The sequence below is a fragment of the Phocoena phocoena genome, chromosome 14, assembly GCF_963924675.1.
Source record: "Phocoena phocoena chromosome 14, mPhoPho1.1, whole genome shotgun sequence".
In the NCBI taxonomy this organism is placed as follows: Eukaryota; Metazoa; Chordata; class Mammalia; order Artiodactyla; family Phocoenidae; genus Phocoena; species Phocoena phocoena.
In genome coordinates this window covers 38,836,156-39,097,862 of record NC_089232.1, presented here as the reverse complement: position 1 = coordinate 39,097,862, position 261,707 = coordinate 38,836,156, and the positions used below count along the sequence as shown (strand labels likewise).

Here is a 261,707-nt window from a genome sequence, read left to right as displayed (position 1 = left end):
TAAAATGTCTAGAATATTTTCTCCAGTTACAGTGTAAACAATGGACCAAAGAGAGGCATGATTTACATGGTGACCATTAAGAGACTTGTTGGAGTAAGTGAGAATTATGGAGGGAAATAGATTTGAGTAAGGAGATACAAGTTTTCAGGACTTGATTGGGTTTTAGGGATGAGGGAAGAGAAAGAAAAGTACAGAATGATGAACTGTTTCTGATAGATGATACATCTGAGTAATTATAGCATCTTTGTGCATATATGTGGAGAAAAATGCCCAAGGCAACCCTTGCTATCCAAACTCGGGAACTTGAGATTCAGGTAATCTTTTGGATAATTTCTTGGCTATCTAAACTCCTGCTATTGGCTAGTATAGCCAGGAACAAATAGATTTGGATAACAAGATTTCTTTGGATTCCCTACCTAAATTAAAGCCAGGAACTGAAACCCAGGATTTAGATAGTAGCGTATTTGAAGTATATTTGTTTTTCGGTTTTGTTTTTAAAGAAAGTTTTGTTTTGCCCTGTTCCTTGCCATATAGGTTCAATATTTTAGATAAAAAGAATTCTATATCATGAGATATGAAGTTTACATTTTAATAAGTTGGTATTTAGGAGAGAGCTCCCAAGACATATGGTATTAAATGTATTCGTATGACAAAATTAAAGTTTTAAATATGAGTAGCTCTATTTTTTAGTATTTTATTTATTTTTTATTTTTTAAATTTATTTATTTTTTTAGTTATTTTATTTTTGGCTGCATTGGGTCTTCGTTACTGTGCCTGGGCTTTCTCTAGTTGCAGCGAGTGGGGCCTATTCTCTGTTGTGGTGCTTGGGCTTCTCATTGCAGTGGCTTCTCTTGTTGCACAGCATGGGCTCTAGGCGCGCGGGCTCAGTAGTTGTGGCTTGCGGGCTCTAAAGCGCAGTCTCAGTAGTTGTGGCTCACGGGCTTAGTTGCTCCATGGCATGTGGGAACTTCCCAGACCAGGGCTCGAACCCATGTCCCCTGCATTGGCAGGGGGATTCTTAACCACTGCGCCACCAGGGAAGCCCTATTTTTTAGTATTTTAGTTTTACATAGTAGGCTTGTTAAGAACTAAGGAAATATATTTGCTGTCAAGTGATCAATTTGACAAAAATCTATTATCTTTACACAAACCAATACAATTTTTAAAATATTCAGCACCATTCTAAGATTTCAATGAAGAAAACAAAACAAATTTGATTTTAGGAACAAAGCACTTTTAGCAGAGTTTTAAAATAAAAATTTCTTCCGTATTCACTTCTGGTATAACAAGGACTTTTATCATTATTTGACTTATATGACTGCCGTATTTTTTCTCAAGTTGACATAAAACGTGTGAAAATATACAAAAAAAGGCAGTGACGATCCTCTAGCATTCCAGCATAGTCCTTCAGAGTCAGAGGTGACAATATATATCAAACGTTAAGGACTTTTTGAGATTTGTAAGGGGATTTGAAAATGTTGAAAATATGAGTGAAAACTGTGATAGTATTTATATGGGGTTGGATAATAGGAAAAAAAATTTAATTTTAATGTTTTCTCTCTTGATAAGAATTCCTATAGTGATAGATCACAAGTTCCCTTCCATAAAGCAAAAGCATACGTTTTTCTATAGACCACCAAACACATTTGGACATCTAGGTTGTAAATGTAGATTTCAGATAAGATTATACTTACATACAATGTGGTCTGTCTCCTACTTCTCAACATCTCCTAAACACTCACTTCTCACAACACCCACCCCTCTCAGCTGATGCCCCATCTCATTCCATTTTTTATTTAAAAAAAAAAGGGGAGACTATCTCATCTCCTTCCACCATATCTATCAATTTACCTATACTTCCAGCCTCCTTCTCCTTGCCTCCTGTATCAAAATTGACCAATCACTCTGCTTCTGCCCTGGATCCCTTTGGCTCTCACTGGCCTAGAACTTCATTCCCCTCTCCTACATCAGCTCTATCAGGACATACCACCCCAAAATATGTCACTTTGGCATATTGATTATTTTGAGCCAAGGGCACTTAAGAAACAGCAGATGCAGGAAGGGCTCTCTGGCCTCCTTTTTTCTACCTAAAAAACACACCATAAAATTTCGCATGAGAAAGGTGTCCTCCCTGTACCAGGGAGGACATAGACTGGAAATCAATGCTGAAATAGATCTCTACAAACAAACTACTAAAATAACTCATCTGTTTTGCCCTGCCCCAATATATCTCGAAGCCACTTTCCTTTAATTTACTGCACCAGCCCAAACCCCTTTATCTTGTTATTTCTTCACAAGTTTATGGTGTCTTAGTCTAAAAGGTATAAAAGCTTTCTAATCTAGTCAATTCTTCGGGCCTTCAGTCTCTTGTAAAGGCCCCATATACATGTAAAAATTTAATAAAACTTGGATGCCTTTCTCCTGCTCATCTGTCTTAATGTTAGCTTAATTCTGAAGCCCACCTGGAGACCCTAAGAGGGTAGAGAAGAATCTTTCCCCCCTCCACTCCCATCAGCTTCAAAACATGCCTCATCTCATACTTTATATCATCCCTGTTGACCCAATATTTACCCTTCAGCCACCATCCCATTTCTTCATTCTCCCTCACAGCAGAACCTGAAAGAATTTTTCCTCAGTAGTGGTCTTCAAATTGTTTTGCTTACAGCACCCTAGAAGAATTTTGTAAAGCTATGTACCCCCTTGGCACGTTATTAGTTTAACATTTAAATTTTTTCACATTGTTTAGATAGTTGCAAAGGCTGTAATTTCCAGAATATTGTAAATATTGGTGTTTTAACACTGCCACATCAGTCTTTAAAATATATCAGTAAATCTAAATATGATATTCATCATTCACTAAAAAACCAAAAACAATTTAAAAAACTCGTCTTTAGCACACAAATTTTACATCATTCCTTTTTTTAAAATTTAACTCCTAGTTCTAATTCACTTTCTTCACAGAATTTTATCCTAATGTAACATATCTTATGCTTCAAAGTCTTCTATTGATTACCTGTCATACTTTTCTGGAAAAAAGTATATGAAATTAAAATGTTTACATTTTTCCTGTGACCAGAAGTCTCTAAAAGTTAAAGTGTCTTGTGGATTTGTTGTAATTATTAAAACATAACAGATCAAAATCACATTGAAGTAAAATTTTATTGGAAATGCTATCTTAAGTGAAATGAGTAGATTTTTTTGATTGGCTTATAGTTCTCTCTCTCTCTTTTATTAAATTTTTTTTTAGTTGCATGGCTTGCAGGATTTTAGTTCCCCAACCAGGGATCAAACCCAGGCCCTTGGCAGTGAAAGCGAAAGCGTGGAGTCCTAAACACTGGACTGCCAGAGAATTCCCTGATTGGCTTATATTTTTGTGGATAGCTTACTGCTCAGAATGATGGGGCTCAGCATCAATTAAATTCCAATTTTTCATTTTTATGTGATAAGAGACTTGTTCACATTACTAAGTAGACAGAAATAAAAGAAAATCTGTTGCAGTAATAGCAGTCATTTCTTTGGACTCCTAAATTAATGCCCCAAAGGACTCTGTGTACTATTATCACATTATCATCTGTCATCTTCTTCAATTTTGTTGAAAGAATATGAAAACACCCAACATTCAAAATAATTTATTGGAGTTACTGCTCTCTCAACTCAATGTCAATGTTGTGAATTGTCCCTCTGTTTGTCATCCCTGGACATTTTGCAGCCTGGGGCAACATGCCATTGTTATACAAGGAGGAGATGTATGCCTTTCTTTTGGAAAAAGGGAAAAGAGTGACTATGGAAGCTGAAGTGGGAAAGGGGAACCTGTGCCCACAACACAGGCCTGCTCTTAAGAAGAGTGTTTTTAGGAAAATGCAATTTTAGAAAAGAGTTTATAGGAAATTGAGGACCTGAAAATTAGTCCCTTGGAAAGTCTTTGTGTGCCCTAGTTTAAAAACCACTGGTATACACATGCTTTTTCTACTGACTCCTATTGTCTCTTAAAATCCACCCTAATTGCACCTCTGACCCTGCAATGCCATTGAAAATACTTTTACAAAGGCCATCAACAATATCCACATTGCTAAGTCCAAATAAACATCAAGAGTAAGAAGTAGTTATAAGCTTCAGGAAAAGATAAAAAGAAATTCTAATGCAGAAATCTGACCCAAAGTTGCTATTAAAGAATTTACTCTCACAGTGGTCTTACACAGTGCACCTATTTTATAACTAACTTTATAAATAAAGACCAGGACATGGGATACATTAGTTTAGGGACAGGTCTCCTGATCCAGCTGGCTCCAGGCAGGAGCGCCATAGTTGTGCAAAGCTGCATTTATGCAGCCATGGCTCTGGTCCATTTTCTGAAATAAGCTGGCCCATTAGAGCTTTGATGAAGTATCTCACCAGGCATTGGCAGCTTCTGAAATGGTAGGAAAACTGCGTGTTTGGAAGAAACATTTGTTTCAGCCACCGCTCTCTCACCCTCTTCTTAGCAGGTACTATCTGACATTTCAAACTATTATTTAGAAAGGGAAATTTAAAATATTAAGGTAATGTTTGGCAGGACTCACTAACAAAAAATTCACTGGTCCCTAAACAAACTTCTCTCTTTAGGCCACATATAACCAGGTATTGAACACAAGATGTTTTGCGGGGAGGCGAGAGTGGAGCCAACATTACAGCTTCTTACTGGGGAAAACAGTCCTCAGGCATCCAGAACCGCCTCTCCAGAATTCAGTTTAAAAACCTTGGGCATTACCTCTAGAGCTTTCAAAAAGCCTCACAAAATGCAGAAACGTGACTGGTGCAGCATTCTTCTTGGAGTCGACGGTATCCTTCGATAAGGTTTAATTCTCCATCGCGTCAACCAAACGGGGAAAGTCACAGCAACTTTTTCTCCGTGAATAATAGATTCTTTCCCCCCACCCCCGCCCAGCCTTTTCTGTGTAGGAGTTTCTCTCTCTCTCTCTTTCTCTCTCTGTCGCAGCCTATGGAACGTTAAAAGTATTTGGCTTACTATTAGACTCTTGACACGCTTGAAAGTCATTTATCATCTACTTCCTCCTCAATATAAAGCATCAATTTGAAAGACTCGCTGTAGACACTGTTTAGAGAGGGGCGGTGATGAATACCCGCTGATGTAATGCAGTGGGGTTTTTGTTTGTTTAAGAGCCACAGGAAGAAGCCTGGTTTTGTAGTGGAATTCCTTTTTCAAATCAGGGATGGTGTTTCGGGACATTTTCCGACAGCAGGGGACCACGCGAGGCTCTCAGCGCCAGCAATCCGTAGCAGCAAACGCCTTCAGTTCTTTGTGAGAAATCTCCCAGGAAGGCAGGTTTAGGAGCATGCGCACACAGATTCTGTGTCGGAAGCAGGGGAGCATGCGCAACAGATGTACGGAGTCCGGCGAGACTCTTCCGAGCATGCGTCGTCGGGTCTGGCGCCTGTCGCAGTGGTCAGAGACTCCTCGCGGATTCCCGTCCCCACCGCTACCGTGGCCGGATTCCAGGCTCGTGGCAGAAAGGCTGGTGGTATATTCGTTTTTATGACTGAAGTTTTAACATCTTTTTTTCCTTCTTAAATCATTTTTTCCCAAGTACAAATATATACTTAGTACGCCTTGTAAAATATCTAACAATTTATGTTCAACAACCCACTAGAAAAATAGGCAAAGGACTGGAGAACAAAGACTTCACAGAAAAATAATTACAAATACGCTTTAAACATACAGAAAGATGCTTAGCATCAGTTGTGATAAGAGAAGGCAAATTACACTGAGATACTACTTTTCACTCATTGGATTGGCAAACATTGAAACGTTTGGCGATATACTGTACTCTGTAGGGGTATATGGGGAAACGAGCGCTGCCTCACAGTGCAGATGGGAGAGCAGAATGTCGCAACCCTTCGTGGTTATCAAACCACAGATGGCGTTTACACTTTGATCCAACAATCCCACTTTGGAGAATTGTTCCTATAGATACACTTGCTTCCATATGAAATGACATATGAAGTTGTTTATTGTAATTAGCAAAAGGTTGGAAACTACTCAAATATCCATCAGAGGACTGGTTTTGAAAACAGTAGTACAGGGACTTCCCTGGTGGCTCAGTGGTTAAGAATCCGCCTGCCAATGCAGGGGACAGGGGTTTGAACCTTGGTCCGGGAAGATCCCACAAGCCGTGGAGCAACTGAGCCCATGCGCCACAACTACTGAGGCTGTGAGCCTAGAGCCCGTGCTCCGCAACAAGAGAAGCCACCGCAATTAGAAGCCTTTGCACCTCAACAAATAGTAACCCCCGCTCGCCACAGCTAGAGAAAGCCCGCGGGCAGCAGCAAAGACCCAATACAGCCATAAACAAATAAATAGATAGTACATATACACAGTGGAGCATTATGCAGCTGTGAGAAAGGATGAGGAAGTTCCCTATGTACTGATAAGGAAAGATCTTTAGGATATCTTGCTAAGTAAAAAGCCCAGGTACATATCTGGGCTTTTTACTTCGCAAGTAAGTAAGATATGCCTTTTGTGTAGGAAAGGAGAATAAGATTCTATGACCCTTTCTTGTTTCCACATAAATTCTGGAAAGATACATAAGAAACGAATAATCATGATTTCCTGTGGGGTGGAGGGGAAGACAGAGACAGGGTGAGGAACTTCTCAGTGTATGCATTATAATGTATTGCATTTTGAACCATGTGAATGTTATCCATTAGAAACAAAAATGAAATGATAGTAACTTTTTTTAATGCAGAAATATCTAACATAAAAAATGAAAAATCCTCCCCTTCTAAAGGTAACTGCTCTTTTTTTTTTTTTTTTTTTTTTTTTTGCGGTAAACGGGCCTCTCACTGTTGTGGCCTCTCCCATTGTGGAGCACAGGCTCCGGACGCGCAGGCTCAGCCGCTCCGCAGCATGTGGGATCCTCCCAGACCAGGGCACAAACCCGTGTCCCCTGCATAAGCAGGCGGACTTTCAACCACTGCGCCACCAGGGAAGCCCTAAAGGTAACTACTTTTAATAGATAGGTGTATGTTCTTCCAACATCTTACTTGCTTTAATCTTAAAAGTATTTTTAAAAATTTAATTATGATGTATGCTATTTACATCCTTCAGAAATATGCAGGAAAGAGTTTTTAAAACCAAAAGCTCTTGGTCTGTTATATGTTTAAATTTATGCACCATTTATGTTTGTTAGTCATTTGGATATCCTGTTGTGTGAAGTGCTCATTCAAGTCTTTTGCCCATTTTCTATTAGGTTGTCTTTTTCTTATTTGGAGTAGTTCTTTATACATTCTGAATATATTTCCTTTGTACATGAACATTTTTTGGCTTGTCTTTTCACTTTAATATATTTTGATGAACAGAAGGTTTTAATTTTAACATGGTTCAATTATCAATTATTTTAGATAGGTGGTACGTTTTCTTTGGTCTTTAAACAATCTGCTGTTAAACATATTTACTGAGTTCTTAATTTCTGGGGTTTTTTGTTTGTTTTAGTTCTATAATTTCATTTATTTCTTTTAGTTTTCAGTGCTCTGCACCAAAGTTGTCTTTTTTCTTTGAACATATTAAGAATTGCTATTTTAAAATCTATCTGATAATTCCACTTGCTGGTTCCCCTTTGGGTCTTTTTTTTTTCCCCTTGATTTTCAAATATATCAACTTGTCACCGTGTATGCCAGGCTATTTTTTTTGAAATGTGGTCATTGTCTATGAAAAATTATAGAGATAATTCGAAGACTAAAATAGTGCCCTTTCCCTCAAGAGAGAATTCATGTTTGCTTCTGACAGATGGCTAGGAACACTATCAATCTCAGAACAATTTCATCTGTTCCAAAATTGAGATAATTCAGAATTGGGCTTTAGTGCTTATGAGGGCCTGTTCAACCTACTCCTCTAGTGTGACCCTTTGCGTCCCAACCCAAAGCCTGAGGGTTTGCCCTAAATCATGTTCCCCAACCCCATGAGTCTGTACAAAGCTCTGTCCAGCTTCTCAGCTGCATCTTCTGAAATTGGAAGATTGGCAGAGCCCCAAAGACTGAACTCAGCTACCTAGATTTCCATCTTTCTGTTTTCTTCTGAATCTTGGCGTGTAATTCTTCAGGGCCTTATTTGCTCTCATATGCTTTAAAACAGATATTTTAAAATATTTTATCTGGCTTTTCCAGTTGTCCTCTAGGAAAATTGATCTAAATTGCCTATTCTGCAGAACTTTTTTTATAACTTAAAAAAAAGTTTCAAGACTTCTTTAAAGAGAAAAAAAGTCTTTAGTTTTATGTTCTTTTTTTTTGCATTTTTAGAGTAAGATTATATCTTGGAGCTTTATCGATATGGTGAGTTTAAAAATAATTTAAAATATTTTACAGCTGATTTTCAGATAGACCTTTTAAAAGCTATGATTGTTCTTTAAATCAGAAGCTCTCAGGACTGAAGGGCTGTGTGTTGAGGTCATGGGTGGTAGAGTCAGAGTTGGAAGTGGAGGGTAATTGGATGACCTTAGACAGAGCCTATTTTGACAGCTGGATGTCTCTTTTGTACTGAAACTTCTCGGTCTTCATCTCTCAGTAGTGTTTCATGCAGGTGACCACTCCGTTCTTCATTTTCTCTGAGACCTTATTCTTCTCCTTCTCTCTCTCATTCATGATCTCTATTTTGCTGACCTATTTTCCTTTTCCCAACCTCTGGTTCCCTAGAGCTTAATCTGGGGGTCTCTCCTCTATCTAAACTCTCTTCCCAATTGATCTCGTGCAGACATATGACATTAAATATTTTCTGTGCAGAAAAATCTCAAATTTACATTTCCAGCTCAGATATCTTACCAGATCTTCTATCCCATTACCTCCTTTTATTTTTCCATTAAAAAAATTGAGGTATAACTTACATACAGTGAAGTGCACAAATCTTAAGCATACAGCTCAATGAATTTTACATGTATATACATCCATGTAGCCACCACCCAGATATATACATGAGACATTTCTGTCATGCCTGAAGGTTCCATTGTGGCCTTTCCATTCAATACCCCCTTCTCAGAGGTCTCTAGTATGACTACAATTTTGCCTGTTCTTGTACTTCATATAAATGGAATCATACAGTGTCTTATCTTTTTGTGTCTGGCTTTCACTCAACAAAATGTTTTTAAAATGTATTTGTGTTGCTCTGTATATCAGTAGTGCATTTTTTATTGCTGCATAGTATTCCATTGTATGAATATTCCACAATTTGTTTCTTCATTTTCCAGTTGTTAGATGTTGCTTTTCTCCCCTAGTTTTTTTTTTACTATCACGAATAGAGCTGCTATGTTATGAACAGTTTTGTACATCCTTAAAAATATAATGCACGTATTTCTCTTCATCCCACCACACGCTTGGAAGATCTGATTGGCTGGCTTTTAGTAATACAACATTCTAAAAGAGAAACAATGACCTTGACTTTTTCTTTCAAGTTTTTAAATTCAGTAGCAGTTTTTAACAAATCAATACCTAAAATGAAGGTATTGGTTTTTAAAATCAAATCTGTGAAGATAAGTGAAATCATCAGTAATGACCTTTGAAGAAAATTATGATTTTCTAATCCTAAGTAAATTTTCAAGAGAATTTGCCAATTTTATTGACTCCCTATCCCAATGATTTTCTTTCTTCAGAGAACCTACAAATCATTAGCAACTTCTGGGACAGGTGAAGAAACACGTGCATGCAAACATTTGGTTTCTTTATGCTGGTTGTAATTGCGCCAGGGGGACGAACAGCAACATGTGCAGTAGCCAAGACACTCTCAAGCCACAGACCCAGTGCCTTCTGTTGACTACTTTAGCCCTTCTTCAGTGAACTTATTCTTCTCCTTTACTTCCTGGCTACTCAGGGTGTGGTCCTCAGATGAAGAGCATCAGCTTCACTTGAGAGCTGCATTAGTTACCTGCCATTGTGTAACAGTTTATCCCAATATTTATCAGCTTAAAACAACACACATGTGTTACACTGTTTCTGTAGGTCAGCATTCTGGGCACAGCTCAACTATGTCCTCTGCTTCACAGTCTCCCATAAGGCTGCAATCAGGGTGGCATCCCAAGGTCTGCAATGTTGTCTGAAGGCTTGACTGCCACCAACCCTGAAAACAGCCAGTTTGGGGACTGACCGAAGGAGTGCTGAATTCTTTACCTGCTTAGGGCACCCACATGTCTCAGGCTAGTTCTGTATCACCACAGTGATTTTTCTTTTCTTTTTTTTTTTTTTTTAACTTCAATGGTTTGATTGGATCACCTAATCCAATTCATCTGAACAGTTTCCAGCCTCCTTGCTTTTTCTCCTTCCTGACTACAATCCGCTTTCCCATAGCAACCATAATGATAATAAAAAATAAAATTAAAAAGCTGCGCACATCACATCCCTACTAAAACTATCCAATGACTTCCCATTATTTAGAATAAAATAAATTTCTGTAGAATTCACAAAGTCCCGTATGATCTAGCTCCTGCCAGACTTTGACTCCAACTCAAGACTACTCATCCCCTTGATTATTACACACTAGATGTACTGGCCTTCTTTTGGACTCTTGATTTTCTCCTCAGGGTCTTTGCACTTGCTCTTCTCTCTGCTCCCAGATCTTCTCATAGTGGCTCCTTTTCCTCATTTAGGTTCTGGTCATGGAAAGTAGTCTCCATTCTTAATCGCTATCATTTAAGTTTCCTAATAGCATTACCCAAGATCTGAAATTCATGTTTGTTTACTCATGTTGTAGGATGTTAGAAAGGGGCTCTGACTTAGAATTTTATCAGAGACTCCAAAGGCCAAGCATGGTATAGGAGGTAGCAAGTACTCCTAGAGCCCCCCACACAGTAAGGGATGGAGAAGTTGGTTCTTCCTACAACAGCAATCACCCACCCATAGCCCATAAAAGAGTTTGGGGGATCTCAAGGGAGGATTTCCCAGGAGGGATCATTGTCAGTATGCTCTGCATGTGTGCCCTTCCCATGGTTGTGGGGAGGCAGGGGCTAACCCCTCTTTGAAAGAGACTTCTTGGAGGGCTTCTGAAGTACATACCCTGCTCAGGGTTGGATGCAGTTCTGTGGACCCTGAAGCTCTACTACATTTGGGACTTCTTTAAAAAGAAGAACATAAAGTTACAAATAAAATGAGATATTAAAGTAAATATTTACTTAAGAAGAGAAAATAAACAATTTATATAATTTAAAAATATACCACAAACAGATATCACAGATGTCACACATCCAGAAAAATAAGATAATATTTTCTTTTTTAAAATATTTATTTATTTTTATTTGGTTACACCGGAACTTAGTTGCAGAAGGCGGGCTCCTTATTTGTGGCATGTGAACACTTGGTTGCGGCATGCATGTGGGATTCTAGTTCCCTGACCAGGGATTGAACCCGGGCCCCCTGCATTGGGAGTGCGGAGTCTTAACCACTGCACCACCAGGGAAGTCCCAAGATAATATTTTCTTAAAATGAACTGCCTGACACATCTCAATAATACTTTTTCTTCTGTGTTTTGGCTGCATGCTCCTCAATCACCTCTTCATATGACATTGACTGTGTACATTCCTGCCCAAGAGAGAACTTTTCTGACAATGAGCTTTCCAATGAGTCCTCTGCTTACAATGATACAAGTCAAATAACTAGACAACTCACCACACACTAGCTTCTAGCTCTTTATATTTGAAACTTGTTTCTCCTCCGTTGTTAAAATATTTCCTGTAGGACACTTTCATATTGTTATCCAGCCCTGGCCTGGCACCTTTGTTTCATGTTGCAGGGCCAGTGAGCCCTGTGAATGGTAGGGAGGAGTATTCCCTACCAGGAAGCTATTCCTATACCAGGACAGCTAGCAATAATTTCACTATACATGGAAGTAACTGGAAATCATATAAATGTATCCCATTGAACCCAAACTGAATATATCCCCAATTCAACTTCCCCAGATTTCAGAATGGCTGAGAGCATTCTAACTCCACCCAGTATCACCCAGAGTGTTAGAGAGGAAGTCTGGAGTGGAAAGAAACAGCAGTGATTCACTGGTCAAGGCTTTGTCAGACCCCTCCTAGAGAAGGGGAGATGCTCTAAATTAGTTTGAAGATCTGATCATTTCACTGGGCTAGGATTTTAAAAGTCAAAACAAAGAGAGCATTCATTTATTTATCCACTTATTATCTAAGAGGTGGGGGCAGGGAAAACGTTATTCAGCAAAGGGAGCTTATCTAGGAGAGATGGGAAAGAAAAAATACCTTCTATCTGCACCTATAGAATCCAGCTCATTCCACAGATGTGCCTTCTGTGTCTCTTAGAATGAGACTGCACCATGAACTGCGGGTGCCTTGTCTGCCCTGTTCACCACCGTATCCCCAGCCCATGGAATAGTGCCTGCCACATAGCAGGTCCTCAATAAATATTTTTCAAATGGATGCCAGACTCGGAGTATACAAATATAAATAAGCTTCAACTCCTTTCCTCAAATAACTCAGTCTAGTGGGTACTGCAGACAGGAAAAGAAATGATTTCAGTGCATCACGGTAAGCACTGCAGAGCACTGAGGGTGGCTGGGCAGCAGGGAAGGCTTCTTGGACAACATGAGATGAACCATGAGGAAAGATTAGGAGTTCAGGCTGGGGTGACAAGGTACAGACAGGTGTGCAGCAAGAGCACAGCACCACAGTTTTAGAGAATGCTAAGAATCTCAATGGGAAATGAGGCTGGAGAAAAGAGGCGGAGACTTGAACCGAAAGCTTATTAGGTAGGTGATGGGGAGCTGCCGAAGGGTTTAGGCCAAGAGTGGCGTTACCAGAACTGTATTTGACCACAATAACTTTGATGAGTTGGGAAGTGGTGAATTGAAGAGGAACAAATTCAGAAGCAAGGAGACCAGTTAGGCAGCTCTTGTTAATGACATGCTGACTGACCCCGGTCACAGGTGGTACAGATGGAAAGGTGGAATGGTTTGGAAAGTAAGTAGGATGTCAATCAGCTGGATTTGGTCATTATTGGATACACATGGAGAAGGAGCAAGGCGTCTGTGCTGACTTCCAAACTTCTGGCTTCGGACCGAGAAGCTGGTGAAGCTTTGAGCTCAGGGGCAGGACATGTTTGTTAGGTAAGACAAAGTTCAGTTTTGGACTAGTTGGATGCATTTTAAAATTTACTGTCCTTTCTCTTTGTTACCATCCCTTTTTTGTTTTTATACAGTTTATTCTCTAGTGAAACAAATCAAGGCATTTAATCCTTCTTTGTTGCTAGCTCCAACATCGGTTTCTCCACCCCCTGACTTTCTTCATCTATTCTTGTAATCCTTTTGCTGTTTTCTTGAGGTCTTTCTCTTTCAATATAGGCCATGAGTTTATTTTTCTTTGTGTAATCCTAAAAATAATAGTTCATGCCAAAGCCATGACAAAATGGGTCTGAATCTGAAGACACAGATGACATCTGTGATTTTGCACACACATGTGTTTTTGCGGAGTTAATGTCTTAGGTACTGTTGCCTTTCTAGGGTGAAGGACAGCTATGACCCTTTGAAGCAGTAGGTTTGTCACCAACTTCCTGGTGTAGGTAGTTGCTCTGCCATTTATGACGGTGGTTAATTATCAGCCAGAGAGAAAGATTCCCCTCCCCCACCTTTTTTGGCCTTCTGCTGAATCGATCAAGTTTTATTTGATTATTTTCTTCTATCGTTTTGAAAATTATACTCTATATGCTTCTACCAATTAGCCTTAAATTTTCAACTCATGTGCTTGAGCATATTTTTCTAAAACCATATAGAGGTAAGCATTTAGTTGAAAGCAATGGAGCCAGACTGCTAGGATTTGAATCCTAGCTCCACACAGAGTGGTGTGTGAGTTGGGAAAGTCACAAAATCTCTTGATGCTTTAGTTTCTTCATCTGGAAAGTGGAGATGATAATAATGCCTAACTCACAGGGTTGTTGTGAGGATTAAATGAGCCAAATACATATAGAACACCTGGCAACAAGTGATAGGTTGACTTTCCAAGTTGTTACTTTAAACTATAACCTTTGAGAAAATAGATGATATAGATGAAAACGTTGGCATAAATGCAAAAGTATGCAGTAAATAAAATAAAATAGTTTATTCTTTAAATCTGAGAACTTTTCTTGCTTATTATCCTAATATTCCATTTGGATTATATTTACTAACTTGGGACATCCAGTTGGATTGCTGGCATCCTTTCCAGTGTGCTCAGGGGAAACCTCGGGGGAGAGAGGTCATTCTCACTGTTAACACTATAACTTGGCCTATAGTGTTTTATTATTTTTTTAATTTAATTTTTATTTTATATTGGAGCATAGTTGATTTACAACGTTGTTATGGTGTTTTAAATGAACAAGAACCAGCCTTTGATGTTTATATTGAACCCCAGATGGTCCCATTTTTCTTTTTAATAGCTGAGTTAGGGATGCACTGTACAAGACCAGTTCATTTTTTTTTTTTTTTTTTAGCTGTGTTGGGTCTTCACTGATGCATGCAGGCTTTCTCTAGGTCCCCTTTTTCTGCCTTTGACATTTGTGTGGTACCTAGAGCTGTGATAGTCATCTCATAACTACGAGGGAGCCTGTTCATAAACAGAGGTGGCAAAGAGAAAAGTTAGGAAGAATCTTGACCCTTGATGATGTCACTGACCCTGAAATTAATCAACCCTGGAGCCTTGTTACCTTCAGGCTTCTTGTCATGTGAGATGATAAATCTCTTGTTATTTAAGCTATTCTTAGTCACATTTTCTTTTCTTTCTTTTTTTTTTTCTTTGGCCATACCACATGGCTTGTGGGATCTTAGTTCCCAGACCAGGGGTCGAACCTGTGCCCCATGCAGTGAAAGCGTGGAGTCCTAGCCACTGCACTGCCAGGGAATTCCCTAGTCACATTTTCTATTACTCACAGTTGAAAGCATCCTGAAAATGTAAAATATTACATGTCCCATATTCTGTTTCATAAACTATTATGGGTTTATTATCAGTATTTTAAAATGATTAATATATCAATACAAATTTTAAAATTTGTCAGTTTTAATTTGTAATATAGCAAATATTAATAGTTACAACCTACATAAACAAAACTTTTGGGGTCTTTAATAATTTTTAATAGTGTAATGTTTCTAAGACCAAAAAGTTTGAGAACTACTGTATATATTATTTCATTATACAAATATACTACATTTATTTTAGCTGTTTTCATACTGTGAACATCTAGTTTGTTTCCAAATATTTGCTATTATAGCAAATACCATAGGGACAGTTTTTAAAAGTATTTTTAAAAGCTTTGTTATGGAAAATTTCAAACATATACAAAAGCAGAGAGAATAATATAATGAACCCAATGTTTCCATCACCCAGATTCAACAACTATCAACATATGGATAATCATATATCATCCAGACCCTCCATTTTCCCCCTCCAGATTTTTTAAAAACTTCTATTTATTTATTTAATTTTGACTGCGTTGGGTCTTTGTTGCTGCACACAGGCTTTCTCTAGTTGCGGTGAGTGGGGGCTACTCTTCGTTGTGGTGTGCAGGCTTCTCACTGAGGCGGCTTGTCTTGTTGTGGAGCATGGGCTCTAGGTGTGCTGGCTTCAGTAGTTGTGGTGCGAGGGCTCAGTAGTTGTGACTCGTGGCTCGTGGGCTCTAGAGTGCAGGCTCAGTAGTTGTGGCGCACGGGCTTAGTTGCTCCGTGGCATGTGGGATCTTCCTGGACCACGGCTTGAACCCGTGTCCCCTGCATTGGTAGGTGGATTCTTAACCACTGCGCCACCAGGGAAGTCCCAGGTTATTATTATTTTTTTTTTTTTGGCGGTACGCGGGCCTCTCACTGCTGTGGCCCCTCCCGTTGCGGACCACAGGCTCCGGAAGCGCAGGCTCCGGACGCGCAGGCTCAGCGGCCATGGCTCATGGGCCCAGCCGCTCTGCAGCATGTGGGGTCCTCCCGGACCAGGGCACGAACCCGTGTCCCCCGCATCGGCAGGCGGACTCTCAACCACTGCGCCACCAGGGAATCCCCCAGATTATTTTTAAAACAATCCCAGGCATCATGTAATTTAATCTGTAAATATTTCTGTATATTCCTCTAAAAGATAAGAATGTTTTAAAAAACATAACCACAATACCTTATCACACCTAAAAGCATTTTAACACTTCCTTGATATTATTAACTACCCAATCAGTGTTCACACTTCACTGAATGTCTTCTTTTTTAGTACAATTTGTTTGAATCAGGGTTTGAATGAGGTTTACGTGTTGTAGTTGTTTCATAGGTTATCTTAAATCTCTTTTAACCTATGGTTTTCCTCTCTATCATTTAAAAAATCTCCTTTATTTCTTGTTGTTGACAAAACCAGGTTATCTTCCTATACGATTTCCCTGTAGTCTGCGTTTAGATGATTTTCCCTGTGATGTTGTTTGACATGTTCCTCTGGCCCTTATGTTTCCTGTAAACTGGTAATTAGATCTAGAGGCTTGTTCAGATAGAGATTCAAATTTCTTCAAGGAAGTGTGGTAAGACTACATTATAGGTGTTGATGTGTAATCCCATTAGGAGTCTAATTGGTGTCTGATTGTCTCTTTTTTTGTGATGTTAATAGAAATGCCTATATCCATTGGTATATGATGGACTGAAAAATGATAATATCTGAGTTCTAATATAGTCCTCCTCTGTTTCTTATCTGAAACTCTTATCCAAAAAAAGAAATTTCTCATTATTTGGTTATCCTGAAATAGAGATCATATAAGAAAAACAGAAAAATGCTTGATTTTACCCCCCTTTATTTACTGGTTTAAATAATAAGTTGGCTCCCTAGCATCCTCCCAAGGTGAATAATGATACTTTGTTTCATATTGTTTAAAAGGACTGACAATACCAAAGGGTTGTTGTGGGGATGGAGCAACTAGAGCTTATACACTGCTAGGGGGGATATAAATTGTTATAACTACTTTGGAAATCTGTCTTATGGTATCTTCTGAGGCCTATATATGACCCATCTAAACCATTCTATATAGGCAACCGAAATGAGTGCTATATCCACTAAAAGATATGTATAAAAATGTTTATAGCAGCACTATTCATAACAGCCTCAGACTGGAAACAACTAACCTGTTTATCAACAGTAGAATGGGTAGACAAATGGAGGTATAATCAGAAAGTGGAATAATACATATCAAAGAAGAAAAGAACAAGAGATTGCCATACACAGAAACATGGATGAACCTCACAGATGTAATGTCGAGTGAAAGAAGCCATACACAGAAAAGTATATACTGTATGATTTCATGTATATGGAACTCAAGAATAGACAAAACTAATTTATAGTGATAAAGGTCAGAATAGTGGTTATCTTTTGGGGATACTGTCTAGAAGGGAGTGTGAGGGTTTTGGGGAAGATGTTGGGGAAATGTTCTTGTAGCTACTAGAACTTACTATATGTATCAATGTTATGCTTCAACAAAAAGATTTTTTAAGACAAAATAAGAATATATATCTGTATTGCTTATATGCCTAAAGACATTCTGGAAGAAAACACCAGAAACTAATAACAGTGGTTTCGTGGGGATGGGATGGATGCTGGTGTGGAAACTGGACAGAATGGGTCAGGGCTGTGTGGGAGACGTTTTTCCCATGTAACCTGTCTCGTTTTTTAAATTGATATAGTTGACATAACATTATATTAGGTTCAGGTGTACAACATAATGATTCAATATTTGTATATATTGAGAAATGATCATCGCAATAATTCTAGTTAACATCCATCACCACATATAGTTACAATTTTTTTTCTTATGATGGGAAATAACCTTTCTATATTTAAAATGTTTTGAGTTGTATGAATATATTATTATCTAAAAGTTGGTTATCTTGGGACTTCCCTGGTGGTCCAGTGGCTAAGACTCCACGCTCCCAATGCAGGGGGCCCGGGTTCGATCCCTGGTCAGGGAACTAGATCCTACACTCACGCCTCAACTAAAAGATCCTGCGTGCCGCAACTAAAGATCCGCATACTGCAAGGAAGATCCCGCACACAGCAACGAAGATCCCATGTGCCGCAACTAGGACCCAGTGCAGCCAAATAAATAAATAAATAATTTAAAAAGTAATAATTATAAAAAAAAATTTTTTTTAAGTTGGTTATCTAGTAGAATCCTGTTTCCAGATGGATCCATCTCATTTTTGTCATGCAGGCATCTATTTCCCAGCCTTTTGCTCTTTTTCCAACAATCATGAAATCTGACATATGGAACAATTATTGGGAAAACTGACATTTTTGCTTTGAATGTTTTCTAAAAGTCCTAAACATTGAAGGCTCAAATATTCTACAAAAGCAGCATATTCAAATGTCAAATTGTTATAGATATGTTACTTATAGGAAATATTATATGTCTCACCCACTCTCGCTTTTGATACCCTGCAAGTACTGATTGAATTTGTCCCATTTGTCCTTGATAATAAATAAAATTAGCTGGAGTAGAACAATACTGACTACGAAATCTTTTCATTCTTTGTGATAAATGATTCCTCCCAAGACAGGACTTGTCTTGGTCAAAGTGCCAATACCCAATTGTAGACATCTTTAGAGTATGTGTGCCCTAGAGAGCAAACAGGTCTCAGTCTTCTAAACAACCCTCTCCGCTACTGACAGTGATACAATGAACTTGAAGGGGCCCATAGCAAAAGGGACACTAAGGACAGAGCCAGATAGAGTGAGAAAAAAGCACAAGATAATTTCACAGTTGGTTCCACCAAGTAGAAATAACCAGTGTGAAAGTGATAAATTATAAAGATGGGGAAATTAGCCTAATCCATTTGCCAAAAACAAACAAAAAACCCCAAACTCCCAGCAACTTCTCTTGTCACATAGTTAATTAAAACTTGAACAAAAATTAGTCTTAGTGTATTTCCCCCTCGAACAAACATCATGATCCCTTTACAAATCTTCAATGGCATACTTTCCTTTGTTTTTCTTGAGAAACACCGTGACTCCCTTTCTTTTCAAATATTTATTAGACCTCTTTTCAAATGTATTTGATCAGAATCCTCTTTTCAAATAGTTTCTTTGAATTTTGATTACTTTTAATAAGGTCCACCTTCCCCACCCGTGCTGAACATCAGACATTTTATCTTCCCTGAGTGTCAAGAGACCCCTATGCCCTTGCTCCCAAGACAAATCTTGAAAGGGGTTTGAGGTCTACTCAGATGTGGAATAAAGCCTGTAATTTTGATATGTTAGGAAATGGGGTTTGGGATATTTTTACCTCTTATAATTCCATCGGTTGTCTTAGATCAACTGGGTGGTTGGGATCTGTTCCACTTGGTGTTGGCTGATGCTATGGTCTGAATGTTTGTGTCCCACCAGAATTCATGTTGAAATTCTAACCCCCAGGGTTATTAGGAAGTGAGGCCTTTGGGTGATTAGGTGCTAAGGCTAGAAGTAGAATGATCAGGTGTAGAGAATGCATTAGGATGTGCAGGATGGGGGTGCCGCTAACCCCCTGCCATAGAGTGGGCTGTTTTCTTAAAACTATGCCTATAGCCTGGCTATGCTGTTTACCCAACTTCTATGTAAATAAAGGAAAAATATAAATGTAGACAAAGAGGAAGAAGACAATTTTAAATGTTTGAGTAAATCAACAATAGAAGGATAGAAGATGTGGGATTAAGAATAAGTGTCTTGGGGGCTTCCCTGGTGGCACAGTCGTTAAGAATCCACCTACCAGTGCAGGAGACACGGGTTTGATCCCTGGCCCGGGAAGATCCCACATGCTGTGGAGCAGCTAAGCCTGTGCGCCACAACTACTGATCCTGCGCTCTAGAGCCCGCGAGCCACAATTACTGAAGCCCACGTGCCTAGAGCCCGTGCTCTGCAACAAGAGAAGCCACCGCAATGAGAAGCCCACACACCGCAATGAAGAGTAGGCCCCGCTCACCACAACTAGAAAAAGCCCACATGCAGCAACGAAGACCCAATGCAGCCAAAAGTAAATAAATAAATTTTTAAAAAAGGAATGTGTCGGGATTCCCTGGTGGTGCAGTAGTTAAGAATCCACCTCCCAATGCAGGGGACACGGGTTTGATCCCTGGTCCAGGAAAATCCCACATGCTGAGGAGCAACTAAGCCCATGTGCCACAACCACTGAGCCTGTGCTCCAGAGCCTGCGAGCCACAACTACTGAAGCCTGAGCACCTAGAGCCCATGCTCAGCAACAAGATAAGCCACCGCAATGAGAAGCCCACGCACTGCAATGAAGAGTAGCCCCCACTCGCTGCAACTAGAGAAAGCCTGCACACAGCAACGAAGACCCAATGCATCCAAAAATAAAATTAAAAAGAATTTTTAATTTTCTCTTCTTCAGAGAAAATTTGGAATTAAAAAAATATATGTTCAAATTCCAGTAGCGGGTCATGCTACAATGTATCTGACCTGTTGCCCTCAAAACAGTCAAGGTTGTCAGAAACAAGGAAGGTCTGAGAAACTTTAATAGCAGAGAGGAGTCTAAGGAGACATGACAACTAATTATAACGTAGCATCCTGGACCAGAAAAAGACATTAGACAAAAACTAAGGAAATCTGAAACAACTATGGACTATAGTTATTAATAATGTGTTGATGTTGGTTCATTAATTATAACAAATGTACCGCACTAATGTAATATGTTAATAATAGGGGAAACTGGGTATGAGGTACATGAGAACTCTCTGTACTATCTTCTCAAGTTTTCTGTAAATTTTAAAATGTTCTAAAAAATAAAGTCGACTAAAACAAAGTTGTTTTCTTTTTCCTTTTTTACCCAGCAGTAACCAAAATCTTACACAGAGAGGAAGTATTAGGTAATCAGTGATGTACTATGATCATTTTTACCTTGAGATTGAAAAGGCAACAGAAAAGTTGAAAGTGTTTGATTAATGAAGTTTAAGCAAGTTTCTAAAAAACTAAATTGCTCAAATGGCAGATTTGTGAATCTGGGGTTTCTTTTAATTCAAATAGTGTAATAAAGGCTCGTGATCAAGAAAGACTTTGACATCTACAAGAGAGACTAACTTCTAGACTTAATAAAATTGCTCTGGGCAGCCACTGCAGGCTCCAGCCTTGCTGCGGGGGGTTATGCTACGTCTGGCCCGCGGGGCCCTAGCTCGCATTGGGAGCCGAATCCTAGAGGGGGACAACATGCCAACTGCCAAGAAACTGGCTAACATTGGCTACAAGACCTTCTCCTCCTCCATGATGCTTCTCACTGTGTATGGGGACTACCTCTGCAGTGCCTGAGCCTACCACTATTTCCAGCCGCCCAGCTCCCAGTGCCAAGCTGCAGAAGAACAGAAGACCTCGGGAGTCTTGTAGAAATGGGGGGCTTTTTTCCTTGAGCAGAGACACCTGAGGCATGCTGTGGAAGGACCTCACCTGTAGTCATTTCTGAGTCAAGAGGACCAGGGCTTTAATGGTTTTCGAATCCTGCTGGGAAAATGTGCCCATGTTTTCTCTGGTACAGCCAGTTTGGAGAGGCTATCGAATCATAACAGGAATAGGAGGGTGAGGCACACTTACAGACATTAAATATTTTGCCAAAAAAAAAAATTGCTTCGAATCAGAAAGAGTGCATTTATGGGAAATAGTGCTTATTTATGAAATATGTTTCTTAAAATTCAAGTCACATCATCGATGCATGTTTTTTTTCTAATTTTTTTCTTCCCCAAAGCAAAAAAAAAAAAAAGCAAGAATAAGTGTTGGGTTCTTCAGATGATGGTGATTTATTATCCCCTTTTGTTATCCCCCTTTGTATAAGTTAATGAGACAAATTATAATGAAATCAAAGTGTTTTTTAACAGTTTCTAAACCTAAAGCAGAATATTACTTTTGCCTGAACAAAGGTTGAGAGGAGACTAAATCTAAGAAACTAGAACTAAGGTTAAAAAAAAAAAGTGGGGGGAGGAATAAATAGAAGTTAAAAATAATGAATCAATATGTGAGATATTTGGAGCCAAAAAGCAATGACACAAAATGGATGAGATTTAAAATAAAAGAGCCAAAAGCCAATAAGCTTTTGAAAATAAATGAAAAGATTAATATTTAATAAAAGTAAAAATTTAATAGTAGAGTTGTGCTCACATATTTATGTACAAATATGCCCATCAATGCTATGTATAAAAGCAGTAGGTTGTCCAACAATAAGAAAATAATTGCAATGCTTATATAAAAAGGAAAAATGTATAAGTATTAAAAGTCATCTTTTTGAAGATTATTGAAAGACATTGCAAAATGTTCATAATAAAAATGATATCAAGTTTAACAAAGTGTATATACACTGGTTCCAATTTTTTAAATTATAAAATAGATATGTGTTTTCTCAAAATGCTAAACACAGAGTTACCATATGACTCAGCAATTTCACACCTAGGTATTTACCCAAGAGAAATGAAAACATATGTCTATGCAAAAACTTATACATGAATGTTCATAGCAGCATTATTCATAATAGCCAGAGTGGAAACAATGCAAATATCCATCAACTGATGAATGGATAAACAAAATTTGATATATTCATAGAATATAATGTTATTCAGCAATAAAAAGGAAGGAAATACTGTTACATGCCACAACATGGATGAATCTTAAAACCATTATGCTATATATATGGAATCTAAAAAAAAAAAAAAAGTGGTCATGAAGAACCTAGGGGCAAGACGGGAATAAAGACGCAGACCTACTAGAGAAAGGACTTGAGGATACAGGGAGACGGAAGGGTAAGCTGGGAGAAAGTAAGAGAGTGGCATGGACATATATACACTACCAAATATAAAATAGATAGCTAGTGGGAAGCAGCCGCATAGCACAGGGAGATCAGCTCGGTGCTTTGTGACCACCTAGAGGGGTGGGATAGGGAGGGTGGGAGGGAGGGAGACGCAAGAGGGAAGAGATATGGGGACATATGTATATGTATAACTGATTCACTTTGTTATAAAGCAGAAACTAACACACCGTTGTAAAGCAATTATACTCCAATAAAGATGTTAAAAAAAACCAAGAAAACGAAAAAACATTATGCTAAGTTGAGAGTAGCTAAACACAAAAAAACACACATTGTATGATTCCATTTATACGAAATGTCAAGAAAAGGCACATCTATAGAGGCAGAAATTAGATTAGTGGTTCCCAGGGACTAGGGAGTGGGGAGTAGGGAGTGACTGCTAATGGTAGAGGGTTTCTTGTAGAGGTGATAAAAATGCTTTAAATTTAGATTGTGATGATGGCTGTGCAACCACTGTATATATGTCTATACACACACACACACACACACACACACATATGTATGTACATATATCAGTATATACAGTATAAAATATCAGTATATTTCAACAGTTTTTCTCTCTAGGTGGTGGAATCATGAGAGATTTTGTTTTCTTTTTTCTTCATTTTCCAAATTTTCTACAATGAAAAATGCCATTTAAAACAAATAAATGAGGGAATTGGTAACCAGTGCTACTCTGAATGTGAACTGGTGCTGGTCCCTAATTGTCACTGGTCTGAAACTAAATGCAGAAATTGAGAGTAAATACCTAGAAACTTTAACTATTTTACATTGCTGTGATATCCAAGTGTATCATTGCTTTAGTTTTGTTTTACTAAAATATTGGTCCTCAGTGGACTGAGATTAAAAATAAAAATCTGGGGGCTTCCCTGGTGGCACAGTGGTTGAGAGTCTGCCTGCCGATGCAGGAGACGTGGGTTCGTGCCCCGGTCCGGGAGGATCCCACATGCCGCGGAGCGGCTGGGCCCGTGAGCCATGGCTGCTGAGCCTGCGCGTCCGGAGCCTGTGGTCCGCAACAGGAGAGGCCACAATAGTGAGAGGCCCGCGTACCGCAAAAAACAAACAAACAAACCTGCTCCTTCACCACAGCGAGTTAGTGAAGCTCTGCCCTAGATAATTCCTTAATATCCTTTTCAGAAATGTCAAGATCAAAGGGTTGATAAAAACTAAGACATTAAAATAAGATATAAAAAATCATAACAGTACAAATGAATTAGAGAAAATTATGTTTAGAAGGAAATAAAAGCAAAATGCTTACAGATTGAACAAAATGAATAGAAAAGTAGAAAACAAAACAAAACCACTGCCATCAACCTCTAAGCCTCGAGCTCCCAAACTAAAACACCAAAGGAAGTCTCCCATGTGCCCCTTGGTTATGGCTCTCACTGCTTGTTACAGGTGCTGGGTTTTTGCAGGGTTGGGAAATGGGAAAGGGGCTTGAGAACAATTTAAGTGCAAAAGCAGCTTATACAAACCCTGGGGTAGGAAAGAATGTCGTATTGCCTCTTCCCTGGGTTGGATTCCTGAGGTCAGGAAGGCTCCCAGGAACCGATGAATCAGGTCAGCTTTAACACTCTTCTCAGACATCTCAGGAGTGTAGAATCAAAACCGATCTGGTTTTCAAAGTCGGTGGAATTTGATCCTCACTGACCGTGTAGCATGGGGCAAGGCAGAAGATGCTCAAATACGAGGCAAGAACATTTTCCTCTGCCTGCAGCCGAGCTATACGCTTCACAAACCAGAAGGGTAGAGTAGGACCCACAGGGATGATGGCTCAGTGGTGGCTGAATCCTCAACTCTGTATTCTTCCATCCTCACGAAGCCTGCAAGACAGAGGAACTTGTAAAATGTGGCCTAGGATGGGTGTATGCACGGGTGTTGTGGCTATCGTGGTTGAAGCCGGGAATGTATTTACGCAATTTTAGTGGTTATAATGTAATATTAACAGTACACTGCTTCTGACATACTCTCCCTCAAAGACATTTCAATTCCAGATGGATAGATATTAGCTATAAAGTGTTGCTAAATCTTTTGCAGTGAATTTGTAGGCTCTTCTGCTTAACTGGCATTTTGGAATTGGTGCCTGTCTCCTTAATGAGAGAAGTGTTGTCTTGGTGTCATCACCTCTGCCAAGGGCAGCGTTTCCTGTTGTCTAGCTCAGTGTTACTTGTTCCGTGAGAAACAACGGGGTGATGAATGGATTGCCTAAAAACCTTATCAAGCTGCAGTGACTTTCTGAAGTTTTCAACAGTTTCTGTGTGAAAAGGTTAACCGTGAAGCATAAATAATGAAGGTTTCTCAACAGAACGTTTCTCTTGTGTGGACATTATATGTACTGACATACTAGCCATTTACCTTGATGTTTAATATCATTTTTTTCTTCCTTCCTCTAGTAAGAAGTGACAGGTTTTGGCCATTAAGGTAGAAGGAAAAAACTGTGTCAATCCAAGTGCCCTGTTAAATATCATAGCTCGATGTTGATGAGTTTCAGTAACTTCCACTTAGCTTTCCAAAATCTAAAATAAGACCTCCAAGCAGCCCCACTAGCTGGGGCAGGGAAAAAGGCTGCACTAATCTGATGAAAGAGAAAAGGTACTCATTTTATTCCACTTGTCCTTGGAGGCTAGAGGGAACATATCTGATGTTTAGCAAAGTCAGGACATGGCTGATGGGCTCAGTGGCTCTTGTGTGAGGAATCAAGGAATCTCAGGTTAGGAATCGAGGGCTCAGAAAGGGAGGCAGTGTGATGCTGGTTACATTGTATTTTGGTCATGAATCTTGGATTGCAAGAGACATAAACACCACTCAAACCAGCTTAAGCCAAAATGTTATATTAGCATTGGCTCATATAACTGAAAGCCCCACTTCCAGTCCACACTGAAAATCAAGGCTTCAAGCATGATTAGACCAAGCAGAGTCATGTACAATTTGTCTCTCTCCATACACCTCTCTCAGCCCTATTCTGTTCTGTGCCGATAGTTTCTGCAAATGTCTTGACATTGAGACTAACCGAGCTGGTTAGGTCACATGTTGACCCTTGAACTGTAGACTGTTCTGATCAGCCAGGCCTGGGTCCTGTGCTCATTCCTGATTTCCAAGTTCAGGCAGCTGTGACTTGTGGGTGCTCTGAATGTTCTCATCTTGATCCTGCAATTCAGGGATCATACTTTGTCAGAGGAGCTCACCAGATCACATGGATCAAGGCCTTAGGGAGGTGGCTGGGGATTTACATGCACCCTGGACCCATCTGGAGCACAAATTGCTGTGGAATCTGTTGCCAGGAGTCCATATCCTCTGGCCACCACCCCAAAGGAGACTGAAGGCAGGAGGGGGAGGCATGTCTGTGGCTGGAGCTGAACGGGACAAGGGTTTGGGATGCAGGCAGGTGACATGGTGTGTCACTGAGCGAAATCAAGAAGGAAGGAAGGCCAGTGGGTGGTGATGACATCGTGGAAGACGGGTCCAAGAACCAAGTCTTGGAGGATTTAGAGGTGGGGACACGTAAAGGGCTGAGGTTGAGGTAGGGGGAGGACAATTACAGTGGGGAAACAAACTGAGCAAATGGATGGAGGTTGAAACAGATCTCTATGTGCTGGGTGTCTTGTTTCTCCCGTTCCTGCCTTGTACCAGGCCACTTTACAGATGAGTTACCCTTCGTTTTTTGCACAAATAACTTTTTTTAATTGTGATAAAATATATGCAACACAAAATTTACCATTTTAACCATTTTTCAGTGTACAGTTCAGTGGCATTAAGTACATTCACATTGCTGTGTAACCATCACCACCATCCATCTCCAGAACTCTTTCACCATTCCAAACTGAAACTCTATATCCATTAAACAATAACTCACCATTTCCCCCTTGCCCCAGCACCTCGTAACCACTACTCTATTTTCTGTATCTATGAATTTGACTATTCTAGGAATGTGATATAAGTGGACTCATGCAATATGTGTCCTTTTGTATCTAGCTTACTTCACTTAGCATAATGCCTTCACCTGTTCATCCACATGTAGTGTACCAAAATTTCATTCCTTTTTAAGGCTGTACAGCGTTCCATTGTATGTGTATGCCACATTTTGTTTATCCACTTACCTGTCAATGCATACTTTGGTTGTTTCTACCTTTTGGGTATTGTGAATAATCCTGCTATGAACATGGGTGTACTGTTAGGGTCCCTGCTTTTACTTCATTTGTGTATATACTCAGAAGTGGAATTGCTGGATCATATGGAATTCTGTGTTTAATTTTTTGAAGAACTGACATACTGTTTTCCACGGTGACTGCAGCATTTTACATTTGCAACAGCAATGCACAAGAGTTCCAATTTCTCCACATCCTTACCAACACTTGGTTTTGTTTTTTAATAATAGCCTTTTAATGGGGTGTGAGGTGATATCTCATTGTGATTTTGATTAGCTCCTTAATGATTAGTGATGTTGCATCTTTTCATGTACTTGTTGACCATTAGTATATCTTCTTTGGAGAAACACCTAATCAAGTCCTTTGCCCATATATGAATTGGATTTTGTTGTTGTTGAGTTATAGGAGTTCTGTATATATTCTGGATACTAATCTGTTATCAAATATATGATTTGCAAATATTTTCTCACCATTGGGTATGATATTAGCTGTGGGTTTTCTATATATGGCCTTTACTATGTTGGGGTCATTTCCTTCTATTCCTACTTTGTTGAGTGTTTTATCATGAAAGGATGGTAAATTTTGGTGAATGCCTTTCCTTCATCGAGATGATCATTTCCTCCCCTTCATTCCATTAATGAAGTGTATTAATGTGGTGTATTATGTTGATTTTTGTATGTTGAACTATCTTTGCATTCTAAGAATAAGTCCCACTTGGTCATGGTGTATAATCCTTTTAATATTCTGCTGCTAAATTCAGTTTGCTATTACTTTGTTGGGGATTTTTGCTTCAATATTCATGAGAGATATTGGTCTTTAGGCTTTTTTTTTTTTTCTTTTTTGTGGTATCTTTGCCTGGCTTTGGTATCAAGGTAATGCTGGCCTTAGAGAATGAGTTAGGAAGTATTCCTTTTTCTTCAAGTTTTTTGGATTAGTTTGAGAAACATTGATGTTTGTTCTTCTTTAAATGTTTGATAGTTTTCCTCAGTGAAACCATCTGGTCCAGGACTTTTCTTTGTTGGGAGGTTGTTTGTTTGTTGATTCAGCCTGCTTATTATAGTTCTATTCAGATGTTCTATTTCTTCATGATTCAGCCTTGGTAGGTTTTTTGTTTCTAGGAATTTTTCCATTTCATCTAGGTTATTCAGTTTGTTAGCATACAATTGTTCATAATACTCTCTTAGAATATTTTTTATTTCTGTAGAATTGGTAGTAATGTTCCACTACCAATAACCTTTGAGCACATGCCTTCTGTGTGTAAGGCACACTGTGTTAGGTTCTGTAGACCTATCTCTGAGTAAGATTCCATGGCATCACAAAGTTTACAGTCCAATGCATTTAAAATGTGATTTAGAGACCAAAGTTTGGTAACCTTCCAGTTTTCAGAATTTGTATTAACTATACTCTAATTATATTAACTATACATATTCAGAATTATGTTAACTAACAATTTAGGATATCTGTTCGCAAGCCGCATTCAGTGAAAGAAAGCCCTAACGATGCAGTCTTACCAGCCCTTACTTTTTGCTACTACTGTATTCTTGCCAAAGGTCCCTGGTCTCAGAATATGTGTTATGTGCAGCGAACAATCTTGGAGACAGAGCCAACCAGCAAGAGTGCACTCTAGTCCCGCATTACTCTTTGCACCACACACACTCAAATTTAGGCACGGGGATGAAAAATTATACCTTTTTATTCAGGTATAATATCCACACCATAGTGCACATGAAGTGCACTAATCTTAAGCACACAGTCCAATGGGTTTTTATGTATATTTGGACCTGTGTAACCACCAGTAGGTAGATATAAAATATTACCATTGTGCGTTACTAGAATACATGAGACATGAGAAGATTGGGGCTCTTAAAATCTCGGTCTGGCAGCAGCGTAGTGTAAGGAGGGTGAGACAGGCTCTGAGTCTTCATCTGGGAGCTTTAGCTGGAGGAAGCCTCCAAAAATTCTGCAAAAATTCACATTCATATGTTCACATATTCTGCAAAATCAGCTTTGGCCTGAGCCCTCCAACAAACTCTACACACACACACACACACACACACACACACACACACACACACACATTCATTCAACATTTATGGAATTTGCAGGTTCAGACTTGGTGGAGAATTCAAAGATAAAGAAATCAATGTCCCTGCCCCTCTAGAGAAGAGCCAGTGTCACGGCAGCCCAAAAACCCCCAGGGCTCACCTTCAGACTTTTTCAGACATGGTTGGCAGCAGCTGCCATACTCCTTATATCCTCCTGTTCTCAGAAAATCCTAGCACTACTCTCCCCGTCCTTGTCATGGGCATCACTTACTCACCTGAAGTTAGGTCAGGCGGGGGGTCATCTTTACTCTGATCTTCTTATTCTACTCCTGCTTCTTCAGCTCTGGCCTCCAGAGCTGCCACCTTTTTTGTACGTCCAGGAATTACGTCCGATGATGTGGGATCTGAAGGACGTGGGTTAGTTAGCCTGGAGAGAACACCATTATGAAGTAAGTCGATTACTGACCACGGGCTGTGGAGAGGAATTATATAAGAAGGAAGTGGACTGATTGTTCATGGTCTGTGAAAGAAACAGTAACATAGGCTCAGGTTAAGAAAGGAGAGATGGTATTTCGAGTGTAGGAAGAAAATCCTTATCCAAAGCCACTCCAGACCTCGCAGAGGGGAGGACAGATAGACTGCCGCCCAGGGGGGAGTTTCGTGGTTCTTCTGACTTCAGGTGATGGGTGGGGTTGGCCTGGTGCTCTGATCCCTCTAACTCAACGGTTCCATGATTCTATGATGTCACTGCAGAAGGAAGAATGGGGAGCTGGGCTCGGCTCCAGCTGCTCCAATTCCTCTGTCGTCTGAATTCTGATAGTTTTGGGGTGAGGGGAGGTGGGCCGAGTCCCACGTGCCCCAGCTCAGTCTCCCCTCTAGCCACCTCAGCCCCTACCACGTTTGCGGAGAGAAATTAACCCGTGTGAGTCCACACCACCAAAGCAAGCAGAGCATATCTGATGAAGCGGATCCAAAGAACAACAATGAAAGCACCCTTTTATTCTTCTGTTTCCAGAAAATTTAAAGAACAAGAGAACTACATTCAAACTGAGCTGGAAAAGCATATCTGGATGATCTGTGACTGTGAGAGTGGATGAGTCTTCTAGCTAACCCTATGAGCTTTGAAACCACAGCATTCACTTTCTTCGTCATCCTTCTAATTTGCCTCAGTTGCATCTTCTTTTTATTGGTGGTTTTTTTTAATATAAATGGTATAAATCCATGCTGATAAATTGGGATCAGATTTAAAGTCACTCTAGTAAATGTATCTAGAAATAATATAAAACAATTTAAAATGCAGCAAATAATAAGGCTGTAGCTGTCTGTTTTTCCTATTTCAGGGTTTTAGAAATGCTAATTTCCTGTTTAAAAGTGAAGTTCCTTTCCAAGCCTTAACATCAAGACCATTCTTTCTTTTCCAAATTTTTTCATTTTTGATTTCAGTTCCCAAAGCAGGACAGATGAAGAGACAGAAAAAGGTCCTTGTATAGATGCTAATGGAGGTGAAGATTGTACAGCTGCTAATACAGAGATGAACAATTCAGGAGACAAAGAAGAGTAGGTCTGCATCTTAGACTGTGGTAGAACGCCATTTTTGTGTGTGATAATGGTGGCTAAGATGTATGAATTTTAAAAACCTTCGGGCTTCCCTGATGGCTCAGTGGTTGAGAATCTGCCCGCTAATGCAGGGGACACGGGTTCGAGCCCTGGTCTGGGAAGATCCCACATGCCGCGGAGCAACTAGGCCCATGAGCCACAACTACTGAGCCTGCGCATCTGGAGCCTGTGCTCCGCAGCGGGAGAGGCCACAACAGGGAGAGGCCCATGCACCGCGATGAAGAGTGGCCCCCACTTGCCACAACTAGAGAAAGCCCTCGCACAGAAACGAAGACCCAACACAGCCAAAAATAAAAATAAATAAATTTAAAAAAACCAAAAAAAAACAAGAACCTTGCTGATTGATTTTCTACGACTCTTGTACCCACGAGGCCTGGCATTCTTGTCCAGAGACAGAGTAAAGCAGTGGTGGACACACCCTTAGGAAATGGAGAGGATGTGAAAGATGAAGAGGAGGACAAAATAAAAGAGAAGCAAAGGGCTGAGAATGCTGGAGAAAATGGTCAAGAGGTGATGGGCTTTTCTACTCTTAAGGGGCATTTAGAGTTTGATTGAAGAAGAGGTAAATTCCTTGGCTAGGTATAATGAAGGATGGTCTTGTCTGTAACTTAGGTTTGTATCTGGAAGGAGTGCAATGTTCACAGTCATCTAAAACATTCTTCTTAGCTTATTGCTTCATTTTGTTAAGTCAGTTACACACGCCATGCCTGGACACTTGTTCCATCGTCATTCTTACATTTGTGGTTTTCTTAATAACTCCCCTTCATTTTGCTTTACTCAGAATCCTAAGATGTTAGAGCTGGAAGAGGCCTTGGAGATCATTTGGGGATCCAACGCTCTCATGTTACAAATGAGAAAATAAGATGCATTGTTCAAAGTCACTTCTCCGCCATGGCTGAGCTCAGGACCAGACCCCAAACACCTGTTCTACTTCCAGGCTCCTTCTACAACAGCCTGTAAACATTGCCAGGGCATTCTTGAGCTCCATGTTTGGGGCTCCCTAATAAGAACAACTCACGTGCCCTCCCAACATAAGACTCATGGCCAGTTGGAGACCGAATGATGGTCCAGGTGGCTCTTGGGTTTGACTGCTTTGTAGAGAGAATAACACATGTCACCAACGGCTATTTGAATATAGCAATGTGTGCTTTTATAACCATAGAAATATGAAAATTAGATCATGATGGATTACTACTGCTTTCCTATATCATTTAGAAATCCTTTTTCTGTTTCTCACTAACAAGGTACATATAACCTATATTTTTAAAAGCAGGGCTCTTGCATTCATAAATTGATCATTTATACTATTCCATTCTCTTACAGAATGACTATTTGCAAAAACCACCCATACCTGTCACTGGAAGTCCTTCAGTTGTTGATAACCATAAAAGACCTTTAAAAGGAGTGACATTTTCTAGGGAGGTAATTGTTGTGGACCTTGGAAAGGACAATCCTATAGCTCGAAGCTATACTCGATTACATAAAGAGAGAAAATGAAGCTCAAAAAAGGCTGAGAGTGAAAGAGATGCAGCCTTAGACTAACAATGAAATGGCTGGGGGTACAAAATCATGTGGAAAGAGCAAAATAATGGGGAATTAAGTAAATACAGATAGTATTTCACCTTTTTGCAAAAGAGGTGGAGTATGTGCAAAATTCTATAAGTAGAATACCCAGAGCTTGAATACAGATTTTTTTTAAAAACTCAAATCTGAGCTCAAGAAATTGATTGTATTGTGTCCTTAAAACTTTGTCTACTCAAACACTGTTCTAACATGTGAATAAAGTTATTTGTGTTTGTGCAGATGTCTTTTAGGTAAATAATATTCAAGGGGGACTTTGGAAACAGCACAGGTTCTTGATGCTTTGATCACAGACATTTATGACCAAATAACATTACTGCTATCATCATGGAAACTTTCATGTAGCTTCTCCTACTATATAATTCCCTTTGAATTCAGTCCTGAAACCTTTCTTGTCCTGACAACTGCTTTTTAAGATCGATACCAAAACAACTACCATCAACCGACAGAATATCCTGTTACTTAGGCAAATCCTGAGATTATACTATTCTTGATTTCAGTAGTTTAAAATTTCCTTTTCATATGTGGAATATGACAGTACAGACCAGTACAACATCATCCAAACCATTGCAGTAAACATCTGTAAGATACGTAAGGGGCTATGAGAGAGGTAAAAAGCAGAAAACATAGCATTTGATTCAGGGGCCTAGCGCATTGTCATGTATACGGCATACGCTTAATAAATATTTATTGAGTGATTGGGAGAATAAGTGATAAAATAATTTAGAATGTGTGATTAATGCTAAATGGGGAGTATTGACACCCTTTGATGGGGAGAAGTCCCTGTGGTCTGGGACCATTCCACTGTGGGGAGGAGAAGGGACTTAATGGAATGGAAAGATTGTCCAGTACAAGCAGAGGGAAGAGTGTATTTCCAATGGCGACAGGCACAAGCCAAGGCAAAGAGGTGAGAAAGCGTATTGAGTTTGGTGGGCACCAGTTAGCTGGAGCCAGGCTGGCATTGAGGAGAGTTGAAAGGTAACAGCAAAGTGTAGTGAGGGGTCAGAGTAAGGTAACCCTGAGGATCCCAGACTAGAGGTATAGGGTGGAGAATGGAGTAAAGCAGTGTGCACTGGGGGAGGGAGGGGGTCTACAGAAGTATTCATTCAGAGCCTGTGAGTTGTCTACAGGCACTTAAAAATATTGATCTTTCACCTGATAGTAACATTAAATTTTTAAAAAATTTTTAATTGTAAACTACACAGAAATTTTTTTTGAATTTTATTTATTTTTTATACAGCAGGTTCTTATTAGTTATCTATTTTATACATATTAGTGTATACATGTCAATCCCAACCTCCCAATTCATCCCATCCCCACCCCCACCCCACACCCCGCTTTCCCCACTTTGTGTCCATACGTTTGTTCTCTACATCTGTGTCTCCATTTCTGCCCTGCAAACTGGTTCATCTGTACCATTTTTCTAGGTTCCACATATATGCGTTAATATACGATATTTGTTTTTCTCTTTCTGACTTCACTCTGTATGACAGTTTCTAGATCCATCCCTGTCTCTACAAATGACCCAATTTTGTTCCGTTTTATGGCTGAGTAATATTCCATTGTATATATGTGCCACATCTTCTATATCCATTCATCTGTCGATGGGCATTTAGGTTGCTTCCATGACCTGGCTATTGTCAATAGTGCTGCAATGAACATTGGGGTGCATGTATCTTTTTGAGTTATGGTTTTCTCTGGGTATATGCCCAGTAGTGGGATTGCTGGGTCATATGGTAATTCTATTTTTAGTTTTTTAAGGAACCTGCATACTGTTCTCCATAGTGGCTGTATCAATTTACATTCCCACCAACAGTGCAAGAGGGTTCCCTTTCCTCCACACCCTCTCCAGCATGTGTTGTTTGTGGATTTTCTGATGATGCCCATTCTAACTGGTGTGAGGTGATACCTCATTGGAGTTTTTTTATAAATTTATTTATTTATTTAATTTTGGGTGTGTTGGGTCTTCGTTTCTGTGCGAGGGCTTTCTCTAGTTGCGGCTAGTGGGGGCCACTCTTCATCGTGGTGCGCGGGCCTCTCTTGTTGCAGAGCACAGGCTCCAGATGCACAGGCTCAGTAATTGTGGCTCACGGGCCTAGTCGCTCCACGGCATGTGGGATCCTCCCAGACCAGGGCTCGAACCCGCGTCCCCTGCATTGGCAGGCCGACTCTCAACCACTGCGCCACCAGGGAAGCCCCTCATTGGAGTTTTGATTTGCATTTCTCTAATAATTAGTGATGTTGAGCAGCTTTTCATGTGCTTTTTGGCCATCTGTATGTCTTCTTTGGAGAAATGTCTATTTAGGTCTTCTGCCCATTTTTTAATTGGGTTGTTTGTTTTTTCAATATTGAGCTGCATGAGCTGTTTATATATTTTGGAGATTAATCCTTTGTCCATAATACACAGAAAATTTACCATCTTAACCATCTTAAATGCACAGTTAAGTAATATTAAGTACACTCCCATTGTATAGCTATCACATCCATCCACAGAGCTCTTCATTTTGCAAAACTCTAACTCTGTACCCATTAAACATGAACTCCTCATTCCCCACCACCCCAGCCCCTGGTAACCACCAATGTACTTTCTATCTCTACGAATTTGACTAAGCACCTCATACAAGTGGAATCACAGTATTTGTCCTTTTGTGACCAGCTTCTTTCACCCAGCATAATGTCCTCAAGTTTTATCCATGTGTCAGTTTCCTTCCTTTTATTGCCTGAATAATATTCCATGTGTATGCATATCCCACATTTTGTTTATTCATTTGTTTATTCATTTATCTTTTGATGGACACTTGTATTGCTTCACCTTTTGTCTATTGTGAATAATGTTGCTCTGAATATTTAAAATTCTAAGAAATTTCAGACATAGCTAGATGACCATTTATAGCTGAGTATTCCCATATGATGTCATGGTTTCATTGCCTGTATATAAGTCCATATTTATAAAACCAAGTTACTTTGTCATTAACAAGAAAAGAGTAGAGAAGGAATGAATCCATAAATGATGCATCTATGTCAAAGTGAAGGCCAATTTCCTGACTGACTGTACTAGCTGAGGTTTTGTAAAACTTCCAGTAGAAGAAAATAGTGGGAAAATTGGCTATCAGTGCCCATGATAGTACAGGCACATGGAATTCCAGAAGAGCCAATCCATGGTGCCACAACTACGGGGTGAATCAAATTAACTAAATGTTAATTTGAATTTTATTAGTTTTATACTTTTGTTTGTATTTTATTTGTAAATTTGTTTTGAGTTTAGAATTGAATGAGAGCTCTAAGAATGAGTTGATGTCCAGTTTTATGTTTCTACATGGTTTAAAGTAACACTGTATAAGAAACAATTTAAGGCAGTTAAGGTAGGGGGTGTCCCCGAGAACTCTTCTACAGGATTAGGTTATTGATGAGTAGCAACTTGGAGGTGAATGCATGTTACTCTAGTGACAATTCAGGGTTGAAGGATGAGGGTCTGGAATAGGGAGGTGGCAGAACACCAGGAGTAAAGAATGTCAATTTCTGGCTAGATATGGGAAAAACGAGAGGACACAAAAGTGACTCCTGAGTTTGGATATCTGACTGTCAGAGATAGGAATGTCCAGAGAGGTGACTAGTTGAAGGAATAGCTCTGCCAAATTTGAGGTGTCCACCAGAAATTCAACTGAAGATACCCAGGGGGCAGCAAAGCGGTAGGACTCCCCGTTTCCATCTGCTAAGCTATGGCTCCAGTTAAAAGCTGAGCTTTCCTTCTCAATGCCCATTGGTGTTTCTCTTGTAAAAGTGGGATCAAACTCATCACCTTTCCTCTTTAATTAGCTGTGGACTCAGGGACCTTCTTCAAATGATTACCCAAGCAAGACGTATCACCCAAAAGCCAAAAGGGAAAAAGCTTGGTAAATTAGGGTATTTTTACAAAAACTTCTGTTTAGGAAAAAATAAAGTCAAAAGACAAACAGCAAACTGGGAAAGCCTATTTAAAAAAAAAAGTTTTATATTTAAATCATTTCAAATTTACAGAAAAGTTGCAAGAGTAGTACAAAGAACTGTATGCTTTCACTCAGATTCCCCAGTTAACAGTTTAACACATTTGTTTTATCATTCTCTCTCTCCATAAAATTCATGCTTAAAGCATTTGAGAGTAAGATGCAAATATACTATATCAGTCAGCCTTAGCACTTCAGCATATATTTCCTACAAACTGGGACATGCACATAACCAAGGCCATCCATCAATTAACGTTGATACACTATTGCCATCTAATTGACAGGCCTCATTCAAAATTTGCTGGTTGTCCCAGTTATATTCTTTATAGGTCAAGGATCCAGTTCAGGATAATGCTTTCTGTTTAGCTGTCATGTCTCTTTAGTCTCTTCAATTTGGACCAGTTCCTCAGACTTTCCTTGACTTTTCTGACCTTGACATTTTTTTTTTTTTTTTTTTGCGGTACGCGGGCCTCTCACTGTTGTGGCCTCTCCCGTTGCGGAGCACAGGCTCCGGACGCGCAGGCTCAGCGGCCATGGCTCACGGGCCCAGCCGCTCCGCAGCTTGTGGGATCTTCCCAGACTGGGGCACGAACCCGCGTCCCCTGCATCGGCAGGCGGACTCTCAACCACTGCGCCACCAGAGAAGCCCCTGACTTTGACACTTTTGAAGATTACAGATCAGTTACTTTGTAGCATTTACCTCATTGTTGGGTTTGCCCGATGTTTCTTTCTTTCTTTTTTATAAAGACTTTATTTTTTAAAATAAATTTGTTTTTGGCTGCATTGGGTCTTCATTGCTGCGTGCGTGGGCTTTCTCTAGTTGCGGTGAGCGGGGGTTACTCTTCGTGTGGTGCGCAGGCTTCTCATTGCGGTGGCTTCTCTCGCTGCACAGCGCGGGCTCTAGAGTGCAGGGTCAGTAGTCGTGGCGCAGGGGCTTAGTTGCTCCACGGCATTTGGGATCTTCCCGGACCAGAGATCGAACCCGTGTCCCCTGCATTGGCAGGCGGATTTTTTTTTTTTTTTTTTAATGTATGTATGTATGTATGTATTTATTTTTGGCTGTGTAGGGTCTTCGTTGCTGCGCACAGGCTTTTTCTAGTTGCGGCGAGTGGGGGCTGCTCTTCGTTGCAGTGCGCGGGCTTCTCATTGCAGTGGCTTCTCTTGTTGCAGAGCTCGGGCTCTAGGCGTGGGCATCAGTAGTTGTGGCACGTGGGCTCAGTAGTTGTGGCTCGCGGGCTCTAGAACGCAGGCTCAGCACAGGCTTAGTTGTTCTGCGGCATGTGGGATCTTTCCAGACCAGGGCTTGAACCCATGTCCTCTGCATTGGCAGGCGGATTCCTAACCACTGTGCCACCAGGGAAGTCTGCCTGATGTTTCTTTATGATTAGGTTCAGGTCATATATCTTTGGCAGGAATATTCCATAGGTGATCCTGTGATCTCAGTGCATCATATCAGGAGGCATGTGCTGTCATATGTATTGATGTAATTTCACTTTTACCACTAGGTTGAGATGGTGTTCGTCAGATTTCTCCCCGTCAAGTTAATAAGTAGTTTTTACTTATTAATGAACAATATTAGTTGGAAGTCTACTGAAAGGAAGGCTCTCCCTTCTCTCCTAATTCATTCATTCATTCTTTCAATATATCAGTATGAACTTTTAGATTCCTGTTTTATTCAGTGGGTTGTAATCCTTTACAATCATTATTTATTTGGATGCTCATATGTTCCCAGATATGGCCAGTGGGGACCCCTTCAAGTTGGCTCTTGGTCCTTTAGACATACTTAAGCACCTTGCTATACAAGATGTTCCAAGCTCATCTTGTACTTTGCCCCAGACCCTGAATCCGCTATTTCTTTAAGGGAGACTGGTATTCCGAAAACAAGATCTGCACACTAGGTATGCTCATTACCCCTGAGTTATCATTGTTTCTAGACTCTCTCAGTGAACAGAGGTAGGAAATATATGTATGTACAAACACATAATACACATATATGCAGACATATAATATGTATTAATTATCTATTGCTATGTAACAAATTACCCTCAGTGACTTAAGTAATTAATAATTCTGTATTGTCTCTCATGGTTTATGAGGCCAGGAACTCAAAGTGGGTACAGTGGGGAATGACTTTCTCTGCGCCATGATGTTTGGGTCCCTGGGGCTGCAGTCCTCCAAAGGTTGTTCATTCACATATGTGGCAGCTGCTGCTGGCTGTCAGCTCAGGAGCTGTCACTGGAACACCTATGTATGGCCTGTCCATGGGACCCTGGCTTCCTCACAAGTTGGTGACTGTGTTCCAAAGTCAAGCAGAGAGAGAGAGAGAGAGAGAGAGAGAAGGTGAATGCCGTATCCTTTTCATGACCTAGTATTGGAGGTCACCTAGGCATTAAGTTCAGCCCACATTCAAGGGCAAGGAGATTATACTCTACCTTTGAATGGAAGAGAATAAAAGAAAAACCCACCAAAATGTGGACCTACTTTATTTATTTATTTAATTTATTTTTGACTGTGTTGGGTCTTTGTTGCTGTGCAAGGGCTTTCTCTAGTTGCAGCGAGCGGGGGCTACTCTTTGTTGAGGTGAGCGGGCTTCTCACTGCGGTGACTTCTCTTGTTTCAGAGCACGGGCTCTAGGTGCGCAGTCTTCAGTAGTTGTGGCTCGCGGGCTCTAGAGTGCGGGCTCAGTCGTTGTGGTGCATGGGCTTAGTTGCTACCCAGCATGTGAGCTCTTGCTGGGCCAGGGCTTGAACCTGTGCCCCCTCCATTGGCAGGCGGATTCTTAACCACTGAGCCACCAGGGAAGCCCTGGATCTACTTTAAAAACACCAAAATATCAATATCTATAGCTATCTATCCTTACGAAAGATCATGAGCTTATACCAATACTTCCAATTCCAATCCAGCAAGGTCTACTCTAGCTACACCTGCTCCATAATTTCCTTCTCCAGTAGTGAGAAACCTGGTTCCCATTATGCTCCATTCATTTATGCATTTTATCAATCCCACTGTATGTCACTATTCCACCAAACACAGGGCCACATATCCTTGGCTCCAGCACCATTGATTTTGGTGATTATTATGCTGGAAAAGCCTATTTTTTAATAAAATTAAAAAATTTTTTATTTTATATTGGGGTATAGTTGATTTACAATGTTGTGTTAGTTTCAGGTATAGAACAAAGTGATTCAGCTATACATATACATATATCCATTCTTTTTCAGATTTTTTCCCATGTAGGTTTTACAGAATATCGAGTAGAGTTTCCTGTGCCATACAGTAGGCCCCTGTTGATTATCTATTTTATATATAGTAGTGTGTATATGTTAATCCCAAACTCCTAATTTATCCCTTCCCTCCACCTTTCCCCTTTGGTAACCATAAGTTCGTTTTCAAAGTCTTGAGTCTGTTTCTGTTTTGTAAGTAAATTCATTTGTGTCATCTTTTTATTTTTTTTAATATTTATTTATTTGGCGGTGCCAGGTCTTAGTTGCGGCACGCGGGATCTTTGTTGCCATGTGCGGGATCTTTAGTTGTGGCATGCAGGATCTTTTGTTGCGGCATGCAGGATATTTTGTTGTGGCATGCAGGATATTTTAGTTGCAGCATGTGGGATCTAGTTCCCCAATCAGGGATCGAACCCGGGCCCCCTGCGTTGGGAGTGCGGAGTCTTAACCACTGGACCACCAGGGAAGTCCCTGTATCATCTTTTATGATTCCATATATGTGATGTCATATGATATTTATGTTTGTGTGACTTCACTTAGCATGATAATCTCTAGGTTCATCCATGTTGCTGCAAATGGCATTATTTCACTCTTTTTTAAGCCTGAGTAATACTGCATTGTATATATGTACCACATCTTCTTTATCCATTCATCTGTTGATGGACATTTAGGTGGCTTCCATGTCTTGGCTATTGTGAATAGTGCTGCAATGAACATAGGGGTGCATGTATTTTCTCGAATTATGTTTTTTTCCAGATATGTGTTCAGGAGTGGGATTGCTGGATCATATGGTAGTTCTATTTTTAGTTTTTTAAGGAACCTCCATACAGTCCTGCATAGTGGTTGTACCAATTTTCATTCCCACCAACAGTGTAGGAGGGTTCCCTTTTCTCCACACCCTCTCCAGCATTTATTGTTTGTAGACTTTTTATGATGGCCATTCTGACCAATGTGAGGTGATACCTTACTGTAGTTTTGATTTGCATTTCTCTAATAATTAGTGATGTTGAGCATCTTTTCATGTGCTTTTTGGCCATCTGTATGTCTTTGGAGAAATGTCTATTTGGATCTTCTGCCCATTTTTTTTTTCTGCCCATTTTTTGATTGGATTTTTTTTTTTGATATTGAGCTGTATGGGCTGTTGGTATATTGTGGAGATTAATTCCTGTTTGTTGCTTCGTTTGCTAATATTTTCTCCCATTCTGTGGGTTGTCTTTTTGTTTTGCTTATGGTTTCCTTTGCTATTCAAAAGCTTTTAAGTTTAATTAGGTCCCATTTGTTTAGTTTTGTTTTTATTTTCATTACTCTAGGAGGTGGATCTGAACAGATATTGTTGTGATTTATGGGAAAGAGTGTCTTGCCTTTGTTTTCTGCTAATAGTTTTATAGTATCCGATCTTACGTGTAGGTTTTTAATCCATTTTGAGTTTATTTTTGTGTATGTTGTTAGTGTTCTACTTTCATTCTTTTACATCTAGCTGTCCAATTTTCCCAGCACCACTTATTGAAGAGACTGCATTTTCTCCATTGTATATTCTTGTCTCCTTTGCTATAGATTAATTGACCATAGATGCATGGGTTTATTTCTGGGCTTTCTATCCTGTTGCATTGATCTATATTTTTGTTTTTGTGCCAGTACCATACTGTTTTTTTTACTGTAGCTTTGTAGTATAGTCTGAAGTCAGGAAGCTTGATTCCTCCAGCTCTGTTTTTCTTTCTCAGAATTGCTTTGGCCATTTGGGGTCTTTTGTGTTTCCATACACATTTTTAAATTTTTTGTTCTAGTTCTCTGGGAAAGCCTATTTTTAAGAACACTTATTACAAAAGGATGATGTCCATATTTATAAAGAAAATATTAAGAGCACTCAGGGGCATAAGAATTATTTTACCCAAAGGAATAAGAAAAGTATAAATTACTTAATTTTAAAATGGGCAAAGAGGGGAGTTCCCTGGCATTCCAGTGGTTAGGACTCGGTGCTTTCACTGCCAGGGCCCAGTTTCAATCCCTGGTCAGGGAATTAAGATCCTGCAAGCTGCATTGCATGGCCAAAAATAAATAAAATTAAATAGGCAAAGATAATATGTATAGGCAGAAAAATAAATGGCCAGAAATTTTAAATGCTCATCCTGATTTCATAATTAAATTCAAATCAAAACAATAAGGTGTGAATTTTTTAATCTATCAAGCTGTCAAATATTAGAAAGATGGATAACACTGATAAAGGGATGGAGAAAAGCATAAATAGGTGTATAAGTTGGTAAGTCTCTCTGGAAGATAACTGGGCAGTTTCTGTCAATATTAAGCACCTTTTGAGCTAGCAATCCCACTGCCTGGAATTTACTCTATGATACACTTGAAAAACTTTACTAATGTATAAACTTGTTGGCTTTCTCTAGCAAGTTCTCAGAGACAGGCAGCCAGAATGAACAAGAAGATGAGCAGGGTTTTGGCAACCTTATCCTGGAAAGGGCATGCCATGACTTCAGCTGTACTCTATTCATTGGAAACAAATCGCTAGGTCCAGCCCACACTCAAGGGAAGGAGATACACAAGGACATGAAGGCCAAGAAGCAGAGGTTGTTGATGGTCATCCTAGAGGCTGTCTACCAGAGTCTCTGGTCGGTACTGCCTTGGTTGACTGGGCAGTCCTCTCTGGGAGAACTTGACTTCAATAGAGGTCAAGGGCACTGCCAATTGAAGATGCCCTCTGATTTCAGAGCTATTAAAATGTGTGATGTGATTATAATGCTATGATATAATGTACTGGTAGAGGGAAGTGTGACTCTCTGAGAGGTGAAGGAGACATCAAAGAAAGTTTTGCAGAGGAAAATATTAGAGCAGAGTCTTGGTGAAGGAGGCGAGAGAGGAAAGGCAGAGGGTCTTGAAAGTGCAGAGGTACAGATGTGTTGGAGAGCCCCAGAATGTGGCTGCTATACAGGATGCAGGCAGGGAGTCACTGAAGAATGTAAAGCAGAGCTATTATATAATGCTTTTGTTAGAAAGATTGCTATGGAGGCCGTGGAACATAGATTGGAGAGGAAAGGAACTAGTGGGGGCAGGGAGACCATTAGCAAAGACATTGTAAAGAGCCATGCAGTAAAAAGTGAAGACCCAGAGCAAAATAGGGTGGGATGGAATAAAGAAAAAAATGGTTCAAGAAAAACACTGAAGGTAGACTTGATAGGCTGTCAACTGTGAGGGATAAGCAAGGTTGCCTTATTGTACAACTTGTTGTGAAGTGTAGACAGCACCATGGACGGTGCCCCCTTGAGCTATGTGGGGTGGAGCTCTGGAGACAAGGGCAGGGTGGAGCACAGATGAATAGACCATCCAGCCCTTGGATGATAGGTGATGTTGCCCACAGGCCTACAGAGAGAAGCCATGAGGGGAAAAAGAGGAGAAGCAGGCTCAGGGACGTGGCAGTGAGCCAGGACTTGTAAGTTATTCTCCAAATGTCCATTCTACTCGTCTTCCTTTATTAACAACTCCATCCTCTATATTTTATCTGGGAGTGTGTGACTAAGTTATGGCCACTGAGGTGAGCATAGCAGTGATGTCTCAATTTCTGAGTCATGCCCTTGAAAGAAGAGAAGCACACCTGCCTTTTATCTTTCCCTCTTCCTGCAAGTAAGAATAGGGAAGTGGTTGTGAGCCATCTTTGACAAAGCAGATGAGGGTAGCATCTCAGAAATGGCAGAGCAACAACATACAATCTGAAAGCCCCACACACCCAGCTTCCACTGGTCCTAAACCACTAGTGAGAAAGAAATAAACTTCCAACTGGTTTAAGCCACTTTGGGGGATGGGGGATGGGGGATGGGGGTGGGGAGAGTCTTGCTACAGAAGCCTGGTTTGTATCCTATTAGAGAAGCTATGTAAAAGTGGGGTGTAAAGTGACAGAGGAAAATGTACCTCTCAGATCTCCTGGGCAGGATATATAATTGAGGGTCAGCCCTGCTGCTGTTCTCTGAGTCACTGCTGCATTTGTGCCAAGGCTACCCTCAGGGTGCTCCTAACTAATGTCTGAAATGGCAAGGATACCATTACTGCAAGATGCAGGACTCCCTTGACAGGAATATTGCCTCTAGGAGTCGCCTGGCTTGGCTGGTAAATCTAGAAGTGTCAATTGAGGAGTGTTTGGAGTTTGGTGGTAGCTTGTGTTTGGGAGTAAAGGAGACCAGCCAGGGAGGGTGAGGATAAGACAAAAACATTTTTAACTGCTTCCTTCATGCCTGGAACTGTTCTAAGAGCTTTAGTTGTATTAATCCCTTTACCTATGAGGTTGGGTGGCAAACACTGCTGGTTTTCCCCCCAATATCTCTTCTTCCCTTCTTTGGGAACAGAACTTCCAAATGTTGGCTGGGCACATGGCTGACTAGAATAAGGATAATACTTCCCAGCCTTCTTTGCTAGGTGTTGCCATGTGACGTGTTCTGGCCAATAGGATCTAAGCAGAAGTGCTGGGATATGTCTTACAAGTTGAGGATGTACTCTTGGTTTTTCTTCTTCCTTCTGGTTAGAATGTGGTTGTGTTGACTGGAACTGGACCCTAATATGGAAGCCATGTGGTGAGGATTGCTAATGTAAGCTCAGGTCCCTGATGATTGTATATCTTCCATATTCACCATGGACTGCCTATTTTTACATGAAAGGAAAAGGCTATCTTGTATTATTCTGTTACTGCTACTTTGTTACTAGCAGTTGAATCTAATGGTAATACAGATAGGTAGTAATACTATCCCCATTTTACAAAGTACAAAGAGGTGATGAAGTACAAAGAGGTTAGGGAATTTGCCCAAGGTCACTCAGCTGGTAAGTGGCAGAGTCAAGACCTGGATCCAAGCACAGGGCTGCAGAGCCTGCCAGCGTGGTCTGATACTGCTATGGGAGATACAACTCAGAACACATTTCCTTCACATTGGTGTAAAAAGACTCTTCACTCTGGCTTTCACACCTTCCTCAAAATGTCCTCATTTTAGCCTTAGCGCCCATTCCATTTGTGTCCAGCCTACTTCCCCCTAGTTACTTTCCTGACTTTCACATCTTTGCTAATGCTTTTCTTCTTTGGTCTGGACCGACCTCTCCCATTTCTACCTTCAAAGCCCAGTTCTCTCCTTTCATATCTCTTCAACCAACGTCTTCTTTTACTCCTATGAAATGATTCATTCAACCAATATTTTTTCCCCCTATGTATTAGGAATGACACTACTTATATACCATCCTGGGAAGAATCAAGAAAATAGTCACTCAAGTCATTTTGTGTTCTGCAGTTCATATGAGGAGCCCTAGGTGAAAAAGGCTAATAATAGACATGCAAACTGAAGTTAGAGAGTATAAAAGACTTGCTCAATCTACAGCATATGGAAAAGCTAAAGACGGGAAATTCCTGTGCTAAATAGTCCCTAGTGTTATCATATAAACTCATCTATGGGAACCATGATAAAATAAATCCTTTTAATTTCTCCCCTTCTTACCCCTGCCCCCATTCATGCAACCACTATTTATTGAGATCTGCTGTGTGCTAGGCACTGGGGATTCTACAATGCGCAAAAACAGATCAACAGTTAGTTGTAAGCTATCATACTTACCTTTGTGTTTGCTGCAACAGTGGCTTTCAAACACTAAAAAAAAAACCCAAACCAAAACAACAACAAAATCACTCAATATAATCATAACATACCCCACACATGTGATGATTTAAGAAGCAATGTTTACCTTTACCACATGTAATCACTCTAGTATTTAAACTCTATTCTCTTTCATTGAGATAACACTGATGGTGGATGCCTGTTGAACTGTTTTTACAGCCTACTAATAGGTTGGAAAGACAGGTTTGAGAAATATTCTTTCCCTTTTCCATTCAGTTATCCAAACAAACATTTCCTGGTGCCTACTGTGTGCTGGGCACAGCTCAGAGCCCGAGAGCAACACAGGCTCGCAGCGCACTGTGAGCTCTGGCGGGGTGGGGGGCAGGCGTGCATACTGGTGAATCAATATTAATGCAATTAAACTAAACTGAGAGATAGGCATCAGAATTTTAGAAATAGAGTGGTGATTTCAATAAAAGCAGAATCTTAGCCTCTTATAGACCTGTTGTAGTGTGAAACTTGAATCAAAGTCCTGATTCTAGTGCATTGCTAACGAAAGTCAATCCTGGATACAATCTTTTCTTCTGTCACTAGACAGAGAAAGTGTGGTGCAGGTGTGTTTAGAAAAGGTGACAATGATTTGGTCTTACCCTGGTATAGATGGGTTATGGGAAAAAAGACATTCTTACAGCATTTTGCATTTCTTCCCCCAAAGCCTGTCAGTGTCATCACCCTCACTTTGCTGCAGGTGAGATGCCACCTGAAGTTGCCCAACTTGCCACCTCATTCATCTCTTCTCCCTCTCCCCGAATCAAACTGATCAAAACCAAGCTTGCTATAGAAACATCCATCCTTATCCTTTCTCCTTGGGTCTTCCTATCCCAGGATGAGCCCCACCTGCTTTTGGACTCATCTCTTCCCATTGCTTCTGGGGCTTTGCTTTACCACCTGGCCCTCTTTTCACCAGCTAGTCCCCATCAGCATGTGAAAAATTTAAAAGGAAAAGGCAAAATCTCCTTTCACTCCATATCCGTATCCAGCTACTGTCCATTTCTCTTACCCATCCTGTCAAACTTTTTTTTTTTTTTTTGCGGTACGCGGGCCTCTCACTGTTGTGGCCTCTCCCGTCGCGGAGCACAGGCTCCGGACGTGCAGGCTCAGCGGCCCTGCTCACGGGCCCAGCCGCTCCGTGGCATGTGGGATCTTCCCGGACTGGGGCAAGAACCCGTGTCCCCTGCATCGGCAGGCGGACTCTCAACCACTGCGCCACCAGGGAAGCCCCTGTCAAACATTTTGAAAGCATGGTCTCAACTTTCTCACTTCCTCTGTCCACTGTGACCCGGCTTCTGCCCCAGTCGTTCATTGAAACTGCTCCCTGCAAAGGGCCCAATGGCCTTCCTGTCAAATCCAAAGAACAATTTATTTATTATCCTACTTGCCCTCTTCCACATCTAACACTGCTGACCTCTCCCTCCATCCCGACCCTTGGCTTCCATGATCAAATGTCTTCTCTGTTTTCTTCCTCCTTCTTTCGGTTTCCCCTTTCAGGCTCCATTTTTCTGCCCATCCCCTGCATGCTGATCTCCAGGGTTATCACCTAAGCCCTCTGCCAGCCTCTTTTCATTCTAGTCTCTCAAAATGATGGTGACTAAGCAAGGTGCAAGTCCCAGGCTCTGAAAAACACTTCCTCCACTTCACTCCCATATCACGGGTTCCACTTTTAATGCCTCTCAGATCTGTCACCTCCTCTCCACTCTGACAAATATCCCCCTTTCCAGTTTTTATCCCACTCCTGTCCATTGTTCAAATTGTCCTAAGAATGATTTTTCTAAAACACAAGTCCGATCACGTCATTTCTCCATTTAGATCACCTCAGTGGTTTCCTGTTGCCTACAGAACAAAGTCCATGATCCTCAGCAGGGCAAATGAGGCCTTTCATGAGGGGGCAATTTGCCCCCTTGCAGCCTCATCTTCTGTAGCCCCCCTTACATGACTGTTAGAGCCCCCTTGGTGCAGCATGCTTCTCCATGCTTCTGTGCCTGGCACTTGCTGCTCCCCTTTGCTCTCTTGAAGACAAGAGTCCTCACTCTATAAGCCTCCTCTGAGAAGAGAACTACACAAGCACCACACCCCCCTAGGGAGAATTAGGGCACCCTGGATTTACCATGAAGGTGAATTTACACTCGTCTCCTCCACTGCTGCCTGAGCCCCATGTCTTATTTTCGTGATCACTCCAGCATACAGCAGACTTGGACACACAGTAGATGCTCGATAAATGTTGTGGTGTAATTTTTACCCACCCTAGTACTGGATGGTTACAAAAGGCTACAACCCATGCTTTGACCCTGAAGATGTTTTGACTCAATTTCCCCCCCCCCAATTTTTCTTTTGAAGATAATCTCAAACTTACAGAAGAGTTGCAAGAATAGTTCAAGGAACCCTCAGATACACTTCACCTGGATTCACCAGGTGTCAACTTTTGCCACCTTGCTTTATCTGCTTTTCTCTGAGTTAATTGCAGACATCATGACAATTTACCTATAAATATTTCAGCATGTAATCTCGAAAGAACAAGAATGCTCTCGTTTGTAACCAAAGTTTAAGTGCTCAGAAGATTTAACATTGACACAAATTATCCAGTATGCAGTCTGAAATGCAATTAAAATTTCCCCAATTATGTCATTTTAAACTGTTTGTTTTGGATCCAGGAGCTCATTTAGGATCAAGCATTGCATCTATTGCCACCTCTCTTTAGTCTTCTTTTGACATTCATGAAATCTTTATTTTTGTAGCGTTTAGGCCAGATCCATTTTGCAGAATTTCCCTCAATTTGGACTTTTCTGATTGTTTCCTCATGATTAGATTCAGAATAAGCATTTTTGGCAGGAATGCTACTTAGGTGATGGTGTACACATGTCAGTTTGCTCCATTGTTGGTGATGCTGAGTTTGACCATTTGGTTAAGGTGGTTAGTTGCCAGAATTCTCCCTTGTAAAGATTACTTTTCCCTTTTGAATGTAGTTAGTAAGTAAACTGAGCAGGGGTATGTTTGATACACCTCCATATTTCATGATTATCCTCTTCCCCAGCAACATTTTACTCATGGATTTAGAGGTTGTTTTTCAAAAATTTTTTTTTTGTGGTAAAATACACATAAAAAATGTACCATTGTAACCATTATTTGTACAGTTCAGTGGTGTTAAGTTCATTCATAATGCTGTGCTACCATCACCACCCTCCATCTTCAGAATTTGTTTCATCTTGTAAAACTAAAATTCTATACCCACTAAACAATAACTCCCCACTTCCCTCTCCCCGCAGCCCCTGGCAACACTGTTCTGTCCCTCTGATTTTGACTACTCTCAATACTTCATATACCGTGTTTTCTTGTAAGTCTTACCCCAGGTTCCAATGATACATATCTCACTATGTGCTGTTCCATTGGTAATATTCTTTATGAACTGGATAAAATTCACAAGAAAACAGTACCCACTAGTATTGCCCATCCAATTCTTTTCTATCTGATACCTTATGTTAGTTGTCCATGCGTTTGGTGAAGTAAAGTGTAAAAGGTGAAATCAAAATGTCATTTTGTTTGGGGGTCAAAACACTTGGTAAACAGTCTGCTTACAAAACTGTTGTAGCTTTTTGGAAAATGACGTTGGAATGTAGTAGCTCCGGTAAGCAAATGGAGAAAAGTATTCTCTACCAGTTTATTTCATTGAGGAGAACAGACCACAGGCAGAGGACAGTCCATCACAGTGGAACAGAACAGTGAGGTACTTCCAGACTTCCAAAATTCCATACCTGTTCTGCCTGCTAAATAAATATCCACAGACCTGTCAGCAACATTTCCCAAATAGTTGGCGCAAAGTTTTTGCTGAAAGGTGAAAATTCGTTAAAGGAATCATTAATATCCACTTAACTTTTGTAAAATTGAATCGAGCTGCAGTAATATACGTTTGCAATCACATTCTTTTGTCATCTAGAAAGGACTTTTACATGAATAAAATGTAAACATTCCCGAAGTAACTGGGAACTTGGTAGCTCTTGCTACTTGGACAGGTGGTGGAAAGGCGTGAGACTTGGCGTCCAGGAGAGAGCCAGAGTGCACCAACTCCGTAGGAACTTTAAACAGAAAACGAATACGGTGTAAACACTGCGCGCTCCGCCGAGACCACCTCCGCCTCGCGTCGTGGGCGCGCTCCGACCTCAGCAAGGCGGTCGCACAGCAAACAGGGTGACCAAGTGCTCGCGAGGGTCGTGTCCTCTAGAGGACCGAACACCGTCAGCACTGCCGGTGGCAGCCCGACGGCCGTTTCCTGTCTGCAGCCCCGGTGCAACTCTCAGGCGCCCCTTACTCAACGCCCCGCTTGCCAGCACTGAAGGTCATCGCTGCAGTAATAATAACGAACCGTTGAGAGACGTCCGGCCTTCCCCAGCCCGTGCACTTGCGAGACCCGCGGCGGGGCCCAAGGCCTCCGCAAACCCCACCCGGCCTCCCAGGTCGCCCCCTCCCCAGCGCCGTGGCTCGGGCCCTTAGCCTACCTACCGCCGCCCCCGACGCGGGTGTCCTGGGCCCCGACCCCTCCCCTCCTGGCCCGCAACCGCCTCGGGCCCAACCCCCTCCCGGGGGCGGGCTTCCTGAGCCCAGACGCCCCCCGCCCCCTCCACCCTCCGGGCCCCGCCCCGCGCCCCCGCCCCTCGGAACCAGCCCCGCTCCAGCTCTCCCGGAGCTCCGCAGCGGGGCGAGCGGGGCGGGCGGGGCCGGGTGGCGCAGGGGGCGGGGATTTCTGGCACTTTCTGGGCGCTGTGAACGCTCTGATCTTGGGCTCGAAGGCCGGAAACGTCGGCGACGGAGCCGTAGCGCTGCCGCGGCCCTTCCTTGTTCTCCGCTGAGGCCGCGCCGCGGCGCAGACATGGCCAAGTGGGGCCAGGGGGACCCGCGCTGGATCGTGGAGGAGCGGGAGGACGGGACCAACGTGAACAACTGGCACTGGTGCGGCCGGGCAGGGGCAGGGGCCGGGGCCGCGGCGTCCGGGCCTCCTCCCTCCGGAGCCGGCGGGACGGGGTGGGGGTGGGGACCCTCTGCGAGCGCCCGGCGCCCTGTGACCCGGGTGCAGGGGCGGCCGGGTGTCTCGGGGCGCCTCCCGGGCCATGGTGGGCCCTGGGCCGGGGGAGTGGGGAGGGTTGGGGGCTGCACAGGTGCAGATGCTCGTCTTTAGCCTCAGGGCTTGCGGAGCCCTTGGAGCCTGAAGACCCGGGGTCTTATCTGCAACGGCTGTGGGACTTCACTTTCCTCTTTTTGAAAGTTGGGTTGGGTCCCAGGAATAGAAGTCATTCTTGACTTACCGCTTCAGCTTCGGCAGTCTCTGACCTTAGAAGCTCTCCCCGCGCCGCCCCTCCCCCCCAGCCCCTTGAAGTTTGGGGGAGTTAAAATGAAGGTAGAAAGTGTGTGTGTGTGTGTGTGTGTGTGACGTATGTAATGGAAAGAACAGGAATTTGGATCTCAACTCCACATTTAACTTGATGAGTCTCTGATGAGCCCTGCCTTCTAGGAGTTCTTAGTAGTTACCCATCCTTTTTCTATCTCATATGGAGTTTGGGCTGATTTTTGCCCCTCACTCTTCAGTCAGAGCTTCAGGAAGTGATGTTCTCTGCTCTGCTCCTCTGAGGGCTGTGCTACCTCAAGGCCATCAAGGTGATGCTGAGGCAGGTCCAGGGCAGAGCAAAGCCTTAGCCTGTGAGGGCATCCTTCCCTGGGGGAGTCCTGGCTTGGGATTGGGAAGAGCTGACCTCTCCTTTCCCAGCCTTGTCACCGTGGACACTTAATGGACTTCTCTCTGCTCATTTCCACCCCTTAAAATGGGAACATTATTTGGGAAGATTGTATGAGATAATATCTGTGTGAAAACACTTGATAATTTGTCTTATTACGATAAAAGTTATTTCAGTTATAATTACCTTTTCATGTGGCCCAGGCTTTACCCCTCCATTTCCACCAGGTGAGATTTCGAGACCTCCTTCCCCCCAAATAAATCAGTGTTTTTAAGACAAAGTACCACCCAACAGCTGCTTGAGAGGAATTGGGCTGATCTGGACTGGGCCAGGGCATTACCCTGATTCCCCAAGGTGGGCGTGTGGACACCAGTGGGAGCTTCTATTCACGGCTCTGCCCTTCTTCTGGCCCTCGGCAGGACAGAGCGGGATGCCACCAGCTGGTCCAAGGGGAAGCTCCGCGAGCTCCTGGTGGGCATTGCTGTGGAGAATGAGGCTGGCCGTTGCGAGATCAGTGAGCTGAAGCAGGTGGAAGGCGAGGCTTCCTGCAGCAGCCGCAAAGGAAAGCTGATTTTCTTCTATGAGTGGAACATCAAACTGGGCTGGAAAGGTAACAGGGTCCTCCAGGTACAGGTGGGGCTGGGGGCTGTGTTGGGGCAGAGTTGGTTGATTCATTAGTCATTCATTCAACAGATAAATTTAGAACTCCTGCTGTGGGCCCCTGAATTGGTGTTTGGAGTTCTGGACACCCTTAACTGCACGTGGAGATCCTTGTCCAACCAGCGGTGGGCTTCCCTTTCTCCCAGCACTCAGAGCTCTTTAGGGCTTAGCCATCAGCTGGACTCAATCTGCCAGGCATTTGTGAGCACTAGCGTTTCCTGGAGCTGCTGCCTGGAGTACTCTTCCCCTCGATAGGTGCCTGCTGGCTCCTTAAGCTCTTTCAGGTTTGCATCCTGAGTAAAGCCATCTGTCTCCATTCTCTAACAGTTTCAGATCCCTTCCTTGTACTGTTTCCCTTCCCTGCTTTATTTCTCCCCAAAGCACTGATATTTGGCACACTACATTATTATTGTTCTGGATTCCCCTTTTCTCCCCGTTCATCAGGGCAGAGATTTTTTAAAATATCAGCTTTATTGAGATATAATTCACATACCATACAGGTCGCCCATTTAAAATGTACAATTCCCTGGTTTTCAGTATACTCACAGAGTTGTGCAGCCATCACTACAGTCAATTATAGAACATTTTCATCTCTCCCCCAAAACCATGTACCTGTTAGCAGTCACTCCCCCAGTCCTTGCAACCTCTTGTCTAATTTCTGTCTCCATGGATTTGCCTGTTCTGGACATTTCATATGAATGGTATCACACAGTATGTGGTCTTTTGTGAGTAGCTTCTTTTACTTGACATAATGTTTTCAAGGTTCATCTGTCTTGTAGCATGTTTCATTCTTTTTCATTGTTGACTAACGTTCTGTTGTATAGATGTAGCACATTTTATCTGTTCATCAGTTGATAGACATTTTGGTTGTTTTCATTCTTTGGGTCTTTGGGTCAGAGATTGATTGGTTTTGTTTCCAGATCACTGTCTGAAACGTGTTTGTTGAATGAATAAATTTCTCCCGTGGTGCCTGGGTCCTTGCTGGGTGGACAGTCTATACTCAATAAATATTTGGTGAAATAACCATGGATATGAAGACAAAGGGAAAAGGAAAAGGAGGAGAGAGGGCAAGATCTGGTTCTGGAGGATGGTGCTGTGTTTGGGCCTCAGCTTGTGTCAGCTTCTTTCTTGAGAGTTTGGGTTAGAGAGCTGCCTGGTGAGCTGTCCTTGCGCCTCTGTCCTAGTGGCTGTCTTGCTAACTGGAGCCAGGCCAGAGCCCAGGGAATGTTCAGCGAGCATCAAAAGCAGTCCCACTTGTGTGTTGAAACCTTCTGGCTTGGGGTTGTGCTCTCAGTTGCTCCCTCAGTGGCTGCTCTTGGCTGGATCATAGCAGGATCTGGCTCCTTACACATCCAGCTCCCCAAGACAGGGGCTCTGAGGTCCCCAAGGAAACTCATGGTCTTGTGTCTCTTCCATCTCCCTTAGCTCAAAGCAGCAACCTGCTCCTTTGTAGGTTAAGACCCAGCAACTCCCAGGCAGCAGCCAGAGGGCAGACGGAACAGGGCTTCCCTGACCCCGTGTGCTTTCTCCTCTAGTAGTTAATCCTAGAGGTGGCTAGTGGGACCCACTGGGGAGGAGACAGTACTCTGGTCTTCCTTTTTTTTTTTTTAATTAAATTTTAATTATATTAAAGTTATAGCTTTCTCAGATTTATTGAGATATAATTGATTTATAACATTGTATGAGTAAAAGGTATACAACATGATGATTTGATATATGTGTATATTGCAAAATGATTTCCACAATAAGGTTAGTTAAAATACTCATCACCTCATATAGTTACAGTTTTTTGTGTGTATGTTGAGAACTTTTAGGATCTGCTGTCTGAGCAGCTTTCAGCTGTGTGATACTGTATTGCCTACCCTGCTGCACATTACATCCTCAGAGCTTACTCAGCATAGGAGTGGAAGCTATGTGTGCCCTTGGTGTCTTTTGACCACCTTCACCACCCTTCCCTCTGCCACCTTGCAACCACCAGTCTACTTTCTGTTTCTGTGAGTTTGGTTTTTTTTTTTTTGATTACACATATAAATGAGATCATACACTATTTGGTTTTCTCTGACTTATCTCACTTAGCATAATGCCCTTAAGGATCATCCATGTTGTCACAAATGGCAAGATTTCCCTTCTTTTTTATGGCTGACTAATATTCCGTTGTGTAAATATGCCACGTTCTCTTTATTCATTCCTCCATCGATGGATGCTTAGGTTGTTTCCATGTCTTGGCTACCATAAATAATGCTATATTGAATAAATAATGCTATATTGAATATCGGGGTGCAGATATGTCTTTGAGATAGTGATTCCATTTCCTTTGGCTGTATATCCAGAAGTGGAATTGCTACATCATGTCGTAATTCTATTTTTAATTTTTTGAGGAACCTCTATACGGTTTTCCATAGTGGCTGCACCAATTTACATTCCCACCAATAGTGCATGAGGGTTCCCTTTTCTCCACATCCTCACCAGCACTTGTTATCTCTTTTTGATAGTAGCCATTCTAACAGGGGTACAGTGTTATCTGTTTATGGTTTTGATTTACATTTCCCTGATGATTAGTGATGTTGGACACCTTTTCAGGTACCTGTTGGGCATTTGAATATTTTCTTTGCATAAATGTCTATTCAGTTCCTTTGTCCATCTGTTTTTTTTTGTTTTTTTTTTTTTTTTTTTTGCAGTACGCGGGCCTCTCACTGTTGTGGCCTCTGCTGCCGCGGAGCAACAGGCTCCGGACGCGCAGGCTCAGCGGCCATGGCCCACGGGCGCAGCCGCTCCACGGCATGTGGGATCTTCCCAGACTGGGGCACGAGCCCGTGTCCCCTGCATCGGCAGGCGGACTCTCAACCACTGTGCCACCAGGGAAGCCCTACCCATCTTTTTAATGGTATTTTTTGTTTTGGTTTGGTTTTTTGCTTTTGAGTTGTATGATTCCTTACATATTGTGGATATTAACTCATCAGATATGGTTTACAAATATTTTCTTCTATTCTGTAGGTTGCCTTTTCATTTTGTTGACTGTTTCTTTTGCTTGTGCAGAAGCTTTTTAGTTTGAGTAGTCCCAGACCAACATCAAGGAGCTTTTTCCCTAGGAGTTTTATGGATTCAGGTCTTACATTTAAGTTTTTAATCCATTTCAAGTTAATTTTTGTGTATAGTGTATATTTTGTGTATAGTGTAAGATCCATTTTCATTCTTTTGCATGTGAATATCCAGTTTTCCCAGCACCATTTATTGAAGGTAGTATCTTTATTTATTTATCTTTCGCGGTACGCGGGCTTCTCACTGTTGTGGCCTCTCCCGTTGCGGAGCACAGGCTCCGGACGTGCAGGCTCAGCGGCCATGGCTCACGGGCCCAGCCGCTCCACGGCATGTGGGATCCTCCCGGACCGGGGCATGAACCCGTGTCCCCTGCATCGGCAGGCGGACTCTCAACCACTGCGCCACCAGCGAAGGTAGTATCTTTTACCCATGGAGTATTTTTGTTTCTCTTGTCATATATTAGTTGACCATATATGCATGGGTTTATTTCTGGGCTCTTGATTCTGTTCCATTGGTACGTCTTTTTTTTATGCCAGTACCATACTGTTTTGATCACTCTTGCTTTGTAGTAAAGTTTGAAATCAGGAACTGTGATGCCTCCAGCTTTGTTCTTCTTTCTTGGTATTGCTTTGGCTATCAGAGTGTTTTGTGGTTCCATGTGAATTTTAGGATTTTTTTTCTACTTCTGTAAAAAACATGCCACTGGAATCTTGGTAGGGATTGCATTGAATGTACAGATGCCTTTGTGTAGTATGGACATTTAAAAAAATTTATTTATTTATTTTATGCAGTGGGTTCTTACTAGTTATCTATTTTATACATATTAGTGTATATATGTCAATCCCAATCTGCCAAGTACTATGGACATTTTAACAATATTAATTCTTCCAAGACATGAACATGGGATATCTTTCATCAGTGTCTTATAGTTTCCCATCTACAGATCTTTTACCTCCTAGGTCAAATTTATTCCTAAGTATATACTGTTTTTTTCTGCTATTGTAAATGGGATGTTTTCTTTATTTCTTTTTCAGAGAGTTCATTGTTAGTGTATTGAAAAGCAACTGATTTTTGTATGTTGATTTTCTATCCTGAAACTTTACTGAATTTATTTATTAGTTCTAATGGTCTCTTGGATTTTTTTGTATATATGATCATGTGCTATGCAAATAGAGGTAATTTTACCTTTTCCTTTCCAATTTGGATGCCTTTTATTTCTTTTTCTTGCTTCATTGCTCTGGCTAGGACTTCCAATACTGTGTTGAATGGGAGTGGTGAGAGTGGGTACCCTTATCTTATTCCTGTTATTAGGGGAAAAGCTTCCAACATTTCACTGTTGAGTACAATGTCAGCTGTGGGGTTGTCATATATATCGCCTTTGTTATGTTGAGATATGTTTCTATTATACCCACTTTGTTGGGAGTTTTTATTATCAGTGGATGTTGAATTTTCTCAAATGCTTTTTCTGCATGAATTGAGATGATCATATTATCTTTATTTTTCATTATGTTAATGTGATGCATCACATTTGACTTGGGTATTAAACCATCCTTGCATCCCTAAGATTAATTCCACTTGATCTTAGTATTTGATCCTTTTAATGTGCTGCTGAATTCAATTTGCCAGTATTTTGTTGAGAATTTTTGCATCTATATTCATCAGGTATATTTGTCTGTAATTTTTTCTTTTTCTTTTCTTTTTTTTATTTTGGCCGCACTGTGTGGCATGTGGATCTTAGTTCCCCGACCAGGGATCAAGCCTGGGCCTCCTGCGGTGGAAACGCAGAGTCTTAAGCACTGGATGGCTGAGTAGCCCTGTAATTTTTTCTTGTAGTGTCCTTAACTGGCTTTGGTATCCTGGTAATGCTGGCCTCTTAAAATGAGTCTGGGAATGTTCCCTCTCTTCGGTTTTTGGGAAGAGTTTGAAAAGGATTGATGTTAATTCTTTAAATGTTTGGTAGAATTCCCCAGTGAAATCATCTGATTCTGGGCTTTTCTTTTTTGGGAGTTTTTTTTGATTACTGATTCAGTTTCCTTAATCATAATTGGTCTGTTCAGACTTTCTAGTCCTTAATGATTCAGGCTTGGTAGGTGATATGTTTCTAGGAATTTATCCATTTCTTTTAGGTTGTCCAGTTTTATAGCATAAAATTGTTAACAGTAGTTGCTTATTATCCTTTGTATTTGTGTGGTATTAGTTGTAATGTCTCCTCTTTCATTTTTAATTTTATTTTGGTCCTCTTTTTTTCCCTAGGTTAGTCTAGCTAAAGTTTTGTCAATAATTGTTTATCTTTTCAAAGAACCAGTTCTTTGTTTTATTAAACTTTTCTATTGTTTTCCTGTTCTCTGTTTCATTTATTTAATTTAATTAAATTTATTTATTTGGCTGCATTGGGTCTTTGTTGCTGCGCACAGGCTTTCTGTAGTTGCAGTGAGCGGGGGCTGCTCTTCGTTGTGGTCCACAGGCTTCTCATTGCGGTGGCTTCTCTTGTTGTGGGGCATGGGCTCTAGGTGCGTGGGTTTCAGGAGTTGTGGCACACGGGCTCAGTAGTTGTGGATTGCAGGCTCTACAGCACAGGCTCCGTAGTTGTGGCAAATGGGCTTAGTTGCTCCACAGCATGTGGGATCTTCCCAGACCAGAGCTTGAACCCGTGTCCCCTGCATTGGCAGGCAGATTTTTAACCACTGCACCACCAGGGAAGTCCCATGTTTCATTTATTTTTGCTCTAATCTTTATCCCTTTTTTTTAATTGAGATATAATAGGCATACAACATTATATTCATTTTGCGATATAATGATTGTATATTTGTACACATCAAGAAATGGTGACCACAATAAGTCTAGTTAACATTCATCACCATTTATAAAAAAAAATTTTTATAACATTTATAAAAAAAAGAAAAAAGATTTTCTTTTTTCTTGGGATGAGAATTTTTAAGGTTTACTTTCTTTCAAATATACAATATAGTATTATTATAGTTACCATACTGTGTATTACATCCCCATGACTTACTTTTTATAACTGGAAATTTGTACTTTTGACCACTTTCACCCGTTTTACCCATTCCACCACCCGCTGTCTCTGGCAACCACTAATCTGTTCTCTGTATCTGTGACTTTGGATTTTTTTTTAATTGCTTCTTCTTTTTTTAAAATTAATTTTTGGCTGCATTGGGTCTTTCGTTAATGCACGTGGGCTTTCTCTAGTTGTGGCGAGTGGGGGCTACTCTTTGTTGTGGTGCGTGGACTCTCATTGCAGTGGTTTCTCTTTGTTGTGGAGCACTGGCTCTAGGTGTGCAGGCTTCAGTAGTAGTGGTGCACGGGCTCAGTACTTGTGGCTCGCGGGCTCCAGAGTACAGGCTCAGTAGTTGTGGTGCACGTGCTTAGTTGTTCCGCAGCATGTGGGATCTTCCAGGACCAGGGCTCAAACCCGTGTCCCCTGCATTTACAGGTGGATTCTTAACCACTGTGCCACCAGGGAAGTCCGACTTTGGTTTTTCGTTTTATTTTTTTCTTTTAGATTGCACATATAAGTGAGATCAAATAGTATTTGTCTTTCTGACTTATTTTATTTAGCATAATGCCCTCAAGTTCCATCCAGGTTGCTACAATTGGCAGGAGTGTTTTTCTTTTTTATAGCTAAATAATATTCCATTGTGTGTATGTACTACATTTTCTTTATCTGTTCATCCACTGACGGACACTTAGGTTGCTTGCATGTCTTACCTATTGTAAATAATGCTGCAGTGAACATGTGGATGCATATATCTTTTCAAATTAGTGTTTTTGTTTCCTTTGGATATATACCCAGAACTGGAATTGCTGGATCATATGGTAGTTCTATTTTTAATTTTTGGAGAAACCTTCATACTGTTTTCCATAGTGGTTGCACCAGTTTACATTCCTACCAGCAGTGCACAAGGATTTCTTTTTCTCCACATCCTTGCCAACACTCATTATTTCTTCCCTTTTTAACCTATTACTGACGGGGGGATTTTTGCAGAAACTAACGCCTCTGGCTGGCAATTTGTTATGTAAGTGAATATTGAAACACCTGTGTTTGAGTAAATATCAACAACTTTTTTTTCACTTAATGTATTTATTTGAAACTTAGTACATGTCTTACTAGAGCATTCTATTATTTCTTTAGAGTGTGATAGGCAGTAAAGCAGGCACCTCTGTGCAGGGGAAAGAACATGTATTACAAATATACTTTTCACTGCGCTTTCTCCTGGAAGAGCAGATTCTACACTTTGTGGTGTCATTTTTTTATTAGTTCTGTGGGTATTATTTCATATAGAATATGTTCTTTTATTTTACCTGATAGTCAACAAGGTGGATCTTTGTGGAGGGGCTCTTTTAGAAATGCCACAAGAAGCACCAGGTATGGGACTACCACTACATTCACCAGACTGGTCAGTTACCCATTCTCTAGCTACTGCTAACAAAAATTGCTTGTTAAGTCGTTTTATTATGTGCATTAAGGCTACAGTAAATTTGAAATGCATTGAATAAACTGTATTTACTCAAACAGTAACCCACTTTCTTATACCATTTTCGAGTTTTCTGGAGGATATTGAAGTTTGCCAGATATTGATCGATCGATCAACTCCTTTCATACATTTTTGTTGTGTTTTGTTTTGTTTTTGATATGATTCTATATTTTAAAAATATTTATTTGGTTGCACCAGGTTTTAGTTGCAGCAGGTGGGCTCCTTAGTTGCAGCTTGCCAGCTCCTTAGTTGCGGCACGTGGGCTCAGTTGCGGCAGACGGGTTCCTTAGTTGTGGCTCCAGGGCTCCTTAGTTGTGGCATGCGAACTCTTAGTTGCAGCATGCATGTGGGATCTAGTTCCCTGACCAGGGATCGAACCCGGGCCCCCTGCATTGGGAGCACGGAGTCTTATCCACTGTACCACTGGGGAAGTCCCTCATATATTTATTATACTCTAATATACAAGTGGGCTTAGTTTTCTGATGGCCAGTCCTCCTGTCTTCCTTTCCTGTAGATGTTATGGAGGCATCATGAATAGTTGTCACCATGCGGACTAGCCTCTTGTCTTTCCATATAAGAAGAATCACTTCTCCCTTCCATGAGAATGTCATTTCTCCCCCTGTAGATTTTAGATTTCTCCTTTAATTGGTTTGGTAGACCACAATTCTCTCTTATAGTCCCACAAACTCTGGTTTTATTTTTCAACAGTGTTTCAGATGTGGACACACTGTTGTAATAATTGTCTTGGTACATATGGTGCTGTGAACCAAGATAAGGTTGTAGGACTGATAATATTGTTGTAGTTTCTTTCCTTCACTAAATCTCAAGGTAGCATATATATCCAGTTTCACTTTCGCTAACCATCCTGACCAAAATTCCTTATTTTGTAAGTTTTCTGGGATTATAGGTTTTGAGTCTTGAGTTGTCCTCTCCACTTTTATCATTGCCTTATCAAGTGATAGCTCTTGTTTGTATATAGATCGATTGAAATTTTGGTAGAAAATAATCCAAAAGAGGTTTAACTTTTGAAATTCTGTCTGTAGGAAGTGTAGTTTCTGAGTTATTAAAGTGAAGAGCTGTCATTATTTGTTTGAACCTTATTCTCGTCAGAATCTTTGGAAAGACAGGTGTTTCAAGTAAGGGATCAGTCCAGTATTCTTTCCAGTGTGACTTTCTTATTTGTCCCATCAAAATTATTAATCCAAGAAACTTCTTCGTGTCACTATTGGTTACATCAGTCCATTTTAAAGCCTTACCATACTCTTTATATGATTTTTCATTCTGTTGGTGATACAAGTTTGTTTGAGAAGCGACCAACTCGAAAAAGTTATTTCCAAAAAAAAAAATTAATTCTGTTATGTTTTCGGGTTATTACATTCAGTGGTTACACCTGACACACCTGTAAAGTCTTCTAGTTTTCATGAAATGTCTTCAATCCACTCTTCTGTAGAAGCAAAGGAGCGTTCTCCAGCACCGTGAGTTTCGTTTTCACTTTCCATATCAGAATCAATCACTAAGGTTTTTTGTCTTTTTGTTAGTCTAATATTCACATCGTCTGAATCAATTATATTCTGAAGAATTATCATCTTCTGAGACACGAGTATATATGTTGCTCGGACAGTCAGAGAAAGTATCTGCATAAAATTGACCAAAAAATTCTTCACTCAGAATTTCACGATGTGTCATTTTTGAAAATTTTACGGTAATAAACTTGCATTTATAATATACACAAGGTTGGAACAAAAACCTAACAGAGAAAAATGTGAATGATAACGACAATCATAAGTTGATTAATGAACCCTTGATCAATTTTAAGTTCTAACAACTTTTCAAGGCGATGTTAATTGTATCACTCTCTAAAAATGTATTGATACGTCTCTGGTCAATAATGTTCAGGTAACAAAAGGCATATTAATACATCTCTGGTCAATAAGTTGTTAATAAAAGACACTGTAATAGGTGTGAGGTGATATCGCATTGTGCTTTTGATGTATAATTCTGCGATGTTGAGCACCATTTCATGTACCTGTTGGCCATTTGTATGTCTTCTTTGGAAAAATGTCTCTTCAGATTTTCTGCCTATTTTCTAACCAGATTGTTTTTTGTTATTGAGTTTTATAAGTTCCTTATATATTTTGGATATTAACCCCTTATCATATACATAATTTACAAATATTTTTTCTCATTCAGTAGGTTGCCTTTTCATTTTGTTGGGTTTTCTTTGCAGAAGCTTTTTAGTTTGACTAGTCCCGCTTGTTTATATTTGCTTTTGGTGTTAAATCTAAAAATCATTGCCAAGACCATTGTCAAGGAGCTTGTCACCTTTGTATTCTTCTAGGGCTTTTGTGGTTTCAGGTCTTAGGTTCAAGTCTTTAGTTCACCTTGAGTTAATTTTTTGTGTATGGTGTAAGATAGTGGTCCAGTATCATTGTTTTACTTGTGGCTGCCAGTTTTCTCAACATCATTTATTGAGGAGACTGTCCTTTCCTCACTATATATTCTTGACTCCTTTGTCAAAGCTTAATTGACCACATATGCATGGGTTTATTTTTGGGCTCTCTATTCTCTTCCATTGATCTGTGTACCTGTTTTTTATGCCAATACCATACTCTTTTGATTACTATATCTTTATAATATAGTTTGAAATCAGGAAGTATGATGCCTTCAGCTTTGTTCTTTTTCAAGATTGTTTAGGCTGTTTGGGGTCTTTTGTGGTTGCATACAAATTTTAGGATTGTTCTATTTCTGTGAAAAATGCCATTGGAATTTTAACAGGCATTGCATTGAATCTGTAGATTGCTGGTTATCTCTTCTGCTAACTTTGGGCTTTGTTTTTTTTTCTAGTTCCTTGATGTGTAATGTCAAGTTCTTTATATGAGCTATTTCTTTTTTTTTGTCGTTGTATGAGTTTATAGTTACAAACTTCCCTCTTAGAACTGGTTTTGCTGCATCTCATAAGTGTTTGTGTTTATGTTTTTATTTGTGCCAAGATATTTTAAATTTTTCCCTTTGATTTCTTTGAGCTATTAGTTCAGGAGTTTTTTTTTTTTTTTTTCTTTTTACGGTATGCGGGCCTCTCACTGTTGTGGCCTCTCCCATTGCGGAGCATAGGCTCCGGACGCGCAGGCTCAGCGGCCATGGCTCACAGGCCCAGCCGCTCCGCGGCATGTGGGATCTTCCTGGACCAGGACACGAACCCGTGTCCCCTGCATCGGCAGGCGGACTCTCAACCACTGTGCCACCAGGGAAGCCCAGGAGTATTTTAATTTCCATGTATTTGTGAACTTTCCAGCTTTCCTTCCGTTACTGATTTCTAGTTTAATACCATTTGTGGTTGGAAAAGATGCTTACTATAATTTCCATCTTTTTGAATTTGTTGAGACCTGTTTTGTGGCCTAACTTATGATTTATCCTAGAAAATGTTCTGTGGGTGCTTGAGAAAAATGCATTCTGTTACTCTTTGATGGAATGTTCAGTATATGTTTGTTAGGTCTATGTCATGTATAGTGTTGTTCAGATCTGATATTTCCCTGTTGGTTTTCTCTCTGGATGATATATCCATTGTTGAGAGTAGGGCATTAAAGTCCCCAGCTATTATTGTATTGCTGTTTATTTCTCCTTATAAGTTTTCTAAGTAATTGCTTTATATATTTAGGTGCTGCAGTATTAGGCGCATGAATATTTACAATTATTATATCTTGATGAATTGACACCTTTAGCATTATATAATGACTTTCTTTGTTTTGACCATTTTTAGCTTAAAGTCTTATTTGTTTAATATAAGTATAGCTACTCCTACTTTCTTTTGGTTAATATTTCCTTGAAGTATCTTTTCCATCCCTCTACTCTCAGTTTATGTGTATCCTTAAAGCTAAAATGAGTCTCTTGTAGGCAGCATGTTGTTGGATCTTGTTTTTTTTTCATCCAGTCAGGCATTCTGTGCCTTTTGATTGGAGAATTTAATCCATTTATATTTAAAGTAACTATTGATAGGTAAGGACTTACTATTGCCATTTATTAATTCTTTCCTAACTGTTTTGTAGATCCTATCTTCTTTGCTTCCTCTCTTGCCAGCTCTTTAGTCATTTGCTGCCTTTTTGTGCTGGTATGCTTTGACTCCTTTATCATAACCTTTTGTGGTTTTTCCTTTGTGGTTAACCTGAGGTGTATATAAAATATATTCATAACACCCTATTTAAACTGATAACTTAAATTTGATAGCATACAGAAATTTATACTTCTTCTCCCCTCACATTTTAGGTTATTAGGTTACAATTTACATATTTTTACATTGTGTATCCAATAACAAATTCTCATAGTTATGGTTATTTTAAATTCATTTGTTTTTTACCTTTTAATGTAGAGTTGTAAGAGAATTACACACCACCATTGCAATATTAGATCATCTGACTTTGTATATTTACCATTACCAGTGAGTTTTACACATTCATATGTTTTTATGATGCTAACTAGCATCCTTTTATTTCAGCTTGAAGAATGTCCTTTAGCATTTCTTATAAGGCAGGTTTAATGACATTGAGCCCCCTCAGGTTTTGTTTGTTTAGGCAAGTCTCTATCTCTCTTTTACTTCTGAAGGACAGCTTTGCTGGGTATAGTATTCTTGGATGACATATTGTTTCTTTCAGTATTTTGAGTATATCGTCCCACTGCTGGCCTGTCAAGTTTCTGTGGAGAAATCTACCTGTAGCCTTATGAAGCTCCCTTGTATGTGAAGAGTTGCTTTTCTCTTGCTGCTTTCAAAATTCTTTTTGTTTTTGATTTTTGACAGTTTAACTGTAATGTGTCTTGGTGCAGCCTTTTTTGAGTTCAGCCTATTTGGGGGTCCTTTGGGCCTTATGAATCTGGATGTCCATTTCTCTCCTCAGGTTTGGGAAGTTTTCAACCATTATTGTTTTAAATAGACTTTCTGTCCCTTTCTCTTCTCCTTCTGGGACTTTCATAATGCATGTGTTATTTCATTTGATGGTATCATATGAGATCCATATTGTTTCTTCACTCTTTTTCATTACTTTTTCTTTTTTGTTTCTCTGACTGGACAATTTCAAATAACCCATCTTCTAGTTTACTAACTGTTTACTTCTACTAGGTCAGGTTAGATGTTGAAGCTCTCTATTGAATTCTTCAGTATAGTCATTGTATTCTTTAGCTCCAGGAATTTTGCTGGCTTTGTTTTTTTTAATGATTTCTGTTTCTTTTTTGAACTTATTTTGTTCATGCATTATTTTCCTAATTTCATTTAGTTGTGTGTTCTTATAGTTCACTACATTCTTTGAGAGGTTTATTCTAAATTCCTGGTCATATAGTTCATACATCTCCATTTCTTTGGGTCAGTTGTTAGAGCTTTATTTGATTCTTTTGGTGGTGTCATATTTACCTGATTTTTCTTGAGCCTTGATTCCTTGCACTGGTATCTGTGTGTATAATAAGTAAGTGGTCTCTTCTTCCATGTTTTACAGGTTTGCTTTGGCAGGGAAAAACCTTCACCATTCAACTTGGGTTATTGGATGTGTCAACTAGTAGTGTCCATGGGCAGGCAGGGCTTGCTGTCAGGCTCTCCAGTTGAGTGTGCTCTGAGGTCAGGATAGGGGACTACCAGTAGCTGGGCTTTGTGGTTGGGTGAGTCGACTGGGCTCCATGTTTAAGTAGGGCTGCTGAGTGGGCTCCCTGACTAGGCAGGGTTGCTGGCTGTGCTCCATGGTTACATGGGGCCATTAGCTGGGCTCTGCAGTTACCCTTGGTTCCAGTCTGTGGAACACTGGCTGTGTTCCCTGGCAGGGTGGCGCCACTGGTTGGACTCTATGATTGGGCAGGGTTATGGACTGGACTCTGCCATCGCTGCAGGTTGAGTGGGGTCTCAGGCTATGCTCCCTGACCAGGTGGTGCTGCTGGCTGGACTCTGTGTTCAGGCAGGGCTGCAGGCAGGGTTTCATGGTAGGACCTTGCCTCAGGCTGTGTTCTGTGACCAGGTGGGGGACACAGATTGTGCCTTGAAGTTGGGCAGGTCTGCAGGCCTGGCTTCAGCATCCATAGGGTGCTGAGTATGCTCAGCTGTTGAACAAGGTTGCAGGCTGTGCCGTCTGGTCAGGAGGGGCTTCCAGCTGTATCCCGCAGTTGGGGAGGCTAGAGACTGTTCTCTGTGGGGTGGGGTCTCTGCTGGGCTCTTCGTCTGGACAAGGCCATAAGCTGTGTTAAGCAATTGGGCAGGGCTGTAGGCTGGGTTCCGAGGCTGCTTAGGGTCACTGTTCAGGCCCCTGGGTTACGCAGGGCCAGAGGCGAGGCTCAACCGCTGGGCAGGGCTGCTGGCTTGGCTCCCTGCCCAAGTGGGGCTGTTTGGATGGGCTCCAAGGCTGCCCTCTGGTTGGGCTTCCTGGATGGGAAGCTACACTCAGCAGTTGAGTGGAGCTATGAATTTGTAGGGCGGTAGAATGGGCTCCACAGCTGGCTGTGGCCTATTGTCTGGGGACCCAGATCCGGCAGAATTTGCCAGCTGAGCTCTGCTCATGCACTGCTGCAAACAGGAGCATGGCCCATCCAGATCTGAGCACTGGTTGCTGACAAGCCCTGCCCCCCCTTCTCCATCCCTATCTGATTCCCAGTGGTCTCCATGAGTCGAGACCCCAGTGGCCCTCCCAGGAAGCATCCAGCAGTGCCGGGGACCTGCATGTCCACCTTCTGCCCTCTTTTCCTGCTGGAAAAACTGCAGTGGGGCCCTCTCAGTGTGGTTCTGTGTTGGCCTGGCGGAGGGGCAGTTTGGTCAGAGTGTTAAACCACTCCTCATACCCTTCTAATGCAGTCCTTTTCTGCCTCTGGTCCAGGAGAGTGTTCAGCCTCACCTCTGGGTTTTGGGATTTTCACAGTGGTGTCTTGGCCATGGATAGCAGCTAGTTGGTCTTTCTGTGAGGGGGACTGAAGTCGGGAATAACCTGTCACCATCTTGATGTCGTCATTGAAGTCAACACTCTGGTCTTGAAAGAAACCAGCTGCATAGGGTCCACACAAACTTCCCCAGGCCACACCTGCCTCCCCTCACTCTTTCTGTGATCAGAACTCATTGTCCCTTTTTGCCTTCCTGTCCCTGTTGTGACTCCTCTTCAAGACAGCCCTTTATCCTGCTTTGACTTGGGAAAGAATATTGGGAGATGAAAGAAGAAACATTGGTTAACAGAGCCATTTACTCCAGTCCCGTGCTTCCCCGTGGCCCCTGGTCGTGTGTGCACTTTACTTGCCAGGTTCTTACCCCCGCCTTCCTACGGTGCTTACCTGTGATGTGGGCCAGGGGACCAGGGTCGGTTTGGGCGCGTGTGTGGTGGGGAAGGCTTGGCCTGCCTCGTCCCCACGGTGGCAGTGCCCTGTGAGGAGGGTGGGCTGTTCAGTTAGGCAGGGCAGGTGTACGTAAACTGGCTGTTACTTTGTAATTGAGGAACGTATTTTGCTCATTTTAGGTATAATTAAAGAATCTGGTGCGAAGCACAAGGGGTTGATTGAAATACCCAACCTGTCTGAAGAAAATGAAGTAGATGACACTGAGGTGAGGTATCTGATGGAGTTTCTTTCTTTTTTTTTTTTAAATCAAGTTTCTGTTAGACATGTTGGGCATTTGAAAAACTGTTAATCGGACTGTGTGGTGCTTGTGCGGTAGTTTTGGTGAGCAGTGAGGGCTCGTTTGCTGAGGAGGATAGCTGTACCTGGGCGCAGCGTGGGGTGGGAGAGTGGTGCAGGAGGAAGAGCACACTGGGAAGGCCCTAGACCCCTGTGGACCAGGAGTCGGGCCCAGGCAGGTGACTGCACCGTCCGTGGCCTCCTCATCTGTGACACTGGGTTAATTCACGTTTCAGATACACGTGACAGTGTATACACTGGAAAGTGCTCAGGTATTTTGCACAGCTTGGTGAATGGGATTTTGCTGCTTCTCCTCTGCATCGTTGCTCTTTCCCTTCAATAGTGAAAATTCTCAGCTTTTTGCTGTGATCTCCCTTGGTTATACTATGCTTTTTAGTAAATTAGTGTGTGTTGCTTTTGACTGGCTCTTCTGGTTGTCTTGGGAGATAGAGCCTGTGTAACTCCCATGCTTGGTTTACAGTTAGTGCCCTCTTTCAGCCAAAAGCTTGGTTTTGGGGCGAGACCATTTGTACAGCAGCTGTTATTTGCCAAATGAAGACAGTTTGATACAGGGTCTTTTTTGATTTGTGAATGTATTCAGTGTGAAGGCCTTCAAGATATAAAAACTAAGTTACGCTGAGCCACTATGAGTTGCCTTTCTTAAAGGTTATGAAAGGCTGTAGAAGTGGGGCTGTCTCGGACATACCTTCAGATGTGTGGTTGTTGCCCTCGGGCTGTGATTTCACTTTGCTGTATTCAGATCCATCAGCTGAGAAGTGTTTCAGCAGCATATTAAACTGGTCTTTTAGATTCAGCCTGTGGTACAATAGTATTACGGAATAAACTCTTCAGATTAGAACTGGGGCCTGGGAGCAGGCCCGACTCAACCGAATCACAGGGACGCTAGATATTTCAAACCAACACCTCTTCGTTCTGAGACTACTACAGAGGCATCCCCAGAGCAGCATTTTGACGCTTCCCTCTCCCTGTCTCCCCCTCTCTCCTCCTGTCCATTCCTTCCATCTTCCCTCTTTTCTTTCCTCTCCCTCCTCCTCTCCCTTTCCCAACTCTCCTCCCTGACAAAAAAATGTAGCCCAAGACCAGGATATTGGGAACTTGGTTTTCCTAATTACACTGGCTTTGGGGTTCTAGATGAGCGCTGTTCAACAGAAATATAATGCAAGCCACATAAGGAACTTAAAATTTTCTAGTAGCCATGTTAAAAAATTTAAAAGAAACATGAAATTGGTTTTAATATTTTTTATTTTACCCAAAATGTAAAAATATCATTTTAACATGTAATTAGTATCAAAGTTATTAATGAGGTTATTTTACATTCTTTTTTGGTACTAAGTCTTCAAAGTCTGGTGTATATTATTTACACTTACAGCACATCTCAAATCATACCAGCCGCATTGCAAGTGCTCAGTAGCCACATGAGGCTAAGCGGCTCCATACTAGACAGCGCATTTCTAGACCCTGTGGAAGCCATGGACTACATCATCGATATTATATATATATACATAAAACGTACGCAAATTGGGGGGTTTACATTCTACGAAGTCCGTTTAAGATTTGGCCACCAACCAGGTCAATGGACCCTTGATTAAAAATCCCTTACATCTTCTCAAACTATATGAAGAAAACCTGTCACGTCTCTTACATCCACTTCTTTCTCTTTCCTCACCATCACAGTTCCCTCATCCATATGTCCCAGTATTATAAGATTATGTCAAACCAGACTTTTCTTAGGTTTGTATTTTTCTGATTTGTAGGTGAACGTGAGTAAAAAGAAAGGAGATGGGAATATACTGAAGGATCTTATGAAAACTGCAGGCACCGCCAAGGTCAGGGAAGCCCTTGGAGATTACCTGAAGGCACTTAAGACGGGTAAAGAAGGCATCCCTTGTGAACTAGAGGGTCCCTTTTCCATTTACCCAAATAATGCTCTGCACTGTGGTCTGGATTCCCAGGTTAGGCTGATTTCCAAAGCTCTAAAAACAATTCTGTATGCTGCAGGATAAATTGTAGTCTGGAGGTTGAGAGCTAGTCATGAGTTAGACCATAATTAGTGATTATCAGTATTTTACACAGCGTGAACCATTTTGCCTACAGAATTGTTGATAGTTTTCTGGAATGATAATTCTTTTATCAGTTGTTTTTATAATTATTTGTTTAATGTCTGCCTTCTCTGCTAGACTGTAAGCTCCATGAAGGCATGGAAGGAGCCCGTCTTGTTCACTGCTATATCTCCAGCATCTAGCACAATGCCTGGCATGTAGTAGGTGCTCAATTTTTGTTGAATGAGTGAATGAAAGTGACTGCAGGTATTACAGGTGTAGTTGAGACTTATTTAATCCCTTCACTGTGTGGAATTGAGGTTATTGTCTTCTTCCCTAAATTAGAGAAGTTACCTGCCAGGTAAAATAGCCAGCAGGGCATGTATGTCTGCACCTCATCCTTGGACTCTGCTGAGTATCTAGGCATTGACATAGATGGGTTTGGGGTTTACACTTTTCCTACGAGATCACACACGCTGCTGGCCCACAGGCTTGAATACTGTGAGGCCAAGCTTTGTGAGGTGATGGTGAAGCAATAAGCCAAGTGTCTGGCTTTGACAGTAAGTGAAGGCCATAAAGCTATTAGTAGTTAGGTGTATAAAATGGAGCTCTTTGGAAAACAACCTTTGGAAATTATGCTGTTTTATCAAGAACTAGATAAAAGTGAGGCATTTGATAAAAAGAAAAGGATAAAAGGCATTTGTTGCCATGGAACTCAGGTTAATGATTAGTTTTATATGTAAAAAATACAGAATGGTCTTGAAATTCTCAAAACGCTATAGGAATTCTTTTTACAAATAAATATCAGTTCCTTTATATTCTTATATCTTATTTTCAGTTTTCTGCCTTAGTATTTGGGCTGAAAAGTAAAAAGTTCTTTATTAAAACCATTTCTCATACGTTTTCTTTGTAGAATTTACAATGGGAATGATTTTACCAACCAAAGCTATGGCAACCCAAGAATTGACTGTTAAAAGGAAACTGAGTGAGACTACCTTGCAGGTATGATCTCTGGTGGCAGACATGTAGGGAGGGGGAGAAGGAAGTGCTTAATGAGAGGGCTTCAAAGCTCTAAACAGCCTTGTGATGATGGAGAACTATGAAGGATATTGAGATGGGCCAGTTAATCCACCCTTGCATCCCTTGCCATTTTGGGGGAAATGATGAAATGAGACTTTCATCCTTGATGGAAGGGATCCTTTTTGTGGGATAAATATTGAATTTAGTTCAAGACTGCTGTAAAGGCAGTGTTGTTTCGGTAGGCAACAAATAACAGCAGGTGACTTTGAGGTCACATACCATGATGGAAGAAACTTCTCTCTAGACATTTGGAGGATTGGGAGGTTTTAGATCCTGTTCGCGGAATCTGGTGATGGGGAATTGACACCCTTTGGCCTTAAGTGCTGGTATCTTTCACCTGCTTATCTTTATGATCCCTGGGTCATATTTACATATCCAAGTAGGATTTGGGCTGTGAAGCCATAGCCTGGGAGTGGAAGCCGTAGTCTGGGAGTGGAACAGAGCTAAGGAGCACTGAACTGTTTCTAAAATAAAGACTAGGTAGGATTGGTGGTGCTAACAAGGCTTTTAGTGGAAGGGATAGTGTGGGGGACCATTCTGGTGTTTTACTAAGACTGGAAGACTGAATTTTTTGAATCTCTTGTCATGCTAATAATTATGCTTTGGAACCTTTTCTTTTGAGATTCAGGCCTCCTCTCCAGTGGCGCTGGGCGTAAGGATTCCTACTGTGGCACTGCACATGACGGAACTGTTTGACACAGCTATTGAGCAGCTGTACAGAATCTTCACTGTGAAAGATGTAAGTCACGTCTCAAGCCAGGATCTGAAATGCTGACATTGGGAGAAAATACACCTACACCACTAAGAACTGAAGCTGGTTCGTGGTTTCCTGCATAGCCGTGTTTTTCTGATTGAAGAGATCTAGAAATCTTTAGGATAGCTTGAGGCGGGGAAGTTATCCTAAAGATTTGAGGGGGGTAAATGATGGGCATTTGGGGGGAATTTATCAACATTGAGGGGTTTGGAGCAATTTACTGAGCTTTCTTCCTCTGAAAGACAGGGAGAGAAGGAGGAAGCCATAATTAAAAGCTATGTATTCACAATTAAACAAACACAAACCACAGTAGCTTATATTAGTACTTGACATTTAGGTTAAAAACATGATAGCGTATGCCGGAATAACATGTCTATTGTATGTTTTGCTTGGTTAGTTGGTGCAAAAATTTTCTAAATCTCCTGCTGTATTAGAAGCTGAAAAGGGAAGGAAATTCCAAATGTTTGATGGGAACATCACTGGTGAATATGTAGAATTGGTAAGTAATCTTATTATAGGTTAAAGGAAAGTTAAGCTGGGACTGACTTCTGTTGATATTGCTTTATTCGTGCCTTTTTAAAATGTGCTTTGGTTTTTATCTGAGTTCACAGAAACTTGACCACTTTATAAAGTTGGTTACAGGGAAAATAAAAAATGTTATATATACTAAAAGCTGACGCTTCAGTTTCACAGTAATTGTGCAATGTTTATGATTTTAGAAGACACAAGTATAATTCCTCCCAACTCTTGGTCTAGAAGTTTCAGGTTTCTGCCACTAGGGTGTGTGTTGCCAAATGTCAGTTGCCTTGCCGTTGACATCATCTCTGCATTGGTTGTCACGCTTCTGTCCTTGATGTTACTTTCGTCACATTTTGGCACTAGGGACAATGAATTCTCAGTGGTGCTGGCATATAAACTGGAAGATGGGAGTGTACGTTGTTCACTGATTACTTCTTGTACATAGGGGCTTTTTCAGTGGAATTTCCCCTTTGTTTTCAGTTAACAAATAAAAAGATCGTCATGAAATGGAGATGTAGGAACTGGCCAGAAGGTATGTTATTAGCACCTTTTAAGTCCAAAAACACTCGTTTTTTTTCCCCTCTACTATGAAAATCAAATAGTGGTACTGTATGGATAAGTTTTTCTTTTCATAATGCAGTAATAAGCTTTCCTTTTTTTCTTCCAGAACACTATGCAATAGTTGCACTGAATTTTGTGCCTTCTCTAGGGCAGACGGAATTACAATTGGACTGTAAAGGTGTTCCTGTCTGTGAAGAAGAGAACATGAAATTCTGTTGGCAGAAGCAGCATTTTGAAGAAATACAAGGTTTACTGCAGCTGATCACCCTAAATGGTTGAGTTAGAAGATTTTATAAGGGTATTACATTATGTAAGCAGAAAAAGTGTAACGTTTACCTCTTCCCTCTGTCATTCCTTTAAAAAAAGAAAACAAATACTCTTAATTTATATTGAATGAAATCCATGAACTTACATTTGAAAGCATTGTTTGAATCTTTACTATGACTAGAAAGCAAGCAATGTGAAATTAGGTATTTTACCTCCCATAGATGCTCCTCTGGGAATAGATTGAGTCCCTGAATACAGATAGTTGAAGTGTCCCAAGCTAAAGCTTGTCCTAGCAAGCTTGCTGTTTTAGCTGTAATTTTAGTTCAGGAAGACAAAAAATAAATGGCATGTTAATACCATTCCTTTATTTTACTTAAGGGTTTTTAAGGTGTGTAGCTCTTAGGTAGTGAAACAGTGGCATGTTGCATTCAGAAGCATGCTGAAGTGAGGGCGAGTTGGCTGTATTGTTATGCTTCTCCCTGCAGCAGTTACGCACTTCAGGGTGGTGAGGATTGAAAAGTCTAAGGAAAAAGGTACTTTTTGGACTGCCACTATGCTTCTAATGAAATAGAATATAATGGATGTAAGTATGTTCCCCCAGTTTTCTCATTACTTTCATCTGAGAAGACTTGAAGCAAGGTATGTAAACAAATAAAAAGTCATCACAATCAGTTTAATTAAGTGCACAGAATAGCAATCAGTCATGTCAATAAAAATAAAACAATTATTTTTACATCAAGTGTGCTTTATTTCCTCCACAGGTATTCTGTTAAATAAAGCACCATTTATATACTGCCAGGCCACAGCTAAAGAGGATTCTTTACAGAATCAAATTTCTTGTGGTTGTTCCGTATACAAGTAAACTTAATTTTGATAATAAGAACCACAGCGATCAGAGGCAATCTGCCTCTCTTATAAGGTACAAAACTGGCACAGAGGACACCATATTATACACAGTAAAAATGCTGTTAAGTTTAAATTACATTGTACAGGGCCGGGGAACCCTGTTCCTCCCAGACAGCCATATTAAATGAAAGCCACTACAGTGAACTCTTAATTACATAAAACATATTCATTATCTGATTGCCCTTTAGAAAGTATACTGAAGATGCAAATTGTTTCATCTGAAGTTCTGCCTGACCAAGAATTAAGCCTATAAATCTATCTTGCCATTCAAGCAGAGAGCACTGGACGAACTGAAGCACAAAAACAGAAATAAGCAAAAACTTATACATTGGGGGTGAGGGGTGACCTTAAAAGTAGACATGCTACATCTAATGTCAAGAAGCAGCTTGGTTTCCTTTGCCAGATATCCTCGTGACCACATGGATTGTAGATTCAATGGTCCTACACAGGGTATCTAAAATGTCGTGCTGCTGCATGTGACTAAAGAGTCCTCTGGAATGGCCACAACTGAGTGATAAAGCAGCCTCAGGGTCCTGGGAGGGCAAAGCTTGACCGTCACAGCTTCTCAAGTCAGCTAAGTCAGACAGAACTGCAGAGAGAGAAGTCGAAGGGAACTCGGACTCTTCCTCAGCAAGGTTAGAATCCTTGGAACAGTGGAGGTCTTTGAATTCTTTACAGTCTTCAAATCTAACGTTGGTGGACTGTTCTTCTGCATGCTGTGACCTGATATTTGACGTGTCTTCTGAAAACGAAGATGGAACTTCCATTCGGTATTCTTTAACAGAACTATTTTCAGGGGAAGGAAGATCTTGCTCAGTTCCTGGGTCGATAATTGAGGAGTCTCTTGTCTCATTGTCTGAAGTGCTAGTTGGGGTCAGGACCTCCCTGGTGTCTGTTTTCACGTCACCGATGCAGCTGTCTACAGTGTGCTCCTCGTCACTGCTAACGCGCCTTCTTTTAACAGGAGTTGCCCCTTCATCATCTGTGAAAAGGAACATCAAAACAAATTCTCTGAAAGGAGTCATTTAAGAGCATGCTGGGGGTGGTTGTGGGAATTCTGGTTTTTAGCATTTATATTCAGGAGGCTTACACAGCTATTGTAAAGTCAGTATTCTTCCCTTCTCCCACCCTAAAGTCAATATTTTATTAGTCCATAAAGCTAACCTTTAGTTTTTCTTTCTTTGGCTTCTTGCTCTTGGAGTGAGTTTCTCTGCTGCAGACAAGTCCTGCATTTGCTTAAAAGCTCTTGCAGAGTAGGAATTAGAGCTGGGTTTAATTGTTTGGGAGTGTGTACCGACAGGAGCAAAGCAAGTGCCCGCAAGTCCTACAGAAATCCAGATAGGAACACTTCAAATTCCAAAGCCAGCATTACAACCGTTAACAGTTTAAATGCACATACATGTTTACTTTTCCAGGAATCCATCCTGGTTCCTCTGGTATTGTTAGAAGAATGTTAAAACTAGAAAGCCAGTGTTATGATACTACTATTTATATTTCATTGGTTCTAGGTCACTAATACCATTATTTCATGCACCACACCACTAATTAAGTCTGACTGAAGACCCAAATAGTGTTTTCTGAAAATGGAAAAGGCCGGGGGGGGGGGGGGGGGATTACACAGGAATTTAAAAAGCAAACCCTGAATGATCCATGAGCAATTTAAATTTAGGCCTCATTAATCTAGGAGTCAGTTTTACTTGGTTTCTGGTGGATGTCATAAGGTCTTCCTCACTTAGCTCTGTAATCCGTTCTGGCATCTAAGCATTTCGTTACTTGGGAGGCTGCTGCTGGACGTGTGCAAGCACGTTTCCAGGGTGTTTCATTATTCCGTGACATGGCTTTCGTGGGAGTCTATAGAAGGCAACCGATTCCCTAGTTTTAACTGGCTTTATATGCAGATTACTAATCTGACTTTCAGTTACTTATGAGTCGCAGGCACTAACAAACATCACAGTTAACATTTCAAAAAATGTGAGAAAGTAGTGGTCATTGCCCTTAGCATTTAATGATATTAGCTCATGTCTTCTAAGGTAACAGAAAGTGTGTGCTACATACAGAAAAGGCAGAGTGAGCACATTTTTATTTGGTTAGTTTTTTCATCATATGTGACTTCCAGAGTTTGAATAATAAAGTTATGTATATAGTAAAATCATACAAAGGCCAAATTTACAGTTGATTTAAGGAAAGTTCTGAAGCACATGACTTCCCTTGCATAGTTCTTACCCCATTTAAAGCAGCACTTGCTTTGGAAATTTCAACTCTGTTGGTGAAATCAGACTGCAGGTTCTGATACTGATTTATCAAGTTTGTAATAAGGGTGCTGATCAAATTGGCACAGTTTGCTTCAGAAAACACCTGACCTTGAACCTGAAAAAGATGATTAAGAAAAATCTCCAAAAGACCAACACAATGAAAGCACAATCACTAACTAACTGGAAGTAACACGCTGAGTTTCCAACTTGTGACATACCTTTAGAAGAAAGTGTGTCATGAATGTGTAGACAATGTTGTTGTTCAGGAAAGTTCTTTCATCCATTAGGATACATTTTATATATTCTGCAAAAACGGGATCTTCACACAAAAGCTTGATGCAGTTTTTTGACATAGCCGACTGAAGTGGGGAAAAGAAGCACTGATTGGTTGAGCACTGAAATAACTGCAAATCTTAAATACACTGCTCGTGATATACGTCCGAAGTCATTTAACATCCTACTGGAAAAGCCACTTTTTTTTTTTTTTTGGCTGCAGCTTGCGGGATCTTTAGTTCCCCGACCCGGGCCCTCAGCAAGTACAGAGTCCTAACAATGGATCACCAGGGAATTCCCAGAAAAGCCACTTTTACTTCATTCTACTAAATTTTCAGTCACGGCAACTGTCCTCCCAATAAATTAAAATATTACTAACTTGGACTTAAATGGGTGACACAGAAGAGACCTGTAAAAAGTCTGAATGGCAAAACAACAAATATGTTTTTATAAGAAATGCAGCTTTATTATCTAGCATTAAGAGTTAATAAGGACTGGACAAATAAGACTAACAAATAGGATGATGTTTTTGAGGAAAATTAATAGATAACCAAATGACCCATAGAGAAAAGACAAATTTTAAGAATTAGATTTACTCCCTAAAATGAGTTAAAACTTTCACTATATAATCTCATTAACAATAGTAATTTGGTAAATACCCTTCCGCCCCATAAATATCACAAAGGTAAACAGCACACCTCTTTTCCTAATAATCTCAAACAGAATTAGTGGGTCCCAAAATATGGAAATTGTACTAAAATTTGGTTTTCCTGTTTTCAAATGGTCATGGCTCTTAAACACAAGTAGTATGTCTTTGAGTAAATATATTCCCTAGATTATTTATGTGTGTTTTAATAATAGATCATTTATATGGAAGAAAAATGGACTGTTTAAAAAAAATAGGACAAAGTTTAGATAATATGTACATCTACATACTTATATATTTTATTAGAGTAAGCACTGTGGTAAGTAAACTGCTCAAGGTCACCCAAGAAATTAGGAGTCAAGTAGGACCAGCACCCAGGTCTTCAGATCCTTGGTGTCAGGAAAACCTGCCTTATTCTACTGGTCGTAGTCTCTGCCTGCTGCCTATATTTCTTGCACAGCACAGACGCTTCTATAGGGCTGGTAGGGGCACTGAAGCCTCAGATGGTGTGACTTTAAGGGAAGTTCTGGGGGTGATGAATTCTGTGGGAAAAAGTCAAGAGAGTAGTACAGTGCAGAAGCAGATAAAGCAACAGGGAAGCAAGAGGCAGTGGCACAGTACAGAAACCAAAAAAAGCAGCTCCCTAAATCAAGAAGAATGAAGAGAGAGCAGCAAGTGGCCAAGGGGTGGGGGCGGGGGGGAGCAAGAGATTTGTTGCAAATTACTGAATAAACCACTCAGCTCAAAAGTCAACCAGCAAGTTGTTTTCTGAATGTTTACTAAGTACTAAACCATTTTAAGTATACTAGCCTATCAAAGATTCCTAGTATAGAAAACAAAATGAAATTTCTATAGGAATAGAGATGACGCAGAGGAGTTCATGGTTTGGGACAAGGAGGCAGAGAAGCAACTACAGTATCATGTGACTCACATCCATTAGGAGAATATCCAGAGCACAACTGCCTGGGCAGGAGACTGGACCAGACTCAAAAGTATTCCAGATGCTAAATGTGTGTAAAGGTTTATGCCAAAGGAATTAATCAACTCATCTTCTGGGAATGGGGAGATGCACTCAGGCAAGAGATCAACAGTTTTTTTCAGGGCCTGAAGAGAGTGGGGATTCCTTATGCCTGATCCAAGGAATGAGCCAAACCTTAGGATCAATCTGATTTCTTCCCCTCTCCCCACCATTCTCCCTCCACAATTTAACAAGCATTATTTAGGTGCCCACTTTAAGGGGTTGGCTCTTGGACTTAAGGTAGGAAGGTTACGGTTACAGTGTTTTCTGTTCTCAGTGAGATTGCTGATAAGAAAATAAGTGCATCAGACTTAAAAAACTGCTCTGAGGTAACAGGTAAGCGAGAGGTAAAGGACAGAATGCTGAAATGGTTTCTGCTAGAGCTTTTGGAATGGTGGAGGGGAGAAGAAATAGATGGGGGAGGTGAAGGAGCGCAAGAAGTGGCTTATATGCCTTCTTGCCCTAATATCTCTCCCTGTTTCAGACTTTCACCACAACTGTTTATATTGGCCTTTAAACGAGAAACTTTACTATAAACAGCTTGTCTGAAATACCCTTTGTGATACAAATATTACAGATATAAAAAACTTCAAAGGGCAACTCGATGCCAAATGCTTAACAGTTATTTCCATTAATAGTATTTTACCTACCAAGATTCGAAAACATCCCCAATTTCCGGCCAGTTTTCAACCCAGTGTTCCTAAAATCACCGACCATGTGGTCGGATGAGATGAAAGACCAGGTCATCTAAAACTCATTTTCTTTACCTGAGTCTGGCATAGCTCAGTCCAAAGTTTGGGGAACAGTGCAAGATGAAGTGGCAAGCCTTCATAGGCAACTAGGACACCTAATATTTGAAAAGAAATCAGAATAGGTTATAATTATAAATTACACTACTGAGATATTAAACTCTGTAGGTATAATAATATAGCTATTTCCAGTCATAACTGCATATTTTCTACGTTTTAGAAATACATAAAATACTTAAAGGGGAAGAATTCATCTCAATGTTTTAACCAGTGAAATATTTTAGAGTGCAGTACACTTTGACTTTATTTATATATATCCCATACCTCATTCCCAGAAGGACCTGCAAACAACTTAAACCAATTCTGCTTTTTGAGAATTAGAACTTTATCTGGGACAATGTAATAAAAGTTACTGCAAGTGGCTCCAAAGTTTTCTTGGATTAAGGTACCACTCTGCATATTTAGATCATATTACATGGAATACCTAGACTACAGTGGAGGGGCAGGGTGCACGTTCAAACAGAGGATGTGAAGAATTAGAAAACATATCATTCTTTCCTCTTTTATCTCATTTCTCCAAAGATAAAGCGAATTACCTTTATAGTAGATTTAGGTAAATTCTGCTCTAACAGCTTCTAGCCTTGTCCCCAGGATCTTTTGGGTGGATCATACTTAGCTGTTATATGTCAGCATCCTATTTGGAACGTCTAAGGTTTCAACCTTTCCTCTTCTTGACTATTACAGATATCAAGTATGTCCTTAAGAAATTTGTTCCCCTACCCTCTGCCCTTCTAGCTCTCTCAAAGCACAGAAGTTGTAATGCCACAGTCAGTTGTAAGTAAATTTTCCATCCTCCAACACTCCCACCCCCCAGGGAAAGTATAATCATGGAGGAGAAATAAAATACAAGTTATCCTCTTCCAGTTAAGAAAAAAATTAGGAGTAACACCTGAAGTTGGCAAACCTTTTTGGTAAATGGCCAAATAGTCATTACAGGTTTCCCCCGATTAGGAGTAATCAGCTTTCATAAGCTGAAACAGCATAAAGTGAAAAAGCAATTACCTTTTTCCATTAAAGCAAAAATCCTCTTTGGATTTCATTTGGTTAGCAAAAAGAGGTAGTAATGTAGGTATGTCATAAAAGTGCAGTGGCATAAAGCAAACTTTTCAAACTTGGCAGGTACCTGTATTTTAGACTTTGCTGGCTGTTTAAGTCTGTTGCAATTACTCCACAGACAACACCAAATGAATGGGTGTGGCTGTCTTTCAATAAAACATTCTTTAAGAAGACTGAAAGTTGAATCTCATGTAATTTTCATGTATATCACAAAATAGAATGTAGTTTTTAAAAAAAAACATTTAAAATTATAAAAACTCTTCTTAACTTGCAGGTAGCTCATTGGTTGTACAGAAACAGGCAGCATGCAGGCTATCGTTTGCCTCTATATTAGACCATGGGTTTGGGAAAATCTTAGGGAAATCAGATCAGTCACCAATTTTGTCATCGAAGGATACCTAGACTCTCTTTTGCGGGAAAGCCTATTTTTCTTTATTTTCCTGTCAAGATTAATTCCTTTGTAAAGACCCAAGGAAAGTAATACCCTAATCTGGTTTGGATTGGAGGCATTTACCCATCATAAGATCACAATACACATAAGCAAACAAGCGCATGTCATCAACACTGCTGGCTACAGGGAAGAAAGTTCCTATGTTCCCATGTCTCTGCATAATTACCCATAAAAGTAGAGCAGGGGTTGGCCATATGGCCCACGGCCCACTGCAAAAATAGTCTGCCAACCCCTGAACTAGGGGCTGCTCTGACATAAACCCTCCCATGTGAAAGCAGGCTTCATACTACAATTTAAGATCCTCTAGACTTTATCCACCACCACCCCCGACATTATCCTCAAAGTAAAACAGTCTTTATTCCTATTTTCCACAACTACTAAAAAGCTAGCACTACCACAACAAACAAACAAAACACGGAGGCCTTCTATGATCTCAGACTGTTTTCAGGTAATACTCTGATTCAAATATATTTTACAAGTGAAGAACAAAATAAACATACTAACATCTATTGTGCTAGGTACGTCAGATAATCACATTTAATTTTCTCATCAAATTTGGAAGGCATTATGTTTTCCTCATTTAGCCCGCGTTTCTGGATGAGGAAATTAGGCTCAGAGAGATCACATAATCTGCTGTTTCATCCCAGAAGCTAGTGAGTGATACAGTTGTATCTACCCCAGATTTATCTGATTCTAAAGCCCATAATCTTTTCAATAATCAGTGTTTCCCCAAACTTTAGTCATTTCATGTATCATTTTCATGACTGTTTTCATATCTGTCCATCACCTGTACTGTTTACTTGATACTGTTCTTTAGATTGACTCAGAGAGGCTAATACTACATTAGCCTTGTCTTCGGCAATATAACATCCAGGAAAATCATGCATTTGGTGTACAAGTTATTTATTTTTGTAATAAGTAAGATCTATTCACATTTATTAACATGAAAATTATTTTCCCTGGGCCATCCTGTACACTACACTCCGGAAAACACTGTGCCACCCATGGTGAGCTAAAGACACCTCTTTCACAGTCCTACCTATTCCCTATCTGACCTGCACCTCCTTTAGAAGGAAGGCCATCCCTTCAGAGTAGAAGTTTCAGTTTCTTTCCAGCATTTTCACAAAGCACTGAGGATAAGGAGTATGTTGGCTCTGTTGACTTAAGGTAGAGGCCAATGCCATTCTATTCTACACACTCCTCCAATACCTTCTGGGGTGTCACTTACTGGGTGCAAAGCACAGGGAGATGCAATCACCAGCATTCGCAGGCACAATTCCACGCCTTACCTCAGTAAACAGGATGGGCAGGCCTAAAACATCCTGGCTCCTATATCACTTATCCTTCTTCATCCTGTGACTTCAGGCATCCTTAACAATAGGGTCCTTACCCCACCCTGTTCCCACCCATAGAGGAACTAATAAGCAATAATGAAAAGCTGTTCCAAACATATTGCTTCCTCAACAGAAGCACCTTATACTGCAGAAGCGGCTGAGTGTATTTTTAAAAGAAAAATCTTTTAAAAACTGTTTTTGTAGGTAAAATGGTAATTCAGATGATTGCTGTGAGGATGAAATATTTTATATGTATATTTACTAGTTAGGGTTTCTCCTATCTGAATTGTGTTATGATTCTTTGTCCAGCTTTCTATAGGAGTATTTATCCCATCCAAGCATTATCCATGGGAAGTGAGAGCTTCGGCCTTAGAATATCACATCTGATTCTTCTAATTCCCCTATTTCTGACTTCATACCCACTGAGCAACCTATTATTGTTTATTCAGCTTCCCATGTAGGTTACTGGAAAAAAATCTGCTGGCCCTACCACGTAACATTCAGATCCCTGTGCCAATTCTTCTTTGTAAATTAACAAACTGGTAACCAACCCCTAAATTATATGTATGTCTATTAAATGTAATTACCATATATAACCTAGGATAAATGGATTTGCCCTTGGTGGATGGGTAAAAGCTGGTTTCCTATGTGTACTGAATGATTGGCACTTGTTTGAAGTATATTCATCCTAAGAAGCCTTTTGGGAAACAGCTAACCAGCTGTTTCTCCAATCAGTACCACCTTGATATCACAAAAAGCTGAAACATGAACAAGAGCTGTGCTTTTTATAATATGAATTTTTAATCTGTTTACTTCTATCAACTATGTTAATTTTTTAATTATAGAGATTTTGAAGATTATGGATTTTCTAGGTACATCATGTTACTTGCAAAAAATCTTTCACTTACTAATGCATTAAGAAAACTTTCAAAAACTAATGTCAAAAAATAAAAAAAACCCAAAAAACAAAAGAAAAACTAATATCAAATAGTAAAGGTGATATTCTTGTTTTGTCCCTAAAAATGAAAATTAAATGATGAAATCTAGGGATTTGTTATTTATTTTAATTTTACTTGCACATCTTGTTAATCTGCATGTGAACTATGGTACCTAAAAAATTTGGTACGATTAGGGTTTGCAGTACCAATTTTCTATGTTTTGAAAAAAATTTTTTTCCTCAAATATAAAACCAATGCATGAACATTACAAATAATTTAAATCTTCTAGATATTTAACCTAGAAAATAAAAGCATTCCATAATTTTATCCTTATACAGTTAAGATTATAATCCTCCATTTTTTTTTTACATGTACTGATTTCTTCCCCCTTGTTTATAAGAATGTGGTTATATTCTATATGTTTTCCAATTTGCTTTTTTCATGTGAAACAAGGTCAATTCCTATCTTTTTATTTTAAAGACTATATAATACAAATGAACTATGTTTTACTTAATTAGGCTTCTATTGATAGACATTTCAGTTGTTTCCAGTTTTACCCAATACAAACCAATTGAAAATAAACATCCTATGTATGTTATTGTACACTTTTATGAGTAGATTTAGGGTGGTTTCCTAGATCTGGTACTGCTGGGGCAAAGGGCACAAACCATCTAAACTGCCTCTCCAAATTGACCCCATTATAAGATCTCCTCTTTCCCCAAACTGTGTAAGTATGCATATCATCTAAACTTCATCTCATAGTTGGGGGGGAAAAAAAAGAGAAATAATTGTTGTTTGCTTTCTTTATTAGTAAGGATTGGCAACTTCTCATATGGTTACCAAACATTTATTGTGTGTGTGTGCGCGCGTGTGTGCACATGTGTACTGCCTTCTTCATGTCCTTTGCTTTTTTTATGTTCTTTACCATCTTGCTGAATCCTAAAAACTCTCTGTACATTGGCCATTGGCACTACTAGCCATTTATCTGTTAAGAATGCAAATATTTTCCCCATTAGCTGTTTGTATTTTAATTCAATTTATGGCATTTTCAACATGTAGTACTTCCAATTTTTATGCAGTCAAAAATTTCAATTTATTTTATTGTTTCTGGGTTTCGTGTCCTGCTTAACACAGTCCTTCAAATCTCAAGGTGGTATCCATATGATCCTATGTTTTTTCTTTAATATTTCTAGGATTTTATTTTTCACAATTAAATATTTAATCCTCCTAGGATGTATTTTGGTCTAAGAAGCAAAGAAGATATTACTCTTGCCTTTCCTTTCCCAGACAGCTAGCCAATTGTCTCAATATTACCCATTTTCCACTACTCTGATATGTCTGTCACCTTTGTTATCTATCAAATCCTTGTGTATCCTTATGTTTGTTCTGGGGCTGTTTTTCCACTGTTCTACTTATGTGCTTCCATATCTGCATCATGTGGTTTTAATCATTAGATTTACAGTCATTCCCTGGGTATTCATGGAGGATTGGTTCCAGGAGCCCCGGATGCTGAATATCCTTATATAAAATGGTAATACAATGACTGTAGTGTAAATTTCAATCCACAGTTGGTCCTCCGAGAATATGGAGGATATTTACATAAGAAAGGGAGAAAATAAACCAATACTTGCTGTTTTTATGCAAAAAAATGAATAAAATTGATGGTGGGCATGTCTGTGAGTGAAACAGTGATGTATACACCTTTTTGATATTGCTTTGAATTGTGAACTATGTATTAAATACCAAAAAATTTTTTTAAAAATTACTCTTATCTTTAGTAAGTATTCTGGAAATCAATAGTGCCAGTAATCTGGCACTATTCTTCTTTTGCAAAATTTTTCTGGCTAAAAATTGGCTCTTTTTAAATATCAAAATACTGCGGTCTCAAGACACACTAGTATTTCACATGGCAGTCAGCAGCTTTGTTCACATTCCCGGAATTCTCTTCCCACTTTTTCTCTGTCTCCCCTAACCCTATGCCTGACTGTCCTCACTTCAAGAGCACTTCAACGCTCCCTTTGTTTACTATTTAGGACCTGCAACTCTATCCCCTGTAATTCTAATCTACAATTATTGTGTAATTCCTTTTTATCCCCCTAACAAATCTTAAAATCTACTCAGTTACCCATGTAAGAATTACCATAAAGACTTTTCATCAAATCTGGAATGACTTGCGATCTAATACAGGTCTTGAGACACTTCTACCTACAGTCATGATATTCTGGCCCTTGGACCACCTAGCCTTAAGACTCAAATGATTAAGGACATAACCAGTTTAAGCTTACCCTTCCCTCTCTTGTTGCCAAATATAATTTCTTGAAGAAACTATATACAAATTAAAACTCCCTATCAACTCTCTGCTTCCCATCACAGTCGTTAATGTGGGCTTTGCTTTCTCAAGCTCTTTCCTAGTGGCCTCTCCTTGTAAACAGTCATTTCAGCTAGAAGAGAGAGTTACTTTCAAACACTGGGACATAATTCTTCCATTTGTAAGAAGCATAAGCACTGCTTTTAGGTCTCTGTTTTACTTCATATCTAAAACAATGTCCAATTTTCTACATTAACTAAGATATAACCATGAAAAAATTTTTTTCCTGCTCAATTTTTTAAGGTTTTGGTTTATATCTAGAGCTGTCCTATGCAATACAGTAGCCACCAGCCACATCTGGCTATTTAAAATTAATCTGGTTAAAATAAAAAATTCACCTCCTTAATCACATTTCAAGCTCTCAACACTCACATATGGCCAGTGGCTATCACACTGTGGATGGTGATGTAGCTGGAGAATATTTCCATCCTGGTAGAAAGTTCTAAAGAATAGTGCTTATGTAGAGAACCAAACAACACGAGCCAGCACAACTGTGCTTCCTGAGTATAAGTGATGAGAGCATAAAATATTATGGAAGTTGATTCAGCTAATATGGATGGCTAACTGTGTTTCCTTTCTTTCCCTCCTCCTTCTCCTCCCCATGTTTAATTTCCCCAAAACTAGGTATTTGTGTTGATGAGGAAGACAGTCCCACACAGGGTAGAACATTCATTATTTGGTCAGAGCTGTTCAAGTAGATAAAATAGCTCCTCACGTAACTTTTGGTATAAATCATATGAACACGATTACTAAGAGCTTTTCTTAAGGTCAGCATGTTTATAAGTCTTCCTTCTTATCTGGGAGCAAGGCTGTGTTACTAGATCTCCTGGATATTTCCCCACACTTGATCATCGCCACTGCTAGGTTTTAGCTTTTTACCAAGTGCCACAACCCAATTATATAATCATGAAATGGCCGATCTGAATATATCCTCACCCGCCCACCCCCCAATCTTCAGCCACATATATATAAAACTAGCTAATGAAAACCGGTGGAAGGAACACCCTTTCAAATCTGAAGACACTCTAAACACTTACCAATAAGATGGTTTTCCTGAAGAGGAATTATCCCTGACAGTTGTTACCACTTCATTCTTCTTGGATAACAAAACCTAAGGTATGTTCACATCTTTCGCCCTATCCATAGTGGACCAAAACCTTTTCCACAGGAAGGAAGGGGTTGTGATTGAGAAGGAGCACAAGGGGGAACTTCTAGGATACGGTAATATTGTTATTTCTTGACCTGGGTGGTGGTTCCACGAGTATTTCACTTCCCACGCTCTGAAACAAACCTACAGTACACTGGAGAGGTTCCTGGGCCATCCCTAAAGACAACAGATTCACAGGGCACACAGAACCTGAGAACTCTGGAGGTCCTGAGATAAGGGACACCTGGAGGGCTACTTATCTTCTAAAGACTTATCAGCTGGAAAAAGTCACCCACAGGGAGCAGTCCTCTAAGAGCTCTCAGGCACATCCTCAGAGAGACAATATTACATAAAAATAATTCAAGGTTTCCCCCCCTTCATAATTCACTGATTATTTTTTCTATTTCTCATATCTTCCTTTTCAAGTTTCCCTTCTCACTCACCCCTCTATTTTATGAGACTTACCTCCTAATTTACTCATATATGCACCTCTGCTTCACCCTGGCAAGTCCACTCGGCTTGCTCCCGGTGTTGCCAGCTGGCACTACTGATCTCATCTTACCCTCAGATCAGGGCTGGGGAAGTCCATCTCTAAGCCTGCCTCCCTAAGCAGAGCAGTTTTTGGTTTTTGTTTTTAAATTCTGCTGGGTAGATGGAGGAGAACTTGGGCTTCTATGTACAAAAGTGATCAGCCCTACTCCACACTCCTTTATAAGCCAGCTGAAACTCTGGGAAGAACTATTCAATGGAAACCAGTAAGTTGGTGTTTTCTTAATAAACATAAAAATGTTCCCGAGAATAATTAATATTTTTAAACATTCACTTTAAAAAAGAAAAAAAAGGATTGGCTCATTTTTTTCCTCCCCTTCCTGAATGGCTACGGGCTTAAAATAATTCAGTGGAATTTACTGCTCATCTTTTATACTTACTCAGCTTAACTAATGTTTCAGTAAATTTTTCACAGTTGATTGCAACTCGGCATAATAGATGGATGAATTGATGATAAGAAAAGAAGTAGTCTAGCAGCATACGATCATAAACGTCATCTTTGCCCTGAAGGTTAAAGATGATAAAATGGTTGCACTTAAATTGTATAATAAATTAAAGAGCATATTTTGTGCAAACGTAATAAGTTTAACTAAAAAGCTGATTAAATATTTAAATTCTATAAGAACCTAGTTTTAAATTCCAAGTTTCTGTTAATGTTATTAAGATCTTAATTGCCACAAGTTTATTTTCAGTGTGCAAATGCCTTCAATTAAAATTACCCCTTATTTCTATATACTTTAATAAAGTAAAATTACTGTAGGATTTTAAAATGTGACACTTGAGCTCTATAGACATATCATCAAGAAGAGTGAATTAAATTTGATTTTTGAAATAGAGTCCAAATAATTTCTGTAATGGTTACTACAGTGTTAATTATTTTAAATATTTTATCTTATAAGAACTTCTTAAATGTAGTTAAGATCTAAAGACAGTGGGCAAGGGAGAATGTGAATAAAGTGGGGTGAGGAAAGATAAAGTGGAAAAATTGTTTAGGAAAGTGTTGGAACTGAGATAAATTATCCTGTGTCAATGTACCTTCTCTCTATAATTTAGAATTAGCATTATTTTAGAGTTAAGTATTAGAGAACAAGAACTAGGCTATAAATGATGATAAATCTATCAGTCAGTGATAATTAGGCTTAGGTCAAAGGATTATAATTAGAGGGCAGTAAAAGAAGTCATTGATTATATGGCAAAATATAAACAATAGTAAGTACCTAACTTGACCTTTCAGATTTAGATATATGACCCATTTATAATTTAGCCTAGTGACAAATACTAATGAGTCTGTTAGGATATTTATTGAGGGGGGAAAAAAACTTACTACTTGTGCTTATTGTTGATTTTGCAAATATTCAACCAACATTTCAGAGCAGGAAAAAGTCCAAATGAGTCTAATCTTCTTAGGATCCACAAAATGATCATTTAAATCTAATATACTCATAACTGCCAGAGGGGAATTTCAAATTACTGTGTACTAGAAAAACATGGTTTTCCTGGCATCCCAACATACCTTACTGGTTTCCACCATTGTGGGCAAGAGGCACATATTGAGTTCAGGGCGCGGAGGCCGAATATTGCTTTTCCCTCCTATTAGCTTGGTATTTTCTCGACAAGGGAAATAAGGTCCAAGAGACACTAAGACATTAAAAGTGTACAATAAGAATAAATTGAAAAAATAAATCTCCATGTTTCAGTGTGCAGAAAGATTAAATGCCAACCATGTTCACTACCGTGCTAGATGAATACATACTTGGTATATTACTGTGATGGTAAGTACAATGGTTGTGTTGTAGAAATGGAACCAGAGTATGAAGAAAGTCATGGGGACTCAAAAGCACAAGTTCCTTGAGGACATCTGAAAATAAAAACACAATTTGGATATTAAAAAACTGGAGTATGTTACCTGCTACTTTCAAACTCACAAATCCTACTGGGGTGACTGATTGCAGTGTGGCAGCTAAAAAGTTTTAGAGTCTAAAACTGTTTTAGCACTTAACTCTGGGAGAAATTCTGTCTGATGCTTAATCAAATCCGGATCAGCAGAGTTACTAAACAACAATCGGGCATCATTTAGAAACCAAAGTTTAAAACTATTAAGAGAAGCATCATGGAGAAGTACACTGAGGGAAATATTTAATGCATACTGATTATGTATCTTCATAAAATCAATCAAAGCAGCTTATAAATCTAAGGTTCAAAATTCTTTGGATCTGAGAATCCTTAATCTACTTTTAATGTTTCATGATGCTAGCTGGACTGATTCTCATCCTGTAATTACATAGGAGTAAAGCTCATGATGACAGGCTACTGGCGGAGTTTCTGGCAATTAGAGGTTACTGCTATGCACCCCTCCTCTTTTTTTTTTTTTTTGGCCACGCTGCACAGCCTGTGGGATCTTAGTCCCCTGACCAGGGATCGAACCCATGCCCCCTGCAGTGGAAGTGCAGAGTCTTAACCACTGGACTGCCACGGAAGTCCTGCACCCTTCCCCTCTTAATGGAGAAGTGTAGGCCTGTAATTCTACAGAACATCAGGCCAACACCTGCCAAAACTGACTGCTTCTACATGACAGTTATACATGTCATTTTGAGAAATTGTAAATAAGTAGCTATAGTCTCTAAAGATTATTTAAATGGCTTCTAAGGCAGTAAAAAATTCAATATGAATTTAAAACAAGGGGGTCCTTTAACAGACACAAATTATCATTATAAATATGCAATTAGTAAAAATATAAAATACTCAGGAGTCTAAGAAGAGCTACTAGGAAGTATCTTCAGGCAAAAGAACTCACAGGGAAATAATCACCCCCACTCTTTACAATGTCAGTTCTAATCTGTAAACATCTGCATGATTCTACCTTGTTTAAATAGGATCAGAAGATTTCAGAGCTGTAAGAGATCTAGAGATAGATAACCTTAGGTCAGCAAGCCCATATATAAAGTGACCTGCCTATAATGACATAGTTAATTATTGATATGTTAAGAAACAGAACTCGATTTTCTTAGGATCTGCTGGCCAGTGTAAGTCACACATAAGAAGTACAAATGTCTTCCAAACCCTACAGAACTAACATTACATCTTACATATACACACACAATCCCACAAAAATGTTCTTCCACTAGGTTTTTACACAGCTATATTTTCCAAGTAACTTACCTATACAGGCATTTCTAAGTTCTGGAGGGCTATAGGAATTAAGAAGAGTTAACAGTTTATGGGCAAATTCAATGCGCTCCTGCCACTGGATTAATGCTTGTTTCACATCTGCAAACACAAAAGCGTATGTAAATATGCCATTTGAGATCAAACTTCCTCACAATTATTTTCTGTTGTAAACTACAGAATGCTTACACTAAGAAATCCAAATTAATTACATAAACATCTTTGGTGAAAGTTAAGTGATTATTTTCATGAGATGGCTACTATTGTTAAACCTGCTGTATTTCTTAAAAGCACATATTTTAAGTGATGATATGCCCCATTTTCTAGGAATTTATATGCATTTCAAAGTTCACACTACTTTATAGGGACACAAGAGGTGTCTGTTTTATAGTTATCTATTTCTCTTGAAAATAAATGATTTAACCTAAGCCATGTAAGTTTCCAGCCAGAGGAACTTCACAAATACTCATGTTGTTACTGTGTTTAGAAATATTTTCCAACCTCCTAAATTTTGACACTTATAGCATGCTTGCCTATTTTTCAGGCAGAGATAGAGAAAATAGACAAGATCATTCCAGTTTTATATCAGGAGGTCATGATAAACATTTTCCTAATGGTTAGCTAACATTAGCCCCGTTTTCCGTACATAAATTAGAGAAGAAGACAAATTCTCTGAAGCATGTGGATTCTCTTTAATTGTTAAACTAACAAAAATAAGAAGTAGGATTAATCAAACCTTTTCTCTGAAGATATGGGCGAGTAGACTTCAAAACTGAAAGGAATATTGACAGAAGTTCTACCAAGTCTCCAGTCACGTGGCAAGCTGTGGCTTCATGATACATCATATGCAGTGTGTTGAAAGACTACAAGTGATTTAAAAAAATGAAAAATTTCATTTCACTTTTACTTTATTGAGCCACAAAATGGTACTGCTCATCCTCTATGACAGATGTTTTCAGACTAAGACTATGTGTGTGCATATCTGCACAAAGCAAATGTATCTGCTTTCTATCTACAAGTCAAATGCTCCCATTCAGCTCTTTTAAAATACAAAATAGTCCTCACTTTCACAGTGTGATATTTTGTGTTTACATTTTACTTTGAAGGAATAATTTATTTAATCTGATTTTTTTTGGGGGGGGGGTTATTGTTTGCTCTAAGTACATATCTCTAAGACTGCAAGCTTTAGAGATTACAATGCAGCAGCAACAACAGGAAGACTGGGGAGAAGAGGTGACTGCTTTAACTAACTTTCCAGGGTTTCTATGAAAGACAGTGGTGAAATAGCTGTCAGTCATACTCAAAATAGTAGGTCTGAAAGAGGTAAAAGAACTCCAAAAGGTAGGAATTCCTTTAATCATACTGGCTTGTTAAATCTTTTGATTCCTTTAACAGTACTAGCTTAATGAAATCCTTAGTTTTTTCCTATTTCATTTTACACCAATGCACCTTCTTTCTAATCCTCTCAAATCAGTCCCCCATAGCCTATGTACTATTCGCAATTCACAGCTGAAAATTCATAACCTAGAATCTGTGGCAGTACATAATCTGAACAATGTACTTGTGTGGCATTTAACCTGTGAGCTGTGAGGACAGGAACCATGTCTGTCTTGTTCACTGCTGTATCCCCAGTGCCTAGCACAATGCCTGGCACAGAGTAGACATTCAAACATCTGTTGAATGAAAGAATGAAATTCTCACTACTCCTCTTCACATACTTTCGTTTTAGCCAAACAGAAATATTTGGTATTTGTTGAATACAACCAATACCTTCTTGCCTTTGTGCTGATTAAGTCATTTATCTAAATGTTTTCCCGCTTATCTCTGCAAGTCCAAATTCTTCAAAGTGCAGTTTCACATGTTGTATTCCTATTCTATAATACCATTAACTGAAAAAACTATCCTACCTCTTAATTTTCATGGTGCCTTTGGCATGTACTTTCATCTTACCTCCATTATCAGAATAAAGGGTACTATGCACCTCTGTGGACTTAAAATCATCTCACAGTGGATGTTCAATAATCATGGGAAAAATTAACAGCTGATTGTAACCACCTGTAACAATCTCACTAGCTTCCTCTGATGAGGAATTGGGTCAAATAAGCACACTCTTGAGAAATTATGTGTGTCCTCAATTAAATCCTACAGATTTCATCCATTTCTAGTCTTACAAATGAATTTATAAAACTAGTCTATTTCAAGTGTTCTAAATACAAACTGAGGGGAAAAGTACGTAATTACTATGGAAAAAGAAAACAGCACCCAAAAACTGTGACCTAATTCTTGGAATGTAAATTAGCATTTACTGATCTGCATATTTAAAATCCAGACACCTGTAAAACAGTTTACAATAAACTTTAAATATCCACAAAACAAGAAGTCTGGGTGAGAACATTAAATTGAAATAAATCTACAGTAAAACGCAATAAAGTATTTACCTCAGTCATCAAGATCAACCCTCGATTAAATACAACAAGAAGTCTGTCTTCATCAGATTCTAATAGTATTCTGAAGGCACTAGAATACACAGAGACCAGTTTGAGAACTCTGAATGTGAACAGAACACTTAGGTGATAAAAAAAATAGAAGTAAATTGTCATTTAGGTTCTCTACTTTCTTACCTATAAAAAAGAAGACAGCTACATCTAGTCCTTAGTAATATAATAAAAGATAATATTAAATAAGAAACCCTCAGTGCAACTTAGAGAAAAGTTATGTCTACCAGTATTACACTGGTCAACTCTTAATTATCCACAATGGTGGAAGAGAGGTGCTGACAGGAATATTTTTAAAGTTTCAGTAGAAACAATGTTTCTTTTTATAATGGGTTTATCTTCTACAGTATGTTAAGTTCCAGATAACAATAAAATACACTTGGTATTATTGAAGCACTCATCAGCTAGTTACTGGGAAGAACAGGAGGGGGGAAAAAAACCCAAAACATATGTTGGCCTTGAAAATAATCTATATAATAATCATCCAAAAGTAGCTGCATTACTCTTGTTAATCGACTTTATTTCATTATTAGGTACTGGAAACTGCTATTATATAGTACAACTGGAAATCCTTCTACTTTAATGAGATGTTTTCTTTCATTTTTAAAAAAAATAATCAAGGGCTTCCCTGGTGGCGCAGTGGTTCAGAGTCCGCCTGCCGATGCAGGGGACACGGGTTCGTGCCCCAGTCCGGGACGATCCCATGTGCCATGGAGCGGCTGGGCCCATGAGCCATGGCCGTTGAGCCTGCGCTCCGCAACGGGAGAGGCCACAACAGTGAGAGGCCCGCGTACCGCAAAAAAAAAAAAAAGAAAGTATTGCCAAAAAATGTGGGCCTAATAAAAGACATCAGCCCCAAGTCTTAGATTTAATATACAGAAATTAACCTAATTTCTACAGTTAAAGGAAATTAAGTGTAATTTGTAGCAGTTCCTTTATAGTCATTCAATAACTTCTGTAGCTCTGAACAATTAACTGTAAAGATCATATTTTGGTATTTTGGCAAATTCCTATAGTTAAAAAAGATAGATAAATCTGGGCTAACTAAAATGAGAAACATATTAACAATGAAACTTATCCAAAGATGGAGTAAGCTATTTCTGGAGACTTCTAGGACTGAACTGTCCAAGCATAAGTTAGAATGAATTGCCACAGAGAGGAGGATTTAAGCTTTAGGTGGAAGATGGTACATTAAGGTTCCTTCCAACCCTAAAATTCTATGATTCTGATAAAACACATATAGATAATCCAAAACCAAATCAAAATAAAAACTATTAAAAGTAGGTAATTAACTCTCAAAATATAAATTCCTCCAAGGTGTCTAAAGGTTTAAATGCTTTCCCAATAACCTTAAAGAAGTGGTAAAATTTCAGTTATAAACAATTTAAATTATTCCTCTTTAATGTCAAGATGATGGTCCCCATCCCTTCACTTGTAAAAACAAAACAAACAAAAAACATCAGAAAATATCTTTTTACCTTATTAAAGTAGTCCAGCAGGAGCGGCCGTCTAAGCAACGTAAGTAACAACTTATGGTTGTTTTCTTAAACTGTTTAATATCTTCCAATTCTTCTTCTCTCATATCTGGCCTCTGAGCTATGAACAGCTGCATCAGGTTAAATAGTTCTTCTACTGCCTGAAAAGGGCAAATAAGCATTATGATGATCTATCTGCTTCTCATTTCTAAGTGTTATGCTCATTAGCCAGTTCTTAAAATTACACAAATTAAGTTAGATTGCAGTACCATCCAAGAACAATTATAAAATTAGCAGTGGATTCTATTTTTAAAATGCAATATATTATTCACTAAAAGAAAATAATCTTAAAATAGAATTTCCAGATTAAAAACTACAAGTAAATTCAACTTATTCAACTTTAGTCTTAAAACTGTTTAAATTACTAGCTTTATAATGTCAAATATATGTTCCAGAGATGGTATGCCCATCCTTTGCCCCCCTTTTCTATAGTAAATGAGAAATTATTACTCTGTCACAAAGATTTTACACCCCTCAATTACACCTGAATTAATACTGTTTCGAGAAAACCCTTTGTGCCAACATTTGGAATGATCTTTCTAGACTGATAGATGATCCAGCTCAAGATGGATGAAATGTGGGAACTAATATTTTAGTAAAATCACTAGCTGTGGTTTTATAAACTCATTTACTCATGGGCATGTTAGGAAAGGGCTGTTCTTCTAATACATACTTATCAAAGACCTGAAACCCCCAACCTTCATATTTTTCATGGCAAAAATTGATTTAAGCCCCATTTTCACAAAAAATCTCTGATAAGTTCTAAAATAAAGATGTTACATTTCATTGATGCCTAACAACATTAGGGGATAAATATTCTAACTCACCCAGCACTCATCAAAGGTATATTTAACTTACAGACATCATGTTTAGTAACTAAATCGGAGATTATTTATGTGAATGCGATAGAGAAAAATCCACTGAATCTTAAAAAATTCTGTCCTAACTCCTCCTAAGTTCGGCAGACTCTCATTCTCCTTCTGTATTCTTATAACCTTGGCTTTGAACCTCTTTTGGTACTTAATATACTCACTTTCTTTCCTTTATTATAGGCATTCTAACTTTCTTAACAGGAAATAAGGTTATTCTTTCTGGGTGAGAAATAACAATTCACTACATTATGTCTAAAGGACAGTTAATGTCCTTTCTTCCTTCAACAGGAAAAAGAAGTGTAGCACACAATTCAAGGATACCAATACTTAAAATACCCTTTATTGTAGTCATTTGACTGAGCTCTTAAGTAAGTGTTGAATGTCTTGAAAAAGTTCCTTCTCCTATACTCCCCTTAAATTAAGCAAAAAATTTTTCTTATTAGCAGTTTTTAGCCTCTGGGTTGACAACAGCTTGAAAAAGCGTTCTGCACTCTGCTTCCAACCCCCTTCCCAGATGTATACCCTCTTGATGTAAGCTTGAGTTTACAACAAAGAGTAAGAGGCAACAATGAAAAGAAATATCCAGGAATGACAGCCTAACATGGAGAGGGGAAATTTTTAAATAAAACCTATAGTCTGCAGAGAAAAAGGGATCAGATTTAGATGGTATATATTTGTACTCTGATAGGCCCACCTTTAAGCCATTTCATTCACTTCAACATAGTGTGAACAAACAAAAAAACCCTAGGGAATACTACAGCTAAGATAAAATATTGTCTAGCTTACAGCTTAGCATAGCATGTATATGTTGATAATATCTAAATAGTAAATACTCACTTCCTTAAAACTGTACCACAAAGCTGAACTTTTTCATTAGGTATATATGAAAGACTCATTAACAAAACCACAAATTAACGTAAGTAAGTTCCATTAGAGATAAAATTTCAATATCAACCTAAGAAAAATTATCCACACACTTATCAATTTTATAACAACATTTTATACATGTATTCAAGAAAACAAATAAACCTTAAGTCTTTAAGAAAGAACAGTTAAAGTCAGACTGTACTCCCATATTTTGTCACTACATCCCACAATGGGAAAAACAAGTATTTCAATTTGAGGATACAGATACAAGAGTTATCATTTTACTTACTCCAGGGTATTGGCTGGCATGTGGCGTAAGATTCTTAAAGGCCCACTGAATGTTCTGGTGAGAAGCCAGTTGTCGTGTAAATGCAGGAGACTGTTCACAGCAGAGCCTCAGAATGCCGTAGTAGGCAGGCAGCATCCCACGGTTAAAAAGCACCACATCCTGATCATCATGGTCAGCAAGGATGTAATTGAAGGCAATGTTCTTGGTTACCACTGGGTTCTGAACAATAAGGCGGATATTCTCTGGACAGTCAGCACACACATTGTACCAAAATGAAAGCAAAGCCTGTTTATTGTGATTTGTAGCTATTGCTGGCTCAGAAAGTTTAGGCTGGAAAAGGTTCCACAAATCCATGAAATATGTGGAAAACATCAGCTTCTCAGTTTTGGAAATTAAACAGTAAGTCATAAAGCTAAAATAGGGCACTAGCTTTGTAGTGCCATGAACAGCAGCATCAACATAAAGTTTGGCTCTTGAGAGCAAACCAAGGAGCACGTTGTAGACCTGATGTAGGACTACTGTTGTGTCTGGACTGAGTGGAAGGTCACGGGTTGGGATGTGCAAAGACCTTGTTGACCGGAACATCTGGCGGAATGAATTGCTTGGTATAAGGGACACCAGAAGATAAGCTGCAGCTATAAAATGTAAAACAAAACTGTCAGATGCTTACAAGATATAAAATAGACTGAAGAGCAGTCATTAAACACAAAGTCACTCTTCCCTTTAAAAATTAAAATGAATAAAAATTAAGGGACATGAACATCTCTTTTAATATCTTTCTGCTCTACCACTGGTACCAGAGAAATCCCAAGGAATGACAAAAACAGACGTCTTCCATTTTGTCACTGCTATTTTTTAAGTGGTGACAACAATCGCATAAACAAAGTTTTAAACCTCTTTTGTTTAGCTTTCCCAAGACGTAGAATTTTCCCATTTGTTTTATCATTTTATTTCTTCTCAGGGAATAATATGGTTTAACAGGAAGAACACAGCATTTGGAGCCAGAAGACCTACATAATGCTGTCTGACATATCAAATCATTAATTTAGGGTCTTAATTTTCCTCTTCTTTATCAATTATTACAAAATAATTCAGTATTATTTTGTAGATAATGGTAAACTTACATTATAAAGATAGAATAAGATCTATCTAAAAGCCTTTTGTATTATAAAGATTATATATATATATATATGCCAATTATAGAACATTAACTTTGGAAAATCTCTGAAAGTCTTCTAGGCTAACCTTGCATGCAGAGAAAGAATCCCTTCCTTCAACATACCTGGAAAATGTTATTAAGCCTATGGTATAATTCTGAGAGGATAATGACTCATTAGTTGAACCCATCTGTAAAAGGAGTTACTATTAGCAAGGCACTAAGCTAGGTACGTTGCAAATATTATCTCATTTAATCCCTCACAATCAACCTGGAGGTAGGTGATGATACACTGGAAAATCTGAATCTTAGAGAAGCAAAGACCAAGGTCACACAGATAAAAAGGGGGAGCCCAGACTTGACTTCGAGAAACGATGATGATGATGATGACGATGATAATGGTAACAAACAACAAGAACTGCTAACATTTATCAAATGCTTAAATTTAACACATTCTTTATGTAGTTGGTATTAGTTTTATTATCTCCACTTTTACTCAGACTTAAAACAGTATGACTACCCCATTTTCCACAGGAAGTGGCAGAGCTGGAATTCAAACCTTGATTGTCAGACTCATGAGTTAATCGTCCTAACAACATTCATTACAGAGCCTACTCAAGGCATCTAATGCCTTAGTATAACCCTTTTCAATACACCTACTAATTCTGTCTCCCACTATTCTACCTATAATTTGATAACTTCCATCATACTACCAAAGCAAATACAGTTAGGGTTTCTAAAATTAATTGTAATCTCTTTTATGGATGTCAAATTAAACTTTATTTTTGCACAATACTCCATTTCTACATATTTCATCACCTATATATTGCTCTGATTAGCCTGTTTTCAGTCAGGCTCAGTTTGGTATGTGTTTCAAATATAAAAACTTGGCATGTAGGTGTCATCTTGATCAAATTTGTATAAAACTGCAATTGAGAAAATAATTTTATTAAAAAAATTATTCAGTTTAAGTTAGATACTTTTACCCCAACATTTTATTTTGAAAAAAATTTCGAACATTGTGAAAGGTTGAAAACATTCTACTAAATAATGACCCATGGACCTACCACATAAATTCTACAATTAACATTTTGTTTTGCTTTATCACATACCTAACCATCTACTTATTTCTATAAAAACTATTTGCTTTTAAATAAAAAGTAAGTTCTGCTAGGGGAAAAAAACCCACGACTTTTTAATTATTTTTATCTTTGAGAACAAACAGGGAAGTCAATGTAGAAGAACAGACCATCTTTCTAAAAACTGCCTTGCTATAACTTAAAAATTCCTGGGTCTAGAGAACTTAGAACAAATTGTCCATTTCTATATGGCAACTCAACTATTTTAAGACACCTATCGTGTCACCATTTTCTTTTTGCTAAATATTCTAAACAGTCATTCCTTAAAATTATTTTGTAGGATTTACAAGTATTTCTCTGTAGCTTTTCTTCTATCCATGTTACCCTAATTCTTACTGAGTTATACTGATTCTATTCAAATATTTGGGCCCCTATTTCAAGTTACATTATTTCAAAAGCATGTTTTCGTATTTCTATAGTCTTCACTATTATAATTTTTAAATGATGCATAACAATTTATTTCCTATCTGAACATCTAGTTTAAAATTTTTCACACTTACAAATAATGCTGTTGGACATTCATATACTGGATGACTTACTTATACCAGAATCCCTGCAATGGTATTACTGAGTTGAAAAAGGGAAAAAAAAATTAAGGATCTTGGTACATACTGCTAAACTGCATTTCATAAGGGTAATATTAACTTACAATGTTGCTGCAGTGTATGAGAATGCTATTTCTTTAGCACTACTATGAATGTTAGGTGTACCAGCTAGCTAAAAAGCTTTTCGTTTTGGTTTGTTTGTTTGGTTCAGCAAAAGTTTTTAATTGTTTTATGGTCAGGAGTCAGGACATAAATACCAACCAGCATATGTGTCAGCTCTTACAAATATCCCATTACTGTGGGGTTAACTAAACTGGCAGGAAAAAAAGCCTATGAGCAGAGCACCATTGCCAATCCATGTGTACCCACCACTGAAACATGTTTTCCCCTAATAAACCTTTTATTTTAGAAGAGGTAGAACAGACAGTTCCTATACACCCTTCTCCCATTTCCCCTGTTAACATTATTACCATGGTACATTTGTTGTGACTAAGGAACCAACACTGGCACATTACTATTAATTAAATTCCACACTTCAGATTTCAATAGTTTTGTCCTAATGTTCTTTTTCTGCTTCTAGGATCTCATTTAGGATACATGAGATTTAGATGTCATGTCTCCTTAAGCTCCTCTTGACTGTGACACTTTCTCAGACTTTCCTTGGAAGACCATGACAATTTTGAGGAGTAGCGGTCAGGTATTTTTGTAGAATGTCCCTCAAATTAAGTTTATCTGATGTGTATCATGGTTAGACTCAGGTTACGGGATTTTGGGAGGAAGACCACATGATGAAGTACCCTGTGCATCACACCATATCAAGGGCACATACTATCAACATGACTTATCAGTGACATTTTTAACCTTAATTATCTGCCTGACTTAATGTTTGTCAAGTATCTTAACGTTATTTTCTCTATCCCTCATACTCTACTCTTTGAAAGCAAGTCACTAAGCTCACACTCAAGGGTGTTTCCCTTTTGGGGGGGAAGATGTACATAAATTTTTTGGAATTCTTCTGTATGGGAGATTTGTCTCTTCTCCATTTCTTTGTTTATTCAGTCATTCATTTATATCAGTATGGACTCATGGGTATTTATTTTATACTTTGGATTACAATTCAGTGCTATGTTAATTATTTTTTCTCTCAAATTGTTCCAGCTTTGGGCATTGGGAGCTCTTTCAGGTTGGTTCTATGTGCCTTTGACATACCCCCATCATTTTGTTTTGGGAGTACTTCCTTACTTTCTGGTTCCACAAGATGCTACAGGCTCATCTTGTATATTCCCTGCCCTAGTCCTACAATCAGCCATTTCTCCAAGGAGCTGTGTTTCATTTTATCGGAAATGATGTTTAAAAACATGGATCTGGGTATTTGATGTGCTTGCTGCTACTGGAGTGTTACTGATTGTATGCCCTCTCAGCAGAAAACTAGGAAATATGATGTTAATGATTAAATTGAATGATTAAAGAATTAAAAAAATTAACTACTTTGATTTTTATTTCTTTTAATACTATCAAAAGAAAACATACTCTGTGTTTATTTACAATCAGTTACCTATTCTGTGAAGTATCTATTTTTGGTATTTGTCCATCTGTCTTCCAAGATCTTTGTTTATTCCCTTCTGGCCTGGGTACAATAAAGATATTTATCATTTAACTCCCATAACTTCAGAGAATATTTTCTCTCAGCTTATTTTGTGTTTTAATTGTCACTTTACTCTTAGCCTTCTCAAGTTACTTTTAAGACAGGATTTTCTGACCCATTACTCTCTTCACTAATGCTGATAATGCTTTGTGATTCTATCAAGAAAGGAAACAAAAATGATAGTGGTGGTGATATCACCCAAGAAAAGACACAGTTTCCTATCCTTAAAAAAACAAAAACACTATAGATATTTGTAAAACATCGCCATAGGTTTTCAAATACTAATATAACCTTGGCGTTTAAAACAATATCTCTAAGAGCCTTTCTGTATTATACAATGGGCATATTATGATCACCTTAAAACAAACAAAAAACAAAACGAAACGTGGAACAACAACAAAATGGTTTCTTAAATTCTGAATATTTGACTTACAAGTCCTGACTCTAGGATAATTGTGAGCCAAAAGAAACCGCTCGACCCAGTTTTCCATATTCTGTAGGACCCAGCTGTGTGCCAGTTTATTTCGGGGTGTCTGCACTGCCAACCAATCCAGACACTGAGAAGGATTGTATTCAATTACCTACAAGTAAAATGACAAGAACAGAATATAAGGCTAACTGAATGAGCAGTTACTTTTTTAAACTTACTTTTGGTATGTGCATCAGACACTTTAAAGCTAAATAGTTTTTTGAAAACTAGAGCCTGAAAGAAGTTTCACACCCATGTTTTTTCCCATTTTTAAAGCAACTTATTTTTATTAACAGGAATATGTTCAAGGAGAATTTGTCATTAGTTTACAAAATAAAATTATAATAACCAAGGACTCTAACACAGGACCAATAAGAGAACTCAATGACCTTTAAGGTCTTAAGTTTACAAAGTTATTTAAAAGTGCTTTTAATTCTCTAAAGTTTCCATCTTTACTTTTCTTATTGTTTGCCCAATCTGCTACTATAAGTGAGAATGAAAACTAGCTCACTATACTGCTGGGAAGATCTTTTTCATTGGAAAAGGAAATCCTAGGAATCTAGAGTAGAGGTTGGAAAATTATGGCTCTCAGAAGCCAAAATTACGGCTTCTGTGGTTTGCCTGTTTTTAAGTTTATATTGGAATACAACCATGCCCACTCATTTACATTTTGTCTATGGCTGGTTTTATGGTAAAACAGCAGCTGAATGGTTCTAACAGAGACCATATGGCCCGCAAAGCCTAAAATATTTACTATCTGGACTATGAAGAGAAAAAGTTTGCCAGGCCCCTGGTCTAGAGAGTGGGCATTTCCAACACTCACTAAGATTCTGTAACCTCAGCAGTAACTCTGGAAGAAAGGAAGTGGCTGGTGCGTCCTCTGTATTTTCTATCAACTGCTGAAAGCACCTGGCTTGTATTTCTAGGGCTTCTACCACTTTACGGAATCTTTTTTGAGGATACGGGAATGAGGACCTCGGATGGGCTGAAGACTGCTTATGACTCTACGAGAAAATCTTTAAACATCTGAGACACTAGGGAAGAACTCCTTTTTCCCCTAGATCTTCTGACTAAAGCATCTCTTCTCCCCTTGACCTGTGACTTACTAAAACCATTTTGAGTTACCCAAGCAAGAAGAAACTAGTACTTAAAATGTGAGTGACTGTGTTAGAAAAATAAAGCCCTCAGAAAAATAAACACTAAAACATCTGCTGCAAGACTTACCTCCCATATCCTTTGTAGAATGTAAGATGCAAAGGGAGGCATTCCTGGAGGTCCACCAGCAAACTCCATTAGCATAGTCAACAATTTAAAGAAAGGATTGGCTGCCTATAAGACATGTACATGACTGTGTATTTAGATCTGTTTGAACCCATCATTTCCAGCTGAAAACAAAGAAGTATAACTCTTCTACAGATCACATTTACATCTGCTGTATTAGGTTAGAGAGCTCAGTACTCATACATACGAACCTGAACTCTCATAAAGCAGAAGGGTGAGCGCAGGATACAGTGTCAATTGTGTGGGAGCCACATTTAACAGAAAACATCTATTTTTCTGGATGCCAATTTGGGAAAAAATGTATCAAAACTCTTGTTAATGAGACAACCATGTTTATAGAAAAATTTAGATTAAAAGTTTCCTGCAGCAACCTTTGCTCTCTGAGGTATAATTTATAGTAATATTTGACATGTATTATCAAAGTAGCTATAATATTTTCATTTTATGAAAATACATACTTATCCACCTAGGCAGAATTCTGGTTATTCTACTTTCTTCTAAGGTACAATATGATATATGCTTCAAACCAAACAATTTTAAAGCTCAGTATCTAGGTGGAACTCTGATATATTCAACTTATATGTAAATTTATATTTAATTAGGAAAATGACATTTGTGACAAGATGTGAAGAGGTAATTCACTTTATTCAAGTTACATAGTTAAAAATAGGTTGTTGTATTATGAGGGAAGCCTTGATAAATTTTTTCCCAAAAACAATTAAAAAGGTTCATTTGAAAGCATTGTCAGTGCTGATAGCTGCTTGAAAAACATGAATGAACAGATGTCTACATACCTCAGGAGTCAATTTTGCTATTGATGTGAAAAGCATAGATACAATCTAAAACAAAACAAAACAAAACAAAAGGGATAATTTCAGAATATTCTTCCACAAATTACCAAAAATCTTTAAGACTGTTTCTCAGCACTTACATGTTCTGCAAGTCGATTATTGTATCGACAAAGGCTGAAAATCAGATTACAAGTTTGTCTTATATTGATGCCATCACGAATATGTTGAAACAAGAAGGGAAATCCCTGTTAAAAGCAAAAGTTGTTCATTTAAGAACTATTTTGTTGTTATTTTTGTGATTATCAAGTGGTCTAATATTGAGACGGTATTACCTTTCCTCCTGTTAATGCCGCCATGTCAGTCTGTGATAATGTCAAATGCCTGAAAGAAAACATTAGTGGAAATAAGTTTTTCTTTCCTCTATACTACTTTATAGCCATTTGCATCATGACACATAACAAAATTGTTGATTCAATTACAAGTGTACCAAGCTACCATCATAAAATGATTTTTGAACTTTCTGCTAGCTAGACTTGCTCACTAGACATCTTTTAGACAATTTTTCAAAATTCCAAGATTGGTACATGGAAGTCCAAATCTACTTTGTTTCCATTTAATTAACTCAAAATGTTGGTGTACTGTAACACGAGGATGGGTCTAATTTAGAGAGCTTTTTTTTGACATGAGAACCTTCAAAACAAAACGAACTTCTAAGAAATAGAGAATCTCACTTTCAAGTTTAAAATTACTGCATATTTCTTTAACTTATTATAGAAAATTTCAAACACATACAAAAAAAGAATACTGTAAGCATCCCATCACTCAGTTGCAAATTACCACCTTACGGTCGGTCTTGATTCATCTGTACCTCCTACTTGTTCAAATATGAACTATTTTGAAGCAATTCCAGATATGTTATCACTTAGTCCATAAATTTCAATACATATCCCAAACATAAATTTCAAAAACATAAACAACACTACCATTATTCACACCTAAAATAAATTAACAATTTCTTATTATCATACAAGATCCAGTCAATGTACAATTTCCTCAAGTTTCTAAAAAAATTTTTTTATAATTTGTTTGAATCAGGATCCAAATGAAGTCCTCTGTTGACACTGGTTGAAATGTCTTTTAAATCTCTTTTAGACAACTGGTTTCCCCGATTTTGTTTTTATCTTGCAATTAATCTGTTGAAGAAAGCAGGTGGTTTAACCTGTAGAATTTCCCACATTTCCATTTTGCTGATTATATCCTTGGTGTGTTGTTTTAACATATTCCTCTGTCCCCGTATTTCCTATAAACTGGTAGTTATTAGATCTAGAGACTTGATCAGATCTAGGTTTGACTTTTTAATCAAGAATACCTTAATAAACGGTAGTGTGAACTTTCATTAGGAGGCACACAATGAAAAGCTGTCCCTCTTTTTGTAATGTTTTCAGCCCATGATGATCATTTCCTAGATCCATTATTGCATTTGGGATGCAAAATATTGATATCCTAATTCCAGCATTACTTGCTCATTTATTAGCTCAAATACCTCTATGACGATGAACATCTCTCTCATTTACCATTTGGTTGCCATGAAGTATAATTCTTGCAGGTAAGATAAATACTTGATATTGTTCCTTTATTAATAAGTTTCCAAAATTGTTACTTGGTTTCTTAATATACTCCAAAAGTTGTCAATAATTTTTAAAATTTTGTCTTTAGGTATCATTATGAATTCATGGATGTAAACATCCATGATGTGTTTTAGTCCACTTGCAGTTGTTATTACTATTATTGATGTTCAAGTTGTCCAATCTGTAACCAGTAGAAACCTCCTTAAGTTGACTCTTGAGACCTTTTAACATGACCTCAGTAGTCTTTGATAGCCTCCTTGCTTTCCAAAATGACAAAATGTTCGAGGCTTCCCATTCATTTCTTGCCCAAGACCTGGAATTGGCCATTTTCTCAAGGAACCTTGATTTTTTTCAGTGGGAAATATTATCTAGATGCCAGGGTCACTCACTGATTTTTGGGTTGGAGAGGATTTGTAGGCCTTTTCAGAAAATGGAGATACATAATACATTTTTTGTTTGCTTAAGACAAAATATACCATGAACTCTACTGATATTCCCAAATTCAAATTTAGTTTTGAAGAAGTTATGTAAACATCCTACAATTTTATATTTGTATTTCTCTTTTCTTTTTCTGAAAATCTTGGTTTCTAATGACATTAACAATTATCTATTTGTTTTATTCTATAATACAGTTTCAGAATAATAATTCTAATTATACTACTACTCACAATATAATTAGTAAAACACTTGAGGATAATTTTACAATTCTTTTTGTCCTTCAGGTACATCCCACTAAAAATTACAGTTAAATCAATGTGTTCTAAAGTCACTTTAATTCCTCTCCAGTGGCTATGTCACCAACTCAATATACAGTTAGGCTCATTTATTTCAGTCTGCTTTTGATTTTTAGGGATTGCATTTTATTAATTTACTTATAATTATAGAAAACATTTACATGATTCCAAAGATAAATCTAAAAAACAAAACAGTGTACTATATTCAAAGAAGTCAAACCTTCATTCCTGTCCCCTCCAGCCTGTTTTCCCCTCCCCCAACCACTGGAAACTTAACATTTATTTTTAAAAATTTAGTCTTCAATTAGAAAAATAGTCAGTTCTTGTTACTTGTAGTACTTACGTTCTATAAAGAGCTGCGAACACTGAATTAGTGAACACTGAATCACTGCTCATAGGGAAAACATACACTTAGGTTCCTGTGAACCTCTGGTCATAACACTTTCATCAATAGATCAATATGTTACCTTGCATAATGTGTGTTTCTGTTTAAAGACACCTGATTTAATGTTGACTCATTAGCACTGAATACAGAGCAAACAGCACTGTAACTCAAACCTGAATGAAGCTTATCTAATGTGTACTTTCTCCTTAAGGCATATTATGGCCTTCTTGAGCTTAGGAACACACTAGACAGCACTTGGCACTATGCTTGGGACCATTTTTAAACAGCCAAATCACCAACAAAAAGCATAAATGTGAGAAATGTGGCATATATTGCAAACAAAAATTTGTTTACAATTTGAGCACCGAAACAAGAAGGCAGAGTGTCACCATGTTTGACCTCAGCTGGAGAAGTGTGTGCCAGGTCAACTCCAATTTTTTGCCACTCTGTACATTCTGAAATCCACAAATCACTGTAAACGCTTCACAAGTACTGATTTGGGGATTACAAATAAATTTAAGTAGGAGAATTCACAAAGCGGAGATCCATGAATAATGTGGCTTGATTGCACACGTGCGCGCACACACACACACTCTTCTCTCTCTCTCTCTCTCACTCACTTTGTGTCTCACAGCCTCCCCTTCTTAAAAAGTAGCATACTATAGGGAATTCCCTGGTGGTCCAGTGGTTAGGACTCAGTGATCCCGTAAGCCATGCTGCGTGGCCAAAAGAAAAACCAAAGTAGCATACTATATATACTTTTGTCCACCTTGTTTTTTTTTCACCTCAGTGATATGTATCTTAAAGAACTCTCCACGGTGGTACACATACAGTCCATACTGCCTGGTTTTTTTCTGCTATAGAGTCCTCTATCAAGTGGATGCTCTGTTTCTTCAACTTGTACCATCTTTGTGGACATTTTCAGTCTTTTGCTGTTTATAAACACTGCTTCAATAAACAGCACTGCACATACATCTTTTGGTGTTTTGGGAACAGAATCCCAGAAGTGGGGTTGCTAGGTCAAAGGATGAATGCACATATAATTTTGCTAGATATTTTACTGTAAATTTCTTCAATGTATATTTCTAACATGACTCAGGCAAAGTAAGAGTTTGGTACAAAGGATCGAAATACTTATGCTACAAGAGTTGATGGAAAGTGTTGTTATTATTTAAAAGGAATTAAGTAACAAAAACTACTGAGTTAATAATGGTAAAACAATTATGTAAAAAGAATAAAATCAAACATGCTTTAAGCATTTTGAATGTTGAAACATTTCACCTTTCGGAGCGAGACTGTTCAACCAAAAGAGCAACTAAAGCTATCATTTTTTCAAGAGCAGCTGGCCTGTATTTTTCTTCTGCCAGAGAGAGTATATCTTCTTCCTCCTCCTCTTCTTCCCCTTCTTCCTCTGACAACACTTCAACTTGAGGCTAGAACATAACACAATTCATTTTTAATATATTATTTTCTAACATTATGTTGAGAGAAAAGAGCTTGATTGTCTCACACAACAATGCAGGGTAGACAGTGGCAGGACCATGTATCATGAAAAATAACCACTCAAAGGCCTAACCTTATTTAAAAGTCTAAACCACATTCAGGACAATTCTAGATTTAATAGGCAGAACTGTAAAGAACAATAATTCCCAATACTGTATTTACCTTACCTAAAGATATAAATTCTTTAATAATAATTTTTTTTCTTATAGGCAAGCTCTTTGGAAGATAAATTAGGAACAAAATTTATATGAGTATGATAAAATGGTATTTCATATTTAATAAAAATACCAGTTACACAAATTAAGGAATCCATATTTGCAGTTTTCAGATAATCCAAACAGTAGGTATTTCAAAGAGATACTCATTTGGGGTTTGAAATGCAACGTTGAAAAGATTTTATGATCTAACAAAGCAAAAGAAAAGCGGTCTAAATAAGTAGCCATCTAGGTTGAAATTAGATAATAACAGTACGTATTTGGAGAACCATTACAGCACAGTGGCTAACAGTTTCATTCGGGAGTCTAACCAAGGATCAAAGCCTAACTCACTGTGATCTAAAACAAGTTAACTTCTTTATGCCTCAAGTTCCCCATCTGTAAAATGGAGATAACAACAGTACTTACCTCTTAGGGTTACAACAAGGATTAAATAAGATAGAGCAAATAGAGCATCCAATCCAATGTGGTCATTACAGACAACACAAAATTGATGTAATAGTTTTAATATTATGAACTGAATTTTTGGAAGACTGACAGACTTAATATAGCAAAGGGCTTTAAAAATATGGCCAGCAAAAATGTTCACCAAAACACAAAATGCTACTGTAAGACCCTAAAGCAGGTGATGGCCATTTTGCCTAAATTTATTTGCTTTGATCCAGGGCCATACCAATGAAATTTACCCCTTGACTGTTTCTTCTCTTGCTATATCCATTAAAAATATCAACCAAACTTAGACCCTTAAAATCATTTAATATCAGGGCTGGAAGGGACTTCAAAGGAATCCAGTATCTTTCTATGATGCAAACTTGAAAACATGGCTCTAAATCCCTGATATGAGACAGAACCGTACTTACATTTTCAGGCCCTTTGGTTCCCATGTAAAAATGTACCATTGTAGATATGGCTTGCAGTGAAAGCAAAAACTGGCTCTAAAAATAAAAATATTGATTTAAAAATATAATATAAAAACAATTAAGTTTTAAATACTGAAAATAAGTACATAATATCAGAAATAAACAAGATATAGCCTCACCTCTTCTTCACCCATTTTGGCAAATTCGTAAAGGAAGGCAAAATATTCTGTAAGATGTTTACTGTGAGGCTTTACACCATGTTCCATGATTAATAACAGAGTTCTCACAAATCGAGTGACACATGAACGACCACCTATATCTTCTACTGAAGCATCCATGTCATCAGACCTGAAAACACAATTTTATACATCTTAGAAAAAGTATGAAGTCTGGGGATAGATATTTTGGGAGGAGAAATATTTTAAAAACCTGAATTTATCTCTTTCATCTTTGCAATAATGAATACGAATTACAATAATACAAAAAGTTGGATTCCAGTTATCATGTCTCGCTGAAATCAAAACAAAAAGACTAAGTCAAAGTTACTTGTAGAGGATTTTGAAAATGCAATTAAATAAAAATAAAACAAAAGTATTCCTTCTTGATTTATATTATTACAGATTATTTTTAAATAGGAGAACCTAAATATTTCAGTGTGGATATTTAAAAATACTTCGTAGGCAGATCATCAAAAAACTTAAAAATAAAATGTTCAGGGACTTCCCTGGTGGCCTGGTGGCTAAGACTCCGTGTTCCCAGTGCAGGGGGCCCGGGTTCGATCCCTGGTCAGGGAACTAGATCTCACATGCATGCTGCAATTAAGAGTTTGCATGCTGCAATGAAACTAAGACCCGGCACAGCCAAATAAATATGTTAAATAAATATGTTAAATAAATAAATAAAAAAGTTCAGTTCAAAAGGTATACTTCTTACCCATCTTCCATTCCTGGCTGTAGATAGAGATGAGCATGCACAGGTCTAAGTCTCTGAATCACATGGATACACAAACGCTGAAACATCTATAGATGAAAAGATAGGACAACCTAAGAGTCAACTCACATCAGGTAACAAAGACACTGCAAAATGAACACGATTAAAAATTCTGCTACCCTGGGCTTCCCGGGTGGCGCAGTGGTTGAGAGTCCGCCTGCCAATGCAGGGGACACGGGTTCGTGCCCCAGTCCGGGAAGATCCCACATGCCGTGGAGCGGCTGGGCCCCTGAGCCTAAGCGTCCGGAGCCTGTGCTCCGCAACGGGAGAGGCCCGCATACTGGAAAAAAAAAAAAAAAAAACCTCCTACCCATTTATATTTTGCCCACAGATTATCTTTTGACATTCTAAAGCTTTCCTGGAGTCTCAACTACAGACTGAAGATAAAAGGTAGAGTTAGCTTGAAAAACAATTTTATAAGGGAAAAAGCAAAAACAAACTATAGGTTTCAGTAATAGAGATTACCAAATACAAAGCTTCATGAAACCTCCTTTACTAGTGGAGATACAGAGGAAAGAAAACTTGGCATCCATCTCTTTCAGAAGAGTGGAGTGGGGCAGGACAGCTGCTTATTAGAATTTCAATGACTAAGAGAAGGAAATGCAATTTAAGTTTATCCAAAAAATATGGATTAAGATATACAAATGGCCAATAAGCACACGAAAAGATGTTTACTATTATTAAGCAAATGCAAACCAGAACTACAATGAGATACTACTTCACACCCATTAGAAAGGCTAAAATTAAGAAGACAATAAACAAATGTTGAAGAAGATGTAGCAAAACTGGAACCGTCACAGATTGCTGGTGGGAATGTAAACTGGTGCAGACATCATGAAAAAAAGTTTGGTAGTCCCTAAGAATGTTACAACCCAGCAGTTCACTCCTCTGTATATATCCAAAAGAACTGAAAACACATGTCCACACAAATATCTGTACACATATGTTCATAGCAGTGTTATTCAAAACAGCAAAGAAGTGGAAACATCACTAATGTTCATCAACTGCTGAAAAGATAAACAAAATTTGGTATATAGAATATTACTTGGCAATAAGAAGAAATAAAGTACAGATACAAGTCACAACATGGGTAAACCTTGAAAACATGGTTAAATCAAAAAAGCCAGTCACAAAAGACCACATACTGTGTGATTCTATTCAAATGAAATGGTGAGAATAGGCAAACCCACAGAGGCAGAAAGTATATTAATGGTGGCCAGGGGCTGAAGAGAATGGACAGGATAAAATGGAAGTGATTGCTCATAAGTATGGGATTTCTTTTGGGGGTGTTATAAAATTAGGTAGATGATGGTCACATATTTGGGAATATACTAAAAAACACTTAATTTTACACTTTGAAAAGTTTTGCTAAATTTTATGATATAAGAATTGTATCTCAATTATAACTGAAAGTAGCATATTTCAGATTAAATTTTTAGTTTTGTGTCATAAATGCATATGTATTTTTCTTCCTTGTTAATTTTTCCAATGATTTATGAAAAATAAATTGATTCATGTGACAGCTGAGAATCTGTCACAGAAATAAGTTATACACTTATTCATTTAACTTTCAAGGCCATTACAGTACCCTACCATGGTTAGAATACCTAAGGATCTGAAAAAGAATCAGTACAACTCATACATCAAAGTAGGATCTGAGAAAATAGGCAGTTATAGCTATCTTCCTGTAACCAGGAAATGTGAATGATTTTAATCACTTGACTGGAAATGATAGCTGATTTGCCAAAAGAAGCTGGTGAAAATAAGAGCAAAATGACTTTTGTGATAAGAGGTCGATCTTTTCAAATTACTTCCAATGCTGGGTTAAAATATATTCACAGGCAAATTCAGAACAATTAACTTGAAAGACACTTCTTTTCCAAATAAATTTTTTCTTACCTGTCTCACAATTTGATTAGGGCACTTAATTAGTATCTGCATTGGCCACCAATCATCATCAGCCATGCGGTCCAAAAACCACTGTAAGTAAATAGTGTGATTTTAACATTCAATCAATACTTGTCAATTGGGATAAAAATCACACAAAGATTTTAATTCTAGTTGACATTTGAATTCTTTTAAATTCTTACCAAAAAAGATTCTTCAATTGGTAGAAAGTGTAAAATCTAAAATGCCTAAAGTCATAATCAAGGTCATCTCAATACAGAATTCCATGGATGTCATTTACATTATAGTGTAGAACCTACATGATGACAACCTGCAGTTCTTAATAAAGTCAAATACTATTTTCCTCTTAGACTTCATAAAGGTCACATTGCAGAATTTTTTGTTCCTATTAATAATATATGATCTGAATATGATAAACTTTCTGTTTAAAACCAATTTATGTTCTGTCGATAACAAAAAACACTCTTCTTTACGCTAAGACAATTTCCCATTAATTTCAAGATACCTCTTAATCACATATTTAACTCCTCTATTGAACTGTACTGCCTATTTATGCACACACATAATTACTGACAACTGTAGAGAATTTTAACTCCTTGACAGAGTTCCAGAGGCAAATCCTTAGTGAAAAAACTGAAGTCACAACTTTATTAAAAAAAACAACAAAAACAAAAAAAATTTCACTTAATCAAGCTTCTGCATCTACTGAACAGTTTTTTTTGTTTGTTTGTTTTTGTTTTTACTGAATAGTTTTTTAAAAATCATGAGGGGGGAAGGGAATAGAGGAATATGTTAAATAACACCCAAAGGATGCACTAGATCAAAGCCAGCATGTGGAAAATCCTGCAGAACAAATGAGAATGTGGTACAGAGGGGAAAAAAAAAAAAAGAAGGTAACTACAGTTGCTCCTTGGTATGGAGCCCCAGCATACACGAAAATCTACAAATACTCAAGTCCCATAGTTGACCTTCTGTATCTTAGGTTCCTCTGCATCCTCGGATTTAACCAACCACAGATTGTACGGTAGTGTACGTACTTACTGAAAAAATCTGTGTATGAGTGGACCCACACAGTTCAAACCCGTGTTGTCCACGGGTCAACTGTATTATAGATGAAAAGAGATTTACAAGACAAAAGCAAAATGTGGACCTTGTTTCAATACTAATTCAAACAAACCGACTGAAAAAAATTTTAAAAAATAATCGTTCTAAAAACCTTCTACATATGAAAATATCTTCAACTAATTTCATCTATTGTACACTATGCTGCTGTCTCCCACTTCTGGGAATTTATAAGACCTGCATTCCTAGAAAGGCACACACCACTCCGGGAGATCATCACAAATGATAAATGATAGTAAGATGGCAATATGGCTAAGTGTTTATTACCTGTGTGCATACTATCCTTAGGGATGTATGTCTCTCTTATAATGTAATATGGGAAAAGATAAAATAGGACGTAAACTGATCTACTGGGATATATGCATTTTTTCTAAGAGGGGGAAGGGAGATATGCATTTTTCAGTATTTTCTAGTAGCATGCAAAAGTAGTTAAGAAATAACTGGTACAGTTCTGAATTTTCTATACTTTTTCCTTCCAATACATGGTGGGGGGGAACCTAAGGATTTTTAAGTAACTTAAAAATCAATTATTTAATCAATGTAATGAATTTGATACATTAATTATAAATTTCTCTTGGCAATCAAGTAATTTTAGGAACAACTTACACTGGCTTCCTATGATTTATAATAGATAAAACAATTTTGTTATATCATCTAAGTTAAGAATAAAAGAAAACAAGAAAGTGAATGTTAAGCTATGCATTGTTTGTTGAATCATTCACCTCACCTCACAAGCTGCTTGGCTATTATTAAATTGTTTGGTCAACAGTTCAATCCACTGAAGCATTGTGGGCTAAAAAAGAAAAAGAAGTTACTGAAGGTATTAGGTGATATCTGAGGCTTCCCTGGTGGTGCAGTGGTTAAGAATCCACCTGTCAATGCAGGGGACACGGGTTCAGGCCCTGGTCCGGGAAGAGCCCACGAGCCACAACTACTGAAGCCCGTGCTCCACAACAAGAGAAGCCACCACGATGAGAAGGGTGCGCACCGCAATGAAGGGTAGCCCCTGCTCATTGCGACTACAGAAAGCCCACGTAGTAACGAAGACCCAACGCAGCCAAAAAAAAAGATATGAAAAATGACATGAATGGCACAAAAGTTTACGAAATAGAACACATACCTTTTCTTTTGAATGAATAAATGTCTCTAGGACAAAGGAAGTGCTTAACTGCAAGAAAAGATAAAATTAAGCAAAAAAGATTTAATTATTTTAAAGTCACCAATTTTGAAGAAATTACCTAAGTCTATACATATATTACCTTTGCTGTCATTAAGGACACAGCTTTAGGATCTGGTAATGTACTGGGAATACAACTACACAACTGCCACATAAACCTAGAATTTGAAAACAATAGGTTAAAATTCTTACGAAATAAGATTTTTTAAAACTGTTAACAAAAAAATCTTACTAAATCTGCCAAGCTTACCCAAAATATGTATGTTCAAAAATGTTTTTGTCTTGAAGAAACTGCATGTTATCATGCCAAATCCACTGAAGAAAAAAATGTTAACATTAGACATCAGAAAGCATTTGCTTCATAACATTTTACCAATATTTTTATTAGACAAAATAAGACTTGCTCTAGAAGAAACAAAAAGTATACATGCACTTAAATTCATGTTGACTTTTTTCCAGGTAAATGGAATATGGAAGTAGTTACTAAACCTAATCCAATTTATCATTACTTATCTGGTTACCTCAAGCAATCAGGTTGTTTCTTTTTTTTTTTTTTTTCAATTTATTTATTAAAATTTTGAAAGTAAGAACTCTGAAATCCCATCTGTCTGAAGAGCAAATATATCATGAATAAAATTATGTTAACATTGATAACATACATGAAAACTATGGTAGGCTGATATTCTGGTAACAACAGGTTATGAAAGACAGGTTTATGTTTAAAAGCTGGCAAAATAGGGCTTCCCTGGTGGCGCAGTGGTTGACAGTCCGCCTGCCGATGCAGGAGACACGGGTTCGTGCCCCGGTCCAGGATGATCCCACATGCCGCGGAGCGGCTGGGCCTGTGAGCCATGGCGGCTGAGCCTATGTGTCCAGAGCCTGTGCTCTACAACGGGAGAGGCCACAACAGTGAGAGGCCCGCGTACCACAAAAAAAAAAAAAAAAAAAAAAATTGGCAAAATAAGGGACTTCCCTGGTGGCACAGTGGTTAAGAATCTGCCTACCAATGCAGGGGACACAGGTTCATGCCCTGGTCTCGGAAGATCCCACATGCCAGAGAGCAACTAAGCCCATGCGCCATAACTACTGAGCCTGTGCTCTAGAGCCTGTGAGCCACAACTACTGAAGCGCACGTGCCTAGAGCCCGTATTCCACGAAGAGGAGCCACCACAATGAGAAGCCTGCACACCGCAATGAAGAGTAGCCCGCGCTCGCTGCAACTAGAGAAAGCCTGCGTGCAGCAACGAAGACCCAACGCGGCCAAAGATAAATAAAATTAAAAAAAAAAGAAAACAATGCGAAAAAGAAATTCATGTTTACTTATAGATCCTGTATTTATTGAAAAAAAAAACCCAAAACCATGTGTAAGTGGACCCTCGCAGTTCAAGCCTGTGTTGTTCAAATGCCAACTGTACATCATTAAGGTTTTATGTAAAATTTCATTTTATTTCACATGTGGGTGGCTATCTTTAAATACCGTTGGGTCCTCATCTACAACATGGTGTACATCTGAATACCCTGGGGACACAAAGTCTTGCACATAATGATTAAAATCTATTTTATTTTGCTATTATGATAGCAGTTGAAATAAATCTTTGTATAAATAGGTGAGTTTAATAGCTTGGCATCTAGTGACGCATCTAATTCTGCTGGTAAACCTAATTTAGAGGGTTTGGAAGAAGATAATATTCTTGGCTCTTTATCAGTAAATGACAGGTAGGCAAGATACCATTAGAAGTGTTTGGGGGGCTTCCCTGGTGGCGCAGTGGTTGAGAGTCTGCCTGCCAATGCAGGGGACACGGGTTCGTGCCCCGGTCTGGGAGGATCCCACAGGCCGCAGAGCGGCTGGGCCCTTGAGCCATGGCCACTGAGCCTGCGCGTCCGGAGCCTGTGCTCCGCAACGGGAGAGGCCATGGCAGTGAGAGGCCCACGTACCGCAAAAAAAAAAAAAAAGAAGTGTTTGGGGAACAAAATCCACTCAGTTTTAAGACTTGACCACAATAGTGCAAATATCAATCAGTCAGAGAGTAAAAGTTTAATTGTCTACATGGAAGAGTACACTTGTATCAGGTATACCTTTCTGGAGATTTATTTTTTTTACTTTTGGCCGAGTCAGTTTACAACAATGACACAACATACATTGAGTGTGCACACTTTTTATAAACCCCTAACATTATCACGTAACTACATTATGAAACGAAGAGAGCTCATTACTACAAATGAGACACATATTAAAATATATATAATACATATTTTAAATGCATTTAAAATACACTGTACACTTGTGTATAATATGAAGCGTAAGAAAAGGAACATTCACAGTCCTACCACCCAATCCAAGAATATCACCAACCATACAAGTTAATTGTGAGCTTGAGCTTATTCCATCAACCATTTTTACCTTTCTTATTTTTCTTCAGTGTTACTATAATTGTTTTCCACTCCCTTTAACCTCTTTCAGTTTACATTCACCTGTTGTATGTCAGTATTACCGAGACTATTTGTGAACAGGGTTACGGTCTACCTCGGATTACAGATACTAATGATGTTGTTTATATAGCCTGCTTTTATATTCTAGAACTAATACTTGCATAAATACTTAACATGCTTTTAAATTGCTGCTAAAGTTAAATTAACTCATACCTCTAGTAATTCAGATGAAACATCAAATTTGTATTCTTTGCCATTTTCTTCCTCTGGTTCCATGCGTTTGTAAAACAGCATATAAGCACTGTGTGTCTTTAAGAGGGAAAAAAAAGTATATTTTCATTTTGACATAGTATACCTATAAAAGTAGATAACATGGAAGTCAGAAAACAATGTACAATTATACATGAAAGAAATGGTTACCTTTTCGAAGGAGAAATCCATAAATTTATCTGTAACAGAATCATAGGTCTTGGTCTGTTTAAAAAAATGAAAGTTTTCCTTCTTTAAGAAATGGGTACACTCAGCTATATTTATATATAAAATACTTCATAAATAGCTATTTTATACTTTATAGCAACTTTGTAAATAGTTCTCAAATAGCATTATATGCAGAAAAATCTTTAATAGCAGTTTTTGGATAGGAGTAGTACTTTAAAAAAAAGATTCAAAACATTTTTAAGGTACTTTGCCATCAATAATATAAAGCTAAATAAAATGGACTTGCAATCTGAAAAACTACTTTTTAAATAAATCTTTATTGGAATATAATTGCTTCACAATACCTTGTTAGTTTCTGTTGCACAACAAAGTGAATCAGCCATATGCATACGGACATCCCCATATCCCCGCCCTCATATCCCCTCCCTCTTGAGCCTCCCTCTCATCCTCCCTATCCCACCCCTCTAGGTTATCGCAAAGCACCAAGCTGATCTCCCTGTGCTATGCTGCTGCTTCCCACCAGCCAACTATTTCACATTCGGTAGTGTATATATGTTGACGCTACTCTCACTTCGCCCCAGCTTCGCCCTCCCACCCCATGTCATCAAGTCCATTCTCTATGCCTACCCCTTTATTCCTGCCCTGCAACTAGGTTCATCAGTATCATTTTCTTTTTTTGATTCCATATATGTGCGTTAGCCTACGGTATTTGTTTTTCTCTGACTTACTTCATTCTGTATGTCAGAGTCTAGGTCCATCCACCTCACTACAAATAACTGATTTTCGTTTTTTTTTATAGCTGAGTAATATTCCATTGTATATATGTGCCACATCTTCTTTATCCATTCATCTGTCAATGGACATTTAGGTTGCTTCCATGTCCTGGCTATTGTAAATAGTGCTGCAATGAACACTGTGATGCATGTCTCTCTCTCTTTTTTTTTTTTTGCAGTATGCGGTCCTCTCACTGTTGTGGCCTCTCCCGTTGTGGAGCACAGGCTCCGGACGCGCAGGCTCAGCGGCCATGGTTCACAGGCCCAGCCGCTCCACGGCATGTGGGATCCTCCTGGACCAGGGCACGAACCCGTGTCCCCTGCATCGGCAGGCGGACTCTCAACCACTGTGCCACCAGGGAAGCCCTGGTGCATGTTTCTTTTTGAATTATGGTTTTCTCAGGGTATATGCCCAGTAGTGGGATTGCTGGGTCATATGGCAGTTCTATTTTTAGTTTTTTAAGGAACCTCCATACTGTTTTCTATAGTGGCTGTATCAATTTACATTCCCACCAGCAGTGTAGGAGGATTCCCTTTTCACCACACCCTTTCCAGCATTTACTGTTTCTAGCTTTTTTGATAATGGCCATTCTGACCGGCGTGAGGTGATACCTCATTGTAGTTTTGAGTTGCATTTCTCTAATAATTAGTGATGCTGAGCATCTTTTCATGTGCCTCTTGCCTGTCTCTAAGTCTTCCTTGGTGAAATGTCTATTTAGGTCTTCCGCCCATTTTCTAACTGGATTGTTTGGTTTTTTTTTGATATTGAACTCCATGAGCTGTTTTTATATTTTGGAGATTAATCCTTTGTCTGTTGTTTCATTTGAAAATATTTTCTCCCATTCTGAGGGCTGTCTTATTGTCTTCCTTATGGTTTCCTTTGCTGTGCAAAAGCTTTTAAGTTTAATTAAGTCCCATTTGTTTATTTTTGTTTTTATTTCTGTTACTCTAGGAGGTGGGTCAAGAAAGATCTTGCTGTGGTTTATGTCAAAGAGTGTTTTTCCTACGTTTTCCTCTAAAAGTTTTATAGTGTCTGGTCTTACATTTAAGTCTTTAATGCATTTGGAGTTTATTTTTGTGTATGGTGTTAGGTAGTGTTCTAATTTCATTCTTTTACATGTAGCTGTCCAGTTTTCCCAGCACCACTCATTGAAGAGGCTGTCTTTTCTCCATTGTATGTTCCTGCCTCCTTTGTTGTAAATTAGGTGCCCATATGTGCCTGGGTTTACCTCTGGGCATTCTATCCTGTACCATTTATCTATATTTCTGTTTTTGTGCCAGTACCATACTGTCTTGATTACTGTACCTTTTGGTATAGTTTGAAGTTGGGGAGCCTGATTCCTCCAGCTCCATTTTTCTTTCTCAAGATTGCTTTGGCTATTCGGGGTCTTTTGTGTTTCCATATGAATTGTAAGATTTTTTGTTCTAATTCTGTGAAGAATGCCATTGGTAGTTTGATAGGGATTGCATTGAATCTGTAGATTGCTTTGGGTCGTATAGTCATTTTCACAATATTGATTCTTCCAATCCAAGAACATGGTATATCTCTCCATCTGTTTGTGTCATCTTTGATTTCTTTCATCAGTGTCTTACAGTTTTCTGAGTACAGGTCTTTTACCTCCATAGGTAGGTTTATTCCTAGGGATTTTTATTCTTTTTGTTGCAATGGTGAATGGGATTTTTTCCTTAATTTCTCTTCAAATATATAAAACTTAATAAAGTGGGCATGCAATCTGAAAAACTACCTTTTAAAAGAAGAGTTTTGCACTGTTTACTTGTTTATCTTTTCTTTTTTTTTTTTGAGGAAATATTCTAGGAATAACATCTAGAGATGCAATAGGTTTAGTTATGGCTTCAATGGTAACTCATTATTTCCTTCCTTCTTCTACTCATTTTCCAAGTGTTAGGAATTTGTCTAATTTTCCTTTTCTATTCAGAATAGTACATAAGAGCATCAAAGAGCAGTTAGGAAAGCCTTTTCATTAAAATCCAGAATGTGACCAGTTATTTCACAATAAACATGGCTATTAAAGGGAAATATAACTTTATCTGAGCTTCTTTATGAAATAGAAATTACTTTTTAATACTTGTGAGAATCAACAGGCTATTTTTAAAGTTTTCAGAAAATTGGTACTAGGGTAAACTGCATATAAAGAAGTGAAATTATTATAACACTACTCCAACCTAATTGTCTTTTCTTATATCTTAACTGATAATTACAAAACAGATAATCTTTTTCTATCCTGTCACTAGTAATAACTAGGTTGTTGCCTCTGTTATTGAAAGCACTAAAGGAACAATCTTTAAAGTTTAGCTTAAGCCAACTTCCTTGTCAAAGATTTCTCATAGTAAGTACTTACTCAATAAAGTATTCAATAGAGTAATTTCTTTCTGTTCTAATCCCAAAGCATTTAAGTAAACAACTTATTTAATCATGATGTCTTGTGGAAATGTAATTCAATTCCTATACTATTATTTTTCAATTGTAAGTCTTAACCCTTCTTAATCAGACCCTCTTAATCAGTTGAAGAAATAGTAATTTAAAATATATTTTCAAAAAAAAATATCTTCCAGTGTCTGGTATATGCTCCAAACATACTAAGCTATACTAAACAAACAAAAAAAACATTTTAGATTTAATTATAGGAATTAAGAGAAAGTTACATGACTCTGCTATTGGATTTTATGATACTGCAAAGCACTTAGAAAGTCATGAACCATTTATAACTTTTGAATAAAACTTACCGTCATCTCTCCACCAAAACATTCAGAAGCAAGTTGAGCAGAATCAAAAGGTTTTACCTCAGCATCATTAAAAAGATACCTAAAGCAGAGCATATAGTATTGATCAAGTATATATGTAATATATCTGTATTGTGCCTCTTTTTAAAATATTTAGATTACATTCTAATATATTACAAATATTGATCAAACTTATTAATATGTGGTAAATTCTAACTAAGCTCTTGTTTCGGCAATTCTAATCCACTAGAAATTGGGAATATAATTTCACAACACACTCATAACCACCTTAAAATCTGATAGATCTATTCATAACCTGGGAGTAACAAAAGAGTTCATAAAAGCAAGGAATAAAAAGTTTGCATAACTTTCTAACATGTAAAGCTATCGGACAGAAAACATTAAGAGCTTGGAAAACTTACAATGATAAAGATGCCATTTCAAAATTTATATTCAAATGGACAAAAAAAAGTAAAGATACCACGGATATGATGGTTTAAAGAGTGAGAAATATTTCAACGAAACTGTTCTATTAAGTGCAGATCAATTTACCAATGTACACTTTGTTCACAGCAATATCCCCAATATTTAGAACAATGTCTAGCACATCAATAGTCTCTATACATGAGACTTTATTCAACAACATCCGAGGACCAAAAACCAGCTATTAAGGACTGATTGAATGACTTCCAGCCATTAACTTGATGAAAGATGATAAAAAGAATGTGTGTCAGAAGGGAAAGGTAAGGTGAAGAAAATTGAGTATGCAGGTTATTTTCTAACTGGAATACATAAGGACTTTGTGGCCACCCTATAAAAGGCATTAAGTAAACAGTTCTGGAATAAGTGAACACAGGTAGGTAAGATTTGGAAGGTGCAATATTATCTGTGAATCTAAAGTTGTGTGCAAAACTTTGAGTGTGTTCATTTTTCTTAGGCGAGAATTTATCAAATTCTCAAGTCTGGAGATGTATGAAGTTTAAGGATGGATTCATATTGTCTTTTGAAAGCTTTCATTTAAACATTTTATGTGCCCCCTTTCCGAACTATAAAGTTTTTAGAAAACTAAAATCCGAAAACTATCTCAAGAGAAAACTATCATAAGCTTATATTTTAAAAACAGAAGAAAAAACATTTTTTTAAATCCCAAGAATAAAATATTTAAAACTCACCATTTATTGTTTTTATAAGCATGTGGATTGACTATATCTCTAATGAAGCTGTAATAGTGTCCACCATCTGCTGTTCCTGTGTGAACAGTCACTCCTATCAAGTCATACTCATAGCTCTCTGTGTCTTTTGAATGATCACTGACTTCCTTAAAACCTGGAATGATTTACATAAAATAATGGCAATAATTTTGAAAACTGCACACAGTGACATCTTAGAATCACTTTATATACTAAACTTTATGCACAGAAATAGGCACAGATACTTTATATATTCAAATAGGTACAAAACAATCCTATATGCTAGTCATTCACCATTCATAGCCTACAATTTTAAGGAGCATTTATACAAATCACTGGAAAAACAACTATGTGTCAGTGCATAACTAGGGACAATCTCCATGTAATATGTAAATGTAAAATATATTCTTTTTGCTTAATCTGGCTCTTCCTTTTGAAATAGATAAATCTGAATGAAGCATTTTGTATTACCTTTATTAGGAGCAGGCAAACGCAAGATCTGAAAAGTATTAACATATTTATGCCTGTTAGTCTCATGCTAAGGAACATGGAGCATTGTACTGGCAGCATGCTTCCAACTGTTTTCCCAGTTAATAGAAAACACTGTGTATTAGGAGCTTTATGTAGACAGAAACAAAATAAACAAAACATATACTTCCCACCCACAGAGATTTCAATTTGAAAAGTTATTACAAGAGATATTAAGAAAAAACTCCAGAACATGTATGATCTGTATTTCCATCATCACAAAAGGAAAGGTATAATCAGAAGCAAATAAGTGAGAGCAGATTTGGTTAACCTGAGTGCACAGTCTAACCTGAAAATTGAAGCAACAATTAGGTGAAGAGGAGGAACTGGCTGAGAGTGTCAGAGCAGTGACTGAGGAGTTTGGATGTACTAGAATCTGACGCTGAATGCATCACTTGTGGCTTAATAAATTCCTTTATCTTGGCATAAATTTTTGCTATTTCCACACATGGAGACATTATGAAAAATACAGTGAAGCAGTTACTACGCAGTCTTGCTATAATTTTACAAATGGTTTGAAAATGTTCTAAAAAGTAGGATGTATATATACAATGCCAACTTCTTAACTTTGTCTCTATTTTCAAACTTACCTCTTCTGCCTCATTTCCTGTAACTTCTAAACATACTGCAATTCTAACTTTAAAGTTCCCTCCCTTAACCCTGTATCACCTCACAGCCACAGTCACCATCCTCTCTCTTCAAAGAAAGATATGTTCTTCTCTTGAAAGAGTAGCCCACACTCATTGTTTATACCTCTCAGCTCCCATTTAGTGAGAGTAAAACATTTACTGGATGCTCATTAAGTGCCCGGCAATGCAGTATAAAGATTAAAATATGGTTCTCTTTCTTGTATCTTATAATATGGTGGCTCTTCAAATCTTAAAAATTTACATCAGCATAACTTTCTATACAAACAAAACACTGCCAGGACTCTTATGTAAAATGGAACTTCTCTTGGCTAAAGAAGAATGGAAAAGGTATGAGCTGGCCCTATTCTGCTTTCTTCTCTCCTCTCACCTATTTCCATTCCTCATCATGGTCCTTGGGACATACACACAGATGTTCGAAAATCACTGGTCTTATGGACGTAATAATAGCAATTTGGAGGTAACTACTTACCAACCAAGTGCCATTTTAAATTCGTTGCAATCCACCTTCCTACTGCAACACCCAAATTAAATTGGTCTGATGACCAGAGATCTTCAACATGTTAGATAATTTTCCCTCATGGTCTCACTGGAACTGTTCCTTTTCTTTATTTAGTTTTCAATACTTCTGACCACACTCCCTCCTTCTTGAGATCCTGAAATACTGATCCCACTATTCACCTAACTGATCAAGCCAGAAACCTTTCTTGACTTCTCCTCCTTCCTCTAGTAGTAGACTGACTAAACTGTAAGCTTCATAGGGTCAGAGACCTTGTTCTCTGTTGTCACTATATTCCTATTACTATAATAGAAAATTAAATAGTGGATAGATGTTCAATAACTTTGTTCAATTCATTTATTCATTCAATCACCAAGTTCTACTAACTCTATCGCCATGTGCTTCTCTCCAACCCTACTGGTTGGTATGCTTTCTCATCTGTGCTACTATTACTGTGGTTTACCATAACAGCCTCCCCACACTCCTTTTATCATCCTCTAATCCATTTCTATTGCTATAGTCAGAATAACCTTTTCCAAGATCCCACCTGGTTACCTCAGTTCCCTGCTTAAAATTTTCCAATGGTTTCACATTGAAATAAAGATCAAAATTATTAACATGGCTTACAAAAAAACTGACCTGGCTGCCACCCTTTTGCCTATCTCATCAACCCCCTAATCAGCCCCCTGCCCCCCACTAGAGTTTCTCCACTCCTCTCACTCTAGCTCTTACTCAAGCTCTGCTTAAATGTCACCATCTCCTGAAAGCCCTCCCTGATTCCCCTCAATCTGTGATACATTCACTATTTGACAACACTTCATGTTTATAATTCCTTGTTTAATATATGCCATGCCCAATAGACTTAAGTTCTTCAAGGGCAGGAACCATGTTTATCTCATTCACTTGGAAAGGTGCCTAGAACACACTCCTAGTAGATACAAAACGTTTATGGGCCAACTGACTGAATATGCCATATTGTCTTTAAAAATATTCTCCTTTATAAGATTCAGTTTGATTTTGTTAAATGTGTAGTTGATTACAACTTTATAAATATGACTATCTTGTCATGAAGACTTACAATAAACATAGGCAAGAGAAAGATTTTCCATTACCTTCTTTCCTGTCACTCTTTCGCATAAGAAAATCTTCTGTATAGGGTGTCATATCCAAACGTAATGGGAAGGAAAAATGTGTGTTCACTTTCTCTTTCATCATTGTGACCATGTTAAATGTATACCTCATAGTATTGAAACTCAGAATCCGAGGCAATTTCTTAAAACATGCTCTGAAAGACAAGAACAGAATTTGTTAAAAATTATCTTTCAGAAGTACTCTAGCTATTATCAATTACATTTACACTACACTTATTTCAATATTCAATTCAGAGTAAATAGTAAATAGTACTCTAAATCATGCTCTTATTAAATCTATCAATCAATCAACCTATCTATCTATCTATCCCCCTCTTACATGACTTTTTCCATTCTGAGAGGACTTTCCTGTGTCTAGAGAGGAAAACAAATGAAAAACCTACAGGGGACTATGGTATATGCCATGATGAAGCTATGAAAGGTGCTACGGAAGCATAAAAAGGAGTCACATCATATTTCAAAGGCAAGGAGGTTTTTGGTTCAGAGTTTTCTTTTCCACCTTAAATAAGCATTTATTTTTGTACAGCAGAATTGCAAAGCCTGACTGTACCATTTACTAGATATATGACCCTAAAAAAGTTACTTAACCTCTCAGAGCTTAATTCCTGATTTGTAAATGGAAGTTAAGGTGCCTACTCCCTACTACTTTTAGAATGCTGCCTGGCAAACAGCGTTCAACGAGTGTTGCCTCATATTACAGCCACAACAATAACATTACCTAATTGATTACCTAAATCATATGGTATGACTTACTGCTAGTTCAGGTTTAAAAAAACTTTTTTTCAGTTTAAACAAAATATACTTTAAAACTTGGATTTATGAAAAATATGAATTTCAGGGAATAATTCTTCAGTGTATATAGGATTTATAACAAAATTTGTTTAAAGCAAGAGCTTAGTTTCTCTTTTAAATAGGAAATTTAGGGAGTTGAGGAAGGTAAGGGAAAGATGTCACAAGCAGATGGAATAAGAAGTCTAAAAATTCATCATTATTGTTTATTTGGGAGACTGGTAAATGATGAGGTTACAAAGTATAAAGAAGTCAAGATATGAAGGGCCTTGTGTGTAATGTTAGAGTATGAACTTTACCCTGACAGCTAAGAATCACTAAAGGACTTGTGGAGGGCAGTGAAACCATGCATTAAGATATAAACAGATCTGAAGAGATGACCTGAATCTAACCAGACTACTTCTCTGCCTTTGTAGTTCCTAGCAACAAACTACATATGATGCTCTTTCAATGTAATTTCAATGTCCATCGGTAGGACTGAAACATCTTTACCCAACCAACTACTCTGTCCTAAACCAAGCATCTTATGGCTGGCTCTTAAGAAAAAAAATCTCTCACTTTACAGATTCAGAGGTCTTCAGTTCATGAGTAGACTCTTTATCATGCCCCACTGAGTGCACGGCAGAGAGCTAAGCAATCATATAGACCTTGGTAAGTATCTGATTAATAAAAAGGAAAAAAAAAATCTGAAAAGATTTAAGAGTGCCTGAAAGTTTACTTGCATAACTGAATGAAAAATTGCTGCATGAGTTCCAAGCAGCTGACCATAACCTTAATCACATAATTTTCATATAAGTTTAACATTAATTTATCCTAAGTTTGTGTTTTACTTCTATTTGATGATTTATCAAAATGACGAAAATTACGTTTCAAAAAGCATACCTTTTTTCAGCTCGTACTTTCTTCCCGCAATGAGAACAAGTATACATGTTGTCACCTTCTAAAGTATCTTTAATAGTAACTTCATCAAGAGATTCCTGTGTATAAAACCACACTTAAGAGTTTCACATTATTGTTTACAGCATGCAAAAATACAAAAAGCATTAATTACAATTTGGGCAGAATGCAAAGAGGAAAACATTTTTTTAAAAAAGCGAACACTTAAATTTAGTAAAAATATTGACAAGGTGCTCTGAATCTTACTACATTTAAAAAAAACTCAAGTATTTAAATTTTGATTGGGAAAAATCAGCTTTGTGATCTACCTTTAATTTTTATTTGAGTAGCATCAGAAGAAGAAAATAGGTGAAAATGTTAAAGTTAATTTTCTCCTAAGGTAACAAACATAAGCCTGCTATACACAAATAGTTAAAAGCAGAAAAAAAAATTAAAAATATATACAACATTACTCACATAAATGTTCTTCATATCAGCCACCTGGCACCTCACGGTGTAAAACTCTTCAGCTGTCTGACTAACATGTTCACAATCCTAGTCAATCAATAGCCAAAAATTGGTAAATTATAATAAGCTAAAGTATACATTAAGATTTCCAAAAAGCAAAGAACAGGGAGAATACTTACCAAGGATACAACATTGTTTGTAATTACACCTCCAAACAAACTTTTGACAGTATTTTTCTTTAAAAAAAATATAAACAAAAGTCAGTAATTTAAAATTAAGCAAATCTGTAAAAATTTCCAAGAAACTTGAGTGTTCTGGTACTAACCAGTTCTGGAGACATTTCTTCAATTTTAGTAATCAGATCAGTAAAAAACTCAGTCATATCTTTCTGCTCCCCAGTGTTCAGAGGCTGCTTATCCATGGTGTATGTTTTACAAAAGGGTCTAGGATTATATGCTTTGCATTCACTCTCCTATGAAAGAAAAGGCAGGTGGTGAGGAGGATGATTATAAAACAATCAAATAAATCTAGATCTCAAATAAAAATAAAAATTATCACAAGGTTATTGAATGAACAACAAAGAAACAGGTAGTAAATCTACAAAGAAATTATGAAAATGCTCTCTTCTATTTCATTTCTGTTTGATTCTCATTGCCTTTTCAGTTTAATAGTCTCGGTGCCAGAAGATGCTTAAATGACCGTAAGTTAAGAAATTTTTATTTTTTAAGCCTAGGAATTTCTAGGAAGAAATTTGGGATTCAAAGGATGGAGGTTTGTATTGTGAAGCATAAAATACAAAGCCTCTGCAGGGTGCATAAGTTCTCCTATCAACTGAATCTTGGTTTAGTAGTAGTTTAAATAGCAGTAAAAGTGCTTTGCCAGTTCAAATAGCATGTTCCAACTCAGTTAAAAGGAGATTATAAGTGGAATCAAGGGATAACTAACAAACCTTTTTATTTTGTTAAAAATCTCATTTATGGGCTTCCCTGGTGGCGCAGTGGTTGAGAGTCCGCCTGCTGATGCAGGAGACACGGGTTCGTGCCCTGGTCCGGGAAGATCCCACATGCCACGGAGCGGCTGGGCCCGTGAGCCATGGCCGCTGAGCCTGCGCATCCGGAGCCTGTGCTCCGCAACGGGAGAGGCCATAACAGTGAGAGGCCCATGTACCGCAAAAAAAAAAAAAATCTCATTTATTAAGTCTCACAAGCTGAAATACATGGTTTGAAAAAAATATGGTAAGATCTTTGTCCTCCAAATTCTAATAGGTGAGATAAGTAACTTTCAATACAAGTGCTGGTACAACAGAATTATGGTGACATGGAGATACTCTGTGGAATTTTTGGTCTCTTAGAGGACAGACTTTCTCAAAAAAACCAAGTTGATTCCTGAAGGATGAGAAATGGAAGAAAATGGAGAAGAGTACTATTGGAAGAGTGCCACAGGCAGTAGAAGCAGCATAAATAACTGCACAAGCGATGAAGCAAAAGGGTGATGGGCTTCAAAAGGCTTACAGTTACTACAGGGTGAGGCTGGATGTGGGAAGGGATAAGAAAGGAGGTTGAAGGGAAGGGGCAGAATCACAGGGGATGTGTGCCATCCTGACTGAACCTGAATACTATTCTTTTCATAATAAAGAGTTTTAACTAGGGGAGTAATAATATTAAGATTTGCTATTTTTTAAAGATTAATTACTTTTATAGTTTTGGGGGTGGAAATTAAGAAGGACAAAGAAAAATCAGTTGGAAAACCCTAAGACTAAGGGGGGAGGTGTGACCTTCTGATGAAAAATGGATCAGATATAAGAAATTCTTCAAAGGATAAATTAACAAAATGTAGATGACTGAAATATGACAGTTAAAATTCACTATGACAAAGAGCATCAGCAACTGACGAAGTCAATTGGAAAAATAAGAGTATATGATCAGGACAGGCCAATACAAATGAACTCCAATTAACGTTTTCACCTTTGGTCAATGGGTATATCTAATTAGTTTTCCATACCCAATTCTCAAACATACCATTAAATATGTAAACATTTTTTGAAGCTCCAGGAGAGTGGTCTTGTGCTTCATATCTTCGGAATACTGTAAATTAAGAAAAACCTTTCCATTAAGACATATTGATAATGGTAAATTAGACATTCTAGAAAAGAAAGTATTACAATGTGCTTAACACTGTTTTCATTCTTTTAGCCATATGTAGGAAAAGCACAGTATTTTTTCATTAACAATTTTAGCATTTTAAAAATTGGAGTACTTTCTTCATTATACAAATATGGCTATCACTATTATGTAAGGAAACTGAATAAAGAGATCTTAAAACTGCTTTCCAGATCAGCACTTTTTGGTTCAATGCTGAACAGAAGCATTTACAAGTTGGCGATTTTGCAAGAACAGAAAACACCTTTTCCACAAATAAATCCACACATTAAAGAGTATATTATATTAACAAATGACATCTCACCCTCATCTAGTCATATCTTTATTTTTTTCTAGAGCAGCAGATCCTTAACACTGCAGGGTACTACTGGCCAAGATCTTTTAAAGTCCTCTAAATATTCAAGGACATTAATTGAGATTCAAATTTTGAAGAAGTGGATGAATCTTGAAGACATTATGCTAAGTGAAATAAGTCAGTCACAAAGGGGCTAATATTGTATCATTCCACTTATATGAGGTACCTAGAGTAGTCAAATTCATAGACACAGGAAGTAGAATAATGGCTGCAAGGGGTATGGGTGAAGGGAGAATGGGGAGTAAAGTATCTAATGGGTACAGTTTCACCTGGAGGAGGTGAAAAAATTCTGGAGATTGATGGTGGTGATGGTTGCAATCTGAGTATACTTAATACCGCAGAACTGTACACTTATACATGGTTAATAGGATAAATTTTACATTGTGTATATTCTACCACAAGTAAAATACATGTAGTTTCTTTAATCTCTCTGTGAAAAATCAGAAAAGAAAATAATTCTATTCTGTAAGAATTCCTTATGTAGAGACAAGTCTAAATTTAGTTTTTAACCAAAAATACCATTTCTGAGACTCATTCACAGTTAGCACATCTGATTGTTTTTTCTGTTGCTACACATTAATTCCTGACAGTGCTAATGGCTAAAAGATGATCATTAAATATAAGGAAGAGAAACTACAAATTGTGGTCAAGTCACCACCTAAAAAAGAAAATCACTGAATACATGCTTCTTTGATAAGTGGTTCTATAAAATTATACAGATGGGGGTAACCAAATTTAGTCACAAAAATTTCCACATGCTAAATGAAGTCAATTATTCAACTATTTCTAATAGTCAGTTAGATGATCAACTTAAAAATATCAATTTAACTAAAGCCAAAAAACAAACCCACTTGAATATACTGAGTATGCTTTAGAGACCCTGAAGCATAACTTAAACGTAGTAAGGATTCACTGAAGATAAATAAAGAATTGCAATACTTTGTAAGGGGGGGAAAATGCAAGGACATCCAGATGACATGATGGAAGAAAATAAAAACCCAAGTGCAAGCATAAAGAAAGTCTGCCAGGGCTTCCCTGGTGGCGCAGTGGTTAAGAATCCGCCTGCCAATGCAGGGGACACGGGTTCGAGCCGTGGTCTGGGAAGATCCCATATGCCGCCGAGCAACTAAGTCTGTGTGCCACAACTACTGAGCCTGTGCTCTAGAGCCCGCGAGCCACAACTACTGAAGCCCGTGCGCCTACAGCCTGTGCCCTGCAACAAGAGAAGCCACTGCAATGAGAAGCCCACGCACCGCAACGAAGAGTAGCCCCAGCTCACTGCAACTAGAGAAAGCCTGCATGCAGCAATGAAGACCCAATGCAGCCAAAAATAAATAAATAAAATTAATTTATTTAAAAAAAAAAAGGCTGCCAAAAAATTGTAAAAGCAGTGCAGAAGGCAAACTAAAAAATAGCCCATGGTAAACAAAAAATGAAAACTACAATGCACAAGTTAACAAAAATAACATAAGCAAAGCCTACTCAAATATACTAGGGCACAAATTTACTTTAGGATACATAAGTTCAGTGATTCTGGTACTAATTTCCTACTTTATTTTAGGCTTTGCTTATTTTCTATATAATTAAAATTTGCATTTATTTTTACTGAAAATATCGTGTTCATTTGATACACTGAGTGTGTATATTCTACAACTGTGTTTTCCTTTGATAAATAAAGAAATTATACTACAGTGTTTGGAGTAATCAATCGAAATTTATTTTTAACTGCATTGGGTCTTTGCTGCTGTGCGTGGGCTTTCTCTAGTTGCAGCGAGTGGGAGCTACTCTTTGTTTTGGTCTGCGGGCTTCTAATTGCAGTGACTTCTGTGGCGGAGCATGGGCTCTAGGCGTGTGAGCTTCAGTAGTTGTGGCAAATGGGCCCTAGAGCGCAGGCTCAGTATTTGTGGCGCAAGGGCTTAGTCACTCTGCGGCATGTAGGATCTTCCCGGACCAGGGCTCGAACCCGTGTCCCTTGCAATGGCAGGTGGATTCTTAACCACTGCACCACCAGGGAAGCCCAAAGTTTGTCAATTTTAACTCAAATTATTTTCTCAAACAATATTTTACTAAATTGAATCAAGATTTATCAATAAATTTTTAAAATTTTGTTTTATAGTTTTAATTTTTTTTTTTTTGGCTGTGTTGGGTCTTCACTGCTGCATGCATGCTTTCTCTAGTTGCAGCGAGTGGGGACTACTCTTCATTGCAGTGTGCAGGCTTCTCAGTGCAGTGGCTTCTCTTGTTGCGGAGCATGGGCTCTAGGCACGCAGGCTTTAGTAGCTGCAGCGCGTGGGCTCAGTAGTTGCGGCATGCAGGCCCTAGAGCACTTGGGCTTCAGTAGTTGTGGCGTGCGGGCTCAGTAGTTGTGGCTCACGGGCTCCAGAGCACACACTCAGAAGTTGCGGTGCACAGGCTTAGTTGCTCCGTGGCATGTGGGATCTTCCTGGACCAGGGATCGAACCCGTGTCCCCTGCATTGGCAGTCGGATTCTTAACCACTGCACCACCAGGGAAGTCCCTATAGTTTTAAGTTTTAAAGTAAGGAAAACTGTACCTTAGCAGTGAAGACAGCCTGTCTTGCCTCGGGTATCATGTAAAGTTGCTGAATAGTAGAAGCCAAGTAACAAGTAGCTCCAAGGTTAGTCAGGCCAACAAATCTACACTCAGCACGGACATCTTCATGAGGCCAGTAGTCCCATTTATAAGGTGCATGAGCTGCTGAAAAAAGAGGGAGGAAAGGATGCCCCCCCAAACAAACTATTAAACATAATATATTCTGCTTTCATTAACAGCCACTACATCTATTACTTACTTAGTTCATATACATAAAACATGGTAATTTTAAAAATTGGTAAGAACACATAGTAAAACTAATTTATTCCTAAATATTCAAAGGACTGCCAAAACTTGTCTTTACTTGGCACTAAATTATTTAACCCCAAAATGCCAAAGTATTTCACATATCTCTAAAAAGTCCATCACAACTGTTTTTTTCCCAAAAACTAATGTTTACTTTTTAACTTCAGTATGTCCTAGCAACAACAGTTTATAACGTCAAAATGTATGAATGGGGAATTCTTTCTTTAAATCATGCCCTCCAAAATCTCATTTCTACAAACGAAATTTAGAAAGGTTAAAGGAAAAGAAGAATGCTCACACTGCATGTGTTGTGCCATAACCCAGTTATGTATTAATCTGTAGTTTTCGACAGATCCCTTTACCATCTCCACTAACAAATCATAAGCAGCAGCTCTCGAAGAATGTGATTTGCACTTTGGCTGTTGTCTATCTTTTAGACTAGGCAACAAAAACAGGAGATTGAAGATATCTCTTAAAAATTCCTGGAAAAAAAAAGAAAGACCAAGTATATTATCTAAACTTGGAAATTAACTATATTCCAAATAAAATTAATAAGTTACATAGAATTAAATGGACTATATGAAAATCTACAATTTATTAAAAGACTGTTTAAAAACTTAAAGGAGCATCATATACCATCATCTGAAAGTATTCCCAATGTTCATTTCTCTTAGGGAAAATGGAATGGGAGGAGGAGCTTCACCTTTACTCTTCTCTCCCTCTTGATACCTTATAGCTCATTCTTAGAGTCACACCTACAATGCTATTATTTTCCACTCCATTCAGTGACTAAACGTGTTAGTTCAGGACTCATTACTCCCTATCTTGAATGCCTCTGCATTTACTTAAGTTTCTCCTTACTTCACTCTAATAATTAAAATAGCAGTAGCAGCCAAAGCAGCAATGTACCCATAATGAGCACTGAGAAGTGCCAGATACTATTCAAAGGCCTCAAAACAAAACAAACAAAAAAGGTTAAGCATCTTGCCTGGAGTCAGATTTGGCAGGTGTTATACTAAGGATTTAAAACACCAAGCTCTTAACTTCAATACCAGTGAAGTTCAAACTGAGATGCAAAGCTTTACCATTCTAGATATACTTTTCCCTAAATTTAATCTGCCTGAGAAAGGGCCACATTTCCCACTTGTTCTTTAATTGGTCCTTTGCTACTATTCCAAAGAAAGTTATCTCCCTCACCCATCTCAATCACAAGTAGTACAAAGGTACATTGTTCTGGGGTATAGAACCTCCTGGGGTACTGTATAGAAAAGAGGTAATATTGTTAAGACCGAGACTCTGCTATCCTTAGAAAGGCTACATTGTAAAGTTGGCTCCTGGCTGTCACCTGAACACCTGAATGGTCAACCGTTCCCTCCTCTGTTATAAAACTTTCCGTAAGTGATAAAAGTGGCTCACTGTACCAATTTGTATTTCGTTTATGCAGAATACCTGCTTTCTATCTGGGAGTCTGGAATTTCATTGACTGTGGTCAGTTATGCAGGTACTATGTGCCTACATGACCCACCCCCTGATAAAATCCCTGGACTCCTAGGCTGAAGAGAGCATCCCTGGTAGACAACACCTCACACATGTTGTCACACTCATTGCTGGGGGAATTAAGCACGTCCTCTGCAACCCCACTGAGAGGGGACTCTCAGAAGGGCGTACCTCATTTCACCACACTTGGCCCCATGCTTTTTCTTTTGCTGATTTCATTTTCTATTATTTTGCTGTAATAAAACTTTGTCATGGATACAATTACACGCTGAGTCTTTGAGTCCTTCCAGTGAATCAGTGAATCTGGGAGTGGTCTAGGGAACCTCTGACACAGGTACCAAATGAAGGACAATTCAGAATATTTTCCCATTAATGACCTCACCTCCTCCATCTCACTACTGTCAAAGAAAGTACAGTGCATAGTTCCTGACTTGGCAAAGAAAGGTACGTTTGGCTAAGAAATACTGAAGGTGAATAGAGACTTATTTTATATAGTTGACAGACTGACAGTAAGATTACGTCTTGTCTATTCTATAATTCAGAGGTGAGATGACTGTCTTGGAGACACAGAGTAACATATTTACATGAACTGGAAAATAAAGTCACTCACTCAAACAGAAATAGAATTAGCAAATAACTAGTTTAACAATGAACTATCTTTGCTCATCAGTTTAGATCTAGAAAACTGAATGAGCTAAATAACCATAGCTCCAAAGTTTTGACAAAATATATTTAAAGCCTGTGATAAAAATATTTTAATGAAACATTAGGATTGGTAAAAGCTTGCTGAAATGAACAATATTTTTATTTTCCTCACTCTGAGTTCACCAGGAAAGCAGGTGTCCTTAAGTGAAAGAGTAACATATATATTAACATATCCATTTGATAAATAATGGTACAGCCATTTTAGTATACTTCACAGAAAGAAGAACCTCAAACTGATACCTGAGAGAATATTAAAAATAATTTCTGATGATAGTGTGATCTTTGACATGTAATTCAGAAGAAATTCAAAGAGTTAAATAACGCTGTTAAAACAGAACATTCCTACTGTAAACAGTATGTAAACACGGTTTCTCACTGTGGTTTCTCACTGTAAAACAATGTTTCTCACAACTTCTATCTATAGAAATATAAAGTAGGAAGAGAATGAATACATGGTCATTCTAGCTTAATAAGGAATATCCATCTACAACTATATGAATTAATTTTAAAAGCCACATACCCTTCTTGTTAATGCGTAATTTCAATAAAATTTCATTTTTAATGTTTCATACTTACTTGGCAAAATTCAAAGTCTATTTACATTGCTTTGGTTGCCCATGTCCAAATACATGTAATGTAATGATAATTAAATATGGAAGAAATTTAAGACAACATCATGTAGTCACAGGAAATAACTATTTTTATCAATTTCAACAATACTCTGGAAGCTAGGATAAACTGTACAATGCAGGAATTGTAGCCAATATTTTATAATGACTATAAATGGAGTATAACTTTCATGTATTTATTTTTTTCTGTAAGTGCTATATTTTAAAGATCTTTCTGGACTCATTGTTCTCAACCAAAGCAAATAAATTTTAATGATTTTTTTTCTTTTCTCTTCTTTTCTAAATGGAGTATAACTTTTAAAAATTGTGAATCACTATGATGTTCACCTGTAACTTATATATTCTACATCAACTTCAATTTAAAAAAATACTTAAACTTGAAAAAAATCTAGAAATTTCTTAAAATTAAAAAATCTGTTGACAGGACACCTAGGTTTTCCAAAATTCTTTAAAGAATATGTGAGCAATAAATGTTTGAAGACCACTTTAAAAAAGTTTGAAAAAGTATGCTGTCTCTCAATCTATTACTAGATTTATTCTGTTAAAAGCATATTTCTGACATTATTTGATCAAAAACTTGAAAGGCCCCCCTTTTAAATTATAAAAATAATGCTTTTATTTTACTGTACATATAAAAATAACCTCCTGGGGCTTCCTTGGTGGCGCAGTGGTTGAGAGTCCACCTGCCGATGCAGGGGACACGGGTTCGTGCCCTGGTCCGGGAAGATCCCACATGCCGCGGAGTGACTAGGCCCGTGAGCCATGGCCGCTGAGCCTGTCTGTCCGGAGCCTGTACTCCACAACGGGAGAGGCCACAACAGTGAGAGGCCCGTACCGCAAAAACAAAACAAAACAAAACAAACAAACAAACAAAACCTCCTGTGACCACAACAGATGGCCACCTAGTTTCCCCAAATTACCTCCTCTATATTTCCTCAAGCTCAAGCCAAACTGAACTTATCATTCAATAACCTGCACATACTCAGTGGTTTCCTAGGACTGATTTTTCATTCATACTCCTTTTGTGACTTAAATGTTTCCCTTACTTTTCTACTTAAGGACTTTATCCTTGTTACAAAAGCTTTATTTTCCTCAAAGACTTTCCTAATCCCATCAATACTATCTGATCTTCCATACCTCTGATCGTATCCCTTTAATGGATCTTATTTTTTACCATGAATTACAAATATCATGATATTATTTGTGAAGGTACATACGAATTTTGCATAAGGCAGACTTCTCAATAATTACCTGCTGAACAAATGAACCATTAGATTGTCAGTTCTTAAGAATCAGGACTGAGTCTTAATCATCCATTTGTTCAACATATATTTGCTAGGTACTATACAAGGTAGTAGAAATAAGAGTGGGGTTTATACTCTTAAAGGGGAATTAGAAGAAGGGAAGAGGGAGTAGAAGGGAGGAAGAAGAGGAAAGAGGAAGCAGAGGCAAGGAAGGAGAGGAAGCAGCAGCAGCAGTAGCGGTGGTGGTGAGGGAGATTGTATGTGGCCTGGCAAGCCTAAAATTATTTACTATAAGTCTCTTTACGGAAAACAGTTACTCCTCGATAAATTCTAGATGAAATTTTTAAACATTAATAAAGTAAAATATTACAGTAGCACAGGTATTTTTAGTATCTTGGCGATAAGGACGACTTCTTAATAATACACCAACACCAACTACCTTAAGCACCTGCACTTGGATACCGAATTGACATTTCAAATTTAACGTGTCCAAAATAGAACTACTGATTTTGATACCCCATCCCCCCCAATCTTATCTATCCTAAATTTCCCCTTTCTTAGTAAATGGCATTATCATTCACTTAGTTTCTCAGGCTTAAAATTGAGAAGTCATTCTTGATTAGTTTCTCTCTCTCCCACCTCACAATCTTCTCAAAATTTAAGTCTTGTGAATTCTATCTTCAATAAATATCCTAAGTCCAACCACTTTTCATCATTATCCCTCTGCAAAACTTCTTAATTGGACCCCTAACCCTCACACTTGCCTTCATAGTTCTCTACCTGTAGTCTAGATCTCCCCCTAGAACAGGAGTAAAGCTTTGAAAATGTTAATTCAGACCACATACCTCTCCTGCAAAAAAGCTTCTAAAGGTTTCTGATCTCACCAAAAACACAATGGGAAACTAAAGTTTTGACTACACAAACATTAAAACCTTCTCAATAAACAACTATTAGTAAACAATAAACAATAAAAACAACTATTATTTAACACTGTTCTGGAGGTTCTAGACAAAATTAGGTGAAAGAACAGAGAGAGTTAAGACTTAAAAATGAAGGAGTAAAAAAATTACTCGAAGACAATAAACTAAAAACAAATGAAAAATCAAAGACAATACTGAAGATAAACACAAAGACAACTGAGAAAAAAATTCTACAAACAGTAAGTGAACTTAAGGTGGCCTGCAACAAATTCACACACAAAAATCCTTACTCCACATAAACAACTCATCAGAAAACAAAATAAAAGAGTGCATTTATGATACCTAACAAAGAAAATCCCTAGGAACAACCTTATTTAAAAATTCCTAAAATTCAAATTCTAAATGAAAACATTAAATTGAAAAACACAACAATGGTCTTCTATAAATAAGAAGACAAATCCTGTTCTTGTATAGGCAATTTAATATAATTTCAATTTTTCTATATCAATCCATAAATTTAACACAACCCCAATTTAAAAAGTATCCGAATTTTAATTTTTGAAAGAATGAGACACACTGATTCTAAAGTTTGTATGGAAAAATAAACAACCGGGACAATTCTGAAAAGGAGTAATAATGAAGATGGACCATCTCTACAAGATATTAACTAAAAACTGTGAATCTACTTAGTTAGGATATGGTATTGGTGAATGAATAGATCTGTAGTGAAAAAGAAAGTCCAGAAATAAATCCAAGTACATATGCCAATTTCCTCCATACAAAAATTCTACAAATTATCAAGAAAAGGACCATGTATATACATGAAAGGAAAATGAGGACAGGATTTGAGCAGGTCAGAGAAAAGATAATACAAATAAATGGCTTTCAAACACATGAAAAGAAGCTCAACCTTACTCATACTTACAAAAAAATGAAAAATAAAACTAAGAGAATGGTTTCCACTTATCAGACAAGCAGAAATTAAATTTGATAATACACTGGGTTGGTAGGAATGTGGGAAAATTGGCACTTGGCTCACAGACATTGTAGGTGGAACCATACATCAGTTCAGCCTCCACAGAGAGCATCATGGTTATTCTGACCAAAATCACAAAGGTACATACCTCGTAAACCAGCTTCTACTTCTAGAATTTTTTCCTACAGATTTCCTAAATGATGGATGTATAAACATTTTCCCTGCAACATCACTTATAGTAGTGTAAGGTAATGCTCAACATTAGGAAGCTAGTTAGATATATCACATCTTTCCAGAAAAAGAATATTATGCAGTTGTTACAAAGAATGAATTAACTCTATATATACTGATATGGAGAATCTATAAGGTAGGTGAAAAAAGCATATTACAGAACAGTGTATTTAAGGTTTTAACACCTGCAGACAGTATTGCTTAGTGGTTAGAAGCTTGGTCAAGTAAAGAGTCTTGAGTGTCCTCAGTGAAGCAAGTTGTTTAACCTGTCTATGCCTTAGTTTCATCATCTGTCAAAATGGCGTCTAATGACAGTATCTACCTCACAAGGGCTCAAAAATTTTGCCTAAGATATCAATTGTATAAATCAATAAACAAAAGAGAGAAGGAAAAAAAACAGGTGGTCTTAAAAAAAATACGAATAATGAAGACAAAACTTTTGGAAATATTTCCTGCACATATGTGACAGGAAAAGAGTTGATATTTTCAAAATAAAGAACTTTCCAAAATAAGTAAGAAAAATGACAAAAGAATACATGCAGATTATGAACAGAAAATTGCAAGTTAATACAAGTGGACGATACATAAATGAAAAGACACTCATCTTCAACAATAACCAAGGAAATAAAACTAAAATAGCGAGAGTGGCAAAGACTTGTCATGTAAGGAATGTGGGGATGTCTGAGAAAGTGGCATTCTTACACAGTGTGGCTGGGAGTATAAACTGATAGAGCCTTTTGTAAATTGATGTATTCTGATTAAAATGAATCAAATTTACTCTTAAGAATTTATATGAGTATACAATGGAACAGGTATACAAAGATGTTCCCTGCAGTTTTTTTTTTACAGCTACCAACAACATAAATGTCAATAAAGATTAAATTATTTCTCTCTTTATGTATTCAACTTTTTAATGTATTTTCTCTTTTTTGATGGATTCATTTTAAATGAATAACACAAACCACAGAATAGTATTTTCATAATATAAATTATATACCTATGTATTTAATATAGGCATAGAAAGTCCTGGAAGGCCATTACCAAAATATCATATGAAATTAAAATATATAGGAATATTTTTGTCAGCAGTACCTTAAAATTTTTTTCTTTAAAATGACTTTTGCTTTACAATGATATGTTATCAGAAATATCAATTAATACATTTATATTTTGGAATAAAAGTTACATATCGGTTTATATAACGTAAGACTTCAACCAGCAAGACTATAAATAAATCAAGTTATTCCCAGTGAGTGTAATAGAAAAATTTTAAAAGATCCAGGAGAAAACCCACAGAACAGGGCTTTGTGAAATAAGGGTAGTAGCACAGATTTAAGACAGATAAGACTGTCACCTTAACTTTATCTTAAGAATCCCTGAGCCTACGCTCATGGGGACAATCTTCCATTCTTTTCATTATTCCTGTGTTTCCTAACACAATCAGTAACCTCAAGAAAACAATCCTCCAAACCGTAACTAACTTCCCTTAATGAAGGCAATGACAAAAGTGCCAATGACAGTAAATAATGTAATCTAAAGAGGAAATTAGACATTTGTTGGTATAGAGTTATTAGGTGTTATAAAATAGTCAATCATAGATTTTATATCAAATGGGTCTTTAAGAAATGAAACCAGTAAGTACTCTAAAATGACTACTTATTAATTCCATTGTGTTAAGTTACTAATTCAAAATATTCAATTCTATAAAAATCTACAATTAAGCAGAGACTGCCTCTCTATATACAGTCATAGTAATTAAAACTTGTTCTGCATTCTAAAAACAAGACTAAGATTCATATTTCTAGGATTCATCTTATTCAAAGTTCACTGTTCCTGCCAGTAATAAAGTTCTGGTAAACTTCATTTTTGCATGTTTAAGGAAATTTAACATATCCACATACAAGGGAACAATATAAAAAAGTTCAATCTTATTTCATATAAATACTTGGATGTCTTACTACCAACCTGTCCTTCCCTTGAAAATTTAAAGGGTGGTTTGTGTTTAATAACACTTGTTGCAAGCCTTAGGAGTCCTGTAAGCCCATCATCTTCTATATTACCATCCTGATGATCAAGGATCTCCCTGCTACAAAAAAGAATACAAGCAAAACAAGACAGTTCATAAAATTACATTCTTTATCTTTTCTCAGCAATATAACTGTCAATTTCACATCAAATTTTACCTTCGAATACAGTCAGCTAAATGTCGTGCCAAAGCATCCAGGTCGAGGAGTGTTGTCTTAATACAAAGAGAAAATACAAAATTCAAACACAGATTTTTATGTTCACTATTTCAGATACTATTAAAACAAAAAATCCTTTCCTTTTAAGTAACAAGAATTTGGTTCTCCAAATTCATTAACATGCCAATTAAATTATAAATAATATATAACTATTCTTTACTTATACATGATGTCAATAAAATTATACTTATAAACACATCACTGATAGTCCTTCAAAAAAGAATCAATGAAATATTGGTAATAAATTATGAGTCACGGTAATTTAACGAGAAGACACTAGGTTTGACTTATTTTTTCTTTAACAATTTTACTGAGATGTAATTAACAAACCATACAACTCACCAAGTTTTGTTTCTAATACTACTTTTAGAAATAAACTTAAATGCACAGTTCATTTCAGAGAGCTTTAATTCTCATTATAACTGAGCAACAAAATTAAAACAGATTTTATAAAACAGAACTTAATTTAAGAGGATTCCAGGGAATTTCCTGGCGGTCCAGGGGTGGTTAGGATTCCATGCTTTCACCGCCAAGGGTGCAGGCTCAATCCCTGGTGGGGGAACTAACATCCTACAAGCCACATGGTGAGGCCAAAAAAAAAAAAAAGGATTCTCAAAGAAATTCAGATCACTAAGTAGGAAAATTACTTTGACTAGCAAGCAAGAATATTAGATTCATACTTTAAATAGGCAACCAGAGGTTTAAAAAAAAATCAATGTCTATCTGGAATCAACATTTTATGGATAAAGTCAAATACATTAAGACATGTTCGAGGGGGGGAGGGAGGACTGGAATTGGTAGTCAAAAGATATAAGATACATAAGTACTAAGGAGGTAATGCACAACATGATAAACGTAATTAACACTGCTGTATGTTTACATATACATATATATAAAAGTTACTGAGGACTTCCCTGGTGGAACAGTGGTTAAGAATCCACCTGTCAATGCAGGGGACATGGGTTCCCGCCCTGGTCCGGGAAGATCTCACATGCTATGGAGCAACTAAGCCTGTGTGCCACAACTATTGAGCCTGTGCTGTAGAGCCCGCAAACCACAACTACTGAAGCCCGGGAGCCTAGAGCCTGTGCTCCGCAACAAGAGAAGCCACCACAATGAGAAGCCTGCGCACCACAACAAAGAGTAGCCCCAGCTCGCCACAACCAGAGAAAGCTCATGTGCAGCAACGAAGACCCAACGCAGCCAAAACATAAATTAATAAATAAATTAATTAATTAAAAAAAAAGTTGTTGAGAGAGTAAAGTACCCATCACGAGGAAAAAATATTTTTTTTCCGTTTCTTTAATTTTATATCAATATGAGATGATGTTCACTATACTTATTGTGGTAATCATTTTATGATATGTGTAAGTCAAGTCATTATGCTATATACCTTAAACTTACACAGTGCTGTATGCCAATTATAACTCAATAAAACTGGAAGAAAATATGCTCAATATTAATTTTTATAATTATTTCTTAAATGAAAAGTAAAATAAGAATTCAGATGTAAACTGTTCCTTAAAAGTAGGATGTTCAAACACGATAGGATTCTTAAAATATAAAGTGTATATACTGGACTTTGATGGAAATACATGAAAAAAAATGACAGAAAAGGTTTCCTAAATATTTAAATGTATCTTTTTCAAGCATTTCTCATTTTTCTGAGATCAATTAGATGTATTTTAGCTTACTAAATTTATAAAAAGAAAAAATAAAAGTTTTTATGTGGCAAGTTTGTCTCTGAAATAAACTTGTTTTAAGTATTTCTTTGGATAGAAGTATCATTTTAGTCTCATATAAGAAAATTAGTAGATCAGCAAACTGACAGTGTTTCTTTAGCTTAAAGTAATTTCTATTTGAATTGCAACTTTATTTTACATTCTCAGAATCCACTTGCTACTACAGAAAGCTGTATATTTAAAGTCTAAATTTCACATTCCAAATAAGATTTTATATCCACAAATCTTACAAGACACAGGAAACTACTTGTAAGTACCAAATGAAGACATTTCAACTAAGATCAGAGTAAAAAGAAGAAAGAAATTAGAGCAGAACAAAAAGGTACGAACAGAGTAGAAAAATTATGACATTTTCAACTCATTACAGATTGATAAAAATGTCCTTAATGATAACGACCTATAAATTCATGAACATACAAGTGCATAATACATCTCTATTAACAAGTTAATGTGTAACTTTCTGAACATACCTGACTAGCATCCTTTATATGTATGTTGTCAACTAATTTGCACAACAACCAAAAATATTCTTTACATCCAGGTTTTAACATTGGTTCTTCTTCATAATCATCTATCTATTAAAAAAAAATTTTAACTTGTGAAAATAGTTTAAAAGGGGAAAATAACTTAAAATTATAATACATTTTAAAAACTACAAGCTTTATTAAAAAAAAATTAAATCCCTACAAACTAAACAGTTTTCAAAATTTAACCCCCCAAAATGGAGAGAATACTCCTAGTGTCTGTAAAATTAGAACAACTATGTATGTAAGTGAATAATAAGAGAACTTTCAAAAAAACAGTACTCTGAAATTCCTTATAACCTACTTGGAAAAGATATGAATAATGTATAATACTAAATAATGTAGTGCCAACTAAAAATTCAATGAAAATGTGGAAACAAAAGAAACCTACAGAAAATGAGTATATATAAATCTACCCACATACAATGGTCTATTATAGCTTTGAAAGCTGAAAAATAAAGAACACATTACATTTCTTACATAGTCAATGACAGACGGTAAATATGGAGAAGAAAAACGTAAATCCTACAATGCATCATATTTCTGGGATTAGTAAAATTTACTTATTAATGGACCCTGTATTTGTTATGGGGTAGAAGGCTTTTATAAGGCTAGTGTTAGTGTATACATGGGAACAAGGAAGAAAACTGAAAATTCTGAGTATCATAAAGATAAAAATAAAACAACTGTGACTGAATAAGAAGAAAGCTACATTTATGATGTTTCTATCATTCAACTTATTAACACAAGGCTCAGAACCTAGTAAGGACAAATGTTATTTCCAAAACAATATCCATGAGAGATCCCACACAGCTGAACCCAAGAACACAGGATCTATCCCTAGGTGTAACATGGACACAATATGTCACAATGCTGCCACTTTAGGAACTATTACATATAACTACCATCCTCCTGGTGAAAACTACAGATAGTAAACAGGTACTCAAAATTACTTGCAAGGACAATACAACGATAAACTTGGGGCAAATGAAATGGCAGAAATAGAAATTGCTCCTGAACACAGTAAAATCTTTACCCTGATAGGTTTGAGTGCTTGAGCATCTGGAAGAAATTTCAGCAATGTTGAGGCAGCCAGTAGCAGAAAAGAGCGATTGATTGAGTCTCCTCCATCCAGCCCTGACAGAGATAACTTATAAAGACCATTGCAAGATTCATGACGGACTGCAGTCTAAATGAAAAAGTTCCAAAGATAGTCTGAGTTAGTATTAAGAAGTTAATCTTAAGGTTAATATGTTGGCAGAAATAACATGTTAGATGGCTTCTTTAGTAACATGTTTTAAAACACAATGTCCTGATCACATACTCATGCATCTAAATAATACATGATCAAATGAAGTACCCCAAAGTATACGGTAATATGTAAAAACATTTCAGAAATTCCCAATATGGTCATAAAAGCAAACCAAGTAAATACAAGAACAGACAAATACAAAAAGGATTGAGAAAAGGATAATAATTTATTTACACGATTAATTAACAGGAAAAATATTGGGTTGGCCAAAAAGTTCGTCTGAGTTTTTCTGTAAGATGCTATGGAAAAACCTGAACAAACTTTTTGGCTAACCCAGTATTTTCAGAACTAGAAGCAACTTGGAAAGTACTTAACCCAAAACATTTTACAGATTTTAGAATCTTGTCCAAGTGTCACAACAGTTACCTGGGACAGAGCCAGAACAAGAATACATATGCATTCAATACAAAGCTAATAATATTAGAAAATGTTCTCTAAAAAAGACATGAATATCGTGGCTAAGTGTATTAGTGTGTTTATACTATTTCATTCAGGAATATGGTGAGTAACATCAAGATACGATTGGTGAAAATTATGTTGACTTCAGTGTCAACACTGAAATCAAAAGGAAATATATTGTCTCTCTTGCATCTAAGGATACACTCAAATAGAAAAAGTAAAAGAAACTTCTCTAAAATGTAAATTACAAAAATAATGATAATAATAATAAATAAATAATTGCTGAAATCCTTCTCAACCCTGAGGAAAAAAAACAATTAAAAAAACCCAAAACAAAAGAATCACTGTTAACAAATATTGCAGAAAAAGACAAATATGAATGCCACAAAATATTTAATGTTCACACTTAAGTGTACATAGCTCAAAACACTCTAGATCTTAAAGGATTATTAAGTACCTTCCAGGCAACAGGATATATTTATGGAATCATGTTCATTTGTTTCCATTAGCTCTTTTTATCATCGACGCTAATAAGAAAAAATATGAAGAGTAGTACTAATCTTCAACCTTTAGCTTACCTCAGGAATAAGGAGAGTCAATTTTTTTAGCCAGTCTTGTAAATGATCACTGTCAGCAAGGCTAGATTTCACTAAAGAACAGCAATGAGCCCAACTCACCAAGAGCCACATTGAATAATGTGAAACTACAGAAAAATTGGAAAAAAAAATTACTATAAAGGCTTGTGCATGATGAAAACAAAATGTTCATTATTAAAGATATTATATATAGATATAACCAGTCATCCAAATCTTTATTAAAAATTAACTTTGTGGAACCCTTACCTTCATGTCTAGACCTGTGATCAGACTGAGCTTTCAAAACTCTGCAAAGTAAAAACACACCACCAGCAGTAATTAAATTCAGCAACGAACTAAAAATAACTCAATTTCTTACTACATATCCTTTAACTTTCCCTGCCCCCCAAAAGATTAGATTTTATGAAAGCTGCTAATTTATTTTCCTATGGTCTTCATTTTTAATTTAAAGAATCACTGGCAAAATCTTATTATAGCAAACATTAAATGAGTGTTTCAATTTAATAAACAAAATGTGAGTGAATCCCATATTGACTTAAGTGAACTCTCAAAAAGTGCTTAAAGATTTGGTTTCTAAAGTGACATGGCTTACAAAGAGAAAGGTTATAATGGTTTAGAGTCTAAACTTCAGACTCCTAAAAAAAAAAACACCCTTATGCAGTAGTCCTTGGCCTCCTGGAGTTTACAGCCTATCAGGGGAGATAAGATGAATATAAAACAAAAAAGTTAGGACATAAATATATTCTAGGAGCTAGCTGAGTAAAACAGTCAGTACGTACTATTAGAAATGTGAGTTTAATCTTAATCTGTGGCATATGAAATATTCTTTCTGGCTCTAAATGTTACAGTGTCTGAAACGACATTATATTCTACTCTAATAGAAAGATACGACTCACAAAAGAAAAAAAAAACATACAATGACATAAAATGCCCTTCCTTTTGTATTGTTAATGTCAATTTTCATCAGGAATGGTTAAAAGCAAATTATTGAAAAGTAGAGAAAAATAACTAATTTAATTATATATTACTTCACCTCTATTTTTTCCCCTTGATACTTGTAGTAATTTCAATGGAAAATGTATTACCTCAATTTAAAGAAAACTAAACATTAAAAACTTTCATTTTAATAAAACCAGCATATAGGGATTTAGTATTCACCTTACAAATAAACTGTTTTTAAAAAAAAAGCACTGATCTCTAGATACCTACTTTGTTATAATTAACAAAACACCTATGAAAATCTGAAAGAGCAAGACTCATCCATATTATTGATTTAAAGTAAAAGGTACTAAAAAGTTAACACTTATAAATCTAATATTTGGCCATATTTCATGTTTAACTTTTATCATATTGGTTTCATATATTTAACTTTACCAAGAGCAACCTCCCAATCTACCTTTTAAATATGTAGCATTAGAAGATTTTGATAACAGGCAAAAAGTTCATTTTAGCTATCTTAATTGATACAAACCTCCCAGGACCATATAAACTGAAGGTGGAGGCTTATGAAAAGACAATGGTGCAGGAACAGGAGTCAAAAAAACACAAAGATTGGAGGTGGGGGGTCGGGGGCCCTCACATTACAAAGACTGTAATGAGATCTTTAAGAATGGAACTGGTAGAATAGAAATAAGAACTGTCGCAGTGAACCAGCTTGAACAGCAGCAGCTGGTATCAAACTCGCATATTTTTCATTGTGTGAGGTTAAGAGTCAAGTGAACATTTCTTAATTCTAAAGAAATAAAAGCAGACCAGAGCAGTCACTGAACTGCCTTGTTAATCAATATATTGTGGCGTGTGGGATAGTGAGGTATATAGAATGTGTGTTAGAACGGGGGTCCCAACCCCCGGTCCACGGACCCATACCAGTCCACATCCTGTTAGGAACTGGGCCGCACAGCAGGAGGTGAACAGAGAGCGAACAAAGCTTCATGTGGGGCTCCCCACTGCTCACATTACCGCCTGAACCACCACCCCCCACACACCGGTCTGTAGAAAAATTGTCTTCCATGAAAACGGTCCCTGGTGCCAAAAAGGTTGGGGACTGCTGTGTTAGAGGACAAGGAGGAAGAGTTAAGAATTATTTAACTGGAGAGTCACTGTTACTTGGCGTATAAAATGTATTTTATCATACAAACCAAGGTCATGTTATAGCACTTTCTTTGTTTCCCCACATTATCCATTCATAAGTTTTATAAATAATGAGGTAAGGTGCCTGGCACTGATAATATAATGGTGAGCAAAATCAGATATAGTTCGTATAGAACTATACGTCCAGTGGGGTAGAGCACATGTTGATCGAGTTATGAATGTGAATCAACTGAGACAGACACTAAAGAAAGATACATTAAACAAGAAATAATCTTAAAATAATCATGCTACTTATATGCAACCATTGCTTATGAAGGTGACTTTTAAAAGCATCTAAAAACAGATAACTGTTAGCCATAAATAACGTTAAGCACTTTGAAATGTGTTTATATTAGCTTTGTAAATCAGTTAACAATGGCAAACTTCAGCCCAAAATAAACACCTACAGAATACAGGACTTGGAAATTAATTCTACACACTTTAACATAATTTATGTGATTATTTGAGGCATACACAGTCAGGTCCTCATGTATGAGCAACTATCATTTATACATTATTAAAATTTTGACCATTTAAAAAAAAAGTCTCCAATGTAGCCCAAATAAATGAAATCATATTACACGTTTAAACTATATTCTTATACACATATTTCCAGCTTTATCTATTGAGGGCCTAGAAGCAAGGAAACTCTAGGAGCAATGATACTATATTTTGCAGGTTCCCCACCAAAAGGAACTAGGGTTTCTTAAAGAAATGCTGATTCAACAACTAAGGCAGGGGAAACTGGAAGCCCGGAAGATCTTAAAATGACGAGGGGGCGGGGGGCGGGGGGGAGTACTCTTCCCCTCCACCCAAATAATGGGGACATAGCCAAAGGACACATGAACAAACTTGAAGATGTCAACTAAGGTATAATTTGAGCAAAGTGAATAGTAACAGTAATGAATTACATTGAATGAAAAACATCTAAATTGATACTAACTAAATAAAATGAAGAGAAAGCTCTTCGTCACGACAGAATGTCAACTAATAAACATAAAATGAATGGTAAGAGTTAGAAAATCACTAGTTTCCAAACATTATACTAATATTTAATTCAGGCAAGAATCATCACTGAATGCTAAAAGTAAATGAATAAGTTTTATGAGAAGCAGGAAATTTAAACAGTTGCAAATTATCTTCCCATAGGTTACTTTTAATTAGAAAAATCAGAAACTTCATTGTAGAGAAACCTGGAGGAAACCAGATTAACTGATCAAAATTAATATCGCTAATAATAGGACAAACTGATATCACTGGGATGTACTGGGAAAGATACGTTACTAATGGAGTATTCCTGCTAAAATGTATAGTCTGAATCTGATTGTGAGGAACAATCAGGAAAACCTAAAATAAAAGGCTTTATAGAAGAATTGGCTTGTGATACTCAGAAATGTCTGTATCATGAAAGAAAGGCTAAGAAAGTATCCCCAATTAAAGGAAATGGAAGAAATATGACTATCAAATGCAGTACGTGATCCTAGACGAGGAAAAAAATTGCTATAAAAATATTAATGGGACAATTTGAGTATGGACTATATGTTAGATAATATTATATCAATGTTAAGTTTTCTAAATTTGAGTATCTTACTATAGTTGTTAGGAAGTTGTCCTTGGACTTAGGAGATACACATCAAACTATTTATCAGTAAGTGATCATAATGTCTGAACTCTTACAAGATTCAGGATATGTAAATAAACGTGTGCTTGGGGACACCCACAGAAAATGCGTGCTCATGATCATTCGATAAAAACTGGCAAAATGTTGATAACAATATGCAAATCCACATGAATGATATGAGAGTTCACTAAAACACCCTAACAATTTTTCTGTTAGGTTTCAAATTTTTTTCAAATTAAAAATTTAAAACACTGTATTCTTACTCTAAATACATACAATCATAAATTATGTAAAAACTTCATACCTAGGAGCCAGATTATCATACGTATAAGCAACAGACATAAGTCGCTGAATCAAACTGGTTCCTTGGACAAGAACAAGAAATACCTTTAAAATAAAAACATTAAAAAAAATCTATAAATACACTATAACACAGAACTGCGTTTTAAACCAGACTCCAAATTACTTTGATTTTATTTATAAAAGGATAGGAATATTCTAAAAATGGTTATTGGAAAATATTGTAAAAATATTAAATATTAGAAAACCAGACTTTTATAGAGAAACCTCAGAATAGCAACTTTAAAAAGAAAATATTAAAAATTTAGAAATACACAGGCAAATCCTTTCTATTTGAGCCACAGATTATCTGCATGTCACCCAATAGAGTAAAAATATTATGTATTACACAAGTCAGTGGTTTTTTTGGGTGGTAGGTGAAGTAACCTTTTTCAGTTTTGAAATAAGAAAAAAAATGCCAAGCAGTGGCAGATTCCTCAACCACTCTGAAATAAACATAGAAAAGCAATATAATATACCACAGATACCAAACATGGATTCCAGATTAAAAACCTTGAGGTTCAACATTTAGTTTGCTAACTTTCAAGCTGTATGACTCTAATAAATACTGAATTTCTAGGTTCTAGTTCTTCATCTATATAGTGGATAAAAATATTTGCTAACTTAATAAAGAACTACTGAATCCCTTCTGCAGGTCAGAACCCATTCTGGGCACTAATTTTATAAAAGCACTGTTCCCATCCTGGGGAAGTTAGCCCAGTGCAGCAGAAAACATCAAAAGCACTGTAACACAATTATATGCAATGTGCCAAATGAGCAACAGAAGGAAGCAGCAACTAAACCTGTGCCTGGCAAAATAAGAAGAGTTTTAAGAAAAGCTATATTTAGGCTGGAATTGGAAGTTCAATTTGGATCCTGAACCTTCTAAAAGGCTATTAAAGGAGAACAAACGAAATAATGAATGATAGTAAATTATTAAAAGAATTAGTGTTCTTCCTTACTAGTGCATGACTTTGTCTCCAGAATTAGGGTAACAAAAATTTCCCCCCAAATAGCTTAGATATACCTTCTAAGCTCTAATTAAATATTATGATAAACAAAGGAAAAATATATATACTGTATGCTCTTTTTCTAAACTATAAAAATGTAACATTGGCATACGCATAAGAAAAAATATGCACATAAAAAGATTAACACATAGAGCTATTAATGGTAGTGACCTATATGACTTTGGGAAAGGTTCACTTGTATTTTCTTTTTTTTTTTTTTTTTTTTGGCCACGCCACAGCTTGCGAGACCTTAGCTCCCTGACCAGGGATCGAACCTGGGCCCTCGGCAATGAAAGCGCAGAGTCCTGACCACTGGACTGCCAAAGAATTCCCTCACTTGTACATTCTAAATTGTTTTCAGTAATTATGTACTTGCATAAATTTGTTAAAAAAAAAACTAGCCAATTATTTTAAAATGCCATATATGAGTATGTGTATTTTATTTCTCTATCAGTAACAACTCATTACTGTGGTGTTTCTGGAGCGGGTATGAGGTAAGCTGCTGTCCTCAAATGGTTACAAAATGAAGAAGCGATTAAGTAAAAACTCATCTTCATCTCTCCCCAGTTCCCAGTTCACTAACAGAGACACTGGAAGGGCAAATATATGATCACATGAATAACAGAATCCACAGCCAAAAAGAATTTTAATTTTATTGCTGGATGCATTGGTTATTGTGCCATTTTTGTTTGGCTCTAAACCTACCATACTATGTATTGATACTTGCTCTGTGACACTAGGGCTGGTACATTATAAACTAAATTTCTCCTCTGCCAGCTGGCTTTCTATTGGGTCTGTCAACGTGGGATACTAGAGAGATTACTTCCTTGCATTTTCTTTCTTTTTTTTTTTTGTTTGTTTTGGCCGCACCATGCGGCTCGTGGGATCTTAGTCCCTGACCAGGGATTGAACCCAGGCCCTTGGCAGTGAAAGCGTGGAGCCCTAACCACTTGACAGCCAGGGAATTTCCCCTGCTTTTTCTGTTAACATTGTTCCATAAGTATTTTAACCAGAAGAGGCAAATGATTTCAGAAGCAGTAACAGAACCACTTCCTCGGAGGCCTAAACTCCAGTTCAACAGGATCCCTCCTATAAGCTTCTCATTCCTGATAACCACAACCTTTTACATAACCACAACCTTTTACATATATTCCTCAAACCCTAGGGGTGGTGAATGGCTACTTGCCCACATTACCTCAACATTCCATTTTTCATTTTTAGCCCTCCAACACAGATGTGTAAAACCAGTTCTCAATTTTAAATTTACTCTGTTGAAATACCTAGTGTGGTTTGTTTTCCTGAATGGACCCTGATACACTCAGTATAAAAATTACTGAGACCAACTAATGAATTCAATCCTACAGTTAGATAACATTAAAATGGCACAAAATTAATGCACTCCTGCATTTTGGATGATGAACTGAAAAGTATTACTGCTTCGTAATTTCTACTGCTTTAAAATGAAGGCATTGCTTCTGCTGTTAGGTCATACTGTGGTAATCTAGGATAGCATCTCATAGACATTATTCATTTTGTAAAAACAAAAATATACAAGCTCTCTTAGAAGACAAATAAAATTTATTACTACATGGTGACTTTTGTACTTTACCTCTGTTAATCTTGGTATATGAAGACCCTTGGCATGATCACCAGCAGCCTTTCTCGATTTCCCAGGCCATGTTCTTTTCCTATGGCTTTCTGCTATACCAGCCCAGGCAAAGACATCATGATAAGCTAAATCCAAATCGGATGGATCTACTGCAAACTGGCATATTAACTTCAGCAAGCAAGCAAGACAGTCTAGCTGCCACTGTGAATAAGAAGAAAATATCATTTTTGCATTTCTATCATGAAAGAATCATACAAATATATGTAATAGAGATATACAGGATTTAAAAAATATTGCTCGCAATGTACTACAATTTTTAAAATTATTAAAATAATAATAAAGATATTTACCTACAAAATCAGCATTGAGAGCAAAAATACTGGAAGCTGTCTCTCCACCTAAGTGGCATATACTCTGCTATTTGGGAGTGAAAGCAATTCTCAATAATTCTAGAAAATTATTCAACTGAAAAATCTGCACTGTATATATGTATATTTAAAATAAAACAAGCATTTCATCAGTAAAATACTGTTTAGTATGAAAAGTAAAATTTCTGATTTAAAGCTCTACTTTAAAATTTTTTAAATAAAGCAATTCCTTCAAATAAATTAATAAGAATATCACCTATGTATGAGAGCTTCAGAGCTTTCCCTTCAATGGTCCTTGTTCTCCTCTTTTCCTAATACCACTACTAAGTGTTATAACTATACCAATATGCCAAGAAACATAGCAATACTATATAATTGATTTTCAAGAAAAGTACCAGGAAATTTCAGTGAGAAAAAAAGTCTTTTCAACAAACAGTGCTAGAAAAATTGGAGAGCCATATGGAAAAAATAAAATAAAACCTCAACCTCACTCTACATATACAAAAGTTAACTCAAAATATAACACAGACCTAAATGTAAAAGATAACTATAAAACTTACAGAAGAACACACAGGAGAAAATCTCTGTGACCTTGGAAAAATGATTTCTTAGCTAGGATATAAATTTTGTTAAAATTTAAAACTTCTCTGCTTAAAAGATACTGTAAATATAAAGAAAAAGCAAGCTACACATTGAATGCAAATATTCCTAATACATATACCTGACCAAAAAACTTGTCCAACTGATTAAGGAAAAAAAGTCTTATAGTTCTTTACAAAGAAAAAAAAAAAACAGGGGGCTTCCCTGGTGGCAGAGTGGTTAAGAATCCACCTGCCATTGCAGGGGACACGGGTTCCATCCCTGGTCCGGGAAGATCCCACATGCCACAGAGCAACTAAGCCCGTGTGCCACAACTACTGAGCCTGCGTGCACAACTACTGAAGCCCACGCGCCTAGAGCCTGGGCTCCACAACAAGAGAAGCCACCACAATGAGAAGCCCGTGCGAACAGTAGACCCTGCTTGCCGCAACTAGAGAAAGCCCACACACAGCAACGAAGACCCAACACAGCCAAAAATAAAATAAATGAAAAGAAAAAAATGCAAAGAAACGAAAGCAAACAAATCAAAACAAAAACCCCCAGGATATAAAGACACTTCACAAAAGAAGATAAAAAACATGGTCAATATGAAACTTATGGAATATAATGAAAGCAATGCTAATGGGGAAATTTATAAATGTAAATGTTTACATTAAAAAAAAAGAAAAATTCTTATCAACAATCTAACTTTACAGCTTAATGAACTAGAAAAAGAAGACAAACTAAACCTGAAGCTATTAGTAGAAAGAAGGAAATAAGGGTAAACATCAGAGCAGAGGTAAACAAAACAGGGAATAGAAAAACCTAGAGAAAAATCAGTGAAAATCAAAGTTGGTTATTCAAAAAGAACGAAATTGACAAACTTTTAGCTAGAAGGACTAACAAAAAATAAAAGTCAAATTACTAAAATCAAAGTAGGAACATTTCAACTAATTCTAGAGATAAAAAGGATTGTAAGAGAGTACTATGAACAACTGTTGTATGCCCCAAAACTGGATATCTTACATGAAATGAACAAATTCCTAGAAACACAAAACTTACCAGGACTCAATCACAAAGAAATAGAAAATCTGAACAGACTTATAATTAGTGAGGAGATTGAATCAGTTATCAAAAATCTCCCATAAAAGAAAAGTTCTGGACCTGACAGCTTCACTAGTAAATTCTAACAAACGTTTAAAGAAGAACTAACACCAACGATCCTCAAACTCTTCCAAAACCCTGAAGAGGGAACTTCCCAACTCATTCGATGAAGTGAGCATTAACCCTGATACCAAAGCCAGACAAAAGACACTGTCCTCATCAAAATATTAGCAAACAGAATTCAGCAACATATTAAAAGGATTATACACCATGACCAAGTGGGATTTATTGTTAGAATGCAAGGATGGTTCCACATAGCAATGATCAATGTAAATACTCCAGATTAACAAAATGAAGGAAAAGACTACATCATCTCAATTAATGCAGAAAAAGCATCTGACAAAATTCAACACACTTTCATGATAAAAATACTCAACAAAATAGGAACAGAAGGAAACTACCACAGCATAATAAAAGCCATATATGAAAAATCCATAGTGAAAATCATACTCAATGGTGAAAGACTGAAAGCTTTTCCTCTAAGATCAGGAACAAGGCAAGGACACCTGCTTTCACCACTTCTATTCAACAAAGTAATGGAGGCTTTGGCCTGAGCAATACACCAGAAAAATAAAAGGCATCAAAATTGGAAAGAAAGAAGTAAATTTATCTGTTTTTGATGTAGAAAACCGTAAAGACTCCATATAAAGGCTCTTAAAACTAGTAAATAATTTCAGCAAAGTAGAAGGATATAAAGTCAACATACAGAATTCAGTTGCATTCCTATACGTGAACAATGAACAATATGAAAGGGAAATTAAAAAAACAATTCCATTTACAATAGCATCAAAAAGAATAAAATACTTAGGAATGAACTTAACCAAGGAGCTTAAAGACTTCTACAATGAAAGCTACAAAAAACTGCTCCAAGAAATTAAAGACAAATAAATGGAAACACATCCCGTGTTCACGGACTGGAAGACTTATTAAAATATCAATACTACCCAAAGTGACCTACAGATTCAATGCAATCCCTAACAAAATCCTAATGATGTTTTTTGCAGAAACAGAAAAATCCATTCTAAAATTCACAAGGAATCTCAAGGGGCTCCAAATAGACAAACAATCTTACAAGAAAAGAACAAAACTGGAAGACTCACATTTTCTGATTTCAAAACTTACTACAAAGCTACAGTAATCAATACAGTGTAGTACTGGCATAAAGATAGACAAAAAAATAAAAGGAATGGAATAGAGAGCCTGAAAATAAACCCTCACGAAAATGTTCAAACGATTTTTGAAAAGAGTACCAAGACCATTCACTGTGGGGAAAAGGAGTCTTTTCAAGAAAATATGCTGGGAAACCTGGATCTCCACATGCAAAAGAATGAAGTTGAACCCTTACCTAACACCATATACAACAATTAACTCAAAATGAATCAAGGATCTAAATATAAGACCTAAAACAATAAGTCTCTTGGAAGAAAACACAGAACAAAAGTGCCATGACACTGTATTTGGCAATGATTTCTTGGATAGTACACCAAAGACTTAGGTAACAAAAGAAAAAATGGACAAATTGGACTTCATGAAAATCTTGAAATTTTGTTCATCATGTAAGAGTATCCACAGTACCCTATAATATATTGAGAGATACATTATAAATATGGGATCTCAGTTGACTTGAAAGCTATCTGTGTTGCCAGGCTACAATGTGTCCCATGTAGCAGTCAATTTTTCTTAATACTTCATAAAAGTGTCCACAATTTTAAAGGAAACAAAGAGAAAAAATCTTTAGCATATGATTACCTGTAAACTTTATTCAAAGCTAAACTTAGAGCAGTTTATAAACAAAAGTCCTATAAACGACACACAACTAACTACTCATTAAAGATTTTAAATTCTCCCACTTTGCCAAAGAACTAAAAGGCACCTTATAATTCTGAGATCACTGAGACAACAAAGACACAACAATAAAACACAACAGACATTTCAGTTCTAAGAGACAGAAAACAATTACTGTAGTAGAGGTATCTATTCTAAAAAGGAAAATATCTGTAGCAAAATATATAAAATAAAAATGGCAAAAAGTATTGAAAGCAATGATAAGATTAACAAAATCTTGGGCTTCCCTGGTGGCGCAGTGGTTGAGAGTCCGCCGGGCGATGCAGGGGACGCGGGTTCGTGCCCCGGTCCGGGAGGATCCCACGTGCCGCGGAGCGGCTGGGCCCGTGAGCCATGGCCGCTGAGCCTGCGCGTCCGGAGCCTGTGCTCCGCAACGAGAGGCCACAACAGTGAGAGGCCCACGTACAGCAAAAAAAAAAAAAAAAAAAAAAAACAAAATCTTGGTAGATAGTAATATGCTTAAATGTATTTTCTTTCATTAATATCTTGGATGTACCAGCATTTGACAGTAAATCAAGAATATCTGACTCCTAGGTTCTAAAATAATTCTAAAAAGTACTAAGAAATTAAAATTTAAATGCAATGTTTGATAATGCTATTCTGCTTTGCTGGAGGTCAGGAAATGAGCATCCTTTCCATTTAATACAAAACTGGATTACACAGTTTGGTCCAGCATTATGAATTTTTAAATATTCCATAATTTTATTTTCCTAACATTATAGGACAGTGCTTTGTCAAGTTAACAGTGATAAAGTACCATTTTCTAAAACTTCCATTTTGTTAAGGATCAAAACTTTTGTAAAATACTATTAAAAAAAACACTGCGGCAATGTCCACTTGCTATAAAAATTTCTAAAGGCTTATTTACTGTCAAGTCCTGTACCTTTTTCATTGCCGACTAGTCACAAATGGTCTGGAAATACATTTTTCAGTAGTGTTGCTTAAAGGAAGAAATGGTCAAAACAAAATGAAACAAAGAAGAAGGATGTTTTCAAAAAAATGAAGACATAAAACCAAGTTTTTCTTATAAAGCATCCAAATTTTAAGACTATATAAATATTAATATATAGTTTACCAAACTAATGGAAAAATGTTCATGAATTACCTATAGTTCAGAGTCATTAATATTATCACTTAAATTTTTTTAACTGAGTTGACATGGAGAACTCTTATTGCATAATTAGTTTATCAGATTCCTTATTTTTTTCTTAAATTTATTTCTACTGTACTCCACACTTTCCTTTACTACAATAAAGTTTGCAGCAAACGTTACACTTGCCAATGGTTCATGGAAGTGACTCACTGGGGCAACTACTGTAACTTGTTGAAAATGTGAATTTTCACTTACCACAGTCCAGGATTCCTGCTCTTTTGGCTCTAGAATTCCAGAATTAAAAATTTCTAATAACTGTTGAAGCCCTCCAGCAGCAACAAACTGTAAGCAATTGTGAGAGTAATGGTAAGAGGAAAGAGCTACATAATGTAGTAAAGATCTGCTTTTTGATTCAGTAACTGGGTGTCTGTGTATGTCTAAGTAAAATATTATATATCTTTCATATAAGAAATTATTCTTTGATTAAATAACCAATATAACGTCTATACAATAAAGTAACAGCAAACAACTAATTTTCAAGATTTTTTTTTAAAGATTCTTATAAAAATCTATATACATATCTTTGTATTCCATTAACCATTTAATCCCAGGCACTGGGATGTCCTAACACAGTATTCCAATGAAGGAGAAAAAATAATAAGTGCTAAAAATAGGAGCACCAAAGCATTAAATAATCTCAGTTTATTTATTACTGTGATTAGAGTAATACATAATTTTTAAACTATGCTTTATTTAAATGGTAAGTTAGTTTAAAACAATAATTATGGTAACTTCTTCTGGAAAATTAGAGATGAATTATTTTTACCAATACACTGCAAAACATATATGATCAAACCTTGCAACTCCAGGAATTTTTACTATTTTCCACTTGATCCTCACTTGAATCATCTGAATCTGGATAAAGATCACTATAACTTCCCTGTGGGAATGGCAAAAATAAATAAATAAATAAGGAAGGGTGGCAGGAGAATTAAAAGATAACGTACTCTGGAATTTTGCTCCAAAGAGAAAACAAATGTTTAATGATAATAATGGAAAAGCAATTACCGTTGACTCTCTTCTTATTCTTCTGTTAGGTTTTCCCAGTGCTTCAATAATTTCCAGGGCATATAATAGCTTGTGAGCACTCTTAATTTTGAGCAGTTCTTTCCAATTAAGTCCATCATTACACTTAAATTAAAAATAGAAACACAGGTTTCTCCAACCAACTTACCAAGAGACCCCCCCCAAAAAAAAACTAAAGAAAATGACACTATATAAAAACTCAAATATTACATATATATTGAAATATGTTCAAACAAGCGAAGACCAATTATATAATTGGTACTAATCATATGCTTAAAACACCAATTATTCATTAAATTTTGTTAAAATTAATACACAACAGCAGCATAGGAAGAAACTGTATGTTAACCTCCACAACAGTTGAGGTAATTTGCCATCTTCCCAATGAAAAACACATTGCAGCATAACTGAATGTGTGAACCTTTAAGGATACAGAAGCAGTACAGTGTGTATTTAATATTTACGTGACACCTACTCATTTAAAAAGTCATATACAAATACATAAACTTTAAAATATTGTTCTTTTCTACTCGCAATTTATAAAGTGTTATTCACATTTCATGTGCATCCTTTGACAACGATATTATTATTAGAGCTACAATGAGTCATCCACCATTTTCTAGACCCATCTTCTTCACTTCCAAGTCATTTGAAATACAAGACCCTGAGAAATCACATAACAACGTCCCAAATCATAGATAACATTAGCATAACATTAAGACATTGTTTTTCCATTAGCCCTACAGGTGTTCTGTTGGTATCCCCACTAAGTAACTCATTATATAGCTTTTAAAAATAATCTTTAATTTTAACAGACATCTTTACAGAGCTATATAACACTTAATACATGTGAGGTCATGCCGCTGGGAATATTAATATATATTAAATTTCTTTGACTCCTTTTTTCTCTATTTCTACCAGTTGACTTGTATAAGCAGCCAAAACAAGCCCTGAAGCAATGTCATTAAATCACAAGGTATTTTCTCTAAACGTTACTTTTTGTTGTCAAAAACAAAGCAATATTCAGAACACTAAGTAATATGAAAAAACACTAATATAAAGGCAAATTCACTGTTTTCTAAAGATAATTTTAGAGAAAATCCTTGCCTTGTATTTAGCCCATATTATTCAATCTCATTAATAATTAAATATATGAACATTAAAATGAACTGGCACTTTTTACCTATTAAATGGGAAAATTTTACTGAGGTTACCAGTCAACAAGCACTCTCATACACTACCAGTAGGAATGTAAACTGGTACCATCCTCCAGGGAAGTAAAAATATTTTGTGGACTTACCTGTTCATCTGAGATATTCTGGAATGCCATCAACATGTTAGGACATGTAGGAAGAAGCATCAGTAGCTCCCATACACGCCTAGAGAGGTTTTCTGCATGAAGATGAAGTTCTTCACATCTTAAGCTCTATACAAATGAGAGGAACTGCTTATCAAGACAGATCAGTTTTTTGAAACATCTAAACTTAAGTTTGATCTGCATAAAATCACTAATTATCATATTTGATAATATTTTTAAATCTTACTTTAAAGTGAGAATAAAGCATTTGTTACACAGTAAATAAATTTATTCAATAAATTAAGTTATGTCAAAGTAGTGGGTTTTCAACTTGTTAGTGAACACTTTTCTGGGAAAAAGTGATCTGCAAGTCTGGCCACTTTCCTCAGAAAAACTTTTCAAACAAAAGTGAAAATGTCTGTTTTATAAAGCCATCAAGTAAATTTCAATAAGACTATCATCTATTTCTTCCCTGCAGGTCACTATTCTAAGAATGACAAAGACCTGGAAAATTAAATCCCTGACCTTACATTTGGGAAAAGAGTACACCTGTTTCTCTTATTTCGCTAATCCATGCCTTCCTTATATTCCAGTCTCAGACAAGCAGAGATTAAGAGAAAAGCAAACAATTTTAAAGAACCTACTTTTTTCCATTATCGTTTGTTAAATTTGAACTCTCTAAGGTACTGAGATAACAGTAAGCTAAATAATATTACAGAAGGTATGTAAGAAATAGGCAAGTTTCTTTCTTTTTTTTTTTTTAATTAAAGCACAACCCCAAGAGGTGAACAAGCAGCAAAAGCTAAAGCAGCAAAAGTTTTGGAATGTTCCAAAGTATGAATTTGTATAGTATTATTCTACTACTAGCTGTTGTCATAATGATTCTGAGATATTATACAGTATAAGAGATGCCAAAGGAATCTTCTTACACATCTACAAAAAGTAATTTCGTTCTTTTTGTACAATGGTATAAAGCTAATATACTTTGAAGGCAAGAGAATTTTAGAGACAGGAGTTTCAAAGTAAACTTTGCTTTTCACAGCCCTGATGAAGAAAGAGAAGCAACCCAAGTAACACTTCTAGTTTATTTGGGGACAAGGCACTGAGAGTTCCTCAGTAAAATAAAATTCATTCCTTTGTAAACATCCAGTTTAAAAAAGAGAAGGTGGGGAGAGAGGGAGGAAAGGAGGAAGGGACTGAACTCTGTGCAAAAAATTATTTGAAGAAAAAAAAATCTCCCAGGTGTACAAGACTATGTTCTAAATTATGACTGAAAGGCCCTACAATATGGGTCATACACAGTGGAGATCCTTTATTCTTCTGGTAATCCTCTTCAAGACTGAACCGGTCTTGCTCAACAAAGAAACCCCACACCACCAATGGCATACTTGTCACCAAGTTCAATAATATAACTGCCTCAAAATGAATGCTTTCTCTCTGGTTTAGGCCTCACATGGACAATTACAATGACCTATTAACTGGCTCTTGTACCTCTGGTCTTTGTTTTCTCTAATATAATCCTCCACACTAATACCGAAACTTTGTTTCTGAAAGTCCAAAAAAGATCTCATTTTGTTGTTTTAAAATCTTCCATGATAATAGCCATCTATTTTACTAAGAATAAAAACCTCTTAAGGTTCTTTGTGGTATAGGTTACAATCTCCCTTTCTGTCCTTATATTTGAATTACATCATACTCACACTCCCAATTTTTCAATCATGCCATTCACTTTTCTGTGACTCTGTAATGCTTCTCTTCCTTCTTTTATCAGCAGTTGGACCCAATTTAAATACCTCCTCTTTTACAGAAATCTCCCCCAAATTTTTGTTTACTGCTTATGTTCCCATAACACACTGTGTAGAACACTAGCACCCTCCTGGAAAACTGGGAAATTTTTCTTTTTTGTTTCTTTTTTTTTTTTTTTTTTTTTGGGAAATTCTTATAATTATCTTTCTCTCTTTTAAACTGGCAATACACTGCTGACATGAAGTAAAAGGTTATTAAGTATTTATGGCATAAAATTTAACAGGTGAGGAAATGAAGGTTTATGGACATCTATTATTGATTATTCTGCTTGAACAAAAAGGGGATTTCTTAGGAATTTAAGAATGTGCCACCACAAAAGATACCAGGTTATGGGGAACAGATGACTCAATTTGGTCATTCATGACCAAACACATTCTGGAAACATAGAAAGAAGCCACTTAACATTGTTGGGAAACAAAGAACAGTTAGCCTAACATAAGGAAAGTCATAAAAGCACCACTATTTTATTTGCCACTCAGTCTCAAAATAATGATTCTTCCAAGAAAGATGGTGCCCTGAAATAGAATGGTGGCAGTGGAAATAAATTAAGTGGACAACAGGTCAAAACAACATTACTTGTGGTAGATTGGATTAGAAGTAGGGATAGACTCGGGTTCAGGAAGAAGAAAAACAGAGATGGCATCCAGGTTTCTGGCATGAGCAACTGGGTGGATTCCAGTTGAATGAAGAAGAATGGATGCCTATGGGACATCAAGTGGAAGCATCAAGTAAACAACTGGATATATGAGTTTGGAACTCAGAAAAGAGGTTTGGTCTGCAGAACTAAGTTTGTGAGTCATCACTAAAAAGATGTTATTTAAAGTCAATTCTTCCTTGGACTACTACATTAGGTTCCTTACTGTTTTTTCTATTCTTGCCAAACAAACCTATTACCTTTAAGTCAAAAATCAAAACATATGTCTCTCTGCTTAAAATACTTCAATGCTGTCCACTTTACTTTGAGTGAACTGGAAATAGCCTGCCATGGCCAGTTTGACTCTGTTTATCTTTTCATTTCATTCCCCTCATTTTACTCTCCCACTACCTTCCACCATCTACTTACCAGCTCCCGAACAATTCCCAGACCTGCCTAACTCCTTCTTATATCAAGGGCTTCAGGAATCAGTTTACTTTATCCAGATCATTCCTCATCCACTTCATTTAGTAGGCTCCTTTTCACCCTGCAAGCTCAGATTTATATGGTCTCCCTCAGAGAAACCTTCCTTGACCAAATAAAATATAAAGTCTGCCTATCACCAGTCCTTAATAATGGCAAGTCATAGCAACTATCTCTACCTGAAACTATTTATCTGTTAGTTTACTTGAAACTATCTGTTAGGCATGTCAATTACCTGTCTTCCCCACTGGATTCAATGAAGGCTGAAACTGTGTCTATTTTGATCCTTGTGAACAAAAGGATATATTAGGTACTTAAATAGTTAATGAATTAATAAACTGATTCCTTGGTTTTATTGCTTTTAAGAGATTACTGAGAAAATTATTTTCCACTCAACAGAAAGACAAAACAAGATTTTGTGAAAATGAAATGATATAGTCACCTCACTATCTTCAACTGCCATTTTTCCTGAGGGTGGTTTAAATGATGCAAGCATCTCTAATAAATCAAAAAGAGTAGTTAAATGAGGTTCTTGTAAAAGCAAAAGCATCGGAATGTTGTCCTTCTGAGGGGGTGGTAGGCAAGATGCTGGCAGCTGAACACCTTCCCCTTTCCGTTCTCTCCTTGGTGCACCCAAAGATACAAATACCATCTATAAAAATAGGAGCAACAGGGGGAAAAAATCAACACATAATTAGACATATCAAGTTTTTGGTTTAATAAATCTGTGAGGTAGGAAATAACTTCCCTTACAATTTTAACAAAAGCAGTAAGAACTGTTTTTGAACTGTATCTTCAACTAAACAACTACTGACTATAAGTCTACAGATGATTAAAACTCAAACCACATTTACGCGTACCTGCATGTCCTTAAAACCAAGCTCATGAAGTGCTTTCTCATCATAATCTGTTGTTAATTCATGTCCAGATGAAATCATCCTGACTGGTCCCATAAGGCCTCCTTAAAAACAGAAAACATAAGTGAACTTTTTTATAAGAGTTAACTTACTTGCCAACATGAATACACAGTTACAGCAATTAATTCCACTGGACATTAAGCTTAAATAGAATTCTTGAGTGCAGAAGAAACAGGGCCAAGCATACTTCTTATATTATTTTCTGTTGTCTGATGTTAGCCTTAGGCACTAAAAATTACAAGAAAATCCTCCTTTAGCATCACTCTAATAAGATCAATTCCTGCTTGCTTAATAATATGAAAATTTTTACAAGTAAAAAACACTACAGAGCTTTCTGGGAACCTACAGCTTTTCCCCTTAGCAATACATGCAGGAGAAACAGATTCATTAATGCCTTAGTTCACAAGTAACCAGCATGTATTTATAATGATCGAGTTTTCTCTTCCCTGTTACTACCTATCAACACAAAATAAAATAGATTATATGGCAGAAAAAAAGTTCTGACAAGAAAAGAAAAAAGATGAGCTACAACATTCTAGATTACAGTAAGCTCAACGAACTCAACAGACTGAAGCAATTCATTTCTAGAATTCATAAGTCCTCTTTGCTTCAACTTCATTTCCCACCATCGTCCCTACCAAAATATGCTTTAGCCACACAGCATGTTCTTTCTTGAAAGCATCAAGCATGTTCCCATCTCAAGGTCTAAGATGCTCCTCCCCAGGAATGCACATGGATCATTCCCACAGTTAAGTCTTTCATCAAATGTGAGCTCTAAAAGGCCTTCCTCCTAACTACTCAATCTAAAAAGCCTCATCTCACTATTAATCCCTTACTCTGCTTTATCTTTCTGTAAAGCACTTATTAGCATCTGATATTATATTTAAGTATCTGTCTCCCCCACTAAAAAAACCCAACCTAGTTCCACAAAGGCACACATGTATTCCCAGCATTAGAACAGCAGGCATTCAAATTAATTATTGTTTAATCCATGAAAAAAAAAATTTTTTTAAAGAAAATGCTGGACAGAGGAAGAAAGTTAAGCAAAATGATGAAATATATGATGAATAATTAAACTCAAATATTGTTAAATTTTATTAACTTAATGTAGGAAAATTCCATTGGATAGGCACTAACCAACTATTTTCAGGAATGAGTGAAGCACGATTACTGCTTTCCACAACAACACATAATGTTTTAAAATTACCTTTTCCCTCCACTCAAGTAAGAAAATTCTACCTGAAAATATTTCAAACACAGGAAAGGATAATGGGTTCCTCCAGTAAGATTCATTTCAGTATTTTTCCTTAAATATAACTGTTGTGTATGGGACTTCCCTGGTGGTCCAGTGGGCAAGATTCCATGCTCCCAATGCAGGGGGCCCGGTTTGATCCCTGGCTGGGGAACTACAACCCGCATGCGTGCCACAACTAAGAGTCTGCATGCCGCAACTAAGACCCGGCGCAGCATGCATAAATAAGTAAAATTATATATTAAAAAATATATGGGCTTCCCTGGTGGCGCAGTGGTTGAGAGTCTGCCTGCCGATGCAGGGGACACGGGTTCGTGCCCCGGTCCGGGAAGATCCCACATGCCGTGGAGTGGCTGGCCCCCTGAGCCATGGCCATTGAGCCTGCGCGTCCGGAGCCTGTGCTCCGCAACGGGAGAGGCCACGACAGTGAGAGGCCCGCGTACCGCAAAAAAAAAAAAAAAAAAAAAAAATATATATATATATATAATTGTTGTGTAGCAAAATTGCTAATTGTTGTGTAGCTAAACCTATGTTTTTTTCCCTTGTTATTTCTAAGCCTAGAAACCTTGGCCCTCCCAAAAGTTTGACAAATTTTCAATCCTATATCTTCTGAATTGTCCTAGAGTTTATTGTGTGTATGCACGCGCATGTGTGTATAAAGAATACTTTAAGTTCATCCTGAACATGAGAGAAACAGGGTTTTTCTTTCTGCCCCTAAACTGAACATCTCATAAGACTATTTCTTTGCTATCTATTGTGATTTAATTAACACTCTTTATGAGATAATATTGTAGTTTTTAAATGTATAATAGCTAGTATTGAAATTCATCTATTATCCTTTCAGGTTTTCCTCTCAGAACTTCTGATACTGTTTAGTTTATTCACACAGTTTATTATTCAGAGTAGTTTCATCCAATTTAAAGTAAAAATTCATTCAGATTTAGGTAAAATATATTAAGAAATTAACATGGCATCTCTACAATATTTTATAGAGAGATGCTAGGTATAATCACTTATTCAAGTGTTCATTTACATATCTCAAAAATGTTTTATTCTCATATATTCCACAAACACGTCACATTAAGAGTACCCTAATTAGGGACTTCCCTGGTGGTCCAGTGGTTAGGTTCCACCGCTTTCACTGCCACTGCCCTGGGTTCAATCCCTGGTCAGGAACTAAGATCCCACAAGCCACGTGCAGCAAAACAAACAAACAAGTATCTTATGTTTTTTAAATTGCTACAAAACACTTGATTTCTTTAGTTTCCTATTCATCATTATATTACCCTCAAATTATCACTGAGTTCCTCTTCTGATAGTAATGTTTTATCCAAATCATTTAAAATTAGTGCTTAAGAAAAACATGGGCTACTAGATGAAGAGAAACTCTATATTAAACTTCTAATACTTCGGTAGATTTTTATTAATAAAATTTATTTTCTATGTTATTGAGATAATCTAATAAATCTATGACTGTTCATCTTTTTACAATAGTGAGATAAAACATCCTTAGTAGTGATGTATTGCTAAGATAATATGGAGTTGATTTGCTTCCCAGTTTGTTAGAGACCCTAAGCATGCACGACTTTGTTACAAAATAGAACTAAGATGGCTAGCAGTTTATCTAGGATTTTGGACTCTATTTGATATGTGAATTAGGCCTACATGTTGTGTACGTAACGTATCAACTTTCAATTATAACGGCTGAATTGGTTTTTACAGTTAACTGAGCAGCTTTCTATATGTTCTACTACTTTTGAGGATCTTTTTTAACTTAAGAATTGCTTATTCCTTAACAGTTCTCGAAAAAGTTGCTATCTTTAAAAAATTTAGTATCTTTTTTTTTTTAATTAATTTATTTTTTGGCTGCGTTGGATCTTCGCTGCTGTGTGCGGGCTTTCTCTAGTTGTGGTGGGAAGGGGCTATTCTTCGTTGCGGTGCATGGGCTTCTCACTGCAGTGGCTTCTCTTGCTGCAGAGCATGGGCTCTAGGGTGCACAGGCTTCAGTAGCTGTGGCATGTGGGCTCAGTAGTTGTGGCTCCTGGGTTCAACAGAGCAGGCTCAGTAGTTGTGGCACACAGGCTTAGCATTAGCGGCATGTGGGATCTCCCCAGACCAGGGCTCGAACCCGTGTCCCCTGCACTGGCAGGCAGATTCTTAACCACTGCGCCACCAAGGAAGTCCCCCAAAATTTAATATATTAATGCAATGAATGTTTCAAAACAAGAAAAGGAAAAAGAAATCTTAAAAATTCTTAGGTTATGATGATATATTAAACAACACGTATCTAGTTTTTATCCTCTGAAGCTGCAATAAAGTAAATTATAAAAATTTTACAAACATCTGACAGGGAAAAAAAGAATAGATAATAGCAAACAAGTTTGCAAGCTGGAAATCAAATGCACTTACAGTTACCATCAAGACCTCAAAAAGATAAATCCTAAACCAGAAACAAATTTATAATCCATAATCTGACTTATACTGATTTGGCACAGGAACAAGATCAACACCTGACAAAGGAGGGAAAGAGAAGAGGGATCGAAGCAGTAGAAAGAGAAGGAAAAGAAAAAGAGAGAAGAAGAAAAAAAGAAAAGGAATAAAGGAAAAGAACAGCACCTCAGTGATCTATGAGGCACTAACAAACAGACTAAGATACATTTAATTAGAAGCCCAGAAATTATGGTGAAGGGTAAGGAAAAAGAAAAATATATATAATTGCTAACCTTTTTCGAATTTGATAATTGTTATAAATACACAACAGGCCCAAGAAGCTGAACTAAACCCAAGCTGCATAACACAAAAACACAACAAAGCACATTAATAATCAAACTGCTGAAAATCAATGTTAAAGAAAAATCTTTAAAACGAAGCACAGTTAAAAAGACACATTGTATACAAAGGATGAAAGATAAGAAAAACCACAGACTTTTGGTCAGAAACTTTGCAAGCCAAATGATAATGGGAAATTTTTTTATAAAGTCCTGAAAGAAAAAAATTTCTTTACCTAGAATTCTATATCCAGTGAAAATTTCTTTCAAAATTGAAGGCAAAACAAACTTTTTATTCAAACAAAAAAAGCTTGAGAAAATTCATCACCAGATCTGCAACATAAACATTTTTAAGGGAAATTCATTAGAAAGAGGAAGAAAAAAGAAAGCAAATGGAAAATTTTCAATCTATACGTAGGAATAAAGAATGCCAGTGGTAAATGTAAGGTTAAAGACGAGATGAGATTAACAGAAAATAATTAGGTAATTAGCTAAACATTCTAATTGAAATGCAGGCACCATCAGTCTGGATTTTTAAAGATTCAACAATTAAGGAAAGAAAAAACCCCAATATTCTCAAAAAGATATTTCAACTAAGATAATAGGAGTACTCTGAGGACACAAAACAGATGTCTGATATTAAAAGCATGACAGCAAAAATGAAAAACTCAAAAGAATTGTAAAATAAAGTTGAGAACATCTCTCAGGAAGTTAACACTCAAAGAAATGAACCATAAGAAAGAAAAGATAAGTAAATTAGGAATAGTCCAAGAGATGAAACACGTAGATAAAGAATTTAGAGATAAATGATAAAACAAAACACAGGAAGACTAATTCAAGAAAATTTCCCCGAACTTAAAGATACAACTTGCCAAACTAAAATGGACCTCTAAATATTAAAGTACCCATTACAATTGTTGAAAACAGATCCATACTCAGGCCTAGTATTGTAAAATTTCAGAATATTAGGAACAAGAAGATTCATTAAGCTCTAGAAGAGGAAAAAAAAATTGGATGTGTAAAAAAGTATCAGAATGGCTTCATAATTCTAAACAGCAATAACAGAACCACAAAACACAATGTAGTAATATCTCTAAAATTCTGAAACAAAATTGTTTCCAATCTAGAATTCTATACCCAGCCAAATCACCACTTAAAGTATGAGAAATGTATTTTTGATCATTCAAAGAATCACAGACTTTACCCCATATCAACATTCTCTCAAGAAGCTACTGGACAATTGCATTGTATTCCAGCCAAATAAAAAAGTGAACCAATAAAGAAGGTATGGAATACTGGAAAGAGAATAGTCAACATAGGAGAGAGACAAAAAGAATTATGAGGATGATAAAGGAGATCCAACTGCTGTGCATCAGATGTGAAGGATAGAGAACAGGATCAGTGTGACTAGAAAAATGTATTACTGAGGGCCACATGACCAAAATCTCTGCTGCCTTCATAATATCTTCTCTATCTAAGGAAAGAATGGCAAGTGAACCTGGTCCAGATTCTTACCTGAACCCAGACTGTCTTTACCAGTCACGTTCACTACCAGAATATGACAGTGAAATTTCTACTCTCACCTTCATGTCCTACTGCTTAAATCAGCAGAAGACATTCATATTACCTCACAGAAGAAATTCTATTTTGATCTATTCCTAAGAGCTAAAGTAAGTCATGAAGAGATTAGAAAAAGAAGAGACTCTGTGACTGTATTTCTGTTGGTATTTCAGCATCTTGTCAACATTAAAGCACTAAAATACGTCTTCACTGTGCCAAGACCTAAACTTGAGAATTTTCTCACTGATAACCTCAGATGAGGCTTTACACAAATCTTTAGAGAGGGTGAAAGTGCATCCTCTTTAGCTTGTGTTCTTCTGCGACCTAACAAGTCCATACTCTCTTTTCCTTAATCCATCAAGTTTGTGCACACTTATCTGTTTCACAGAACTAAATACATTGTTTAGGAATATATACACTGGAGGTAAAACTATAAAGAACACCAAAAAAAGAGTAACAAATCAAGATAGTGTTAAGGGGAAGTGGAAAGGATGATATCAGGGAGGGACACACAACTAGCTTCTAATAATGTTCTACTCCTTAATCTGGGTGGTAGGTACATTGGTCGTTTTCATTTTATTATTACTCATTTCATATTCTCTTTATGTACAATATATTTCAATGTTAACAAAAACATACTTTTTGATCTCAAAATTCCATACCTAGGTATTTAGCCAACATGCATTAGATAATGTATGTATTAAGGATACTATCTATAATACTATAATATCAAAAGAAAGGAAACAAATGTCCATTAATAGAGAACAGGTAAAATAAATCATGGTACCCACCATATTACAGACAATGCAGATCTTAAAAAGAATGTGGTAACTTTCTATATGTACTAATATGGAATGTTCTCTAAGATAATATTAAGCACAACAAACAAGGCGTCAAGAGTATAAATGGAATGCTACCATTTGTGTTTTAAGTATATAGCTGACCCCTGAACAATGGTCTGAACTGCGCAGACCCATTTATAAGCAGATTTTTTCAGTAGTAAATACTACAGTACTACATGATTCTCAGTTGGCTGAGTCTACAGATGCACAACTATGGATATGGAAGAACTACGGGTATGAAGGGCCAACTACAAGTTATACATGAACTTCTGACTGTGTGGAGGGTTGGTGTCCCTAACCCCCACATTATTCAAGAGTCAACTGTATATATACAAATATTCTTACATTATAATCTTATTATCTCTTGAAAAATACCTAAGAACATTTGCCTCAGGAAAGGGAAATGGGAGATTCAGAGATAGGGGTAGGAAGGAGACTTCTCAACCTCTATTCCTCTAACCAAGAATACTTATTAGGGCTTCCCTGGTGGCGCAGTGCTTGAGAGTCCGCCTGCTAATGCAGGGGACACGGGTTCGTGCCCTGGTCTGGGAAGAGCCCACATGTCGTGGAGCAACTAAGCCTGTGCGCCACAACTACTGAGCCTGCGCCCTAGAGCCCGCAAGCCACAACTACTGAAGCGTGCACACCTAGAGCCCGTGCTCTGCAACAAGAGAAGCCACTGCAATGAGAAGCCCACGCCCCACAACGAAGAGAAGCCCCTGCCTGCCGCAACTAGAGAAAAGCCCGAGCACAGCAGTGAAAACCCAACACAGCCAAAAATAAATAAATAAATAAATTAATTAATTAAAAGGATCTGATATACTTTAGAAGACACATACATATACTTTCATCTTAAGCACGGTGTAGCAATATTGTTGCCTCCTTACTAAAAGATGCCAAAGAATTATCACTCTGCACACAAGCAGGTTAAAAGTCCTAAAAAGAAGCTTTTAAGACTTTTTTCCCTATATATATATATATAGTTAGCCTGTTACAATGTCAGACCTTTAAACTGTAATCAACAGCTTTCCTGGTTGTTCCTCTGTTTAGCTCCTATTTTATGTGCTATGGAAAGACACTAAAGATGCGCCAGTGGTTTAATAGTAAGGGAAGAATCAAATATACCTATCAGGTCCACATGAAAAATTTCTTAATATGATACTTTCTTGGAGGTAAGGGGAGATGCATAGATGGAACTTAATGATGTGTTGTTTTCATATGCTTCAAAACAACAACAAAATATATCAAAATAGAAAAAAAAAATTTATTGGGTACAATTGGGTACTAGGTAGTGTATGGACACTTAAACTTATTAGTTCCCACACTGCTTATCAAATAACCTCCAAAAGTAGAGTTTTTTTGAGAAAAATGAGGACAAGTGTTTGCAAATAACATCTTAAAAAAAAAAAACTTAACTCCTGTCTAAGAATCAATGGCACCATACCAAGGGTAGGGGAGGGCATGGCGGGGGTGGGGGGAAGGGGTGCGGGGAGAGTCATGAACATGCTTGGTAGTCTTCAAAGAAGTAAAGGTGTGAAGTCGATATATAATAGAACCTAGAAAACATGAAAATTTGAACTGATGGACTTACCAGGAAATTCTCCCTTTCGGCTGCTTTGACCAAACTCCTGAAGCTGAGCTTGTTGATTTATTTGTTCTTTCTGTAAATTTTCATACCAATGAGTTACTTCAGCCCTAAGATCTGCTACCTGGTCACTAGGATACATTTCAATAGTCATCTGAAATATGAGATGCAACCAATTTAAAAATACAAAAAGAACATATATTTGAACTGGGAAATGTTATCAATTTCGAAACTAAAACTATGTAACTACCTTGTCAGGGAGTCCAGCTGGCTGGCATACAACCCTTAGCGGCAGGGACTGTTTGTCACTCAGTGCTTTCAAATGACTACTAATACCCGTGCCTTCAATTTGCCACTGTCTGAGATGATATGCAAACCTAAAACACACAAAAACCACACATAGGAAGGATATCATTATAAACCATTTTAATGTTACAGAAGTTTTTACTATTTTACAAAATGAAAGCACCCACAAAAGGGTCCAGTACATCCCAATTTACTCTACAACATTAAGTTTAAGTTTGGATTCATCATATTGAATCAAACTTAAATGTGTAAATATAGCTAAGAGCTCCTTAAAAATTAGTTTCTAAGAAAAATTACTGGGAAAAAAAAAAAGACCCATTAGGAACACTTTTTTTTTTAAAGGAGGGTGGGGGGACGCAGGGGAGTAGCAGAGGCAGGAGGAATTTAAAGAAACAAACTAATCCGGTAAGTAAATGGCAAGCTGTCGTTCCTATTTTCAAAAGAGGAAAAAAGGTATTAGGAAATGTTTTCAAAGACAGAACTGTATTGTAGTAAATATATGTTAACCAGCCTAAAAACTGAGAGCCGATTCCATGACTGCTAAAACCATAAAATGAGTTATAAAGATTAATATTTCAAAGGAAACAGGCATCTAGCATGACACTCACTAAATATTAATTTTCTAACTTATTTTCAGTTGTTGAAGACAGGATCCAGGGTACCTGAATTTAGTTAAGAAAAAATTATCAATGTCTAAAACTAATCAGCAATTCTAGAATAGAAGGAAGGCAAGTAAGGGAATAAATGTACTTGATTTCCTAGAAGTGATCCAATGTCCAGCTTCTATGAGCAAAACAGTGATCTTTTTGGCCCTGATAACTTCTTGTTATGAGGGGTCTATCTGGTGCAATGCAAGATGTTTGGCAGTGTCCTCTACCTACTATATGCCGACAGCACCGCCTTCTCCCTTAAGCTGTGATAATCAAAAATGTCTTTAGGCATTATCTAATGTACACTGGGAAACAAAATCGCTTCTGGCAAAATCGCTTCTGGTTGAGACCACTGTGTAAGACTATAACCTTAACTCTTTTCAAAAAGAATACCCCTTTTTTTTTCTTTTAAAGAATACCCTTTTAAAAAGACATTTTTATTTACTTTTTTAATATAAGTAATACATAAACACAATACTTACTTTATATTTTCATTTTATAAATGTTAAGGCAATTTTAAATTAGGAGTAGCACTAAGCACATTAAGCACGTGAACTGTACAATGATACTACACAAGGATTTGCATGAAAATTCCTAGATAATTTTTAAAACTAGCTCTTAGCTTTTGAATATTCAATTCTGTTTCCTAGTTTCTTTACTTGCCATCCACAAAATAGTATTTATATAAATTATTTAACACCAACATTAACTTTTAGAGTAAAACATAAACAAATACAAAGACTTCTATCAAGGATACTATAATCAATTTTTTTGAGTTAGAAAAAAGTTTGTACATCTGAGAAGGAATTTTTGAACTGAAATTCATTAAAATTATAAAACGCACCATTGAATCTTAGGAAACAATTTGCTTTTAAAGACTTTTAAAATAAGTGCTTATTTTAAAACCATTGGTAACACTGTATGAGGACTAGGGGCTTGCATCAAAAGGATCTTTTTCATTTGTTTGTAGGCCCTGCAGCACAGAGAAAATTTTAGAAGAATTCCTATTGTATCATTAAGAGTAAATGTCTCTGATAGGAAAAGATACTTTGATTTTCTTTAGTATTATCTTAGTGTAGTATCTGAATTTTATGAGTATGTATTAATTTTTTATTAATTTGAATAAAACATATCACATTTGCTTTTTTTAGTTTTTAAAGTAGTCAAAATTATAAGGCAGTGTGAAGTTTCTGTGCAAAAAACTCAAGCGTTCCCTTACACATTCTTTAAAAACACAAGGAATTAAGTAGAATTTCCACAAATTATAATCATAATCAAAATAAAGAATTTTGCGATACCTAAATGTTTTAAAGCATGGAGCCATGTTATTTATAAGGAATGTGTAGAAAATCTTTATTCAGTATTCCCTGATATTTTAAACAAAAGGTCAATATTTACAAATTGTATAAGTTTTTCATTATCAAACTGAGCTCTGAAGTTGAAAGAAGTTATTAATTTTAACAATTTTTTTCAACCGTTCTTTGTACTTTTACATTTACTCATGATTTTTAACAAACAGAATTTCTTAATTAAAACTATCTACTCACCTTTCAATTCAGTCGATATATTCATAAATGTTAATTTGCTTTATTTCTGTATTACACAGGGTATGTCTAAATTAATTATACAGATATTCATTAACACAGAATTTTTTGATCATGTTTCCATGGTAAATGGAAATTCAAAATTAAAATACTGTCTCCTAGTCCAGGAAGAAAAAAAAACAGCAAATGAAACAAATGACTCAACTTGATTCAACTATGAGAGATTATTTGATGTTCTTGGTGAGGGTTTTAGTGAAACTTTTTTTGGTAGTGGTGTTCTGCCATTTCAATCATAGTAATACTTTCTCAGAGATGGAATTCTGTCTAGAGATTCTTATTCATGCATATCTTATCAGTCTTATGATTTTTAAAGCTCTGCAGTATTTACCAGGAACCTATATTGCCTGTTCCACAGCAAAATGGTACATATCATGAATAAAAATTACTTCCATTACTAACCCTTCACTTCTGGTAAGTTATGCTTTCTACCTGCCCCCAAGAAAACCTTTAGTTTAATTTTAAGAACATTTTGGACATATCAGCATAAAAAAAAAGCCTAAAATTCACTCTAATAATGTGGTATTAAAAAATTACCTTCTCCTAAATGCTTCCAGATGTGTCTTCAGCATAAGGAGTCCTCTTTCTATAATAGTGAGACTTGAGTGTGATTCCTGTTCAAGACTGCTAGAAGCTATCATAAGACTCTCCATACACTTACTAATAAATTCTTGCTCCTTCTCCAAACCCGTTTTACCTGAAAATCAGATGTTTAGATATGTATATCAATCCTATATTCTTGTTTCGCTATATTAAAGAAAACAAATTATAGCTAAACAAAAAATACTTGCATAAAAAATTACCTATCAGACAATATTTCAAATCACTCACCATTAATATAATAGGAGTTAATATACTGGATAGCTGCTCGACTGACATCCCCAGACTGTGCTCTTAAAGCAATGCCCCAAAATTGGTCCATACCACAAAGCTAAGAAAGAAAAATATGACATCTCTAAATGTTATTATTTGTCAAACAATGTAAATTATTAGAAGAGCAGTTACAAATTTAAAAGGCATTCAATATCAAAGTTTTAATATCCTATAAAATATTTAAAAATAACTTAGTGTTATTAACTAATATTTAATAATAATGATAAAAGCCTTGGAAATTTCTTCAGTCACTGAAACATACCTGTACTTGTAAAAATACTTAGTTATAAATCATCTAACTATGTATGTGTATAATGTTTAACTCAAAAGTTGTGACTACATAGTGGGAAAAACTCAAGTCCTCAAAACATGCTACAAAGTAAAAACAACACATAATTATTAGCATCACATGTTAATGCTTTCATCCAACTTATTCTGAAAAAGTCACTGCTGTCAGGTGTTCACAGAAAATTAAAAAGATTTGCTAACCGAAGTTGACATTTAAATTTATGACATTAACCATGAGATGAAAAAAAGTTTTCACTGAAAATTACAGAAAAAGTGGAGACTGAAAGTTCTCAAAAGTTGAGCAGGGTGAAGAAAGATAACCTTCTGATAGGGGACAGAACACCTTTAGTGTTCATATCATCTACTTAAAAAGCAGTATTATCTCAAAATTAGAGTATGACTACTTAGGTAAATCAGATCTGTCTGGTTATCTGAAATAACCAAATTGAAACTTATCATAGTGCTATCAAAGAGTTAGGACCAAAAAATTAAAAACAAAAACAAACAGAACACTATTCAAACCAGGAAAGAAGGTAGGAAGATACTATGAAAGCATTCTAAATACAATTAAAATTATTTTTTACCACATAGATTAACATCAGTTTTCTATTATAAACAACTCAACCTCTAAAGAAAATTAATGAAAAATGTTAGTGTATACTGCATAAATCAAAGCTATCATTAATAAACAAATGTCCAATAAGGAAGACTTTCAAATAACAATCTGTGTTAGGTGAGTTTAGGAATAATGCATTCAACAAAATCTTGCAGCCACCCAACTAGGCAAATGGAACTCAGAACCAGAGATAAGACTAGCAATTTGTGACAGTCTTCAGTTAATGAATTGATCATCATGCCTCATGGTCAGAAATGATTTAGGTGGACTCCATTCCAGAACAGAAGTTACCAATAGGAACTCTGGAGTTGCCCAAGAGCAACGAAAAGCTTGGCCACAACAAATGGCATGAAAAACAAATTTTAGACAAATCAACCTTTCTTCTTTACTAATCAAGGAATGTATAATAAGTCATGTTAACTGAGTTATAGTTAACATACAATATTACATTAGTTTCAGGTGTACAGCACAGTGATTCAATATTTTTATACATTATGAAATGATCACTGCAATAAGATCAATTACCATCCAGCACCATACAAAGTTGTTATAGTATTATTGATTATATTCCCTATGTGTACATTACATCTTCGTGACTTACTTATTTCATAGCTTGAAGTTTGTATCCCAAGTTTTCATTATGTACAACCGAGGTTATCTTTAGCAATGCAAAATTATAACTTTGCTTTATAAAACTTTTTAAAACCAAAAGATAAAACTTTTTAAAACCTTAGAATAAAAGTCTGCATAGTTAGTAAATTCAGTGCTTGGTAGACTATATAATTCAATAATCTAATTTGAGGAACAACAAAAAAAATTCTACAAGCTGACCTAATAAAATGACAAACCTAAATCCATACCTCAGAGTTTGAACCACCATCATAGGCACTGGTAGCCAATCGAGCCAAATTACAGAGATGCTGAAACAGGTTTAAGCCAGTCATGCTAATTGTTTCAGGTTTTAGCTGGGGCATCTTTAAAAAAAAAGTTTTTAAGGGTTTAGTATGATAATTAAGTTGGCAGATTTCATTTTACTGGATTTAACATAACAGATTTAAATTAATAAACCTAGTTTTACTAAAAAAAACATTGCAGAAAAAACGTATCAACTGAGATTTTCAGTGACAATTTAGAAATAGGTAATAATTTAATGAAAATTTTATTCATGACATAAGTGAAACCTGATACGTGTTTCAATTTTTGAGATGTACATCGACCCGAACCAAAGGAAATTTTTAAATTTTATTATTTATTGTATACCTACATTACACACATTTATAATATGTATAGCCACATGTAGAGTTTGTATATAAGTTAGAGCTTGAAATTAAGATAACTGAAGGTCTATTTGTAGCTTTGTCTTGGATCTATTAAGTGATTTAGTTTACATTACCAAAACTCATTCATATGTACTCAATTCTGCCACAGAGACTTCCCAGAGAGCCTTTATAATCTCAAATATTAGCATAAGAATAATAAAGTCTATTGCTTTATCATAAATGTTTTAAAATTCAAATGGAAAATTATCACCTGAATCAACTGTGGCACCTGATAAATAAAATCAAAAATTGGATAGAGGAGTATCTTTAGTATCATGACAGCACTTCCTAAAAAAGCCTTCCCAGAAATCTACAAATCTGAACACTGGCTTATATCTGTGGGAAGACTGGCTAAAACCACACCATTTAGGGAAAGACTTGCAGAATACGGCTCTCACACTCGTGGGGTGGGCACCACCCCTGAAAAATTGAACTACAATGTTACTCATGATTTTTTAAAATACACACCAAAAGCCCCCACATTTCTTATTAGTGTTTACCAAGAGTTACTCAAATTACTGTCAGTTTAAGTACATTAGCTAAGGAACATAACATTTTTGTAAACATAAACTAAGTATTCATTTAGATATAAACACTGTAGAGGACAAAATTAAAGCAAAATCTAAGTGGCAAAAATTATGTAAGGACTGCTGAAAAGCAGTATATTTGACTAGTTTTTTTAAAAGTACTTCAAACAGGAAAAAATGAACATTACAGTTTACATTTCAAGAAAGAAAAAGGAAATATAGAAAAACAATACAGTCAAGAAATAAAATTACCTTCTCCAGGAAAAGATGTTTGTAGGTTTCCATTCCCATAGCATGTTGATCTTTACTTCGAACTTGATTTAAAAACCAATGGAGTGCATCATCGTAACACTCAGAATCTTCTACTAAACAATGCCATAAAATATCAACTTGCTCCAAACTTAACCCTAGATAAAAATTACAAATTTTAAATCCTGGTACGTACAACATTTTCATCCTAATTAAATATACTAGAAGCACCAATATATATAGAAATATAAAGGAGATATTTCGTATCATTCTATAAAATTTCATAAGAGATTTCATATAATTTATGCTTTCAAATGTAGTTAAATATACTCCATATATAAATCATCTAAAAAAACATGACTTATGTAAGTATCCTAGAAGAGTCATTTGTTCTGGAAATCATTTTCCCTAAAATATGAACATATCATTGTATTACAGCAAACATGATTAAAGGGAATTCCCAAAGTCCAGTTAGTTCTAAGGGTTAAGAATAGAGTGGATACCATGTCATGTTCAAAGCTCATTCTATGCACATAGGAGATAAACAATAAATGCCAATAAGCATTATTTTTGAAAACTATGAAAAAAGGGATCCTTATGATTAATAAAACAAAAGGGAACTGACGGCCTAAAAAAAAACAGCAACACATCAGGGGATACAATTGGCTGAGAAGCCAATGTAATGAGACAAAATCTGTATACTACTTTGACCCAAGTATTAGATAATTCCAGAGTGTGGCAGAAGGAATCAGAAGAACTATTAAGAATCAAAGAGAAGGCATTAGGGCAATCACAAGTCTGAATATGGATAAGTGAGACAATCCAAAAGGGTAGAATAAAAGTGTAATGGGATTTCTAAAGTATATCCTAAGGGATTCTAGAGCCTAGGCTTATCCCCCAGAATCAGAAGGCATCTGAAAAGATGATAGAATTGTAAGAACCACCATCCCCTAAAAAAAGTAGATGAGATTCAGAATATGAAAAGCACCTCAGAAAGTATTCCATAAGATGTTATGGAAAAACCTGAACAGAACGTTTGGGCCAACCCAATATTTACCTAGTAGCAGTATCAGTCTAAAGAGTTTAATCAGAAAAATGTATCCAATCAGTTTCTCACAAAAACAGTTAATGTATGGACTACTTGTTCTAAGAATTTGTGCCCCTGGGAGCCAACATAAAAAAACCAGAAATAACCTTTAGTGTATATTATAACTTAAACACATTAAGTAATTAAGAAGAGAGATAAGTGAAGATAGGTAAAAACAGGTAAGAATCTTAAAAAAAAGCATCCAGGTTAATTATAGTAAACAAAACCAAAGTGTATTCATAAATGGCTAAATCACCAATTCACAATCAATAGGCAATGTATAAGCTGCCGTTATTGTTTTAAGTTTTTAAAGGAATACAGTTATTGGTATATTAAAAACCTGTATTAACTTATCAAATATAACTTTGGAGTAACCATATTATACCTGAAAGGAACTGTGCCAGTTAGATAAGTACAATTATGATGCGGGACAGTGAAGTTTTCAGTATGATTCTATATGTACAGTAGCTATTGAAAGCCCATACATACTGTATATGAATACATACTGTGTTCACTGGAATGGGAGCAGCAAAATAAATAATTCATTACTCAAATACTGAAAAGAGTGATTAACATTTTCCAATAAAAATCTATACTCAACAAACATGAAACTTAATGGTCATGTGAAATTATTTATGCTGACAATATTTGTTTTGGCTTGACTTCTCATGTATAAGATTTTTAAAAATATTTTATATTATTTGTTTCTTGTATATTATGAGTCATAATGGGTGTAATAAATGACCTAGTAATATGAAACAGAAGTTTCCTATCAAAAACAGGTGTCTTCATTTTGATATCTATTGGTATCACAATGCTAGTGACATTACAAACAGCTTGACTTAAAGAAGAAATTATAGACTTAAACAGTAAAATAAATGCATGGCATATCTCAAGCATATATGGACTTAAGAGTCATGAAGACATCTCTCAGGCTAGCAAAACGCTCATCAGTTTGATTATATTAACCACAGCTAAATAAAGAATGCCCTTCTAACAAATGAGGTTTGTTGACAGGGACACACAGTAAAAGAAGTGTGTGGAGCGTGAAAGAAAACACAGTCAGTCTAGCAAGAGGAAAGGAGCTCTGGCCAAAAGAAATCAAGCTTCCTCCTTTCTTGTGAGAATATCTAGCATGTGGATTTGGAAATGGTCCACACTCTGAATATACCAGACCAATCTCCCTGGTTTTTTTGTTTTGTTTTGTGTTTTTTTTTTTAAGATTAACTGTTAACGAAATTGAGTTTGAGATTCATCTAAATAAAACTAGGGTGTCTAAGTCTCTATCACCTATGAAGCCAACCAATTTTGGATAAGATCAGCCCTGATAATAATATGCAGACAGTGGCTGTTTCCAACCGGAGTGAAAGGAATATTCTATAACCAAATGTAATAAAAAATACACTCTAACATGATACGTTCTCCTATACCAAATATTTTGTTCCTGAAATGAGTCATTTATTCATTAAGAAACTGGCACTTTCAGAGCCTGAAACAAGAATATGTCAGTGGCGAGTTCCCATTGCCATACATACTGAGAGGACATTCAGTACTGAGAATAATTTGATCACCACAGAAATCTAAAGGTATGAGTACATTTAACTGAACTATTTCAAGAGCCAAGGAAGATCTAAAAACTGACTAAAATACTGATTTAAAAACTTACTGAAATGATCAGGTGATCCCAGAGTTGAAAACACGCAAGTTAAGAACTGAAGCCGCACCTGAACTTCGGCACTATGGCTGTACCTGTATTTAAAAAGTCATTAAAATAATTAACTGAGAGATCCTATTTCTTAATTATTTTTAAAGATTTAATGGTCCTAATCTTAAATTATACAAAATAAGTAAAATTCCATTTAATAACATTCATAATTATTAAATATTTTAATTATATCTTTGGTTATACACACAAAAAAAGGCCACAAAGCCAAATGTTACATGTGAGATTTATGTTATTTAATATTATAAAAATCTGCAAATTATTAGAACACATACTTTCAAATTAGATAAGTAGATAAGAACTCAACAGTGGAACAAAAGAAATGTCATTTTAAAATTATGCAATATGGGGCTTCCCTGGTGGCGCAGTGGTTAAGAATCCGCCTGCCAATGCAGAGGACACGGGTTCAATCCCTGGTCCGGGAAGATCCCACATGCCGTGGGGCAACTAAGCCCATGCACCACAACTACTGAGCCTGTGCTTTAGAGCCCGCGAGCCACAACTACTGAAGCCCTTGGGCTTAGAGCCTGGGCTCTGCAACAAGAGAAGCCACTGCAATTAGAAGCCCGCGCACCGCAACGAAGACCCAACACAGCCAAAAAGAAATAAAATAAATAAATAAATTTAAAATTATGCAATATGTACATAAATTAGAATAGCTAATAAAAAACATTTCCATCTAGAAATTGCATGTTTCATTATCATTGTCCCTCCAGGGATAATACTATATTCCTTTAACAAGAAATGTTAATAAAATATCATTTCCATAAGTCTAATTCATAAAACAGTGGATACAAAATGAGCATTTCTGAATGTTATTTCAAATCTAAGTAATTGTAATTCATGTGTACAAAATTCAATGGATAATTTAAGAGTTGCTTTGAAAGCTTGTTAAGTAGGTGATTTCACATGGTTCTCTGGGAATTCAGTTTGTAGGCATTTGCAAAGGAACAGCATTTTAAGAAGCAAGTGTTGGTCTGTGGTGGAAGAAGGGTAGGAGATGGGTCTAAAGAGGTAAGCTGGGGCCAAATCACGGCCAGCATGAATGTCAGAGGAGTTTGATACTGTTCTGGGAACATAAGGAAGTCACTGAAGGGTGTTGGGGAAAAAAAGGTAGTAATGATCAGGTTTGCATTTTAGGATTCCTTTAGCAACTCCATGAACTGCATATTGAACTGTGACTGTGGTATCACAATATTCTAGTTCCCATAAGCACCTGAGTACCCAATCAATGAGACTAAATCAATCATGAGTTCTTATCTCTATGTTACAAATCAAAAGGCTGGCTGTGGAGGAACCACCCAAATTACCTTGCTAACAAAAGGCAGCAGCCAGTCTGGGCCATGATCTATATCCCAACTTGCAGAGAGTCACAGAGCCTCTTAAATCAATTTCTTAACATCTTTAAGTAAGTGTAAAATTCTAAAAGCTTCCTAAAGTTAGCTGGTTTCAAAAATTACACTAGATTCGTCATTGAAGTTTCAAGTTAAGGCTTCCTAATGGTTGAGTTTGCTGGATATATCTTTGCTTCTCTTTACTGTCTCATGTTAACGTTGGAAAAGATGAACTTTTGCTTCGTCACTGTTGCAGTGCCCTTCATGAAGATGAAAGTACTTACGGCAAGGTGGCTGGGAACTGGGGGTGGGGGGTGGGGGGTGGAACTCACAGACTAAAACACTATTCAGGTAAAATTCAAGGCCTGCTCTTAATAGTTTTCATCCTTTTACTAAAAGGACAGAGATTTTTGTAGCAGAGACCTTGGAGTACAGGTTCAAACATGAGATCTATCATATATCATATGCCCTGAGTATCGGGAACGTTGGTCACAGACATAAAAGGGGAATGATGTCTTCTTGTCCTTTACAAAGTGCCTTTATTTCCTGAACACTTCCTTCCCCTATACTTGCATCTCAGAGTAAGGGACCTATAACCCTAGAAGGCATGGATCCAGTCCCTTTGTCCTCCCTTCTTCGGCTTCCACAGTAGTACCATTGGCTGCACACTTCAAAGGACTCCCTCCGCCTGCTCTGTCAGGATCCCATTGGTTGCTGAAATCACCAACCAGGAAATTTCTTGGGATGCAAATCAAAAGTGTTATCAATACTAATAAACTCTCGTGGGCTTGTCCATGGCTCCTGACATTACAGAAAATATAGGACAAAAATAATCTCCCCACGGGCATGAAACTTTAGTGACAAACTGACACCTTAAAAAAAGTCTTTCACTTGATAGTCTCAATGCTAACACAGAATTTTCTCTAGCGGCAACTGGATTCAAGAAATATGTAACATGTCCATTTATGAAATGAAATGTTATCTTTAATGCCACAAGAATCTTTTTGTCCTACGTGAAAATCTTAGAACTTGCCTACTATAATCACCACGGAACGAATGCAAAGTAATGTGCCACAAACTCATGAAATCAGTATGCTTTAACAAAGAGCAGCAAACGTACAACTCTGTTTATAGCCTGAAGAATCAAAGGAATTATAACAAAATAGTCTGGACAGCTCTCTGTTCTAAGATTTTATTCTCCTAAAATGTCAGGAAACAAGGCAGACTGGAGGACTGGAAGGATACTCTGGTGTACCCTAGAAAAGTATAAAACTCATCTCCAAAGAGCACCACATTTTTTCCACCACAGAAACAATGCTTCTTTAAATTAAAAAAAAAGAAGAAATGCTTCTGTGAGGCTCTGCCTCTCTGCCTCCACTAACAAAGTGAGCAACTTCAACAACCAAGTCTCAGATCTGTGTACATTTTTTGGCACTGAATGTTGGACTTTCTCTTTTTGAGCATGACTCATCTATGTCTTCCATGCTCCTCTCTTAAGTTCCCATCCTTGCTCTTCAAGCCCACAGGCTGTGGCTCTGGTGGGAGCTTTTTTGCAACTTAAGTGTTTATTTCTCTGTTGACATGTAATTTGAATTCTGCCTCCTAATAATGCTGGTCAGTGTGGTTTTATTCCTGTTCCTTGTTGATCTTAAGGTTTTTATAGAGAATGTATGGAGATACAGAATCAGAAGGCTTTAATCCTCATCACTGCTTGAAGAATAATAATTAAAGAAGAGACTCTGAAGAACGCTTAGAATTTTAAAAGGATTTAAAAAGAATGCATCTTGTATAGAGGTAACTTTGTAAGCCAAGCTGTGGAACAGAGTAAATTTAAGGAAACATATCAGAAATAATTTCACAGGTGTGAAGAACAGAATGTCTAAAAAAATCACTATGCAGTAGACAATCTAAATGGGGGTAGGAGGCAAGTTTCTTGTTTATTTTATACCATAGTTTCTTTTAGCCAAGTAACTACAATTTATACATAACCTACTATGTGCCAGATACAGCTTACTAAATTATTGCATTTAATTCTTAAAAAAAACTCATGAGGGGGGCTTCCCTGGTGGCTCAGTGGTTAAGAATCCACCTGCCAATGCAGGGGACACGGGTTCGAGCTCTGGTCTGGGAAGATCCCACATGCCCCGCAGCAACTAAGCCCGTGCGCCACAACTACTGAGCCTGCACTCTGGAGCCCGTGAGCCACAACTACTGAGCCCACGTGCCAAACTAATGAAGCCCATGCACCTAGAGCCCGTCCTCCGCAACAAGAGAAGCCACCGCAATGAGAAGTCTGCACACCGCAAGGAAGAGTAGCCCCCATTCACTGCAACTAGAGAAAGCCTGCGCACAACAACGAAGACCCAACGCAGCCAAAAATAAATAAATTAATTAATTTAAAAAAATAGAAACAGGAAAAAACTCATGAGATAAATAATGGGGATTTATTAGAGCGGTAAGTAACTGAAATAAGGTCAAAACAATAGATACATAACCTAAATGCAGGTCTGTATGATTCTCAAGCCCATGTGCTTTCTACCAATATCATTAATGCCTTCCTCATTTAATAAGGATAAGGAATTAACAAGCATGGGGGAGGCTGAGGGAAGAAAACTGAGCCAAATGTTGGTTAAAGAACTAGAACAGTGTTTGTGGGAATGTCAACTTGTGAAAAAAAAATATGGGATATATTTTAGCCTTAAGATAACTAGAGATTAATGACAGTATAATGTGGCACTCAAGAATATGAATTACAGAAAACAGACAATGCTTGACTATTAATAAAATGTGTGTTTATAAAATGAATTATAGAAATTCTAGCTCCACTACTTATAAAATCTATAAATTTATAAAAATTTGTAACTGTGACCTTGGGCAAATTATTTATTACCTCATAGCTTATACATTCTCATTTTTAAAATGAGAATTCCTACTTCAAATAAGTTGTGTATCTTGAAGTTAATAATACTTAAAAGGTATCTGGCACATAGTAAGCATCAACAAATACTGGCTATTTTTATCACCACTAACATCATTATTCATGTTTGGAAATAAAAGTATATGAAAAGAGCCCCAAGTCTCCAAGTTTTAGGTGACTAGGAGGAGGGTGGTACACTGAAGGGTAGAGTAATCTGGAGAAAGAACTGATTTGTCGGGGGAAAATGTGATTTCATTTTTGGAGGTGAATAAGTATGCTTTAAAGGCCTATGGCTTTTTTTTTTTTTTTTTTTTTGCAGGACGCGGGCCTCTCCCGTTGCGGAGCCCAGGCTCCGGACGCGCAGGCTCAGCGGCCATGGCTCACGGGCCCAGCCGCTCCACGGCATGTGGGATCCTCCAGGACTGGGGCATGAACCTGTGTCCCCTGCATCGGCAGGCGGACTCTCAACCACTGCGCCACCAGGGAAGCCCAAAGGCCTATGGCTTTTCTGAACACTTCTACAATCTGATCAATTCTGATCTACATGAAAGTTTTCTATGCGGATATTTTCTCAATAAATACTGTGCCTACTTCTCTTATTTACTGACATGCTGATACTCACACTTAGCTGGTTTCCTAGACTTGACCATTAGTTTCCACCAACTGACTTACAAACAAAAACTTTCTGAATTCTCCAAGCTTCCTTCTAGGCAGGCATCTCCCTATAAGAAGCTTTAAACACAGCTATACCACTAACACCCCAACTTCTACCAATTCTTATCCAAACTCACTTCAATATATCCAGATATTTTAATGATGAAATATTAACCAGCTATAACATCACAATTCTTAACGTTTTCACATGTCCTAAACTTTCTAATACTAGTATTCAATTATAATAATAAAAGAAAATCTTTTAAATTAACTCTACGATAAATATACTTGTTCAGAAGTAAATATTTATAAGTTTTAGAATCAATGCCCTAATATATTAATACAAGGATACTGGTGATTTCTGGAAAAAACATTTACTTTTGATTCTTGAAAACACTGACTTATGAACAGAACTCAACAGTGAAGATTAATCAACACCCAAAGTTATATAACCTACATTTTCCTAAGGTTAAGAATTATAAAAATAACCTTATAGAATTCAACTTAAAAAAGAAACTTTCGGGCTTCCCTGGTAGCGCAGTGGTTGAGAGTCCGCCTGCCGATGCAGAGGACACAGGTTCTTGCCCCGGTCTGGGAAGATCCCACATGCCGCGGAGCGGCTGGGCCCGTGAGCCATGGCTGCTAAGCCAGCACGTCCGGAGCCCCGCGTACCGCAAGAAAAAAACAAAAAAAAAAAACAAAAAAGAAACTTTCTCTTAAAAATTTCATAACTAAAACGTTCATTACATTTATTTATTATATGAAAGAAAAGGAGTAGGAGTAGGAACACTGGAAAATTACCTTTCACAGGAAAGACAATCAACACTTACACGTAACTTACATAGTTAAGGTATACTTACAGTGCATGTTTTTGTCTTCCTTCTCTTACAGCTTGAATATAGTATACCAAATTATCAAAGAAAAGCTTCATCATGTTCAGTTCTTTTTCTGCCCACCTGGACCAATTGAAATAAGAAATAGTTTTAGAGGCACAGGGTAAGAGAATAAATCTATTCTAGAACAGGAAAAAAACTTCTATGTAAAACATTTTCAAAAGCAAAATCAATTATCAAAAACTTACAAGTTCTGTTTATATTTGAATTGTGAAAAGATATAAAGCAGTGCACCTTAATTTTTTTTTTTTTTTTTTTTGCGTTACATGGGCCTCTCACTGTTGTGGCCTCTCCCGTTGCGGAGCACAGGCTCCGGATGCGCAGGCTCAGCGGCCATGGCTCACAGGCCCAGCCGCTCCGCGGCATGTGGGATCCTCCCAGACCGGGGCACGAACCCGTGTCCCCTGCATCGGCAGGCGGACTCTCAACCACTGCGCCACCAGGGAAGCCCTGCACCTTAATTTTTATGAAGTTAAAGCACCACTGTGTTTTTGTTTTTTTGCGGTAGGCGGGCCTCTCACTGTTGCGGCCTCTCCCGTTGCGGAGCACAGGCTCCGGACGCGCAGGCTCAGCGGCCATGGCTCACGGGCCTAGCCGCTCCGCGGCATGTGGGATCTTCCAGGACCGGGGCAAGAACCCATGTCCCCTGCATCGGCAGGCGGACTCTCAACCACTGCGCCACCAGGGAAGCCCACCACTGTGTTTTAATCTCAAAATACTCAATCTCTGTGAAGGGGATAAACTGTCTGGCAGAATGCTAATTATAAATGACTAATATGAGTTAATATTAAAAAACAGTACAATACAGTCCATGTTAAGGATGGACTGTGTACCTTGGTCATTATTTAGCACAGTGCGTGGCATACAGAACACATATAATATAAACTAAATGAACCAATCAGTTTGTTTTTTTCTACTGTCAATAACTGCTTATTTTTTAAAATAACATTTTGATCAAATAAATATTGACATATTAAAGTAAACTAGAAACAATAGAAGAAAAAAGAAATAGTGATAAATACAACTAGAGATAGCAGGGTCCATAACTAACAATCTATCTCACACAATAATTATTAGCAATATAACTACTAACATGTAGAAGTACTGAAATTCCAAAACTTCAAATATAATTTACATCATGTTTTTGCTATAGCCTTCTTTTCCAAATAAGTTACTCTTGCATTGCCAATCACTCGCCAGTCTGTTTGCTGGTTACCTGAAGATTTGCTAAGATGATCAGAGATAATTTCCAATTTTAAAATATGGGCTGTAAGAGTTTAAGAGACAGTATGTACCAAATGCTGAGTGTTACTGCACATAATAGGTTCACACCAAGTGGAAGTTTTTGTTGTTATTGATGCCAACTAATCATAAGAGCTCAGTTCTTTTAAGTGATCTACTTGATAAGATTTAGGATACCAGTCTCATGTTGGCATTAACTGAGCTTATTTATATTTAACTTAAGGAACAAGCTAAAAGGGTTTCAACTCAATATACTTAAGTTCAGGTATACTTGATAAGTAACTGAATATTCGCAGCTTTGCACTTCTATAAGAATGTTATCTTTTGTTACTCCTTAATTCAAACCTCCTCACATGACTAAAATACCAACTTGCCCAGGTAAGCTACAAGTGAATCACTTTAATACTTATGAATTTTGTAATTCAGCCATTTAAAAACCATGGGAAGAGAATCAATGAAATAAAACTCATGGTACTCTTGTACTTAAAGGATGCTAAATGCTTTCCTCTACTCCTCTGTTTAGTATCTCAAAGAACTTCCTTGCACTCACAAATAGAATTGTCACTAGGGTCACCCTGAAATAGTAACCAAAGAAAGAGACTTTCTAAGATGATTTTTAAAAAACAGTAATAGGGCTTCCCTGGTGGCGCAGTGGCTGAGAGTCCACCTGCTGATGCAGGGGACATGGGTTCGTGCCCCGGTCTGGGAAGATCTCACATGCCGCGGAGCGGCTGGGCCCGTGAGCCATGGCCGCTGTGCCTGCGCGTCAGGAGCCTGTGCTCCGCAACGGGAGAGGCCGCGACAGTGAGAGGCCCGCGTACTGCAAAAACAACAACAACAAAAAAATTTAAAAAACAGTAATAGAGGTTCAGGTTAAACAGATCCCCTATTAAAAGAAAAAAAACCAGCAAGGGCTATAACTCAGAAGAACTTCATCTTATTTAGAATTATAGTACAGACTTCTAAGAATTTTAAAAATCATATTCATTTTGAAAGCAAGTATTCCTACTAACTAATCTTAGATTTGAGGAGGAATTAGATAAAACTCCATCCTACTTGACCTCACAAATAAATCCTTCAACAGGTCTAATTTTTCCTAAAATTTAAAGTCTCTGAAATCTCTCCAAAAAGTCTATTCTGAATAAAGCAAATAATACATTCTTAGAGGTTAATGAAGTGCGTGTGATAGCCAACTTTCTCTAGAATATTCTTAAACATTAGATCAATATCACATCAAAGTACTATCCTTGAAAGAATTCTTTAACATTAATCATAAGTTCTCTCTATATGTAAAGGAGTAATAGGGTGGTGTCAAAATTATCCCTAAGGTGATGTAATGTCTAGAACCAACTCCTAGTAATGGAAAAAATTAAAGGCACCTTAGAGTGTTTAATGTGTGGATCTTCTTCAGGAGTCCTTTGCCATGGTCAGATACACTAAAAATCTACCTTAAAATTAACGCATTAATTGCTACAATATTTTTCTCAAACTACAATGAGTACAAAGGTTAGACTTCCTGGTGACAGAGATATACATAATCTCCATGGGGCTAAGTGGCAGAGACAGCACTCAGAAAACTAAGCAAACATTTGAATTACACAAAATTCAAATTTTCCTGGTGCAGAACAAAAGCTAGTAAGTTACTCAAAACCTTGTTTGATAATTATGACTGGGAAAAAAATCTTTAAAATGAATACTTCTCTTTCTTGTATTTACTTACATTGTAATCCAATGTGTATCATAACTGCTCCCAAACTGCTGAAAAGTACCAAACAGTTTTGGAAGAAGACGAAGTGAAATTACTACTGATCTGAAACAGCAAAAACAGGTATTTATAGAATAAAATAATTTTAAATAGTATCAACAACTCTAGATCTTAACAGAAATTCAGCTATTTAAAATCTTAAATGCAAAAAGAGTTAATGAACTTCACATACATTTCTATGCAAACACAAAATTTTTTCCTAAAGTATCAACTTATTATACACTGGGGCAAGAAATCCAAGTTTTAAAAAACCAATCCAAGACTTTTAAAGTAAAATACACCATACAAATATCTGAGTATAAAAGCAAGTGAAGAGCATTTAAATATAAATTTTTTTAATGGCAGTATTCTTTAACGAGTCATAGGTGCTTCTGAGGATTTAATCAAGGAAAACAAGAAGCAGCAGCTTGGGTAAATTATCTAGAGCAGGGCTTCTCAAAGTTTAGTGTGCACTTGATCCAGCTGGGGGGATTTTGTTAAAATGCAAATTCTGATTCAGTAGGTCTGGGGTAGGTTCAGGATTGCATTTCTAACAAGCTCACAAGTGATACTCAAACTGCTGGTTTGTGGACTACAAACAATAAATGTAGAGAACATTTTTCAAACTATATAAATTATCACTTTCTCCTTAATTCTCACTTAATATCATCTCCATCTAAACTGAGAATCACTGCATTATGAGCATGCTAATAATAGAAGCACACCACATACCTCAAGTATAAAAGGGCCAAAAGGCAATAGGAAATCATTCTAAAACCTCAAGAAGATCTGAGCATGTCTATCTTCTGGAAGAAAAGGGGGTACAGGGAACATATTGACATGCAAATCCCAGAAGTCCTAGTAGGCAAGAAGGTTGCCTGCATGAGCCTTGAAAGAAGCAGGACACTAATCAAGTTACTGAATTTCTTTTATTTTTAAGCTTAGGAGCCAATATTGCTTCATGAAAGAATTTTTACAAAGAGAAAAAGTTGGCACCCTACCCACAAGTATGGAGTACAAATAAGTCCTCAAAAATGCCTACTCTTTTTAAGAGTACCAGGTATATTCGAATACAGGACTACACTTCTGAGTGGGAGGAAAACAGTGGCGAATGCTGAGTAGGAGAAACTACAAAACTTTGTTTCTGAATAAAATCCAAAGTACTTAAATTTGACTACAAAGCCTTGTCTGATCTGTCCCCATTCCTTCTATCAGTCTAACCTATTTTCCTTCCCATCTTCCTTTTTTTTTTGGCGATATGTCGGCTTCTCACTGTTGCGGAGCACAGGCTCCAGACACGCAGGCTCAGCGGCCATGGCTCACGGGCCCAGTCGCTCCGCGGCATGTGGGACCTTCCCAGACCGGAGCACGAACCCATGTCCCTTGCATTGGCAAGCGGACTCTCAATCACTGCGCCACCAGGGAAGGCCCCCCACCTCCCTTTTTGCTATTCCTTCAAAACACACGAGCACATTCCCGCCTCAGGGCTTTTCTACTGCCTCTGCGAGGAATGCGCTTTACCTAAATAGCTACCTGAAGGACCCCTTCCCTCACTTTATTAAGGTCTCCTCAACTGTCAACAGAAGGGATGACCCTGACAACTCTATATTAAATATCACCTTTCCATTGCTCTGCGAACCTCTATTATTCTTGACTCCTTCCCAATTTTCCTTCATTCATCATCACGTAATGAATATTCCTTTATTTAATATGTCTACCACTAGAATGTGCTTGATGTGAGCGAAGAGTGTCTTATTCACTAAAACTCCCTGCATGTGGTGCATGCTGAGTATATATTTCCTTAAATAACAAACCAGCAAAGAACTTAAAGGCAAGATTTTCAGGAGGAAGACCAACAGTGTAAAATGCTATATTACAGTTATGAAGGAAAAGGACAGAAAAAATACTACTGGAAGACAAAAGAAACAGCATGTTAGAAGTATGTCAGAGGATCAAAACAACATTAGTATAGGTTAAAGAGTATATAGTGGACTTCCCCTGTTGTCCAGTGGTTAACACTCCGTGCTTCCACTTCAGGGGGCACGGGTTTGATCCTGGTGGGAGAAGTTCCACACGCTGCACACTGTGGCCAATGATAATAATAAGTATACAGTGAAGCAACAAAGACAGCAAATGCCTGATATCCAGTAACTGCAAAGTAAATATTCTTTAAATATTCAAAAACATTTAAATTTTTAGTATACTTTTAAATATTAAAATATTTAATATTTTTCAACAAGTCGCACAGAAGTGGTGCTTGGGAAGATAGACCAAGATAGATCAGGGGAAATCAATTTCAATTTTAGATTATTTATCTAAACTCCTTTGTCAAAGTTTCAGAAACATTAGCAGAGTTTTTCCTAAAAATTAAGACATAAAAAACTGGAATGAATATATATATACATATTAATTTGACTTTAAAAGCATAAAATCAATGAGATATCACAAAGAAAAAAGGACAGAAAACTTTCACCTAAAATCACAAAAGCAAATTCCAAAATTGTTTGCCTAGTGTAATTTCAACAATACTTTTAAAATACAAAGAAACAAAGACTAGAGATACCATATCTCACTAAAGCAAGTCTTACAGTGTGCAGCAGTTGTATATTTTCTGAAAATCTTATTACCTCTTTTGCAGTCAATGGTGTTAAGAGTCTAGACTGTTTAAATTTACTTTCCAAATTTTCTACAATAAACATGTTTTCATTTTATAAAATGTAATGTAGAAGCAAGCACATGATGCTTGACATTAGAGAATAGGATGCCAGGCATTGAGCAGGTATTGGTTGAGTTGAGTGAATAATGATGTGGTTCATGTAAAAGAACCCAAAATAGGATTGTAGAAATGGGACTTGTCTTACCTCTACTCCTACCTAAGGGGAATGCTTTTCTCCACAATTTATAATAAAAACACTGAATTATTAATAATTACATCTTACGTGACTAAAACAGTTTTTTAAAGTTTTTCCAAAGATTCAGAAAAACTCCAAATTTTTCTCCTCAAAAAAAGATTTCAGGGGCTTCCCTGGTGGCACAGTGGTTGAGAGTCCGTCTGCCGATGCAGGGGACATGGGTTCGTGCCCCAGTCCGGGAAGATCCCACATGCCACGAAGTGGTTGGGTCTGTGATCCATGGCCGCTGGGCCTGCGTGTCCGGAGCCTGTGCTCCGTAACGGGAGAGGCCACAACAGTGACAGGCCCGTGTACCGCAAAAAAAAAAAAGATTTCAAAGAACAGTGAAAAGACATATTTTAAGTGCCATAAATTTAAGAATATAAGAAATGACCAAATCCAGAATCAAAGTGATCCTGAAACTCTGGAACACTTTATTTAAACCGATAAACTTGAAAGGAAAAATGATATAAAGTACTGATTACAGAATGAAAATTAGTAAAATATTTACAAACAGGGTAAGATCATGTATTTGTTTGCTGACAATAATAATTTATATTCCAGTATTAAAGGAAACTTCACAAGATCACATATACCAACTTATTCCAAGTAAAATTATATCATGCTGTACAGCAGAAACTAACACAACACTGTAAATCAACTACACCCAATAAAAAAATTTAATTTTTTTAAAATAAAATAATGTCATAGCACTTCTCCTATAACAACTATGAGATACTACACCTTGACTTATCAACTTTTTTGCTCAAATAGTTTTGACTGCTGATATGCTTATGAAAAACATCAAAATTACTGTTATATTCAAACTTACATTCACAAATTCTTCCAAGAGTGAAAATTACAAATACCAAACCACACGACCCTAGGCAACAATATGTTTAAGATGAAAAGGTTCAATGGTCCAGAGTAACAAGATACAGTCAGCCCATATGCAGGTTCCTCATCTGTGGATACAGAGCTAACTCTCCTACTCTATTTTATATAAAGGACTTGAGCACCTGAAGATTTTGGTATCTGCAGGGGGATCCTGGAACAAATCCCCCAAAGATACAAAGGGATCACTACACTTATTTTAGACTCAAGAAAAATGGTATTACTACCTTAGACTGCCCTGGTTCTTTGCTTGATACAAAGGTTTTGTTGCAACCTTTGCTGAAGCTTATTACTATACAATAGTGTGATGTGACTCTTAAGAATTACCAATGTAACTTTATATTGCTTTAGTAGAATGAACACATTTGCTAGTAGTCTACACAGTTAAAGTTACATTTGGACGATTTTTTCCTAATCCTAGACTCCATATTTGAAGAAGACTGGTGTGTTCTACAAAATGCTACTGTCAACTAATTAATTAATTAATTAATTAATTTTAAAATATTTACTTATTTGGCTGCGTCGGGTTTTAGTTGTGGCACACAGGATCTTTGTTGCTGCGTGCAGGATCTTTTTAGTTGCAGCATGCCGGATCTTTTAGCTGCAGCAGGCAAACTCTTAGTTGCAGCATGTGGGATCTAGTTCCCTGACCAGGGATCGAACCCAGGCCCCCTGCATTGGCAGCATGGAGTCTTAGCCACTGGACCACAAGGGAAGTCCCTCAGTCATTTTAAACTATAGTATATACCAAGAGTTGACAAAAAATGCTGTATATAATACAGTCTTTACAGAGAGAAAACAAAACCAAAAAAAAGTACATAGTACCATGCATTTCTTAATTATATGAACCTTTATTTATGTAAACAGAATCCCTGACTCGTGAGCATTTTTACTTTTGTATTCAAAGGCAAAAAATTTCACACGTGGGTTAAACTACCTACTGCATAAAGAATGGCAAAAAAATAGCACACTGGATAGGTTCCCAGACAGAGTCTCAAATCAATTCTCAAGAAGCCACAGAATTTCAGGAGGTACCTAGCCCAGGATGTGAACCTGCATGTGAACCTACCTGCCTTCTAGTAAACATAAAACACCAAAGGGGCTGATTACAACCCAACTCCTACTTCCACCCTACTCACTAGACAGCAGTCTTATCTCACTCACCTGAAGTAACAAATACCAAGCTGAAAAGTAATGGATTTTTCATTGTGGGAGCTACTGTCTACCTCATGCTCTCACTTTATGACAACGTTCTGCAAACCAGTCTACTATGTGTTTCCGTGTGCAACTTTAAACCTCCTGCACCGCTGAAATGTTATATGCCTTATAAAACAATCTGCCTAAGGCTAAATGTGCATAAGGCACATGCTGCATGTTTAAAGTGTTTTCAAGTGTAAAAACTTTAAAAAGTGTTTTAAAGTGTTAACAGTGGGTTCCGTATAAATGGCAGAATTATGGGTGATTTATGGGAGACTTTTCCTTTTTCAGATCTCTATGCTTCCCAAGAAGTAATGAGCCCATATTACTGTTCAAAAGAAAGCTAAGTTCATTTTGTGAAATAAACTGTAATAAGACCATAGAACAGCAAAAACAAACAAAAATTGTTGACAGGTCTATAAACCATGGAAAGTGAGGAACTAGAAGGAAAATTAAAAAGTCAACATAGAGGGGGCTTCCTTGGTGGCGCAGTGGTTGAGAGTCCACCTGTCGATGCAGGGGATGCGGGTTCGTGCCCCGGTCCTGGAGGATCCCACATGCCGCGGAGCGGCTGGGCCTGTGAGCCATGGCCGTTGAGCCTGCATGTCCGGAGCCTGTGCTCCGCAACAGGAGAGGCCACAACCGTGAGAGGCCCGCGTACCGCAAAAAAAAAAAAAAAAAAGGTCAACGTAGAGAAAATAAAAGGAAACATAAAACCTGTGTAAACTACATAAAAAGTTGACATCATCAAGAAGCAGACATCTGTGGGGTTTTTTCAAATGTCAGGAAAATGGTAAATGAGTTAAGATTTCAGTGGCCCATTTATTTCAACATAAGGAAGAGCTTTCCTATTAATATTAACACCCTTGTGCAACATTCCTTTCCTACTGTGATGGCAAACTCAGGGGGAGAGGAATCCTTGGAGAAAGGATTCTTGTGTTCAGAATAGGATTTCTCAAACTCTGATATCAATACTGACACTTCACACAATTCTGTTCTTCACACAAAAGCTGTCCTCTGCATTGAGGGATGTTTAGTAGCATCCCTAGCCCAAAGTAACATCTCCAATTCCACTCATTAATGTGACAACCAAAAATATCTCCAGATACTGATACTACCTAGGGAGAAAAAAAAGCACCCCCATTAAAACCCACTGGTTTAAATGTAAAATAGATAGCTAGTGGGAAGCAGCTGCATAGCACAGGGAGATCAGCTCGGTGCTTTGTGACTGCCTAGAGGGGTGGGATAGGGAGAGTGGGAGGGAGGTGCAAGAGGGAAGGGATACGGGGATAAAAGTATAAATATAGCTGATTCATTTTGTTATACAGCAGAAACTAAAACAACATTGTAAAGCAATTATACTCCAATAAAGATGTTAAAAAAAAACACTAGTTTATCAGGAAACCGGAACTAATAATGTTTTAAAAAATTAATTATTTTTCAGTTTGCATGATAACTTCAGTAAGTTCAGCCGGTACACACTGGATGTGTTGCATATGTCACAGGCTAAAAAATGCCACTATGCTCTAAGTACTGGCATATATGACCAATTAATAAGAGGCCTAGCATAATACATACAGGAACCATCTGAGTAAATTTTGAGGCCAAAATTAACATCAATATAATAGTTATGTTTACTATATATCAATAAACCATTAAGTAACTATGATTAGGTACAGGATTGCCTCCAACAAATGAAAAATGCTTCAACTTCAAGTGATTTGGGAGTGAACAAATTAAAGCTTAAAAAAATCCAAAATGATGATTTTCCATTTTATACACAGAATTTTCCTTTTGTCTCTTTTACTCTTTTTCTTTTTTTTTTTTGCGGTACGCGGGCCTCTCACTGTTGTGGCCTCTCCCGTTGCGGAGCACAGGCTCCGGACGCGCAGGCTCAGTGGCCATGGCTCACGGGCCTAGCCGCTCCGCGGCATGTGGGATCTTCCCAGACCTGGGCACGAACCCGTGCCCCCTGCATCGGCAGGCAGACTCTCAACCACTGCGCCACCAGGGAAGCCCCCTCTTGTCTCTTTTAAGCTACACTACTTAGAAAAATATATGCTCATTATGGAAAAATTAGAAAATAGAAAACCATAAAGAAGAAAAAATTAACTGATTCCTCCCAGAAATAACCATTCTACAGTCTCACATATTGCTTGCAATCTTTTTAACAAACGGGCCTATGAGTATATGCCCATATCATTATATAATCTTTGAAAACATTTGACTCTTAAAGGCTACATATTTCATCTTTCACATAGCTTTTTTCCTTTTTATTGAAGTAACATACATGAAAAAACACATATAAACCTAAGTGACAGTTCAAAATATTAGGAGGTGAACATACCTGTGTAACATGCACCAACATCAAGAAAGAAATCATTACCAGCATCCCAGAAGCCTTGGGATATGCCCCCTTTCCAGTCACTAACAACCCAAGAGTAACCATTATCCTATTAAATACAATAGTTTTCCTGATTTTCTTTTTTAATTTATTCATTTATGGCTGCATTGCATCTTCATTGCTGCTACTCTTTATTGCAGTGCATGGGCTTCTCACTGCGGTGGCTTCTCTTGTAGTGGAGCACTGGCTCTAGGCGTGCGGGCTTCAGTAGTTGGTGCTCATGGGCTCTATAGCGCAAGGCTCAGCAGTTGTGCACAGGCTTAGTTGCTCTGCGGCATGTGCGATCCTCCCGGACCAGGGCTTGAACCCGTGTCCCCTGCATTGGCAGGTGGATTCTTAACCAATGCGCCACCAGGGAAGTCCCAGTTTCCCTGTTTTTAAACTCTGTATAAACAGAGTAATAGAGATATACTTTTTTACATCTGGCTTCTTTCACTCAAAATTTTGTCTGTGAGATTCAACTACACTACTCCATGCAGTTGTAGTTCTTTCATTTTTACTACTATATATATACTATTTCATTCAACAAACAGTCCACAATTTAATTTTCCTTCCTATTCTTTTTTTGTCATTTAGATAGCAGTACAAAGAATAGTTATTTTGAATAATGCTTTTATGAACATTCTTGAATGTGTCTTTTGGTGACCTTCTGGATGTATGATTAAAAGGCACATACTTAGCAGTTCAACTGCTGGGCCACAGGATATGCAGATGCACTTTTGGGGAATAAAAATTGATACAACTTAAAAAAGTATTCATTAGCTTCACAAAGACTTTTAAAAGACAATTAACATTTTAGGGACTTCCCTGGTGGCCCAGTGGGTAAGACTCTGCGTTCCCAATGTAGGGGGCCCAGGTTCAATTCCTGGTTGGGGAACTAGATCCTGCATGCATGTCTCAACTAAGTTTGCATGCCGCAACTAAGAGTCCGCAGGCCACAACAAAGATCTCACGTGCTGTAATGAAGATCCCGCACATAACAACTAAGACCCAGAGCAGCCACAATAAATAAATGATAAATAAATATTTTAAAAAATATTTAAAAGACAAAACATTTTAAAACTAATTTCTATAATACCTATGTAAATGATGAAATATCATTCACCCATTAAAAGCATTCTTTTTAAAGAATATATGCCAAATGAGGCAACTGATCCACTAACAGGGGTCTATTAGTGGTTTCTTATACCTGCATGAATAAGCAATTTTTCTATTGTGATTGTACCAATTATAGCCCTTTAAAGATCAAAAGAAAAAAATTAAATATTGCACATACTTTTTCTAATTCAATTAGGTAAAAAAATTTTTTGAAGCAGTTAAATATTCAATAAAATTAGACATTTATATTGAGCCTGGGCAGAGGTAAGCTGAAAATATTAATATATTCATTAGGGGCTTCCCTTGTGGCACATTGGTTAAGAATCTGCCTGCCAATGCAGGAGACACAGGTTGGAGCCCTGTTCCGGGAAGATCCCACATGCTGCGGAGCAACTAAGCCTGTGCGCCACAACTACTGAGCCTTCGCTCTAGAGCTCACGAGCCACAACTACTGAGCCCACGCACCACATCTACTGAAGCCCACGCACTAAAGAGCCCATGCTCTGCAACAAGAGAAGCCACCACAATGAGAAGCCCACACACCGCAACAAAGAGTAGCCCCCGCTCGCCGCAACTAGAGAAAGCCCACACGCAGCAACAAAGACCCAACGCAGCCAAAAATCATAAACAAAAAAATAAATTAAAAAATATATATATTCAATTAATAACTGAATTTACTACATCAGAGAATGGAACAATATTATCAGAGCAGTATAAGGGAAACTGGAGACTGTATCAACAGAACAGAACTGAAAATCAAGAAACTTGTGGTAATTATTTGAGCCCCAATAAGAAGTATATAAATATATAGCAGAATTCAAACTAGGAAAAAAACACAACTAACCTAATTCTTTGTGCACTACAGAAGTCAACAGATCCACCCAGATGGAAGAACAATGCCATTATCAAAATGTTTATATTTCAGCTTAAGTTTAATTTCACTTATCTTATTTAGCTTCCTTTATATATAACAGTTCAAGAACATTTAAACTGTAATCTGAAAATAGAGTAATCACCACCATGTTCCCAGAATCAAGAAGACAGTATTCCTTTGTCTCTGTTGGAGGTGATCTAATCAAGAGTGCCGAAAAGTGCTGAAAAAAGCAAGACTGTGTGATAACATATAAACCCTGTGGGGGAAAACAGTTTAGAACTAATATAAAAACCACAATTACTAAAAAAAAAAATAGGTTGATAACGGTACATTAAATGCTATGAACCCACCATATCTAGGTCAATAAGAATATTGATTATGAATATGATTACTGTATAAAAATTTTTTATTTCCTATTTACCTGTTGTTTCCTAAATTTTCAAGGCAACCTTCAATGAATCTCATTCGAATCTGTCTATCCGTAAACCAACATACTAAGGAACAGAGAAGTTTCTCTGCTTCATTTATTAATCCTTCAGAAAGATTAACCTACAAAAAATGTATATACATAAAGTTACTGTTTATACTGAATGCATTTTGCTGTAATTTTATAGTCTTTTGGGTTTATTAAATAACTTACTGCATCATCATCTTGGACTATATCCCACAACAAAGTGTTTCCTTTCTTGCAAACGTTATCCAAATTAATGTCTGTTACAGCATTACTGCTGAATTGATGTTTATGAACTGTAGGTCCTGAAGGGGCAAAATATAACACACTATAGAGCAATGCAGTTGACTGAAATTGTAAAGTGAACTACAGCATTCATAAAGTTAACAAATTCAAAGTGAAGTATAACAATAAATCTCTTCTTACATCACAAGATAAAAACAAGATTAACACAGTTGCTTTATGAATGAGACAGAATAGTACTGTTTAGAGTTTGATACTACTAAAGTAAAATAAGAAAAGTTTTCATAGCCTCTCCACTATTTCATAGCCTCCTCACTATTACTAATAAGTATGATTAATGTTTTCCACATGTCAAGAGAACTGTATATAAATATTTGAAACCCAAATTAAACATTAAGAAGAAAATTTAACTGAATTAACTATATAGCCAAGGGACGTTCCTCTAAATGACCTTCTGTAAAGTGTCTTATACCTAAAGATTTTTTAATTGAGATGATTTACTCAAAACATTCAATTAAATTCAAAGCGTCTATTATAATAATTCAGACTTTGAGTGCCAGACTATGAACTCTCCCTAGCTCTGTTATATTAAGCAAAAATGCTTCATTGTCTTTAACAGCTTTACCATGAAATTTCCCTCTTAAACTGTACATGTACATTGATTTCATTAAAATGAGAACTATGCAACCTTCACCATAATTCTGTTTTAGAACACTTTCACCACCCTAAAGCATTCCCTCATACTTAATTACATTTAATCCCTGATCCCATTCCTGAGCCCTAGTCTGTTCTTCCATCCCCATAAATTAGCCTTTTCTAGAAATTTCATATAAATGGAATCATACAATACGTTATGTATAGTCTTATGTCTGACTTTGTTCACTTAGCAAAATGTCTGAGGTTCATCCATGTTGAAGCATCTATCAGTAGTGTGTTCCTTTTAAATACAGAATAATATCCCACTATATGAAAAAATTGTTTATATATCTACCAATTACTGAAAGTTTGGATAGTTGCCAGTTTTTGTCTAATATGAATAATGCTGCCATAACACTGATATAACCAGTCTTTGTATAGACATATGCTTTCTTTTCTTTAGGGTAAATACTTAGAAGTGGAATTGTTGGGTCATAAGGTAAACACGTATGTTTAAAATTTGAAGAAACTGCCATACTGTTTTTCAACACATAGGTATGGTCACTCTTTTTAATTTTAGCCATTCTAATAGATATGCAGTAGAATCTCATTCTGGTCTTTAATTTTAATTTCCCTAATGACTAATGATGCTAAGCATCTTTTCATGTGCTTATTAGCCATTTGTGTACCTTCTTTGGTGAAATAAATCAATTCCCAATTTTTAATTAAGTTGTCTTACTACTGAGTTGTAAAAGTTCTTATATGGTCTGGATACAAGCCCTTTATTAGATATATGATTTGCAAATATTTCTCCCAGTTTGTAGCTTGACTTTTTAAGTTTGGGGTTTGTTTGGTTTATTTGTTTTGGTATTTACTTTTTAAAATTAATTTTATTAAAATACAATATAAATACATAAGATCCGGAACATTTCTATCACCCCAAAAAGTTCTCTTGTGTCCCTTTACAATCAATCCCCACCACCAATCACTGAGTAGATGTCAATCATTATAAATTACTTTAGGAAATTTTAGTAGTGCACATAAATGATATACAGTATGTATTCTTCTGTCTAGCTTCATTTGCTTAGAATGTTTTTTGATATTCAGTCATGGTGTTGAACGTATCAGTAGCTCTTTCCTTTTTATTCCACTGTGAATATACAACAATTTGTTTATCTACCAGTTAATTCCAGCTGAGGTTCATAAATGAAGCAGTTATGAACATTCAGGTACAAATCTTTTTGTGGACGTATGTTTTCATTTCTCTTGGGTAAATACCTAGAATAGGACTTGCTGGGTCATATGGTAAGTACAAGTTTAACTTTAAAAGAAACTGCTAAAACAGTACTCTAAACTGCCTGTACTATTTTAAGCTCCTTCACAGCAATGTATGAGAGTTGTAGTTGCTCTGCATCCTTAGCATCATTTGATATCATTAAGTCCTTAATTTTTTACCCATCCGAAATGAGTAGAAATATCCAGTTGTAGTTTTAATTTGAATTTCCCAGATGACTGTAGATATTGAGCATCTTTTCATGTATTTACTGACCATTTTTATATCTTCATTTATGAAGTAACCAAATTTATTCATACCTGTTGCCCATTTTTAAATTGTATTGTTTGTCTTACTGTGTTGGAAGAGTTCTCTATAGTATTAAATACACAGTAATACAACGTAGATTTGGAGACCAATAATACGTCTAATATTTTGCTCAATTTCTAACTTCATATAGTAAAAAAACATGTACAATACTGAATAAAAGGAAAACAGGTTAAGAATAGAAGAATGGTGAAAATTTAATAAATATGGTATAAAATTAAATTGACCTCAATCTTAACCCATTCATTTCTCAACAACCACAACAAAAATGTCAAAACAGGGAATTCCCTGGCAGTCCAGTGGTTAGGTCTCCGCGTTCTCACTGCTGAGGGCCCGGGTTCGGTGCCTGGTCGGGGAACTGAGATCCCGCGAGCCACGCAGCACGGCCAAAAAAAAGGAAAAAAAAAAAGTCAAAATAACCTTATCTAGATTATACGCAAGTAACAGTTGAAATCAGAAAGTTGTTGCCAAGATCCACAAATTGCATCTCCAAGTCTGATCGTGGCTTTAAAAGCATAAACCTAATCTCTCTGGTTTACTTAGTTTATAATTTACTGGCATCCCAAAACCCATGTCCTAGGCTACTAAGTGCTGATGGTATGTAACCAAGCAAGAGGTTGGATATGGACCTTTAAATTGCCAATTCTAGAACTGTCTTCCCTCTTAATTTTTCTCCCTTTCCTCCTTTATCTCCTACTATTCTTTAACCTCTTCTAACCTCTATTCTTTAGAGTTTGGTCATGTCCTATCATCTTTTTAAGACTGATTTAGAGTGATTAGAACCATCGTTTTTTGAACATTTTCATCACCCCAGATGAAAGAAACACCTCACCCTTTAGCAGTCACCCCTCCTCTTATTTCTCCCAATCCTCACTAGCCACAGGGAACCACTAATCTATACTTTCTATCTCTACAGATTTGCCTATCTTAGTCCTTTTATATAAATGGAATCATACAACATGTGATTCTGTGTAATCTCCTACTTTTAAGTCCTAAAATTCCTGAATATAAAATCTAATGCAGCCATATATTTTCTCAAATACAAAGCTATAATTTTTATACATATTATTTTTTATTTCTTTTCCTTGTTAAATATCTCTTGATGGAACTGCAACCTTCATATTCATGATGGAGTATTCATAATAATTTCATTTCCTTGGGGAAAAAAACTATAATATGAAAATTACTTGGCAAAAACATTGAAGTAACAAAACATTGACTGCTGATTCCTTTTAACAATGTGTTATATAAATTATTCCTATTTTAAATAAAGGAATATATTTTACTTACTACAGAACCTTACCTTGACTAAGATGTTCATGGTAAATAGATGCTAAATTGGGAAGATGTTGTTGGAGATGAGATGTTAGCTCTGCATGTGAATTAATCTGAACTAGCTCCTCTTCACACCCAGATTCTTCACCATCAAAATCAGCCATATTTTTTTCTGATTTTGCACTGACCTGGGAGCTGCTGCAACTGACATCATCTGCACTTAGCATATCATCAACCATATGACTGTAACACAGAGAGGAGTACAAAGTCAGCAATTACAAATTTAAACACACATTGTGAATCACAAAAAAATATCTCTCAAAACATTTGGCACAAGTTACAACCCACTCAAGAATAAAGCTACATTTGTTTGTTAACAATATGGAATATTGACAGCTTTACAAAAAATAAAAAGCCCACAAAGTCTATACTATATATTAATTATACAATATATACCTACATATTATCTGGCTCATCAACACACTTCACTAAAACGACTTCAAAGAGAATAATTTTAGGAAAAACAAAATCAGTAAACTTAACTGTTAGATAATTTTTTTATAAACTCAAATCTTAAAGTGAAACCTTAAAATTTATTTACATTTGTTCATCCAACTGCAGAATCAAATCAGATAAGGAAAAAAATTTCAATTTACAGCTGCAATCTAGATGTGGTTAGTATTAACTGAGCGACTTTTAACTCAATAAACACCTATTAAGCCCTCCCTTCTAAAACATACCATACAGGGTGCTCTAAGGATGTAAAGACAAAATGATAAAAATAACACGAAGAAGAAAAGTTCAGGATTGATTTAGAGACTCACAAATGGTACCCATACACAGAGAATATGGAAATGGCTAACGTAAAAAAAAATAAATCATTAGGTCTTTTCAGGTAGAGGGTTGGCGTGAACACTATAAGAGATTTACAATGTACCAAACTGAACATATTACCCTCCTCAGTTTTCTGAACTAATTGCTTTGTCTCCAGTATGTCCTGGGGAGAACTTTGAATGTGCATTTCTGTAATGTCAGACCATAAACCAGTGGTTCTCAAACAGAAGGCCAAGGGGACATCTGGCAATGTCTAGAGACAATTTTTGGTTATCACAACTTGGGAGATTCCTCTAGTATGTAGGCCTAGAGGCTAGGGATGCTGCTAAACATCCATCCTACAATGCAGAGGGCAGCGTTCACATTGCTGTAAATCCAAAACACAGAATTACCTGGCCCAAAACATCAATACTGCCAAGACTAAGAAACATTACTGTGAACTCATAAGGGTTAATGATAAGAAGAAAAAGGCAAAGGAAATAAAGTAGGAATATGTATGGATGTGTAGTTCTCCCAAACAACCATATTAAATTCTGAAAGGCCCGGCAAATAGTCAGGTTTAAGATAAATCCTGATAAACTACATATCCCTATTTCATCATTAACTCAAATATTACTACTTGCAATGATAGTAATAATAAATAGCAGCTAATATTTATTAAGTTCTTATTATGTGTCAATCATATCAGCCCATGAAATGCTCACAATAAGCCCATGAGATAGGTACTATTGTTCCTATTTTATAGATGAGAAAATGATAGTAAGAACAACTGAGTACCTTGCCCAATACTATAACACTAGTAAATGACAGAATCACTTACTATTAAACACCATAGGTATATTTCAGATAATCAAAAAGCTTTATGCTGAGGCTTTATCCTTACTAATATCCTAAAATTAGAATGTGCATAAAATTTCCCTTTTCATGATCACACTTTAATGGAAGTTTCCACAAGCAATTTACTATCTACTATTAGGCAATTATTACAAGGAGTTGAAGATCTAGATCTGTGTTGTCCAATACAACAGCCACTAGCCACCTGTGGTCACTGCACATGTAAAAAATGGCTGGTCTAAACGAAGATGTTAAGAGTATTAAATATACACAGATTATTGAAGACCTAGTACAAAAAAATTTTTTATTAAAAATTTTACACGGATTACATGTGGATATATGATATTTTGGATATTACTGCTTTAAATAAAATTTATAATTAAAATTAATCTTCTCTGTTTCATCTTGCTTTTTAAAATGTGCCCATTAGAAAATTAAAAATTGGGACTTTCCTTGGTGATCCAGTGGTTAAGACTCCATGTCTCCACTGCAGTGGGGCACGGGTTCGATCCCAGGTTGGGGAACTAAGATCCCACAAACTGCAGGGCGTGGCCAAAAATAAATTAATTAATTAATGAAAATTAGAAATTACATACTTATGGCATGCATTTGTAGCTTACATTAATGGCATGCATTTTTAGCTTACATTATATTCCTATTGGACAGCACTGATCTAGAATATATCACAATTGAATAAATATAGGCTATAATTAACTCCCTAAAGGAAATGTAAGCTGTTTTATTTTTAGGTAGACTTACCCATCATGGTGGTGATGATGGTGGTGGTGGTGGTGGTGATGCTGTGGACCAATAAACTGCCGACAATTAAATAATTCATTCCCAATAGTCTCCCCAAGAAAGTCCCCAGTGCGTGTAATACAAGATTCCTGAGATGCTTGTGCTATATGAGCAGCATTCATTTCCCCTGAAATATCATGTTCTGGGTCTTCAGAGTGTGAACAGGCATCTAGCATTCGTATTCGATTATCTACTGATGGCACTGACTCAGTGTTAAAAACCAGGTCCTTTCCTGTTCCATTGCTTGTCCCACTTCTTTCTGATGGACCTTGGGAATCCCCTAAGCAAATGCCTGCTTGACTTTCTAATTTCCTGTTCCGATGATCTGTACCACAACTGCTTTTAGAAGGATTATGACCATGATCGTCATCTTCATCTTCTTCTTTAAGGGCTTCAATATCTGCAATGTCTTCTGACTGTACCTCACTGCCAGGGCTCCCTGCTGACTGGCTTGCATGGCTAGAATTCACCTCATTGCTAGATCCATCACTATGTCCACTACTGCTACCAGGACCACTGCTTCCATCTTCACCACTGTTGGCAGTTTCATCAGAACTTCCCTGCATGGATTCCTATATTTAGAAACAAAGAGACTTAAATAAATATTTAAACTAGTAAGAAAAAAGTAAATGACATTAACACACTGTACTTTTTTAAAAGGCTGTCACAGTCCTGACAAATTTCATTGAACAATACAAAATGGAATTAAAAACTCAAAGAAAAGTAAAGAACCTCAATGATACTTAAAAGATAGGAAAGGCCTCAACTGGCATCATGTTTATATTCCCAGTTCGAAGGATAAACATGGCACAAACCCAAAAATCAAAAAATCTCTTTAAAGCGGGAGGAAAAAGTATTTTCATACCTCTGTATCTGAAAGTCGCTGCTGCACATGTTTGGTTCTATTAATAAGTTGCTCATCCATTTCAATGTCACTGCCTCCACTTTGATGGGTATCGCTGTTATCACTGCTTTGAGGACTGGCTGCAGGTGACCCTATATTAAAATGACGGGGATTTTTTTTACTTCTAACTTGTATTAACATGGATCTATCAGAATGTCATAATCCTTTGATTCTTTGATATACCAAAGCTTCATGCTAAGTAGCCAAAAATATAATCTGGAAATATGTTAACATTTGCCAATTATTTCTAAAGAAGATATACATGATTTCAATTAAAAGTCAGGATACTAATGATTTCAGCAAAAAGGGTAAGTAAGATAGATAGGTAGTCAGGATTTACATCTCCTATGCAAAATGAACTTTATGAATATGATACAAATATATTATATAAAATTAATTAAATCTAGATGATCATCAAAATAAAACTACAAGTCATCTTGCCATACATTTCTAAGACTCAACTTACAAGGTGATGGTGCAGCTCTTCTGAGCTCTTCGTCCTCTGAAGGAAAAGGAAAAAACAGGATGGAAATAATCTAAGTGACTGAATTTCTTTGGGGCACATATCAGTTGTTTTTATTACATAATCAACAAGATATAGGTAGGGAAACCTGCAATAATATAAGTCCCCACCACGTGTCGTAGTACTTGTGGGTGCCTGCACAGGAAAGCCTAAGAAAAGGGTAGTATATGATGTCAGGAAACAAAAAGAGGGGTAAAGCTGATAAACTTGTAGGAAACCCTAGAAAGTTATACACGTAAAAGCACATATAAAATACCTGGAAAGACAGAAAACTTTGAAGTAGAAAACACAGAAAGAGAAATGTATCATTATGTTCTATTCTCAAAATTATTTCTAAAAGAAATCATGTTGACTGTTTTCTAACCAAAAGCTCTAAAGCTTTTATGACATAGTTTTGTTTTTTTTCTTAAAAGAACACCAGTGAAAGAAGATCCAGTAACTACTGAAACATTATTGCTGTTATTTGAACAGTAAACCAAAAACATGACCTAACCCCAATTTATTAACGTTTTAAGAAAACCAACACCTCCCTTTCCAACTTATTTCAAAATTGAGATTAAACTGAAACGAATTTGCAGAAACTATTTCGAATTTGAGTTATAAGCTATGAACAACTTACTATGAACAACTTACTTCAAATTACATTATACTTTACTAACCTTTCTTATTTCCAATGGGAAGATTAGTGTTTAGTAAAGATGCAAAAGAACTCTGTTTAGATAGCTGGGCCTTAGCTGCTAGTGCATTATTCCACAATGCTTTAATTAACATCGATGCCAAGTACAGTGTCTTTAAAAAAAAAAAAAAAGAGGAGAGGTTGAAATTAGCGGTTTTAGGAAATACTGTAACAAATTTAATATCCTTTTGCCTAACTGAAATGCCAACAGTAATAAACTACAAGTTAAATCATCTGGATCACAAATAAATTTTCCCTTTACAAAAAAAAAATTATGTTTTGAATGAATTACCTGTTCAGTATGAACACTTGGTTCAAGAGCTGAGACCAGATTAAGAAGATGTCTAAGTGGTACTGGATCCAAATTCTTGATGAGTGAAGGAAATAAGTCATGTATATACCGACTACAGTGTTTCAGCTAGAAAATAAAAGTAGAGACAATAGTCAAAAATAATCACATTATATAAATAACCTGACACCAAAAAAGTTATATAAGTTTAAAAGTGAAGAAGCTGGCTAGTACACTGATGTTTTTTAATATATTAGTAAAATGTTAATTACCAAATGTCATAAATCGCAGTACATAAAATTGTGAAAATAAAATTCCACTTAAGCAGAACTTCACTTTATCCAAGCAAACCACAAGCATAATTTTTAACCTCAAGAAGGAAGCCTGCAATAAATAGTCTCTGGAATCCAAGTATAAAAAGGATTCCAATTAAATTTAGGAACATATCACTAATATAAAAACAAGTTAAACAGTTAATTAAAATGTAGGCAATAAAAAATAAAATAAATTACAATTAGGAGAGAAAACCAAATAAATATTATTTTTTAAGTGTACAGTGGACCCTTGAACAACATAGGTTTGAATTGTGTGCATCCACTTATACAAGGTTTTGGGGTTTTTTTCCACTAAATACATACTACAGTACTATAATGATCCACAGATATGGAACTGTGGATACGGAAGGCTAACTGTAAAGTTACACATGGATTTTCGACTGTGCAGAGAGCTGGCATCCCTAATCCCCATGTTGATCAAGGATTGACTGTATTATATTTCTCACATTAAGTGGTTATGAAGTATTTATATAACATGGTCATTAATTGAAATACAGTACAAAATAGAAACCCCTTTATAATCAAGGTCTTCATAACATAAACTAGGAAAGTCTCCTTTGTTATACTAAACAGAATTATGTAAATATGAGGGAAAATATAATATTTATAAAGATATGACTAGTAAATATTACAATGTCATGTAAAATAAGCATCTTTTACAGCTACAAAGGTGCTAACTGCTAAATCAAGATACAGCAACAAATCTGACTTGGCCAGAAATATCCAATTTCAGGACTCCAAAGGTAAAATGTATCCTACTTATCTACAATACATAAAAAGTCTATAAGAAAATGTAGATTTTTCTATTCTAAAACACTGACTTTTATATTTTTCAGGTATAAAGCATATAAACTCTCTTCTACTGCATCATCTTATCAGGGTAAATATATACAACCTAATTTTGAAACAGAAGGTAAAATAACACTGGAAGAATTCCTCTACATTGAGGTAACTTCTAATAAACTACACTATTTACTTCAATGCTCCTATTAAATTCAACAGTGTTCTTTACACAACTGCAGTACTTTAAGAACAAAAACATCATTTGATTTTGAGAAGTGAATCATCAATTATAAGTCTGCCGATTTTATAGATCTCACCTAAGAATATTTTAATATAGTATTAATTAACATTATAATTGGACTGTACTAACAGTTTATACTTGCTTTTTGTCAAGAAGTAACTATCAGATTTACACTTTTCCTAATGAAAATGTGATTAAAACATACTGTGTGATAAATTCCTTATTTGTACCAGCATAAATATTAATAAAATGGGATTTTCATAATAGATATAATTTTGGTTATTTTTAAGTAACAAGACCCATAAGAGATAATTATGTAATCCTGTAACTGAGGCAAAAGACACATAAGGCTCTTTTCAAGATGCACTTTATGAAGACACATCCAAAAGTCAGGAAAAAAATATTGACAGCTTTAGTTCCTGGTAAAAATGGTAGTGTGGAGTTGGTTCACAGACTCTTCTTAACTAGTTATTGAAAAGAAAAGAGAAGAAAAGAATGTCAGGGAAGATGGCAGAGCAGGAAGTACCAGGAATCCAGCTCTGTACCTAGGAAGCAACTATACTACTGGCAGAAACTGTCTGATGTAACTATTCTGAAACTCTGGAATAGCCAATTTGAACTCTTGTGCTCCCAAAGGAAAGCCTGGCTGGTAAACTGTTGTTAATGTTGGCCAATTTCAGCCTTCAGTGTTGATAGCAGCTACCCATTTCCTACTCCTTGACCCTACGGCAGGCAGCTGTGGGGACAGCAATATGTGACTCTGGTACAGTTTGTTGGAGCCATGATGGGCAATAATGATCTTGTCCAAATAATAATGTCCAAATAACAAACTTCTGTGTTCTGAATTCGGATTACTACACCTGATGGGTGAGGTATGGGCACAGAGGTTAGGTGCCATTGTTTCAACCCAAATCAGCGAGATTGACTACTGGGGGAATTAAAGGAGACACACCAGGGTTTTTTTTAGACATTCAATAACAACCAAATATGTAGAACAATTTAGAAAGGTACTGTACATTCCCAGGGAAAGACACAGCTCAGAAAAATACCTGAAAAGACCATGAGCTTTCACATTAGATCATTTTTAGGCTAGGTATCAATTAAAAAAGAACAAACTCTGAGAAAAGAAGAGAATCTCTTTTCCAAAGTTACCATACTATAAAATTCAATGTTTTCAACCAAAAAAAGAAGAAAACCAACACAAAGTATAAAAAGAAACAGGAAAATATGGCCCATCCAAGTAAATAAAATAAATCAACACAAATGTACCCATCATTTGTAGAATGCGCACCCATAGGAATTACTAGACAAAGACCTTAAAACACCTTCCCTTAAAGATGTTAAAAGAGCTCAAGGAAAAGGATGAAGACTGGAAAACAATGCATGAACAAAATGAGAATATCATTAAAAAGACAGAAATTATAAAAAGGAGCCAAAAAGAAATGCTGAAAAGTAAAATAACTGAAATAAAAAATACACTAGAGGGGCTCAAAAGCAGATCTGAGCAAGGAGAAGAATAAGCAAACTTGAAAACAGGAAAACTGAAGAAAATAGGACAACTGAAATTACTGAATCTAAGGAACAGAAAGAAAAAAGAATGAAGAAAAGTGAAGAGAGTCTAAGGGACCTGTGGGACACCACTCAGTCTACCAATACACTCATTGTAGCAATCCCAGAGGAAAAGAAAGGTACACAAAGTATATTTAAAGAAATAATGGCCAAAAGCTTCTCAACTTGAGGAAAGACGTAAGTCTACAAATCCAAAAAGTTCAACACACTCCCAGTAGGATAAACTCAGAGAGTTATACCAAGAGATACTATAATCGAACTGTTAAAAGCCAAAGACAATAAACTAATCATGAAAGCAGGAAGAGATAAGCAATTCACATAAAACAGATACCCTATAAGACTATCAGCCAATTTCTAATTGCAAACCTTGGAAGCCAGAGGAAGAAGTATGATATACAAAGAGTGAGAGAAAAAACTTTCGACTGAGAATTCTACAATTGGCAAAATCTGTCCTTAAATAATGAGAAATTAATACATTTCCAGATAAACAAAACTAGACCTGCCCTGCAAGAAATGCAACAGGAAGTCCTTCAGAATAAAATGAAAGGAAGCTAGACAACAGTGAAGAAATAAACATCTCTGTAAAGGTAAATAGACAGACAATTAAAAGCTAGTATTATTATAGTTTTCATTTCTAACTCCATTTTTTTAATTCCTACATGATTTAAAGAACAAAAACAAGAAAAATTATTATTCTACACAACTGGGCACAAATTATATAAAACTGCAATCTGTGATATTAATAGCAAAATAAGGGGGATGGAGCTGTACAGAAACAAAGTTTTCGTATGGTATTTAAGTTGGCATAAATTCAAATTAGATTGTAAAAACTTCAATATGTCAATGTAATTACCACTTTATACACAAAATATCTATAAAATACACACAAAAGGAAATGAGATGGTAATCAAAATATTTCACTATAAAAAAATCAACTAAAAAAAGAAGGCAGTAATGGAGGAAAATAATGGACAAAAATACTATAAAGACCTATAAAAAACAAACAGAAAAATGGCAGAATTAAACTCCTCTTTGAGTAATTATTTTAAATATAAATGGTTTGGGGAGAGAGATAAATTATGAGTTTGGGGATTGAAATATACACAATACTATATATAAAAAGTAGATAATTAAAAAGGACCTACTGTATCGCACAGGGAACTATACTCAATATCTTATAATAACCTATAATGGAAGAGAATTTTAAAATATATATATTTATATATATGTATAACTGAATCACTTTGCTGTATACTTTGCTGAAACTAACGCAACACTGTAAGTCAACTATATTTCAATAAAAATGTTTTTAAAATAAATAAATGGTTTAAACACTCCATTCAAAAGACAAAGAACAGCAGAATGGGTTAAAAAACATGATACAAATATACAATGTCCTTAAGAGATTCATTTTACATCCAAAGACACAAAATGGAGAGGATGGAAAAAGATATTCCATGTAGATAATGAGCAAAAGAAAGCTGGGCTGACCATACTAATATCAAGTAGTTTTAATTTTTTAGAAGTTACTAGAAAAAGAAGAATTATCACATACTCCAACAACCCCACTCCTGGGTATATATCCAAGAGTTAAAAGTGGGATTTCAAAGAGATATTTGCACACCCATGTTCACTACAGCATTACTTACAGCAGCTAAGACGTGAAAGCTGCACAAATGCCCATCAACAAATCAATGTATAAATACAATGTGGCACATACATACAACAGAATATAATTCAGCCAAAAAGGGGAGGAAATCCTGTCACATGCCACAGCGTGGGTGAACATGGTGAACATGGGTGAACTCTGAGGACATTATGCTGAGTGAAATAAGCCAGTCACAAAAGGACAAATACTACAGGATTCCACTAATATGAAATATATAGACAGAATGATGGAAGCAGAGTCAAATGATGGATACCAGGAGATGTGAGGAAAGAGAATTGGGGAGTTGTTGTTCAATGGGTGCAGGCTTTCAGTTTTGGAAGATGAAAAAGTTCTAGAGATCTGTTACAATATATTCATAACAATATGAATATAATTAACACCATTAGAATTTTTTAATGGTTCAGAGGGTAAATTTCATGGGTTTTTTTCCCTACCACAGTTAAAGATTTAAAAAAAAAAAAGGTTAACAGAGACAAAAGGTAACATCATTCATTAATAAAAGGTTCAATATAGCAAGAATATATAATAAACACTGAAGAAAAAATTGACAGAAATTAAGGGAGAAATAGAAAGTTCTACAATAATAGTTGTAGATGTCAATAACCCACTTCAATAATGGATAAAACAACTAGACAGAAGAAAGGAAAGAGAAAACTCGTAGAGCACAATAAACCAATTACACCTAACAGACATACAGAGAGAACATTCCACAAAACAACAGCAGAAAACATTCTTTTCTAAAGAATGTATTCTTTTCTAAAATACAGTTTTCCAGGACAGACCATATGTTAGGCCACAAAACACGTCTCAAGAGATTTAAAAAGATATGTGTTTTCTCTGGCCACAAAAGGATGAAGTTAAGAAATCAATACTAGAAGGAAAACTAGAAATTTTACAAATACATGGAAATTAAATAATACATTCTTAAACAACCAATAGGTCAAAGAAAAAAATGACAAGGGAAATCAGAAAATATTTAGCAACAAATGACTTGAAAAAAACAACAAAATACATGGGATGCAAAAAAGCACTGCACAGAAATTTATTAAATGTAAACGTAAATTTAAAAAGATCTAATTATCAACAACCTAATTTTATCATTTAAGGAACTAGAAAAATAATAAACTAAACCCAAAGCTAAAAGAAGGGAAATAATAAAGATGAGAACACAGATAAATAAAATACAGATTAGGAAAACAATTTTTAAAAATTAACAAAACCAAAAGCTGGTTCTTCTAAAGATTCACAAAATAACAAACATTTTGCTAGACTGACTAAAAAATATTTTTAGAAGAGGAGAGAGAAGGTGTAAATAGCTAAAATCAGAAATGAAAGTGGGATATTACTACCAAACTTAGAGGTTAAAAAAATATATATAAGAAAATACCATGAACAACTGTATGCCAAAAAAATTCCTCACAAATTACCTAAATTGACTCAAGAAAAGGAAAATGTCAATAGAGCTTTAACAAGAGACTGAGTCAGTAATCAACCTCCCAACAAAGTACTAAAATACATGGTCTTAACTAGTGAACTCTACCAAACATTTATAGAAAAATTATCACCAATCCTTCTCAAACCCTCCCCCCAAACTGAAGAGAATGCAATACTTCCTAACTCATTCTATGAGACTAGCACTGACCTGATACCAAAGCCTTCATTAAGAACTGAAAATCACAGAGCAGTACCTCTTTCAATGATACTAAAGTTCTCCACAAAATATAAGCAAATCAAATACAACTGCATACTAAAAGAATTTTCACTGTGACCAAGTGAGATTTACTACAGGAATACAAGGGTAGTTCAATAAGAAAAACACTTACTGTAACACATCCTATTAATAGAAAGGAAAAAAGCCACATAATCTTCTCAACTGATGCAGAAAAGGCATCTGACAAAAATCCAACACCTTTTCATGCTAAAAACTCTCAGAACTTTAAGAATAAAGAAAAAGTCCACAGCCAACATCACACTCAGTACCCAATAACTGAAAAAATTTCCCCTAGGATCAGGAACAAGACAATGATGCTCACATTCATCACTGCCATTCAACACAACATAGAAATTCTAGCCAGAGATATCAGACCACAAAAATAAATAGCAAATCAATTGGAAAGGAAGATGTAAAACTATTCATAAATGACATGATTTTATACATACAGAAAGCTAGTACAGCTAATAAGCAAATTCACAAAGTTATACAGTACAAGCTCAACAAGCGAAATTCAGCTGTTTCTATATACCAGCAGTGAAATACCTGACAAGAAATTTAAGATAGCAATTCCATTTACAATAGCATATAAAGAATAAATACTTAGAAATGAAACAAAGTAGGTGAAAGACCTATACAGTGAAAACTACCAAACACGTCTCAAAGAAATTAATGACTTAAATAAATGGAAAGACATCCTATGTTCATGAATAGGAAGACTTAACATTGTTAATACTACCTAAAGCAATCTACGGATTCATCACAATTCCTATGAAAATTCTAAGAGCCTTTTGGCAGAAATGGAAAATCCAGTGCTCAAATTCATATGGAGTTCTGAAAAGCCAAAAACAATCTTCAAAAAAAAGACTTTGAAACACAACAAAAATAGAGTAATTAAAACAGTGTGGCAATGGCGTAAAGACAAACATAGAACAATGGAGTAGAATAGAGAACCCAGAAAATGTAACCTCACATAAATGGTCAAATGATTTTTCAACAGTGCCAAGACCATTCAACGGAGAAAGGACAGGCTTTTCAAAAAAAAAAAAAAAACAACGGTGCTCAGAAAACTGGATACTCACATGCAAAAGAGTTAATATAGACCTTTACCTTATCCCCCACACAAAAATTAACTCAAAATGGATCAAAGAGCTAAACTCAGGACATATATAAAACTTTTTTAAGAAAACACTGGATAAAATCTTCACAACACTCGATTTGACAACGGTTTCACTTGTATGACACCAGAAACACAGGCAACGAAAGAAAAAATATATAATAAATCAGACTTCATCAAAATTAAGATTTTTTTTTGGGGGGCTGTGTTGGGTCGGGTCTTAGTTGCATCACATGGGATCTTTCGTTGCGGCGTGAGGTTTCTTCGTTGCAGTGCTCAGGCTTCTCTCTAGTTGTGGCATGCAGGTTTTTTCTTTCTCTAGTTATGATGTGCAGGCTCCAGGGCATGTGGGCTCTGCAGTTGTGGTGCATAGGCTCCAAAGTGCATGTGCTCTGTAGTTTGCGGCACTCAGGCTCTCTCATTGAGGCGTGCAAGCTCAATAGTTGTGGTGTGCAGGCTTGGCTGTCCTGCAGCATGTGGAATCTTAGTTCCCTGACAATGGATTGAACCCACGTCCCCTGCATTGCAAGACCGATTCTTTACCACTGAACCACTAGGGAAGTCCCCAAATTAAGACTTTTTTGTGCGTCTAAGGGTACTTCCAAGAAAGCAAAAGACAACTTACAGAGCTGGAGAAAATATCTGCAAATTACGTATCTGATAAGAGATTAATATCCAGACTATATAAAGTACTCCAAAAACTTAACAGAAACTCTCAAACCACCCAATTCAAGAACAGGCAAAGGATCAACATTTCTGGCACTTCCCTGGGGGCGCAGTGGTTAAGAATCTGCCTGCCAATGCAGGGGACACTGGTTTGAGCCCCGTGCTGGGAAGATCCCACATGTCGCTGAGCAACTAAGCCCGTATGCCATAACTACTGAGACTGCGCTCTAGAGCGCACAAGCCACAACTACTGAGCCCACATGCCACAACTATTGAAGCCCGCGTGCCTAGAGCCTGTGTTCTGCAACAAGAGAAGCCACTGCAATGAGAAGCCCGCGCATTGCAAGAAAGAGTAGCCCCTGCTCGCCACAACTAGAGAAAAGCCCGTGTGCAGAAACGAAGACCCAACGCAGCCAAAAATAAATTAATTTTTTTAAAAAAAGGATAACCATTTCTCTGAAGAAGATGCACAAATGACCAATAAGCACATGAAAGGCTGCTCAACATCATTAGTCATTAAGATGCAAATAAATGCAAATTATAACCACAATTAGATACCACTTCATAACTACTAGGATGGCTAAATTTTTTTAAAAAGACAAAAGTGTTGACAAGGATGTGAAGTAATTAGAACCTGCCTGTATTGCTGCTGGGATGTAAAATACTGCAGTTGCTACAGGTTAAACCTAGATTTACCATATGACCCAAAAGTTCTACCCTGAGGTACATATACAGATGAACTGAAAGCAGAGATTCAAACATGTATTTGTACATCCATGCTCATAGAAGTAATTATCTACAATAAACATCCAAAAGGTGGAATTGACTCAAATGTCCACTGATGGATAAATGGATCTAAATGTGGTATATACATACAATGGAATATTATTTATCATAAAAAGAAAAATTTTATATATGCTATAACATGGATGAACCCTGAAAAAACTGTGTTTAGTAAAATAAGCCAGACACAGACAAATACTGTATGACTCCATCAAATGAGGTACCTAGAATAGGCAAGTTCATACAGACACAATGTAGAATGGAGGAAATCAGAAGCCCCCTGGGAAGGAGGAATGGAGAGTTATTATTCAACAGGTACAGAGTTTTTACTAGGGATGCTGTCAAAGTTTTGGATACAGACAAATGATGGTTAAAAAAAACACTGTGAATGTATTTAATGCCACTGAACTGTACACTTACGAATGGTTAAAATGCTAAATTACTGGTTAATTATATTGTATATATTTGTACCACAATAAAAAATGTTTAAATAAAGGAAAAAATATATGTTAAAGGCCATCAACCAAAAACTCAAAACAAGTTAAAAAGAAAAACCCTCACGGGATTAATGAACACCTGAACATGAGAGAAATGTTCTACCAACAAAAAATGATAGGATACTATCTTTGTAAAATATTAAAAATAAAAGTTGTTTGTTCAGAAAATGACTACTCTCCATGTATACTACACAGTTCTGATGGAAAACAAAAGAGTGGCTCTAGTAATATGACATTCAATCAAACTCTTCAAGTACAAAGAAATCAGACATCTCAAGTGTGTAGAAACCCAGAACAAAATATCCATAAATTTCTCTTCAGAGACCAGGGGTGTAGATAATCGAGAGGACAGGACTGCCGGTTGACCTTTAAACTAAAACTGGGGAAGCAGTGGCTCCTCACTACCCTCCATCATTAGAATATATGTTCGGCCTGCCTGCCATTCCCAAAGTGGGAGCTACTCCAAGGACATAACCTTGAGAGAGAGTAAGGAGTTGAGACCATCTGGATAGTATTTATGCCTAAACCCAGTTAAGGCCTCTCATAAACTTGTAAGATTTGACAGGTGAGTGCAGAGATCTACTCATCTTGCAGCCACTGAAGACAAGCCTCATAAGTTAAGTTCCCTTGCTTATTAAACCTGCCACCTACCAATCTGGAGTGATCTCTGCCTCTTTCTTCAGTTTCTCCCTGACCTCTGTGTACAGGGCCAGTTTACAAACCAACAAGGGAAAACAAAAGTCTACTCTGTGAATTATACGAGAATAAACACAAATTAACCCTGGAATAAGGAAAAAGGAATGAGAAAAACAGGAATGAAGGAAAAGAATATGTGGTAAATCATATAGCTAAATACAAAATTAACATTAAACAACTGTGGAAATTATAATTTATAGTATATAACTTAAAAGTTACATAACTTGATAAAATAAAAATAACATAATAAAAACTGCAAGTGGAAAATGAGAGAAAAATGATGAGAATTTCCTCATCTTCCACAGAGGAAAATCAATCGTTACTGTATTTTAGAATGAAAAGAAACACACCCACAAAGAAAATGAGCATCAATAATAGGTATGAGGGACTTCCCTGGGGTACAATGGTTAAGACTCCGTGCTCCCAATGCAGGGGGCACAGGTTCAATCCTTGGTCAAGGAACTAAGATCCATATGCCGCAGAGTGCAGCCAAAAAAAAAAAAATTACTATTAATAATAATACATATGAGATTTCAACAAATTTCTGAATGACTGAAATGAATGGGAATACATTTTTAAATGTACAGGTAGAGAAAGCTGTAGCTCAGAGTAATTTGTGAGTGAGCTGCAGAGGAGATAGGTCTATCTTCCCACTGTAACTGGGGAAATTTCTGAACTCATCTGAGTACCAGATCTGATGGACAGCAGGAGTGAGACATGAACATGAAATCCTCTGTTTTCTCATTCCTTCCTCTGTTTCCCATTCCCAGGAGTCCATCTGAGAGCTGTAATGGAAAAATATTTCACAACACCCAAGAACATCTAGGCCACTTACCAGTCGTCTTCCTTAAGTATGGATAGCAAAGGCATATGGAAAGACCCAACAACATAAAAGAAAGAATACAGTACAGACAAGAGGTTTGAATATGTAATACAAGAAGGAATCATCATTCATATTAACAGCTCCTAAAAAAGCAGGAATGAATATAATTCAAATCATAAGATGTAACATAGAGGCAGATACTGCAGTGGCCAGATTATAATTCAAGTACAATCATTAACTTCACATGCTAACAGTATGCAATGTCTTATAAAACAGTAATCTAGGGCTTCCCTGGTGGCGCAGTGGTTGAAAGTCCGCCTGCCGATGCAGGGGACACAGGTTCGTGCCCCGGTCCGGGAAGATCCCACGTGCCGCAGAGCGGCTAGGCCAGTGAGCCATGGCCGCTGAGCCTGCGCGTCCGGAGCCTGTGCTCCGCAATGGGAGGGGCCGCAACAGTGAGAGGCCCGCGTACCGCAAAAACAAACAAACAAACAAACAAAAAAAACAGTAATCTAAATGTGTGTACAAATATACATGCAGAAGCTAATAACCAAGAGAGTGTATATCAGCATTTCTAAAATTAGTCATCACATAAACCCTTTGAGAATCTGATGAAAATTATGAACTATTTCCCCTCAAAATATACATAATGCACATTTGAATCAGATGACATTTAAGTTCCTTCTAAATCCTAGGGAATTTTACTTCTGTCATTGACACATGAAAATCTATTCCCAAAAAGCTATTAGCTGCATTTTAAGATAAGATTATTATCTCAGGAAGTTACATAAATTTATGTGTAAGTTCTTCAAATATGGAAAGCATTTAACAATAAATTCCAATACAGTGGAAAGATTCTGAAGTTTATTTATTTGATGTCCTATGACTAAAAGATTTTATGGTGAGAGGGTATGAAGAGGGAGATGTAGAGAGGTAACTCAGTCAAACCAGAATAATAAGTAACTTTAAATGGCAGAGAAAGTCATTTAAATGTCTAAATGTTTACTGTTTACTTTATACACTAGTTTTTATATGTACTGAAAAATTAATAAACACATGTAAAATTTTCACAGTCTACATAAACATAGACAATAAAAGTCTCCATCTACTTCAGGTCACTTCCCCAAAAGCAAACCTGTGAAATTTTCTTGTCTGATTTTCCAAAATAGTTCCAGACAGTCACAAGTACAAAGAGTACATATACGTGTATATACATCTCCTTTTTATAACTGTTTTAATACGCAGTGAAAGAATACACTGTGTACTTGCTGTCTTCTCTTAATAAAATAACTACTGTTTTAGATAAAATAATATTTAATAAATAGTGTTTAATAAAAATATTTCTTGGAGGTTGTTCCACATAAGCATAATACAGCAACTTCAGTCCTTCTCTTGGCCACAGAACATTCTATTAAACAGATTTCCCAAAACTTATTTAACTAGCCCTACAGTGACAGACATTCGTGATCTGCTAGTATAGTTAATGTTGTATCAAACATCTTCATGTACATGTACTTAGAGGATAAATTACCAGAAAGAGAACTGCTATACTGTTCTCCTAAAGCTATACCACACTCTGGTCAATACAGTGTATTGTTAAACATAATGAGAATTACCCAATACATGAAAATGCTATTATGTTAGCTGAACTTACGTTTAATTATAATCAAAGATAAGCATTTTTCAAATATTTATAAACTACTTGTTTTTTCCCAATCAATTTCCCGTTTATCACCTTTGTCTTTTTTCTCCTTGGATTCCAATGTAAGAGTTGTGATACAAACAATGAAAAAACCAGCAGCCAATCCAATTATTACTGAGTGAAGTGTGTGTACCAAGTGAGCAAAGTGACCTCAAAAACTTACTCCAGAGGGAAGGAAAAAAAAACTCACGCAAGACTCTGTATGAAACCAACCAACCCTGGACGCTTGGAAGTCAGTTACAGTTGGTGCTCAAATAAAAAGAACTCAAAATGTAAAAATTCCTGATAATTATACATCTGTGGTATATTCAAAAGTAAAGCAGTAACAAAACACAGAAACACCCAAATAAAATGACCTTTAAAATATACTTATTTAATCTTGTTAAACTAACTTTTATAGATATTTTAAGTTGTTTCAGACTGTATCACAGATTATGCCAGAATTTTAAAATCATTTCCTTATTAGGTTACTTGAAACGCTTGCTAGGGTAAAACACTAAAAGTTTTAATACACCATATTATTAATTATAAATTTGATGAATTTCACCTTCAATAAACAGTGCTTCACTATTCTTAGTTATTTATTCTATATTACTTACCATATCACTGTTCTCATATTTTGCTTGCCTTGCTATGAACAAAATAAAATTTAAAAATCTACTAAAAAGAACATTTTCTTAAAGTTATGAAAGAGAACTTCCGAAGTATTTTAGGATTACTCTGAAATATGAACTGCTTCATTAATGTGTTAAAATGATAATGATGTATAAATAGACAATATTAAATATGAGAATTTTAAAAAACTATATTGAAAAATTACCACAACCAATATAAGGTCTCAAGGCACACAATTATTAAAAATCAAAAATTTGAAAATGCTTAAGTATATAAAAAGTATATATGCAGTGATCATTAAGTATAAGGAAGAAATAAAGTATAATGGACGAAAGCAAGTAATATAAGGGGAGAAATGGCTATTTTAATAGCAATAATAAATAAAATTAAAATCCTTAAGAATAAGCTTAACATGAAATAAAATCTATACACAAATAACTCTGAAATGCTGAATGAAACAAAATAAAACAAATGGCATATCGTGCTTTGGATAGGAAGACAACTTCACCTCTCAAAATAATCATTATAACAGTAAAAACAACAATATTTTTAAAGAAGAATCGATGTTAAAATTCACATGGAAAAATAAGAGACATAAAGATTCTTTTTAAAAAATATAAGGAGAAACGATCAGCCTTGCCAGATAATAAGAAATATTACATAAACACAAGGGGGAAAAAGAAAATACATTAGTATGAAACCAAGGACTAGCAAATGTCTTCTTGATGGCCCAGACAATAAATATTTTAAGATTACAGGTGATATGGTCTCTGTTACAAATATTGCACTCTGCCACTGCACTGTGGAAGCAGCCACAGACAAAAATATGCAAAAGAATAGGCAAGGCTAAGTTGCAAGAAAACCATTTACAAAATCAAGTGGCCAGCCCACAGGTCATAAGTTTACCAATCTCTGATATATAGATCATGACTAGATATACCAATAGGTCAGTCTACAAAGTCCAGAAATTGACCCAGTCAAGATAAAACTGGTATCTCAAATCAGTGAAGAGAAGAATAATTACTGAACAAATGGAATGGGGACAACTATATAACCAAAAAATGGGGGGAAAATGCTGGATACGTACATGACCCTTTGAACCATGATAAATTCCTATTGGATCGAAGATTAAAATATAAAATTGAAACAAAATGTACACAAAAGAACTAAAGGGGAATTTTCTTGTAATCTTGAAATGCATTTCAAACCATAACACAAAAGCCACAGGCCATGAAAAATTCAACCACAAGTGTGAAACCACAAACTTGAAACTCAACTGCAAAAACCACCTTAACTAAAACAGCAAGAAGACATCAAAGCAGAATGTAGGCATAACTCATAACACAAACAAAAGTCTGATTTCACTGATATATAAAGATCTCCTACAAAAAAGAAAATAAGTAAAGCAACTGATAAATGGCAAAGAATATAAACATCACCAGAAAAGGAAACAAAAAGGGTTGTTAAGCACAAGATTTTCAACCTGATTCATACAAAAGAAATCCGAATTTAAAACATCAATGAAAACACTTTTCACCCATCAGTTTAGCAAATAAAAAGAAGTTTAAGAACATGATTTTTAAAAAGAAGAAAAAAAAAAGATCTAGCAGCCTATTCACTTCTCTGCAGGACTCTCCCCTCCAGCTGGCTCTGGTCCCCTTCCACAAGCTGTGTGGCTGACAGAGTCTTGGTGCTCCAACCTGATGTCAGGCCTGAGCCTCTGAGATGGGAGAGACAAGTTCAGGACACTGGACCACCAGAGACCCCCCAGCCCTATGTAATATCAATCAGCAAGAGCTCTCCCAGAGATCACCATCTCAACGCTAAAACCCAGCTCCATCCAACGGCCAGCAAGCTCCAGTGCTTGATGCACCATGCCAAACAACTAGCAAGACAGGAACACAACCCCACCCATTAGCAGAGAGGCTGCCTAAAATCATACTAAGTTCACAGACAACCCAAAACACACCAACGGATGCGGTCCTGCCCACCAGAAAGACAAGATCCAGCCCCACCCACTAGAACACAGGCACCAGTCCCCTCCACCAGGAAGCCTACACAAGCCACTGAACCAACCTCACCCACTGGCGGCAGACACCAAAAACAACAGGAACTACGAACCTGCAGCCTCTGAAAAGGAGACCTCAAACACAGTAAGATAAGCAAATGAGAAGACAGAGAAATATGCAGCAGATGAAGGAGCAAGGTAAAAACCCACCAGACCAAACAAATGAAGAGGAAATAGGCAGTCTACCTGAAAAAGAATTCAGAGTAATGACAGTAAAGATGATCCAAAATCTCAGAAATACAATGGAAAAAATACAAGAAACGTTTAACAAGGACCCAGAAGAACTAAAGAGCAAACAAACAATGAGGAACAACACAGTATACTAAATTAAAAATTCTCTAAAAGGAATTAATAGCAGAATAACTGAGGCAGAAGAACAGACAGTGACCTGGAAGATAAAACAGTGGAAATAACTACTGCAGAGCAGAATAAAAAAGAATGAGAAGAACTGAGGACAGTCTCAGAGACCTTTAGGACATTAAACGCACCAACATTCAAATTATAGGGGTGTCAGAAGAAGAAGAGGAAAAGAAAGGGCCTGAGAAAATATTTGAAGAGATTTTAGTTAAAAACTTCCCTAACCTAGGAAAGCAAATAGTCAATCAAGTCCAGGAAGGAGAGTCCCATACAGGATAAATCCAAGGAGAAACATGCCAAGATACATATTAATCAAACTATCAAAAATTAAATACAAAGTAAAAATATTAAAAGCAGCGAGGGAAAAGCAACAAATAACATACAAGGGAATCCCCATAAGGCTAACAGCTGATCTATCAGCAGAACCTCTGCAAGCTAGAAGGGAGTGGCAGGACATATTTAACGTGATTAAAGGGAAAAACCTACAACCAAGATTACTCTACCCAGCAAGGATATCATTCAGATTTGGTAGAGAAATTAAAACCTTTACAGACAAGTGAAAGTTAAGAGAACTCAGCACCACCAAACCAGCTTTACAACAGATGCTAAACTTCTCTAGGCAGGAAACACAAGAGAAGGAAAAGACCTACAATAACGAACCCAAAACAATTAAGAAAATGGGAATAGGAACATACATATTGATAATTACCTTAAATGTAAATAGATTAAATGCTTCAACCAAAAGACATAGACTGGCTGAATGGATACAAAAACAAGACCCATATATATGCTGTCTACAAGAGACCCACTTCAGACCTAGGGACACATACAGACTGAAAGTGAGGGGATGGAAAAAGATATTCCATGCAAATGGAAATTACAAGAAAGTTGGAGCAGCAATTCTCATATCAGACAAAATTGACTTTAAAATAAAGATTATTACAAGAGACAAAGAAGGACACTACACAGTGATCAAGGGATCAATCCAAGAAGATAAAACAATTGTAAATATTTATGCACCCAACACAGGAGCACCTCAATACATAAGGCAAATGCTAACAGCCATAAAACGGGAAATTGACAGTAACACAATCATAGTAGGGGATTTTAGCACCCCACTTTCACCAAACAGATCATCCAAAATGAAAATAAATAAGGAAACACAAGCTTTAAATGACACATTTAACAAGATGGACTTAATTGGTATTAACAGGACATTCCATCCAAAAACAACATTATGTACTTTCTTCTCAAGTGCTCATGGAACATTCTCCAGGACAGATCATATCTCTTCGGTCACAAATCAAGCCTTGGTAAATTTAAGAAAACTGAAATCATATCAAGTATCTTTTCCAACCACAAAGCTATGAGACCAGATATCAATTACAGGAAAAAACTATGAAAAATACAAACACATGGAGGCTAACCAATACACTACTAAATAACCAAGAGATCACTGAAGAAATCTAAGAGGAAATCAAAAAATACCTAGAAACAAATGACAATGAAAGCAAGATGACCCAAAACCTATGGGATGCAGCGAAAGCAGTTCTAAGAGGGAAGTTTATAGCAATACAATCCTCAAGAAACAAGAAACATCTCAAATAAACAATCTAACCTTACACCTAATGCAATTAGAGAAAGAAGAACAAAAAAACCCCAGAGTTAGCAGAAGGAGAAATCAGAAAGATCAGATCAGAAATAAATGAAAAAGAAATGAAGGAAACAATAACAAAGATCAATAAAACCAAAAGCTGGTTCTTTGAGAAGATAAACAAAATTGATAAACCATTAGCCAGAATCATCAAGAAAAAAAGGGAGAAGATTCAAATCAACAGAATTAGAAATGAAAAAGAAGTAACAACTGACACTGCAGAAATACAAAGGATCATGAGAGATTTCTACAAGCAACTATATGCCAATAAAATGGACAACCTGGAAGAAATGGACAAATTCTTAAAAAAGCACAACCTTCCAAGACTGAACAAGGAAGAAATCGAAAATATAAACAGACCAATCACAAGCACTGAAATTGAAACTGTAAATAAAAATCTTCCTACAAACAAAAAGCCCTGGATCATCAGATAGCTTCACAGGTGAATTCTATCAAACGTTAAGAGAAGAGCTAACACCCTGATACCAAAACCAGACAAAGATATCACAAAAAAAGAAAACTACAGGCCACTATCACTGATGAACATAGATGCAAAAATCCTCAACAAACTACTAGCAAACAGAATCCAACAGCACATTAAAAGGATCATACACCATGATCAAATGGTGTTTATCCCAGGAATTCAAGGATTCTTCAAAATACGCAAATCAATCAATGTGATGCACCATATTAACAAACTGAAGGATAAAAACCATACGATAATCTCAACAGATGAAGAAAAAACTTTCAACAAAATTCACTCGTTTATGATAAAAACTCTCCAGAGAGTAGGCATAGAGGGAACCTACCGCAACATAATAAAGGCCATATATTCCAAACCCACAGCCAACATCGTTCTCAATGGTGAAAAACTGAAACCATTTCCTCTAAGATCAGGAACAAGTCAAAGTTGCCCACTCTCACCACTATTATTCAACATAGTTTTGGAAGTTTTAACCATGGCAATCAGAGAAGAAATAAAAGGAATCCAAATTGGAGAAGAAGAAGTAAAACTGTCACTGTCTGCAGATGACATGATACTATACACAGAGAGTCCTAAAGATGCTACCAGAAAACTACTAGAGCTAAGCAATGAATTTGGTAAAGCTGCAGAATACAGAATTAATGCGCAGCAATCTCTTGCATTCCTATACACTAATGATGAAAAATCTGAAAGAGAAATTAAGGAAACACTCCCATTTACCACTGCAACAAAAAGAATAAAATACCTTGGAATAAACCTACCTAAGGAGACAAAAGACCTGTATGCAGAAAACCATAAGACACTGATGAAAGAAATTAAAGATGATACAAACAGATGGAGAGATATACCATGTTCTTGGATTGGAAGAATCAACATTGTGAAAATGACTATACTACCCAAAGCAATCTACAGATTCAATGCAATCCCTATCATACTACCAATGGCATCTTTCACAGAACTACAACAAAAAAATTTCGCAATTTGTATGGAAACACAAAAGACCCCCAATAGCCAAAGCAATCTTAAAAAAAAACAGGGGCTTCCCTGGTGGCACAGTGGTTGAGAGTCTGCCTGCCGATGCAGGGGAAACGGGTTCGTGCCCAGGTCTGGGAAGATCCCACATGCCGCGGCCTGGCTGGGCCCATGAGTCATGGCCGCTGAACCTGCGCACCTGGAGCCTGTGCTCCGCAACGGGAGAGGCCACAACAGTGAGAGGCCTGCGTACCGCAAAAAAAAAAAAAAGAAAAAAACAGAGCTAGAGGAATCAGGCTCCCTGACTTCAGACTTAAGACTTTGTAGCTATACTACAAAGCTACAGTAATCAAGACAGTATGGTACTGGCACAAAAAGAGAAATAAAGATCAATGGAACAGGACAGAAAGCCCAGAGATAAACCCATGCACATATGATAACATATGTGCATGTTATGTGCATGTTACGATATGATAATCTCTCAAAGATAACCATATCTTTGTTAAAGGAGGCAATAATATATAATGGAGAAAAGACAGCCTCTTCAGTAAGTGGTGGTGGGAAAACTGGGCAGCTACATGTAAAAGAATGAAATTAGAACACTCCCTAACACCATATACAAAATTAAACTCCAAATGGATTAAAGACCTTAATGTAAGGCCAGACACTATCAAACTCCTAGAGGAAAACATAGGCAGAATACTCTATGACATAAATCACAGCAAGATCCTTTTTGACCCACCTCCTAGAAAAAGGGAAATAAAAACAAAAATAAACAAATGAGACGTAATGAAACTTAAAAGCTTTTGCACAGCAAAGGAAAACATAAGACTAAAAGACAACCCTCAAATGGGAGAAAATATTTGCAAACGAAGCAACTGACAAAGGATTAATCTCCAAAATATATAAACAGTTCATGCAGCTTAATATCAAAAAAACAAACAACCCAATCCAAAAATGGGCATAAGACCTAAACAGACATTTCTCCAAAGAAGATATACAGATTGCCAACAAACACATGAAAGGATGCTCAACATCATTAATCATTAGAGAAATGCAAATCAAAACTACAATGAGGTTATCACCTCACACCGGTCAGAATGGCCACCATCAAAAAATGTACAAACAATAATGCTGGAGAGGGTGTGGAGAAAAGGGAACCCTCTTCCACTGTTGGTGGGAATGTAAACTGATATAGCCACTATGGAGAACAGTATAGCCACTATGGAGAACAGTATGGAGATTCCTTAAAAAACTAAAAATAGAACTACCGTATGACCCAGCAATCCCACTACTGGGCATATACCCTGAGAAAACCATAATTCAGAAAGAGTCATGTACCACAATGCTCACTGCAGCTCTATTTACAATAGCCAGGACATGGAAGCAACCTAAGTGTCCATCGACAGATGAATGGATAAAGATGTGGCACATATATACAATGGAATATTACACTCAGCCTTAAAAAGAAACAAAATTGAGTTATTTGTAGAGAGGTGGATGGACCTCAAGTGTCTCATACAGAGTGTAGTAAGTAAGAACGAGAAAAACAAGTACCACATGCTAACACATATATATGGAATCTGTAAAAGAAGTTTCTCACGAACCTAGGGGCAGGACAGGAATAAAGACGCAGACGTAGAGAATAGACTTGAGAACACGGGGAGGGGGTAAGGATAAGCTGGGACGAAGTTAGACAGCACTGACATATATACACTACCAAATATAAAATAGCTAGTGGGAAGCAGCTGCATCGCACAGGGAGGTCAGCTCGGTGCTTTGTGACCACCTACAGGGATGGGATAGGGAGGGTGGGAGAGAGACACGAGAGGAAGGGGATATGGGGATATATATATACATATAGCTGATTCACTTTGTTATTCAGCGTAAACTAACACAACGTTGTAAAGCAATTATACTCCAATAAAGATGTTAAAAAAAAATTATTGAGGAGAATAAGGTGAGTGGCACTATCACACCATTAGCTACCACAAGTAAACAACACTTACTTTAACCTGACAATACTACTTATAAGTAGGAATGTATCCTACGTAATAGTTTTGCATATGCATTAGCTGACTACTGTAAGTTACTTATTGTAGCATTGTTTATAATAAAAAAGATTGGAAAAAATAGTGCCTATGAACAGGAACTGGTTAAATAAATTATGGTTCATGCATATAATGAAACACTATGCAGTCCTAAAAAAGAAAAAATGTGTTTTATATATTGATATGGAATAATAATCTCCAGGACAAACTGTTAGTGAAAAAAAGCCAAATCCATTTAGTATGATACATCTGTGGAAAAGAGGACAGGGAAAGAGAAATGTTTACAATTGGCAATTTATATAGAAAATCTATGATGCACCTGAGAGGTTAGGAACTGCATGCATGGGAGACATAGGCAGGAGGGGGAAAATGTATAGCATATCCTTTTATATCTACTTTTTGAAATTTGAACGATATGGATATGTGCCTATTCAAAAAATGAAATTAAAGAAGAAAATAGTATAATAGAAAAAAACATATGAATACAATGTTCAGGACAGAAGCATTGATTGTATAAATTAATAGGAAACTATCTCTTAATAAACCAAGAACCTCTAACTGACTGACTCTCATTTCCTTCGATTGTACCAGTAGTACAGTAAGATAAGACAAGGACTCTGAAGCCTGATTTCATAGATTTGATCCCCAACTTTTCCCATGGCATGGTTTCTTTAGCGACAAAATGAGGATAATAATAGAACGTACCTTATAGGGGAGTAAAGAACTTAGAACGGAACAAATAATAAAGAAGCACTTATGTTAAGCTGTTGATATTACCTGTGCTGCAGCCCAAATGCAGTCAATATGCTGAGTACTCAGTCGCCCTTCTGCTGCCAAAAAATTCAAAATCACTTGGCACTGTTTGATAATCTGGAAAAGAAAAACTTATTACAGTTAATTTTTAAAAGCATTCTTCTCTCTTAATAGAGCAGATAAGTCACATATTAGTCCACAAACCTCAATATGTAAATTTGGTCCAAATATATGCTCTACCACATTGTTGCTTATAAGCCAGTCGGCAAGTTCTTTTGCAATGGACCTAAAGTCAAGTAATAAAAATAGTTAATACATTTAAGAAAATATTAGTATCAATCTTTCCCATGTCTAAAAGCAGACTCAGGTGAAAATCTAAAACTGTTCACATACCAATTATAAAGAAGTGATTATATACAATTAACTGTTAATAGTACTATGAAGAATAACTGAAACAGAAATACAAGAAATGGTAATACTATCTGAATTTATAAACAAGCAAAAAAAAAATCTGAAAAGTTAGGATAACTAACACCAGGTACACAGGTGAGAATACCAAGGGTAACACCTAAAAACTGATGTATTTTCTTACTCAAAGACCTTGCCTTCCCATTTTTAATTTCCATAGTAGGCACTGAGGCATTCAGGGAAGGTTTCCCCATATGTCCTCTATGGTAAGATAACATCAGAAAAGTAGGTTACCAAAAGGGTGGGGGAAGAAAAAAAGAAGAATCTCCAAGCCAAATGGCAAGTCTCATTCCTGCCTGATATTAACGAAGGTTCTGCTAATGTGATCCCTAAAGTTATCAACTGACTGTTCAGAACACTTGGTTACACTTGGGAACAACTCATCTTTCATTTCAAAAAGTAAACTTTTTATTTTTGAACAGTTTTAGATTATCCTTCATTTTGTAAAAAGAGCTATCAATTCTTTTAGAGTAATAAATCACTGGCACAGAAAATTAAATTATTATGTTACCAATAAGGTAATGTAAGTTTATCAGTTAATTTGTCTTTTACAGCTTTGAGATATGAAATATAGTAAACTAAACATATTTAAAGTATATAGTTCAATGAATTTAAACTTAAATATACATCTATGAATCCATCAGCACTGCCAAGATAACAAACACATCAACCCAAAAAGTTTCTTTATGCCCCTTTTTAATCCCTCTTTTTCTCAGCTCCCACAATCCACTGCCCAGACAACCAATGATGTGCTTTCTGTTATTACATAGTTTTCATTTTCTAGAACTTCATATAAAAAAAAGATACAGGATGTACTGTTTTATAAAATTTAGATTCTTTCACTCAGCATTAAGATTTATTCATTTTCTTTCATTTGTCATTAGCCCATTTGGTCTCTTCCAGGTTTGAGCAATTATGAATAAAGCTGCTATAATCACCCGTGTGCAGGTTTTTGTGTGGACATGTTTTCAACTCCTTTGGATAAATGCCAGGGAACATGACTGCTGGATCATATGGGAAGAGTACGCTGAGTTTTTTAAGAAACTATGAAACTGTCTTCCAAAGTGGCTGTACCTTCTTGCATTCCCACCAGCGGTGAATCAGAGTTCCTGTTGCTCCACATCCTTGTCAGCATTTGGTGTTATCAGTGTTCTGGATTTTGACCATTCCAATAGGCATGTTATGCAATCTCATCGTTGTTTTGATTTATATTTCCCTGATGAAAGAGGAGCATCTTTGCATGTGCTCATTTGCCATCTGTATGTCTTCTTTGGTGGGGTGTCTGCTAAAGTCAGTGTATTTTTTAATCAGATTGTTCATTTTCCTACTGTTAAATTTTTAAGAGTTCTGTGTATATTTTGGATAACAGTCCTTTAACAGATGTGTCTTTTACAAGTATTTTCCCCTGTCTACGGCTGTCTTCTCATTCTCTTGACATTGTCTTTCGCAGAGCAGAAGTTTTTATTTTTAAAGAAGTCCAGCTTACCAATTCATGGATCATGGTGTTGAACTCAAAAGGTTACCACCATACCCAAGGTCATCTAGATTTTTTCCTATGTTATCTTTTAGGAGCGTTATAGTTTTACATTCTACGTTTAGGTGTGTGGTCCATTTTGAATTAATTTTTGTGAAGGGTGTGAGATGTGTCTAGATTTTTTTTCCCATGTGGTTGTCCAATTGTTTCAGCACCATTTGTTGAAAACCCTATCTCTGCTGCTTTGTACTACTGTCTTTGCTCCTTTGTTAAATATCAGCTGACTATATTTATATGGGCCTATTTCTGAGCACTGTATTCTGTTCCATTGACCTATTTGTCTGTTCTTTCACCAATACTGCACTGTCTTGATCACTGTAATTTTACAGTAACTCTTGAAGGTGGGTAATGTCAGTCCTCCAACTTTGTTGTTTCCTGTCAAAACTGTGTTGGCTACTCTGGGTCTTTTGCCTCTCTATTTAAACAAATGTTAGAATCAGTTTGTCGAGATCCACAAAATAACTTACTTTGATTTTGATTGAGACTGCAATGAATCTACAGATCAAGTTGGAAAGGACTGATACCTTTACAATTTTAAGTCTTCCTATCCATAGACATGGAATATCTCTCCATTTATTTAGCTCATCTTTGCTATCTTTCATCAGAGTTTTGTTATTTTCCTCATATAGACCTTTTCATATTGTTAGATTTATACCTAAGTATTTCATTTTTTGTGGTGTTAATGTAAATGGTATTGTATTTTAAATTTCAAATTCTATTTGTTCACTGCTGATATATACGAATTTTTTTTTTTTTTTTTTTTTTTTGCGGTACGCAGGCCTCTCACTGTTGTGGCCTCTCCCGTTGCGGAGCACAGGCTCCGGACGCGCAGGCTCAGTGGCCATGGCTCACGGGCCTAGTCGCTCCGCAGCATGTGGAATCTTCCCAGACCGGGGCACGAACCCGTGTCCCCTGCATCGGCAGGCGACTCTCAACCACTGCGCCACCAGGGAAGCCCGTGACTGACTTTTGATTACTAACTTTGTATCCTGCAATCCTGCTATAAATGCTCATTAGTTCCATGAGACTGTCAATTCTTTCAGATTTTCTATATAAATGATCAGGTCATCTGTGATCAAAGACAGTTTTACTTCTGCCTTCCTAATCTATACACCTTTTATTTCCTTTTCTTGTCTTGTTGCATCAGGTAGGACTTTCCAGTACAATGCTGAAAAGCAATGGTGAGAGTGGACACCCTTTCCTTGTTCCTGACCTTAGTGAAACAGCTTTGACCTTCACATCATTAAGTATGATGTTAGCTGTAGGAGGTTTTGTAGATGTTCTTTAACATGTTGATGAAGCTCCTCTCTATGCCTAGTTTACTGAGAGGTTTTTCTATCATGAATGATAAAATTTGACCTTGTCAAAATTTTGACTTTACATTAATTGATCTTGAAACGCTGAACCAGCCTTGAATACCTGAGCTAAATCTCACTTGGTTGTGGTGTATAATTCTTTTTATACCTTGCTGGATTCGATTTGCTAATATTTTATGAGGATTTTTATATGTACGTTCATGGGAAGTACTGGTCTGTCGTTTTTTTGTAATGCTTTTGTCTGGTTTTGGTATTAGGGTAATGCTGGACTCAATGAGTAAGGTTTCCCTCTGCTATCTTCTGAAAAAGACTATAGAGAACTGGTATAATTTCTTCCTTAAATATTTGGTTAAATTTACCAATGAACCCATCTGGTCCTGGTACTTTGTTTTGGAAGGTCATTAACTGTTGATTCAAATTATTTAATTGAGATAGGCCCTTTCAGAGCAATTCTTTAAAAAAAATTTAAATGGCTACTACAGAAGAACAGCTAAAGAAAAAAGTAGTGATATGTATATTGTGGGGAGAAGAAAAACGGTTTCAAAATAGGATGAGCAGTGAAAAGACCCCAAGTTTTTTCAGCTATGTAAATTATACACAGAAAAACTGGAAGGACTGAACAATTTTTCTTGTTTATCCATAGAAGAATTATATTTAATTTTAAAATTATTCTGAAGATTTTTAAAAAGCTATGAATTAGATATATGACCTCAAAGGGTAAAACATTAAAATAAAACTAGTAGTGGTATATTTTACCTATTTCTGAGTAACCCAACAGAAGCTATGATCCATGAATCAACTCTATGATGTTTAACATACAAAAAGACAATTCAACAACTAAAAATAATTCTAAAAAATAAATCCCATTCTTTCAGTTTCTTGAAAAACACTGAAAGGAGACTCAGGGACTTTTGTCACAGCCGAGAACTGTAACTATAACTGAGCAAGCATAAAACTGGACAATGATATCAGTAACAATCATTCAGGGCTCTGGAAACATATATATACTGGGACTCCCAGAAGGAGTAAGGAGAACAGAAAGAAAATTTGAAGAAACTATGGTCAAACATCCCAAATTTGATGAAAAATGTTCATCTACACAGCCAAGAATCACAAGCGCCAACTAAGATAAACACAAGGATATCAACACCCAGAGACATCAAACTCTTAAAAGCCAAAGAGCAACAGAAAAATCTTAAAAGCAGCAAGAGAAAAAGAACTAAGCACATAGAAAAGAACCACAATAAGATTCGCAGCTGACTTATCAGAAACAAAGGAATAGAGCTATACTGAAGCACTGTTCCTATATTTTACTAGAATTGTGATTAATCTGAAGTAGACAGTATTAAATTAAAATGCATATTGTAACCCATAAAGCAACCACTGGCAAAATAATTTTTAAAGTATAAAAAAATGGAATTAAAATGGTATACAGTACTCTCTCTGTATCCATGGGTTCTGCATCCATAGATGCAACCAACAGAGGATCAAAAATATTTCTTAAAATTCCAGAAAGTTCCAAAAGGCAAAACTTGAATTTGCCAAATGCCTGCAACTATTTACATAACACCTACATTGTATTAGGTATTGTAAGTAATCAAGAGATGATTTAAAGTATACAGGAGGATATGTACAGATTACATGCAAACACTACATGACTTTATATAAGGAAGTTGAGCATCTGCAGATTTTGGTATCCGCAGGTGATCCTGGAACCAATCCCCCACATATACCAAGGGACAACTGTACTACCATATACTGACATACTGCAAAATAAGGCAGTAAAGGAGAAACAGAAAAAGAAATTTTTGAGGAAGACATACAAAAACCCAACAGCAAAATGGCAGGCATAAATCCAACTATATAATATTAAGAGATACTCCTATCAAAAGGGAGAGATGGTAGGAGTGGATTTTTTTTTCTTCTTCAATCCAACCAAATGCTACCTCCAAGAGACATACTTTAGATCCAAAAACAAACAGGTTGAAAGTAGGAGGATGGAAAAAGATATACCATGAAAACAGTAAGCATAATAAAGCTGCAGTGGCTATACTAATATCAAACAAAATACACTAAACTAAAAATTGTTTTAAAGAGACAAAGAGGGACATTTTATAATGATGAAAGGATGAAATTATCAGGAACATAACAACTATAAACATATATGTACCCAACAAAATGTCCTAAAGTACATGAAGCAAAAACCAACAGAACTGAAGGGAGAAAAAGAAATATAGCCAATTCCTACTACTCTTGGCAGTTATATTCTATAACGTCACTGCACTGAATTAGCTAATACTGAACCCCTGAATATTTTTTTAAATTATTGTCACCCACTGCTTTAATGGGTAAAAAGAACATGTCATTAGCATCAAGTGCTTCCTAGAGTGGATTCTCTTTAAAAGAATGACTCAGTGCAATAATATGACTAGCTGTTTGCCTTTGACTGGAAGAAGACAGAGGGTTTGATTAAATGCACATCTTATATAGTAACTTTAGATACACAATTTGTTCTACAATCCGTTTGCAGAACTCCTTTAAAGAAAGATGTTTCATTAAAAAAAAAAAAAAAGAAAGATGTTTCACAAAACTAAGATTTGTTTTGAAGTTCCCACTTCAGTCAGAACAATGCAAGGGAGGCTCTTCCCTTTATGTAAAAATGCCATCACAGATAGACCATCAACATCCTTCCCCCTACCCCGTTCCCTCAGAAAAAAGACGTGGCTCTCATTTGCGTATTCCAATGATCTCTCAATGTTGCTTTCTTTTATTTGATCCTCTTTTTCTAAAAACTCTTTTTATAATTGAGGTACAACTGACATGTAACATTATATTAGTTTCAAGTGTACAACATAATGATTCAATATTTGTATATATTGCTAAATGATCACCACAGTAAGTCAACACCCATCATCATATACAGTTAGAAAAAAATTTTTTCCCTTGTGATGAGGGCTTTTAAAATCTACTCTCCTAGCAACTTTCAAATATGCAATACTATATTATCAACTATAGCCACCATGCTATACATTACTATCCTCATGACATTTATTTCATAACTAGAAATTTGTACCTTTTGACCTCCTTCACCTGTTTTGCCCTCCTCTGACCTCCACACCTCTGAAACTACCAATTTGTTCTCTGTGTCTATAAGCTTAGGGTTTTGGGGGTTTTTTCCTTTTTTTTTTTTTTTAACATCTTTATTGGAATATAATTGCTTTACAACGTTGTGCTAGTTTCTGCTGTATAACAAAGTGAATCAGCTATATGTATACATGTATCCACATATCCCCTCCCTCTTGCGTCTCCCTCCCACTCTCCCTATCCCACCCCTCTAGGTGGTCACAAAGCACTGAGCTGATCTCAGCATTTTTGTTTTTAAAGTCCGTACATAAATGAGATCATATGATGTCTTTCTCTGACTTATTTCACTTAGTATAATGCCCTCAAGGTCCATCCATGTTACTATAAATGGCAAGATTTCATTCTTTTTTATGGCTGAATAGAATTCCATTGTATATAATATTTCACCATAGAACTGAAAGGACAAAAAAACAATACAGTCAACTCTTGTTACTCATGGCAGCTGAGTTCTACAAAATTGCTGCAGTAAATTTACTCATGTTGAACCCTTGAATCTTAAATCCTAAAAATAACTTATCAGATTCTATTTTCTCTATTTTACAAAAGAGAAAATGAACTTCAGAAGTGTTGAGCTGACTTTACTGAGGCTGCCCCAATACCATGTGCTAGACTTGGGATTCATATCCCTCCAACCGGCCCAGAGCCAGAGCTTCTTGCCCTATACTGCACTGCCTCCTACCACTTCCTTCCTCTGGTCATTTCTGTACCAGCACTAAAACAACGCAGAGCATCACCTTGTATGACTTCAGTTGGAAATGTGCATGTTGGGAGACTCATTTTTTACTGCTCTGTGCATTTCCGCAAATGACCGTGAGGGCACCAAAAGTACTGATTTGGGGTTCACAAATAAATTGCAGCAAATAGGCAAATTAATAAAAACAAAATCCACAGATGAGGATAAACTGAAGTTGGAGACTTCAATGCCCTACTTTTGATAATGGAATAGAACAAGTGTAGGTAAAAAAATCAACAAGGATATAGAAGACAAACAATATTACAAACTCATTAGACCTAAAAGACATCTACTGAACACTCCATACAACAAGAGCTGAATAAACAGTCTTCTTAAGCACATATGAATATTCTGTGGTACAGATCATATGCTAATCTATAAAACAAGACAAATAACCCAACTAAAAGCTAGGCAAAAAGTGAACAATTCAGTGAAGAAGAAATAGAATGGCAAATAACCATATAAAAAGATGTTCCACATCCTTAGTAATTAGGCAAATGTAAATTAAAACCATAATGAGGGCTTCCCTGGTGGCGCAGTGGTTGAGAGTCTGTCTGCCGATGCAGGGGACACGGGTTCGTGCCCCGGTCTGGGAAGATCCCACATGCCGCGGAGCGGCTGGGCCCGTGAGCCATGGCCGCTGAGCCTGCGCGTCCGGAGCCTGTGCTCCGCAACGGGAGAGGCCATGGCAGTGAGAGGCCCGCGTACCACAAAAAATAAATAAATAAATAATAATAATAATGAAATGCCACTTTATACCCACTATGATGGCTATAATCAAAAAGATAAAAACAAGTGCTGACAAGACTGGGGGGAAAACTGGAACCCTCTCATACATTGCTAGTGGGACTATAAAATAATACAGAAATGTTGGAAAACATTTTGACAGTTTCTTTAAAAGTTAAACATAAAATGATCTTACAAACCAGTGATCACACTCCTACGTATCTAACCAAGAGAAATGAAAACATATGTCCACAAAAAGACTGTACACAAATGTTTAAAGCAGCATTATTCATGCTAATCAAAAAGTAGAAACATTCAAATATCCATCAACTTTGGTAAAAGGATAAACAAAATGGGATATAGCTACATAATGTAATACTATTCAGCAATAAAAAGGAACAAAGTACTGATTCACACCACAACATGAATGAACCTCAAGAAAAACAGTACAAGTGAAAGGTGGCAATGGAAAAAAACACTGTCGTATGAGTCCATTGATAGGAAATGCCAAAAAAGAGCAAATCAATAGAGACAAAGAAGGTTAGTGGGGCTGGCAATAAGAATGGGGATTGAAGGAATTCCCTGGCAGTCCAGCAGTTAAGGCTGAGCTTCCACTGCAGGGGGCACGGGTTCGATCCCTGGGCAGGGAATTAAGATGCCACGTGCCATATGGTGCGGCCCTGGGTTGGGGGTGGTGGGGAGAATGGGGATTGACTACAAATGGGCAAAAGGGACCTTTCTGAAGTGATGTAAATGTTCTAGAACTGTACTGTGATGATAGTTGCACAACTGTGTAAATTTTCTAAAATTCATTATAAAAACAGGTGAGTTTTATGATATGTATCTGTATCTTAATAAAACTGCTTAAAAAGAGAGACCCAATTCACAGGCTTCGACAATATTTATCACTTTTTGTATTTGCTCCAATCTTTTCACACTGTACAGACCCTTCTCTTCCCAACTTAAACTGTCCTACCCACTATTCCTCAAAACTTTTACTCTCCTCCCTCTTAAGCATATCTTTAGTATGTATAAACCTTACACATTTTTGAATGGAATTCATTCTTTTCTCTATCAACAGCAACACAGAGACCTAACCTGGACATGTGGGGTTACTGCACGAGTGATTCCAGGATGTTGTTTTTATTTTTTGTCTTTTTGCAGGGATAGGGAGTGATTACTGCATTGGCAATTTTAAGATTCTCCTAGAGGCAGTCTGAAGGGGTTGGAGGGTGGGTACTGAGGGGTCAAATGGGAAATCCAGAGCTGTAGTTTTACATACATTGGACATAATCTATATAATATCTTGACTGTGTGAAATAGCACTCCTAGTATGACCCATAATTTATAATGCTACTACCAATTCTAGGCCACACATTTTAAGGCACCACTGACAAAGAATGTTGCCAAGAGTGAATGATTTGTCTGGTGATAAATCTAAAAACCATAATATGTGAGGGAAAAAGCAGAGACATAGTCTCTGGTTTCCAAATTCAAGAAGGGCTGGGTTCAACTGAGATCAGCTCCATAGAGCAAAACTAAGATCAATGCATAAAAGTTACAGTAAAGCAAAAATATGACTCATTCATATAATTACAAATTTTCTAACACCTTAAGACTTTGTAACTCTGGGGAATTCCCTGGCGGTCCAGTGGTTAAGACTCCACACTTTCACTGCCGAGGGAACGTGTTTGATCCCTGGTTGGAGAACTAAGATCCTGCAAGCCACACAGCGGCACAGAAAAAACAAACAAAAAACTATGTAAAAAAAAAAAAAAACAAAACTATGTAACTCTGTTCAAACAGAAAATATTACTACCGAGATTTAAAAAATGATTTCTATACTGGATGGACAACTAAATGGAATAAATATTGGAAAAAATAAATATTTTTAAGTACTTTAAAAAGCCCTAAGCTATAAAAACTACTTCTTTTCATACATGAGCATCATGAACTTCATTTTTTCCCCGGAAAAATGTGTTAAATGAGATCCTTTCCTGCATCAAGTGTGGTTTCTGAAAACTATCTGTACCATACTCTTTACTATTAAATTCTCCTGTATAAATAGTCTCCCTTTGCATTTTGTGAAAAATAACATGATATATTTTTTTAAAAAGAGAAGTATTGCAATATATTCCTCTGAAAGCTTGTTAAAGACTGTACAGATGAAGCCACAAGGCAAAGAATTTCTAGTAAACACTTCAAATCTAATAAAGTCAATTACATTTACCATATAAACAGCTACACATTAAAATAGTACTTATGCATAAATTAATGCTCCTACTTACGTTTCTGTGTCTGATACCAATGATTCATTATTGCACACATCATTGAAGGTGTGAAGTTGATTCTATAAATAGAGAAAAGAAATTAAAGATTTTTTCCAAAATTATTCTTGCATATGTTAGCAATTGCCAACACAGTTTGATACATGTAGATCATAATCAATAACCAGATCAAAAGTATAAAATATAAGATTGGTAATCAGATATACATATATACTTCCCAATTAGTCTATTTCCTTTATCATTTTTAAACACTAATTCATTCCACAAGTAATACTTAGGCTTTATTCCACTAAGTATGCTAGAGAAAAAGCTGAACAAGGGAAAAACACAAAAATCTAATGCAAGGCAGCAAGTAACATGTCATTACAAACCAAATTTCGGGAAAGGATTCCTAGACATACACTTTTAAGATTTGATTTGGGAAACTGTCATTAAGTGTTTTCAACACTTACAAAGTCCAATACATGGGTAAAATCTAGGTCACAAAATTCAATACATGGGTACAATCTAGCTACTTCAGAATAACTACACTACAAAAACAGGCCCCAAATGTAAAGGAGTAAACCTAATGCAGACCTTGGTAAACCAGAGAAAATATATCCATTCTAAAAAATGCAGCTAACTACTTAGTTCTAGTAAATTGTTGTCATGCAAGAAGACAGACCCAAAGACACTAGGTCTTTCTACCCACCCCGCCCCTCCAGGAGAAGCCAATAATATGTATTTCTCCCTATTTAAAACAGTACTTGCTACTGTGCAAACCAAACATTTCTGTTAGTCAAATTTGGTTTATGGCCCAATAATCTGTGGCTTCTGCCTGGAAAATTAATTAACTACTTATAATCTCCGACTCTTTTTCTCTCTGAAAACACTGCTTTCTAAATGCAAAAAACTGAACAGTTAAAAAAAAAGTGAAAGAAATCAAAAAGACCTAAGGTACAAAACCTTCTAAATCTAAGCCTCAGTCTCCTCGTATTTAAAATAGGGAAAAAGAGAACATATAGAAATTATTTGTAAGGGTCACACAAAGTAATGCATGTAAAGTACTTAGCACAATGCCTAGCATGGCATAAATACTAGGTATTTATGCCACTAGCACTAGGTATACTGGCCACTAGCGTGGCTCCATAAATACTAGGTATTATTATAATGATGATAGTCTGAGAGGACAAACAAAAAATTACCAAAAATAAAGCAAATACAGCTTACCGTTATCTGACTTAATCCAGCCAACCTCATAGTCAAAGTAGGTGACATAAAGTACTTAAATGCAAGATCTAGGCTTTCTTTATCAAAGCATAACGTCGTGTCCAATGGTTCTTTCACTGTGCTCCACATTAAGTCAGCCATGTTGCGAGCCGCACTCTGTCTTAACTCCTGATCAGAGAGCTTGCATAAATACCTGAAATGATACAGAAATACAACATACACAAAAATTTGCAAACTATTTCTGAAGACTACTCAATAATTCAATAATATTCCTTTGCTCCATACCTCCAAACTGTTAAGTACAGTAGAACCTGGAATCCTGGGATTAATACTCCCAATTTAAACTATTTCTAAGTAATGCTTCAAGGATTGTGACCTGTGGCAATGTGTCCTTTGCTGAGAGTCCAACATAAATCAGGAACTGCAAAGCCTAACACAACATGGAAGGGAGGGAGGGAGGGAGGGAGGGAGGGAGGGAGGGAGGGAGGGAGGGAGGGAGGGGAAAGCAGGGAGGGAGAGGAAGGAAGGGAGGGACGAAGAGGGAGGGAGGAAGGGAGGGAGGAACTGCACAGAGCCAAGTCATTTAACATCGGATTCTGCACCTGCACCTCCAGTAAAGCTCTACTATTCTCTAGTACCTGTCATGTATACAGCTCCTGTTTTAGTAAATTTCAGTTGAGTTCATATAAATAGTACATCTACTCCCCAACACAGCCAAAATTCTTCAAATTGTGTACATTTTAAACATCATTCTTTTTTGGCTTTCAAAAATCACAAACCACTGGTTTTCCTCTCAGGCCCTGCCTATTCTATTTCGTTGGTCCCTCCTCCTGTACCCAAGCTTTCAACATTATTGCTCCTCAGGGCTTGTAATGGATTGCAGAAAGGCTCCAAATTCCTCCCATCACTTTATATAGTAGTCTTTGCAATGTGACTTTACCACTCTTCCCAACAAATGTGTCATTTATTCCTCTACTTCCTTGCATCTGAGCTTTGCCATGAAGGTTCCTTTGCCCAGTGGGGTATTAAGAGATGTAACATAAGCAGAAGCTTAAAAAGCCTTTGAGCTTGCCCTCTCTTGCTGGGAACTCTTCCACCACTGAGAAAAGGACTCAGGATAGCCTGCTGGATGAGAGAGACATGGCTAATGCCCCAACTGACATCCAGCCAACTGCCAAGATACATATGAGCACCCTTCCCCACTCAAGACCAATCAGCCTGCCAACCAGAGGACAAATGACTGAGGTTATCTATCACAGAGCACCCAGGTCCAGCCAAGTCAGCCCAGATCAGAAAAGCTAGCCAACCAGAGAACTGTGACAAATAATAAATGGCTGTTATTTTAAGCTACTAGTTTTGGGTGTTTTCTCACACAGCAAAAGCAAACTGATATAGCACTCCATCCTAGATTCACTTCTTTTTTTTTTTGCAGTACGCGGGCCTCTCACTGTTGTGGCCTCTCCCGTCGCGGAGCACAGGCTCCGGACACACAGCTCAGCGGCCATGGCTCACGGGCCCAGCCGCACTGCGGCATGTGGGATCCTCCTGGACCGGGGCACGAACCCGTATCCCCTGCATCGGCAGGCGGACTCTCAACCACTGTGCCACCAGGGAAGCCCCACTTCTTTTTTTTTAATTTAGGCCATGCCAGGTCTTAGTTGCGGCATGCGGGATCTTTGTTGCAGCATGTGGACTCAGTTGCAGCATGCATGTGGGATCTAGTTCCCTGACCAGGGATCGAACCCGGGCCCCCTGCATTGGGAGCATGGAGTCTTACCCGCTGGAACACCAGGGAAGTCCCCTAGATTCACTTCTATTTTCTTTCTACATTCTCTCCCCAGATGACCTCATTTATTCCCATGAGGTTTTTTTTTTTTGCGGTACGTGGGCCTCTCACTGTTGTGGCCTCTCCTATTGCGGAGCAGAGGCTCCAGATGTGCAGGCTCAGCGGCCATGGCTCACGGGTCCAGCCACTCCACAGTATGTGGGATCTTCTCGGACCGGGGCATGAACCTGCGTCCCCTCCATCGGCAGGCAGACTCTCAAACACTGCGCCACCAGGGAAGCCCACCCATGAGGTTTTTTAAAACTTTATTTATTTTTGGCTGTGATGGGTCTTCATTGCTGCCCTCGTGCTTTCTCTAGTTGTGGCGAGTGGGGGCTACTCTTCTTTGCGGTACACAGGCTTCTCATTGCGGTGGCTTCTCTTGTTGCGGAGCATGGGCCCTAGGCATGTGGGCTTCAGTAGTTGCAGCATATGGGCTCAATAGTTGTAGCACACAGGGTTAGCTGCTCTGCGGCATGTGGGATCTTCCCAGACCAGGGCTCGAACCCATCTCCCCTACATTGACAGGTGGATTCTTAACCACTGTGCCACCAGGGAAGTCCTATTCCCATGGTTTTTTTGTTGTTGTTGTTTAGTTTTTTTTGTGGTACACGGGCCTCTCACCGTTGTGGCCTCTCCCGTTGCGGAGCACAGGCTCCGGATGCACAGGCTCAGTGGCCATGGCTCACGGGCCCAGCCGCACTGCGGCATGTGGGATCTTCCTGGACCAGGGCACGAACCCGTGTCCCCTGCAACGGCAGGCAGACTCTCAACCACTGCGCCACCAGGGAAGCCCCTATTCCCATGGTTTTTAAGTGCTACCTTTATGCTGACAACTACTAAATTAACGCTGTTGTTCTAAGTTACAGGCTTATATTCCCAATTTCCCTGTGCCACTTAAATGTCCCACAAGCATCTCAAAATTACGTCTTCAAATTCTCCCAGTCTTTTACATCTGTTAATGATACTCACAGCAAAAAGAGAAATCAAAGGGAGGGCAGCTAAGTGTCTTCCACTATGCTACACCTTTCTTTAAAAGGTGTAGCAATCACCAACAATTATTGGTGATTCCACAATCACCAACCTCATTGATTTCATTTTCAACTATATCCAGTCAATTTTCAAATCACCATAAACAATTCTTGTACAAGTAACCATCACTTCTTTCCAGGACTACTCCATTAACTTTTCAACTGGTCTCCTAGCTCCTCCTCCAACACTCCTGTAATTTACGAGCCACTTAAAGGCCAAAGTGATCTTTTAAAAACCATCATGAGGACTTCCCTGGTGGCGCAGTGGTTAAGAATCTGCCTGCCAATGCAGGGGACATGGGTTCAAGCCCTAGTCCGGGATGATCCCACAAGCCACAGAGCAATTTAACCCGCATGTCACAACTACTGAGCATGTGCTCTAGAGCCTGCGAGCCACATCTACTGAGCCCATGTGCCACAACTACTGAAGCCTGTTCACCTAGAGCCCGCGCTCTGCAACAAGAGAAGCCACCGCAATGAGAAGCCCATGCACTGCAATGAGGAGTAGCCCCCACTCGCCACAACTAGAGAAAGCCCACGGGGAGCAACAAAGACTCAACGCAGCCAAAAATAAATAAATAAATGTTTTTAAAAAAAGATTACAAATTAAGCAGCTTAAAATATTTTTTTTTTAAAAAGCCATCATGATTCATCTGCTTAAAACCCTTCAATAGATCCCACTGCTAAAATTAAATCCAAGCTCCTTAAAATGGCTTGAAGGTCCTGAATAATCTGCCCCTGTTTATATCCAACCTCATATCATAATCTTACCTCCTTATACACTATGCTCCACCAGTCTACTTCTAGTTTTTTTTTTTTATATATAAATATCTTTATTTTTGGCTGTGTTGAGTCTTCGTTGCTACACACGGGCTTTCTCTAGTTGCGGTGAGTGGGGGCTACTCTTCTTTGCGGTACGCGGGCTTCTCATTGCGGTGGCTTCTCTCGTTGAGGAGCACGGGCTCTAGGTGCATGGACTTCAGTAGTTGTGGCACATGGGCTTCAGCAGTTGTGACTTGCAGGCTCAGTAGTTGTGGCGCACAGGCTTAGTTGCTCCGCGGCATGTGGGATCTTCCTGGACCAGGGCTCGAACCCGTGTCCCCTGCATTGGCAGGCATAGTCTTAACCACTGCGCCACCAGGGAAGTCCCTACTTCTAATTTTTTAATATGTCATATTCCTTCCAACTTCAAAGCCTATGCCCTTATGTTCCTTCTACCTGAAATATGTCCTTCTACTTATCATCAGATTAGCAGATTCATGTTCCTCAGATGTCACCTTTCAGAAAGGCCTCATAATCTCTATCACCTTATCTTTACTTGCATAGGATTCATCACTATCTGATTCTTTTCCTGATACTTCCTCCAACAACCTGAACAGTAACAGGAAAATAGCAGGCACTCAAATCTTTCCAGATGAATAAAAATTATAAAGAACTCATAAATATTATCAAGAAATACAATCTGAGAACTCCAACAGTTTACACTCTAAGCCTAATATGATAATATCTCTATCCTCGTCTTAGGTTTCCTTCTTAGGTTGGGACTTCCAGAACTCAAATATCACCCTTTTCCCAATAAGACCTTCTCTATACCATAGGTATAATTGTGACCCACTCTCTAGAACTCTCAACCCACCCCTGCTGCTATTTTTCTCTGTCATACTCATGACTTTCTAATGAACTGTATCGTTTACTTATTGTGCACACAGACTGCACAAAAGGAGATATATTTTCTTCTCTGCTGCATCTCCAGTGCCTACAACATAATACTTAGTATACATTTGTTGACTGAATAAATACAGTGGAATATCATGCAACCACTGTTAATCTGTTTAATTCTTTATACTTACATAAAAAAATTCCAACATAAATTGCTTTAAAGTAAACATTAAATATAAACCTACATAGGTGCATTAAAAAATACATCAAATGGTCAAAAATTTTCTCTGGAGGATGTGAATACAAAGGACTTTCAAACCATATAATTATGTACTATGTTATGAATAGCTTAAACATTACTACACTGGGCTTCCCTGGTGGCGCAGTGGTTGAGAGTCCGCCTGCCAATGCAGGGGACGTGGGGTCGTGTCCTGGTCCGGGAGGATCCCACGTGCCGCCAAGCGGCTGGGCCCACGGGCCATGGCCGCTGAGCCTGTGCGTCCGGAGCCTGTGTTCCGCAATGGGAGAGGCCAGAACAGTGAGAGGCCCACGCAAAAAAAAAAACAAAAAAACAAAAAACATTACTACACGGATAACCAGGGGAGAAAGACTTTATAAACTTACCTGATAACATACGTCCTAAAAGGGATAATGTGCTGCATGACAGCAGGGATATGTAGCCATATTCTAATCTATAAAGAAACATAAAAATGATATTAATGATTAATGAATATGTGAAATACATGTTTTTAATTAAAAACAAGAACATTTAGTATTTTCCTGCCTCTAAAAACTAAATATATTTCATCTATTTTGAAAAGGATAAACTAAGAAATACGACTGCACACATATCAGGTAAGTAATTTAACCTATAAACAATTCTAATCCATATACCTAAAATCAATCTGAAGAATTACTATCAGTTTCTTCCTGAAAAGGGAGAATCACCTATCCAAGTAACATCTTACCACCTGCTACTCTATACCTCTTTGTATGGTAACAACCCAAATACTATAGAACTAAATTATTTTTTTAATAAATCATCCTTCCTTCTAAAAAGTATCAAATTACCTGATACCTGGTCACTTCAATATCCATCTAAGACAAATATATTTTATAGAGTCAAACACTGATCATCAACAACTATTTGTTTAATTAAGCTCTTACTGTAAGTATCCCAATCTAAGTTATAATGAAAGTTATAATAATCTGTTCACTTAATTTTTTCTACATAATATTCCAGCCCATTTCTAAATCTAATATGCTCATATTAGTTTTATTCTCATAAATCGCAGTTTAAATATCATATAAGAAAAAAATCCTAAGCAAATCATCAAACAAGAAACTACAATACTAAGCCTTAACACATGCAAGTAATATAAATTGAAAACAAATTTGTAAATACAGACTGCATGGCTTCACTTTAATCTAATGAAACGTAAGTCCTATAGCAAATACAATACTAATGGTGAAATGTTAAAACTCTTCCCTCTGAGACTAGGAACAAGACAAGAATACCTTTAACTCAACTTAAACTGAAGGTCCCAGACAGTGCAACAGACAAGAAACCGAATAAAAGGCATAAGACTAAAAAGGAAGAATTAAAATCAATATTACTCTGAGATGATATGATTATGTAAGTAAGAAATCCAAAATAATTTTCAGATAAACCTTTTTGGAATTAACTAGTTTAGCAAGATTGCTGCTTAGAAAGTTAATGTAAGTAAATGAATTAATATACACACATATATACATACACACACATACTATATTACATATATATAATACATATATACACGTCTTACATACCAGAAAAAAATAATAAAATTTTCAAAAATCTCTTTACAACAGCATCAAAAAATATCATGCGCCTAGAAATTGTGTAACAAAGATATATAACATCTCCACATAAACACAGAAAATTATGAGACAAATCTTAAAGCATGTAAATAAAAACACATTTACCATATTTATACACTAGAAGACTCAATATTGCAGAGACACAGTTCTCCACAAATTGATCTACGGATTCAATGCAACCCAAAAAGGTTTATACGTGGAACTTTAGGCACTGATTCCAAATGCAAAAGTCCAAGAAGAGACAAAACACTCTTTAAGAATGACAGGGAGTAGAGATATAATGCATGGTGACTATACTTAATAAAACTGTTTTGTATATTTGAAAGTACTAATAGTTCTTAAAAGTTCTGATAAAAAAACAATTTGTTAACTATGAATGGTGTCAGATGTTAACTAGACTTCCTGTGGTAATCATTTTGTAACATATATAAATATTGAACCAACTGAAACTAATGTTATATGTCAGTTACACCTTAATAAATTTTTTTAAAAAATGACAGGGAGGTAGAACTTGCTTTACCAGATAGCAAGACTTCTTATAAAGCAGCAGAAATTAAGATGGTATGCAAAACAGCACAAGACTAATCAAATAGACTAATGGAATATACTAGAAACCCCAGACCCATGCACAAGAAGACAAATAAAGATACCTGATTTATGACAAAATGATACTTCAGAAAAAATAGGAAAGGATTATCTTTGCTATAAATAGTGACAGGTCCAGTGTCTGTCTATATAGAAAAGAAAATGAATCCTGATCCCTCACACACCACACACAAAAGTCAATTCCAACTGAACTATAGATCAAAATGTGAAAGTAACATAATAAAAATTCCAGAACATAGAAAAATATCTTCATAAGGAAGATTTTTTTATCCATTAATGAAAACATTAACCATAAAGAAAAAAATTTTTTATAAATTATACACCATTAAGTTTGGTTAGAAAATAACTCTTAATGAAATCAAAATGACACCTCACACCAGTCATAATAGCCATCATCAGAAAGTCCAGAAATAATAAATGCTAGAGGGTTTGGAGAAAAGGGAATCCTCCTACACAATTGGTGGGAATATAAATTGGTAAAGCCCTATGGAAAACAGTCTGGAGATTCCTTTAAAAACTAAAAATAGAGGTACCATATGATCCACTCCTGGGCATATATTCTGAAAAGACAAAAACCCTAATTCAAAAAGGTACATGCACCCCCCAATGTTCACAGCACAATAGCCAAGACATAAAAGCAACCTAAATGTCCCTCGACAGATGAATGGATAAAGAAGATGTGGTATACATACAAATAGAATATTACCTAGCCATTAAAAAAAAAAAAGAAATCCTTCCATTTGCAGCAACGTGGATGGACCTAGAGATTTGCATATTAAGTAAAGTTAGGCAGAGAAAGACAAATTCTATAAGATATCATTTATACATGGAATCTAAAAAAATAATACACATCAACTTCTGTACAAAACAGGAAACAAACTTATGGTTACCAAAGGGAAAGGGGGAGAGGAAAGGATAAACTGGGAGTATGGGATTAATAGATACGCACTACTACATATAAAATAAACAACAAGGATTTACTGTATAGCACATGGAACTATATTCAGTATCTTGTACTAACCTATAATGAAAAAGAATCTGGGGCTTCCCTGGTGGCGCAGTGGTTAAGAATCTGCCTGCCAATGCAGGGGACACCGGTTCAAGCCCTGGTCCAGGAAGATCCCACATGCAGTGGAGCAACTAAGTCTGTGCGCCACAACTACTGAGCCGGTACTCTGGAGCCTGTGTGCCACAACTACTGAAGCCTGTGCGCCTAGAGCCCGTGCTCCGCAACAAGAGAAGCACCACAACAAGAGAAGCACCGCCACAAGAAGCCTGTGCACTGCAGCGAAGAGTAGCCCCCACTCACCGCAACTAGAGAAATTCGCATGCAGCAACGAAGACCCAACACAGCCAAAACTATAAATTTTATTTTAAAAAAAAAGAATCTGAAGCTGTACATCTGAAACTAACACAGTACTGTAAATCAACTATAGTTAAATTAAAAATAACTCTTAAAAGACACAAGAGAATGAAAAGCAAAACCAGAGTTGAAGAAGATATTAGCAATACATAAATGTCAGGCAAAAGACTTGTAACCAAAACATATAAGGAATCTCCACACATTAGTAAGGAAAAGGCAAACAATTTGATTTTTAAAATGGATTAAAAAAACTTGGAACTGGGCTTCCCTGGTGGCGCAGTGGTTGAGAGTCCGCCTGCGGAAGCAGGGGACACAGGTTCGTGCCCCGGTCCGGGAAGATCCCACATGCCGCAGAGCGGCTGGGCCCGTGAGCCATGGCCGCTGAGCCTGCGTGTCCGGAGCCTGTGCTCCGCAACGGGAGAAGCCACAACAGTGAGAGGCCCGCGTACCGCAAAAAAAAAAAAAGGTTCACAGATTCAATTATATATAAGATACATTAGAGCAGATGAAAATGAAAATAGATACAGTGATACCTTTTATTTGGGGATAAACAAATATGCCAACGAACAAAAATTTAAATAAAAATGACAAGGGAAAAAATGTCAACATTGGAAAGAAATTTTTAATAGAAAGAAGAGCTACCATTTACTGAACCTTTAATATTTCCATTGTGATAGATGAAAAAAGTGAGGCTTATAGACATAATGTAATCAAAATTAGATAGTACATCAATAAAAAATTTTTAAAAACAAAAAAACAAAAACATTAGATAGTACATAACAGAACTACAATTCAAGCCCAAGATTATTTCTCTGTAAAATCTACATTCTTTAATCTACTATGAGGTATACCATTACAAGAATCAAATTCCATATGCTATTAATCACATAGGTCCTTTTTCTTTCCTTACTGTAAGTTTTGAGCTTCCCCCTCTTGGTGATAACAGAGCTCTAGTAGCCCTTCTAAGTACATGTTAAAAATCTCAGGAATAGGAAAAAATATTGTCTGATCCCCTTATAACTGCAGAAGTGTAGGCAGTATTCTGCATCACAAAGCTAGTTTTAACAAAATGACAAAATGAAAACTTCACTGAACTGTCAGTGAACTCTCCTGATTAGTGTGAAAATATATGAAAATGTATAATCCCAGCCTAACTTCTGATATTAAATAGTCCTTGTTAGTGTTTTTTGTAAAGTAGTCTTAGGAAACTGACAGTTCGGAAATTGTTATTGTGTCTTCTGATGTGTTACTACAAGTTTGCATGTCTGATAACATCTCTTAGGTAATAATTTGTCATATCTGTTTTGTAAAGCATATATTCATAAGGTTTATTAAGGCTCATTTGTACTTTTCCATTCATATTAGTAAAATAAATCCCATGACTCTTAAATTCTTTATGCAAAGTCCTTAGGCTTTGTTATTTTGTAATTAATAAAAGGTGTCATGTCTGAGATGACTAACTCAGGCATCTTTGCTGAGGGCTGAGGCAGGATACATACTATGAGCTATAACCACCATGCATCTCAGTGGGGAAACTTCTATGAGGACTCTACATTCTACTTCTGTAAGCTGTGCTAAATATTGGTTAACTGCTTTTGCTGAAAATCTACAGGCCAATACAAAATAAGAAAACTACATATATAAAGATTTTGTTGTTATTTCCCTGAGGCGGCAGTCATTATTACTAAGAATAGATCCTTATAAAAGTGGAGTAATACTTGTGCAAAACTGAGAACTCTCCTAACAGTGTTAGTTTAGAAATGCTAACGCAAACTTTTGAGACTGAAATAAATGTATGGGCCTAAGCGTATTATCAGATTTGAACCTTAACTGATCAAAGTAAGAGCTTTCCTTCTTTGCTGATAACTCAGACTCAAGGCAAAGCGAGTTTTCCTGTGCTGCAAGCTAAGGTTCTAGGAGATAACACCACCCTCCTCATTAAGAGTGAGGGAATGACCCTAGAAAACAAACAGAATGGCTTGGTTCCCAGGAACTGATATAAACATGTTTTCTTCTGAATGTGTGATTTATTATAATCAAGTGTGGGAGAAACAGGTACTCAATAAGGTCAGGCCTTATCTACCTTACCATAAAAGTAGTTTATAATTCGTAGAATTTTTTGCTTTTCAAGAAAAGGATTGCCCTAAAATCCAATAATTTTTTCATTATTTAAATGTAGGAGTTTTTGTTCCTGTATGAAAGCCCATGGAAAATCAGAGATTCCCAAATAAGGGACCTTCAGCCTTACTGAAGCTGAAACAACATGGCTAAACAAGCTGCCTATTTCTCAAGAAAAGAAATGAGACATATAGAAACGACCAGGGTTTATAATTTACAATGATCCACTAAAGGAAACTACTCTGCTCTAGATCAACTTGTATGTGACTAGCAAAGTCTGAAATTTAAAGGCCTTAAAGTTTCTCAAAATGCAAAAAGGATGTCTATTTCAATTGTTTAAAGTGGCTGCTAAGTGTTTTCATATAAACTTCAGGCAGAGTGGTCAAAACTCCAAAAAAAGGTCAGAAATCATGCCAACACTTATATTGCTTTAAATGTCACCAGTTCCTTAAGAAAAACTCCAAACTCTGAAAAAAATAAAGTACAGGGTCTGCAGACAACTTAATTACAAAAAGAATTGTAATTTAAGCTCTTAATCTGCACCAAAGTATTAACTGTATTTTTAAAAATCAGAAGAAAGCAAAATCAAAAACTATTTTTTTATGAGGAAAAGATGCCAAATGAGAGTTACCCAATCAAGTTATAAAACCTTTGGTTAAAAAGTACATTATGAAAAAAAAAAAAAAAAAAAAAAAAAAAAAAAAAAAAAAGTACATTATGTTATACTCTCAGGAAAAAAACAAACATAGATTATAGTATCCAAACAATTACATTATTAATTTAAACAGTATGACTAATTTTAACTTTGGTTTAATGGTCTCAGTTGAGTTACAAGATAAAGTTATGCAAATTGACAACAGCCCACCAATTAGCAGTCACAAAAAGGCTGAAGAGAAAAATGAAACAGAATCCAAACCTCCAAACAGAATCCAAAGTAAAGGATTACTTTTCAAGAGATAGCAATAAGTTACCTGTAACGAGGCTTCCACAATAGACTTTTAAGACCAAGATTTAGTAAAATTAATTCAAGAAATACATTTTAATTCAGGTTAATATTCCTGATTAAGGAAAACTGTTGATAAATTATTTTTTGAACTTTGGATTTCAAACTCAGTTATTTACCCTCTCTAAATTTATGACAGTTTAAAACTAAAATGTCAACACAGGATTTAAGTTCACTCAAAAGTCTGTATTTTATTCTTTCTCCCAAAGGAAGCCAAACTGAATAGAACTTTCTTTCAAACAAATAAAGTCAACCAGACTAACAGAATCAGGTAAGTGTTAATAATAGCTAAAATAAATAGCAGCACCAGTCACTAAGGGCTTACTACGTATCAGGTGCTATTAATAAGAGCTTAAAATCTTAAAACCTCACAACAATCTTTTAAGGTAGATCACCGTATTTATCATTCCCATTCTACGAATTAAAAAATTGAGGCTCAGGTTCAGAATTCAAATGCAATTGTGACTCCAAAGTGTATATTCTTAACCTACCATGCTACACTGCCATTACATGTAGTATGTTCAACCTGTCAGAAACCAAGGAATTTGGGGACTAAAAATGACCTTGATACAAATTAATTATTTCAAATATGGAAACATGGAGTTCCAGATACTCAATAAATTTGAGTAAAGCCACTGTCCTCTCCAGTGTTATTTCTACACTGGAAATGAGGAAACAAAGTTATTTTGTTCAGTCTTTTTTCACCCTGTATTTTTATTTTATATACACACTTGAAGTATTTCACAGTAGTTATTACTTAAGGTAACTCAGTTAATACAAGAATTCAGGCTTTGGTAAAGTTAGATTTAAGTATTGCTTCAATATTTTTTTAAATGATGACCAGAATAGAAGATTATTTTAGGTTAGATTTTAATACACAGGTGGTAAAATGTATTTCTTCTCTCTGCTTCCACACATATTGTGCTTCACAGTAGCTGACATTCACAACATTCGAAAGAATTATCTTCTTTACAAAGGCAAAAAGAAATGTTAGTTCTTCACTTGCAATATACAGGGAAGTCAGACACACTGTAGTAGTGCCCTAGGCTAGGCTAACCATCATTTAAGTAACCAAAAACTCTAAAATTTCCCAGTACAAAATCCCTGGCTAAAGAGGTAGATGGCTAAATTTATCTAGTTAACTTAAATTCATTAATTTTTTTTTTTGGCTGTGCCGTGCGGCTTGCAGGATCTTAGTTCCCCAACCAGGGATTGAACCCGGGCCACAGCAGTGAAAGCACCAAGTCCTAACCGCTGATACAAATTCCAATTTATTATAACAAAGACTTTTTAAAAAAGATTTCTGTACTCAATTTTTTCAAAGTATAATCCAGAAGAAAAGAAAAACAGGATTGTACATGTAAATCACTCATAATCATTTCTGAACATAAAAATTCATGTTATTAAAATACCAGACTTTGATCTCAAGATTAAAACCAATTCCAAACAATACTTACATTAGATACAACTGTAATAAATGCATGTGCTATAAGAAATGGCAAAGTTTCAGGAGTTCCATATTCAAAGCAGTCCTTCATGAGAGAAAGGCCATTTTTCCCACAAAACAAACATACATAACGAAGCAAATGCAATGGTACTTCTACATCCTGAAGAAAAAAGAAAATCTATTATTTTAAAACTTATCAGGAACAATTTTTATTTTATTACCAGTACTGGAAAGATACTGGTCAGGCATAAACTGAAAAAGACTTACATGAAAAATTTTCCATAAACCTAAGAATGAAAAAAGATAAACACTTACATTCATATCACAGAATGCCCCTAATATGTTGCTTTCTTGGGTTGATATATCCTGATTTTAAAAAAAGAAAGAAAAAAAAGTAAATACAATTACATCACACTACTACATGACAATCTTTAAAAACTACGATTTTTTAAAAGATTGACTTTATAAAAACTCACCGATTGTACAATTGCTTCTCATCAACAGCAGTATTCCTAACTGAAGCTAATATGATTCAGTTCTAAAGTATACTTTAACTCTTCTCCAAAGAAATCTTTCTATACTATGTGCTACACATTATTTTGCCTTCTTAAACAAAAACCTTTCCTTAAATAATTGGGGTAATTTTTGAACACATTTTAAACTTAGTTAAGTGGTTTTGAAACTGTACTCGGGAAATCTCTAGAGGTATACTCAAAAGTTCCACAACATGCTTTCCATACATAAGATTTAAACTACCTAAAAGCATACTCATCCACTGTTGGTGTGAATATAAGCTGGTATGACCTTGTTGGAGGATAATTTGGCAGTTACCTATCAACATTTAAAATGTACCTTCCCTTTGACCCAGCAAATCAACTTCTGGTTATTTATCCTAAACAACTAGTAAAAGTAGTGCTGGAAAATGTATGTATAATGATGCTCACTGAAACTATTTATAACATCTCAAAATTAGAAACAACTTCAATATCCATCAATAGGCTGGCTAAATAAAATGGTGACATAACCATCTAGGGTCTTATGCGGCCTTCAAAAATAATACGGTGAAATGGCATGAGGGATTATCTTTTTGGGATGATGAAAATGTGCTCAAATTGAAATGTGGTAATGGTTGCACGGCTCTATAAATTTATGAAAATAATATATACTTTAAGCAAGTGATTTTTATGGTATGTAAAGTATACCTTTAAAATGTTGTTAAAAATAAGGTGAATCAAAAAATAAATAAGGTGAATTCCATATGCACAGGCATATAAAGATAATATCCTATATTTGTTAAAAATAGAATTTATGAACATGATCTAATTTTCATAAATTTTTAAATGTCTGAAAATATCTGAACTAATTTCATAACAATTTTTTTTGACGAGAGAATGGAGAAAAAGGAGAGATTCAAGTCCTTTTATTTTAAACTCTATATTTTGTATAGTCTATGTTTTTTTAGTCATACTGAAAGTGTTACTTTTATAATCAGAAGGTTAGATACTTTCAGCTGAAAAGTTAGCTGCCAAAGGAACCCATTCATTCTTTGCTGTTACCTGTTTTAAATAAAGTTTGACTGCTGAAATAAAGTTTGAAAACAACTGATTGAGAGCATACATAAAACTCTCAGAACATTTCAGAATAATCAAAAACTGTCCTAAGAGAGGTCAAAACACTTGTCAAATTAAGTGTAATAAACCTCCTTAAATGTATTCTCAAGCCTCTACTACCAGGGCCACAGTTAAAGTTTTAAGTTATTCTTAGCAAACCTTTTGTCTTCAAAAAATCCAGAATATAAGAACTCCTGTGGTATTACTAAATACAATTCATGGACCAGATGAACCATGCTGAAATATCAAATTGGAGTCAAGATTTCTAGTGCCTAACATGGACACAGCTAGAAATTCTCCTAACAGAATTCTATTCTGATGTGCAAAATGTTCCTCATGGACTTGGCTGTATCTATTTTAGCTACTCAGAAGATCTGTTTTACCATTTCATATTTCTAGTCTGGATACATGAAGCCACTACCCTAAGGTGTTATTATAATCTCATTTTAAGTAGTATGCAAAGAAGTGAACATAGATCTGCTGGTAACAATACTAGGAGCAACACTACGAAGTCTTGATAAAAGCTGAACCTTCTCTCAAAAGCTCTCATTATAGAGGATCCCTGAAAAGGTGTTAAGAAACCTATCAAGAATTTTTTAAGTTTTTGTTTTTTCCCCCAAAACCTCACATTTATTACATAAGATGATGCCACTCTCTTTCTAGAACTAAACAGAGGAATATGCTTATTACTTTAAAAGACACTCTAAAACAAAGAGAAATAAAGGAGTAACTAGAAAGTAATTCTATATCTAATTAAGCAAATGCTGCTCTATGATCTAACCACAAAGAATTGAAGGCTAGAGGATTAGGAATAAAACATTTGCATAAAAAGAAGTCACTGATGTTGGAATTAGATAGTAGTGATGGTTACTTATTAAAGTGTATACTTTAAAAGAGTAAATTTAAAACATTAAATGTTTTTTTAAAAAAGGGTGAATTAAAAGTCAGTAGAAAGTGGCAAGAAAAAAAAACAGCCTAGATTCAGAAACTTGGACAATAAAACAACAATATATGTATTTAATCTGCCAGAGCATATTATACCTACCTTTAACAGAAGGGCAAAGATCTCTCTTCTCTCTACAATTTTTATACTCATCTCGCTCTAAGAAAAATACTTAACACTAGAGCAATACCTCATTTGATAGAATTACCTATATTATTCAGGATTAGGAAAAGAATGCCACTGGCCTCCACAAAACTTTTAATGTGAATTAATATTATGTATTTTAAATTACTACATCTTTAAAAATATTTTCAACTTCAACAGGAGGGAAAGAAGGATGGAGAGAGGAAGGGAGGAGGAGGAGAGGCTTCAAGTTCCCATCTTATTCACTATTGGCAATGGATTACAATAGTTAGTGATTAGTCTGAAATATTTGAGAAACAATGCAGTAGAATTAAGACCTGAATTCTAGAACTCTCTGAGCAATATGCTATGCAAATGTGATCAAAACTTTTAACCTTTGCAAGTCAGTTTCCTCTTACATGAAATAAGGATACTGACTAAGTTTCTAAAGTCACAGGTGTCAAAACACTAACACAGGAGTATTGAATCTTCTCCTAGAGTCTCTGTCAATTTGTGCCTCTTAAAAAAAATAAATAAAACCAAAAGTAAAAGGTCTTATCAGGAAAGGATGCATATAACAGTATGAAGGGAAGACTGGATGGACTACCTCCTAATAAAAAGGTGGAAATAAACATCTCTATAGTAAACTCTATAGCACTGCATAATAAATATTAGTTTTCTTAAGATATCTGTGTGTATGTATATAGACACATACACATAATTTTATAATATATATGTATGCTGCATCAAGGATTTTTTTTGTTTTGGGGGGGTTTTTATGCGGTACGTGGGCCTCTCACTGCTGTGGCCTCTCCCGCTGCGGAGCACAGGCTCCGGATGCGCAGGCTCAGCGGCCATGGCTCACAGGCCCAGCCGCTCCGCAGCACGTGGGACCCTCCCAGACCGGGGCACGAACCCGTGTCCCCTGCATCGGCAGGCGGACCCCCAACCCCTGCGCCACCAGGGAAGTCCTACATCAAGGTTTTGATCAGAGACCCTTTGAAACAGCTGGCCCTTAGCATATTTAATAACATGGCCAGAGGACAGCAACCAGAAATTTTAGAGTATTTATAACATCTCATTACTAAGATATTAGAAACTTGGGAAACAGCTATTATGAACAGAATGTTAAAGAAGCACATATAAATTCTGTATAAGGAGATTAGAATTCTGTATAAGAATACAGAATTCTGTATAAGGAGACTCCTACTTTATTATATCCAAGAGTCGTTTTTATTAGAATTTTACCTAAAGTTATGAAGCCACTGCTTTCAACCAAGTAGTCACATGGAATGATCCTAAAGAAGAGTAATAATGGGGCATTTTATTCCACAAGGAGAAGTACAGGGGAGTGTGACTACGCCTACATTTGGAGATTATCATATTTGAAAATCATTTTTAAAAAACTGATGAGGAAATAGATTTTAAGAGCAAAATGGCAGATTTAGTATTGCTGTAACTCTATCAAGAGATTTTTCACTGGAGAAAAAATATTTCTAAGACACTCTGCATGAATTTTACATATCTACATCCCTAACCAAACTATTTTTAGCATCTTTCAATTATCAATTTAAGGCATTAAAAATACTATTCGTGTGGTGTTAAGATTAAATTTTACAGTTTTGCACAAATGGATCCCCTTTTTGTTGAAAAAGGATTCCAAGATGACATTTTTTAGAATGATTAATAAATATCTGATGTCATATAAGAGATTTATTAAAAGGTTTCTACACGGCAAGATAATAGGCTAAAAATTCTAGAAGACAGAGCACAGTCTGATTTAAAATATTCTTATGGAGAATTCCAATAGGGAAAACACCCACCTCCTGGGCTATGTTTTTAAATAGTCTCAATTCAATGTGAAAATATTTCCAGTAAAGGACAACTTTTTTTCCAGATGAAGAAGGAAGTTTAGAGAAGTCAGAATGGAGGTTATAGAAAAAATAAGCTGGAGAAAATATACAGCCTTAAAAAAACAAAAAGCATATGGTAGATTTGTTAATGGCCACAACTCTACCCATTCCTGGATGCAAGAAAAACAGAATGTACTTAAAAGTTTAAAATGAAACTTTACCTCTCCTCCTATCCAGAGATGGAGTCTACTTCACACCCCTTTGATCTGAGCTGCCCTTGTGAATTGCTTCAACCAACAGGGATGTGATAAAGTTCATACTGTGTGGTTTCAAAGGCTGGACCTTTATAAGAGGCCTTACAGCTTTCCAGTTTTGCCTTCCTGGATCAATGCTAAGACTACAATGTAAGGAAGATAGTCTACCCTAGTAGAGACGCCATGTAGAGAAAAATCCAAGGAGCCCTAAAGAGCAGCCAGCACTATCAGATGTGTGAATGAGACCACCTTGGACTTTCAAACCCATCCAACTCCCCAAATAAATGCAAGTGCCTAAGTAAGGCCATACAAAACCAGCAAAGAAATTGCCCAAGCAATACACAGAATCATGAGAAATAATTAATCACTGTTGTTTTAAGCCATTATTATAATACATTATCACATAACTGTTTCAATTCCTGCTATCTGTAGAAATAATGCCATTATGTAAATACCTAAGATGGGTTACTGATCTCCTGGAAAGGCTTGTATAAATATCACTAGTGGAGGAGGGAAGGAGGAAAAGAGGGAGGTGGGGGGGAGGGAGGGAGTGAGGGAGCGGAAAAATATCACTAGTGAAATAAGTAAAGCATCCTGACATACAAAAGAAAATACTATTATTTAAAACTAGTAATTACATATAATTTGTTAAGCATTTTTTCTTTACAAAAGGAATTCCAAATTCTGTTAACCTATGTTTCTAAGAATGAAATTCAAAACTCTATGTGCTTTTTCCTCAGTTATTACTTTTTGAAAGAGTCACAGTAAATACAGCACAGATCTACATCAGCAAAATGTCTATCACTGACAGTTTAATTTTATGAGTTCAATTTATAAATCTTTCCTTAATAGAACTATGCTGAGCAAATGTTCAACACAAGTTGCTACAGAAATGGTCTGAAGAAATCTGAAATAATTCTTATAACGACAGTGATTTTTATAATTTTTTCCATCAATAATGACTATCTTCATATTTATTCATAAGTGAGAAATTACCAACATAACCATGACTTGGTATTACTTAAAATTCACAATACCTATTTTTACATACCTCTATAGTAGGATGAGTATTATGTTTGTAAGCAGTATATAAGGGAAACTGAATTTGAAAAATTTTTGCCACACATAGTAACAGTTTTTCCTTCTCATCTGTACTCCATAAACTAAAAGGATCAGAGCTCTTTGAAGATTCCTCCTCAGTCAAAATACAAATTCTTGTAGAGTTTGATTTTTTTTCTATTGATTTTTGTCTTTCTGTACTTCCTTCATTACACTCTCTTTCTATATTCAGTGGTTCTTCCGCTTGATTACTCTCATCTTGCCACGTGGAATCTATGTTAATAGTAGTACAATGTTTACAAAGCTGGTCCCGGAGCACTTGAACTTGGGCAATCACTAAGTTAATAAGTGCACACACTACTTGGTTAAAAATCTCCAAATGCTTATATTCTTTGAAGCAGCATAGACATTGCCTATAAGAGAAAAAAAAGTTTTCAATAAATCAATGCTTCCTAGAGAGGCAACAATTATATCTTTCTAAAAAGTAATATAAAAAAACAAATACTAAAATATCTTTTGAATAATTTAATTTCCTCCTTCCTGGTAGAGTAGCACTACAATAACTTAAAAAGACAGCATCACACCAAAAACTGGTACTGGTAAAAAGTCACCATGTTAGGTCGACAGCCATCATCTTCAGTTTTATGTATGTATTTATCTGTCCCTCTAGACAAAGAACAAGAATTATGGCTATATCTTTGCTTCTCTAAGTACTAACTACTCAATACATGTTTAACAAATATCAGGAAACTGGCTATAATAAAATACCTTATTAGTAAACCCAGCTCATTATTTTACATAAGGGATTTTGTTGTCAACTAATAAAAAAGCTACATTTAAAAATAATTTGCTTGGGACTTCCCTGGCAGTCCAGTGGTTAAGACTCCACACTTCCACTGCAGGGGGCACGGGTTTGATCCCTGGTTGGGGAACTAAGATCCCGCATGCCATACCACGTGGAGCTGCTGATAATAATAATGCTGCTGATAATAATAATAATAATTTGCTTGAAGGCTACTTAGGAGGGACATTCCTATCCTATCTGACAGATCAAAAGTGTTTAAAGAACACACACACACACACACACACTCTCTCTCTCTCTCTCACTCTCTCTCTCTCTCTCTCTCTCTCTTCAGCTCCAGTAAAAAAACAAAAATAAATAAAAATAAGAGTCAGTAATTACTACATACAAATCTAGTTCTCTTAGACATGTTCAGTTAGTAGCACAATGCCTGGTATATTGTGGATAATCAAAGGGGTCTGGTGAATCAATAAGTAAATAATACACAGCACCAGGTTACAATGTATCCAACAACAGATGACAGTTAAGCAACTATCACTTAAAATTTGCACCTAGTTATATTATCGAAACAAATCAAAACTCTTATTGTACCAAATAGATCACCAACTTCCTGTATGACCATGTAAGAATAACTTCATTTCTCCAGGTGTGGCAAATTTGAAGTACGGCTACAAATTCTTTAATACTACTCTTCCCTTTAAAAGGTGAAGCCCAATTTTCCTCCCCTTGAATGTGGACCGGACTTAATGACTGGCTTCCAATGAATGGAATGTGGCAGAAATGACAGTGTATGACATCTGAGAGTAGGTTATAAAAGACATTACCACTTCTGCCTTGCTCTCTTTCGGATCACTCACTCTGGGAGAAGCCAGCTATCATGAAAAACACTCAAGGAGGCCATGGTAAGGGCCACATGAGAAAAAACTGAGTCCTCCCACTAACAACCAGCACCAACTTGCCAAACATGGAAGTGAGTCAACTTGGAAATAGATCCTCCAGTGCCACGTAAGGTCATCCAAAGATGACCATAACCTGGCCAAATCTTGACTACAACCTTATAAGAAATCCAAGCCAGAACCAACCAACTAAACCATTCCCAAACTCCTACCCATAAAATAATTGATGATAAATGTTTGTAATTGAGATAATAAACGTATCTCTGAGGATAACAAACATTTATTGTTGTTTCAAACACTACTTTTGGAGTACCTTGTTACACAGAAATGCATAAATGATACATCAGGACTATTTTCTCCATGGCAAAATGAAAGGGATTTTATCTCTAAGGCCTCCTCCAGTTTTAAATTCTATAATACCGCAGTTTCTACAAGAAAAATAAACACATTACTCAACATTTTTCTGATGAGTAGCTTCTTCCTTTAAGTTTAGGAAAAACCAAGTTCAAAGTGAAGGATCATACATCTGACTATCTTTAGTGAAAATGAAATCTGAGTTTCCCCTCAAAAAACAACCTTGAGGGGCTTCCCTGGTGGCACAGCGGTTGAGAGTACGCCTGCCGATGAAGGGGACGCGGGTTTGTACCCGGTCTGGGAAGATCCCACATGCCACGGAGAGGCTAGGCCTGTGAGCCATGGCCGCTGAGCCTGCGCATCTGGAGCCTGTGCTCCACAACGGGAGAGGCCACAACAGTGAGAGGCCCGCGTACGGCAAAAAAAAAAGAAAAAAAAAAAAAAAAAAAACCTTGAGGTCAGATTTTGGATTAGGAAAGCCAAAGAGCTAGTCAAATTTACTATAAAAGTGCAGTCAGGTATGGATCTAGAGATTATCATACTAAGTGAAGTAAGTAAGAAAAAGACAAATATCATATGATAATCACTTATATGTGGAATCTAAAAAAATGATACAAATGAACTTATTTACAAAAGACTCACAGACTTCGAAAACAAATTTATGGTTACCAAAGGGGAAAGGTGGGGGGAGGGATAAATTAAGAGTTTGGGATTAAAAATATATACACAACTATATATAAAATAGATAGGGACTTCCCTAGTGGTCCAGTGGTTAAGAATCCATCTTCCAATGTAGGGGACGTGGGTTTGATCCCTGGTCAGGGAACTGAGATCCCACATGCCTCAGGGCAACTAAGCCCACGCACCGCAGCTACTGAGCCTGCAAGCCACAACTAGAGAAGCCCATGCACCACAACAAAAGATCCCGCATGCTGCAACTAAGACCCAACACAGCCAAATAAATAAATAAATAAATAAAATCTTAAAAAAAAAAAAATCAACGAGGACCTACTGTATAGCACAGGGAACTCTACTCAATATTCTGTAACAACCTATATGGGAAAAGAATCTGAAAAAAGAAACACATACCTTCATGAAATTTCTGAAGCCAAGGAGGGATAAGGATCCTAAAAGCTTTCAGGGAGAGTGAAAAGAGTGACAAGAAAAAGCTCAGGAATAAAAACAGCTCATACTTTCTCCTAAGTAATATTGGAAGATAAAATACAATGGAATAACACTTTCAAAATTCTGAGAGAAAATAATTTTCTATCTGCAATTCTGTATCCAACAAAAGTTATCAATAAAAGTAAGGGTAGAAGAGACATTCTTTTAGGCCGGAAAGGTCTAAAAACCATTTGTCTCCCATGTACCTTTTCTCAGAAAAGATATCATCCTAACAAAACAAAGAAGTAAACCAATAAAGATGGCATAGAATCCAGTGAACTGGATATCCAATATAATAGAAAAGCAAAAGAATTTCAAGGATGATCTGAAGAGCATATAGCTGTTTCAGTAACCCTACTGAGAAATCAATACAGATTGGAGTAGGAAGATAAAAGCCAAAGGAGATGGAGGGAAGGTAAGAAAATAACAGTTCACCTAATGATGTATAAAAATGTAAAAACTAGTACTAAGAAGGGCTGGAGAGTCTGGGAAAAAATTAGTGATCCACACCTAGAAAATTAATCAAATGAAGAACAAGACACTAAACTCTATGAAACAAAGAATGAAAACAAAAGAAAAACAACAATTTATATCTTGTAAAATATAAAATGAACCACAGAATCTTTTTTGGCTAATAACTGGGCATTATTTTTGTTTTTAGAACTACCTCAAGAACTGATGTAACTATATTGAGAGGACGGGGAAGGGTAAATGAGTGAAATCTTTATATATCAGAAAAGGAAGTTCACAGATTATACCTAAAATTGACAGATAAAGCAACAGCAATATAATATTATTTCAGAACATAAAAGTTAGTATCAAAACCAACATCTCAAAAAGTTGAAAACAGAAATGGGGCTGGGGAGATAGGGGACAATGGACTTTTATATTATAGGCCTTTTCCTACCATTTTATTTTTTAAACTCTGTACATACTGTATTTGTACACCAATATCATACATTACCTTTCACTATCTGAGCTTATCCTATTTTCTTCTCAGTCCTTCCAGTTATTACCCACCTGATAAGACCTTACTACCTAAGTAGAGTTATATGCTGCCTATCTGAGTGGAATACGCTTACATTTAAGAAC

At 36.9% G+C, this 261,707-nt stretch overlaps 3 protein-coding genes and 1 pseudogene across 3 annotated transcripts; 3 read left to right on the top strand and 1 right to left on the bottom strand.

Moving 5' to 3' along the window:
- The first annotated feature begins 21,158 nt into the window (after nt 1-21,158).
- On the top strand, nt 21,159-21,332 carry LOC136134209 (cytochrome c oxidase assembly protein COX14-like; annotated as a pseudogene).
- An 8,769-nt stretch (nt 21,333-30,101) lies between these two features.
- C14H2orf74 (chromosome 14 C2orf74 homolog) lies at nt 30,102-32,101 on the top strand. Its single transcript, XM_065890820.1, is given in 5 exon segments — nt 30,102-30,188; nt 30,191-30,198; nt 30,431-30,544; nt 30,970-31,114; nt 31,928-32,101. Coding segments are annotated over 5 exon segments (528 nt in total).
- Nucleotides 32,102-49,898: 17,797 nt separating this feature from the next.
- Nucleotides 49,899-71,822, top strand: LOC136134072 (putative activator of 90 kDa heat shock protein ATPase homolog 2). The gene is made up of 9 exons (XM_065891551.1): nt 49,899-49,978; nt 51,177-51,367; nt 60,077-60,085; nt 66,425-66,498; nt 68,345-68,459; nt 69,543-69,631; nt 70,332-70,448; nt 71,463-71,514; nt 71,650-71,822. The coding sequence occupies exons 1-9, from the start codon at nt 49,899-49,901 to the stop codon at nt 71,820-71,822; spliced, it is 900 nt and encodes a 299-aa protein (XP_065747623.1).
- Nucleotides 71,823-73,090: 1,268 nt separating this feature from the next.
- USP34 (ubiquitin specific peptidase 34) lies at nt 73,091-257,489 on the bottom strand. The gene is given in 79 exon segments (XM_065891660.1): nt 73,091-73,698; nt 73,881-74,040; nt 74,940-75,083; nt 75,187-75,327; nt 77,673-77,752; nt 85,938-86,061; nt 87,071-87,195; nt 87,311-87,415; nt 88,717-88,824; nt 89,459-89,585; nt 91,161-91,239; nt 92,696-92,853; nt 94,781-95,415; nt 99,699-99,846; nt 100,959-101,063; nt 101,810-101,854; nt 101,947-102,051; nt 102,139-102,187; nt 105,835-105,986; nt 107,132-107,206; nt 107,311-107,479; nt 108,065-108,150; nt 110,021-110,101; nt 111,879-111,944; nt 112,272-112,319; nt 112,411-112,486; nt 112,579-112,643; nt 114,972-115,067; nt 115,179-115,232; nt 118,715-118,793; nt 119,884-120,037; nt 122,688-122,860; nt 124,398-124,492; nt 124,869-124,946; nt 125,039-125,095; nt 125,185-125,331; nt 126,878-126,943; nt 129,927-130,087; nt 130,530-130,713; nt 138,399-138,519; nt 138,617-138,672; nt 140,889-140,993; nt 141,979-142,131; nt 143,232-143,356; nt 143,496-143,536; nt 147,305-147,387; nt 149,959-150,159; nt 155,263-155,349; nt 155,864-155,947; nt 156,076-156,198; nt 157,394-157,519; nt 160,756-160,965; nt 161,174-161,274; nt 169,244-169,391; nt 169,488-169,614; nt 172,332-172,491; nt 172,626-172,725; nt 174,432-174,545; nt 175,670-175,824; nt 178,420-178,502; nt 184,242-184,337; nt 187,237-187,326; nt 197,040-197,167; nt 197,259-197,374; nt 200,852-201,066; nt 203,251-203,861; nt 204,155-204,285; nt 204,660-204,695; nt 205,376-205,505; nt 205,685-205,810; nt 227,252-227,344; nt 227,432-227,513; nt 237,437-237,498; nt 238,646-238,838; nt 243,785-243,852; nt 251,568-251,717; nt 251,873-251,923; nt 257,392-257,453; nt 257,456-257,489. Coding segments are annotated over 79 exon segments (10,185 nt in total).
- Nucleotides 257,490-261,707: the final 4,218 nt, after the last annotated feature.

Excerpts from the sequence above, each read along its gene's own strand:
- LOC136134072 (XM_065891551.1), top strand. The coding sequence starts at position 49,899 with ATGGCCAAGTGGGGCCAGGGGGACCCGCGCTGGATCGTGGAGGAGCGG. Across the intron at positions 66,499-68,344 it reads ATGAAGTAGATGACACTGAG|GTGAACGTGAGTAAAAAGAA; the intron begins GTGAGGTATCTG and ends TCTGATTTGTAG. Across the intron at positions 70,449-71,462 it reads GAATCTTCACTGTGAAAGAT|TTAACAAATAAAAAGATCGT; the intron begins GTAAGTCACGTC and ends CTTTGTTTTCAG.